The 222,919-nt window shown below is 45.6% G+C and overlaps 3 protein-coding genes across 10 annotated transcripts; 1 reads left to right on the top strand and 2 right to left on the bottom strand.

Annotated features, from left to right (window-relative positions):
* The first annotated feature begins 9,578 nt into the window (after positions 1-9,578).
* Positions 9,579-44,312, top strand: SAPCD1 (suppressor APC domain containing 1). 3 transcript variants are annotated; one of them, XM_044306683.1, is made up of 7 exons: positions 9,579-9,749; positions 10,333-10,655; positions 13,573-13,697; positions 38,677-38,811; positions 40,286-40,384; positions 40,969-41,052; positions 43,272-44,312. In XM_044306683.1, the coding sequence occupies exons 1-7, from the start codon at positions 9,706-9,708 to the stop codon at positions 43,374-43,376; spliced, it is 915 nt and encodes a 304-aa protein (XP_044162618.1). In that variant the 5' UTR covers positions 9,579-9,705; the 3' UTR covers positions 43,377-44,312. The 3 variants fall into 3 exon arrangements, with proteins under 3 accessions (XP_044162618.1, XP_044162617.1, XP_044162619.1); XM_044306682.1 differs by having other exon boundaries at positions 9,613-10,655; XM_044306684.1 differs by lacking the exon at positions 43,272-44,312 and adding an exon at positions 42,760-42,904 and having other exon boundaries at positions 9,613-10,655.
* Positions 44,313-55,902: 11,590 nt separating this feature from the next.
* LOC122919904 (CD59 glycoprotein-like) lies at positions 55,903-185,437 on the bottom strand. 6 transcript variants are annotated; one of them, XR_006386833.1, is made up of 4 exons: positions 73,207-73,366; positions 65,247-65,331; positions 60,432-60,533; positions 55,903-56,255 (listed from the first exon to the last, which is right to left on the bottom strand). XR_006386833.1 is itself a non-coding variant. In XM_044269088.1 (3 exons), the coding sequence occupies exons 1-3, from the start codon at positions 185,361-185,363 to the stop codon at positions 56,065-56,067; spliced, it is 351 nt and encodes a 116-aa protein (XP_044125023.1). In that variant the 5' UTR covers positions 185,364-185,437; the 3' UTR covers positions 55,903-56,064. The 6 variants fall into 6 exon arrangements, 2 of the variants coding, with proteins under 2 accessions (XP_044125023.1, XP_044125022.1); XR_006386836.1 differs by lacking the exons at positions 65,247-65,331; positions 73,207-73,366 and adding an exon at positions 179,011-179,117; XR_006386834.1 differs by lacking the exons at positions 65,247-65,331; positions 73,207-73,366 and adding an exon at positions 65,095-65,152.
* Positions 185,438-205,101: 19,664 nt separating this feature from the next.
* LOC122946726 (three-finger toxin MALT0070C-like) lies at positions 205,102-211,514 on the bottom strand. Its single transcript, XM_044306512.1, has 3 exons — positions 211,359-211,514; positions 207,108-207,215; positions 205,102-205,445 (listed from the first exon to the last, which is right to left on the bottom strand). The coding sequence occupies exons 1-3, from the start codon at positions 211,414-211,416 to the stop codon at positions 205,252-205,254; spliced, it is 360 nt and encodes a 119-aa protein (XP_044162447.1). The 5' UTR covers positions 211,417-211,514; the 3' UTR covers positions 205,102-205,251.
* Between the last annotated feature and the right edge of the window lie 11,405 nt (positions 211,515-222,919).

Genomic DNA, 222,919 nt, shown 5'->3' with positions numbered 1-222,919 from the left:
GTGCGTGAGCGTACTAGTGATAAGGTGTGGAGGATAGTAGTACTCACGGTTTAGTTGTCCCTTGGGGCCGGCGTGCAGTGGATGGGAAGACAGCACGAAATCCTCCGGGGCACTCTAGGTTGCAGAGAACACCAGCCAGATGTTGGTTGAGGTGCCCTTGATGGTAATTGGTGTTTAAAGTGCTTTGGTGGCTGGGCCCCTGGTTCGTGACGCCAGGACCGCTAGGTGCAAATGTTCAGAGTAGTAGTAATGATGATATAGAATAGGGAGACTAGAGCTTTTAATGAACACCCAGTACTTTACTGAAGCAGATCCACAGGTCATCAATATATGAAAAAGTCATTTACATAAAGGCAGCTTTTACAGGGATTCACATTAGTTCCCAGAAGTTGCATCAGGCATAGTCCTCTATGACAATCAGTCATTCTCTCTCTTATTTCTCCAGGTTGGAGGGATGAACTATCTCTGCTGTACTGTATAATCCTATACCTCTGTATCCTCTTCTAGGAATACTATATTCAGACAAATGGCCTTTTTGTCTTTAATAATGGTGGGCAGCTTGTAGCTTAGAATCTCTCCACCTGATGCAAATGAGGCTGGAGTCTGGTACACGACAGTTACCTTCCTATGTCAATATTCTCATTCCCTCTCTGAGTTGCCTGGTTCTTCTGTAATCTTTTCCCTTCTATGGGCTGGTACATGGAACTAAGGGTACTTTCACAGTAGCGTTGCCGGATTCTGGCAGGCAGATCCGGCAATCTGTATGCAAACGGAAACCATTTGTAGACGGATCTGGATGCGGATACGTCTCACAAATGCATTGCAATAACAGATCCGTCTCTCCGGTGTCATCTGGAAAAACTGATCCAGTATTTTTTATATTTTTTTTTACATTTTTAAAGGTCTGCTCGTGCGCAGACCGGATCCGTCATTGCAGCAATTTTAATGCTGGATCCGGCACTAATACATTCCAATGTAAAAAAAAAATGCCGGATCTGGCATTCCGGCAAGTGTTCTGGATTTTTGGCCGGAGAGAAAAATGCAGCATGCTGCATTTTTTTTCTCCGTCCAAATACCGTAAAAGGATTGAACTGAAGACATCCTGATGCATCCTGAACGGATTGCTTTCCATTCAGAATGCATTAGGAGAAAACGGATCAGTTTTTTTTCCAGTATTCAGCCCCTAGGACGGAACTCAATACCGGAAAACTTTGACGCAAGTGTGAAAGTACCCTTAGGGTGCATTTACACGTCCGCAATTTTGTTCCGCATTTTGCGGAACAGAATTGCGGACCCATTTATTTCTATGGGGCAGCACGATGTGCTGCCCAGGTCTGGTATTGTGGACCCGCACTTCCGGGTCCGCAATTCTGTTCCCGAAAAAAAATAGAACATGTCCTATTCTTGTCCGGACAAGAATAGGCATTTTCTATTAAGTGTCGGCGATGTGCGGTCCGCAAAATGCGGAACGCACATCGCCGATGTCTATCTGTGTTTTGCGGATCCGTGGATCTACAAAACACACATGAACGTGTGAAAGTACCCCTAGTATGGAGTTTGGATAAGTCTCCAAAATGGCTGCGGAGGTCAGACATTGCACACACTGCCCTTCTTGCTCCTTCTGCTCTGCACTGTGTGTGGTGCGGACTTAACCCCGGGAGGCTTGTTAGAACCTGCCCCTCTATATGCAACTTTATGAGGACACATTTTACAAGCACAGGTTACATGAAGCACAATCACAACATTAAGCAGTGTGTTTAGGACACTGCATGTGGACGTCAGACCCCCACCAGTCAGATGTTAATGGCCTATCCTGGTGGCAGGTCATCAGTATTAAAGTCTCAGAAAACCCCTTTAAGGTGCGATCCATCATATCCATATCCCTCCGCGTCTCTCCGTCACACCCTCCTGTGAACCTTTCACCCATTAAGCCGGTCAGTGTCTTTCATTCACCCGGTGAGGACATGGTAGAGCGAAGCGCTGATGGCTAATCCCTTTTGTGCTGACTCTGCTGCACGAGCCTCTGTCACAGATTAACTGCTAGCAGATGCCACATTGTGGGCACTGCCTACAACCTGCCCATCTACTGGACCCCGATGTGATAATTGTCTTCATTGCTCTATACAACCTCAGTCACACAGGGCAGATCTGGTGCAGGGTTTGAGGCCATTTTTAAACTAAAACTAACTAAACCAAAGTAGAACAGAGGTGCAGACTTTCACTTAACTCCTCTGCGTGGCGTATAGCGTAGAGCCACCAACTCTGAGGCTTTTTTTTTAATCACACTCCATTATTAGTGTTGAGCGCGAATATTCGAATAGCAAATTTTTATTGCGAATATCGCCACTTTGAGAATTCGCTAATATTTAGAATCTAGTGCTATATATTCGTTATATCGAATATTCAGCATTTTCTTTCCATCTGAACACATGATTCCTCTCTGCTTCTTGCTGTCGTCAGACCTGCTAAAATGTGTCGTCAGACCTGCTAAAATGTGAAGTTGCACGTAGTGCGATAAAATATTCTAATCACTGCCGATTAGCGCAATCGCGAATATATTGGAGCACTCTATCTGCATATAAAGCTATTGTAATGTTCTGCTGTGCCGACCATTTTCTCCAGTCTCAGGAGAAACTCGTGAAGCTTCTAGCAGCTTGAAAAATGTAGCTAAAGTGACCCACGCCTGTATTTTGCGTTATGAATTCGCATTACGCGATTTTTACATTGCCGATTTTTCGCATTCAATAAAATAATCTCAAATTTGCGAAGATATGACGAAAATTCTACAAAATATTCATGAAACATCACAAATTCGAATATAGCCCCTGCCGCTCATCACTATCCATTATCAGTTCCAGAAAGAGCTCCATCATACTAGTGCCAGGAAGAACCCACTAATGGTGCCTGTCAGAGGTCCTCCAGAACAGTTCACTCATATTCACAGCCAGAGAGGTCCCCTCCAAGTGGTGCCTGCCAGTTAACCCTTTCTAAAAATGCCTGCCAGAGGTCTTCCAGAACAGTGCCAGAAATCCTGCCCTAATAGTGGCAGTCAGAGGGTCCCCACTAATAGTGCCAGCCAGAGGTCACAAGAGTTCACTAATGGTCACAGCCAGAGCTGTCTCCTCAAAGCGGGGGCTGCCAGTGACCCTCTACTAAAAATGCCTGCCAGAGGTCCTCCAGAAAAGTCCCAGAAAGCCTGCACTAATAGTGACAGTCAGAGAGTCCCTACTAATGGTGCCTGCCAGAGGTTCTCCAGAAGAGTTCACTCATGTTTACAACCAGAGAGGTCCCCTCCAAGTGGTGCCTGCCAGTGAGCCCCTACTAAAAATGCCTGCCAGAGGTCCTCCAGAACAGTGCCAAAAAGTCTGCACTAATACGGTAGTGGCAGTCAGAGGTTCCCTCTAAATGGTACCTGCCAGTGATCCCCTACTAATAATGCATGCCAGAGGTCCTCCAGAACAGTGCCAGGGCACCTACAATAATAGTGGCAGTCAGAGGGTCCCCACTAATAGTGGCGACCAGTGAGCCTCTACTAATTGTGCCTGCCAGAGGTTCTCCAGAACAGTGCCAGGGCACCTACACTAATAGCAACACCCAGAGATTCCCTCCAAGTAGTGCCTGACAGTGATCTCCTAGTACTAGTGCCGGCCAGAGAGCATCCTGAACAGTTGTACTATAACAGTGCTGGGGCACATGTACTAATAGCAACAGCCAAGGGTTCCTGCCAAAATAGGGCCTGTCAGTCAGTCCCTATTAATAGTACCAGCCAGAAGACCTGCATCATAGTGGTGGACAGAACTAAACCATAACAGTGCCCCTCTAAAAGGGCACCTGCACTAATTGTGTTAGACGGAGTGCTCCGAATAATAGTGGGGGGTCACTAAGAATAGTGCCAACCAGGTCACCCCTTGTTATAACAGTGCCAGCCAGGGTGGCCACATTAATAGTGTCAGGCAAAGCGCTCTAGTAAGAGTACCACCTAGAATGTTCTCATGAATAGGCACACTAAGCTGTGCTAGATTGTGCAAGTCAGAGTGCCACCATTGTCATCCAAAAGTGACCCTACTAGTGTTAGTCGGCATCCCTCTAAAACAGTGCTCTTATAGCAGTGCCAAGTGGAGATTTTCCAGGTGCAGTGCCATCCGTAGTGTCCCAAGGCTTAAACAACATCCTCCTTTCATAGTAAACTATAGGTTATGTTCATGCAACTCTTCTAATCTTAATTAAATAGACCTGAGGACTGAGGGCGGACTCCACTCTTTCTCTGCCAGTCTCCAGGCCTTTGTCTGAGCCGATCCCTAGATCACTTTCCCCTGTCCGGAGCAGCATTGTCCCTATAAACTTGATCATTAATCCTTGCTGTGCTGACATGGCTCGTTCTGTCCCCATCGTTTTGTTGAACAGATTAGGCACCCACAATAACGAGTACACAGCAGAGCCGACTCTATGCAGCAGGGACTCCTCGTGACGGTTTACACAGCAGCCTGCAGCAGTATACTGATCAATGGAGGAGCTGGAGATATGGACGCCGCTTGTATTTTTTAAGCTTCACTTTTGTTTAACTCCTTGTTTTCCTATTTTATCTAGACTTATGGGAGGTTTATTTCCTTTTTTTGGTGGGGAAAAAAATCTGCATTAATAGCAACATTTGAATTCCAGATCATTGTTCAATTTATACCCCATTCCAGCCTCTTAGGGCTCATGCACACGACTGCTTGCAAATCCGCAAAACATGGATGCTGGTCCTGTGCAGTCTGCATTTTTCGAATGGAATGTCTGGCCCTATAGTAACATAATGCGGACAAGAATAGGACTTGTTCTCTACTTTTGCGGATGGCCATAAAGATGCAGACAGTGAATGAGTCCGCATCTGACCCGCAAACATCACGTTTGTGTGCATGAGCCCTTACTGATACTATTTCCTTCTGATGGAGTCATATAGGTACAATCGAGCATTACAGTCTGTAGTATTACAGAAATTGTGCATAAAATGATAAAATTCTCACAGTAGACCCGCAGCTTATCTAGGATGTAACACTTGTTTGCCATGAGAAGGACAGACTGTGTGAGAACTTTGTATGCAGTGCGGAAAGGAAGACGTAAACCAGTATCCACAATCCCGGAGATCCTAACGCTTTATAAATGCTTCATGTAAGCCTAGATGATAAGCAGCATTGTCTTATCCTAACAATTATTTTATTTCGATACATTTTTTCACAAATGTACACAGCATTTTGATAGCGAGCGATATTTTAGCTTTCCCACAGCAACATTTACAGTCTATAATAATACTCGGGTACCCTCTTAATCTGGAAGTTTTTAGGTTAGGAGTATAAACTTGGTGGGGTTAAGACTCCTGGCGCACCCTGTCGATCAGCAGTTTGATCAGGCTGCTGCACCATGACCGGAGCAGGACAGCTCCATACACTGAGCAGTGGACGGAAATGGTACTGCAGTGCTGCTCCTATTCACTTCAATGGAATTCTAAATTATATTCAGATACATTATACTGTATATACATATTCTATATTCCCACAATTTTAGGTGGGGAGATTTTAGCATATATTTATCTGATCAGTGAATCTGGTAAAAAAAAAAAAAAATGAATGATTTTCTGCATTTCTCACATAATTTACAGTATACCCAAACTTTCGGATAACTTTTCAGAAAAAGCTGCTCCTTCTATGACTTAGGCTACTTTCACACTAGCGGCATGGACCTCCGGCAGGCTGTTCCGTTGGGTGAACAGCCTGTCGGATCTGTCCTGCCGCTAGTGACCGCGTGCCTCCGGACTGCCGCTCTGTCCCCATTGACTATAATGGGGGCGGAGTTCCGGCGGAGGCACGGCGAGAGGCTGACGGAATAAATGTCGGACATGTCGTAGTTTTATTCCGGCATCCTCTCGCCGTGCCTCGCTGGAACTTCGTCCCCGCCCCTATTATGGTCAATGGGTACGGAGCGGCAGTCCGGGGGCACACGGTCACTAGCGGCAGGATGGATCCGACAGGCTGCCGGAAGTCCGTGCCGCTAGTGTGGAAGTAGCCTTATATCTGGCATATTTTAGCAGTTCTCTCCTTTGTATGCTGTATCTCTAATTCTCAGTTGTCCCTGGGCTGGTGGAGGGAGACTAGCTACTCCCCATAGACTACACATGGAGACACAAGAATCTCCTTAGGACATTACAGCAGGGTGTATACAAATCTCTTAGGGCCCCATAGTAAAATTTAGTATGGGCCCCTCTCTGCCACCCAGTTTCACATAATACATTACAAAATTGGCTGCCTGCAGCCACCACTAGGGGGAGCTCAGCGCATAGGAATATAAAGCTACTGTAAGCTCAGGACCTACGTGTAGAAATGTTTATACCTTGGGGCAATGCCATGTCCATTGACCCTGTGACCTATGGGTCTGTATTACAGACGCCTAAGCACTATCCTAGTCCTTGGCCCAGTCTCACAATAGTCTTTTGGTACAGACTGTTGACAACCTTGGTTCCCGTACAGTCTAGTTGTGAAGGGAGTTTTCTACAGAAGCATACATGTGAATTAAATGGAAATGCTAAATATTCAGATCACAACTTTGGGGATTTCAGGAGAAGACAGAAATATTTAAGCAGATGTTCCAAACTCCTCTTCTCTTTCTCTCCAGAGTCTACTCACTCAGATGGTTTTCATATTCTGGAGTTTTTCCCAGTGAATTATCTTCTCAAAAAAATAAAATAAAAAATTCCATACACATTTATATCTATTTTTATCCCAATTTAAAGCCATAGTGTCCCAAACTACCAGCCATATGACCAGATCTTATATTGGATGGTGCCCTGTGTGGTGCCCTGTGTGGTGCCCTCTGCTGCTGCCCATAGGACGTACTGGAATATAGTGATGAGCGGCAGGGGCAATATTTGAATTTGCGATATTTCGCGAATATTTGGGTGAATATTTGTCATATTATTTTCTTGATTGCGAAAATCGGCAATGTAATATGCGCATATTGCGCACGCAATACAGCTGCTAAAAGTTTCCTGAGACTGGAGAAGATGGTTGGCACGGCAGGACATTGCAATAGCTTTACATGCAGATAGAGCGCTCCAGTATATTCGTCTCACAGTTTGCAGTCTTACACACTGAGACGTATTGCAGCTGCATCCCCCTTTTCTACTTACTATATTATTACTAGAGTTGAGCAAATTTATTAAAAGTTCAATTCGGCTGATTTGCCAAATAAAAAAATTCACTTTGTGATCGCGGCATCTGAGTGTAAAATTAACAATAAAAAAAATTATCTAATCAAACTTACCGCCTCCATTTGCTCGCAACGGGCCGCCCCCCGCCATCTTGCTTGAAGATCTCGGCCAAAATCCTATGCACCGCGAGATTACGTCATCACGCCGGCTGGCATGGTGACGTCATCACGCCAGCCGGCGAGATGATGTAATCTCGCGCCGCACGTGATTTCGGCCGAGATCTTCAAGGAAGATGGAGGCTGGCGTCCCGTCGCGATCAAATGGAGGCGGTAAGTTTGAATTTTTAGTTTTTTTAATGCTATTTCAGGTTAAATCGATTTTGACGAGGAAATTCGGCTTCTAGGCAAACTGAATTTATCCTGATTCGATTTGCTCATCTCTAATTATTACAGACCTAATGAAATATATTACAAGAACATCACATAAAAATTAGCATAAACTCAAAACTAGCATCATCATAACATTCCCCGTATGTTGTACTATAACACCTGGGACCTGAGGCATTTATTTTTACAGGATGTTTTCAGTTTGTGCACGCAGTAGGTTATACGTACTGTATATCTATGCTTAAATAGCTTGAAACCAAAGCATCTAGATATACAGTACTTGCCTCAAGAATTCTGTATTTTGCAGCTTCCTTTTGGGCCCATTTATCAATACTAGCGTCTCACATGGCAGGCTTCAACAAAAGTCCTTTTAAGTAAATTGTGCCAAATGGGCGCACACTGGTTGTGTGTGGTACTGCAGCTCAGCCTTAGGGCTTGTTCACAACAACAACCGTTGCCGTATTGCGGATCCGCAATACACGGGCACCGTTCCGTGGCCATTCCGCATCACGGATGCGGACCCATCCATTTCAATGTGGAACGGTAGAACGAAACGGAACACTGCGGATACACTACGGAGTGCTTTCTGGGGTTCCGTTCCGTGCTTCCGCACCGCAAAAAGATAGAACATGCTCTATCTTTTTGCGGAATCGGAAGGATCGCGGACCCAATCAAGTGAATGGGTCTGCGATCCCCATGCGATTGCCCCACGGACGGTGCCCGTGCATTGCGGACCGCAATTTGCAGTCCACAGCACGGGCACGGGCTTCCCACGTTCGAGTGAACGAGCCCTTCCTAACCTCAAGCTGTGATACCAGACACAACCCATGGACAGGTGTGGCACCGTTTCTGGAAGAGGGCAGCCATGTTGTTCTAATTCCGTACAACCCTTTTATACAGCGTGGACTATCAATACGGGAGGGTGGTGTATGTTTAATGCATTGCATAGACTCGATACAAGAGTAGCAAACCCTCTGCTGTGAGAGGTATTAGGTCTGGGCAGGTTTCACCACAACAACAACAAAAATGTTTCAAGCAAAGATTATGTAACCCTAAGGACCTCCATCATACATAGGAGACTTAGGGAGACTTAAAATAAAGGGGAAAAAGTTGAAAAAAAGTATTTTACAAATATAAAAAAAATAATAAGACATAAGGCTATGTGAAAGGACAAATAAAAAAGTTTTGGCTTCTGGAAAGCAGGGGAGTGAAAAATGAAAACGAAGGAACTGAAAATTGCTCGATTCTTAAGGGGTTCATGATTGTGGCTTCCACTGGTCTCTACGGGGTCCATATAAATCAATTTCTGCCGTGTTTAAACATGGGCGCCATATTATGGATCCAGCATCGGATTGAAGTCCTTTGGGCCCTCTAGAGAAAGTGATTCTGGGGGCCCCCACCCTCTGTGTGTATAAGACCGTAAGGGCCCTGTTTTATTAGGGGTCCATTATTGCCAGAGCTTGGGACCACCGCATGGATCCTCTGGAACACCGGTGGGCCGGTCCGACCCTGTGTGGATCTGTAACGTAGCCTTGTGCATGAACCCTTACAGCACAGCGTCTGGCCCTAAGCCTGAAGCAGCCACTTAACCCTTTGTGTGAGAAATATGTGGAGTATGCATTGTGTTTGCATGGTGTTTGCGTTGTGTTTGCCTTGTGTTTTCTATGCCATCAAGAAGTCAAATATGTGTTACTGAGGGTCAAAAAAGATGCAGAAGTTGTACCCATAAGAGAAGAGGAGGGTGACAGGTGAATTTGGAGGAACAGGGACAGAAGATACACAGGGGGGACAAAGAGGGGAGCTAGACAAAGGGACATTGAAGTAGGGGGAGGGGAGAGAAAGGACTGAGAGCCAGGCAAGTGTTTCTGGTCCCGTCTGGTCCACAGTCCCATGTGTCACACATGTGACAATCTCTAAAACCACAGGAAGCATCACAAGCTACAAAGAGAAAGAGGTAGAGACTTAGCAAGAATCACAGAGATTATACTGGGAGAGGGAGGGGGAAGAGACAGCCAACTGGCCCATAGACTGACCCAGGGACAGGGGAAGAGAGTAAGGAGAAAGTGCCAGAGACACGCAACAGCCATAGCTAATCCTGCAGGGGGAAAGCAGAGCCAGGAACAAGGCTTCTGACAGATGAAGAGACTGCAAGAGAAGGAGAGACTGGCAGGAGAGAGAGTGTGAGTAAGAAGAGACAGCGAGTGAGAGACTGCAAGGAGACGTGATCCAGAGCAGAGATTCCCAGTCTGAGGGGAACACCCTGTGTCACTAGGGGGGGCCGGTGGAGCACGGTGTATGGTCATAGCCTTGGGGGTACTTTGATGTAATTTATTTGAGTAGGGGGTGAGAAATATTTGGAAATGCTGTTATAGAGGAGACAGGCTGATGTCCAGCATAGAGAGAGGACCAAAGACCCGGGACGGGGTGTCAGGAGGAAGGAACAGACTATATAGGGATAGATAGATAGACAGATAGATAAATCCATTCCCAGTCCTAACTAGATTATATCCTACTTGCTTTGGAAATTCTACTAAGTATTTAGTCCTGTCAATAAAGCTTATTTTAATTACTTAGATATGAGATAGATAGATAGACAGATAGATAATAGACAGATAGATAGATAATAGATAGAGAGACAGATAGATAATAGATAGTAGATAGATAGTAAATAGATAGACAGAAAGCTTTTTGATTACAATACCCTCAAGTCACCATGAGCACATTGTTCCTTTCCTGCCCTACCTCTCCTCTCTGCACCCCCAGCCCCTCCTCTACCAATGTTGGCCCTTCTCCCCCTGGTGCCCCGGCCCCTGGTTCCACTGCTTTTCCTTGTCCTTCCCGAGGCTTTCTCCGCAGCCTTCGGATCCTATACCACATTTTGGAAGAAGAAGGTGGTGGCCGGGTGCATGTGCAGGATATTGAAGGACTTTGGGGTGGACCAAGCATTCTCGCAGGCGTCCCACAGGCTCTTAGAGAGGCAACTGCTTCAAGTGGAGGATACCTAAGTTTTCCTCGACTGGTGAGGGGGCTTACCCAAGCGCTGAGAGCAGGAGACCCTCAAGACACAGCTGCACCAAGGAAGAGGGGTGAGTCTGAGAGATCTGATGGATCTTTCTAACATTGAATATCTTCTACTTCTCTTCCTAAGTGTTTCTTCATTCTGCTTCTTTATCTTCTCCATCTCATCCCCTTATTCTCCTTCGACTGTCCTGTGCGGTCTCTCCGGTCTGACTCTTGTGTATCATAACCCTCTTTAATCTGCGCCATCTGTCTGGGTGTAATCTGTACATTAAGAGAAAAAGGGCTAAGCATCGAGGGATTATTACTTGATGGCAAAAAATAAATAAATGACTTTGTAGGGTTTTAAAGGAGGTCTGTGGACAATGTGGCAGGTAGGACTCCCACCAATGGCCTAAGAAAGTCATACTGCTCTGGTCGGAGACTGTTGGACTCAATGACTTCTCATGGCAGGGGCTGGATCAGTAGGGATCTCCAATGCCAGGGCTCCCTTTTTTTTAGGATGTAGGTGGGAGTCCCTTGGCAGTCTGCCATATACTAATGATATTTCATTTCACACACTAAAAAGTGGACAGCCCCTTTAACCCTAACCATGGCATCATAGACATTTGTTATAGAGAGTCATAGCCAGGCTTTTTGTCACCTGAGACAAGAATTCTGCGTGCTGCCCTAGCCCACTATCTTAATTCTTTGTCCAAGGGAGAGTGATTTGTTGTTGTCACCCTTGGCACCCAGAACCCACGGCACATGTGCCACCATAGTACATGCAGAATATATACAAGATGTTCAGCTTTTAGTTGGCCAGGACTGAAATGTTGATGCTCAGACCAGACGTGATCCAGACATGGTCAGAGTGGATGGTGACCCATACGTTGTAGTATGTATGACAATATCTACTACAAGGTGGGCTGTCATGGGCCTAATTCTACATGACCCATCTTCCCGCACTGGGTCTGAAGTTCACAATACTCTTCAGACCCAGGCAGGAAATGGAGGCAAAGAAGTGCTGGACCCTTCTGACTCCACAAGGTATAGAATAACACACTGATTGTTGGGGTCCGACTGCTGGAACCCTCACTGATCCTCATAATAGGGGTCCTATTCCCCCATCTGAATGGAGTAAAAGGTCGAGCATGTGTGCTGGCAGAGATGGCCAAAGGTAGGGATAACTTTTAAACGTGGCACATACCTTTTAACGTGAACCAGGTGTTTTCTGCTCCGCTATCTGAGAGCAGGATATGATAGAGAGAGAGATGCTGAGCATTTTGATGTATAGGTTTATATCATTTGGAGCAGGATTTATGGGTCAAAAAAGCAGAGTAAGGGTCCATTCACACGTCCGTTTTTTCTTTCCTGATCTGTTCCGTTTTTTGCGGAACAGATCAGGACCAGTTCTGGACCCATTCATTTTCAATGGGTCCTGGAAAAAATCGGACAACACAATGTGTGCTGTCCGTTTCCGTTGTTCCGTTCCGCATGTCCGATTAAATATAAAACTTGTCCTATTCTTTTCCGCAAAAATCGGATCCTGGTACAATACAAAGTCAATGGTTCCGCAAAAAATGGAAGACATTCGTATGTCATTACGTAGGTCATCCGTTTTATGCGGAATCCATTCCTGGAAATTAAATCCTGCCCACAGAAATAACTTATTCACTTTTTTTTTTCAAAGAAATCCAAACAACTTTATTTGCTTTGTGAAATTTATACATGTTTCCGTTTTTTGCGGATCCGCAAAAAACGGATGACATACGGAAACATTTTCAGGAACAACAGATCCGCAAAAAACGGACCGAAATTCGGGATATAGAAAAATACTGACGTGTGAATGTAGCCTAAAGTCCTGACAGGACTCCTAAGAGAGACAGTCAGAGTCCTGCTGTCCCCGCCCACACAGGATGAGTGACAGCCTGCTCTGTACACACACTGAGACAGAGAGGTGTCAATCATCCTGTGTGGGTGGGGACAGCAGGACTCTCACTGTCTCTCTTAGGAGTCCTATCAGGACTTAGTCATAAATCCTGCTCCAGATCATACAAATGTTCTTTCTTTCTTTCTTCTCTCTTTGGTTGTTTGTTTCCTTCTTTCTTTCTTTTCTCTTTCTTTCTTTCTCTCTCTTTTTTTTCTTTCTTCTCTCTTTTTTTTTTCTCTTTCTTTCTTTCTTTCTTTCTTTCTTTCTTCTCTCTTTGTTTGTTTGTTTCTTTCTTTTTTCTTTGTTTCTTTTTCTTTCTTTCTTCTCTCTTTGTTTCTCTTTCTTTCTTTCTTTCTTTCTTTCTTTCTTCTCTCTTTCTTTCTTTCTTTCTTCTCTCTTTCTTTCTTTCTTTCTCGTTCCAGTCCTTTGCTGTACCATGTGACTGTCCTTCAGGTTTACTGACTCTTACAGCCTCTTATCTGTGGGCCGGAAGTCACTTTCTTCATTCATTCATTTTCATTTCATCTAAATCAAAGTCTCATAGAATAACGAAAGTGACTTCCGATCAACACTAAAGTGGCGTAACATTTCAGTGAGTCATCGGAACAAATTTCTATAAAGAATTGCGTCACTGCATCATTTAACATGACATGTTCAAGATCTCTGCTTGTTGTCGGTGAAAGTAAACATTCTGATTTAGATCCAGAAGCAGATAACTCCTCTGTTTCACGTGTCGGCACCTGCTGCCCTACCTTTTGCATAGGTACAGTTAGTATAGGTCAGGAGCAGGAGACGGGGTGATAAATTACCAGGCTCCATAACGCGGCGGTCCTGGAGATGACAATCTGTCTGCGGACAGCCCTGAATTGAACTCTTAATTTCATCAGAACAGATGCAGATTCATAAGATGGGAACAGATGGAGAGATCAAAACATTAATTACTGAGAGAGGAATATCAAGCCTCTTATAATAAATGTCCTTCTTAAAAGTGCAGCTCTCAGCCTGGTGACGGGGGGGGGGGGGGGGGGGGTCGTAAACCACAAGTGATGTCGCTCTCTCTGTCTGTCTCCCAGGGTCTAAGGCTGTCACCCGTTCCCAGAGCATCAACCATGACGTTGCCTCCACCGCCGCGCGCCTCACACGCCAAGAGCAGCGCGCACGGCGCCACACACTGACAAGTGGGATCGACTACAACACGGTACCTGCCAATGCTAAGCAATTGTGTGTATTACTATCTGTGGTGTACATAGAAGAGAGGGGCCCCAAAAAGAGTCTGTGCACCCCCCATTATGGTGCTACTCAGTACAGAAGGGTCTGATGTTTGTTTCCTGCTCCAGATCCTTTCAATGACCACTGGGCCGATTCCTTCTCATTATAAGGCTCCTCAGGGGAGGGGACTCTTGGGCAGGTTCTTGCCAGCCAATAGCAAAGAGGATAAGCCCAAGAAGAGCAAGAAGCCATCTCCCCAGTGTTTTTGGCAGGACCTAAGGACACTTTAAGGCCATGTTCACATCTAGTATTTTATTTACATGCAGTGTATGTGCTGAAACTCTTGGCCCTTACACCAGATGTATCCATAGAGCCCAAATGACCTGATGCAGGAAAAAAAAGATTCTTGTTGGTCTCCGTTGGGCTGGTATATGGCAGCATACCATTTATTTCAGCTCCATAGTAAAGCACACCTGTACAAATCCATACCTTTAAACATGAGGGCCATAGGCCACACCAAACCAGCACCATATGTCATAACCCTCCATCAGAGGTCTATGTGTGTGAACAGAGCCTAATACAGAATGTATTGTGTCCGGAAACAAACAGCGATCCAAAGTCTGTTCACACTTGCATCTTAGGGTCCAGATTAAAGCCACCCAACGTGGTTCTCCTGAAGCTCCCACTGGCCCCTATGGGGATCTTAATTTGCTTTCGAAGTAGCAAGCAGAGATCCGGAGCTTGCAGCCATAAGAGGGACCCTAAAATGCTGCCATATAACAGCAGTCTGAAGTGGGCCTTGTTGTGTCCTCGGGTTTGGTTCTCCAAGTTTCTTCATTTAGTTAAATGATTTGCACCATCTCAACGACCCCCCTGTAGGATCTAACAGGACATTAGATGGGGGGTACACTCTAGTTGGGAGAGAGCAGCTAACAAGGTACACCTACCACTCATTTCTTCATCATCAGTGATTTTAAAGATACTGCAGACTTAGATTCGTGCTGCATGCTGTGCAAAAATGGTTGGCTTCCCAGCAAGCAGTGGGCCCCCTATATTCAGTACAATCAACCTAACTGTACAGTATTCATTATAATGTGTCCTTACTAAATACAGGGACATAAGAGACGAGGCATACCTGCCACTCAATTCTTCATCGTAGGTAAACAGTGACTTTAAAGATACTGCAGCTGTAGGTCTGTGCTGCATGCTACGCAGAAACGGGTGGCTTCTCAGCATGCAATGGGTCTCCTATATTCGGTAAAATCACCCGTACTGTACAGTGGTCATTATATTATAATGTGTCCTTACTAAATACAGGGGCGTGAGAGACAAATCACAGGAAGTGAATACTTCTCCAGCTTCTGCGCAGCATGCAGCACGGACCTGTAAAAGGAAGCAGAATTCACGTAGTTTTGGTTCTCTAAGCATCTTCATTTAGTTAAATGGGTTGTGTCATTTTAACCCCTTCCCACTACGATCTTATGGACATTAGATGGGGGGGGGGGCACACTCTAGCAGGGCGAGACCACTAACAAGGTATACCTGACACTTAATTTTTCCTTATAGGTAAACAGTCACTTTAAAGATACTGCAGCCGTAGGTCTTTGCTGCATGCTGTGCAAAAATGGGTGGCTTCCTAGCATGCAGCGGGTTCGCTGTATTCGGTAGAATCAGCCGTACTGTACAGTAGTCATTACATTATGATGTGGCTTTAGTAAATACGAGAACCTAAGAGACAAAACGAGGGATGCGAGGACTTCTCCTCTTCTCCAGCCTCGGCACAGCATGCAGCATGGACCTGTAAAAGGAAGCAGGATTCTCTGAGGTCTATGTAACTCTGGTCTGATTTTGTTATTGAGGGTGCACTTTAATAACACTTTAGTCCATGAAGATACTACGCATAGCCCCTTGTGATTGAGTTGATGATGGGGAGTGTAGTACTGTCTGGCAGTATCACACGTGATAATCTTAGATACAACAGACCTACAACGTTTGCTTCTACTTGTCTTGGAGCTCAGTCCTTTCCGGTCTCTCGTTCTTGTGTCGACCACCTCTTCTCAGTCGGTCCCTCTCATCATGGAGGCCTAGGAGAGGCAGGAGAGGGTGGGTGACAGGGGCAGTGAGAGGGTAGACAGACGAGGGAGGGGTGGGAATGAGCGGTGACGAGGGAGTGTCAGCTCTGCTCGCATAACTTCTCCATTCACACGGGGCTGCCGCTTGGAGGCAACAGGCGGACAAGTCTGTGCGGCTCTGCCGAGGAAGGGGGTCGCTTAGGGAGACGACATCAAAGATTAAAGAGGGCGATGAAGGCATAGGGCAGGTGCAATCACACCGGTAATTTTAGGAGTCAGTAAATTACAGGGGGGGGCGGCCTGTGAAGGGGGGAAGAAAGGCACAGAAAGAAGTGAAGGGGGGGAGAGAAGTCCCAGTCACATGAAGTCGTGGATCCAAAGAGCCTCATAAATACAGGGAGGTGGGGGCTGGGCGGCACGTACAGGTATATACACCGACACGCCTAGAGCTCCTGAGGGAGTACATGCTCACACCCTCTGTTATACAGCTGCCTGCACAGTATACCGTCATCTGGTGACACACACGTATGCAGCCTGTATATAGACCTGGACCTGTACACACAGTGCGGCAGATACACACTCATCAGATGTCGTATTACATGTGATCTTTCCTAAGGACACACATTTTGTATGGCTGTACACGCTGCTTACACCATCCTCATCCTCCCCCTGCACAACAGCCGAGAGGCCCTGACCTTCTACCTGTGGGTGAGTGTCCGCGAAAGTACACGGGGCTATGGGGTGTGGGAAGTATCTGTCTAATATCTAATATATATCCAATTATCTATCTATCTAATATCTAATTATCTATCTAATATCTATCTATCTACAGTATCTATCTATCTATCTATCTACAGTATCTATCTATCTATCTACAGTATATCTATCTATCTATCTATCTATCTATCTATCTATCTACAGTATATCTATCTATCTATCTATCTACAGTATATCTATATCTATCTATCTATCTATAGTATCTATCTATCTATCTATCTCTCTCTCTCTCTATCATCTATTTCATATCTATCTATCTATCTATCTATCTATCTATCTATCTATCTACAGTATATCTATATCTATCTATCTATCTATCTATCTATCTATCTATCTATCCATCCATCCATATCTCCTCCTGTTCTGTCACACTTTATCTTCCTGTCTGTCCGCTCCCTGCTGACACACACGCTGTAAATCAGTTAATCCGATGGGGGTTGTAATAGCCCAGTATGTGGTAGATTCGGTGCTGCCTGTGAATGCTCCGCAGTTATCATTGTGTTTTTGCCTCCTTTTCTTGCTCGGTGTTGTCACTCCAGCAGTTGCCTCCCTCTTTCGGGTCTGACACCCTATAAACCGTCATATTTTTCTTTTACCAGTGACAACACCGTACATGTTTATTGCCCTGATGCCGTGTGAGTGTCCGCAGCCCTGCACATTACCGGTGACTGTACTTTATGGACGCTATGATCTGAGCCGTGAGTCATACGTGCTCCACAACATACATAGACATTATGTAATTCAGTCGGGATCAAGCCCCAAAGTGGAGCGTGTATCCTCCAGTTCAATCCATATGAAAACAGCGCCGCCCTATCTACTGCAACTAGAAGTTAAAAATTCAGAAACTGACTGAAAGGGGTATTTTAGCTACAACAGGTTATCCCCTATCTACAGGTACCCCCACCGATCATGAAAATGGGGGCCCCTGCCCGTACCCTGTGGAGGCCCCCGTTCTAGTGATCAATAGGATAGAGTATAACTTGTTATAAGCAGAATACCCCTTTAAGGACCCATCTTCTATTACTGGACTGTACTGTTAAATCGTCTTCAGGGATACTGTGCTGCTGAGGCAGTGTATCTAAGCCCGTCATGTGTGATACTGCCTCAGAGGAGCTCACAAAACTACTCTCCCCATTGGAAACTTCATTTGTTTTTATTTTGTTTATAACCTTTTCTTGCAATTTTCAGGGATTAGTGACAATAGTAAAGAAAACGCTCCCCAACCTGTGGCTCATAAAACTACAACTCCCAGCAGGTTTGACAACCCTAGGAGAGAGCCACAGGTTGGAACTCTCTGCAGAGAACAATCCATGGTAATGGTGGCACAAGTCCAATGTCTCCATGTGAGGGACCTCAGGTCATGATGGTCACTAGCAATTTATTCTTGTTTTTGCAATCTGCGGCCATATCAGCGGAATCATCGCATGGGTAAAGGGAGCCGTGTGTCTTCTAGGTGTAGGCAAGGAAGTCACTCAGTTACAATTCCCTAATCCAGAGGTGACGGGTTCTTCTGTAGGAAGCCTTCTCTGGTAATCGTTAGGATAATGTAAGTTTTACTAGTAGTAACCAGCACGGTGACAGCCATCATCTCAGAGGCCTCCACCAATACTTACCATATGAATCATTTTGTAGGGATGAGAACAATTCATCAACAGAACAAGAATAATTACAGAATTTCTATAAGACGTTTACGAGAAAATAACCACTGAGGGGCTGACACTTCTCATGAGGGTCCTACATTCCTCAGTTCTGTGATAGTTTACTTATGTGACCCGCCTGATACATTCCTGTCATTGCTGGTTAGAATACATCTATCTATCTATCTATCTATCTATCAATTATCTATCTATCACATTTCGGTATGTTGGGGCCTTGTGCTAAACTAAAAATACCCTATAATGAGAATGTGAAAAACAAAATGTTTGAACATTTTTTGCTAATTTATTGATTGTATTATTTAAGGAATATCTAAAATCTTGCATTAACATAAGTATTCGGGCCTTTGTTTCAGAGGCCTTCACCAATACTTATCATAGAGGACCCTAATCATTTTATAGGGATGGGAACAATTCATTAACAGAATGGGGAATAATTACAGAATTTCTATAAGAAGCTTCCGACAAAATAACCACAGAGGAGCTGACACTTCTCATGAAGATCCCACATCCCTTAGTTCTGTGATACTTTACTTATGTGATCCACCTGATACGTTCCTACTGTCATTGCTGGTTAAAATATACATTGTTATTCTATCTATCTATACCTATCATCTATTTATCTATCTATCTATCTATCTATACCTATCATCTATTTATCATAAATTTTGCACTCAGGACTTTTAGTTGAAGCCCCTTTGGCAGCGATCAACCTCCAGTCTTCTTGGGGATGATGCCACAAGGTTTGGTCACCTGGATTTGGGAAATTTCTGCCGTTCTTCTCTGCAGATCCTCTCAAGCTCTGTCAGGTTGGATGGGGACTGTTGGTGGAAAGCCATTTTCAGGTCTCTCCAGAGATGTTTGATTGGGTTCAAGGGCTCTGGCTGGCTGACTTTCCCAAAGTTGTTCCTTAGTCACTCCTATGTTGTCTTGGCTGTGCTTGTCTTAGGTCCAGGGTACTCATGATCAGGTTTTTATTAAGAATATCTCTGTACTTTGCTCCATTCAGCTTTCCCTCAACTCTGACCAGTCTCCCTGTCCCAGCAGCTGAGAAACACTGTAGGGATGGTAATAGGCAGGTGATGAGCAGTGCCTGGTTTCCTCCAGACATTACACTTAAAATTGAGGCCAAAAAGTTCAATCTTGATTTGATCATACCAGAGAACCTTCCTTCTCACAGTCTGAGAGCCTTTTAGGTTCTTTTTTGAAAACTTTCATAGGTCTTTTACTGAGAAGAGACTTCTTTCTGGCCACCACGCCATAAAGCTCAGATGGAGTGCTGCAGTGATGATTGATCTTTCTGAAGTTTCTCCCATCTGTACATAGGTTCTTTAGCTCTCAGACAGAGTGACCATTGGGTTCGTGGTCACCTCTCTTTCACCTCTCTTGCTAAGGCCCTTCAACCCTTATTACTTAGTTTGGTAGGGCAGCTAGCTCTAGGAGGAGTTCTGGTTGTTCCAAACTTCTTACATTTAAGAATTATGAAGGCACCTAGAGGCTCTGTCTACTCACCCTTTATCCCGCCCAGGTCCCCTGTTCTGCCCGCCCAGCTCCTCTTGATTGATGGCACGGCCCACCGCATCGATGACGAAATCCCGCGCCTGCGCAGTTCACTTCTGTTCCAGCGCAGGCGCAGTAAGTGAATGATGCGCTCCTGGTGCCGGATTCCTACGTCACAGTGAGGAAGCCGGCATCAGGAGAGCGGCCTTCACTCACTGCGCCTGCGCTGAAGACAGAAGTGAGCGGCACAGGCGCGGGATTTCGTCAACGATGCGGTGGACCGTGCCATCAATCAAGAGGATCGGGGCGGGCAGAACAGGGGACCTGGGCGGGATAAAGGGTGAGTAGACGGAGCCTCTAGGTGCTGATTTGACGCCCACATAGCACCTAGAGGCTCATTAGCATATTATAAAAGTGCTTTTTTTACAAAAACGGCTGCAGGGACAAATGTTAGAAACATACTGTTATGTAGTGCTGACATGGGCGCATCGCTAATGTCAGTCAGCTACATAACAGTATTTCTGGTAGCCCTTTAATAGATCTGCGCCTCCACACAATCCTGTCTCTGAGTTCTACAGGCAGTTCTTTCCGTGTCATGCCTCGGCTTTTCTCTGACATGCATTGTCAGCTCTGAGACCTTATATAGACAGGGCTGGGTCTTTCCAAATCATGTCCAGTCAACTGAATTTAACTTAGGTGGACTCTAATCAACGTGTAGAAACATCTCAAAGATGATCAAGAGAAATGGGAGTCCCAAGCTTATTTGTCAAGTGACATAGCAAAGGGTCTGAATACTTATGTCCACGTTACTTATTCTTATTTTTTTTTATTAAATACATAAACATTGCTAAAATTCTGTGTTCATTTTTTATTAAGGGGAATTGTGTGCAGATTGATGGGAGAACTAGATCTTTTTTTGTTTTAGCACAAGGCTGCAACATAAAATATGAAATGGTCTGAGATTCTGAATGCACTGTATCTATGTATGTATCCATGTATCTATCTATCTATCGTGGGGGTTCGCTCTGGTAGACAGGATTTGCAGACGCAGTATAGAGGCAACAACATGTTCTTTGGATCAAACAGTTCAGTGTTTTATTCACACTTTAGGCAAGTGACAAAACAAGCAGTCATAATCAAACAAAAAAGTCACCTTGCGGTGTTTGTGGTAATTCACACCATGCAGCAATTCTGCCTCAGAGTCCTTGCTGATAGCAGCACCAGCCTGTATTCACGCCAAACAGTTAGCAGGCCTTCATCCTGACACAAGGCTCACAGATCCCAACACAGAGACCTGGGTTCTGAGCCCAGCTGCCTATTTAAGGACAGCCAGGTGCTGCCAAAACCCGGAGAGGCACTTAAAATCTGGTCCGGTATTTGCCATCAAATCAGCCCAGCAGCACATGCTGGGAGGAAAATACCTGTTTTACCAGACAAAACCTCTCACTGTGTCACACGATCTATAGACTGGAATTATAGCTCTAAGTTGTCACAAAACTTCACATTTTAGGCCATCCCCCATTTCCCACTAAGGCATGCCCCTTGTCAAGCTAGTTAAAAATTTTCTTGAAACTAAATACAAACCGGATTCCAAAAAAGTTGGGACACTATACAAATCGTGAATAAATACTGAATGCAATGATGTGGAGGTGCCAACTATTAATATTTTATTCAGAATAGAACATAAATCACGGAACAAAAGTTTAAACTGAGAAAATGTACCATTTTAAGGGAAAAATATGTTGAATCAGAGTTTCATGGTGTCAACAAATCCCCAAAAAGTTGGGACAAGGCCATTTTCACCACTGTGTGGCATCTCCCCTTCTTCTTACAACACTCAACAGACGTCTGGGGACCGAGGAGACCAGTTTCTCAAGTTTAGAAATAGGAATGCTCTCCCATTCTTGTCTAATACAGGCCTCTAACTGTTCAATCGTCTTGGGCCTTCTTTGTTGCACCTTCCTCTTTATGATGCGCCAAATGTTCTCTATAGGTGAAAGATCTGGACTGCAGACTGGCCATTTCAGTACCCGGATCCTTCTCTTACGCAGCCATGATGTTGTGATTGATGCAGAATGTGGTCTGGCATTATCTTGTTGAAAAATGCAGGGTCTTCCCTGAAGGAGATGACGTCTGGATGGGAGCAGATGTTGTTCTAGAACCTGAATATATTTTTCTGCATTGATGGTGCCTTTCCAGACATGCAAGCTGCCCATGCCACACACACTCATGCAACCCCATACCATCAGAGATGCAGGCTTCTGAACTGAGCGTTGATAACAACTTGGGTTGTCCTTGTCCTCTTTGGTCCGGATGACATGGCGTCCCAGATTTCCAAAAATAACTTTGAATCGTGACTCGTCTGACCACAGAACAGTCTTCCATTTTGCCACACACCATTTTAAATGATCCCTGGCCCAGTGAAAACGCCTGAGCTTGTGGATCTTGCTTAGAAATGGCTTCTTCTTTGCACTGTAGAGTTTCAGCTGGCAACGGCGGATGGCACGGTGGATTGTGTTCACTGACAATGGTTTCTGGAAGTATTCCTGAGCCCATTCTGGGATTTCCTTTACAGTAGCATTCCTGTTTGTGGTGCAGTGTCGTTTAAGGGCCCGGAGATCACGGACATCCAGTATGGTTTTACGGCCTTGACCCTTATGCACAGAGATGTTCCAGATTCTCTGAATCTTCGGATGATGTTATGCACAGTTGATGATGATAGATGCAAAGTCTTTGCAATTTTTCGCTGGGTAACACCTTTCTGATATTGCTCCACTATCTTTCTGCGCAACATTGTGGGAATTGGTGCTCCTCTACCCATCTTGGCCTCTGAGAGACACTGCCACTCTGAGAAGCTCTTTTTATACCCAATCATGTTGCCAATTGACCTAATTAGTGTTAATTGGTCTTCCAGCTCTTCGTTATGCTCAAATTTACTTTTTCCAGCCTCTTATTGCTACTTGTCCCAACTTTTTGGGGATTTGTTGACACCGTGAAAATTTGAATCAACGTATTTTTCCTTTAAAATGATACATTTACTCGGATTAAACGTTTGATCTGTCATCTACGTTCTATTACAAATAAAATATTGACATTTGCCATCTCCACATTATTGCATTCAGTTTTTATTCACGATTTGTTTAGTGTCCCAACTTTTTTGGAATCCGGTTTGTACACCAAAAATGCACCAAGTGGCACTAACTTGTGCCAAGTTGTGATTTTGGTGAGTTAACGACAAGGTCTAGGTGCACCCACATTGGAAAATCTGGGCCAATCATTTTATTGACCTTCATAATGTTATTCCAAATTCCTGCATACATCCCTGTATCACAGGGAGTGCGGAACACACCACTATGACATGATTAAAAGTTCAAATTTTATTAATATATCAATAATTTATAAACATGATCGACAGCATGTATAAAAATAAAAAAAGCAGGGACTAAACACAGTGTACACCGCCCTACTATCAGCCCAATCCCAATAAAGGTAGTAAATGTGTCTCTGATGATGAATACAAGATGGAATGAATGACCTATTCAAGGTGATCAATCAGAGCAATGTAAGATAGGTGCAAGATACCAAATATGAAGATGCCCACCATGAATGATGGCAACACTACTGAGACCCAGAACAATCAAGTCATACAGCCTAGAGGGGCTCTGAATAGGGAGGCAACAGTGATAATGCTCCACAAGAATGCCTTCATTAGTAATACTTCTCCCTACAGTGCCCCAAACCGTGATAATGCTCTCCAAGAGTGCCTCCATTATTAGAAGAGCCCTCCAGTATTAATAATACCCTCACAGAGCCCCCAGTAGAAATAAGGCCCCCTATAGTCCCCCCCAGTGGTAATAAAGCTCTCTACAGACCCCTCAGTAGTAATAAGGCCCCCATAGTGCTCTTAGTAGAAATAAGGTGGATCTATAAGTCCCTCCTATAGAGCCCCCAGTAGTAGTAAGAACGCCTAATGTCCCCTGGATTTAAATCGCCCCCTACTGTTATAATGCTCACCCTGAAGTGCCCCAGTATTTATAAAGCCCCCTGTAGTTATATTTCTCAGTTAAGTGTCCTCAGAAATTATAATTCCTCAGCACCTCCGCCATACAGTTCCATGTAAATAACACTATTTCCCTCCCTCCGCCATAGAGTCCCATATAAATACCATCACACCATCTCTCCGGTCCCCTCCAATATACAGTCCCATGTAAATCACATCCCTCTCTATCTACAGACCCCTCTAAAATACAGTCCCATGTAAATAACATCACACAATCTCTCCTGCCCCTTCCAATATACAGTCCCATGTAAATAACATCACCCCCCCCTAGCCACCTTGAACATAGAGTCCCATGTAAATAACATCACCTCCTCAATATTCAGTCCCATATAAATAACATCACTCCCTCCCCCAGACACCTTCCATATACAGTCCCATGTAAATAAAATCACCCCTTAACATTTAATCCCAAGTAAATAATATCACTCCCTCCCACAGCTGCCTTCAACATACAGTCCCATGCAAATAACATCACCCTACCCCAGCCAATTCCAAATTTCAGTCCCATGTAATTAACATCACTCAATCTCACTGTCCGATGTAAATAACTTCCCTCCCTTCAGCCCTAACATACAGTCCCAGTTAAATAACTATAACTCCCAACATTGCTCTGCCTCTCACACTGAGTAATCTACCCCTTCACTTACCTCTTTTCATGTAGCAGACCTCACCTCAGCCTCTTCCCAGGACTTCTCTTCAATGCTGAGCCATCCTCTCCTGCACTGGTCACATGATGGTGACATCATCCCAGGTCCTTTTCAGCTACTGCATTTAGAACTGATCACATGACCTGTGATGTCATCACAGGTCCTTCAGCTCTTGCAGTGCATTAGATTCAATTGTATTGCTGTCCTGAGGACGGCAATACAGTTATATCTAACAGGCAGGTAGGACATTCGGGGCCTGGGACAAAACATCAGGGGCCCAGGCCCTGAATGTTTTGACCTAGCAATGCCCCTGCCTAGGAGAAAGTCAGAGTGTAGTTTGCTGTTGAATTCAGGCACCTTAAAGTAGGCTACCAGCGCTATGGCCTCTATCGATGCATCTGAGAAAACATGCACCTCTCTTCTGATGGCATCTGAGAGAAAGCATAGCAACATGAGATCTGAAGTTGTTCCAATATTTTCAAAGACTTCTTCCATTCCTCCAGCTTGTGTTGTTTCTCTGTCTACGTTCTCTGCTGTGAACTCTCTCAGCAACATCTTGCCATGAATTATATTTGGAGCTATAAACCCAAAAGGATCATACTGTAGATACTGTTCACAACAGACAAGACTTCTCACTTAGTGAAAGGATTATCACAGGTTGACACTTGGAATGTAATTGTGTCTTGCTTGGTGCCCCCCAGCAAACCTAGGCTAGGATGAATGGGAGGAGTATCAGAACCTAGATCAAGGTCCTCTAAGTTGGTAGCATGATTGACAGAAGGAAATGCATTCATTACCTCTGGACTGTTGGAAATAATCTTGTGGTGTCAGAGGTTTGCCACGGACAGCATTTCCAGTGTTCTGGTGAGAAGATCACATACTTCTTCACTGGTAGGTAAGGATTTAAGTCCATTGTCTACATAAAAATGCTCAACAAATTGACAAGAATCATATTTCTTCTTGCCTTCCTGGGCTGTCCTTCTCAATCCATTGGTTGCTATGGTAGGAGAGGAGAGGGGCTGTTGCCGAAGACATGTACCTTCATCCGGTAATCTGTGACCTCATTGTTGACATTGTTGTCTTTATGCCATGGGAACCTTAGATACGTCCTAAGAACGTCTTTCCTGATGATGAAGCAATGGAACATTGGAACATCATTATTCTCCTTCGTCTAGTGGAATGGGTTCTGCATGAACTCTGTCAAATATAGTCTGCATAAATTCCACAAAATATTCCTACATTTCTGATTTCCTCTTCAAAGTGCGTTTTGAAGAAGATAATCTAGCAACTGCTTGCTGTAGATATATTTTTGGCTAGTTTTGTTCCCAGAGAGTGGAAGGGTAATAGGGCCACCTATCTGTTGGAATTGTCTTGGGCAAATTCCTTTTCCATAATTATAAGAAATTCTTTATCCTTATTCGCAGGTGCCAATTTATTATCTTCACATATTGAACTAAAGAGACCCAAGGCTGCCATTCCAGGACAGGGAAGAATAAATGTTATCTTGAAGGTCATGACTTTGTTTACTGTCGATCAGCTTCTCTTTCACCCAGTAATGGTGTGGGCATGATTGAAAATATGTGCTGTAACTGTTTGGTAAGATGTGTCTTAAATAAAGACCTCTTACTAGGCTTCTTCATCTAGTCTACACAAAAGTTACCTATTATAACCCAGCTTAGGTTGTGGGGTTGGACAAACGGTGAATCATGAGTTCCCTGTGTTTTGCCAGGAGCTGATGGTTCAGTACTTTGTTAAGATGGGTGAAGTGCTTGCATGTGGTCATCACTTTCGCATTCTATGCATTTAAAAACAGTCTACAGTCTTTATCAAAATGTTCAGTAGAAGCAAAACATCTGCAACATAGCTCAACTTTCTTTAGAAGCCCTATGTGTTCTTTCTGAAGCCAATGCACTTCTTGAAGAGGAATGTGGCTTCTTAATATATTACGGTTTTCAATATTCTCTCCTTGATTGCTCTTGTCTGTGATTCCACAAATTAGAGAGTGGAGTTTCATACATAGGAGGAGGTGAAGCAGGACTGCTCACTGTAGGAGAACCTCAGGTCATTTTTGGACTGTGCAATGTTCCTTAGAAATTCTCAGAAGTAGGAAAATTTAGAAAAACAGACTTGATATTCCCTTTTGTATCTTGACTCAAGGCTAGTCCACTTTTCTTGATTACTGTATGGCAGCTTAGAAGCTTTTGGGTTTACCTTACAAGTGGTCAGGGGTGAGCCAATGCCCAGCGGGCCATTCAAGCCCTCCTAAGTCCATCGGGGATGTAACAATCTGACTCTCCCAACATTAACGATAGGAACATCAGGTACTTATGAGTCCCTCCGGATTTCAACTGTTTTACCATTATCTGGACAGTGATACCATTGAATACTGTGACCAGCACAGGACACCATGGCTTCCTGCCCTGTCTATTACCCTGCCTGTGACCTACATTACATATGGTATGCCATTTCGATGGACCAATTTAAATCTTTTTCCAGGACCACTTTAAGTTGCTACTCCACCCCTGCAAGCAGTGTCCAGGTAACTAACTGAGGACAGATGTGTAAGTGTCTGCCTTGGCCAGCTGGACCTCTAAGACTAGATCTCTGAACTGTTGGAATTTCTGATTGTCCTTGCTGGATATTTTTCGAAAGACCTTGAAGACGTTTAAACAGATGTTACGCTGAGCGCTCCGGGTCCCCTGCTGGCCGCGGAGCGCTCACAGCGTATGCCCCCAGGCAGCACTCCAGTGTCTCGGCATGTGCGTCCTCGCTCTCTAGGGCGCGCGTGCGCCGGGACTCTTAGATTCAAAGGGCCAGTGCACCAGTGATTGGTGCCTGGTCCAAAAGGGATATTAAGGGTTAAGGTTTGTGAGAGGCAGTGCTGACTTAATTAGGCTGAACCTGTGCACTGCCCATTTATACCTTCTCCTCCCACAGCTTCCTGCCGGATCTTTGTGCCTTGTGCCTCAGAGAAAGCATTCCCTGCTGTGTTACTTTGCCTTGCCTGTTGCCGAACCCGTTGCTACCGTCTACTCGCCTTTGAACCTTTGCCGCCTGCCCTGACCTCTGCTACGTCCGACTACGCTCTTGCCTCCTCCCTGTGTACCACGCCTTATCAGCTGCCAGAGAGGTCGAGTTGTTACTAGGGGATACGACCTGGTAGTTACCGCCGCAGCAAATCCATCCCGCTTTGCGGCGGGCTCTGGTGAAGACCAGTAACTGCTTAGAACCGGTCCTCTAGTACAACCCGCGCCATCGCCTCTCTGGTCCAGAGGATCCACTACCTGTCCTGCCGGTTCGTGACAGTAAGATCCGGCCATGGATCCCGCTGATGTTCCCCTGCCAAGCCTAGCGGACCTCACCACCGTTGTGGCCCAGCAGGGTCAACAGCTGGCCCAGTTGACCGCTATGTTGCAGCAGCTCCTGCCTTCTCAGCAACAGCCAGCACCTCCGCCTGCAGTTGCCACCGGTTCCAGAATCCGTTTGTCCCTACCAGACAAATATGACGGAGATCCTAAGCAGTGCCGTGGGTTCTTGTCGCAGTGCTCTCTCCACCTCGAGCTACTGTCCGACCAGTTTCCTTCTGAGCGAGCCAAGGTAGCCTTTATTCTCAGTTTACTGTCCGGGAAGGCCCTGGCCTGGGCTACACCACTATGGGACCGCGCAGATCCTGCCACCGCTTCCGTCCAGAGCTTCTGCCTAGAGTTCCGGAATGTTTTTGAGGAGCCTGCCCGGGTTACCTCCGCAGAGACTGCCTTACTAAATTTGACCCAAGGAGGTTCTTCCGTGGGTGACTATGCCATTCAGTTCCGCACCCTGGCCTCTGAGCTGAACTGGAACAATGAAGCCCTTTGCGCCACCTTCAAGAAGGGACTTAATAGTGAAGTAAAGGACGTTCTGGCTGCACGTGAGCTTCCTTCCACTCTTAGTGACCTCATCTTGCTGGCCACTAGGATAGACAAACGTTTCGCCGAAAGACAAGAGGAACTCCTCCTTGAAAAGGAAAAAGCTCGTCCTAGACGCTTTCCTCGTCTGGCTCCTGTTTTTCTGCGTCCACCTCAACCCGCTACTGGGCTTTCCGCCGTGGAAGCCATGCAGGTGGATCGGTCACGCCTGACTCCGCAAGAACGAAGCCGCCGCAGAAACGAGAACCTGTGTCTGTACTGTGCCAGTACCGAGCACTTCCTTAGAGATTGTCCTCTCCGTCCACCGCGTTCGGGAAACGCTCGCACCTAGTAAACGTGGGAGAGGCGTTGCTAGGTGTGGATTCTTCCTCTCCACGTCTCATCATACCCGTGCAGTTGATCATCTCTTCCAAGTCCTCTTTCTCCGCAGCCGCCTTCTTGGATTCCGGTTCAGCTGGCAACTTCATTCACGCCTCCTTGGTTGACAAGTACCGTATTCCAGTAATCCGTCTACCCAAGCCGTTTTTCATCTCTACTGTTAACGGTGAGAGACTCTCTGCCACCGTGCAGTTCCGTACCCAGCCTCTGCAGATGGACATCGGAATATTTCATACCGAGACTATAGAGTTCTTTGTCCTTCCCTTCTGTTCCTCCGAACTCCTCCTGGGTCTGCCGTGGCTTCAACGTCATAGTCCTATCCTGAATTGGTCCACCGGTGAGATCCTGCGTTGGGGTTCCTCCTGTTCGGACCGCTGTCTCAAGCCTGCTCTGGTCAAACAGAACCCGCAAGTTTCTCCGCCTTCTGGGCTGCCCAAGCCATACCATTCCTTCGCAGATGTCTTCTGCAAGAAACAAGCTGAGGTCCTTCCTCCTCACCGATCCTATGATTGCCCTATCGACCTGATACCCGGTTCTACTCCACCTCGGGGCAGAATTTATCCTCTCTCACCTCCTGAGACTCTTGCCATGTCCGACTATATAGGTGAGAACCTACAGAGAGGATTCATAAGAAAATCTTCTTCTCCTGCTGGGGCCGGTTTTTTCTTCGTGACAAAAAAAGACGGCTCCCTCCGCCCCTGCATTGACTACAGAGGTCTTAATAAAATTACCATCAAGAACCGTTACCCTCTGCCTCTAATCTCTGAACTATTTGATCGTCTCCGAGGGGCTAAGATCTTCACTAAATTGGACCTTCGAGGGGCCTATAATCTGATCCGTATCCGTGAGGGAGACGAATGGAAGACCGCCTTTAACACAAGGGACGGCCATTTTGAGTATTTGGTGATGCCCTTCGGCCTCTGCAACGCACCTGCTGTCTTTCAGGAATTCGTTAATGATATTTTCAGGGACTTACTTTACACCTGCGTGGTCGTATACCTGGATGATATCCTGATCTTTTCCTCCAATTTGGATCAACACAGGGTCCATGTGCAACAAGTTCTTACTCGTCTTAGGAGAAATCGCCTGTACGCTAAACTTGAAAAATGTCTTTTTGAACGGACCTCCCTGCCTTTCCTGGGATACATTATCTCTGCCCAAGGACTTCAAATGGACCCAGCCAAGCTCTCGGCGGTACTGGATTGGCCACGCCCCTCTGGTCTCCGAGCCATACAAAGATTTCTGGGCTTTGCGAATTACTACAGGCAATTCATCCCTCACTATTCCACTCTGGTAGCTCCTATCGTGGCCCTCACAAGAAAAGGAGCTAACCCCAAATCCTGGCCTTCCCAAGCCGAGGAAGCCTTCCAGTCCCTGAAATGCGCCTTTGCCTCTGCACCCGTTCTCTCTAGACCAGATTCCACCAAGCCTTTCTCTCTTGAAGTGGATGCCTCCTCGGTGGGAGCCGGAGCTGTCCTCACCCAGAAGTCTTCCCGGGGCAAGATTTCTACTTGTGGCTTCTTTTCCAAAACATTCTCTCCCGCAGAGAGAAATTACTCCATTGGGGACAGGGAACTGCTGGCTATTAAATTGGCACTGGAGGAATGGAGACATTTACTCGAGGGCGCCACACATCCTGTGTACATCTTCACGGACCACAAGAACCTGGCTTATCTCCAGTCTGCTCAGAGATTAAATCCCCGTCAGGCTCGTTGGTCTCTGTTCTTCGCCCGCTTTAATTTTGAGATCCATTTCCGTCCGGCTTGTAAGAACATTAGGGCAGATGCTCTGTCTCGCTCCTCTGATGTGGTGGGCAACGAGTTAACTCCTCGATATATTATCCCTCCAGAACGCCTTATAACAGTCGCTCCCGTGGACCTGCGCCTTCTTCCTCCTGGCAAATCCTACGTACCTCCACGTCAGCGGCTGCGAATTCTCAAGTGGGGCCACGCCTCCCCTTTTGCCGGTCATCCAGGGGTGCAAAAGTCTCTCCAACTAATCTCCCAAAGGTACTGGTGGTCTTCTCTAGAGAAAGATGTCTCGGACTTCGTCCAGGCCTGTATGATTTGCGCCCGGGATAAATCGCCTCGCCAGAAATCAGCGGGTCTCCTCTTGCCTCTACCCGTTCCTGAAGTTCCCTGGTCTCACATCGCCATGGACTTTATTACTGATCTTCCCTCCTCCCATGGCAAGTCCGTTATTTGGGTCGTGGTGGATCGCTTTTCCAAGATGGCTCACTTTGTACCCCTGCCCGGTCTACCCTCTGCACCCATGTTGGCCAAACAATTTTTTCAACACATCTTCCGTCTCCATGGCCTTCCCAAACATATTGTCTCGGATCGTGGGGTACAATTCGTCTCCAAATTCTGGAGGGCTCTATGTGCTCAGCTCGGGATCAAATTGGACTTTTCTTCTTCGTACCATCCTCAGTCTAACGGCCAAGTAGAACGGGTGAACCAAATTTTGGGTGACTATCTGCGTCACTTTGTATCCTCACGCCATGACGACTGGGCTGATCTACTTCCCTGGGCGGAGTTCTCCTACAACTACAAACAATCCTCTGCCTCTAACAAGTCTCCTTTCTTTGTAGTTTTTGGCCGTCATCCTCTTCCACCTCTGCCGCAGTCTCCCACTCCTTCTTCTGTACCTGCTGTTGACAGTCTTGTACAGGATTTTTCCTCCATCTGGCGAGAAACCCACGCTGCTCTCCTCAAGGCTTCCGCCCGTATGAAGGTTCAAGCTGACAAGAGACGCAGATCTCCTCCGGAATTTCGCCCGGGTGACAAGGTGTGGCTCTCCTCTAGGTACATCCGATTTAGGGTCCCAAGTTACAAGTTGGGCCCTCGTTTCTTGGGACCCTATAAAATCAAGAGTCGTATCAATCAAGTTTCTTATCAGCTCCATCTTCCTCCCTCCCTCCGAATCCATAACTCCTTCCATGTCTCCCTTCTTAAACCTGCTGTCTTTAACCGTTTTTCTCCCAAGCTTGTTTCTCCCACCCCTGTCGCCGGTACCTCCGATATATTCTCTGTCAAGGAGATCTTGGGGACCAAGATCTCCCGGGGAAAAAGATTTTTTTTGGTCGACTGGGAGGGCTGCGGTCCTGAGGAGAGGTCATGGGAGCCGGAGGAGAACATCCTGGACCGCAGTCTCATCCGCAAGTTCTTCGGTACCAAAAAGAGAGGGAGACCAAAGGGGGGGGGTACTGTTACGCTGAGCGCTCCGGGTCCCCTGCTGGCCGCGGAGCGCTCACAGCGTATGCCCCCAGGCAGCACTCCAGTGTCTCGGCATGTGCGTCCTCGCTCTCTAGGGCGCGCGTGCGCCGGGACTCTTAGATTCAAAGGGCCAGTGCACCAGTGATTGGTGCCTGGTCCAAAAGGGATATTAAGGGTTAAGGTTTGTGAGAGGCAGTGCTGACTTAATTAGGCTGCACCTGTGCACTGCCCATTTATACCTTCTCCTCCCACAGCTTCCTGCCGGATCTTTGTGCCTTGTGCCTCAGAGAAAGCATTCCCTGCTGTGTTACTTTGCCTTGCCTGTTGCCGAACCCGTTGCTACCGTCTACTCGCCTTTGAACCTTTGCCGCCTGCCCTGACCTCTGCTACGTCCGACTACGCTCTTGCCTCCTCCCTGTGTACCACGCCTTATCAGCTGCCAGAGAGGTCGAGTTGTTACTAGGGGATACGACCTGGTAGTTACCGCCGCAGCAAATCCATCCCGCTTTGCGGCGGGCTCTGGTGAAGACCAGTAACTGCTTAGAACCGGTCCTCTAGTACAACCCGCGCCATCGCCTCTCTGGTCCAGAGGATCCACTACCTGTCCTGCCGGTTCGTGACAACAGAGCATTCTCTGTGGCTTCAGGACTGCCATAGCTCCGTAGTAGTCTCTATCAAGCGGCAGTGAGTCCTTCTGCTGGATTATTGATATGTGCAGATCTGAGTACCTTGACATGTTCTGAGCACTGTGGGCCAAGCTGTCTGACTAGCAGGTCTTCTAGCTCTTCAGCAGCTGTAATGCAAAGATCACCAATATCTGTTCTGATTTCCAGCCACTGTAGTTCTCAGGCTGGTCATGAGGTAAGTTGTGAGATTGAGATGGACCATATACCTTGCAAATTCTAAAATGTCTGTCTTCTCTGACTTTAGGCAAAAATTGGAGGCTGTGTAGTGATTATGTTGTTTGCGGTAACCTGGTTGAGGAACATATGGAGCTATGTAGGCATTTGACCCAAGAGCTGGTTTAAAGTCCATAGGTCTAACCACATGTGGAACTGGACCGCTGCGGTTGCCAGGGGCTTGATGACTTGCTGGCATATTGGTTTTGACCCGATTGTCTGTGTATTTAGGTTGTGAGGCGTAGGGCCCTGGTGCACTGTGGTGCGTGAAGGAGGGTCAGAACACAGTATGGGTAATGTACTGACCTTGGATGCAGGGTGCTTAAGAAGGGCCTATGCCTTGTTGTTCTGGAGGACATTCACTATTTTGGTTTAGCATGTAGTCCTCTACTTCCACTTCACTTAATCGGATGCTATCCCTTTCACTCCTGCTTGCGGCTTGTTTTAAAACCTTTTTATCTTGCAATGGCTGCAGCATGCGCACATTGTTTCTTTTGAGTTTTTATCTCTGTCCTTTTGCGTGTCATTTCCACTTCCATCTAAACCTTCCTATGTGCTGCTTCTGCTTCCATCTTAGTTCCGATGTGTGCTTCTTCGGCTTCCATTGTGGGCCTTTTTTGCGCAAAGTCAGCCTACGTATATCCGAGTAGCCTCCACTTCCCATTGTGCCCTTTTAAGCTGCTTGCTGAAAATAGAATAATTATAAGATCATGATGTAGATGATCTTTTAGAATGCCTGGTGAATTTGGAAATTTTCAATTACGTTTTCTGCAATTGTATGCTTCTTGACACTATACTGGACTTAGTTTCATGTACTAAAATTGAATGTTTCGACATTCAGAATTTAGACATTGGATTATATGCAATTCTTCTACAGAATCTTGGGTATTGAGTTTTTTTTAGAATATTATTATGGTCATAGCTTTGAATTGAATAATGCTCTTCTGCTGTAGAAAGTAGTCCTAGAGCTCCCTCTGGTGGTGACTCATTATACGCAGACTGAGAGATGGTGGAAATGTGAGTAAGGAATTTTTGCTATAAACCAGAGACTTTGGAAGAAAGTTCATGTTTCATAGTCTTAAGATTTTCACTGACCTTTCATGTAAGGTGCTCTAGGCACCTTTCATTGGATTGCAGATTGAGATCCATTACCTTGTAGCTCTGCCTGTATATGCTGCGCAGAGTTGCCTTCAGCCATGGTGTCACACACACAGGATGTATAGGATGCTGGGGTAAGGCTGATAATTGCTTGTTGCAGTAAAGACACTGCTGTTGTCTATGGCTTATCTCTGCTGAGGTTGTAGACTGCTTTAGTGTATCCGTCTATTTCTTGAAACCAACTTTTTGCTATTTTGACTCAAAAACCATGCAGCATGTGTTGAGGTTCATAAGACAATATGGCTGTACTTGTCCAAGTTGAACAGTGCCCCACACTTCTGAGTCTTGTTAGACAGTACTTGTCAGGCGTCTCGTTCCTCACTGCATGGGGTGCCAGCCCTAAAGAGGGTAATAACATCAAGATGTGTTTGTGGGTTAAAGAACTTCAGAACCAGCTGTGGAGTGACATCACTTGGCACAAAGACATGACCGGAGGAAGATAATACTCAATCGCTTTTATTTTAGAATCTCCAGGTCTAATCACTGGAGCCAACTTTATCTCTACCATCTCCTTGGAAGAAAGGGAAAAAGACAGAGAGAATCTGCATGGCCAAGCGAAGAATCATTCAGCAAAGACCCTGATGCAGTGGAGGGAAAACACATTAAGACACCTGTCTCGGGTATATGAGAACACCCTTTTTCAACCATATGTAGGTGCTAGACAGAGCATAATGGTGGCCTTCTGCTATTACTTAGTCGAGTCGACAGCCTGAGACTTTAGCAAGAGAGTGAGCAATGAGAACCAGTTTCCAGCATTGCCATCTGCACAGTGTACAGATTATTTGTTGGATGTACTACAACTCCAATTCTGCATTCAGTAAAGAAGGTCTGTTTGTTAGTGCAGATTTGTTGACACTGGCAGACCTGTTCCATGTGCGCTTGGCAGCTGAAGGCATCTGTGTTGGTCCCAAGTTCGTATGTGCCCGCATTGCTGAGAAAAGCGATTTTTTAATGTATGCAAATGAGCCTCTAGGAATAATGACATTAACATTGCCTGGCCCTGTCAATCAAAGTGCAGAGGATGCGGCAGTTGCAGAGAGAGCAGAGCCTCTAGGTGCAACGGCAACACCCCTATTGCTCCTAGAAGCTAATTTGCATACATATGTTTTCTCAGCAATGCGGGCACATATGAACATGGGACCAACACAGATGTCTTCAGCTGCCAAACGCACATGTAACAGGTCAGCCAGTTTCATAGGTACAAAACTGCTGGCAGATGCCCTTTAAACCTGGCTTGGTTGCAGAGTCCTATAACTCCACACACTGGCCATAGCATCATGGTATGCGCTGCCTTTCACCTACATGGGCATTAACATCAAGGCCACCCCAAACCACCATCAGGCAGGGCGCCCCACAGCTGCAATAGGGATTGCTCCGAGGGAACACAGGGTGCCCCTCGTTCACTGTATTGGCCCCAGGGAGCGACAGCCTGAGAGAGTACACCATGACACATCATCCTCAAAGCTACTACCCCTCCCAGCCTCCGCTCCTCAGAGGCTCAGTGGACAGAGGACATGACAGGTCATCAATATGGAAATCATACAAAACCCCTTCTAGACCTCTCTACTGTATTGATTGACACAGCTGAAAATGGCGCATGCCAAGTGTTTGCCCACTTGCGCTGAGTAATCAGTTTTGCTCTGCACATGCGCCAGTTCCTAGTTTGCTTCTGGGACCGTCACATCCGCAGAGCTAAACTGATTACTCTGCACACACTGCACGGCGGTACCATGTATGGACCATGTGCAGCCTGTGGATGACCTTGTAAGTATCATCAACAACAATCAATTGACCGGAGTGGTCCTAGCAAAGATTGAGCAGGACAGGTGGACCATCCACATACGCTCAGTGGACACTGTAACCTGCATTTGCACAGGACACAGGAGCTTTTCTAAGTATATTATTTTTTTTTACAAGTTATGCAGTGCTACAGTTGCACTGTTGGGCCAAAGTTTAAAAAAGATCTTTGCAGGTCACGAATGGTGGTCAGAGTGGATTATGGGGTAAATTTTGCTGTCAGGTTCCCTTTAAATTACAACATTCTGTCTACCTGCAGTCACCACTAGAGGGAGCTTCTAGTTGTTTACTTTAATCCTTTAAAGGGGTATAACCATCTGGAACATTTACGGCATATCCTCAAGATATGCGGTGACTTTTAAGAGGGAAGGTCCCTGGAGAAAGAGGATACTGGCTAGCTTTACTGTGTACCTAGTAGTTAGCTCAGCCACTGATGCATCTATGATAACTAGGTACTTTGTTAAATAATCTATCCAGTTTTTCATGTGATCACATGGGCTGGTTGAGATCCTGCATGCTGCCTTTCTATCTGCAGTGCAATCAGCACACCATGCCATGTATCTATCTATTATGTATCGCTCTAATCTATCTCATATCTATCTGTCTATCATCTGTATTTCATCTTTAAGGCATTTGGTGCTACTTAGATTTTGATGGTCTTTATATTAGGTCAGTGGGGGTCCGACCCCTCCACTCCCACCTATCAGCTGCCGGCACCAGGAACTATATAGTAAACTAGCAGAAGGACCTGGCTTTGCATGTGTATATTTCATTTATTTCATTTAATGTTTGTGTGTGTCGTTAAAAGATATCGACAGTATCCACTGTAACAGTACCATCCACAGCGCCCTCCCCTTTAACAGTGACCTCCACAGCGGCCGCCCCTTTATTAGTGACCTCCACAGTACCCCGTCTCATTAAGGGCCTGGACGGACACAGGAATGTTCTTTTGAACAGCTCACTCTCGGACAGCAGCACTGTGCTGTCTGAGTGTGAGCTACAGGGAGAAAGTCACCCTCCCTCTCTCCCCTGCAGCTGACAGATGTTGATTTTTACCTTCATTTTTTTATTCCCTGTCTGCTGCAGAGTGAGAGGGGGAGTGGCCTAACTTGATCGGGGGCGTGGCTTTTTAAGCCCGTCTTTTGAGGGAGGCCTGAATGGCCACCTTACCTGCACCTGAACTGTGACCTCCACATGCAATGGGCGGCCTCCCCCCAGGGCCCTCTATATCACGTCCCAGGTTTGGTAGGACATGCCGAGTGGTATAGTGCGGCCTAAAATGTCTCTTTGTGTGCCACGGTGCTCCTACCTGGATACCGCTGTACCCCAGACTTTGGCTCCGAAGCAATAAATAGGGGGAATAATTGAGGGATAAAAGAATAACTTGAGTCCAGACCTTGAGATGAAGTTCAATGGCAGCTTTACTTTGTATAAACGTTCTCCAGAAAGGTTTACAGGCTTTGTCTTGGTTCCAGCAGGCTTTAGCATGAAATTGGCAGGCAAACTCAACTCTGCTATATCTGTTTCTCTCTGACTCTGCTGTACTGACAGGCTGGCTGTATAACTCAGCTTCTTCTGTATGCTGCACTTCACTTTGTAGTCTGACTCTAGGTTATGCCAGGGAACTTTCCTCCTGGCTCCTGAGGCTTCAAGCTTTGGGTTCCATGGCCAGCAGAGCTTAGGGTTCTCTGGCTGGCATGGGCATGTCCAGCAGAGACGTGCCCCATGAACTAGACTGAAGCTAACTGGTCCCCACCCTTCCTGCAGGAAGTAGGACTGGCCCACTCCCCTACAGAGGGGAGGGGTGGGGGGGGGGAGAATGGAATGAAAGTTCCGTTCTCTCTAAGTACAGCTCTGCCGTGTTTGCTGACACCTGCTGGTGAACAGTTACATAACATTAGAAATGCACAGTGTGGAGGACCTGGAATAAATGCATAAGATGACATGAGGTTAGACCAATAAAGACAGTAGCAAGTGCAGAAGCGGTGACACTACTGTGGGGTGTTACACACAGCACTCTGCTCCCTTAACAGTGTCATACACAGCGTCCTGGCCTTTTAGAGCTGACCTGCAGCAGTGAAGAAAAATGGCTGGGTTGTTATGGAAACCTGGTGTAAAACTGTGTGTATGTGGAGACTAAGGACTTGCGTGCTTCTATTGGTTGATAAGGGACATGTGACCGTGGGTATGGCAGTTGGGATATGAAGTTAGGATATGAAGAGAAAGACTTGCAGGCTTCTTTTGGCTAATGTAGGTCATGTGATGTGCCATATTTGCATTTTTTGGGGAATATCTCAGGAACGGTATGTGCTAGAGAGCTGAGACCCGGTCTAAAGCCTTCTGGAGACCCGATGTACCTGTGTGCCAAATTTCGTGATTGTAAATGCGACTTAGCGGACATACATACACTCAGCTTTATATATTAGATGGAGCCGGAGGCAGAAGACTCTGTCCACTGTGTAGTTTCCAGCACCGGTCAATACTATTCACGTGATTGATAGCTGAGCTGCAGTACCCGGCATGGCCACTACACAGCGGATGGAGCCTTCTACCTCCGGCTCCATTCTCTTTATATTCTCCAGCTGATTAGTAGGAGTGTAGGTGTTGGAGCTCCACCGATTTGATATTAATGACCCATCTAGAGAATAAGTTTTCAAGTCCTGGAAAACCCCTTTGATGTTAGTACAAGCGCTATTTCTGTATTGTTATAGAGCGGCAGTGTTATTTCTGCTTTTCTGTAGTTATTGATAGTGTTGTAGAGTTGTGTAGATGACCACTATAGATGAGCTCACTTCTTCCACCCCTTCACCTGCACATCCGTCCTCAGTAGAACATTTTCAGCCGCTCCTCTCCCTGCTCTGCAATGTCAGAAGAAGCCATAAATTCTGTATATTCTCTCTTACAGCTACGTCGCATGAAAGAATTGGAGCAGGAACGAGATGCTCTACTAGATGGTGTCCAACTGGTGGACAGGGCCCGAGACTGGTACAGGGACCGTCTGCAGGAATCCGAGCAGCAGAGGGATTGGCCGTGCACCTTGGTATGTAGAGGGCCACTTACTGTATATCTCTGCCCTGCAGCTACAGTTGTGTTCAAAATAATAGCAGGCAGACATTACTAACCTGATCAATCACTGTTTTTGGTAGAAATTATATTTCTACATGGCAAATAATTTTCTAGCAGGTGTAGTAATAGAAATCCAACAGACCCAACAGTCATGACATGCATGCTGCTGATTCTATGTAATTGAATCACTAATTGAAAGGGGCCTGTTCAAAATAATAGCAGTGTGGAGTTCAATTAGTGAGGTCATTCATTCTTCGAAAAACCGTTGGCAATTATTGCCCTTTTTTAAGGAAGGAAGGCGGCAAATGTTGTACATGCTGGTTACAGTGCATTTCTCGCTGAAATTCTGAGGAAAATGGGTTGTTCCAGACATTGTCCAGAAGAACAGCGTACCTTGATTAAAAAGTTGATTGGAGAGGGGGAAACAAAGTAAGAAGTGCAGAACATGATAGGCTGCTCAGCTAAAATGATCTCAAATGCTTTAAATGGCAACCAAAACCTGAAAGATGTGAGGAAAGCGGAAAACTACCATTCGAATGGATAGAAGATTAGCCAAAATGGCAAGGACTCAGCCAACAATCAGCTCCAGGAAGATCAAGGAAGGTCTAAACTTACCTGTTGAGTACTGTTACAATTAGAAGACACCTATGTGAAGCAAAGCTATCTGCAAGAAGCCCCCGCAAAGTCCCACTGTTGAAAAAAAGACATGTGCTGAAGAGGTTACAATTTGCCAAAGAGCACATTGACCAGCCTAAAGAGACATTCTGTGGACTGAAGAAAGTAAGATTGTTCTTTTTGGGTCTAGTAGCCGGAGACAGTTTGTCAGACGACCCCCAAACACTGAATTCAAGCCACAGTCCACTGTGAAGACAGTGAAGCATGGTGGGCAAGCATCATGATATGGGGATGTTTCTCATACTACGGTGTTGGCCCTATTTATCGCAGACCAGGGATCATGGATCAGTTTGAATACATCAGAATACATGAAGAGGTCATGCCGCCTTGTGCTGAAGAGGAAATGCCCTTGAAATGGTTGTTCCAACAAGACAATGACCCCAAAGACACCAGTAAAAGTGCAACATCTTGGTTCCAGACCAACAAGATTGACGTTATGGAGCGGCCGGCCCAATCCCCAGATCGTAATCCAATAGAAAACTTGTGGGTGACATCGAAATATTCACTTTTCTTAATTTTTTTCTTTTTAGAGGAACAACACAAATGTGATATATTTTTCTTCATGTTTTGATTTGGAATAGAATGTGTAGTGTTCCCAATGCATTTGTGTGTATGGAAATAAAAGCTATTGGAAGGATTTTGAGCTTTATTCACTTTTTTAAACACACTACTATTAATTTGAACACAACTGTATTTCTTTGTCCTCCATCTACCCCATCCATGGTGGATCTTCTACCACATAAACCTGATACAGTCCTGCTTCTCATCCTCAGGACCAGACCCCACCGCCTCCTCTCCTCGGCTCCGCGCTGTTGGTGCAGATCCAAGAAGTTAACAGATTCTTGAGTGACCTCATCTCATCTTCTGAAAAGGTGTGAGCTTCCATAAGAACACTTCTAAGCCCTAGTACTTGCTTAAAGGGGTTCTCTGCTCTTTTTTAAATAAAGCTTAAAGGGAAATTCCCACAGGATATGCCAGAAATGAGATAGATGGTGATGGTCCCACCTCCAGAACCTTCACCAATTAGGAGTATGAGAGCGCTACTGAAGTCTGTGGAAAGGGCTGGATGGTAGGAACCATGATTATAATATATTTTTGGCATATCCTATAGAAGGGTTTAGACGGCTGCTCTGTTCTGCCCCTATGCTTTACACTGCTGCTCTAATCTGCATGCTCACATTGGTTGCTGTGTGTAAGCACAAGCCCACCACGACCATGGTCTTAGCTCGTTGACTTGCTTATATTCACAGGCTGAAAACTGTTCATTCCTACTCTTTCTCATACAGCTGAAGTTTGTTACACTATATCTCCTGTTTGGGACGCCAGGCTGATACTGATACTTCGTAACGAACAGATACATATAACTGGACACACAATTTATAGCCCTGTGGTCAATCTTGTGCATGATGCCGGTGTATCTCGCTGGTCTTGACTTCTATTAACTTTGTATTTTAAGGGTAATCGGAGACAGTCGCCCTACTCCACAAAGCATCCTGACGCCATCAGCACACTGAAGTACCAGAACCAGCTGCTGACCAGGGTGAGTAAGAGACGGGCATAGCTGCCAGATGGAGAAGGGTGGGATGGCGGTATATTAGGGTTACCTACCGATGAAACCCATTAAAGGACACTCTTCTGACGTGTAAGGTTTAGTAAATAATTGAATTCCCAATTAAATAACAGTTCTAGAGCCTTGTTGTTCAGTTCCTCTTTTATTCCTCCTAGAAATGTATCAATACATTGGCAACTGAAAGTTACCGAATTGTGTGTGTGTGTGGGGGGGTGTCCCTGCACTGTCTGACATGCAGGGACCAAGGGAATGGTATCACCCATTTGTCAATGTAGTCATAAATTTCGAGGGATGTTCATTTTTTTTAAAATGATCAAATCTCTTTTTATTTATTTCGTTTTTACATTTACTTTTTTTATTATTTTTACTACTAGCCTCCAATACCTTTAGAGAACCAGATTATTTCATGATTTTTTAAAAACATTTTTCCCCTATAACTTGAGCTGACATTGCCGCCCCACTTACCGGAGATGACAGCCACTGACAATCGTGATAATGTCATAATCGGCAGCATAGTCACGTGACCGATGTCACATGATCACAGTGATCAATAGGCAGTTTTATACAGAACTATCGTTGTTGCCTATAACAACCAATCACAGCTCAGAATGCATAATGAAAGCTGCGCTATGATTGGTTGGCATGGTCAACAAAAACTTAAAGGGCTATTCCCACCTTATTGCATATGCTCAGCATATGATAGAGGCCTGTCCCACCTTTGGCACCTGCATTATGCCTGTCCTGTTTGGTGAGGCAGCCATTAGCTAATGAGAATAAATAAAGAGGTGACTGCACATTTGTGTGGCCATGTCTATTCACTTTTTAGGGGGTCATGGTACGACCACGTGGCGCGGTCGTGCAACGCAGCCATGCTGTATGGGTTGCAGCGGTCTCTAATTGAACTGAGTAGGACCGCACTGTTTAGTTGGTTTGTATTGTTAATGACCGCACGGCATTGCATTTTCTCCCAGGACCACCCCCAAACCCTCCCACTTATGGGTGGGGCTAACATAAGTCCCGCCTGTTTTCAGTCCAGGACAGTCCGAGTTTTCAGGGACTGTCTCTAAAATTACGGACAATCTCTGCAAATTTGGAACTGTCAACAACTAGGCATATGGTGCTCCATCAGAAGAGAAGAACAGCAGGAACATTAGTGGTTCCTTTAAAGAGTCCCTGTACTTTCACGCTATTTCATTTCATTTAATAAACAATGGTGTAACTAGCAAATTTCTAAATCACTTCATTTAAAAAATCTGCCTGCATCCACCTGAAAAAAAGCTGTAAAGTCATGGCCACTAGGGGTCTCACTTCCACCTAAGTTGCAGTCCAATGCCTGCTGTCAAGTAGTGTTGATCGTGAATATTCTAATCGCGAATATTGGCACTTCGAGAATTCGCGAATATCTAGAATACAGTGCTATTTTCTAGTCAATATCTTTGACTTTAGGAGTACTTTGACTTTAGGATCACAAATTTTTGTATCGCAAATCTTTTATTGCTAATTTTTATCGTGACTTTTCCGATTGCCGATTTTCGCAATAAAGAAAATAATGACTTGAGATCACGAATTCTCGAATACATGATAAATATTCACCCAAATATTCGCGAAATATTGCATATTCGAATATTGCCCCTGCCGCTCATCACGGTTGTCAAGCAAGATCTGCCCTGGTTACAGATACACAGGAAACGGGGCGGTGTCAGAGCTACCTGAGATCCTGAGTCTGATAAAACAACTGCTTCTCCACTGCTTTTGAAGATTATAGGAGCCTCACGTGTTTCTGTAAGTCTGAATTCCCCTTCCTTATCTGTTCTGTGAGCTCCGGAGAGTAAGGGAAAGGACGTCACAGCAGTACAGTGCAGGAAGATCTCACAGAAGGGATATGCCTCCTGCTTCTGAGTGAAATGCATCTAGCTGTGCAGCTGAAACAGGGAATAATATGGCTGGAAAAGACTTTAGAGAAGCCCACATAACACATGTTCCCTCACAGTTTTGATTATACAAAGAAGCACAGGCAATATACAAGCTTTTTTTTTTAAACTCAGGTACGCTTTAAGATAATACCAGGATGCCAGATCTCCTTTAGGTTTTTTCCTGTGCAGAGTATTTCGTGTATCCCCCTCCAGAGTAACGTAATGAGAGGCAGAGAAGACATGCGATTGTGCTGACAGATGTCTGTATCCTTACAGGAACTCTCCGTGCAGAATGAAAGGATATGGAAACTGCAGAGAGAGAAGGAGGCGCTGTACAGAGAGCTGGAGGAGCGCCATATACACAGGGCCACCTTTATCTGACACGGGACCACCATTATGCCGGATGACTGCAAGGACCTCACAGTGAGGCACCGTGTTACCTTCCGGCAATCAGTACACTACATAGCAGATCGTCATTCACAGCCTGAATACGGACATCTGATCTGCTATCCTGCTCCGTCGTCAGGTGCTGGACCCCGTGGTGCCCGCTGATGCATACAGGCCTGCAGAGCATCTCTTCCTGCCTGACATGAGCTCTGCAGAACTTGCCGCTGACAGCAGAGACTCTCCCAGCATCACAGCTCCAAATCAGATGATGTGAATAGAAAAATACCAGATATAATAATGACCTCTGTCCGCAGAGTATCGCACCCTGCCCGGCAGGATGGTTTCAGTTACTCTATGTGATGCCCAAGAGACTGCGATCATGGGGCCGGGTTGCCATGTGGCCCTCCACAGGGTTATGTATAGTAGAGTGTTTATATTAGAAATATTCACTGGTTTACAGCACTGGATGACTTGTGATATGTGACGGAAATTAAGACTAATAAAGTTATAGGGCCCAGTATGGCCGTTCCATGACCAGTGGGACACCAGTCTCTTTCCAGTGAGTTTCCTGCCTTTTGTAGCCATGTACAGCAGATTATATGCGTTGACTTTTAAATGGAGAGGTAGTCATGGTGTCTGACTTCCAGGCCGGCACTTCCGCTGATCAGCCTTTAAAAGGGGCTGTGACCTCTTCATTACCAGGCACAGTGCCATACATTCTGTAGTGGCTGTACATGGTACTACACATAGCTATTCACTTGTTAGCAAGCGGCAGTACCACGCACGGCTGCTACCAAATGTACAGATAGGTCATCTGTATTGAAATCCTACACCATCCCTTTAATTTTAAACGTTAGAACTGTCACGGCCAATAGGGGCCAATCTATAATATGAATGTGAAGGACCTATGTATATACATATGTAGTCGTGTCTTCCTCTTACCGGTGATTTGATATTTGCGATTACTCACATACCTATACTGATATCCAGATGTGTCCTTCCTCAGCTTTCTACTTTCCGAGATGACCAACTCTATAAAGGAAATATATAAATATATATATATTATATATGTGATTTTACCATATTTTGTCACAAGATGTCTATCCTATATATGTCTATCTGCTGCCACCAAGTGGTTGTGTTGTGAGTGGCAGCCTGTCAAGAGTTTTGCTAGCAAGCCTCGATTGGATTCATGAGAAATTGGAGTCCTTGACCAAATTCAAGCTAAAAGTTGACATGTGTATTAGGGAACTGTGTATGGAATAAACATCCTGTGGAAATAGGACATTAGCTGGAGACGGACAGTATACAGTCCAGGTCATCCTCGGCTGCCACAGTTTATCCACACAGAAACTCAGACAAGAGGGTCTCCAGCACCTGGATCCCCTTCAATATAAACTACTAATACGTTTCTATGATGTCTGAACTTCATTGAAATGACAGTGACTCTCTAATGCAGGTGAACGCTACAAGATACATCGGGGGTCATTTAGTAACAGAAATTTGCCTATTTTTGGTGTATTTCTGGCGACCTTTCCTTGCTCACGCCAAGTCTAAAAAAGGGGGCAGGATAGGGGACGTCTAAAACGCTGGTCTTAATAAATGGCCCCCATAGTCCACAAGCAAGTTCATAATATCCCCCCTAAAGTTTTGGGGTAGTGTAAATTCATAATACACAGTCCAGTAACATTATTATGACCAGCAGCTAATATCCAGAGTAACCGCAGTGTGCAGCACGGACAGCAGCTAGACAGGCTGGGAGAGACTCAGTAAGGTCCTGGAAGGTTGTCACAGGTATCTGGAGCCATGCTGCTAGAGGGTGCATGGAGGATCAAGGTGGTCTCACAGATGCTCAATTGGGGAAATTAGGGGGTCAGGGTAATACTTGTGCAGTGACAAACTGTGGGAGCCGGCATAATGGATGGGAGTGGCCTTGATGTAGTGTAGTTGTGTCACGGTGTCCTACCTCAGGTCCTCGCTCCCTGGGGTCTGTTGCAGTGAAAGTTCTAGCACTGCAAGAATGAGGCCAGAGTTGAACATAACAAAGTACTTTTTACTAAGTGCCAATTAGAACTTGAAAATACATACAGTAGCACCAGGCTTCAGTACAATTCTCTTAGGCGGTATTATGGCAGATTCGATGGCTGCAATTCTGCACTTAGATGTTGCTGGCCTAGTGGTTGTTTGGTGATAAGTGTGTCTTTGGCACGTTTTCCCTCACCTCACAGCAGTGTCTGTAGAGGTGCTTTTGCAGATCACTCTGCTGTCTGGGATCCCAAGACTTTACTTGAGTCCTTCAATTCTGGGGAGTGGGTGCTCTAGGAGCTGCATCCCCACTCTCCAGCAGGATAGGGTCCTCTGTATTCCCCTCTCCTCTTCACTCTGACTATAGAATGCTAAATCACACTAGATTTTTCTCTCCTGGCAGGAAGTCGGATGAATTCACTCTCCAAGGATGAGTGGAACAGGGTGATTAAGCCCTTTTACAGCCAACTGTTGCCACACAATACCCCCCCGCTGGATAAGATGACTAAATAAGGAGACAGTGTGCGACCCAGATTCTCTCTACATTATACGAATATTCTGAGTCAGCACTCCTCCCCATTTGGCACAGGTGCTTTTAATTTAGCAGTAGTCTGTAAAGGGTCAAATAATTCCTACCACATCTCAGTTGGAGTTCCTGAGAAGCTGTGAACAGGTGATCCCTTTGCACCAGTTTAGGCTACTTTCACACTTGCGTTAGGAGCGGATCCGTCTGGTGTCTGCACAGACGGATCTGCTCCTATAATGCAAACGCTTGCATCCGTTCAGAACGGATCCGTTTGCATAACTGTTTATTTCAGATCTGATTTTTCACTTCGGAAAACTCAGATCCGACAGTATATTCTAAACACAGAAGCGTTCCCATGGTGATGGGGACGCTTCATGTTAGAATATACTTAGACCTGTGTACACGACTGCCCCCTGCTGCCTGGCAGATGCTGCCAGGCAGCAGGGGGCAGACCCCCCCCCCTCCTGTATTTAACTTATTGGTGGCCAGTGCGGCCCCCCCTCCCTCCCCAGTATTAAATATGACCAGTGCGGCCCCCCCCCCCTCCTGTATTTAACTTATTGGTGGCCAGTGCGGCCTCCCCCTCCCTCCCTCCCTCCCCAGTATTAAATATGACCAGTGCGGCCCCCTCCCTCTATATTTATTGGTGGCCGGCCAGTGCGGATTCCAAGTATTGTGACCAGTGCGGCCTCCCCTCTCCCCCCCCCCCCTAATTAAAATCATCCCCCCCCCCCCATCATTGGTGGCAGCGGAGAGTACCGATCGGAGTCCCAGTTTAAATCGCTGGGGCTCCGATCGGTTACCATGGCAGCCAAGACGCTATTGCAGTCTTGGCTGCCATGGTTACTTGGCAATAAATACAAGCATTATACTTACCTGAAGAGCTGCGATGTCTGACCGGCCGGGAGCTCCTCCTACTGGTAAGTGAAAGGTCTGTGCGGCGCATTGCTTATAGCACAGACCTGTCACTTACCAGTAGGAGGAGCTCCCGGCCGGTCAGACATCGCAGCTCTTCAGGTAAGTATAATGCTTGTATTTATTGCCAAGTAACCATGGCAGCCAAGACTGCAATAGCGTCTTGGCTGCCATGGTAACCGATCGGAGCCCCAGCGATTTAAACTGGGACTCCGATCGGTACTCTCCGCTGCCACCAATGATGGGGGGGGGGGATGATTTTAATTAGGGGGGGGGGGGGGGAGAGGGGAGGCCGCACTGGTCACAATACTTGGAATCCGCACTGGCCGGCCACCAATAAATATAGAGGGAGGGGGCCGCACTGGTCATATTTAATACTGGGGAGGGAGGGAGGGAGGGGGAGGCCGCACTGGCCACCAATAAGTTAAATACAGGAGGGGGGGGGGCCGCACTGGTCATATTTAATACTGGGGAGGGAGGGGGGGGGAGGCCGCACTGGTCATATTTAATTCTGGGGAGGGAGGGAGGGGGAGGCCGCCGCACTGGTCATATTTAATACTGGGGAGGGAGGGGGGGCCGCACTGGCCACCAATAAGTTAATTACAGGAGGAGGGGGGGTCTGCCCCCTGCTGCCTGGCAGCATCTGCCAGGTAGCAGGGGGCAGTCATGTACACAGTTCTCAGTATATTCTAACATGAAGCGTCCCCATCACCATGGGAACGCCTCTGTGTTAGAATATACTGTCGGATCTGAGGTTTACGATGTAACTCAAATCCGATGGTATATTCTAACATAGAGGCGTTCCCATGGTGATGGGGACGCTTCAAGTTAAAATATACCATCGGATCGGAGAAAACTCCGATCTGATGGGGACTCCTGACTTTACATTGAAAGTCAATGGGGGACGGATCCGTTTGAAATTGCACCATATTGTGTCAACGTCAAACGGATCCGTCCCCATTGACTTGCATTGTAAGTCTGGACGGATCCGTTTGGCTCCGCACGGCCAGGCGGACACGAAAACGCTGCAAGCTGCGTTCGGGTGTCCGCCTGCTGAGCGGAGCGGAGGCCAAAACGGTGCCAAACTGATGCATTCTGAGCGGATCCGCATCCACTCAGAATGCATTGGGGCTGTACGGATCCGTTCGGGGCCGCTTGTGAGAGCCTTCAAACGGAACTCACAAGCGGAGCCCCGAACGCTAGTGTGAAAGTAGCCTTACATGCGGCGCTGGACGGTGGCCGTCACTGCTTCTGTGCCGTGCTGGTGGAGTGATGGGATCCGAGGCCTAAGTGGCTCTGCCTCACGGTGTGGCTGCCGAATCCCGTTGCCTGCTGGAGCGGTGTGGAGGCGCGGTGGTCGCCGCACAATGGTTAGAGTAGGTCCCCACTTAACAAGAGGCAACCCTGTCGCGGTAAGTGGGCCTATGCTCTTTGATCAAACTGTATACTAATGCCTCTTCATAGTGCACAGCAAATGATTGATACTAGTGCTGTATAGCCATGTTTTATCAAACGAAATGCTGCAAATTTCATACAGTTGTCATATTAGAAGTATAGGAATGAGGATGTGCGACCCAGATTCTCTCTACATTATACGACTAAATAAAGAGACATATATAACAAATACAGGAGAAACTTAAAAAATTAGAATATTGTGCAAAGTTCATTTATTTCAGTAATGCAACTTAAAAGGTGAAACTAACATATGAGACTCATTACATGCAGAGCGAGATATTTCAAGCCTTTATTTGTTATACTTTGGATGATTATAGCTTACAACTTATGAAACCCCAAAGTCACAATTTTGAGGTCCCCTTTGCTCAGGGGGTATGGACTAAATAGCTGACTAGAGTGCGACACTTTGAGCCTAGAATATTGAACCTTTTCACACAATTCTAATTTTAAGCTGCATTAAAGCAATTCCTTTTTAATATGCATTACTGAAATAAATGAACTTTTGCAGGACATTCTAATTTTTGGAGTTTCACCTGTAAAACATACAGTTAGGTCCATATATATTTGGGTACTGACACAAATTTTGCTTTTATTACCTGTTTACTAAAACATATTCAAGTTATAGTTATATAATGGACATGGACATAAAGTCCAGACTTTTAGCTTTCATTTGAGGGTATCCACATTAAAATTGGATAAAGGGTTTAGGAGTTTCAGCTCCTTTACATGTGGTACCCTGTTTTTAAAGGGACCAAAAGTAATGGGCAGGTGTGGGCAATTCCTTCATTATTTAATTCTCAATTAAGCACATAAAAGGCCTGGAGTTGATTTGAAGTGTGGTGCTTGCATTTTGAAGATTTTGCTGAGAAGTAAAGATGCGGTCAAAGGAGGTGAAACGAGCCATCCTTCATCTGCGAAAACAGAAAAAAACCATCAAAGAATTTGCTACACTATTAGGAGTGGCAAAGTCTACAGTTTGGTACATCCTGAGAAAGAAAGAAAGCACTGGTGGCCTCAACAATGCAAAAAGACCTGGACGCTCACCGAAGACAACACTGGTGAATGATGGCAGAATAATTACCATGGTGAAGAGAAAACCCTTCGCAACAGCCAACCAAGTGAACCCCACTCCCCAGGATATAGGTGTATCAATATCCAAATCTACCATAAAGAGAAGACTGCATGGAAGTAAATACAGAGGGTTCACTGCACAGTGCAAGCCACTCATAAGCCTCAAGAATAAGAAGGCTAGATTGGACTTTGCTAAAAAAACATCTTAAAAAAACAGCACACTTCTGGAAGAACATTCTTTGGACAGATGAAACCAAGATCAACCTCTACCAGAATGATGGAAAGAAAAAAGTATGGCGAAGGCACGGTACAGCTCATGATCCAAAGCATGCCACATCATCTGTAAAACACGGCGGAGGCAGTGTGAAGGCTTGGACATGCATGGCTGCCAGTGGCCCCGGGGCCCTAGTGTTTATTGATGATGTGACACAGGACAGAAGCAGCCGGACGAATTCTGGGGTTTTCAGAGACATACTGTGCGCTCACATCCAGCCAAATGCAGCCAAACTAATTGTTCGGCGTTTCATAATACAGATGGACAATGACCCAAAACATAAAGCCAAAGCAACCCAGGAGTTTATTAAAGCAAAGAAGTGGAATATTCTTGAATGGCCGAGTCACCGGATCTGAACCCAATAGAGCATTTCACTTGTTAAAGACTAAACTTCAGACAGAAAGGCCACAAACAAACAGCAACTGAAAACCGCTGCAGTAAAGACCTGGCCGAGCATTAAAAAGGAGGAAACACAGCGTCTGGTGAAGTCCATGAGGTCAAGACTTCAGGCAGTCATTGCCAACAAAGGGTTTTCAATCAAGTATTAGAAATTAATATTTTATTTACAATTATTTAATTTGTCCAATTTCTTTTGAACCCCTGAAATTAAGGGATTGAGTTTAAAAAATGCTTTACTTCCTAACATTATTATGCAATCATTTTGTTCAACCGACTGAATTAAAACTGAAAGTCTGAACTTCAACTGCATCGGAATTGTTTTCTTCAAAACCCATTGTGGTCATGTACAGAACAAGAATTAGAAAAATGTTGTCTCTGTCCAAATATATATGGACCTAACTGTACAAAATGCAGTAATTAAAGAACACAATGGTAATACCCTTAACTCTGGGGTATTATACTTGGAAGTCTTGGTCATGCTCTTAGAACCAATGTCAGACATTTCTAGCCATGTGACACGGGGACCAAAAGTCGCATTGTCTTGCAAGAAGATCCCATCCGCCCCAGGGAAGACAATCAGCATGTATGGGTGTACGTGATCTGAAAGGATGGAATCATACACAAATCGGCTGAGAGCGTTTTCCACATGGATGAATGGACCCAGAACATGCCACGAAAACATTCCCCAGGCCATAACGCTGCCACCACCAGTTTGTGTTCTTCCAGCAACGGTTGCTGGGTGTTTGTTCTCTGATGCGCCAACGTCCATCCGTTCCATGTAGCATAGAATGTGACTCATCGGAGAAGACAACCATTTGCCCATTAGCGGAGGTCAAATTCCGATACTGCTGCAAAAGTGAATACTTTTCTGCTGATACAACTTCATTAGCAGAGGTGCAGTGACCATCCATCTGCTCCAGAGCTCCATACACAGTGGGGTTCTCTGAACTGTTCTGTTAGACACACGTCTGGTTGCCACTTGGTGGTGAGCTGCTCCACTGTAGTGTGTCAGTCCACCCTCGCGCACCTTCATAGTTGTTCACCTCTCACATCAGTGGCCTGTGGTTTCCACCTCACTTATTCACAATGCTGCCATTTGTCCACTCACCATACACTTTCCTCACAGCAGCCTGAGAGTAGTTCACACTGCACAGTATCAGAAATACCGCCACCCATGGCCCAAAAGCCAATAACCATCCCTTTTTAAAACTCTGATAAATCGCTCATTTTACCCATGACTGCAACGAGGGATATGTGTGCATATAGCCTATCGCTCGCCTTGTATACCCACTGAGCCAGCTCACCACACCTTATATACCCACCGAGCCAGCCATACGTGACTTCTTCATGAGCTACACACTGCCAACATCCAAATCCCCAGCTTTTCATCATTTATGCGAAATTAAATAATACAATTCTGACTCCCCCCACTAGGGGGAGCTCACTGCATATGAATTAATTAAAATCCCATAGAACTCAATAGGAGCTGTATAAATTATTATGCTTTTTGAAAACCTAGTGACATATGTAGGAACCAGAATTGTAATTTTTTATTTTTATTCTGACTGTGACCTGTCATGTGGTCTTTTTTAACTTCACTGCATATGGGTATGAGCAGGACCCTGGATGCAGTACCTTCTACATTGATTTGATGATGTTTTCTGCCTTTATGTCAGGGGTGGGGAACCTTTTTGCTGCCGAGGACCATTTGGATATTTGTAACATCGTTCGGGGGCCATAGAGAATTCTCAACTTAAAACTGCTATATTTGGTCAAACATATATTTGGTTAAACATATAATTGACTTTGGGGTAAGTTACAGAGTCTGCATTTCAATTTAAAAAAATCTAGAGCGCTGTATTCTTGTAGCAAAAAAATTGCGTCTGCACAGTCTCGGACTGGCCCACCGGGGAGGCGGGGGATTCCTCTGTGGGCCCCCAGTCTTCTGCGCCCGAGATAAGATGGAGGAGTAATTATTTCTCCTTTCTCAGGAGAGATAATTATTGTAACCACTAGGTGGCAGAATCGCACAGTGATGCAGCCTTCTACTGGTGTACATTGTACAGAAGGCCCCGCAGTATCTTCTAGACTTCTGGGGCTGCTGGCAGTAAAGGAGGAGAGAACATGTCTGGCCATCCTCCTGCCCTCCCTGCTGTCAGGAAACTGTGGCTGCTGGAGAGAAGGACTCCTCTGCGGTGCTGGGCTGATTTCTCAGGTGTGTGACAGTAGTGAGCTTATAGGAGACTGTAAGGGGGAAATAGGGGATTTGTTTATAGCAGACACAGATCTATGAATGTGTGCTGCTCTCTGCAGAGTTCAGAGTGGCACTGGGGGGACTCTGCCCTAGGTCCCTGCCCAATGCCTCTGCTTTAGGTGCACCCCCATAAGTGCCCCAGTTCCAGATATTCCAAATATTGAATCTTCTCCACTTGCCCCCCTAATACCCCTGCAGCTGCTCCAGGATTACCACTATTACCCTGCCTCAGGTGACCCTAATATCTCTGCTTCAGTTATGACTAGAGATGACCGAATTTCTTAAAAGTTCGATTTGGCAGATTCGCTGAATTTCACAAAAACATTTGCTTCGTGACAAAGCACTTTTTTTTGTAAGTAGCAGGTGCAATGGCAGGGAGCTGCGATAACGCCGCCCCCCGTCATTGTACCCCTCAGATGCCGCGTTCATATATGTAAAAGGTGTAAAATTAACAATAACATTTTTTTTTAAAATCAAACTTACTGCCTCCATTTGCTTGCAACGGGCCGGCCGCCGCCATCTTGATTGAAGATCTCGGCCGCAATCCTGTGCAGCGTGAGATTATGTCATCACGCCGGCATGATGATGTAATCTCGCGACGCACCGGATTTCGGCAGATATCTTCAAGCAAGATGGAGGCTGGCGGCCCGTCACGAGCAAATAGAAGAAGTTAGAATTTTTTTGTTTTTTATACTATTTCAGGTTAAATCCATTAGCTGACATGAAGCACGAGGAAATTCGGCTTCCAGGCGAATCGAATTTATCCTGAAATTCGGGTCGAATTCCATTTCGTGGGATTTGATTCGCTCATCTCTAGTTATGACCCTCCGTTTGTGCCCTTTGCTCACGATGCTCCTCTAGCGCCTTTGCTTGGGCTTTATTCAAGGTTTTGACCTGCAAAGAGGGTTGGACTTATGCCCGAAAAATTCTGCACAGTGCGTCACATTCTCCAGTATTGACACGTATGGTTTACATGGCGGCAGTGATGATATTCCGTATTTACAGGCATCACTGCTGCCATGTAAAGAGATACTGGTGGTGGAGGATTTAAAGGGGTTGTCCAGGTTTTAAGTTATCCTCTCCACACCATAGGACATAACTATATGATTAGTGGGTTCCGATTCTGCGACCCCCACTGATCCCAGGAACGCGTCCTGTTCCCCCTTGTTGATGGTGTGACAGGCCACACATACGCCCTGCTGCTCCATTTATTCTCTTTGGGACCACTGGAAGCATTTCTATTTTAGTTTGACATATTTTGGGCCAGATTTTCTTTACACACCTGTAAGGATAGGGAATGTGAAAAGGTGAAACAGCTATGACACTACAGGTGATAAGTGTCTGATTGGTGGGGGTCTGACTGCTGGGACCCCCATGATCAAGGGAACGTGGTCTTAAAGGGGTTGTCTAACTTCAGTAAGTCAGATTTATCATGTAGAGAAAGTTAATACAAGCCACTTACTAATGTATTGTTATTATCCATATTGCCTCCTTTCCATCACATTATACACAGCACGTATCCGTGGTTATTACCACCGTGTAATCCAGCAGTGGTGGCCGTGCTTACACACTCTAGGGAAAGGCTGGAAGTGCGCATAGGCCAACACCTTTACCTATAGTGTGCAAGCACGGCCACCGCTGCTGGATTACACGGTGGTCGTAACCACGGATACGTGCTGTGTATAATGTGATGAAGAGAGCCAATATGGAGAATCACAATACATTAGTAAGTGCCTTGTATTAACTTTCTCTACATAATAAATGCCAATTGCTGAAGTGAGGCCGCCCCTTTATGTGTGCTACACTTTATAGGGTTAGGCATAAATATATTGCTGCGTGCATTGCGTGTTTCCGATGTGTGATAGGAACTGCATGTGTCTTGTTTCTGACTGACTTAAGAGCAGGATATCCATATGTGTGTAAGGCTACTGTCACACTTGCGGTCGCAGGGTCCGGCAGGCTATTCCAGTGGGGGATCAGCCTGCCAGATCCGTGCTTACGCTAGCCCACCGTGCCGCCAGAGGTCCGCTCCGGCCCCATTCACTATAATGGGGGAGGTCCGGAGGGCCGGCCGCAGCACGGCAAACATGCCGAGATGCGGTCAGACAAAAACTACAGCGGACTTCTGGCGGCACGGTGGGCTAGCGTTAGCACGGATGCGGCAGGCTGTTCCTTCGCCGGACCCTCCTACTGCAAGTGTGACTAAGTTCTGCCACATGTATGTTTGTGCATTTTGCTGTGAGTGTCCGCCATCATACTTCATCTGTAATATTTCTGTTATCACTGTAAGGGCTCATGAACACGATTGTTGGGCGATTTGCGGTCCGCAAAACACGGATACCGGGTGTGTGCATTCCACATTATGCGGAACAGAACAGCGGCCTCTAATAGAACCGTCCTATCCTGTCTGTAATGTGGACAATAATAGGACATGTTCTATCATTTTGTGTAACGCCCATGCGGACATACAGACACAGAATGCACATGGAGTCCTTTCCGTTTTTTGCAGCCCCATTAAAGTGAATGGTTTCACATACAGGCCACAAAAAAAAATGGTACAGACATGGAAAAAAAAATGTTTGAGTGCAGGAGCCCTAAGGTGGGCCCCCAGAATCAGTTACACTGGGGGGCCCTAGGTATCCCAGTCCAACACTGTATATTACAGATTGTACAGGCGTCATTTTGACCAAACATAGAATTCTAATTTGTTAAGAAAATTATATATTTAGTTCTTTATTTCTTTATTTGGCATTAAAGGCAGCCAAGCTTATCCCAGGGGGCTCCAGAGAGAGGTTCACCCAGCTTCTACTTTCCCTAACTCTGCCTTCGCAACTGTCCCTGCTTTAGTCCTTTTCTCCACCTCAGATCTGCCCCCCACCACCATCAGCCTCAAATCAGCCTCCCATCAGACCCCCCCAGCCTCAGATCAGCCTCCCATCAGACCCCCCAGCCTCAGATCAGACCCCCATCAGACTCCCCACCCTCAGCTCAGATCCTCCCCATCCTCCATTGACCTCAGATCAGACCTCCAGCCTCTATCCCCAGCATCCAATCAGACACCCCCCAGCCTGCACATCTTCAGATCGAACCCCCAATCAGACCTCAAATCAGACGTTAAAAAATAAAAAAATAAACTTACCTCTCCAGCTCTGGACGGCGCTGCCACTTGACAGTGTAATTTACCCTCCCTGGTCTTCTTCCCGCCGGGCTGTACTGTGACCTGAGAGCAAGTATTTTTTCCAGGGCCATTTTAAGTTCCCAGTCCACCCCCTGGAGCCACTATTGTAATTAATTACCATATAAATATGCCAATAAACAGTCAAAATGGAATTAAACTTTTTTTTTTCTTTCTGCTTTCCACTGCAGATCTACTTGGAATATGCATTAACTTGCATGTGTTACGGGAAGTTCTGCCCTTCACCACCAGATGGAGCTATAGATCTATTATAGGGATGAACGAATTGATTCCAAGGAAACAATATGTGTCATTGGCAAGCGTTCATCACTTTCAATTAACCTTTCGATGATATTCTAATTTATTGGGATTCACCTGTATGTCACAACTATATAAAAAGGTAAAAATCACATGAAAACAATGGTCATAGGATAAAAATATTATTTTATTGAGAGTCAACCTGTAGACGTTATCTAAGAAAAATATTTGGTGCTGTTAGAGGGTTATTTACATAAATGCGATTTAAAGAGACAAGAAAACATCCCGACAACAGAGCAGGTGCCGCGCAGGTGTCAGCCATCCACCCATTTAGCACAGTTTGGATATGCACACTGCCAGGATGGAGAAAGTAGGGACCTCCAGGTGAACCGCAGAGTTGCACAGGTTAGTTTTACAGCATTGATTCATAACTGTGATGGGGGTACCCATAATAACCTCCGTGGTCTCCGTGTCACACACCGCGCTGTTCGTACATCCTCGTTTATGACATGGAAAACCAGCTGCAGAAGAAGAGAAACAGAACATCAGGAGGATATAATGTGTAGATCACCATCACCATCCAAGTACACTGGAAATATATTCCTAAAATTGTAACATTTTATTAATTCAAAACTTATACAAAATCAAGAATAAAAAAGGATTAGCAGCAGCAGGCGTATTTAGCTATACGGGGACACACTGGCGGTATCTATAACTATACCCTATCCAGGCTCGGACTGGCCCACCGGGGAGGCGGGGGATTCCTCGGTGGGCCCCCAGTTTCCTGCGCCCGAGATAAGATGGAGGAGTAATTATTTCTCCTTTCTCAGGAGAGATAATTATTGTAACCACTAGGTGGCAGTATCGCACAGTGATGCAGCTTCCTACTGGTGTACATTGTACAAGAGGCCCCGCAGTATCTTCTAGACTTCTGGGGCTGCTGGCAGTAAAGGAGGAGAGAACATGTCTGGCCATCCTCCTGCCCTCCCTGCTGTCAGGAAACTGTGGCTGCTGGAGAGAAGGACTCCTCTGCGGTGCTGGGCTGATTTCTCAGGTGTGTGACAGTAGTGAGCTGTAGGAGACTGTAAGGGGGAAATAGGGGATTAGTTTATAGCAGACACAGATCTCTGAATGTGTGCTGCTCTCTGCAGAGTTCAGAGTGGCATTGGGGGGGGGCTCTGCCCTAGGTCCCTGCCCAATGCCTCTGCTTTAGGTGCACCCCCATAAGTGCCCCAGCTCTAGATGCCCCCCAATGCCCCCACTCTAAATGCACCCCTAATATTGCCTCTTTTCCAGTTGCCTCCTTAATACCCCTGCTCCATAATCCCCACTATTACCCTTCCTCAGGTGACCCTAATGCCTCTGCTTCAGTTATGACCCTCCGTTTGTGCCCTTTGCTCACGTTGCTCCTCTAGCACCTTTGCTTGGGCTTTGTTCAAGGTTGTGTCCTGCAAAGGGGGTTGGACTTATGCCCGAAAAATTCTGCACAGTGCGTCACATTCTCCAGTATTGACAAGTATGGTTTACATGGCGGCAGTGATGATATTCCGTATTTACAGGCATCACTGCTGCCATGTAAAGAGATACTGGTGGTGGAGCACGGCCACTGCTGCTGGATTACACGGTGGTCGTAACCACGGATACGTGCTGTGTATAGTGTGATGGAAAAGAGTCAATATAGACAATCACAATACATTAGTAAGTGCCTTGTATTAACTTTCTCTTCATGATAAATGCCAACTGCTGAAGTGAGAGAAACCCTTTACATGTGCTACACTTAATAGGGTTAGGCATAAATGTCTTGGTGTGTGCATTGCGTGTTTCCTATGTGTGATTAGTGTGTGCTATGTATGATCTATGTATCAGTGGTGTATGTGCATAATGTGACATATGCATCAGTGGCATGTGAGCCATGTATAGGTGTCTTGTGTGCCACATGTGTCCAATGAGTGATCGGTGTGCGCTGCGTGCGTCTTGTCTCTGACTGACTTCAGTGCAGGATATCCATATATGTGTAAATTCTGTCACATGTATGTTTGTGCATTGTGCTGTGAGTGTCCGCCATCATACTTCATCTGTAATATTTCTGTTATCACTGTAAGGGCTCATGAACACGGCTGTTGGATGTTTTGCAGTTTGCAAATTGCGGTTTCGCAAAACATGGATAGCGGGTGTGTGCATTCCACATTATGCGGAACAGAACAGTAGGCCTCTTATAGAACAGTTCTATCCTGTCTGTAATGTGGACAATAATAGGACATGTTCTATCATTTTGCAGAACGGCCATGCGGACATACAGTCACGGAATGCACACAGTCATTTTTTTTTTGTTTTGCCGCCCCATTGACGTGAAGAGAACGGTACAGACATGGAAAAAAAATAAGTTTGTGTGCAAGAGCCCTAAGGTGAGCCCCCCAAATCAGTTACACTGGTGGGCCCTAAGTACCCCAGTCCGACACTGACCCTATCAATATAGTAACGTCGATATACTCCTACATACAGAAAGCCATTTATGGGTTACTTACCAGTCGCAGGATAACCCCAAATCAACACATCATGGCATGCAGAAGTGTGGATACAATGTAACAGTATACCAGTAATACCGATCAGTGAGGCCCCACACCGCGATGCGCGTTTCACTTCTTGCTTTTTCAGGGAATGCTTCTGCTATGTCCCTGTGCTGGCGCTGAGCTTCCCTGCAGCACCGCCGGCATCTTGTTGTTAGGGGACGGGGCTGGTATCCCAGAGAGGGAGCACTGACCGATCAGAGTCAGTGCTCGCTGGCTGTACTGACGTCACATGACCTGGAAGCGCGGCCTATATAGAAAGGCTTGCCACAGGTTGACTGTGATTGGTCTTTTCTTCTGGATTACCACGCTAGCATTTAGTATTTTTTTTAAAGTTGTTACTTGATTCCTGACCTCGGCGTGTATCCTGACTTGACCCTGACTTATGTTTGACCCCTTGGATTTGACGTGATCTCCTGGTTTTGATCTCTGGCTACCCCTGGTTTACGCTACTGGTTCTGATTTGGTTTGGACTCTCCTGGTATTGACCTTGGCATGGTAGGTTTTTTGTTCTGTCTACTGTTTTCTGTGAAGTTGCTACTGGATTCCTGACCTTGGCTTCTACCCTGACTCCGACTTATGTTTGTCCCCTTGGATTTGACGTGATGTCCTGGTTTTGATCTCTGGCTACCCCTGTTTGTGCTATTGGTTCTGATTCTGTTTTGGACTCTCCTGGTATTGGCCTTGGCATGGTGGGTTTTTTGTTCACTGTACTATTCTGTCATTAGTCATCTGTTACTTTGTCTCCCTGCGTTCCCTTTCTTGATTTGGGCACTTATTTAGGAAAGGACAACCATCCAGTTGTGGGCCACCGTTTAGGGCGGATTGTGCATTTAGGTAGGGACAGTGCTAGGCAGGAAGAGGACAGATTTTATGATGTGTTGATCTGGGGTTTTCCTGCAACTAGTAAATAAATTATAAATGGCTTTCTGTTTGTAGGTGTATATCGATATTACTATATTGATAGAGTATAGTTTATGCAAAACTGTTTGCATCCCCAGTGTGTCCCCTTATTTCTATATATGCCTGTTGCTCTTGGATGGGGGGTGTGATTTATTATATATACATGTATTACTTTACTTAAGGGGCATTTTTGTTTCATAGGTGATATGTGTTGATCACCATGTGTGAAATAGTGACCATGTCCGGCTGGGCTGGAAGTAGAGGGCAATAAGGATCCTTTGCTGCTGGAAGTAACTGTCTGCATTTTATTTCATTTTCAACCAGATCTTCCAACAGTCCTGAATTTTTCAGGACCGTTCCACAAAAGAGGTAGGGGTTTATGCAGATTTACTTTGTTGATCACTACATGTAAAAAAGTTACCATGTCGGGCTGGCCTAAAAAGGGAGGGCAATGATGATCTTTTGCTGCTGTAGGTAACGCTGCTGTAGGTAACTTGCAGCAGTTTATCTCCTCCTCCAACTGTACCTTTCAACACTCATGTCTCACAAAGGAGATGGTCCTTTTGAAGAACTGCATCTCAATTGAAAGTTTGTGGAATTGTTCCCACATGGGAGGTGGGCAGGCTCAGGGGTGTAACTATAAGGAAAGCAGAGGTAGCTGTTGCCTTGTGGCCTTAGTCTTTGAGAGTGCCCAAAAACCACTTTGACACATGAGCAGACATCAGTATTATAAATAGCATGTGAGCAGTGGCGTACATAGAGAAGTAAGGGCCCCATAGCAAGGACCAAACCAGGTCCTCCACACAGGACAGAAGGGTTTCTGCCTAAACCCCTTTCAATGACCCTTTGGCCATTTTGTACACTGCTTCATTTGCTAAAAGTTGTTCCTTTAGAGGGTCCAGACCAAGTTTACACCCCCGGTAGCAGAGGGGATGATCCCAACTGGGCCCCATAGCAGTCACATTGTCTGCCACTATGGTAGTTACGCCCCTGCACGTGAGAGGTCCGATCACAGATTTTGCATTGGAGTTCGGAAGCTTCAACTTACACTTCTGGTCACTGAATAAAATGTCCCATGATTTGGCATTCAGTTGTGGGAAACTATGGACTCCCCTAATGACTGGGAACTCCACGACCGGCTATAGGGTCCAAATCAAGGGCAATTTCTTCAGTGACCCATTACTTTCTGGCTATTTTAGGGCTTTAATAGAATTTTTTTCTACTTACCGAATGCCCCCGCCTTTGTCACACAGACCTCTTGAGCTTGGCAAGTAGTGTTTGACTTCATTATACAAGGAAAATCACAAGTATGACATTCCAGTTGGGTGCCTGAAAAACACAGAATGGCGATTGTGGAAAACATGAAAATCTTCTGCATGCTATTGCTAAGACTGCAGGCAACACTTAGAACTAGGGATGAGTGAATCGACTTCGGATGAAACATCCAAAGTCGATTCGCATAAAACTTTGTTCTAATACTTTACAGAGCGAACGCTCCGTACAGTATTAGAATGCATTGGCTCTGATGAGCCGAAGTTATTGCTTCGGGCAATAACTTCATAAATTAACTTGTACTGTAAAAACCATTTCCCGAACTCCGGTTCTTTTCCAAGTGGTACCTTGGAACCGAAACCCGAGTTCGGGAAATAGTTTTTTTACAGTTCAAATTCATTTATGAAGTTATTGCCCGAAGTCTCACGAGACTTCGCAAAGCAATAACTTCGGCTCATCAGGGCCAATACATTCTAATACTGTACGAAGCGCTTGCTCTGTAAAGTATTAGAACAAAGTTTTATGTGAATCGACTTTGGATGTTTCATCCGAAGTCGATTCAATCATCCCTACTCAGAACCTAAATACGGACATGAGGGATACATGAGCTGGATTTACACCTTGTTTTTTTTTAAAAAGTAGGAGATGGATCCGACAAAGAGGAAGTGAATAGAGCTGAGCAAATGAGAAAAAAATAAAAATTTGCCGGTTCGCCAAATTTTTTAGATGTGTACAGAACCTGTTCCATTAAACGCTTATACAAGTAGAGCCCCCCAACAGAGTGGAGAGGGTGTCAGTAGTAAGTTTGTGTTGACGTCACTGATTATTTTGCCCTTCCTCTGATCCGTCAGAACAATAACCCAAAAAAACTGATCCTGTCTGTGGAGCATCCGCCTTCACTCGGTCAGCATTTGGTCAGTAATTCATCAGTATTGCTAATGCCCAAAAAAACAGGAGTGGATCCAAAACCGAGATGACACGTAAATGGAATATTTGCATGTCTTCTGTGTTTTGTACCCACTCCTGCTTTTGGCTACGAAATCATAAGCCAATTCTGATGGGACCATACAGGCCTTACAGCCGCTACACAGACAGGATCTGTTGTGCGTCTCATTTTTCCTTCCTTCTGACAGATCAGAAGACGGGTTAAATAAATGATGATGTCAGCCAAGCCAAAAAGGCTAAATAGTGGCCCAGTCATGAAGTGTGGCGTTGGGAACAGCATGAGAAGTACACAGAGTGGCCCTATGACATAGTGGTGAGGTGGAAGCAGCATGAGAAGACCACAGAGTGGCACATTGACAGAGTCTGGAGGGGGCGGCAGCATCAGGAGGCCATAGAGTGGCAAGGTGACATAGTGTGGAGGTGGGTGGCAATACCAGTAGCAGCTGAAGATGGTGGGTGAAAGAAGGAGCACTTGGCATCAGATGTGTGGCATCAGGCGGGTGGCAGCATCAGAATAGTAGCTGAGGCAGGGAGACAGAAGAAACCGGTCTCTTTTGTCAAAGTGTTGGTGTGGCAGCATGGATGATCTAGTCTGATGCATCAGAAATTGGTGGGTGGAAATCCTGATCCACGCCTGATTCATCTTGACAAAGGTCAGTTTCTCCACATTTTGGGTGGACAGAAGAGTTCTTCTTGGGGTAACTATTGCCCCCGCCGCACTAAACACCCTCTCTGATGCCACACTACTGGCCGGGCAGGATAGATTTTCCAGGGCAAACTCGGCGGCCCCAAATCCAGTTTGGCTGCCCAGTAGTCCAGCGGATCTTCAATAATGGCTGGCAGGGTGCACTCCAAGTATGCCAACATCTGCTGGTTTAGGTTCTGCTCCAGGTCTAGATGCTGCTGCTGGTGAGTAGTTTCTTCACTATGCGGGTGAAGAAAGCTGCTCATCAGCGACTCTAGATTCAGGCTGCTGCTGATGGAGCTGGTACTGCTCCTGCCATCCCACCTCTCCCCAGCAGCCATGGCAGTGGAACGTGAATGCAGAGGGCCCTCCAGGTCAGACCTGCGAGAGGATGGACGATGGCGCAGATAAGCAGCAGTCAACTGACTACATAGGATGTCTCTGTAGTAGTTCAGTTTGTCCTCCCTCTCAGTGGGTGTAAAAAATGCCCCCATTCTGGACCGGTAGCGAATGCCCAACAAGGTGGAGAGCCAGAAGTCATCCTTCTGCCGAATAGTGACAATTCGGCTGTCACTACCCAAGCAAGTGAGCATGCAGCAGGCCATTTGCGCAAGGAACTCGGAGGGACTCCCTGCCTCCATCTCCACTGCATACTGCCATGTTGTGTAGGGGTCATCTGCCTCGTCTTCCTCATCTCCCTCTTGCTCCTCCGGCGGTTTCTGCTCCACCTCTCCTGTCACCTGTGTAGAAAAACCAACCATTTCACTACACATTGCTTGTGTTCCAATGTCCTCCTTCTCTTCCTCCAGTTCAGCCCCCACAGGGCTCATGTGGCCATGAGATCTAGGCGCCACATCCCCAGTCCCCTGACCAGCCATATTTAGCAGCATCTGTTCCAGGACATGAAGCAGTGGAATGACGTTGTTCATCCCGTAGTCCTGGCGACTGACAAATAACGTGGCATTCTCAAAGGGCCTGAGGAAACGACAGGTGTCACGCATGAGCTGCCACTGGCTGACATCGAAGTTACACAGGGGAGTACTCCTGTCCGCTTGAATCATCAGGTAATAGTTTATGGCCTTTCTCTGTTCGTACAGTCGGTCCAACATATGGAGGGTGGAATTCCAACTGGTGGAAACGTCGCATATCAGCCTATGTTGGGGGATGCTGTTCTGCTGCTACAGCTCAAGGAGGGTTGGCTTTACGGTGTACGAGTGGCTGAAGTGCATGCAAAGTTTCCTGGCCATTTTTATGATGTCTTGCAGATGGGTGGAAGACTTCAGGAAACGCTTGATAACCAGATTGAACACGTGTGCCATGCAGGTGCATGGCTGAGCCCTCCTTGACACTGTGCCGACACCATGTACTTCCGGTTGTCGGTCACCATGGTTACGATTTAGAGTTGTCGCAGAGAAAACCAGGATTCGATTTCTTGATGGATGACCTGGAGCAGTTTCTCCCCTGTGCAACTTCGTTCGCCCAGGGGAACAAGGTGCAGAACAGCGTGACACCGCCGTGCCCTGCAGATTTGGTATGCTGGAGGGGCACTGTGAATTGTCCCTGCAGTGGAGGCTGAGGACACGGTGGAGGATGAGGAGGTAGAGGCGGACCTTGTCGCTGGACCAACGGTGTGGCGCAAGTGGCGTCACCTGGCCAAGTTGCTGGTGTGGCTGTGCAGGAACCACATTCATCCAGTGGGCCGTAAAGGACATGTACTGTTCTTGACCGTAGTTACAGCTCCACATGCCGGCTCTGCCGTGCACTTTGGCAGACACCAACAGGCTCAAGGACTGGCCCACCTTCTGTTCTACATATTTATGCAGGGTTGGTACTGCCTTTTTGGCAAAGAAATGACAGCTTGGGACTCTCCACCTCAGCTCGGCACAAACCATCAGTTCTCTGAAAGGCGCAGAGTCCACCACTTGAAAAGGGAGGAACTGCAGGACCAGCGGCCAGGAGCACATTTCGATTCTGTGCCGTTGGATGAGTGCACGCATACTGTTGTCTCTTGGGAATCGCTTCGGTGATCGATTGCTAACGGAATGAGTGACGAGGAGTATGAGGAGGAGGAACAGGAGCATCTGGACCAGCAGAAGATGGGAATGACAGACAGCTCCCTTTGGCTGAGGTGGTGGAGCCTTGACTGCCTGAAAGGGTGTGTGACACTGGGTGATGCAGAGGTTGCTGCAGCAGGCTGGACCACCACATCAGAGCCACGGTTCTCCCAGGCCACTGTATGGCGACGCTGCATATGTTGACGCAGGGCCGTAGTGCCAACAATGGCACCCTGGCCATGCTTCACCTTCTGCCCACAGATTCTACATATGGCCACGTTCACCTCCTCTGGCAGCTTAAGAAAAAACTGCCACACCGCCAAATAGGTGGTTTTACCACCAACACTTAGCACTGACTGAATGCTACTGCTGCTGCCTCTGTGAACCCCTGCACCGCTACTTCCCGGGCAGGTAGGCTCCCGCGAAACAGGTGGTCTACACGTGGCACGTTTGGCTCCTGAACTCCCACTGCTGCCACCCTGCTGACTCCTGGCCATTCTAGCGACTTGCTGGCTCACGGGCAAGCTGCCACCCTCTTCTCCTGATGATGATGAAGCCCCTTCATCACCCGTCTCCCAAGTGCGATCAGCTACATCATCATTATTATCGAGTACTGTCTGCACGTCACTGATGTCCTCCTCAACGGTCTCTGCATCATGAGCTTGACCACTCGCAACACCAGCTCCCATGCCACTCTCCTCATCACTACTTGCCCGCCTAGCGGAGGAAGCGACGGATGTCTCCTCCAGATCTTGGCAGGGCAGTAGCTGTTGGCTGTCCTCTAGTACCTCGTCTTCACTGTATAGTGGAGCTGATCCCACAGCATACAATACTTCTGTGGCTCTGGGAACTGAAAAGGACAGAGGAAGGTTGAGGACAGGTGAGGGTGCAGGGCCTACTCCAACTAAAGGTTGTGTCTGATGAACCCACTGACTCTTAGCTGGGGGTGTCTGATGTCACTTGCGATGAAATCGAAGATCGAGTCAACCACAAAAGAACTGCTGGGTTGCTGGTCACGACACGACTGCTAGCCGAGACTCGAAGCTCAGGCCTCTCGAAGTGACCCCTGCTGCCATGGCTCCTTACTCTGCTGCGACCTCTGACTCCGCCAGAAACATTTAGGCCTCTGCAACTCCCCTGTGCAGGGCCTGGCACTTTTCTGTCTGACATACTGTTAGATCAAAAAAATAAAAAGGAAATTAATACACCCCACAAAAGCCTTTACTACAGTTTACTGCACCGCAGAGCGGAAAATGTATTTTTTATTTTTGTGCTGATACACGTCACCTTTGGCCACTTACATACACTGTAGTTGTATAGTTGATAAGGTTGGGAAAAGACAAAAGTCCAACCTATAATGATCCACGGAACAAATCCCTGGATCAATGTCCATATTCTTTTTAAAAAGGGGTTGGGCCAAAGGTAAAGGGTGTGTAAAACAAGATTTATATACATTGTCATAAGCCTCAATGTTATTTTAAATTAAAAAGTCTAAATCTTTTTTGAAGCCATCTCCAGTATTTGCTGTGACCGGCTCCGGTGGCTATTCCAGAGGTTCACAGCCCTTACTGTAAAGAATGCTTTTAGCCTTTTATGACTGAATATTTTTTCCTCCAGGCGTAGGGAGTGGCCCCTTGTTTTTCGAGGGGGTTTAACACAGAATGGCTTCCCTCAATATTTTTTGTATGGTCCATTTATACATTTGTACAGGTTAATCATGTCCCCCTTAGACGTCTTTTTTCAAGGCTAAACAAATTCAGTTCTTACTGGTCTATAATTTCCTGGTGAAGACCTAGCACCCCTTTGGAAAATTGGCACCACATTCGCCTGTCATTAAAGAATCTGTAAATATTATGAACAGAGGCAAAGCAAAAACCGAACTGAGCTCCTTTAGAACTCTAGGGTGTAATCCATCCGGACCCGGGGCCTAGTTCACTTTCATTTTCATTTAGCATAATAAGGACCATGTCTACAGTCAGTCAGTTAAGTAAGTTACAGTATGTGAGGAATTTACACCAGTGACACCACCCTCATGAGATGTCCTTTCTTCTTTTGTATATACAGAGCTAAAAAAAACATTTAGAAGCTCTGCCTTTTCTTGATCCCCAGTGACCAACACCCTATTAACCATAATTTAGTGGCCTGACATGTTCTGACCTTGGGTTTTTTGAATTTATGTATTTGAAGAATGTTTTGGGGTTGGTCTTCCATCCTTTACAAATTCTCTACGCCCTTAGTATCACTGGCCTGTCCCTCTCCAGGAGCTCCTCATACCTCACCAACCCAACATTTAGTGTCTTGCACACCACCTCCTCATCCTGCCCTCTTTTTGCAACCTAGAAAGTCCACTGTTCTCCATCCATACCTTTAGCTTGGAACAACTCATATAGTCCTATAGCTTTCAGTAGCATCTCTAAGATGATTAAAAGTACCTTTCTGCCCAAGATGTTACCTCTCTGCTATCTACCGTTGGCCTTCTCCTCCTGCTTCTAATAACGTCACATACACAATAAAAAAGTCATTCTTCCTATTACCACCACCCCACTCACCCCAATAAAAACTATCAGCCACAGTTGGCTCTACTCCCCAATCTCAAAGATTCACTGCCTTGGGATAACTGCTCTGGCTCCAGTCTCATATCCAAGTCTTTACCACCTCCTGCCATTTCCATCTCAAAAACATTTCTCAAAACTACTCTTTCCTGAACCTCAAGTCAACAAAAATGGTTGTACCTGTCCTCATCGTCTCCATAGACTACGGCAATATCCTTTTCTGCTTCTCTGCAGACTCCCATTCAAAACTCTTCAAAACCCACTCAAAACCCTTCAAATCCACCCTCTACATTGATACATGGCTAACCTATACACAGCACAGTGCACACAGCAGTGTCATCTCCTCCTCACACTACTACACCATGACAGTATACACAGCACAGTGCACACAGCAGTGTCATCTCCTCCTCACACTACTACACCATGACATGTATACACAGCACAGTGCACACGGCTATGTCATCTCCTCCTCACACTACTACACCATGACAAGTATACACAGCACAGTGCACACAGCAGTGTCATCTCCTCCTCACACTACTACACCATGACAGGTATACACAGCACAGTGCACACAGCAGCGTCATCTCCCCCTCACACTAACTACAACCATGACATGTATACACAGCACAGTGCACACAGCAGTGTCATCTCCTCCTCACACTACTACAGCATGACATGTATACACAGCACAGTGCACACAGCAGTGTCATCTCCTCCTCACACTACTACACCATGACAAATATACACAGCACAGTGCACACAGCAGTGTCATCTCCCCCTCACACTACTACACCATGACATGTATACACAGCACAGTGCACACAGCAGTGTCATCTCCTCCTCACACTACTACACCATGACAAGTATACACAGCACAGTGCACACAGCAGTGTCATCTCCTCCTCACACTACTACACCATGACATGTATACACAGCACAGTGCACACAGCAGTGTCATCTCCTCCTCACACTACTACACCATGACATGTATACACAGCACAGTGCACACAGCAGTGTCATCTCCTCCTCACACTACTACACCATGACAAATATACACAGCACAGTGCACACAGCAGTGTCATCTCCTCCTCACACTACTACACCATGACATGTATACACAGCACAGTGCACACAGCAGTGTCATCTCCTCACACTACTACACCATGACATGTATACACAGCACAGTGCACACAGCAGTGTCATCTCCTCCTCACATTACTACACCATGACATGTATACACAGCACAGTGCACACAGCAGTGTCATCTCCCCCTCACACTACTACACCATGGCATGTATACACAGCACAGTGCACACAGCAGTGTCATCTCCTCCTCACACTACTACACCATGATATGTATACACAGCACAGTGCACACAGCAGTGTCATCTCCTCCTCACATTACTACACCATGATATGTATACACAGCACAGTGCACACAGCAGTGTCATCTCCTCCTCACACTACTACACCATGACATATATACACAGCACAGTGCACACAGCAGTGTCATCTCCCCCTCACACTACTACACCATGACATGTATACACAGCACAGTGCACACAGCAGTGTCATCTCCTCCTCACACTACTACACCATGACATGTATACACAGCACAGTGCACACAGCAGCGTCATCTCCCCCTCACACTACTACACCATGACATGTATACACAGCACAGTGCACACAGCAGTGTCATCTCCCCCTCACACTACTACACCATGACATGTATACACAGCACAGTGCACACAGCAGTGTCATCTCCTCCTCACACTACTACACCATGACATGTATACACAGCACAGTGCACACAGCAGTGTCATCTCCTCCTCACACTACTACACCATGACATGTATACACAGCACAGTGCACACAGCAGTGTCATCTCCTCCTCACACTACTACACCATGACATGTATACACAGCACAGTGCACACAGCAGTGTCATCTCCTCCTCACACTACTACACCATGACATGTATACACAGCACAGTGCACACAGCAGTGTCATCTCCTCCTCACACTACTACACCATGACATGTATACACAGCACAGTGCACACAGCAGTGTCATCTCCCCCTCACACTACTACACCATGACATGTATACACAGCACAGTGCACACAGCAGTGTCATCTCCTCCTCACACTACTACACCATGACATGTATACACAGCACAGTGCACACAGCAGTGTCATCTCCTCCTCACACTACTACACCATGACATGTATACACAGCACAGTGCACACAGCAGTGTCATCTCCTCCTCACACTACTACACCATGACATGTATACACAGTACAGTGCACACAGCAGTGTCATCTCCTCCTCACACTACTACACCATGACATGTATACACAGCACAGTGACACACAGCAGTGTCATCTCCTCCTCACACTACTACACCATGACATGTATACACAGCACAGTGCACACAGCAGTGTCATCTCCTCCTCACACTACTACACCATGACATGTATACACAGCACAGTGCACACAGCAGTGTCATCTCCTCCTCACACTACTACACCATGACATGTATACACAGCACAGTGCACACAGCAGTGTCATCTCCTCCTCACACTACTACACCATGACATGTATACACAGCACAGTGCACACAGCAGTGTCATCTCCTCCTCACACTACTACACCATGACATGTATACACAGCACAGTGCACACAGCAGTGTCATCTCCTCCTCACACTACTACACCATGACATGTATACACAGCACAGTGCACACAGCAGTGTCATCTCCTCCTCACACTACTACACCATGACATGTATACACAGCACAGTGCACACAGCAGTGTCATCTCCTCCTCACACTACTACACCATGACATGTATACACAGCACAGTGCACACAGCAGTGTCATCTCCTCCTCACACTACTACACCATGACATGTATACACAGCACAGTGCACACAGCAGTGTCATCTCCTCCTCACACTACTACACCATGACATGTATACACAGCACAGTGCACACAGCAGTGTCATCTCCTCCTCACACTACTACACCATGACATGTATACACAGCACAGGCACACAGCAGTGTCATCTCCTCCTCACACTACTACACCATGACATGTATACACAGCACAGTGCACACAGCAGTGTCATCTCCTCCTCACACTACTACACCATGACATGTATACACAGCACAGTGCACACAGCAGTGTCATCTCCTCCTCACACTACTACACCATGACATGTATACACAGCACAGTGCACACAGCAGTGTCATCTCCTCCTCACACTACTACACCATGACATGTATACACAGCACAGTGCACACAGCAGTGTCATCTCCTCCTCACACTACTACACCATGACATGTATACACAGCACAGGGCACACAGCAGTGTCATCTCCTTCCTCACACTACTACACCATGACATGTATACACAGCACAGCGCACACAGCAGTGTCATCTCCTCCTCACACTACTACACCATGACATGTATACACAGCACAGGGCACACAGCAGTGTCATCTCCTCCTCACACTACTACACCATGACATGTATACACAGCACAGTGCACACAGCAGTGTCATCTCCTCCTCACACTACTACACCATGACATGTATACACAGCACAGGGCACACAGCAGTGTCATCTCCTCCTCACACTACTACACCATGACATGTATACACAGCACAGTGCACACAGCAGTGTCATCTCCTCCTCACACTACTACACCATGACATGTATACACAGCACAGTGCACACAGCAGTTGTCATCTCCTCCTCACACTACTACACCATGACATGTATACACAGCACAGTGCACACAGCAGTGTCATCTCCTCCTCACACTACTACACCATGACATGTATACACAGCACAGTGCACACAGCAGTGTCATCTCCTCCTCACACTACTACACCATGACATGTATACACAGCACAGTGCACACAGCAGTGTCATCTCCTCCTCACACTACTACACCATGACATGTATACACAGCACAGTGCACACAGCAGTGTCATCTCCTCCTCACACTACTACACCATGACATGTATACACAGCACAGTGCACACAGCAGCGTCATCTCCCCCTCACACTACTACACCATGACATGTATACACAGCACAGTGCACACAGCAGCGTCATCTCCTCCTCACACTACTACACCATGACATGTATACACAGCACAGTGCACACAGCAGTGTCATCTCCTCCTCACACTACTACACCATGACATGTATACACAGCACAGTGCACACAGCAGTGTCATCTCCTCCTCACACTACTACACCATGACATGTATACACAGCACAGTGCACACAGCAGTGTCATCTCCTCCTCACACTACTACACCATGACATGTATACACAGCACAGTGCACACAGCAGTGTCATCTCCTCCTCACACTACTACACCATGACATGTATACACAGCACAGTGCACACAGCAGTGTCATCTCCCCCTCACACTACTACACCATGACATGTATACACAGCACAGTGCACACAGCAGTGTCATCTCCTCCTCACACTACTACACCATGACATGTATACACAGCACAGTGCACACAGCAGTGTCATCTCCTCCTCACACTACTACACCATGACATGTATACACAGCACAGTGCACACAGCAGTGTCATCTCCTCCTCACACTACTACACCATGACATGTATACACAGCACAGTGCACACAGCAGTGTCATCTCCTCCTCACACTACTACACCATGACATGTATACACAGCACAGTGCACACAGCAGTGTCATCTCCTCCTCACACTACTACACCATGACATGTATACACAGCACAGTGCACACAGCAGTGTCATCTCCTCCTCACACTACTACACCATGACATGTATACACAGCACAGTGCACACAGCAGTGTCATCTCCTCCTCACACTACTACACCATGACATGTATACACAGCACAGTGCACACAGCAGTGTCATCTCCTCCTCACACTACTACACCATGACATGTATACACAGCACAGTGCACACAGCAGTGTCATCTCCTCCTCACACTACTACACCATGACATGTATACACAGCACAGTGCACACAGCAGTGTCATCTCCTCCTCACACTACTACACCATGACATGTATACACAGCACAGTGCACACAGCAGTGTCATCTCCTCCTTCACACTACTACACCATGACATGTATACACAGCACAGTGCACACAGCAGTGTCATCAAATCCTCACACTACTACACCATGACATGTACACACAGCACAGTGCACACAGCAGCGTCATCTCCTCCTCACACTACTACACCATGACATGTATACACAGCACAGTGCACACAGCAGTGTCATCTCCCCCTTACACTACTACACCATGACATGTATACACAGCACAGTGCACACAGCAGTGTCATCAAATCCTCACACTACTACACCATGACATGTATACACAGCACAGTGCACACAGCAGTGTCATCTCCTCCTCACACTACTACACCATGACATGTATACACAGCCCAGTGCACACAGCAGTATCATCTCCTCCTCACACTACTACACCATGGCATGTATACACAGCACAGCGCACACAGCAGTGTCATCTCCTCCTCACACTACTACACCATGACATGTATACACAGCACAGCGCACACAGCAGCGTCATCTTCTCCTCACAGTACTACACCATGATATGTATACACAGCACAGTGCACACAGCAGTGTCATCTCTCCCTCACACTACTACACCATGACATGTATACACAGCCCAGTGCACACAGCAGTGTCATCTCCTCCTCACACTACTACACCATGACATGTATACACAGCACAGTGCACACAGCAGTGTCATCTCCTCCTCACACTACTACACCATGACATGTATACACAGCACAGTGCACACAGCAGTGTCATCTCCTCCTCACACTACTACACCATGACATGTATACACAGCACAGTGCACACAGCAGTGTCATCTCCTCCTCACACTACTACACCATGACATGTATACACAGCACAGTGCACACAGCAGTGTCATCTACCCCTCACACTACTACACCATGACATGTATACACAGCACAGTGCACACAGCAGCGTCATCTCCTCCTCACACTACTACACCATGACATGTATACACAGCACAGTGCACACAGCAGTGTCATCTCCTCCTCACACTACTACACCATGACATGTATACACAGCACAGTGCACACAGCAGTGTCATCTCCTCCTCACACTACTACACCATGACATGTATACACAGCACAGTGCACACAGTAGTGTCATCTCCTCCTCACACTACTACACCATGACATGTATACACAGCACAGTGCACACAGCAGTGTCATCTACCAGGCCTAGTCTAAACCTCATCTCGAGACTCAATATTCAGCCCCAAGCCAGATTTTCTCTTTATCTCAGCCTATACTAAAAACACAATACCCTATCTTTACTAGGTCCAGCACAGGGAGTAGGATATTCGTCTACACTCTGCCAGTAGATATACCCGGCAATGCCCGTCCCGTTGATGCTCTTCAGAGATTTCTTACCAAGGTGGCTTCTGAGGAAGATAAAGAAGATAACAGAGACAACTCCTTTCATCTGCATCCGGAAGGTCTCCAAGCTTCTTGCTCTTTCAGTCTTTGGACTGTGACAAATATGTTTTCCCAATTGTGTTTAACTTCTCCCTGGGATGTGTTTTATGATGCCCAGCCTCTTACCAAATAAATCTATATTACCAGGGTGTGTCCCTACGGGGCAATATCTCGGATACAGCTATTAAGAGTTGTATATAACTACAGGTGGAGATGTATCTAATGAATAATGACATATATCACATGGTTGAGAACAATGTAGAAGTTATCATCCCGCTCACAGGGTTATAAAAGAGAAGAGTAAGGGTACTTTCACACTAGCGTTTTTCTTTTCCGGCATTGAGTTCCGTCCTAGGGGCTCAATACCGAAAAAGAACTGATCAGGATTATCCCTATGCTTTCTAAATGGAGAGTAATCCGTCCAGGATGCATCAGGACGTCTTCAGTTCAGTCTTTTTGACTTTTCAGCACGGAGATAATACCGCAGCATGCTACGGTTTTATCTCCGGCCCAAAAAAACTGAACACTTGCCTGAATGCCGGATCTGTCATTTCTTTTCCATAGGAATTTATTAGTGTTGGATCTGGCATTAAAAATACCGGAATGCCGGATCCATCCTACCGGTCTGCGCAAAAAATTTGAAAAAAAATAATAATAGAAACGGATCAGTTTGTCCGTATGACAAACGGACAGACGGATCCATTCTTGCAATGAATTTGTGAGACGGATCCGCGTCTACAAATGCTGTCCGTTTGCTTGCAGATTGCCGGATCACTCTGCCGCAAGTGTGAAAGTAGCCTAAGGGATTGAGTGAATAAATAGATACATAGTTTTATAGATTGAAATTAGATTATGGAATATATAGGTGGATAAACTATGTGTTTCTATGTATCTAAGAAGAAGCAATCCAAACAAGTCGAATCGAAATGGTGGTTTATTCCTCCATGACAGGGAAACATAACACCAGTCTCAGGACTAGTCCAGAGGATGCAGTTCTGCATCAATAAGAGGTCTGTCTCTCCTGTGTAGCTGACTTCCTGGAAACTACAGTATTATATCATCCTCCACCTAATCCATCCTGGCAGCTCTCGGACTCCCCATGTATAGAGTGCTGCTGAATTGATCAGTTCTGCCCCTTCTAGGCACCAGAAGTGCAGTGATTAGAGATGAGTGAATTTCTAAAAAATTTTACTCTGCCAGTTCGCCAAATTTTTCGAAAAGATTTGCTTCGATCCGAATGTATTCGAGGCGACTTACGTAAAAAAAACGGTTAGTTCCGGGCTGCAGAGTGCCTTTATAGCGGTGTAGAACACTGTGCCTTGCAGTAACACGCATAGGGAGTCTGCTGTGGTAGTGAAATATTACTGTGAGTCAGTATGACATGCAGATGACAGGCATCGCTCTTAGAATCACTGCACACTTCACTCACTTGGGCACTCACGGGGCCAAAACTGACCAAATACCTCAAGTATGAACTCAGCCTTACAGGTCGATGTTAGCGTTAAGAAGAAGCGCACTCCTTTTACACCGTCGTCAGCTGATTCCACATAGATGTCTACGGAACCTGTTCTATTAAACGCTTATACAAGTAGAGCCTCCCGGACAGAGTGGAGAGGGTGTCAGCAGTAAGTTTGTGTTGACGTCACTGACTATTTTGTCCTTCCTCTGATCCGTCAGAACAATAACCCCAAAAAATTGGATCCTGACTATGGAGCATACGCCTTCACACGGTCAGCATTTGGTCAGTACTCCATCAGTATTGCTAATGCCCCAAAAAACAGGAGTGGATCCAAAACAGAGGTGACATGTGAATGGGATATTTGCATTTCTTCTGTGTTTTGTACCCACTCCTGCTTTTGGCTACCAAATCATAAGTCAATTCTGATGGGACCATGTCATACAGGCCTTACAGCTGCTACACAGACAGGATCTGTTGTGCATCTCATTTTCCCTTCCTTTTGACAGATCAGAAGAAGTGTCAAATAAATGATGATGTCGGCCAGGCCGAAAGCCAAAACAGTGGACCAGTCATGAAGTGGGAAGGGTGGGAACAGCATGAGAAGTACATAGAGTGGACCTATGACACAGTGGTGTGGTGAAAGCAGCATCAGGAGAAGGCAACCGAGTGGCACATTGACACAGTCTGGAGGTGGCGGCAGTATGAGGAGGCCACCAAGTGGCACATCGACAGAGACTGGTGGTGGTGGCAGCAGCAGCATCAGGAGAATACCACCAAGTGGCACAGTGACAGAGTCTGGAGGTGGCAGCAGTATGAGGAGCCATCCGAGTGGCACAATGACAGAGCCTGGAGTTGTCAGCAGTATGAGGAGGCCACCGAGTGGCACAACGACAGAGTCTGGAGGTAGTGGCAGTATGAGGAGGCCACCGAGTGACACAATGACAGAGTCTGGAGGTGGCGGCAGTATGAGGAGGCCACTGAGTGGCACAATGACCAAGTCTGGAGGTGGCGGCAGCAGCAGCATCAGGAGAATACCACAGAGTGGCAAGGTGACATAGTGTGGAGATGGCAGAAGCAGCATCGGGAGACCACAAAGTGACCCGGGGACAGAGAGGGACAGTGAGTGGTAATACCAGTAACCGCTGATGAAAGTGGGTGAAAGAAGGAGCACTTGGCATCAGGTGTGTGGCATCAGGCAGTTGGCAGCATCAGTGTAGTAGCTGAGGCAGGATGCCAGAAGAAACCAGTCTCTTTTTTCAAGGTTTGGGTGAGGCGGCATGGATGATCTAATCAGATGCATCAGGCACGGGTGGGTGAAATTCCTGGTTTATCTTTGCCTGATTCACCTTGACAAAGATCAGCCTCTCCACATTTTGGGTGGACAGGTGAGTTCTCCTTGCGGTAACTATGGCTCTGATCCGTCAAAACAATGATCCACCATACAGGCCTTACAGCTGCTACACAGACAGGATTCGTCGTGTGTCTCATTTTTCCTTCCTTCTGACAGATCAGAAGAAAGGTCAAATAAATTATGATGTCAGCCAGGCCGATAGGCAAAATAGTGGCCAGGTCATGAAGTGGGGAGGGTGTGAACAGCATGAGAAGCCCACAGAGTGGACCTATGACATAGTGGTGAGGTGGAAACAGCATGATGAGGGCACCGAGTGGCCCAATGACAGGGTCTGGAGGTGGAAGCAGTATGAGGAGGTCACCGAGTGGCCCAATGACAGGGTCTGGAGGTGGAAGCAGTATGAGGAGGTCACCGAGTGGCCCAATGACAGGGTCTGGAGGTGGCAGCAGTATGAGGAGGCCACCGAGTGGCACAATGACTGAGTATGGAGGTGGCGACAGCAGCAGCATCAGGAGGATACCACAGAGTGGCAATGTTATAGTGTGGAGATGGCAGCAGCAGCAGCAGCATCAGGATACCACAGAGTGGCAAGGTGACATAGTGTGGAGATGTATACACAAAACCACACATAAAAGTACAAACATTATATCTTTATTAGAATAAATATCAAAGACAATCATAAAAAGTTGCAGAAAGTACTGGAATGTAGAAAAGAAAGCCGCCCCCCCCTAAAAATGGAGATTCTGTGGTCATTAATAAAGAGATTAAATCATATATATGGTGGTAGTTATCAAAATAAATAAATGGAACAACACCCCTATGTCCCATGTGATCTACCAATTCGTTAGTATTATTTGATTGCCCATAATTGGATTGCTAACGAAGGTATACACAAATATATACACTCACCTAAAGAATTATTAGGAACACCTTACTAATACGGTGTTGGACCCCCTTTTGCCTTCAGAACTGCCTTAATTCTACGTGGCATTGATTCAACAAGGTGCTGATAGCTTTCTTTAGAAATGTCGGCCCATATTGATAGGATAGCATCTTGCAGTTGATAGAGATTTGAGGGATGCACATCCAGGGCACGAAGCTCCCGTTCCACCACATCCCAAAGATGCTCTATTGAGTTGAGATCTGGTGACTGTGGGGCCATTTTAGTACAGTGAACTCATTGTCATGTTCAAGAAACCATTTTTCCAGTCTTCAACAGTCCAATTTTGGTGAGCTCGTGCAAATTGTAGCCTCTTTTTCCGATTTGTAGTGGAGATGAGTGGTACCCGGTGGGGTCTTCTGCTGTTGTAGCCCATCCGCCTCAAGGTTGTGCGTATTGTGGCTTCACAATTGCTTTGCTGCATACCTCGGTTGTAACGAGTGGTTATTTCAGTCAACGTTGCTCTTCTATCAGCTTGAATCAGTCGGCCCATTCTCCTCTGACCTCTAGCATCAACAAGGCATTTTCGCCCACAGGACGGCCGCATACTGGATGTTTTTCCCTTTTCACACCATTCTTTGTCAACCCTAGAAATGGTTGTGCATGAAAATCCCAGTAACTGAGCAGATTGTGAAATACTCAGACCGGCCCGTCTGGCACCAACAACCATGCCCCGCTCAAAATTGCTTAAATCCCCTTTCTTTCCCATTCTGACATTCAGTTTGGAGTTCAGGAGATTGTCTTGACCAGGACCACAACCCTACATGCATTGAAGCAACTGCCATGTGATTGGTTGACTAGATAATCGCATTAATGAGAAATAGAACAGGTGTTCCTAATAATTCTTTAGGTGAGTGTATATTGTAATTGTGGTCATAAGGAAAAAGGATTGCACTGCAAGAGAAGATTCTTTAGATGTTTATTTTCTCTCTTTTCTTTTAATCGGAAAAATCTTCAGTTAGATGGACCACAATCAATAATAAATTCTCAACGGTTGCATGGAAACCTAAAAGTAGCAACAACAAAAAAAACGCACTATGGTGTAGTATGTACTGAACACCTATCGCATCAGGTGCATGCGATATACTCACAAAACTCGCTCGTGATGCGCATAGGTAAAGACCGGTGCGTCTTCAAACAAGGAGCTCTAGTTGTAAAGCAGGCAGGGAACAGGAGCCGTCTATTCAGGAGATCTTTGTCAGAACCACGATCCCACCAGCAGAGCGTTGTTTCGTGGTATCACCCGTCTCACAGTTCCATAGTCTTGAAGCACTTGGGTTGGACGGCACTCCTCTGGAGTCCTTTTTGGACATCATATATCCCACACTCACCTCCTTCCTTTCACATTTAATGTAAATGATCTTTTGTTGTAATGAGATGTTCACTAACACCATTTTCTCTTTTACCTCCCACAGACAAAATTACTCTTAAAGTCCATCCCAACCAGGTAGTATACGATACAATATAGCCATATAGTATTAAGTATAGTTTCTATATAGTTATACAACATAATATACAACAGAAGATGCAATCTATAGCATATTGTACTATACTCATAATATGTCGTTATATAATCAATTCCAGAATGACTGAACTAATCTAGTCATTATGTTCATAAGTAGAGTTGAGCGAACACCTGGATGTTCGGGTTCGAGAAGTTCGGCCGAACATCCCGGAAATGTTCGGGTTCGTCCCGAACCCGAACCCCATTGAAGTCAATGGGGACCCGAACTTTTCGGCACTAAAAAGGCTGTAAAACAGCCCAGGAAAGAGCTAGAGGGCTGCAAAAGGCAGCAACATGTAGGTAAATCCCCTGCAAACAAATGTGGATAGGGAAATGAATAAAAATAAAAATTAAATAAATAAAAATTAACCAAAATCAATTGGAGAGAGGTTCCATAGCAGAGAATCTGGCTTCCCGTCACCCACCACTGGAACAGTCCATTCTCAGATATTTAGGCCCCGGCACCCAGGCAGAGGAGAGAGGTCCCGTAACAGACAATCTGGCTTCATGTCAGCAGAGAATTAGTCTGCATGTCATAGCAGAGAATGAGGCTTCACGTCAGCCACCACTGCAACAGTCCATTGGCATATATTTAGGCCCAGCACACACACAGGCAGAGGAGAGAGGTCCCGTAACAGACAATCTGGCTTCATGTCAGCAGAGAATCAGTCTGCATGTCATAGCAGAGAATCAGGCTTCACGTCACCCACCACTGCAACAGTCCATTGGCATATATTTAGGCCCAGCACCCAGGCAGAGGAGGGAGGTCCCGTAACAGACAATCTGGCTTCATGTCAGCAGAGAATCAGTCTGCATGTCATAGCAGAGAATGAGGCTTCACGTCACCCACCACTGCAACAGTCCATTGGCATATATTTAGGCCTAGCACACAGGCAGAGCAGAGAGGTCCCGTAACAGAGAATCTGGCTTCATGTCAGCAGAGAATCAGTCTGCATGTCATAGCAGAGAATCAGGCTTCACGTCACCCACCACTGCAACAGTCCATTGGCATATATTTAGGCCCAGCACACAGGCAGAGGAGGGAGGTCCCGTAACAGACAATCTGGCTTCATGTCAGCAGAGAATTAGTCTGCATGTCATAGCAGAGAATGAGGCTTCACGTCAGCCACCACTGCAACAGTCCATTGGCATATATTTAGGCCCAGCACCCAGGCAGAGGAGGGAGGTCCCGTAACAGAGAATCTGTCTTCATGTCAGCAGAGAATTAGTCTGCATGTCATAGCAGAGAATGAGGCTTCACGTCAGCCACCACTGCAACAGTCCATTGGCATATATTTAGGCCCAGCACCCAGGCAGAGGAGGGAGGTCCCGTAACAGACAATCTGGCTTCATGTCAGCAGAGAATCAGTCTGCATGTCATAGCAGAGAATGAGGCTTCACGTCACCCACCACTGCAACAGTCCATTGGCATATATTTAGGCCTAGCACACAGGCAGAGCAGAGAGGTCCCGTAACAGACGATCTGGCTTCATGTCAGCAGAGAATCAGTCTGCATGTCATAGCAGAGAATGAGGCTTCACGTCAGCCACCACTGCAACAGTCCATTGGCATATATTTAGGCCTAGCACACAGGCAGAGGAGAGAGGTCCCGTAACAGACAATCTGGCTTCATGTCAGCAGAGAATCAGTCTGCATGTCATAGCAGAGAATGAGGCTTCACGTCACCCACCACTGCAACAGTCCATTGGCATATATTTAGGCCCAGCACCCAGGCAGAGGAGGGAGGTCCCGTAACAGAGAATCTGTCTTCATGTCAGCAGAGAATTAGTCTGCATGTCATAGCAGAGAATGAGGCTTCACGTCAGCCACCACTGCAACAGTCCATTGGCATATATTTAGGCCCAGCACCCAGGCAGAGGAGGGAGGTCCCGTAACAGAGAATCTGTCTTCATGTCAGCAGAGAATTAGTCTGCATGTCATAGCAGAGAATGAGGCTTCACGTCAGCCACCACTGCAACAGTCCATTGGCATATATTTAGGCCCAGCACCCAGGCAGAGGAGGGAGGTCCCGTAACAGACAATCTGGCTTCATGTCAGCAGAGAATCAGTCTGCATGTCATAGCAGAGAATGAGGCTTCACGTCAGCCACCACTGCAACAGTCCATTGGCATATATTTAGGCCCAGCACACACAGGCAGAGGAGAGAGGTCCCGTAACAGAGGATCTGGCTTCATGTCAGCAGAGAATCAGTCTGCATGTCATAGCAGAGAATCAGGCTTCATGTCAGCCACCACTGCAACAGTCCATTGGCATATATTTAGGCCTAGCACACAGGCAGAGGAGAGGTTCATTCAACTTTGGGTAGCATCGCAATATAATGGTAAAATGAAAATAAAAATAGGATTGAATGAGGAAGTGCCCTGGAGTCCAATAATATATGGTTATGGGGAGGTAGTTAATGTCTAATCTGGACAAGGGACGGACAGGTCCTGTGGGATCCATGCCTGGTTCATTTTTATGAACGTCAGCTTGTCCACATTGGCTGTAGACAGGCGGCTGCGTTTGTCTGTAATGACGCCCCCTGCCGTGCTGAATACACGTTCAGACAAAACGCTGGCTGCCGGGCAGGCCAGCACCTCCAAGGCATAAAAGGCTAGCTCTGGCCACGTGGACAATTTAGAGACCCAGAAGTTGAATGGGGCCGAACCATCAGTCAGTACGTGGAGGGGTGTGCACACGTACTGTTCCACCATGTTAGTGAAATGTTGCCTCCTGCTAACACGTTGCGTATCAGGTGGTGGTGCAGTTAGCTGTGGCGTGTTGACAAAAGTTTTCCACATCTCTGCCATGCTAACCCTGCCCTCAGAGGAGCTGGCCGTGACACAGCTGCCTTGGCGACCTCTTGCTCCTCCTCTGCCTTGGCCTTGGGCTTCCACTTGTTCCCCTGTGACATTTGGGAATGCTCTCAGTAGCGCGTCTACCAACGTGCGCTTGTACTCGCGCATCTTCCTATCACGCTCCAGTGCAGGAAGTAAGGTGGGCACATTGTCTTTGTAGCGTGGATCCAGCAGGGTGGCAACCCAGTAGTCCGCACAGGTTAAAATGTGGGCAACTCTGCTGTCGTTGCGCAGGCACTGCAGCATGTAGTCGCTCATGTGTGCCAGGCTGCCCAGGGATAAGGACAAGCTGTCCTCTGTGGGAGGCGTATCGTCATCGTCCTGCCTTTCCCCCCAGCCACGCACCAGTGATGGACCCGAGCTGCGTTGGGTGCCACCCCGCTGTGACCATGCTTCATCCTCATCCTCCTCCACCTCCTCCTCATCCTCGTCCTCCTCGTCCTCCAGTAGTGGGCCCTGGCTGGCCACATTTGTACCTGGCCTCTGCTGTTGCCAAAAACCTCCCTCTGAGTCACTTCGAAGAGACTGGCCTGAAAGTGCTAAAAATGACCCCTCTTCCTCCTCCTCCTCCTCCTCCTCCTGGGCCACCTCCTCTTCCATCATCGCCCTAAGTGTTTTCTCAAGGAGACATAGAAGTGGTATTGTAACGCTGATAACGGTGTCATCGCCACTGGCCATGTTGGTGGAGTACTCGAAACAGCGCAACAGGGCACACAGGTCTCGCATGGAGGCCCAGTCATTGGTGGTGAAGTGGTGCTGTTCTGTAGTGCGACTGACCCGTGCGTGCTGCAGCTGAAACTCCACTATGGCCTGCTGCTGCTCGCACAGTCTGTCCAGCATGTGCAAGGTGGAGTTCCACCTGGTGGGCACGTCGCATATGAGGCGGTGAGCGGGAAGGCCGAAGTTACGCTGTAGCGCAGACAGGCGAGCAGCAGCAGGATGTGAACGCCGGAAGCGCGAACAGACGGCCCGCACTTTATGCAGCAGCTCTGACATGTCGGGGTAGTTGTGAATGAACTTCTGCACCACCAAATTCAGCACATGCGCCAAGCAAGGGATGTGCGTCAAATTGGCTAGTCCCAGAGCTGCAACGAGATTTCGCCCATTATCACACACCACCAGGCCGGGCTTGAGGCTCACCGGCAGCAACCACTCGTCGGTCTGTTGTTCTATACCCCGCCACAACTCCTGTGCGGTGTGGGGCCTGTCCCCCAAACATATGAGTTTCAGAATGGCCTGCTGACGTTTACCCCGGGCTGTGCTGAAGTTGGTGGTGAAGGTGTGTGGCTGACTGGATGAGCAGGTGGAAGAAGAGGAGGAGGAAGCCGAGAAGGAGGAGGTGGCAACAGGAGGCAAAGAATGTTGCCCTGCGATCCTTGGCGGCGGAAGGACGTGCGCCAAACAGCTCTCCGCCTGGGGCCCAGCTGCCACTACATTTACCCAGTGTGCAGTTAGGGAGATATAGCGTCCCTGGCCGTGCTTACTGGTCCACGTATCTGTGGTTAGGTGGACCTTGCTACAGATGGCGTTGCGCAGTGCACACTTGATTTTATCGGATACTTGGTTGTGCAGGGAAGGCACGGCTCTCTTGGAGAAGTAGTGGCGGCTGGGAACAACATACTGTGGGACAGCAAGCGACATGAGCTGTTTGAAGCTGTCTGTGTCCACCAGCCTAAATGACAGCATTTCATAGGCCAGTAGTTTAGAAATGCTGGCATTCAGGGCCAGGGATCGAGGGTGGCTAGGTGGGAATTTACGCTTTCTCTCAAATGTTTGTGAGATGGAGAGCTGAACGCTGGCGTGTGACATGGTTGAGACGCTTGGTGACGGAGGTGGTGGTGGTGGTGTTGGTGGTACATCCCCTGTTTGCTGGGCGGCAGGTGCCAACGTTCCTCCAGAGGCGGAGGAAGAGGCCGAGGCGGCAGCAGCAGAATAGGCCGAGGCGGCAGCAGCAGAAGAGGTAGCAGGGGGAGCCTGAGTGACTTCCTTGGTTTTAAGGTGTTTACTCCACTGCAGTTCATGCTTTGCATGCAGGTGCCTGGTCATGCAGGTTGTGCTCAGGTTCAGAACGTTAATGCCTCGCTTCAGGCTCTGATGGCACAGCGTGCAAACCACTCGGGTCTTGTCGTCAGCACATTGTTTGAAGAAGTGCCATGCCAGGGAACTCCTTGAAGCTGCCTTTGGGGTGCTCGGTCCCAGATGGCGGCGGTCAGTAGCAGGCGGAGTCTCTTGGCGGCGGGTGTTCTGCTTTTGCCCACTGCTCCCTCTTTTGCTACGCTGTTGGCTCGGTCTCACCACTGCCTCTTCCTCCGAACTGTGAAAGTCAGTGGCACGACCTTCATTCCATGTGGGGTCTAGGACCTCATCGTCCCCTGCATCGTCTTCCACCCAGTCTTGATCCCTGACCTCCTGTTCAGTCTGCACACTGCAGAAAGACGCAGCAGTTGGCACCTGTGTTTCGTCATCATCAGAGACATGCTGAGGTGGTATTCCCATGTCCTCATCATCAGGAAACATAAGTGGTTGTGCGTCAGTGCATTCTATGTCTTTCACCGCTGGGGAAGGGCTAGGTGGATGCCCTTGGGAAACCCTGCCAGCGGAGTCTTCAAACAGCATAAGAGACTGCTGCATAACTTGAGGCTGAGACAGTTTCCCTGGTATGCATGGGGGTGATGTGACAGACTGATGGGGTTGGTTTTCAGGCGCCATCTGTGCGCTTTCTGCAGAAGACTGGGTGGGAGATAATGTGAACGTGCTGGATCCACTGTCGGCCACCCAATTGACTAATGCCTGTACCTGCTCAGGCCTTACCATCCTTAGAACGGCATTGGGCCCCACCATATATCGCTGTAAATTCTGGCGGCTACTGGGACCTGAGGTAGTTGGTACACTAGGACGTGTGGATGTGGCAGAACGGCCACGTCCTCTCCCAGCACCAGAGGGTCCACTAACACCACCACGACCATGTCCACGTCCGCGTCCCTTACTAGATGTTTTTCTCATTGTTATGGTTCACCACAACAACAAATATATTATTTGGCCCAATGTATTGTATTCAAATTCAGCGGGATATAAATTTGAGGCCTAGTATTTAGGCGCTGGGTGACCGGTATGGATTTAGTGACAGAATTAGACTTGGAAATGCACAGAAGCGTGTGTGTGAAGTTATTCTGAATGACCCAATGTGCACCTTGAATATTATATACCCTTTTTGGGATAGATTTCAAATAGCTCTGATATAGCAGGAACCACTAAATTATGAAATTGCTAAATTGGGAATTGTACTTCAACCCAGAACAAAAAATGTGCTTTGACGGACACTAAATATCTTGCCCAGCAACAACAGTACAGCGGTGGGTAACGAGAGATTTAGAGGGATTTAAATTTGAGGCCTAGTATTTAGGCGCTGGGTCACCGGTATGGATTTAGTGACAGAATTAGACTTGGAAATGCACAGAAGCGTGTGTGTGAAGTTATTCTGAATGACCCTATGTGCACCTTCAATATTATATACCCTTTTAGGGATAGATTTCAAATAGCTCTGATATAGCAGAAACCACTAAATTATGAAATTGCTAAATTGGGAATTGTACTTCAACCCAGAACAAAAAATGTGCTTTGACGGACACTAAATATCTTGCCCAGCAACAACAGTACAGCGGTGGGTAACGAGAGATTTAGAGGGATTTAAATTTGAGGCCTAGTATTTAGGCGCTGGGTCACCGGTATGGATTTAGTGACAGAATTAGACTTGGAAATGCACAGAAGCGTGTGTGTGAAGTTATTCTGAATGACCCTATGTGCACCTTCAATATTATATACCCTTTTAGGGATAGATTTCAAATAGCTCTGATATAGCAGAAACCACTAAATTATGAAATTGCTAAATTGGGAATTGTACTTCAACCCAGAACAAAAAATGTGCTTTGACGGACACTAAATATCTTGCCCAGCAACAACAGTACAGCGGTGGGTAACGAGAGATTTAGAGGGATTTAAATTTGAGGCCTAGTATTTAGGCGCTGGGTCACCGGTATGGATTTAGTGACAGAATTAGACTTGGAAATGCACAGAAGCGTGTGTGTGAAGTTATTCTGAATGACCCTATGTGCACCTTCAATATTATATACCCTTTTAGGGATAGATTTCAAATAGCTCTGATATAGCAGAAACCACTAAATTATGAAATTGCTAAATTGGGAATTGTACTTCAACCCAGAACAAAAAATGTGCTTTGACGGACACTAAATATCTTGCCCAGCAACAACAGTACAGCGGTGGGTAACGAGAGATTTAGAGGGATTTAAATTTGAGGCCTAGTATTTAGGCGCTGGGTCACCGGTATGGATTTAGTGACAGAATTAGACTTGGAAATGCACAGAAGCGTGTGTGTGAAGTTATTCTGAATGACCCTATGTGCACCTTCAATATTATATACCCTTTTAGGGATAGATTTCAAATAGCTCTGATATAGCAGAAACCACTAAATTATGAAATTGCTAAATTGGGAATTGTACTTCAACCCAGAACAAAAAATGTGCTTTGACGGACACTAAATATCTTGCCCAGCAACAACAGTACAGCGGTGGGTAACGAGAGATTTAGAGGGATTTAAATTTGAGGCCTAGTATTTAGGCGCTGGGTCACCGGTATGGATTTAGTGACAGAATTAGACTTGGAAATGCACAGAAGCGTGTGTGTGAAGTTATTCTGAATGACCCTATGTGCACCTTCAATATTATATACCCTTTTAGGGATAGATTTCAAATAGCTCTGATATAGCAGAAACCACTAAATTATGAAATTGCTAAATTGGGAATTGTACTTCAACCCAGAACAAAAAATGTGCTTTGACGGACACTAAATATCTTGCCCAGCAACAACAGTACAGCGGTGGGTAACGAGAGATTTAGAGGGATTTAAATTTGAGGCCTAGTATTTAGGCGCTGGGTCACCGGTATGGATTTAGTGACAGAATTAGACTTGGAAATGCACAGAAGCGTGTGTGTGAAGTTATTCTGAATGACCCTATGTGCACCTTCAATATTATATACCCTTTTAGGGATAGATTTCAAATAGCTCTGATATAGCAGAAACCACTAAATTATGAAATTGCTAAATTGGGAATTGTACTTCAACCCAGAACAAAAAATGTGCTTTGACGGACACTAAATATCTTGCCCAGCAACAACAGTACAGCGGTAACGAGAGATTTAGAGGGATTTAAATTTGAGGCCTAGTATTTAGGCGCTGGGTGACAGGTATGGGTTTAGTGACAGAATTAGACTTGGAAATACACAGTAGCGGGTGTGTGTGAAGTTATTCTGAATGACCCAATGTGCACCTTCAATATTATATACCCTTTTTGGGATAGATTTCAAATAGCTCTGATATAGCAGGAACCACTAAATTATGAAATTGCTAAATTGGGAATTGTATTTCAACCCAGAACAAGAAATGTGCTTGAACGGACACTAAATAACTCGCCCAGCTACAGCACTAGGGACAGATTTAGCTGGATATAAATTTGAGGCCTAGTATTTAGGCGCTGGGTGACCGGTATGGATTTAGTGACAGAATTAGACTGGGATATGGCCAAAAAATAAACAGACTATTGCTGGTTAAATGCACTTGGTGTGACAGCTTCACCCTGATGTAGGCTTTAGCCAAAAAACAACCACACCATTGAGGGTTAAATGCACTTGGTGACAGGCGCAGCTTGCCCCTGATTTTGTATATGGCCAAAAAATGAACAGACTATTGCTGGTTAAATGCACTTGGTGTGACAGCTTCACCCTGATGTAGGCTTTAGCCAAAAAACAACCACACCATTGAGGGTTAAATGCACTTGGTGACAGGCGCAGCTTGCCCCTGATTTTGTATATGGCCAAAAAATGAACAGACTATTGCTGGTTAAATGCACTTGGTGTGACAGCTTCACCCTGATGTAGGCTTTAGCCAAAAAACAACCACACCATTGAGGGTTAAATGCACTTGGTGACAGGCGCAGCTTGCCCCTGATTTTGTATATGGCCAAAAAATGAACAGACTATTGCTGGTTAAATGCACTTGGTGTGACAGCTTCACCCTGATGTAGGCTTTAGCCAAAAAACAACCACACCATTGAGGGTTAAATGCACTTGGTCGCAGCTTGTGCTGGCGCACCACAAGACACAAAATGGCCGCCGATCACCCCAGAAAAATGAGACTGACAAACGGTCTGTGCAGCCTAAAAACAGTGAGCAATTGAGGATCAGCAGCTCAATGATCCACAGCTGCAGATCGATCAGTTAATCAAGTCCTTTGGAGGAGTTAATCTGCCTAATCTCGCCCTACTGTCGCAGCCGCAACCTCTCCCTACGCTAATCAGAGCAGAGTGACGGGCGGCGCTATGTGACTCCAGCTTAAATAGAGGCTGGGTCACATGGTGCTCTGGCCAATCACAGCCATGCCAATAGTAGGCATGGCTGTGATGGCCTCTTGGGGCAAGTAGTATGACGCTTGTTGATTGGCTGCTTTGCAGCCTTTCAAAAAGCGCCAAGAAAGCGTCACAAAAGCGCGAAGAAAGCGACGAACACCGAACCCGAACCCGGACTTTTACGAAAATGTCCGGGTTCGGGTCCGTGTCACGGACACCCCAAAATTCGGTACGAACCCGAACTATACAGTTCGAGTTCGCTCATCCCTATTCATAAGCTAGTCATTATTAGTATTTATTTATATATCCTGGTTGGGTCGCCATATGTATCCCAGTTTTCAGTCTGCCTCCACCGAAATTCTGCCTGCACCCATCTATTCAAAACGGGCCCTTGTTCCAAGCCCTCTATGCCTTTGCAATCGTAACGCCCCCTACATTACCCATGCCAGCACTACCTTGCCAGCTCAGGTTTCGGCGGTCCGATTGCGCATGCGCGCCGCCGTGACGTCATTCGCCTGCACGCGGCGGCGTCATGCGTGCGAAGGAGCCGGAGGCGTGCGCAAGACGCCCGCCCACACCGGCGGCACACTTAAAATAAGGCATCAGCGCTGCTCACACCAGCGCATCCTCAAGCAGGCAACATGCAGCCCGGACAAAGGTAAATACCGACCGACACCCCCATCTACTCTCTCCATCCATGGCAACTTCAGACAATATGTCCCTATGGGATGTGACCCTGACCCTTACCCAGTGCTATACCAGAGGCCCCTCTTCTATTTTATGTATACTTATATGTCTAGCCTTACTACAGCATATTATCTAGCCTAATGACAATACAACCTCTGCAACACTTTACAGGTCTCGTCACCCCAGAGAAGCCCTGCTACTTTGCCATATTGCCTGCCTAATCTTGCCCTTGCCAACTATGAATTTTGCGAGAGATATCACTATTTCACTTACTGTGGATTTACGCTTTGTTTTTTCCTGCTTCTTCCTGTTTTCTCCCATTTTGCCACTCAATGTTGTACCCAATTGTAACATCTATATGGATGACATCTATATGAAATACATACCTTTAGTGATAGTATGCTTACCTGTCACCCTCTGCGCCCCTAGCGATTTGACAGCTGACTACTTGACATGTATGTAATATATACTATGAACTATGATGTAATGTATACTATGAACTATACTTTAATTTATTCTAATCATGTATAATGTTTTCTGACACATTACATTGTATCTTACTCCAGGCCGTGATCAAGGTCCCATACATGGACCGAAACGTTAAACGTTGGCCAAGTCTTTGCATTCCTGGATGCTAACAAACAATGAAATTATGAATGATGAAATGATGAAATAAGATATAAATATCATGAAATGAAAATAATGAAAATCTAAAAATATTTTTTCTTATATACGAAAAACGAGTGCCGTGGTCTCCTTTATTATCACACTTCCATAGGACTCAAAGAGGAAGGAAGGTGCAGAAATGGTGAAGTACGTACGAGTGGTGGTAGATAAAAATGGTTTATTGTACTTACAAAAATACAAAGATAAAATCGTATTTAAGAACAGTCTTAGTTGCCCGACCCGGGTTTCGCCATAATGCTTCGTCTGCTTCGTCTTGTCCCAACGCCCCAGACGAAGCATTATGGCAAAACCCGGGTTGGGCAACTAAGACTGTTCTTAAATACGATTTTATCTTTGTATTTTTGTAAGTACAATAAACCATTTTTATCTACCACCACTCGTACGTACTTCACCATTTCTGCACCTTCCTTCCTCTTTGAGTCCTATGGAAGTGTGAGACGGGTGATACCACGAAACGACGCTCTGCTGGTGGGATCGTGGTCCTGACAAAGATCTCCTGAATAGACGGCTCCTGTTCCCTGCTTGCTTTACAACTAGAGCTCCTTGTTTGAAGACGCACCGGTCTTTTTCTATGCGCATCACGAGCGAGTTTTGTGAGATTTTTCCGATTGTAAGAAAAGAAACATCTAAAGAATCTTTTCTTGCAGCGCAATCCTTTTTCATTATTACTTCATTCAACTGACTTTTTCCCACATTGTCCTAGGATGTGCAGCGCTTGAGGGGACTAATTTCCTCTACAGAGATTTTTTATTTTTTTTCCTAATAATTGTGGTCATGGCTACGGCCAAGAGATATCCGAAGAACCCTAGGGAGAGAAACTACGGGAACAACCTAACCCAGCTAGGCGTGTCTTGGCTAACTTGACTAAATGGCTTGTTGTGTGCCCTAAGCCATGATCGTGGGTAGGCCTATAAGTGGGCACAAACCAAGCCAAGTAGGGTAGAAGAGGAACTCGAATGGCATGTGCAAACTAACCCCCAAGCCAATTGCAAGGCGTCAGGGATCTAGAGCGAAAATTTGGGGTGTTTGAGGCAAGACCAGAAGGAGACCTACAACCCATCTTGTGGATGACAAGGCCAGAGACATAATGCTCAATATTGCGGATACTGCCCGAAGCGGAATGGAGGACTGGGAATACGTTATGAAATGGATGATGAAAACCAACTGAACCTTCTAGTGTGAGTACTGGCAATGCCCTAGCCTCAGGAGATTGTGGGACTGAAACCTAACTGCCTAGATTAGGCAGGAATGAGGGCCAAAAAGAACTATGTAGATAGGAAGAGAATCCTTGAATAGTTCCCCAGACAACAGCTATCTGCTAGCCGTGGTCCGTGCGTTGTTTTACTCTGTGCCCCTGAGAATTGTTTTAACTCTTGAGACGTGAAGACCGACCTACTATCTGAATCTTCTACAGTGAGGAAATGCTGGACCTTGTCCAAAACTCGATTCAACGTGGTTGTAGGGAGTCTGATGTTAGTGCGGCAAGAAGCTACGAAGCAATAATATACAAAATGTTGTCTATGCCCTCCCATGAGTGAGGGAATGCAATTGCAATAAAGCTACCTGCGAAAATGAATTCCTGGTCGTGGTAAAAAGGCAATGACTTTGCGCGGGGACCTGGTTGACAAGATATGATCAACTACGGTCTGAGACTGAAATGCTAGAGGGAATTTACCTACTTGTTCCTCCTTTGGCAGGACCTGAACGAAGCATGAACAATTAAAGCAAGACAAAATATCTGCGTAAGTCATGACAATGATGCTGTAGGGCGAACCAGACCAGTTTGTGGTCAAAACATAAAGTGAGCGATCAACATGGATTATTAGGAATTTAGGAGAGCAGATATGTATGTGATACATACGGGCCAAATCAGCCCAGATGGACAACCAACCAGGCAATCAGCCCAGCAGGACTGAAAACAGTCATCGGGCCCCCGAAGCCATGGGGCCCAAGCGGTCATCTGGCCCCCGAAGCCATGGGGCCCAAGCGGTCATCTGGCCCCCGAAGCCATGGGGCCGATTTTTATTTTTTTTCAAGAGATTATAACTAATAAAAGTGACCGGAATAAGGTGCAGGTGTAGTGTCCCACTAGGTAAAGGTGGGCACTGCACAGGTTAATGTGTTGCATTGCATTAAACGTTATGTGCATGTTTTTTCCCTGTATTATCTGGGTGTCAGGCCTGTCAGGGTGTAGTTTAGCCTCCCAGACGTTAGAGGGAGCTGGAGAGCCCTAGTTACATATAGGAAGGCCCAGACAGGGAAGAGTTAGTTCATTCCAGGGGGCTAGAGGAGTCACCTCGTCCACCTGAAGCTCCTGAAGCTAGGATCAGCTCAGAAGAGATACCCCAGTTGCAGGAACCAACCTCCTGGGAGAAACCTACAGTTATCCACCTGATAGGAGGAGGCGACCCAGGGTAAGCAAAGTGACCCTGAAGGGCAGAGGAGTTTAGAAATCATAGCAAGGAGTATAATACCTGAGGAAGAAAGTAACCAAGGATTTAAGCCACCCATTTAGGCATCCGGGCCTTGGGAGATATAAAGCCAGAGCAGGAGTTCTATAAAGGACAGTGTACAGTGATTCTGAGGAAAGGTACAACCTGCTGCTGAGTGCTTGTGGAATTTACCCTCAGTGTATCTTGCATGACTATTGCCTGCCATATTGTGAATAAGCCCCTTTGTGGAACTGTAATCTGAAGACTGTGCTACACCTGCTGTACAAAGTTGGATTGTTCAGTAAAGTTACGTTTTGGTTCACTATATACTTGTGTACCTTCATCATTCCAACCACCAACCGGCGTGCCACCGTCCAAAGGCACTGGCGTCACAAATACCACAGGGACCTTGCCCCAGGCACACAAAATACCTGTAACATCCAGGGCACCTCAACTACCATCAGGCCTGGTCCCTATCTACAGAGCGTGCCCCAGAGGAACTGTGTCTACCTCTCCTTCACTGCCACGCGCCTGCCCAGGGTTCTTCAAATATAGTGAGTACCCTCGATTGCCCATAACTGTGACCTCACTTCGTCATGCCCTGCAGGTCTGGCGTGTTGCACAGGTGAAATTAAACCATGAGCCTGACCGATGTGGAAGGCGATACCCAAGATTAACTACGTGGCCTGAACAACATGCAAAGCAAAATATCGTTAGAAACGAGACCTGACCGACGTGGAAGGTGACCTCCAACTGCATGACCTGAAAAGACTAAGGGAAATGTGACAGAAAATGGAGATAATAACGGACATTAATTAAAATGAAACCTAAAATAACATGAGCTGGCAAGCAGGTAAAGATGTGAGCCATTCAAAACCAAAAGCATAGCTGCACAGGTGGACAGACAACCATTGGTCGGACCCCTGAAGCCATGGGGCCAAAGCAACCACCAGGGGCCCATGGGGCCGGGCAGCAAACCTTAAGAATTAAGGACAGCTGGGGAAAAGATTGGGGCTTAACCCGACAGGTTTAGTAATCAACCGGGAATCGATAACCTAGAAAGACATGTGGTAAAGCTTCTTAATGAAATGAGGCTGAAATGAACCGCAAGTACTAATCTGTAAAATATAAATGACCAAAATAAAACTTCTGAAAGGTGTGCCATGAAAAATAGTATTAGATGGCCGTATGACCTACCAATGTCGATGACAATTGTGAAATCCTCTAAGGCGGGAGCCATGCGTGCGAGTCTCTTATGGCGGGAGCCATGCGCGCGAGTCTCTTATGGCGGGAGCCATGCGCGCGAGTCTCTTATAGCGGGAGCCATGCGCGAGAGTCTCTTATGGCGGGAGCCATGCGCGAGAGTCTCTTATGGCGGGAGCCATGCGCGAGAGTCTCTTATGGCGGGAGCCATGCGCGAGAGTCTCTTATGGCGGGAGCCATGCGCGAGAGTCTCTTATGGCGGGAGCCATGCGCGCGAGTCTCTTATGGCGGAAAAAAGTATCAGAAGGCCAGGCGAACTACAAGTGTCTGTGCCAATCGTGAGGTCCTATAAGCGAACAGCCACTCGGGCGTGCCTCTTATTTATTTTATTTTTTAAAAAACCACTTATGCAGTACCAGAATGCCTTGGGGACTCACATAACCATGGTCCCTCCAACAGCAAACCTGGGACACTAACCAGCCTACAACCATGTTGTACCCCTAACAAACAAAACATGAAAAACGGTCATAGGGGCCCCCGAAGCCAGAGGGATGACGTTGCGGTGATGATAAGTAATTAAAACGTAAGCCGGACCTGATGGGATATGAAGCGACTTGAATGATTGGATTGGCTAGAAGGTGGCCTGAGGAACATGACTGCCAACAGGCGTTGAAAATATAGACATTAGTAATCCGAAGCACGTGCGTACATAAAACACTAACCACCGCGAACCATAAACGTAAACATGAAATGCCTGAGGCATTGCAAGTTCGCTAAGAGAAGTCTCTTATCGTGACAAACAAATGAACAGCTTGTAAAAACATAGCAGGAAACGTACTCCTATCGGCCCACTGACCTCCGCTGAGGAGCTGTTTGGTGAACTGGGGCAGGAGACCAATCTGAGTAAATACGAACCAGAAGAAAAAGGAGACCAGTCTGAGTGAACATGAACCAGGATTAAACAGAAAAGTAGGCCTATGGAATGTAACAGACCACCGAGGAAGGGAACGTAAGCCTGAAAAGAACGCAGTTATGTTTGTCGGGAGAGAGGTACCAGAGCGGTGGGTGCAGACTGCCCCGGTGAGATTATTGAGTAAAACCATGACGTAGCAATGAACAGGAGAATGCAGCTTTGAGTGGGAGCAGAGTACAACACATGATGTAACAACAAATGGGTGAATGCAGCTTTGGATGTGAGTGGTACCTAAAAACATGGTATGGGCGCAGCTCCGAGTATGGGCAGCGCATGAAAAGCATGGTATAAAGCAGACGTATAAATGCAATCTGAAAGTGAGTATTGACGTGATGCGAAGGGCAGACACGTGAACGCAGCTCTAGTAGTGAATGGCGTATAGGACAAGATGTAAAAGCAGAGATGCAGACGCAGCTTTGGATGTGAACGGAATATTAACTTGATTTGACCGCAGACATGGAAAGCGGCTTTGGTGAGTGGGGTTTACGACCTGGTGTAGCAGTAGAAGTGTGAACACAGCTCTGGGTATAAGCAGAGCATGAAATTTGGTATAACAGCAGCTCTGGTTGTGAATGGAGCATAACATAGATATAATAGCGATGTGAATGCAGTTCTTGAAATGGGCCTGGAAAGAACCTGTAGTAGCATAGGACGTGTGAACGCAGCTCTGGGTGCGAGTAGAGCAAACATGATATACCGATAGATGTACGAATGCAACTCTAGTCGTGGGTGGAGTGCAAAAATGATTTGACAGCCTAGTGTGAATGAACCTAGCCTAGTATGAACATGTTGTGACAGCGGACATGAAAACACAGCTCTTACAGTGAGCAGAGCAAACATGGTATACTAGTCGATGCATGAACGCAGCTCTGGTTGTGAGTGGAGCAAGGTGTGAACACCAGGGTGGTGCGTCCAGAGCATGAAAACGGAGTAACAGTAGCAGCTATGGCTGTAAGCCGAGTATACAACATGTAATAACAGGCGTGTAATACGGATCCGGCTGTGGGCTGGGTACGGAATGAGATGTAACAGCCAACAGGTGAGCGCAGCTTGAATGTGAGACCAATCTGAGTAAATACGAACCAAGAGTAGGAAAGTGCAGTACAGTGAAGACGTGCGGATGCAGCATAAGACATGAAATAAAAGCCGAAAGTGTAAATGCTGCTCAGGATAACAGCAGAGCATAAAAGTGCAGCAGGGTAGTACATGGAGCAGTGAAATACGTGAAGTCTAAAGATGGTGGTAGCGGGGGGGAGGGGGGAGACACGTGGCAAGGAACAGCTACAGCAAGAGGCCTAAACAATAAATGCTGCGTCCGATCTCCAAACATGACGTTACGTGCAGCCCGGGTAACTCTTCCTTGTAAGATTTATAGGAATTAACTCCTATTACCAACAAACAAAGGTGAAAAGAAATCTAAGTATTTAGCCCCAACGAGCAAACCTGAGGTAGCAGATTCTGAGGCGAAGCCTCCCGTTCGCTAGCAAAGTGGGTTCCGACCGGCCAAGAGAGACATCCCCAGCCCAACTTACTTATGTAGTATGGCGCGTGCATGCTATGGTAGCAGAGGGCAAAATAACAAGCTCCATGCTGCAAAGAAAGACTCCTACCCCCAGAGACGCTAGCTTGCTAATAACAACCAGCAGCAGCCTGTGCCCCTGTGAGTGAGGCTGTGGCTCGTATATGAAGAGCCTCCGCCCCTCCCACAAATGCAGGCTGACTAATCAGCCTTACCAACTTGTGGATAAAATAATCCTACAAAATAAACATTGCCAAACATATGGAGTGACAAGACGTCAAGGAGATCAAATGGTCAAAACAAGGGGATCTGGTTGACCATTATTACAATAATAAACACAAGCCTACATTATGTTACTAAAAGTAGATAAACATGTATATAGACCACAAAGTAAGACCCATTACAAAGATATTAACCACCTCTCGTCCATTGACTATAAACGTCCAGGAGGTGGTTCTCTATCTCTGAATGGACGTTTCTGAACGTCCATTCAGAGATGGCAGCTGCGTGCTAATCGTGCTGCTGCAGAGTGGGTTGCCCGCTGTCAGTAACAGCAGGGCAACCCAGAGAGAAGGCAGGGACAGTGCCCAAGTGTCCCTGCCTTCCAGATCACTGTATACACAGCGCTCAATGAGCACTGTATGTACAGATCAGGAAGCGCCGGGGCCGGGAGAGTGCAGGAGCTGTCGGGTCTTTCACAGAACCCGATCAGCCCTGCACTGAGGCTGTACAACACAGTATACCGCTGTACAGCCTCTCTGGGGGGTGTATTTCCACTGTAATTGGGGCTACTATGTCAGCCCCAGTTACGGGAGAAATCAATAGTGAAAAAATAAATAAAAGGGGAGGTTAAATGTCCTCCAGAGGTCTTGTATGACCTCATGGGGGCCAGTGGCATAGCGTAGGTTGCCAGCACCCGGGGCAAGCCAAGTATTGCGCCCCCAACCTGTGACCACGCCCCTTTTTACAAATAATGCAGTAGATGTCATCTGCAGTCCTATGTAACACCACAGATAACACAGGGATAACTCTGAGTACAGATAATGTAGTAGATGGGTGTGAGGCCCCAGAATTCAGAACACACACAGTGTGACCTGAACTCTGGGGCCGGGCTGCTACAGTGTGGCCCTAATTCTATATCCACCCCCCCCCCCCCAACAGATATTTGGATGGACATAACATACATTGTAATGCCCTCTGTATAATTATAATATATACTGGCCCCTCTGTATTATTATTTCCTCCTCTGTATTATTATTATTAATATTATAATGGCCCCCTCTGTAGTATTATAGTAATAATTATGCCCCCCTTCAGCCCCTTCAGCATACAGTCCCATGTAAGATACAACCTTCCCCCTGCCTTCAGCCCCTCCAGCATACAGTCCCATGTAAGACACATCACTCTCCTGCCTTCAGCCCCTCCAGCATACAGTCTCATGAAAAATACATCACTCCTCACCTTCAGCCCCTCCAGCATACAGTCCCATGTACGATGCATCACACCCCTGCCTTCCAGCCCTTCTTGCACAGTCCCATGTAAAATGTATCACTCGTCCTGCCTTCAGCCCCTCCAGCATACAGTCCAATGTAAAATACATCACTCCCCGCCTTCAGCTCCTCCAGAATACAGTCCCATGTAAGATACATCACTTCCCTGCCTTAGCCCCTCCAGCATACAGTCCTATGTAAATTACATCACACCCCCTGCCTTCAGCCCCTCCAGCATACAGTCCAATGTAAAATACATCACTCCCCCTGCCTTCAGCTCCTCCAGCATACAGTCCCATCTAAGATACAACCCCCCCTCTGCCTTCAGCCCCTCCAGCATACAGTCCCATGTAAGACAATTCACTTCCCTGCCTTAGCCCCTACAGCATACAGTCCCATGTAAAATAATATCACCCCCCTGCCTTCAGCCTCTCCAGCATACAGTCCCATGTAAATAATATCACCCCCCACCTTCTCTTCAGACTCCTCTAACATACAGTCTCCATTACAAAGATGATTCCTTCTCCCTTCAGCCCCTGCAAAAAGCCCCCCAAGTAAAAATAACAGTCACTATTCTCCTCCACATACTTACCTGCAGACTCTGCTCCTGGTCTGTAGAATCATACCTCCCAGGATCAACTACATTCTTGATGCTCGCTCTACTGCCTCATAGGCTTCAGGCCACTAGCCTGAAACCTATGAGGAAGAACGGAGGGGACGGGAGCCATAGGCTCCTATGACCCTCATTGAAGTGTTTGCTGCCTGGCGCCCCCAGCAATTTTGCGCCCGGGGCAACGGCCCCCCAGGCCCCCCCCCACGCTATGCCCCGGCCCCCCCCACGCCATTTTTGTCACCTTACATCACAAAAAGTGCAACACCAAGTGATCAAAAAGGCGTATGTCCCACAAACTGGTACCAATAAAACCGTCACCTCATCCAGCAAAAATATTTCTCTACATAAGAAAATCACAAAAAAAAAAAAAAACTGAGCGTTTTTGTTTAAAAAATGCTATTATTGTGTTAAAGTGAAATAAATAAATAAAAGTTTACCTATTAGGCATCGCCGCGTCCTTAAGAACCAGCTCTATAAAAATGTCACATGACCTAACCCCTCAGGTGAGCACCGTAAAAAATAAAAAAATTAAAACTGTGTCAAAAAAAGCAATTTTTGTCACCTTACATCACTAAAAGTGCAACACCAAGTGATCAAAAAGGCATATGTCCCACAAAATGGTACCACTAAAACCGTCACCTCATTCCTAAAAAAATTAAGCCCCTGCATAAGAAAATCATTAAAAGAATTAAAAACTATAGCTCTCAGAATATGGACACATTAAAACATAATTTTTTGTTTCAAAAATGCTATTATTGTGTAAAACTTAAATAAATAAGAAAAAGTATACATATTAAGTATTGCCACATCCGTAACGATCTGCTCTAGAAAAATGTCACATGACCTTGCCCCTCAGGTGAACACTGTAAAAATAAATACATAAAAACTTTGCTAAAACAACCAATTTTTTGGTCACCTTGCCCCATAAAGTGTTATAATGAATGATCAAAAAATCATATGTACCCAAAAATACTACCAATAAAACTGGCAGCTTATCCCCTAGTTTTCAGAATGGGGTCACTTTTTGGGAGTTTCTACTGTAAGAGTGCATCAGGGGGCTTCAAATGGGACATGGCATCTAAAAACCAGTTCAGCAAAATCTGCCTTCCAAAAACCATGTGAAGCTCCTTTCCTTCTGCGCCCTGTCGTGCGTCCTTACATCAGTTTACAACCACATGTGGGGTGTTTCTGTAAACCGCAGAATCAGGGTAATAAATATTAAGTTTGGCTGTTAACCCTCAATGTGTTAAAGAAAAAAATTGATTAAAATGGAAAATCTGCCCAAAAAGTGAAATTTAAAAATGTTGATCTCCATATTCCTTTAATTCTTGTGGAACACCTAAAGGGTTAACAAAGTTTTTAAAATCAGTTTTAGGTAACTTGAGGGGTGTAGCTTCTACAATGGGGTCATTTATGGGGGTATCCACTATGTAAGCCCCACAAAGTGACTTCAGACCTGAACTGGTCTTTGAAAAGTGGGTTCTAAAATTCTAAGGGTCCATTCACATGTCTGTAAGTGTTTTGCGGATCCATGCACATCGCCGGCACTTAATATAAAATGCCTATTCTTGTCCACGGACAAGAATAGGACATGTTGTATTTTTTTCGGGAACAGAATTGCGGACCCGGAAGTGCGGCTCCGCAATTCCAGATCCGGGCCGCACATATTTTAGGATGTATCACTTTCTGTTTTAAAAGCAGAGAAATTGAAATTTAGAAAATTGCAAATTTTTCTAAATTTTGGGTACATTTTGAATTTTTTCATAAATAAAGGTGAAATATATTGACTCAAATTTATGACTATCATGAAGTACAATGTGTCACGAGGAAACAGAAGAATCTCTAAAAGGCTTGGATAAGTAAAAGCGTTCCAAAGCTATTACCACATAAAGTGACATTTGTCAGATTTGCAAAATTAGACCTGGTCAGGAAGAGGGCAAATGGCCCGGATGTGAAGTGGTTAAAAACCAAAGAATTGATGTCATATAAGCGATGGTAACTAACCACTCTAGGGAAGGCCGAAAGCCCGACATACTTTTGGCTGGTGCGCTTCTTCCAGGGGGCGAAAGAAGCGCACCAGCGAAACGTACGTTGTGCTTTTGGCCTTCCCTAGAGTGGTTAGTTATCCTCGCTTATATGACATCAATTGTTTGGTTTTTACTATCTTTTAATTTTTGTACTTTTATGTGTGGTTTTGTGTATACATTTTTGGGAGGTTTTGATATGATCCCACACGTTGCATTTTTGTGTTTATTTGTGGGTAGTGTGAGGAAGTGACAGGCCTCATGGTTGTTAGGGGAGATATATGGCAGGATTTGCTGTGTCTTCCCTCAGAATCGCCAGGTCTGAAGAAAGACCAGGTGCAGTAATCACCTGGGGATAAAGGAATCCTCAGAGTGAGAGGGGGACTTGCACACAGAAGGCTGGAGTGGCTCTGTGTGGTCTGAGCCGGGAGGGCTGAGAGACCACTATCCCCCAAGGAGACACTGGTGTGGGAGCAGCCTGGAGGCTGCTGAAGGTTGGGCTTGGAAAGCCGCATCTCATCACGGCTGTGAACTGTGCTATGCTTTAGGTGAGTCAGGGAAACCTATGTGTTTAGATAGGGCCCTGACGGGCAAGGTATTTTACTTTGGCTTTGTGTGTTTTTGCTTTATGCCGTGTGCCACAATAAAGCACAGTTTGGCCCCTAAATCCTGGTGTCTGTGAAGAAGCGTGTGTTTGCAACCCCTGGAAAAGAGCTAATCCCCTACAATTGGTGTCGGATGCGGGCACATGTCCGTGCTGAAAAGTAAAAAAACAACATGGTTGCTAGGGGCAACAACATCACTGAAAAGAGCAGGTGCTGCTGAATGTTGCCAAGGAATTGCTGTGTTGCTGTGCAGTGATTTAAAGGGCCGGAAGCCTGCTAGTTTGCAGGAGCAGAGACTGCTGGTGTTAGTCTGGACATTTTTTTTTTTCTGTGGTGCAAACAGTGCAGGACTTAAAGGGCCAGTAGCCGAGTAAAAGAGACTGACTTGTGGCATTTTTGGTCAAAATGGCTGCAGCTTGGTATCATCCATGGGAGAAGGACTGCGAGCTAGTGATTGGGGGAATCCTGCTGGGGGTCACTCTAGATGCCCGCCAGCAGGTGTCTCGCGTCAGGCCTGATGTGCTGGACTTTCTGGAGAGAGGGCCAGAGACAGATGTCACCGTGTCTCTGACCTTTATAACAGACTATGGCTCTGTGCAATAGGAGCTCTTAAAATGTGAGACACTGGAAGTGGAATTTGTACTGGGCAAGGACTTTCCATTGTTTGGGCAGTTGTGGAGCGGAGTTCTGATAAAAAGCTAAGATATGCCGTTGCCAAGGGCAACCGTTGGGAAGAAAAGGAGGTGGAGATCGGTGCGGTTCTCGGGAGTGTATATCTTCTCTGCGACTGTGTCCGGAGTCCTAGAGAGGGAGTGCGGAGGTGCAGTAAAGCTGTTGCTAGGAGCAACCACAACCTTGATGAGTCCGCGGGAGAGAATGTCACTGCTTTACCAGAATGGTTGTCTACAAAGGGTAAGACTGTTCCTGTTATTAACCATGTGGCAGAGCCAGTGACAGTGAGCCGGCGGCAGGGGATACCTGCTGGGCCGGTAGGTGATAAGTCACACAGAGAAAAAACTGTGTCTGAACAGGCGGATAAGCCTGCTGTGATGGCTCCCTCGCAGAAACCCGCAGGGGAGAAGGTTTCTGTGTTTCCTCAGTTGCCCATGACCAAAGCTAGTTTTGGGATGACAAGGATCCGGGATCCCATGCTAGCCCGGGTAAGGGGTAGCACAATATTGAAACCTGAGACTGGTAAAATAATAAAGGTGCTGGACAGTCGTGCGGATAAGGACTATCCACTGATTTTCACTGAGCGTGAGACTCCAATGAGAACAGAGACTGATGAACTTGATGTTACAGATAAGCTCATGCAGGAGGGAGTGTTGGGGTGTACTTTTCCCTTATGCTGGGAGTGGTGGAGTAATGGAGACACTTCTGCAGAGAGTGCAAAAACTCCTGCAGAACTTGTACCTGTACCTTTAAGTGAACGTGTAAGGGAAAGGACCATTGAAAACAGTGATGTAGTTGAAGTGAAAAATGAAAATGTGAGGTCATGTGAAGTATATGATGATGATGACATGCCTTTTCCCTTTCAGGATGTGATCAGGAGAGAAGCGCCCACAGGTGGTAAAAATGTAAATGATGATGAATCTTTATTTTCTTCATCTGCTATTTTTCATGAAGAACTTTATGACTTGATCAGGAGGTTTGAAGAATTGCATATAAGTAATGTGAAGCAGGCACCTGAAAGAGAGCCTGAGCAAGTGCAGGTGGTTCTCACTGAGGGGCAGTCTCCAGTAAGAACTGGGTCTTATGGACCTGATGTTACAAATATGTTCTTATATGATGTGATGTTGGGTTGTGATAACGTTTCGTTGTTATGGGGCAAGGTAGACACTTCTGCAGATAGTGACGAAACTCCTGCAGAACCTGTACTTGCCTGTGTAAATGAAGGTCTAAGGAAGCTGCACATTGACTGCCATAAGGAAAGAATATTGCCTATTGAAAACAATGATGCAGAAGTGCAGATAAATGTTGTGAGCACTGAGTGGAGCAATCCTACTCTGGTGAATGTGCAAGAAAGGGTAGCAGTCCTAGAGGGAGTATCACAAGTACCAGAGGTGGACATGCAGTCTCCACAGTGTTTTATGGACCATAAAGTAATGTCCCAGGTAGGGATTAACTCAGCAGTGCCCCTAGAGGTCACAGTTAATAATGACACCAGTGACATAGGCGATATATGCGCTGTGACCATTAGCAACTCTGATAAGGAAGCCACCAAGTCAAGGTATTGCAAAAATCAGGTGGTCACTAGTAGCGACCAGACGACAGTTATACCTGACGTGACGAGAGCTGAGTGGGGAGATGGCAGCCTAGTGTCTGAGACCCATACCCAGGCAGGGGTAGATGACCTGACACGTCAGTACAGCTGCAATCCTGAAGATTTTTCTCTCTCCACACGGTCCCTAGATATGATAGAGAAGGGACTAGATGTCTTCACAGAGTCACCGAAGAAGACTGCAGTAGATACAAATAAAGTGCTTAAAGAGACCCTGCGTGGAACCCCCACAGGGAGGCCAAAAGAGAATGGTGATACTCCTACATCGGCTGCAGCAGAGCCAAGTGAAGAGCATCTGGAACAGGAGACACACTCCTTGGCTCGATCCCTTGAAGAAGCGCTTGAGGAGCGAGATAAATGTGAGAGGCTGAACGGACAACTCAGAGCAGGGATGGAAGATCTCATGAGCTCAAAGGATGATGTCAGGAAGAACGTCTATGAGTTGAAGAAGTCTAAGCCAGAGCCTGTTAAGAATGGGTCTGGAGATGGTGGCGCCGTGGTGCCGACCGAGGTGGAGAAGATGGAAGATCTTTCTGCTCACCCAACTGATGGTGCTGATGTGAATGCAGAGGCCAAGAGACTCGTGGCAATAAGTAGCCAGGACCTGGTCATGAAAGATGTTCCCTCTGCCGTCAGTGCCTTACAGAAAGCCAGCGGTCTGCTGGAGAAGAAATACCAGGAAACAGACGATCAGCATACAGATGGTGTCTACTACTGTGATATGGCTCCACTAGAGCTTAAGCGATTGGGGAACAATATCCTGAGTGAACCTCTAGAGGGTTTGCCAGAAGGCAACGAGTCTGGTGAAGATCCTGATGTCCCCAGTGCCTCCAACCTTGATGAGAAGGAGGAGGCGTTAAGAAGGCAAGGATATGAGGCCAAGTCCGTGAAGGATGAAAAGGATAATAAAGCCACTGAAGACGCAGAAGACTCTGAAGTTGGCTCCAAACCCGAAGAAACCCCTACTGAGAATAATGGTAAAGGGGTCCAGATGTGTGGAAAAGGAGCGAGACATAAGAAACCTGCTCTGCTGAAGGAGCCCCGCAAGGCAAAAGAGAAAGGGTTGGGACACGACCATGACTGGGACCAGTTCAGTCAAGAGTTGCCGCAGTCCAAGAAAGGACGTGAGGGGCCTGTGCAGAAGCCAGGAAATATAAAAAGACAGTACCTGCTCATGAGATGGGCAAGAAAATCCCAGAGGCCTTGTCAGCTCTGTAATAAACTCATGAGGGTGACAAACCAAGCGCTGTTGTCCTGGGTCTGGCAGAACAAAGGGAAGGTACGTGTCACCGAGGTTCCTGGCCTCGGTGAAATAAGAACCGGTAATTTTCTGTGTCAGTGGCAGCTAGTGCTCGCTGACACTGGGTTACTTAGTGTGGCTGTAAAGCCAATCTGGGCCGGTTCTTATTGGGAGCAGCCAAAGAGCAGGGTGGGTGGCTGTTCCCCACGTCCAGGCCAGGTGGATGCCCTCTCACCAGCCTCCCCTGGTTATGCAGGTGTTCACCCTCACGGGCTTGAACAAAGGGGGGGGGGGGATATGTGAGGAAGTGACAGGCCTCATGGTTGTTAGGGGAGATATATGGCAGGATTTGCTGTGTCTTCCCCAGAATCACCAGGTCTGAAGAAAGACCAGGTGCAGTAATCACCTGGGGATAAAGGAATCCTCAGAGTGAGAGGGGGAGGGGGACTTGCACACAGAAGGCTGGAGTGGCTCTGTGTGGTCTGAGCCGGGAGGGCTGAGAGACCACTATCCCCCAAGAGACCCTGGTGTGGGAGCAGCCTGGAGGCTGCTGGAGGTTGGGCTGGGAAAGCCGCATCTCATCACGGGTGTGAACTGTGGTACGCTTTAGGTGAGTCAGGGAAACCTATGTGTTTAGATAGGGCCCTGACGGGCAAGGTATTTTATTTTGGCTTTGTGTGTTTTTGCTTTATGCCGTGTGCCACAATAAAGCACAGTTTGGCCCCTAAATCCTGGTGTCTGTGAAGAAGTGTGTGTTTGCAACCCCTGGAAAAGAGCTAATCCCCTACAGTAGTTATAGTGTGGAGATGGCAGCAGCATCGGGAGAACACAAAGTGACCCGGTGACAGTGGGGCGGTGGGTGGCAATACCAGTACCCGCTGATGAAGGTGGGTGAAAGAAGAAGCACTTGGCATCAGATGTGTGGCATCAGGCGGTTGGCAACATCAGAGTAGTAGCTGAGGCAGGTTGCCAGAAGAAACCGGTTTCTTTTGTTTCAAGGTTTGGGTGAGGCACCATGGATGATCTAATCTAATGCATCAGGCATGTGTGGGTGGAATTTCTGGCTGATCCACGCCTGATTCATCTTGACAAAGGTCAGTCTCTTCACATTTTGGGTGGACAGGCGAGTTCTCCTTGGGGTAACTATGGTACCCGCAGCACTAAACACCCGTTCTGAGGCCACACTACTGGCTGGGCAGGACAGCTTTTCCAGGGCAAACTCTGCTAGTTGCGGCCACAAATCCAGTTTGGCTGCCCAGTAGTACAAGTATGCCACCACCTGCTGGTTCAGGTCCTGCTCCAGGTCTACCTGCTACTGCTGGTAAGTAGTTTCTTCACTATGCGGGTGAAGAAAGCTACTCATCAGCGACTGTAGACTCAGGCTGCTGCTGATGGAGCTGGTACTGCTCCTGCCACCCCACCCCTCTCCAGCAGCCATGGCAGTGGAACGTGAACGCAGAGGGCCCCCCGGTCAGACCTGCGAGAGGATGGACGATGGCGCAGATAGGCAGCGGCCAACTGACTACATAGGATGTCTCTGTAATAGTTCAGTTTGTTCTCCCTCTCAGTGGGTGTAAAAAAAGACCCCGATTTTGAACCGATAGCGAGGGTGACAATTCGGCTGTCACTACGCAAGCAAGTGAGCATACATCGAGCCATTTGTGCAAGTGACTTGAGGGTTCCCTGCCTGCATCTCCACTGCATACTGCCACGGTGGGTCCGGGTCCTCTGTCTCGTCTTCCTCATCGCCCTGTAGCTCCTGCTCCTCCTCTCCTGTCAGCTGAGTAAAAAAAAAACACCCGTTTCGCTACACACTGCCTGTGCTCCAATGTCCTCCTTCCCCTCCTCATCTTCCATTTCAACTCCCACCGGGCTCATGTGGCCGTGAGATCTAGGTGCCACGTCTCCTTTCCACTGACCAGCCATTGATACCAGCATCTGTTCCAGGACATGAATCTGTAGAATGACGTTGTTCATCCCGTACTCCTGGCGACTAGTGTTGGGCTAGAATATTCGAATAGTGAATATTAATCGCGAATATCTGCACTTTGAGAATTTGGGAATATTTAGAATATAGTGATATATATTCGTAATTTAGAATATTCTAGATTTTTTTTTTTTTTATCAGTAACCTCCCTTCTTGCTTGTGGGCCAATGAGAAGGCTGCAATGTCTTTGTCAGAGCTTAGCAACATCCCTAGCAACCAATAGGAAAGTTGCCGACCCCTTACTATATAAGAACCCCCCCAGCAGCCCTTGTATGCAGTATTTTGCAGATCTGAGAGAGAGAGAGCAGTTATAGATTCCACTACCACGGACCATAATGGAATTTAGAATCCATAATGAGATACTTCGATAACCCTTACCCGAACTTTAGACTCCGAACCTAAAACACAAGTTCGCTCAACACTATTTACATCCAGATTGAACATGTGCGCCACGCAGGGCGCATGGCTCAGCCCTCCTTGACGCAGCGTCGACACAATGTTCTTCCAGTTGTCGGTCACCATGGTTCTGATTTTGAGTTGTCCCAGAGAAATCCAGGATTTGATTTCTTGATGAAGGACGCAGAGCAGTTCCTCCCCTGTGTGACTACGTTCGCCCAAGCAAACTAGGTGCAGAACAGCGTGACACCGCCATGCCCTGCACATACCGTATGCTGGTGAGGCACCGTGAATTGTCCCTGCAGCTGGTGTGGCTGGGCAAGAACCACATTTACCCAGTGGACCGTAAAGGACATATATTGTCCTTGACCATAGTTACAGCTACTGACCAATTTTCCCCAAAAAGGCTGTATCACAAACAAATTTCACTACTGAATGGCTAATCTACACAATTATTCAGTCCATACAGAAGAAAGTCTACATCACACATCAATTTTCCCCCAAAAGGCTGTTTTACAAAAAAAATTCACCAATGAATGGCTAATCAATGCAATTCGGCCCATACAGAAGAAATTCTACAATCACCCATCAATTTTCCCAAAAAAGGCTGTTTCACAAACAAATTTCACCACTGAATGACAATGTAAATTCACAGCAGAACGGCTAATAACACGTACTTATTTGCCATTTAAAAATGAGTGTAGATGCCAGCCCCCACCCCCTGTATTGGGGGTCATTCACAGTGGCTGACACTGTTATGGGGGTGTCACCACCAGACATCTGAGAAGCTCTGACAGACGTCCTTCAGAACCTCCTCCTTGAGGTTCCTTTTGTTTTGCTTTCATTTTCTCATCTCGTTAGCCTCTCTCAGCTGTCATGTAGTTGCACTGATTGCATCCCTTTAAATCCCTCCCCATACTGCATCACTTTGCGGTTTAAATTACTTCCTGGAGTGTGTGCATGCTGATCCTACTACTGAGTCTTCGACAGATAAGTTTTGTTCGTTCATTTGTGTTTTCCTGTTTGCTGGATCCCAGGTGACCCTGACTCCCTCCGTATCAAGTGTAGGGAGCCGGTGGCCGTGTCCCCTCACTATTATAGGGTGTTTAGGTGTTATACAGTCGAGGTACGAGCAGTTAGGGAGAGAGCCAGGTCTGATGCAGGGCTCTCCCTTTTGTTCCTTTTTTCTGTACACCTTCCGTGACGGGGGGGGGGGGGGGGGGGGAGGGAATCTGTGGATGTAAAATAGCATAAGATGCTATTTATCTGTCATCCACAGATCCCCCCCATAGCAGTGTCATGCCATCCACAGATGCCCCTATAACAGTGATATCCACAGATGCCCCCATAACAGTGTCAGCCACAGACCCTCATAACAGTGTCAGCCACAGACCCTCATAACAGTGTCAGTCTCAGACCCCCATAACAGTGTCAGCCACAGACCCCCATAACAGTGCCACCCACAGATCCCCCATAACAGTGCCATCCACAGATCCCCCATAACAGTGCCATCCACAGATCCCCCATAACAGTGCCATCCACAGATCCCCCATAACAGTGCCATCCACAGATCCCTCATAACAGTGCCATCCAGAGATCCCCCATAACAGTGCCATCCACAGATCCCCCATAACAGTGCCATCCACAGATCCCCTATAACAGTGCCATCCACAGATCCCCCATAACAGTGCCATCCACAGATCCCCCATAACAGTGCCATCCACAGATCCCCATAACAGTGCCATCCACAGATCCCCCATGACAGTGCCATCCACAGATCCCCCATAACAGTGCCATCCACAGATGCCCTCATAACAGTGCCATCCACAGATGCCCCCATAACAGTGCCATCCACAGATGCCCCTATAACAGTGCCATCCACAGATGCCCCCATAACAGTTCCATCCACAGATGCCCCCATAACAGTTCCATCCACAGACCCCATAACAGTTCCATCCACAGACCCCCATAACAGTGCCATCCACAGATCCCCCATAACAGTGCCATCCACAGACCCCCATAACAGTGCCATCAGTTCAAAGCCCACCCAAAGCACACCTTTTGGTTCAAATTATTTTTTTTCTTATTTTACTCCTCAAAAACCTAGGTGCGTCTTATAGGGCAAAAAATACAGGTACATTTTTCTTTTGCCACTAATACACGACAAAAATGGCTTCAGAACATATAACTGCACCACTGAACGGCAAATATATATATTTTTTTCAACTTATACACTCAACAAAAGGCTTTAAAACTTACTGTATAACTGCACCGTTGAACGGTAAATATATTTTTCTTTTGCCACTAATACACGACAAAAAGGGCTTTAGAACATATAACTGCACCGCTGAACGGCAAATATATTTATCTTTTTAAATTATTTTATTAAGAATCAAACAAAATTTTACATACAAATTCATATCTGAGTCATTATTACTTTTATTCCTTAATAAAGCCACCCTTTAATACCCTCCCTCCCACTGCGGTGCGTTGCTCTGAATGAGGAATCAGGACAAGAAAATGTAGAGTACTTTCACACTCGCGTTGTGAGGATTCGGCAGGCATTTCCATCGACGGAACTGCCTGCCGGATCCGGAAATCCGTGTGAAAACTAATAGCATTTGTAGACGGATCCGGATCCGTCTAACAAATGCATTAAAACACCGGATCCGGTGTCATCCGGAAAAACTGATCTGGTATTATTTTTTTTATTTTTTTTTTAAAGGTCTGCGCATCCGGATCCATTTTGCTATAACACTTGGTGTCGGATTCGGCATTAATGCATTTCAATGGAAAATAATGCCGGATATGGCATTCCGGCAAGTGTTCCGGAATTTTGGACGCATGCTGCGGTATTTTCTCTGGCCAAATACCGTAAGAGTGACTGAACTGAAGACATCCTGATGCATACTGAACGGATTGCTCTCCATTCAGAATGCAGTAGGATAACTCAATAATTAGGACGGAACTCAATACTGGAAAACTTTAATGCAAGTATGAAAGTACCCTTAATATTTCCATACACCCCATATCCTAATGTATTTTTCCTCTATATTTCTTTGTTTATAGAGAACCTTTTCATATTTTTTAATCTTATTAACCAAATTAAGCCATATGGTCACATTTGGCGTTGGATAGAGTCCGAATCCAAAAGTATGGGAAGCACTAGAGACTTGGAGGAATTGAGCTTATAATAAGAAACCTGGGAAAAGCGGCTCAGGACATCCATAAGAGCAGGAAAGAAGTAATCAGGCTTTATAATGTATTACATCATCTGCAGATTAACAATTCATTCTTAACTTTTAACCCCAGGGTGCAACCATATGTTCTACCATGGAAGCTTCCACAGTCTCACCTGGTTAAACTTCCAGAACCTCTTCAGCCAGAGGTTTTTCCTAACTCTGCACCGGCAAGGGATTCCGGCTTGCAGCATGTTACTACAGCTTTCTCCAGGCTGACTGCTTAGCCAATTCCAGGAAACACCACTAGAGGGCAGTGGCACACCACCACAGCCGCAAAGCTGAGTTATCAGAGGCAGGAGCGCCCTCTTATGAGCTTTAGTAGCTCCAGCAGTGAGGAGGACCTGCAAGTCCTTCTCTAAATGCCTCCTTACCCTCAAACAAGAACTTATAGGAGCCCGAGTGTGGACTGATCCTGAAAATGGAGATACTGTTGGCCAGTTTGCTTTATGTTTTGTTGCCATTTGTTACAGCCTCAGGCCTCATGCACACGACCGTTGTGACTTTCAATGGGTCCGTTGAAAACTCGGAAAATGCACTGTTTGTCGTCCGTGATCCGTGTTTCCTGTCCGTCAAAAAAATATGACCTGTCCTACTTTTTTGACGGACAATGGTTCGCGGACCCATTCAAGTCAATGGGTCCGTGAAAAAACACGGAGGCACACAAGATTGTCACCCGCGTCCGTGATCCGTGTCCGTTTTTTTCCTATCATTATCAAGGCAAACTTGACTTAGATTTTTTTTTCACTTTTCTGGTCTGGTGATCCTCCAAAAATCAAGGAAGACACACAGAAGAAAACACGGACACGGATCACGGAACAACGGAACCCCGTTTTGCGGACCGTGAAAAAATACTGTCGTGTGCATGAGGCCTCAGATGGATGGCCACATTTGTCAGGCTTCCCCCTATCTACAATAACTCTTTACACCCCAGTTTGTGCCACAGTTTGCGCATTGTTTTATCCCCTTTCTCAGGTTATTTGAGAGCCTCATGGAACTCACTTTTGCGGCTATTTTATGTATTTTTATATAACATTTTATATAGTTCCTTGGATTACAAATATACCCCCTATTGGATTACGATTAACCATGTTTACTTCTGGAGGAAGCCAAGAAACTGCTTGAATTTTCTTTATGTCCACATTAGGGCTCTTTCACACTTGCGTTGTCCGGATCCGGCATAGAGTTCCGTCGTCGGGGCTCTATGCCGGAAGAATCCTGATCAGGATTATCCTAATGCATTCTGAATGGAGAGAAATCCATTCAGGATGCATCAGGATGTCTTCAGTTCCGGAACGGAACGTTTTTTGGCCGGAAAAAATACCGCAGCATGCTGCGCTTTTTGCTCCGGCCAAAAATCCTGAACACTTGCCGCAAGGCCGGATCCGGAATTAGTGCCCATTGAAAGGCATTGATCCGGATCCGGCCTTAAGCTAAACGTCGTTTCGGCGCATTGCCGGATCCGACGTTTAGCTTTTTCTCAATGGTTACCATGGCTGCCGGGACGCTAAAGTCCTGGCAGCCATGGTAAAGTGTAGCGGGGAGCGGGGGAGCAGCATACTTACTGTCCGTGCGGCTCCCGGTGCGCTCCAGAGTGACGTCAGGGCGCCCCAAGCGCATGGATTACGTGATCGCATGGCACGTCATCCATGCGCATGGGGCGCTCTGACGTCACTCTGGAGCGCGCCGGGAGCCGCACGGACTGCAAGTATACCGCTCCCCGCTCCTACTATGGCAACCAGGACTTTAATAGCGTCCTGGCTGCCATAGTAACACTGAAAGCATTTTGAAGACGGATCCGTCTTCAAATGCTTTCAGTACACTTGCGTTTTTCCGGATCCGGCCTGTAATTCTGGCAAGTGGAGTACACGCCGGATCCGGACAACGCAAGTGTGAAAGAGGCCTTAAAGCACTTCAAGAAAAAGGACTCAAGTCATAATTGAGCGTATTATGATAATATTGATGGCACTGATATCTGCATAATGTTTTTGCACAAATTTTTCTTCAATGTTTACAGGTTATGCAACGTTTAAGCACTTATGCCCATTGTCTGTATTCTTCTCCAGGTGCCTCAATGTAAATCTTTACATTTTTTGTGAAATTGCACTTAACTTTTGCACTTAGCCAGATCAGTAGCACCTTTCTTTTGTGTCACTTTGCTTTACAGCTCTGTTCTCTGTACACGGACTGCCTCTGCGGACGCTAAATACTAATGGCCTACTCCTGGTGTTATGTATCCTAGGTACCCAGATAGAACAAGTGGTAAGTCACAGTCAGGTCCAGCAACTACAAGGGTAACCCCGCTGCTTCGGGAATGGCTAGGGGAATAATATACCCCCCCTTCCGGTTTGTTATATGTGCCAGGATTGGTAATGAGACTATTAAACCCCCATCCTGTGTTGTCTTCCAGGAGTTTTATAGGATTATTATACCCTCCTCCTGTGACTGCCAGAAGTATTGGGAGAAGTAGATACCTCCCCCTTCTGTGCTTTTGCCTTTGAGCCATTTAGCTACCCATAGTCACCATAGTGATCGTGCTATAAGCCTTAATTTTGACTTTTGTGCAGGGAAGGGGATACAGGATAAAGCCACCCTTCCATTCGCGGGAATTTCATTACACAATGGTGGGATTACAGAGTAAAGACACCCCCATGCTTTCTTTGGTATTAGGATCCAAAATACTTCAAAGTCAGTCAGTAATGATTGCTTAGTGCAGACGGTTGGTTCACTAGGTATACCGAGAGGGTTAATAAGACACCCTACTCATGTGGGCAGGAACCTTAGGGTAGCCGTTATGTGTTTGTCTTTGTATGTCTTTATATGTACCTCATGCAGCACTTTGTATTAAATTGGGTACGCCAAAGCATATTTCTCTTATCCTAAGCACAAGCCAAGGATGGCTTGACTCAAAGTAAGGAAGAATGTAGCACCCCAGAGTTGTGTTATTACACGCCTCTACCCTGCTACTATTTTCTAAGAGCCTTTATACTGTCATCTGATGTAATTTATATTATGTTTTCCACAAATGTGCATATAAATACATGTTAAATGCAATTGTTCCTGTAATTTGACTGATTACCAGTAGGTGGCAGCAACACGTTGCAGTTACAAGCTACAGTTTAGTGTATCTGAGCTGGAATGGATTATTCCAGCTCAGCTCCCCCTCTGTAGAGAGTGGGCTGGTCCAACATTCTGCAGAATGGGTGGAGAAGGAGGTTACGATCAGTGTACCAGCCACCCCTCTTGGGGGAAAGCTGTGTGATAGCGTTCAGGAGAAACCCTTCTTAGGGAAGATAGCAAGGACCTAATGTTGGCTGAGACTTATACCCAGCTTGAGCACCTTCAGCTCAGCTGGATAAAGAAAAGCAGAAACTACAGACAACAATTACAGAGCTACCAAGCAGATGTTTCTATCCTGCAAGACCAAAGCTGTATACTGCTTAGATGAAAGTTATTTCAAGTAAAGGAAAGTTTGGACTTCATCTAAAGGTCTGGACAAGATTTCTTCTGCAAAATTCCTCTATTACTCATACTATCACTATACTCAAATGTATTCCTGGTCACTGCACACACAGGAGGGTAGGAGGAGTGTGTCAGTCAGAAAATAGTCAATGCGGTAGTAAGATCTCAATCTGGAAGAAAAGCAAGAGTAGTCTCTCTCATTGGCATGTTGGTACTTCCAAATGTCATGAAGATCCTTCTCCAATAATAAGGCATGTAACTCATCTCTGTGTAATGCAGCCTCCGAGGAGCAGTCCAGTACCTTGGAAACAGGGATGTTAAAGTACCCACACACCAACACTTAGCCATCAATCTCGCCTTCTGTAAAACAGATTGAGCAAACGCACATTGTAAGCAGTTAGGTGCATACAAATTAATTAACGTAAACAAAAAACATTAATCTTACAAACTAAACTAATAAAGCTCCCCCCAGGATCTATATAGAGATAACAGAGAGAGCAACCAAGTTTTTAACAAGGATGCAGACTCCAGCTTTTTTGGTCGCGGCAGTGGCATGTGGCACATATAGGAAGTCCCTGTGAGACAATCTTGAGAAATCTGCCTACAGCAGGTGTGTTTCCTGAACGTACGCAGTGTCACATTTAGACATAGCTATTTCCTACCAAAACAGAGAACGTTTAAATGGGGAGTTAAAGGGACTCTGTCACCACTTTCTAACCCCCACTTTTTTAACTATCGTTTTATTCATGGTGCCCTTCTGATTACAGTTGTCATCTTATATGTTAGATCTGCGGTGCCGTTTAGGTAAAAAATCGATTTATATCACCTGTCAATCAGCTAGATAAGGTGCCCAGGGCGTTCCTCTCCTCTTGAATCTGCCGCCTGCCGCCGCCGCCGTTGGTGCCCAGCTCCTCCCCCGGTCTCGTCAGCGCTGCCTCAAACAACACAGATCCGCCTCCGGCTCTCCCTCAATGCCCCCTCCTTTTTTTCGGAAATCTCGCGTGTGCGCACAGGCCTGCGCCCGTGCGTACGCATCCTTTTCTCGCGCATGCGCATAACGCGAACTTAGAGCGATGATGCCGAAAGGATGCGTGCGCACACGCGAGATTTCCGAAAAAAAGGAGGGGGCATTGAGGGAGAGCCGGAGGCGGATCTGTGTTGTTTGAGGCAGCGCTGACGAGACCGGGGGAGGAGCTGGGCACCAACGGCGGCGGCGGCAGGCGGCAGATTCAAGAGGAGAGGAACGCCCTGGGCACCTTATCTAGCTGATTGACAGGTGATATAAATCGATTTTTTACCTAAACGGCACCGCAGATCTAACATATAAGATGACAACTGTAATCAGAAGGGCACCATGAATAAAACGATAGTTAAAAAAGTGGGGGTTAGAAAGTGGTGACAGAGTCCCTTTAAGGCCTCTGACATTGAGAGACAGTATCTTTACAACCATTGTAATATGGGAAATAGGCTAGTCAAATGAGATGCACGCACAGGTCTATACATGTGGAACCAAAAAGGCTGAGATAGTACCCACAGATGTACTAAAACAGCAGGTATAAAGAAAAAAAAAATCAGCTTGAAGGAAAAAACATAGAAAACAAACAAAAAAATACCCCCAAAAGACGCACTAGCAAAACCACTAGTAGTATCTAGAGCAACTTGCACAGTGTTAAACACTGCAAAAATAGTAAGAACTTAGGCAATATCATAGGTGAGGCATCCTGAGGAACCTAGGGGGCTGACTGAAGTCAAGCCACCGTCTAGTCCTGTGAGATCTTCTCTGGGGGCTGAACGGACTGGAGTGGATCTGGGTCATCTGGCATCAGCTTCCATTTGCACAGTAAGGTCTCTGCTTGACTTGGGGTAAAATAAGTCAGCGCTGATCCATCTTTAGCGATCACCAATTTAATGGGGAAGCCCTACTTGTAGGCAATGGCATTATTCTTCAAAAGCTGGTTAGTTGTGGCAAAGTCCTTCCTCTTCGCCAAGGTGTCGGACGATGGTTCAGGGAAAACAGCCAAATCTTTGTATAAGTCCAGTAAAGCCAGTTTATAGGACAAATAGGCCTCTTTAGCTTTGAAGAAATGAAGCCTGGCCAAAGTATCTTGCGGCAGAGTGGAGTTGAGCTATTTAGGTTTTTGGCACGCAGTGGATTCTATCCACCAAAGAGTCCATATCTGAAAGACCTGGCAGGACAGTTTTTTTAGGAAGCCATGAAAAAATTCTCCCAATTGAGAGTCTGGGATGTTTTCCGGGATCCCCATTGTTCCTTTGGGACCTGTCCTCCAGGTCATATAATTTGTTTTTCATGCAAGAAACATCTACAGCTAGTTCATAGTGTTCATCTATTAGAGCATTATGTGATGTGGCATACTCCGCCATCTTGGATTCTATGTAAAAAGTGCGATCACCCAGATCTGAAATCTCCCTTTTCAGGTGGCCGAGCATAGATTTAAAATATACTAGCAGAGAGGCACGTAGTGAGTTCAACATAGACTGCATGGTTTGTTTGGTAAAGAAGCACTCTGGCCACTCACCCTCCGGATCAGCAGAAGATTGTTCCACACGATCCCTGCGCGGGGATGGAGAAGATGGGGCCTGCTCACATGGCGTTTGGTGTCCTAGGGCTGATGCAGAGGTAGGTCCTTTAGCAAAGACTCGGCAAGTTTGGAAGGGGGACACAGCTTGACCGCTTTACTGAGGGGCATAGCGACTGAACACCTTTCAAGGGTATGACTTCAGTCGGAATAGCTGCTTCTAGCCACTTAAGTTAGGTTCCTCAGATGGAGCTCACGCTTCAAACAGCTGGCATCAGCAGTCAGGCCACACCCCTGGGATATATATTTTTTTTAAACAACCTAACCGTGCTTAAAACAACTTTATCCCTGACCTGTCTGGTGTGTTCCTTGGTTTTCATAACTACATTTGATAACTAATGTTCTCTAATAAACCTCTGAGGCCTTGACAGAACAGCTGTGGTTATACTGAGAATAAATTACACACAGGTGGACTCTATTTACTGATTTGGTGAATTCTGAAGGCAATTGTTCACACTGTTTTTTTAAGGGGTATCAGAGTATAGGGGGCTGAATATAAATGCACACACCACACTTTTTAGATTTTTATTTATTAAAATTTTTGAAATCCATGTATCATTTTCTTTTCACTTCACAAATACTTGCTACTTTGTGTTGGTCTATCACAATGTTATAGTCTATTCTAATAAAATACATTTAAAGGCTATGTACTCCTTTGGAGGCAATTTTTTTTATGATTGCATTTTACAAATTTTGGGCTAAAAATCATATTTTCAATTGGACTTTATTTTAAATATTGAGCCATTCTGTCACAACGGGTTAACTGTTTTTCTAACTGCGTGTTAAAGACCAATTGAAAAAAAAAATTTTTTTTTAGCTCAAAATAAGTACAATGCAATAATAAAAAAAATTGCCTTCAAGGGTGTACATAGCCTTTAAGTTTGAGCGTGTAACATTAAATAATGTGGAAAAGTTTAAGGGGTATAAATACCTTTTCAAGCCATTATATTTACATCATGAAATGTGAAGGGATGAAGGAATGTGACTTCTCTGAGATCACTATGCATGGATTAGTTGTGTGACTGAAACTAAACAATGGGAACAAGTAGGACATGTCATGAAGTCTCTGAACAGATTATTATTTTCTTTTAAGATGAGTCAAGTTCCTCAAGGGAAGCATCAAAATCTACAACCAGGTTTTATTGCTGCAGTTATCTGATATTAATGTAATTAGCATTTATTTAGGCCATATAATGTCAATGAGTAATGTACCTGTGCTTTATTGCATAAGTTGTCCTTGTAGATGGTAAGGTGTGTGAGATGGTCATTCTGAAGTGAGGACGAAAGAGTCCCAGCAATAAAATGCATTATTCACTTGTCCCGCTAAGATTCAAAGCAGAATCCTGTTGGTAAGACAAAGTTCCATTTCCCTCTTTTGAAACATGACATTCTTAAAAGGTATTGCCCACTTTGGACAATGCCATTTTGTTAGGTGGATCCCCCAATAGAAAGTTGATTACAAGTTATTTGGACTCCTAGCAATACGCTGTAATGTGGACATAAACCGGGCTGAAAGTGTTTAGTTTTCCTGTAGTGCCTCCACAGGGGAAATGAGGCATTACAGTGGTGCTATTGAAATCAATGGGTTGTCTGTGTAGTGCATTAAAGGACTGGGTCCTCCAGCAAGAGATTATTTGTAGCATCGTTCCACTTTGGCTAACAATGGGATACTTCTCTTTTGATTTCAGGATTCCAAAATAGGGAACAATGAAGCCTCCTTGAGAAGGACTAACTAAAAATCGCATTGAAAAATGATCTTCTAGCGGGGTGGTTCTCTCAATGAAAATGGCCTCTATGCATGATATATGATGGAAGAGAAATCTGTCACAGAAAATATGGTCTAGATAAAGGTATGGTCTTTTATAGAGGATCTTCTGTATATGAAATGGGGTTTCAAAACCATACAATCCCTTTAAGCTATGGCTTACAATGCTGGAGGCCAGTGCCGGTCTCCTCAGAAGAAATACCAAGATAGAGGACAATATCTAACAATACATGCTTGTGCAACTGGTGAGTAACTAGGCTTGTCTGATCATGAGCATGGTGAATCACAGTAGTCACTTGCTGAATTCAATGCTTGTTGCTAGACGATGGCCCAAAAGTATTTGTGTGCTACATGATGAAGCAATCTTTTATATGCTGCAATGGGTGAATATTCTTTGTTTCTTAAATACATAATAACAAAAATACAGTTTTGTTGCTGGAAGCATTTAAAAAAAATCTGTGTCACAGGGCACCGGCGACGTGCTTCTCCTCTCCGGTGCCCTGGCCGTGACTGGCCAATACGATCTAGTGAGTGATGTCACATGGACACTAGTGTTGAGCGCGAATATTTGAATCGCGAATATTAATCGCGAATATCGGCAATTCGAGAATTCGAAAATATTTTTAAGATAGTGATATATATTCGTAATTTCGAATATTCTAGATTTTCTTTTCATCAGTAACCTCCCTTCTTGCTTGTGGGCCAATAAGAAGGCTGCAATGTTTTTGAGCATAGCAACATCCCTAGCAACTAGTGTTGTTCGCGCACCGTGGTGCTCGGGGGCTCAGGCTGAGCACCCGAGGTTAATAGAAGTCATTAGTCAATAGGAGAACTCGAGCATTAAACCAGGTAGCCCCTGCTCTGGTGAGGGGAGGGTGCCTGGTTCATAAGAAAATGTCACACATTTTTGGTAACACCACCGAAACTGTTCTGTAACAGCATGGGAAGGATGTATGGATGCATCTTGGACTCGCTGGTCGATGCTGGGAACTATGTTGTCCGAATAGTACACCACTTTTAGATAATGACAATAATACGCACAAAACCAAGGGAAAAAAAAATTGATTTTAGAGGAAAAATTTATAGAAAACATTCATTCCTAAATATTTACTTGTATATAAAGTGCAAGTGCTGCCAAAAATTACAAGAAAGTGGCACTCCGATACACCCTTAGTTACACATAAAGGAGGGCATCATACACACCCTTTAAAAATTATGATTGAGGTGAGCTGACCCTGTAAAAGATTTGAGTTGCGGGCCTGCAGGTGAGCTGACCCTGTAAAAAATTAGATGTTAGGGCCTGCTGGTGAGCGGACCCTCTAAAAAAAATAGATGTGAGGGCCTGCTGGTGAGCGGACCATCTAAAAAATTATATGTGAGGGCCTGCTGGTGATCGGACCCTCTAAAAAATTATATTCGAAGGCCATATATACGAGGGCATTATATGTGACGAATAAGCAATGCATGTTGATATGACGGAAGAGGAGGAGGAAGGGGTGCATGGGAACACAGTCTATTAACTACATTAAAAACAACACATGTAAAGTGCCTTTATGTTCATCAGCATTCATCTGGTGGATTCGAGAATTCATGGTCAATCCAGGCCTTTTCAGTTGACAGGCGGATACGCTTATCTGTTTTATTGCCACCAGCAGATCAGACAAAACACTGGCGCAGGGCAGGCCAGCACCTCCAAAGCGTAGAGCGCCAGTTCATGCCACATTTCCAGCTTGGACACCCAGTAGTTGTAAGGCACTGAGGGATCATTGAGGACGCTTACACAGTCTGCTATGTACTCCTTCACCATCTTCCAAAATGTTTCTCTCCTTGTGGCAGTAGGCCGCACATCAGGGTGAGGGTGCTGGCGGGGTGTCATGAAAATGTACCAGGCTTTGGAGAGTGTTGCCCTGACTCTGTTGGAACTGCTGTGTGTTCCCCTTGTCTCCCCGACTCGGTTGGCCAAGGAAGTACGGACACTGCCGCCAGCATTGTCAGATGGAAAATTTTGGATCAATTTTCCAACAAGGATCTTCTGGTATTGCACCATTTGCTCGTCCTCTCCACCAGAGGAATGAGAGATGAGAAGGTCTCTTTGTAGCGGGGGTTAAGAAGGGTGAACAACCAGTAATCTGTGTTGTTTATAATGCATATAACGCGCGGGTCGTGGGAAAGGCAGCCTAACATGAAGTCAGCCATGTGTGCCAAAGTACCAACAGGCAAGACTTTGCTGTCGTCATCAGGAGGATCACTCTCAATCTCCTCATCCTCTTCCTCCTCTTCTGCCCACCCACGAAGAACCGATGGAATTAAACTTTCATGGGTACTACCCCCTGTAGCCAAGGCAACCGTCTCCTGCTCCTCCTCCTCTTCAGCCTCCAATTCGCAGTGAGAAGGCGAACTGAGGGTGGTCTGGCTATCATCAACCTGTGTAATGTCCATTTCCACCTCTTCCACATGCGAGCATTTGAGAAGACACAGAAGTGGGATGGTGATGCTGATAATAGCGTTATCGCCGCTCATCATCTGTGTTGATTCCCCAAAGTTTCGTAGAACCTCACTGAGGTCAGACATCCATGCCCACTCCTCGCTTGTGAATAGTGGAAGCTGACTGGAAAGGCGACAACCATGTTGCAGCTGGTATTTCACAACTGCCCTCTGCTGCTCACAAAGCCTGGCCAACATGTGGAACGTGGAGTTCCAGCGCATGCTCACGTTGCACAACAGCCTGAGCTGGCAATTTCAAGCGCTGCTGCAGCGTTGACAGACCGGCTTAAGCTTTCGGTGACTTGCGGAAATGTGCACACACGCGGCACACCTTCACCAGTAGCTCAGGCAAATTGGGGTATGTTTTTAGAAACCGCTGAACCACAAGTTTGAATACGTAGGCAAGGCATGGGATGTGTCTAATGTTGCCCAGCTCCAAAGCCGCCACCAAGTTATGGCCATTATCAGACACAACCATTCCTGGTTCTAGGTTGAGTGGAGAGAGCCATAGCTCAGTCTGGACTCTTATCCCTGCCACAGCTCTGCGGTGGTGTGCTGTTTGTCACCTAGGCAGATCAGCTTTAGCACGGCCTGCTGCCGCTTCCCTACTGCAGTGCTACACTGCTTCCAGCTACTAACTGATCACTGACTGGTGCTGCACGCGGATAATTAGGAGGTGGAAGTGGAGAAGGAGGAGGCGGATGAGGAGAAGTGGGGGTTGGAGCCACTAACGTAGCTGGTGGCGGAAATCCTGATGGAATTAGGGCCCGTAATCCTTGTCGTCGGTAGCACCTATGCCATCCCAGGGTACGAGTCCCTCCCAGCCTCCACAACATTCACCCAGTGTGCAGTCAGGGAAATGTAGCGTCCTTGGCCAAATGCACTTGTCCATGGTTAAGTGAACCTTCGCAGTAACTGCGTTGGTCGGGGCACGTGTGATGTTAAAGGGGTTCTGCATTCAAGTGAACGGAGCTTAGCCACACCCAGGCAAGTTGATACTAGTCGTGACATCACTGGGCCAGCGGTAAACAGTGAGAAGGCCCCGGCGCTGCTGGAGTGTCGCTGCCTTCTCAAACAGCTGATCGGTAGGGATCCCGGGTGTAGGACCCCCACCTATTAGATGCTGATCTATCCAGAGGATAGATCATCAGTTTAAACAAACTGCAGAACCCCTTTAAGGAACACATGGTGTAAGGCTGGCACGGAAAACCTTGAAAAATAGTGGCGGCTGGGGACTGCGTAACGAGGGATGGCCACCGACATCAGGCTGTGGAAGGACTCAGTGTCCACAAGCCTAAATGGCAACATTTCCAGGGCCAGTAATTTGGAAAGCTGCGCATTTAGTGCTATGGCCTGTGGGTGGGTGGCTGGGTATTTGCGCTTGCGTTCAAATGCCTGGGGTAAGGACATTTGGACGCTGTGCTGGTACAGGGAAGTGGATGTGGTCGCTGATGGTGCTTGCAAAGGTCCAGGTGCAGGGCAGGAGGCATCCGGGCCTGCGTCTTGGACAGGGGATTGGCCAGCACGTAACACAGAGGAAGAGGAGGCAGTGGTGTGACCCGCAGACACAGATTGTGGACCCAGGTGTTCAGCCCACCTATTAGGGTGCTTTGATGCCATGTGGTGGATAATGCTGGTGGTGGTGAGGTTGCTAGTGTTCACGCCCCGGCTCATTTTGGCGTGGCACAGGTTGCAAACTATTCTTACGAAAGGGGCTGCTCCGTGGAACAGTTGCGGGCCTGTTCGGTGGTGCCCGCCTTCTACCTTTTGCCACCCCACTGCCTCTTCCAGCCTGTTGCAGTGCTGCAGATCCCCCCCCCCCTCTCTACTGCTCTCCTTGCTTGGCTTGTTTCCCCAGGTTGGGTCAGTGACCTCGTCGTCCAGCACCTCCTCTTCCACTTCCTCACTCTGATCATCCTCCATTGGCAACTGTGTCTCATCATCATCCACCTCATCATTAAACACTAATTGCCGTTCCCCAGCGTCATGTTCTTGTTACTCTGGATGCTGAAGAGGTTGGAAATCGGTGCACAAGATCTCAGGTCCCTCTTCAAGCGTGCTTGGCGAGAGGGCCAAATCAATTAATGGCGATGAAAAGAGGTCCTCAGAATATCCGAGTGTGGGATCACTTGTTTGGCCAGACTGTAAATGGTGGGAGGAAGGAGGATCAGGGTTAGGATTGTGTGGACCAGACTCCTGGCTACTGAGACTGGACTTGGTGGTAGTTAACCGACTGGAAGCACTATCTGCTGCAATCCAACCGACCACCTGCTCGCACTGGGCTGACTTCAAGAGTGGTGTCCTGCGCCGTCCTGCAATCTGGATCATAAAGCTGGCAGCAGGCACAGTTTTACCGCGCCCAGGGCCACGGCCTCTGCGTGCACCATCAGCATCATGGCCACTTCCTCGTACCTTAATGCTCGCCTTGTTCATACTAAATGTTATACAGTCATGTGAAAAAATTAGGACACCCTTTGAAAGCATGTGGTTTTTTGTAACATTTTTAATAAAAGGTTATTTCATCTCCGTTTCAACAATACAGAGAGATTAAAGTAATCCGACTAAACAAAGAAAACTGAAGAAAAGTCTTTTCAAGATCTTCTGTAAATGTCATTCTACAAAAATGCCTATTCTAACTGAGGAAAAAGATAGGACACCCTCACATGTATTCCCTCTTAAATTGGCTCAGATCTCACACAGGTATATCACACCAGGTGCACATAATTAGTAGATCGTTACTCTGCATGTTGAATGAGGCTTGCCCTATTTAAACCTCAGACATTTAGTTTGGTGTGCTCCTGACTGTTGAAGTGAGAGTGAGCACCATGGTGAGAGCAAAAGAGCTGTCAGAGGACTTCAGAAAAAAGATTGTAGCAGCCTATGAGTCTGGGAAGGGATTTAAAAAGATCTCAAAAGATTTTGAAATCAGCCATTCCACTGTCCGGAAGATAGTCTACAAGTGGAGGGCTTTAAAAACAACTGCCAACATGCCCAGGACTGGTCGCCCCAGCAAGTTCACCCCAAGAGCAGACCGCAAGATGCTAAAAGAGGTCTCCAAAAACCCTAAAGTGTAATCTCGAGAACTACAGCAGGCTCTGGCTACTGTTGATGTAGAAGTACATGCCTCTACAATCAGAAAGAGACTGTACAAGTTTAACTTGCATGGGAGGTGTGCAAGGAGGAAACCTTTGCTTTCCAAGAAAACATCGAGGCCAGACTGACATTTGCCAGAGATAAAGTTGACAAAGACCAGGACTTCTGGAATAATGTTCTTTGGACAGATGAGTCCAAAATTGAATTATTTGGACACAACAGCAGAGGACATGTTTGGCGTAAACCAAACACAGCATTCCAAGAAAAGAACCTCATACCAACTGTGAAGCATGGAGGTGGAAGTGTCATGGTTTGGGGCTGCTTTGCTGCAGCAGGACCTGGTCAGCTCACCATCATAGAATCCACGATGAATTCTACTGTGTATCAGAAGGTGCTTGAAGAACATGTGAGACCATCAGTTAGAAAATTAAAGCTGAAGCGGAACTGGACCATGCAACATGACAATGACCCAAAACATACTAGTAAATCAACCAAAGATTGGCTGAAAAAGAAGAAATGGAGAGTCCTGGAATGGCCAAGTCAAAGTCCAGATTTGAATCCCATTGAGATGCTGTGGGGTGACTTGAAAAGGGCTGTACGTGCAAGAAACCCCTCAAACATCTCACAGCTGAAAAAGTTCTGCATTGAGGAGTGGGGTAAAATTTCCTCAGACCGATGTCGAAGACTGGTAGATGGCTACAAGAACCGTCTCACTGCAGTTATTTCAGCCAAAGGAGGTAACACTCGCTATTAGGGGCAAGGGTGTCCTATCTTTTTCCTCAGTTAGAATAGGCATTTTTGTAGAATGATATTTACAGAAGATCTTGAAAAGACTTTTCTTCAGTTTTCTTTGTTTAGTCGGATTACTTTAATCTCTCTGTATTGTTGAAACGGAGATGAAATAACCTTTTATTAAAAATGTTACAAAAAACCACATGCTTTCAAAGGGTGTCCTAATTTTTTCACATGACTGTATGCTTGACACACAAGATGTGGCACGGATGTCACAATTCACAGCAAGCACAGTATATGGAAAATGTACGTAAAAGTATGGAAAAAGGAAAATAGATTTCACTTATATTTTTACTATCTCTTGTCCTGACACACACATGCTATTGCAGCGCAGATGTGACAATTCACTGCAGACACTGTTTATAGGCAAAGTGTGGATAAATTATGGAAAAAATATATTTGTTGTCAGCAATATTTTTCCCTGACACGCTATTACAGCGCAGATGTGACAATTCACCGCAGGGACCGTTTATAGTAAAAATGCGGATAAATTATGGAGAAAATATAATTGTTTTCAGTTATATTTTTCCTATCTCTGGCCCTGACACACAGAAGGTATTGCAGCACAGATGTCACAAGTCACTGCAGACACCCTCTATCGAAAAAGTATTGCAAAGTATGGAAAAATAAAATGGCTGGCTTTATTATATTGCTGCCAGCCTGCTACCACACACAATAGTCCTTAAAAGGACTTTTGAGTCTTTGAATCATTTTTCTATTGAATATATTGTGATCAGACTCCCTACACTCTCTGTCCCTTCCTAAGCACAGCTCTCCCTGACTCACAATGAGCTGAACCGGCGTCATCAGGTGCTATATAGAACCTCATGACGCGTTCCGGCCAGCCAATCACTGTAATGCCAGTAGCCAACATGGCTACTGGCATTACAGTGATGGCAGTACTTACCTGCACATTTATTGGCTGCTTAGCAGCCGTGAAACGTGCGGGGAGGAGACTCGAGCATTGCGCTCGAGCACATGCGGTACTCGGCCAGTACCGCCATGTGCCGAGCATAGCATGCTCGAGCCGAACAGGTATTCAGCCGAGCATGCTTGCTCAACACTACTAGCAACCAATAGGAAAGTTGCCTACCCCTTACTATATAAGAACCTCCCCAGCAGCCATTTTCTGCTGTTTTTTTTAAAGTTCTGAGAGAGAGCAGTGACATTGCTGTGCTCTGTGCTTTCTACTCATTACATTAGATAGATAGTTAGATTATATATATATATATATATATATATATATATATAATACAGACAGTTAGTGGGAGATAGTCAGTGTAGGTTAGATAGTGATATAGTGTAGCTGATATGTTCTGCAGTCCATACATTGGCGCAATCGCGAATATATTGGAACACTCTTACTGCATATAAAGCCATTTTTAATGTTCTGCCGTGCCAACCATTTTATCCAGTCTCATTACTCATTACTCTAATATTACATTGCCGATTTTTCGCAATCAAGAAAATAATCTTGAATTCGCGAACATATGATGAATATTTGCCCAAATATACGTGAAATATTGCGAATTTGAATATAGCCCCTGCCACTCATCACTAATGGACACCTTGTTCAATGTTTGTGATGACCAATATGGCTGCCTTTCCTGTTGTCACTTGTTTCAAAAAGAAGAAAAAATATAGAAAAATAAAAAAATAAAAATCTGTAAGTAAATAAAACATAATCACCAAACTGTGACCTTTCGGAGGGAAATACTTATTTTAAGGGGCAATGAATGAAAAACGTATAGATAGACAACATGTTAATAGACCCCGGTGACATTTGCACCTGCAACTGGTTACCTACAATATGTACTCACCTTTAAAAAAAAAATTGATTTATTTTCCTGGGCGTACAACCTCAATAAATGTACCGTGCACACCTTAGTACTCCTAATTTACACACAGCGATGAGAAATTCTCCTGCTTGTCTCTACGATTCTGAATAAATAGAGTGGTGGTGGTGGGGAGGCTGGCGGGGTTGTCTCCATCAGGACCTCCATCAATGAAGTAGAGAACAACAGCAAAAAGCAAGTCAGCACACCCATGCTTTACATCCATGGGAGCAGGGATTTAATAAACCATTTGAGGTGGAGGAGCTGATTGCTACACAAGTTTATTAGTGTCCTAGGGTGTGACAAATTATAGTGTTTAAGTCTTCTACCAGTCCTGATCCGCCTTTGCTGCAGGCTGCATATGTAATATTATGACATGCTACCATTTATGATGTGCTCAGACACTACAGTTTAGAAAAACTTTGTAAATTATATTCAAGGAATTGCTTTCATGGCAATTCACTAATACAATAAGAGGTTGTCCACATTGAAGCCACCAGACAGCAGGGGTGGATCGGCCATGGACCCTACAGGGAAATTTTTCACTAGGCCGATGCCCAGGGTCCACCCAAGGCCTCCTCATGGCTGCCAGCCAGGTACATAAAGATCTGATGCTCTTAGCCTTAATTATTGTAGGAGAATTAGGTACTTATGCACCTGGCCAACGGCTGCAGATGACCTCCTGAATTCAATTGTATCATCATCCTCAACATGGTGATATAGTTTTATACTGTGGTGAGGGCAGCAGTATTTTGTGCAGCACTGTGGTATTTGCTTCTGTTGAGGCGGTATTTTGTGCTGAGGTATTGGTTTCTGCTGGGGCGGTATTTTGTGCTGCAGGACCCGCCTACTTCTGTTTTCCCTGCCTACTTCTGTTGTACCAACCTTCTGTCAATTTGGACCCGCCTACAATATGAGGCCACTTTAGGTTCCCAGACTGCCCATGCCAGACAGTAAGTTAACCCCAGGGTGTCTGGCAGTAAGTGCTCAATTTTCCTGCAGTGGGGCAGTGTACAAAAAAAACTGGAGCACAAGCCCCTGGTGCTAGCAAAGCCACTTTAGCAGGAATCATAGCAAATTGAACTGAGATGGTGGTGTTGGAAAAATGATGTTCAAAGTGTGTTATAAAGAGTAAAAAACATTGTGTACAGGGGCTGAGGTTAGCAAATAATGGAAGTTCTATGAACCTTCCTCAGCAACCCCTAGACAGGAACTTTTTTAAGCTAACCGTAATTGTCTGTGCATTTCATGTGATATTGTAACTGATGCTTGCCTAATATGGTAATAACTGTCTGATTATGGAGACGCCAGAATGAAAAAAGTAATGCCAATTCTGGATGAAAAGCATGTACAAAATGATGTGAATATGCACATTATGAATTAAAGCATCACTTGAAAAAAAAATTGGTGTGCCATAGATCTCCTTATAGATGTGGATTGACTATTGTCCTCTATGAGCACCCACTATGGTGTGCAGATCTCATCTTTTCCAATAGAAAGAAAAAAGTTGACACCATTATCTGTAATTATCTCCTTGCTAGTAAGCAATAAACAGGTTCCTGCTTCAAATTCAGATGACTCAAATCCTAACTTAGTAAAGAAAAACTTTTGGAACAATTTGGTCCTTCGAGCTAGAATCCAACATCCTCTGTCTTCGTCCAGACGTTGGCTGAAAACCGTTCACGGTGAAGTCTCAGTCAAAAGTCCTCCACTTGGAGACTTTAGGAATTGTAGGTCATAGTCTAAGTAAGAAGACTTCAGAAATAAATAACTCTGTGATAATACTGGTTGATAGAGACATCTATCGGTTAATATTTGTTTGTCGTTGTCTTGTTTTCCAGGTATATTCCTTTCTCTCTTTTAATGTTGTAAAAATTTGAGTTAAGACAGTCTCTTACAAACCCAGTCATGGTCACTTCAGGTGAACGACACAATTGTCTAAAGACTGTGTTTTGGTAAGCAGCTCTGGACGTCCAGGGTGCAACGAGCCTAACAGTCCCGGGAGAGTAACGTTTTATCGAGCTGCCTTGGTTCAGTCCAAAACCAAGGTTTAGCGAACGCGGTTACTCGCGAACTGACCTGAGTTCATCCCACCTGACCACAAAATACATGTTCTTTGTAAACATATGGGGATCTCTGAATGGCTTTCTTTACTGTGTGAATGTATGAGGATTACATATATAAATCCTGAGTGTATAAGAGGATCTGTGTAGGGGTGGTTTTCTATCATGTGGACAGAAGAGAAAGTCCGTGAGGTGAGAAAAAGTGAAAAGACACAAACAGGTACATATCCTCATGAACTGCACCCTCCCTGTTGTCTGTGAATCTCATCTCAAATGAATTGATATCCACTGTGCTGAAGGCCTTGTCTCAGTCTTGTGTCTCGTTGTATTTGCTTGTTATATGTTTAATGTTTAAAGTTGCTTGAATTATCATGAAAGGACCCCCCTTCTTGGATAATACAAGTTACTGTATTTTTCTGCCTATAAGACACACCTCTGTTTACTAAAATAACAGGAAAGAGTTACTTTGTAACAAGTGCATCAATTAACCAATTAATAATTGACTAATAATCAAATTATCTTTCCTATTTTTTAGTAAACAGTAGTGATGAGCGAGCATGCTCGGCCGAGTACCGGTTCGGCTCAAACATCGTTATGCTCGGCACGTGGCAGTACTTGGCCGAATACCACGTGTGCTCGTCGCATTGCTCGAGTCTCCGCCCCGCCCGTTTGGCGCCTCCTGAAGCATCCAATCAGCGTTCAGGTAATTCCCTCCAGTGTAATGACATAGCCATGTTCGCTATAAGCCTTACACTGGTTGGCTGGCCGGAACACGTGGTACTAGTTTATATAGTAGCCGACGTCCCGCGCTCGGATCATTCAGCGTCAGGGAGAGTCAACAGTAGGCAGGGACATATAGCCGTTTGCTGAAATTACAACGATCGAACTCCCAAAAAGCTCTTGAAAGACAAAACAACTGTGACAGCAGTGCAAAATATATATATTTTTTAACAAGGGTTAAATTCAGCAGTATTAGGGACAGGCGTCTGCAGGAAGGGACAGATAGTGCAGGGCTGGAAAACCGCTGTGTTCAGTACCAAAAAGCTTTCAAAAGAAAGAAATATTACATATCAGTGAGATCTACAGTACACCACCAGAAAGCAGTGTGTTTAGCAGAAATTCTAAAAAGGGCTTATTCACTAGAGTGTACACCGCTCCATCATAGAAATTTATTTTTCTAGGGAAATTAACCTAATTTGTGCCACATCTGTGAGCGCGCTCAATCCACAAACGTGATATACAGTATTCCAGCCTAGAATCATCTCTATTTGGGACAAATTTCACTAGTTTGGGTCACATCTGTGTCTGCATTTAGGCTGCAACCATATATACAGTAATTCAGCAGAGAATTCTATCTATTTGGGACAAATATCCCTAGTTTGGGTTTCATTTGTGTGTGAATTTAGGCCTCAACCGTTATATACAGTAATTCAGCATAGATTTATTTCTATTTGGGACAAATTTCACTAGTTTGGGTGACTTCTGTGCGTGAATTTAGGCCGCAACCATATATTCAGTAGTTCAGCAGAGAATTACTTCTATTTGGGACCAATTTCAATACTTTTGGGCATGTCTGTGTCTGCGTTTAGGCCGCAACCATATATACCGTAATCCAGCATGGATTTATTTCTATTTGGGACAAATTTCACTAGTTTTGGTCACATCTGTGCGTGAATTTAAGCCGCAGCCATATATACAGTTAGTCACCAGAGAATATTTTCTATTGGGGATAAATTTCACTGGTTTTGGTCACATCTGTGCGTGAATTTAGGCCGCAGCCATATATACAGTTAGTCACCAGAAAATAATTTCTATTTGGGACAAATTTCACTGGTTTTGGTCACATCTGTGCGTGAATTTAGGCCGCAACCATATACACAGTAGTTTAGCAGAGAATTATTTCTATTTGGGACAAATTTCACTGGTTTTGGTCACATCTGTGCGTGAATTTAGGCCGCAACCATATACACAGTAGTTCAGCAGAGAATTATTTCTATTTGGGACAAATGTCAGTATTTTGGGTCTCATGTGTGTGTGAATTTAGGCCGCAACCATATATAATGTAATTCCGCAGATAATTATTTCTATTTGGGAAAAATTTAACTGTTTTGTGCCAAATATACTGTCCAGTACTGTGTATTCATGTGACAAATACTCTATCACATTTGAAAAGAGTGTCTGTTGCGCCAATGTAAATAATCGGTGCATAATCTAGTGTCCATATTCTGTTGATTACTGGGGCACATACTGAGTTAAATTAAAAATTTGTGTGTCTAGCGACAAAATAAATAATCTGTTCAAAATCTAGTGTCCATAGCGCGTGGCTCTCTGTTTCAAATACAGTACCACATGTGAAAACAGTGTATTTTTGTGAGAAGTAAAATATTTGTGCCACATCTACTGTGTGTGCATTTCATACATATTACTAACATATACTGTACTTCATCCGCAGATGGTGTATGGCAGTCTGTGACATTATCAGAGCTACATCCCCTGTGTAAAGTGTGCGCATCCAAAATACCTGTTTTAATTGATTGGCGCGTACACGTACATATCCTACAATACTGTCGGTGTTAGATACTTTTAAGCATATATAACATTTCATATTAAGAAGGCGGCCAGTATGGGACGTGGAAGTGGCCGTGATGCTGATGGTTCACGCATAAGCTGTGGCCCTGGGCTCAATAAAGCAGAGTAAAATAATGTAGATGAGGCCCTCCAGGTGCACTAACCCTCTAAAACAGTGAAGGCGATAGAGAACCTTTTAGAGACTGTTTGCCCAAACTGCAACCACAAATCATTTACCCTGAATACTACAATATAGTATATCTTCCATGTTCCTTATTATTTAGCTATAGTGGCCTGCCTACAGTCATTGTGCTACCTGTCCATTCATGACGTACCTGACGCTGATGAATGGCGGGAAAACTAACTGTAAGGCATATTGGTGCACCATAGACTTTTTCAAGAGTAAGGGTGCCTACAGAGATGGCTCTGAGTGTCGCCCCTGGCACCTGTGCAAGGGTTTCGGTGACCCTATAAAACATTATGAGCGAGTGCATCCTAAAAAGCATGTTGATATGATGGTGGAGGAGGAGGAGAAGGACGAGAAAAGGAAGATTGAACCATATAACCTTTTTCGTGGTGGCAGAGGTGCATGTAAGTACAGTGTATTCGGTACTTTACAAGCAACACATTTAAAGTGCCTTGTTGTTCACCCGCTTTCCTCTGGTGGAGTCGAGAAGTCATGGTCAATCCAGGCCTTGTTCATTTTTTTAAGAGTCGACCTGTCAGCATTTTCAGTTGACAGACGGGTACGCTTATCTGTTATTATTCCCCCAGCAACACTATGAACCCGCTCTGCCAAAACGCTGGCGGCAGGGCATCCCAGCACCTCTGAGGCATAGAGCGCCAGTTTGTGCCACGTGTCCAGCTTGGACACCCAGTAGTTGTAAGGCACAGAGGGATCACCGAGGATGCTGACATGGTCTGCTATATACTCCTTCACAATCTTCCACAATGTTTCCCTCCTTGTAACACTAGGCCCCGCATCAGGGTGAGGGTGCTGGCGGGGTGTCATGAAACTGTCCCAGGCCTTGTAGAGTGTTGCCCTGCCTCTGTTGGAACTACTGTGTGTTCCCCTCGTCTCCCCTCCTCGGTTGGCCAAGGAACTACGTACCCTGCCACCAGCGTTGTCAGCTGTAAATATTTCTGCAGTGACATTCTGTTCTGTTATTATTATAGTTTTTTGTTTGTATTATAGTTGGTATTATAATTGTTATTATGGTTTATGGTTGTAAAATATGTTATGGTTATTTGGTTATTTGTGTGTTAATTACCAGGCCCTGACATTGGTTTACCTCCACTCTTTGCCTCCACTGTTGTCATATGGAAATTTTCTAAGCAATTTTTAAACAAGGACATTCTGTTATTGCATCGTTTTGCTCGTCCTCTCCACCACAGGAATGAGAGATGAGAAGTTCCCTTTGTAGAGGGGGGGGGGGGGGGGGTCGATAAGGGTGAACACCCAGTAATTGGTGTTGTGTAACATGCGTGTAATGCACGGGTCGTGGGAAAGGCAGCCTAACATGAAGTCAGCTGTGGGTGGGTGGCGGGGTATTGGCGCTTATGATCAAAGGTCTGGGGACATCTGTACACTGTGCTTGGACACAGATTGGGGTGTGCTTGCAAATGGTGCTTGCGAAGGACCAGCTGCAGGGCGGGAGTCATCCAGGCCTGCGTCTAGGACAGGGGATTGGCCAGCACGTAACACAGGGGAGGAAGAGGAGGCAGTGGTGTGACCTACAGACATTGATCGTGGACCCAGCGGTTCGGCCCACCGATTAGGGTGCTGTGATGCCATGTGGCGGATCATGCTGGTGGGGTTGAGGTTGCTACTGTTCCCACCCCTACTCATTTAGCCTCCAGTGTACAGTCTTCCCCCCATTATGTTCCCGTGTTTGAGTGTTTATTGTTATGTTTTTAGTTAGTTTATTAATAGGATGTAAAATATGTTATGGCTATTTAGGTATAGCACAGTTACAGTTAGCAAATTCCAATTCTTTTATCGTCCCCACCTTTCTAAAAAAAAAGCCCCAGACTGCGGAACACCTACCCCTTGTCAAGGGAGATTTGCACAAGGGGGAACCTTTTGCCACCACACAGCCTCTTCCAGCCTGTTGCGGTGCTGTGGATCCCTCCCCCTCTGTCCTGCTGTCCTCGCTTGGCTTTCCACCTTCCCAGGTTGGGTCAGTGATGTCATCGTCCCCCATCTCCAAATCCACTTCCTCACTCTGGTCATCCTCCTGACTTGTGTTGACCTAACAAGACCCTACTTATTGACAACTGTGTCTCATCCCCATCATCCACCAAGTGAAACACTAATTGCCATTTTCCCCCGTCATCTTCTTCTGACTTTGGAGGCTTACGAGTTTGGGGATCAGTGCATAAGATATCCTCATGTCCCTCTTCAGGGAGGGTCAGCTCACCTGCAGGCCCTCACCTTCAATTTTTTGGGGGGGTCAGCTGACATGGTATATTTCGTTTCCTTCAGTGGTGAATCTTTCACGCATGTGTTTTTTTTACAGGATTCTGTTTTTTATATAGTGGCACAGGGGTAAATATTTCAATGTTTTTTTCTTTTAAATATGTCAGGCTTGACTCCATTTTCTCCTCTCTCCTTTGCAGATGCCTTTTCAGGAGATATTAGATCCTTTCACATTTGGGGCCTGGAGGAATTACAATTGTATTACAGTTCCATAATGTAAAGAGGCAACAAATGCTGACCACCATTCCCTGCGCTAACTCTGCTATGTGATGTTCTCTGGAACCCAAAGGAACATTCCAATTAGAAATTGGTCATTCTTTCTTGGTAGCCTGTGCTGACCGGGTCAATTAACTTCTTAGATGGTCAGATCAGCAGGCCCTTGCTCTAAATGTTTTTGAGGGTCACCAGCAGGCCATCAATGATATTTTTTAAATGGTGTGTATGATGCCCTCCTTTATGTGTAATAAAGGGTGTATTGGAGTGCCGGTTCCTTGTAATTTTTGGCAGCCCTTTCACTTAGTGCATAGGCTTTATGAGTGTAGGAGTCCCACTACCTGAACAATTGTACCACAATGTGAATGAGGCCCTCCTTTATGCGACATACAGGCTGTATCTCTTCTTCCTTGTAATTTTTGGCAGCACGTACACTGTATATACAATTCTATAGTAAAAAATGTTTCCTAACAATTTTTCCTCTAAAAGATTTTTTTTAGTGGGTGCACGGTTTTGTCAGTTTTTTTCTCAGTCTGTTAAAGTGGCGTACAACTTGGACAACATGGTTCCCAGCAGCGACATTGGTGTCCAAGATGCATCCAGACATGGTCCCCCTGCTGTTTCTGATCGATTTCAGAGGTGTTTCCATCACTTTCAGACCTTTTCCTATGGTCCAGGTACCCTCTCCTCATCCAAGCAGGGGGTGCCTGGTCGCCTCCCGTTGACTTCCATTATACTCGGGTGCTCGGCCAAGCGCACGAATATCGCGATGTGTTCGGACCGAACACCCGAACACTTTGGTGCTCCCTCATCACTAGTTGTGTCTTATTGAAAGAAAAATACGGCAATTTGAGTATAGAGAATTCTGCAGGTAAATTGTCGGGATGTGGATGTATATGTTGTTGTCAACAGAAAGAACTTGAATGCCAATTAATCAGAGATGGTAAATATATGTATCAATCAGGACCTGACAAAATACAATATTTAGAAAAAAATAGCGTACGAAATTTGGGTTTAATGGTAAATTGACTGTAGAATTATGTTCAAAATTAGTAAAAGAGTTAGACAAAGAAGGAAACCCTCTTTCATTTATCATATTGTGAGAAGCTTTCCAGTGTGTGAGATGCACCTGGAGAGTGAGTAGAATAATTCCAGAGTCTGGGACCTAGTAGAGAGAGACTTAAAGGCTATGTACACCTTCGGGGCAAAGTTTTTTATTATTGCATTGTACTTATTTTGAGATAAATGATTTTTTTTAAATTGGTCTTTATAAAAAACATGGAGTCCTTTTTTCTGTACAGAGCTGACATACTCTAGTAGTGCCCTTTGGATTTTCCGCTCGATATTAGAGATGAGCGAATTTTTTTAAAATTTGATTCACTGATTCGCCAAATTTTTTGGGAAAAATTCAGTTTGATCCAAATATATTCGCGCCAAATTACGTTAAAAAAAGGTTATTTCCTGGCTGCAGAGAGCCTTTATAGCGGTGTAGAACACTGTGCCTTGCAGTAACACGCATAGGGAGTCTTCTGTGGTAGTGAAATAATACTGTGAGTCGGTATGACATGCAGATGACAGACGTCACTCTTACAATCACTGCACACTTCATTTATTTGGGCAGTCACGGGGCCAAAACTGACCAAATAACTCAAGCATGAACTCAGCCTTACAGGTCGATGTAAGCGCCAAGAAGAAGCGCACTGCTTTTACACCGTTGTCAGCTGATTCCACAAAGATGTCTACAGGACCGGTTCTATTAAACGCTTATACAAGTAGAACCCCCCGACAGAGTGGAGAGGGTGTCAGCAGTAAGTTTGTGTTGACGTCACTGATTAATTTGCCCTTCCTCTGATCCGTCAGAGCAGAAAATACCGCAGCATGCTGTTTTCTTTCCAGTACAAAAATACTGATCACTTGCCGGAATGCCAGATCCGGCATTAATTTACATTGAAGTGTATTAGTGCCGGATCTGGCATTAAGTGTTCCGGCAAAACGGAACATGCGCAGACCTTTAAAAATTCGAAAAAAATTAATACCGGATCAGTTTTTCTGGATGACACCGGTGAGACGGATCCGGTATTGCACACCAGTGAAGTGTGTATATATTTTTCTTTCTGTACTGAAATAGGCCAATAAACAATTTCAACATATATAACTGGAGAAGTGATCTGAAAATATATTTATCTTTTTGTACTGAAATAGGCCACTAAATGCTTTTAGCAGAAATAAATGCGTATATTTCTTTCCTTTTTGTACTGAAATAGGACACTGAACGCTTTCACCACATATAACTGCAGAAGTGAAATGTGTATATATTTTTAATTTTCCACAGATATAAGCCACTAAAGGCTTTTCAACATAGCACTTGCACCCCAATAACAAGAACACATTGCTGGAATGCCAGAGCTGTATAATGGCTATTTGGACCCCCAAATAATGTTTCCGTGCACTTGTAAATCTTTTTTTTTTTTTTTCAATTAGGTTTTTCCAGAACTGTCCCTAGCGACTTCTGACATCTCTCCCTGCACTAAGATGCTGTGAAATTATTCCTCCCTATCTTTTCCCTGCACTTATAAATCATTTTTTCAGGGTTTATTTTTCACAATGAGGTTTTTCCTATTGCTGTCCCTAGCGCCTTCTCACGTCTGTTCCTGCACTGAGAACGCTGGAAAATGTCTGACTCTAAGATGGCCGCCATATTTATAGGGCTGTGACATCACAGGGCTGGCTGCTGATTGGCTGCATGCATGGCATTATGGGTCAGCCCGCCTTCACAGAGTTCTTTGCCCCATGTCCTCACACGTGTAGCAGCCAAATTGTGATTCGTTACCACGAAGTGTGAGGAAATTCGCATTCGTTGCGAATCGAATTTTTCCGGAAATTCGGGTCGAATTCCACTTCGTCTGATTCGATTCGCTCATCCCTACTCGATATTTTTTAATAAAGTCCAATTAAAAAAAAAGATTTTTAGCCAAAAATGAGTAACATGCAATCATAAAAAAAAATTGCCTGCGAAGGTGTACATAGACTTGAAGTAACTCCTAAACTTAGGCTGTTTCACTGGTGAGAAGCCATTGAAAGGTGAGAGACTTAAGTTATCCTGGTATGTGGGAAGCAGCCAGGAGCCAATGTGTTGGTAGAAGTGGGGCTGATGGGGAATACAGAGAGCTGCATTTCTGGGAATAGGGCTACCCCACCTATAGAGATAGTCTCCTTGCAAACAGGGAACAGATGCAATAAAACAATATGAATGTATGTTAAAACCAGCTGGTATGTCAACAGGTGGATGGATGTGCATTAATGGAAACCTTTTAGGTAACAAAATGGTTGAATGATCATGACGTGTTTGATGGAGCACAGTTATGATTACAAGTGATATAAGAGGATGTTGGCAATGATTGAAATGAACTGAATTCTGGGTGTCACTATGAGAGATGTCTGGACCAGAGAGTAAGACAGCCAGCACTCCAATATGAATGCGTGGGGCACGTGTCCAGGGTCGGCGTCCCGCAGCTATACAGAGAAGAGGACCGGCACTCGCTGAAGTAGATACAATACTTCTATTTATTGCCACATAGCGGACAGATAGGTGACGCATTTCGACTCTACAAATCAAGTCTTTGTCAAAGACTCGATTTGAAGAGTCGAAACGCGTCACTTATCTGTCCTCTTTGTGGCAATAAATAGAAGTATTGTATCTACTTCAGCAAGTGCCGGTCCTCTTCTCTGTATGAGAGATGTCTGACGTAAAGCGATGTGTGCATGAATACTCGGGATTAATAACAAGACATTAACATTAAGGAATGGCAATGTGAAAATGATGAAGTGTGTGAATTGGGCCTTTCATATTTCTCTTATCCATTTGTGGTGTTATGTACAAAAGTTAAAGTTACTTCCTGTGAGAAATGTGAAATGTTACTGACTGAATGTTCAATCAACAGCAGAGATCAGACTTCGAGCCTTGCTTAGAAGAAAGGGTGAGGCGGCCCAACTGAAAGGTGCGGGACTTTCCATATACCATCTTACAATGGCAACCCTTCAGACCACGCCACACCCTTTGCCAGAAGTTATATTGTCATTGGTATCTGATACATTGTGGGCAACCAGTAGAGTAGTTTTGGCAGGAGGCCTGTTTGACCTGCCCATGTTAAAATAAGTCCTAATTCACACCTCTGTGTCTTTGCCAGTAGCTCCTGGGCCACATCCAGGAAAAAGCCACTGGAGCCCAGCTAAAAGAGGTGGGACTGTACGTAAAAGTACTTCGCTGTCTGATGCGCCCCTATTTCCAGTAGCAGGGGGGACACTGAAGAGGCGACCAGTAGTTTATTGGATAACGCACGATCTGCTGTAATATGTTAATGTTCTGAAGATTATTATTATTTTTTTTATTTATATTTGTAAAAGGCAGCAAATTATCTAAAGATAAGCGGCAGCCCTAGTGTAGTCCATGACCACATTTCTAGGACATTTGAAGTCCATTCAGCAAATCTCTCTCCCTAGAGATCCACGGTGAATGAGGCAATTTTTAGGAATAGTAGGGTACCTGGTGCATCCTTCTTCTTAAAAGTCTGTTTCCAACAAAGGACATTGAGTAAGAGATGGCAAACAGAGAAAGGACGGGTAAGAACCTGAAAATGAGGAACACGGGTCTCCATGACTAGTTAACGATGAACAAGTATGTTACAAAAAGAGTCAAGAGGAAGTGTTGAATTTAGGACAAATAGAAATAATCTTATAATATGAGGAAAAAACTGAGGTTTAAGAATAGACGGAAAGGAAATACAATTTTTGTGTGATTCATGGGCATCTAGAACAGTAATCCACCCAGATCAGATGACATGATCATGTTTGAACTCGGCATCTGAGGGGAGCGGCACAATCGCCGTTGCACTCACTACTTACAAAGAAATCTTTGCGCTTCTTTGCGCTTCGTGATAAAGTAATTTGTCACAAAGCAGACTTTTTCTGTAAAATTCGGTGAAGCAGCCGAATTGAATTTTTTGTACCTTGCTCATCACTAGTTACAACCTGAGCCTGAGCTCAAAGATTTACAAATATTAAAAGATATGCAGCAGTCTTCACCCAAAAGTGAACAAAAATTGATGAATAAGGGTGCCATAAAAAAAATAAAAAAAAGATGAGATATTACCCAGCAATCTTTTTTAGGTATGCAGCTATATTGAGCCATAGAACAAGTCATGTCTCAACAGGAGGGTTGGTAGAACTAATATCCAGAGTCTTAGAAGCAGGAAACCAGGAAGTGAACAGCAATGCTGGCTGCAGGTGAGGATGAATTAGCAAGATGGGAATCTGTTGAAACCCCCCCCCCCTTTTTGGGGGGTTATTAACCCTTTGACTCTACCTTTACTACTTTATTCTATTACCTTTTAATAAATCTTATTCAATTTTCTTTATGTACACATTTGTTTTGTTAACTATTCTATACTTATTACATTTTCCACTTATTGTCAATAGCTTCTTCCTGTTATTATTATGATACCTATCTACTACCAGATATTATTCAATCTATTATTAATAGTTTCTTCGTATAGCTTTTACGTTACCTTTAAAATTACAATAAATCATTACCTATAACATACCATAAACAAACAATAACACATAGGCTGTAAGCCAAACGCAAGCCAACAACCTATCCATGAGACAGGTACAGTCAGCATACCTTACAATGGCAGCCTTGTACACAAGAAGACATATAAAACCAGCTTTTTTTTCCTCCCTTCAGATGGGGATACTATACGATCATTAAACTAACGATCATACTTCTCCCACCCATCATCATCCGAGGACAATTTTTTTTTTTTTCAATTGTATTTTCCATTTCTTCTGAAATACTCACAAAGGTACAATTCAAGAATAACAATCTACTACGTTAATCCACCTCTTCACTTTCCATATTCCTTCTGCATCAGCCTCCCCTTTCCTTTTCTTATCCCACAAATAACACACATATAACTTTCCTAATACCATTCGTACACTATCTCTGACTGTCAATTCTTTCCTCCTATACACATATACATTGCTTACATCCCACAACACTTCTTTTATACAAGCCAACAACTACAACACTCTCTCCTTCACCCCACCACTCATACCCAACCCAAACAAACAACTGAAAGGACAACAAACTGATGCCAGTTATTTCTTTACATAGAACATAGAAACATAGAAACATAGAATGTGTCGGCAGATAAGAACCATTTGGCCCATCCAGTCTGCCCAATATATCTGAATCCTATGAATAGCCCCGGCCCTATCTTATATGAAGGATGGCCTTATGCCTATCCCATGCATGCTTAAACTCCTTCACTGTATTTGCAGCTACCACTTCTGCAGGAAGGCTATTCCATGCATCCACTACTCTCTCAGTAAAGTAATACTTCCTTATATTACTTTTAAACCTTTGCCCCTCTAATTTAAAACTGTGTCCTCTTGTGGTAGTTTTTCTTCTTTTAAATATTCTCTCCTCCGTTACCGAGTTGATTCCCTTTATGTATTTAAAAGTTTCTATCATATCCCCTCTGTCTCGTCTTTCTTCCAAGCTATACATATTAAGGTCTTTTAACCTTTCCTGGTAAGTTTTATCCTGCAATCCATGTACTAGTTTAGTAGCTCTTCTCTGAACTCTCTCTAGAGTATCTATATCCTTCTGGAGATATGGCCTCCAGTACTGCGCACAATACTCCAAGTGAGGTCTCACTAGTGCTCTGTACAGCGGCATAAGCACTTCACTCTTTCTACTGCTTATACCTCTCCCTATACACCCCAGCATTCTGCTTGTATTTCGTGCTGCTTTATTACATTGTCTTCCCACCTTTAAGTCTTCTGAAATAATTACTCCTAAATCCCTTTCCTCAGATACTGAGGTCAGGACTGTGTCGAATATTCTATATTCTGCCCTTGGGTTTTTACGCCCCAGGTGCATTATCTTGCACATAATGGTTTACATAATGGTCCCATTCTTCTAATCAACTCCCTCGCAAACTTACAATTCCAAAATAAATGTACAATACTCTCACTTCCTCTCACAACCCTCCCTAGGACACACACCACTTCTAACTAATCCACGATCCCTGTGAAACTCTTTTACTGGTAACACCCCATGTAAACTCTGCCAAACCACTTCACTCTGTCTATTCGTTAACCCATCCATCCTAACTTTCTTTCATACCTTCTCTATATCAGCACCCCTTCCCATATTTATTCCACGCTCCGTCTCTCTACACTCTATCATCCTGTATACCAAACTCTTATTATGCAGCATCCTCATACACATAAGTCATACTTGACCAAAAAATTATGCACCCACATATACCATACTTACACCCCGAACGAAATTGGACGTCTCAGATCCCTCACACACCACTTCAATCGTATCAAGTAGGCTCCAAATAAATACCTATACATACATGAGTATTTCATCTCTATCTTAACTATTCTTAACAAAAACAAAACAATATTAACTCCAAAATATACCTCCAAATTTGGAAACGCCAAACCACCTTTATTTATCCTTTTAACTAATACTTCCCTCCTGGCTCTCTCCATCTTTGATCCCCATAAGAAAACAAACAAAATTCTATTCAGATTTCTTATCATCATATAACCCGGTGGAAAAACAATTGCAATATACCAAAAATAGGCAAGATAACACTCTTAATCACCATAACTTTGCCAAAAAAGGACAAATCCCTCATCCGCCAAAAATTCTAATTATTTATAACTCTCACCTTCACCTCTTCCCAACTATCCTTCCCTTCTAATTTCTCATCCAATTTCGTACCAAAAACATTAATCAGGCCTTCCACCACACTAAATCCTAGTCCAGCAAGTAGAGATGCAATCTAAATCAGGGTTAGTAGACAAAAACCTAGTTCCAGCAATTATTATAACCCTTAAAATTAATACGTTTTAATTAGATATCCTTAAAATAAGACACACAGAACAAAACCACTGAGATTATCTCAGATAGTTCTACCGCAGGCAGCTATACACATATATCCTGAAGGATGGGGAGAACTGTCCCTATAGTCTCACCCTAATCTAGTGCTCAGCCCAGGGACGACCCCTGATGGTGGGGACTCCCTGTCCTCGAACCTGGACTCACAAAGTCCTAACTCGACCCTAACCGTAAGATGGAGGGTGGAGGGTAGAGTAGGTGCCTGCCAGTAAAAATAAGAACAAAAGAGACACTGTACATATGCACTTCCCTATAGACATAGGGTAAATTGATGGACTCTGAATACAGCCCTAGTGCTGTATTATAACAGTCAACAAGGTACACAGTGCATCAAGGTATATGTTATGAAATCACCCTAAACATAGAAAGACATGAAGAAAACTCCCAACGCGTTTCCCCCACTATGTGGGATCATCAGGTGGTAGGTAAGATCAATAGCTGATATCATAGATATCGGATACCCATATTATAAAGTGATATCCGTAATTTGGGTGAGGACCACCAATATTGATAAATCAGTGTCCGTTATGTATTCATCTCGATTGTAAGGGGGCCATAAGATGATAGCGGGAGGAGATCAATCTCAATTGGGCTGTACACTGACCATAACATAGGGAAGTAGTTGTTCCATACGGTCACATTTCCATAGAGGCATAGTCTCCACAGAGATAAGAAAAGTCCAATGAGTAGCAAGATGGCATCAGCAAATATAGATGTCAGTTAGTCGTCCATCTATGGGATAAAGCATACCGGCTCCTCCAAAGGTCCGCTACCCCACCACACTAACTCCAACATCCCTCCCTAGCATTCCTCCAAAGGCATTACATTCACTCTTATTCCAATTTACACGAAAAGCAGACGCTCCACAAAATATTGACACTAACAACTTCACACATTTTCCAACCTCTCATCCCTCAATTTTTCAGCATACAATTCCAGAAAAAATTTTGCAACTTCCTCATACACTTCTTCTCACCTTCTTCTTTTTTTTAAGTGTACATTTTTCATTTTTCTCCAAATTTTCTAATTTTGCCCTATAAATTATATTTCTACATTTTTCAATGAAAAATTCTCTAATCTCACGTCTCACTCCGACTTTATCCTCACTCACATCAACACCCTCCTCTATTAACTTATACAAAAACCTTAACTTAGCATTCAATCTTAGTGATGAGCGGCAGGGGCAATATTCGAATTCGTGATATTTTGTGAATATTTTGTAGAATATTCGTCAAATATTCGCAAATTCGAGATTATATTCTTGATTGCGAAAATCGTCAATGTAATATTTGCATTATGGGTGCGAAATACAGGAGTGGGTCATGTTACATTTTTGAAGCTGGTATAAGTTTCCTGAGACTGGAGAAAATGGTTGGCACGGCAGAGCATTAGAATAGCTTTATATGCAGATAGAGAGTGCTCCAATATATTTGTGCTTGTGAAGATTCGGCAATTGATGATGCACATATTTTTTCGCAATACGTGCAACTTGTGACATCACAGCACTATGTCTGTAGCATGTATGTATGGACAGCAGAACCTATCAGCTACACTATAGATCAATCTAACCTACACTGACTATCTCCCCCTAACTTTCTGAAATTATATATATATATAAGTCAACTGTCTAATGTAATACAACAAAGCACAGAGCACAGCAATGACACTGCTCTCTCTTTCATAACTGCAATAAACTTCTTCTTATATAGTAATGGGTAGGCAACTTTTCTATTGGTTGCTAGGGATGTTGCTAGGCTGTGACAAAGCCTTCTCATTGGCCGACAAGCTAGAAGAAGGGAGGGATGATCACCTGATGTGTACTGTGTTAAAAAAAAAAAATAATAATAATATTCGATCTTACGAATATATAGTGCTATATTCTGAATATTCACGAATTCTCGAAGTGCCGATATTCGCGATTAAAATTCGCTATTCGAATGTTCGCGCTCAACACTACTCAATCTCACATACTCTATTTTTGCCGCCGCCAGTTTATAACCTAAATTCCTAAGAATCCCTCATTTTCACCCAATCCCACCAGTTAGACATATCACTAAAATCACTCTTTCTCCTACACCAACTTTCATACAATCTTCTATATTCCATTTTAACTTCCTCATTTTCCAACAAACTCACATTCAATTTCTACAACCCACGTCCATACACTCCTCTTGACTCTATATCCAACTCACTGTCACAACCAGACAGCTGAGAAGCTCTGACAGAGGCCTTTCAGAACCTCCTCCTTGAGTTTCTGTGTTGTGGTATTCAGCTCCTCCTCTTGTCAGCCTCTCTCAGCTGTCATGTGTTGGACTAATTGCTTCCCTTTAAATTCTTCCCCAGAAGGCTTTTCTGGGCGGCTTATACTACTTCCTGGAGTGTGTGTGCACGCTGACTCTGTCCTCCTGTTTGCTTCAAAGCTAAGTGTTGTACCTTTATCTGTTATTATCTGTTTGCTGGATCCCAGGTGACCCTGACTCCCTCCGTATCTTGTGTAGGGAGCCAGTGGTCGTGTCCCCTCACTATTGTAGGGTGCTCAGGGCTTTATAGTCAAGGTTTGTGGATATGCAAACCTCCACCATTCGGATCTTTGCATAGGCTGAGCAGCCAGGGAAAGTGCCAGGTCTTCTGCAGGGGTCTCCCTTGGTTCCTTAGTTTTTGGATCCAGCGAGTCGTTTATACATGTTGCTTTGCCTTGTTTCCTGTACACCGTCCGTGACACTCACATATCACACATCCATGATATGAAAAAAACAACTTCTTTCTGTTTATAACTTAAAGAGGGCCTTTCATCTGTTTAACCCTAATCTAATTAGGGTCTTACTGCTGTTGTCCCCCGTTGATTTCGATGCCTTATGTTCTAATTAGCCGACTTGGTTATACTAGGCGGAGACTGGAGTGGTTCTCTTCTCCCTGGCTGTGAGTGCATCCAATCAGAGCGCACCGCTCATAGCCAGGGAGAAGCTCATTCTCCCTGGCTATGAGCGGAGTGTTCTGATTGGATGTGCTCACAGCCAAGGAGAAGTAACCGCTCCAGTCTCCGCCTAGTAGACTGGTTCACATTTTTGTATTCAAAATTAGCTAATATACACCTCCCTTCTTCTATCACCATATAATTTACTAAAGACACCTCCCTCCCTTTAACTAAGAAACCAACTCCATCATTTTTATTTAAAACACTCCCTGACCACACAGATTTTCCATACATCCACTCTTCTTCTCTTACTATTTTACAGAAGCCACATTCCTATAAACAAAAAATTGCAGCATCTTCTTGTGCTACAAATTCAATAATAGTCGCTTACTTTTAAATACTCTTACATTCTGTAAGCAGATCTTGAAACACATCTAACAAAAAAAAAACAACATTTTAAATTCATCCATATTCTCCAGGTAGCTTATGCTCAAAGTCATACTGTTTTGCCACCTCCACCAGAATCCATGCTCTTCTCTTGCTGGCTCTCTTAGGAGTTGCTGATTTCTGGTCCACTCGTATAACCCCTTCTCTTTTTGACACTCTGACTCTTCCATATGACTGAAGAGCTCTCTTATTCTTCTTCTGTGTCGGATTCCTCACTACTAGGGATGAGCGAACCCGAACTGTATAGTTCGGGTTCGTACCGAATTTTGGGGTGTCCGTGACACGGACCCGAACCCGGACATTTTCGTAAAAGTCCGGGTTCGGGTTCGGTGTTCGTCGCTTTCTTCGCGCTTTTGTGACGCTTTCTTGGCGCTTTTTGAAAGGCTGCAAAGCAGCCAATCAACAAGCGTCATACTACTTGCCCCAAGAGGCCATCACAGCCATGCCTACTATTGGCATGGCTGTGATTGGCCAGAGCACCATGTGACCCAGCCTCTATTTAAGCTGGAGTCACATAGCGCCGCCCGTCACTCTGCTCTGATTAGCGTAGGGAGAGGTTGCGGCTGCGACAGTAGGGCGAGATTAGGCAGATTAACTCCTCCAAAGGACTTGATTAACTGATCGATCTGCAGCTGTGGATCATTGAGCTGCTGATCCTCAATTGCTCACTGTTTTTAGGCTGCACAGACCGTTTGTCAGTCTCATTTTTCTGGGGTGATCGGCGGCCATTTTGTGTCTTGTGGTGCGCCAGCACAAGCTGCGACCAAGTGCATTTAACCCTCAATGGTGTGGTTGTTTTTTGGCTAAAGCCTACATCAGGGTGAAGCTGTGACACCAAGTGCATTTAACCAGCAATAGTCTGTTCATTTTTTGGCCATATACAAAATCAGGGGCAAGCTGCGCCTGTCACCAAGTGCATTTAACCCTCAATGGTGTGGTTGTTTTTTGGCTAAAGCCTACATCAGGGTGAAGCTGTCACACCAAGTGCATTTAACCAGCAATAGTCTGTTCATTTTTTGGCCATATACAAAATCAGGGGCAAGCTGCGCCTGTCACCAAGTGCATTTAACCCTCAATGGTGTGGTTGTTTTTTGGCTAAAGCCTACATCAGGGTGAAGCTGTCACACCAAGTGCATTTAACCAGCAATAGTCTGTTCATTTTTTGGCCATATACAAAATCAGGGGCAAGCTGCGCCTGTCACCAAGTGCATTTAACCCTCAATGGTGTGGTTGTTTTTTGGCTAAAGCCTACATCAGGGTGAAGCTGTCACACCAAGTGCATTTAACCAGCAATAGTCTGTTCATTTTTTGGCCATATCCCAGTCTAATTCTGTCACTAAATCCATACCGGTCACCCAGCGCCTAAATACTAGGCCTCAAATTTATATCCAGCTAAATCTGTCCCTAGTGCTGTAGCTGGGCGAGTTATTTAGTGTCCGTTCAAGCACATTTCTTGTTCTGGGTTGAAATACAATTCCCAATTTAGCAATTTCATAATTTAGTGGTTCCTGCTATATCAGAGCTCTTTGAAATCTATCCCAAAAAGGGTATATAATATTGAAGGTGCACATAGGGTCATTCAGAGTAACTTCACACACACCCGCTACTGTGTATTTCCAAGTCTAATTCTGTCACTAAATCCATACCGGTGACCCAGCGCCTAAATACTAGGCCTCAAATTTAATTCCCTCTAAATCTCTCGTTACCCACCGCTGTACTGTTGTTGCTGGGCAAGATATTTAGTGTCCGTCAAAGCACATTTTTTGTTCTGGGTTGAAGTACAATTCCCAATTTAGCAATTTCATAATTTAGTGGTTTCTGCTATATCAGAGCTATTTGAAATCTATCCCAAAAAGGGTATATAATATTGAAGGTGCACATAGGGTCATTCAGAATAACTTCACACACACCCGCTACTGTGTATTTCCAAGTCTAATTCTGTCACTAAACCCATACCTGTCACCCAGCGCCTAAATACTAGGCCTCAAATTTATATCCAGCTAAATCTGTCCCTAGTGCTGTAGCTGGGCGAGTTATTTAGTGTCCGTTCAAGCACATTTCTTGTTCTGGGTTGAAATACAATTCCCAATTTAGCAATTTCATAATTTAGTGGTTCCTGCTATATCAGAGCTCTTTGAAATCTATCCCAAAAAGGGTATATAATATTGAAGGTGCACATAGGGTCATTCAGAGTAACTTCACACACACCCGCTACTGTGTATTTCCAAGTCTAATTCTGTCACTAAATCCATACCGGTGACCCAGCGCCTAAATACTAGGCCTCAAATTTAATTCCCTCTAAATCTCTCGTTACCCACCGCTGTACTGTTGTTGCTGGGCAAGATATTTAGTGTCCGTCAAAGCACATTTTTTGTTCTGGGTTGAAGTACAATTCCCAATTTAGCAATTTCATAATTTAGTGGTTTCTGCTATATCAGAGCTATTTGAAATCTATCCCAAAAAGGGTATATAATATTGAAGGTGCACATAGGGTCATTCAGAATAACTTCACACACACCCGCTACTGTGTATTTCCAAGTCTAATTCTGTCACTAAACCCATACCTGTCACCCAGCGCCTAAATACTAGGCCTCAAATTTAAATCCCTCTAAATCTCTCGTTACCGTTGTCCTGTTGTAGCTGGGAAAGTTATTTAGTGCCCGTCAAAGCACATTTTTTGTTCTGGGTTGAAGTACAATTCCCAATTTAGCAATTTCATAATTTAGTGGTTCCTGCTATATCAGAGCTATTTGAAATCTATCCCAAAAAGGGTATATAATATTGAAGGTGCACATAGGGTCATTCAGAATAACTTCACACACACCCGCTACTGTGTATTTCCAAGTCTAATTCTGTCACTAAATCCATACCGGTGACCCAGCGCCTAAATACTAGGCCTCAAATTTAATTCCCTCTAAATCTCTCGTTACCCACCGCTGTACTGTTGTTGCTGGGCAAGATATTTAGTGTCCGTCAAAGCACATTTTTTGTTCTGGGTTGAAGTACAATTCCCAATTTAGCAATTTCATAATTTAGTGGTTTCTGCTATATCAGAGCTATTTGAAATCTATCCCAAAAAGGGTATATAATATTGAAGGTGCACATAGGGTCATTCAGAATAACTTCACACACACCCGCTACTGTGTATTTCCAAGTCTAATTCTGTCACTAAACCCATACCTGTCACCCAGCGCCTAAATACTAGGCCTCAAATTTAAATCCCTCTAAATCTCTCGTTACCGTTGTCCTGTTGTAGCTGGGAAAGTTATTTAGTGCCCGTCAAAGCACATTTTTTGTTCTGGGTTGAAGTACAATTCCCAATTTAGCAATTTCATAATTTAGTGGTTCCTGCTATATCAGAGCTATTTGAAATCTATCCCAAAAAGGGTATATAATATTGAAGGTGCACATAGGGTCATTCAGAATAACTTCACACACACCCGCTACTGTGTATTTCCAAGTCTAATTCTGTCACTAAATCCATACCGGTGACCCAGCGCCTAAATACTAGGCCTCAAATTTAATTCCCTCTAAATCTCTCGTTACCCACCGCTGTACTGTTGTTGCTGGGCAAGATATTTAGTGTCCGTCAAAGCACATTTTTTGTTCTGGGTTGAAGTACAATTCCCAATTTAGCAATTTCATAATTTAGTGGTTTCTGCTATATCAGAGCTATTTGAAATCTATCCCTAAAAGGGTATATAATATTGAAGGTGCACATAGGGTCATTCAGAATAACTTCACACACACCCGCTACTGTGTATTTCCAAGTCTAATTCTGTCACTAAACCCATACCTGTCACCCAGCGCCTAAATACTAGGCCTCAAATTTATATCCAGCTAAATCTGTCCCTAGTGCTGTAGCTGGGCGAGTTATTTAGTGTCCGTTCAAGCACATTTCTTGTTCTGGGTTGAAATACAATTCCCAATTTAGCAATTTCATAATTTAGTGGTTCCTGCTATATCAGAGCTCTTTGAAATCTATCCCAAAAAGGGTATATAATATTGAAGGTGCACATAGGGTCATTCAGAGTAACTTCACACACACCCGCTACTGTGTATTTCCAAGTCTAATTCTGTCACTAAATCCATACCGGTGACCCAGCGCCTAAATACTAGGCCTCAAATTTAATTCCCTCTAAATCTCTCGTTACCCACCGCTGTACTGTTGTTGCTGGGCAAGATATTTAGTGTCCGTCAAAGCACATTTTTTGTTCTGGGTTGAAGTACAATTCCCAATTTAGCAATTTCATAATTTAGTGGTTTCTGCTATATCAGAGCTATTTGAAATCTATCCCAAAAAGGGTATATAATATTGAAGGTGCACATAGGGTCATTCAGAATAACTTCACACACACCCGCTACTGTGTATTTCCAAGTCTAATTCTGTCACTAAACCCATACCTGTCACCCAGCGCCTAAATACTAGGCCTCAAATTTAAATCCCTCTAAATCTCTCGTTACCGTTGTCCTGTTGTAGCTGGGAAAGTTATTTAGTGCCCGTCAAAGCACATTTTTTGTTCTGGGTTGAAGTACAATTCCCAATTTAGCAATTTCATAATTTAGTGGTTCCTGCTATATCAGAGCTATTTGAAATCTATCCCAAAAAGGGTATATAATATTGAAGGTGCACATAGGGTCATTCAGAATAACTTCACACACACCCGCTACTGTGTATTTCCAAGTCTAATTCTGTCACTAAATCCATACCGGTGACCCAGCGCCTAAATACTAGGCCTCAAATTTAATTCCCTCTAAATCTCTCGTTACCCACCGCTGTACTGTTGTTGCTGGGCAAGATATTTAGTGTCCGTCAAAGCACATTTTTTGTTCTGGGTTGAAGTACAATTCCCAATTTAGCAATTTCATAATTTAGTGGTTTCTGCTATATCAGAGCTATTTGAAATCTATCCCAAAAAGGGTATATAATATTGAAGGTGCACATAGGGTCATTCAGAATAACTTCACACACACCCGCTACTGTGTATTTCCAAGTCTAATTCTGTCACTAAACCCATACCTGTCACCCAGCGCCTAAATACTAGGCCTCAAATTTAAATCCCTCTAAATCTCTCGTTACCGTTGTCCTGTTGTAGCTGGGAAAGTTATTTAGTGCCCGTCAAAGCACATTTTTTGTTCTGGGTTGAAGTACAATTCCCAATTTAGCAATTTCATAATTTAGTGGTTCCTGCTATATCAGAGCTATTTGAAATCTATCCCAAAAAGGGTATATAATATTGAAGGTGCACATAGGGTCATTCAGAATAACTTCACACACACCCGCTACTGTGTATTTCCAAGTCTAATTCTGTCACTAAATCCATACCGGTGACCCAGCGCCTAAATACTAGGCCTCAAATTTAATTCCCTCTAAATCTCTCGTTACCCACCGCTGTACTGTTGTTGCTGGGCAAGATATTTAGTGTCCGTCAAAGCACATTTTTTGTTCTGGGTTGAAGTACAATTCCCAATTTAGCAATTTCATAATTTAGTGGTTTCTGCTATATCAGAGCTATTTGAAATCTATCCCTAAAAGGGTATATAATATTGAAGGTGCACATAGGGTCATTCAGAATAACTTCACACACACCCGCTACTGTGTATTTCCAAGTCTAATTCTGTCACTAAATCCATACCGGTGACCCAGCGCCTAAATACTAGGCCTCAAATTTAATTCCCTCTAAATCTCTCGTTACCCACCGTTGTACTGTTGTTGCTGGGCAAGATATTTAGTGTCCGTCAAAGCACATTTTTTGTTCTGGGTTGAAGTACAATTCCCAATTTAGCAATTTCATAATTTAGTGGTTTCTGCTATATCAGAGCTATTTGAAATCTATCCCTAAAAGGGTATATAATATTCAAGGTGCACATTGGGTCATTCAGAATAACTTCACACACACACGCTTCTGTGCATTTCCAAGTCTAATTCTGTCACTAAATCCATACCGGTCACCCAGCGCCTAAATACTAGGCCTCAAATTTATATCCCGCTGAATTTGAATACAATACATTGGGCCAAATAATATATTTGTTGTTGTGGTGAACCATAACAATGAGAAAAACATCTAGTAAGGGACGCGGACGTGGACATGGTCGTGGTGGTGTTAGTGGACCCTCTGGTGCTGGGAGAGGACGTGGCCGTTCTGCCACATCCACACGTCCTAGTGTACCAACTACCTCAGGTCCCAGTAGCCGCCAGAATTTACAGCGATATATGGTGGGGCCCAATGCCGTTCTAAGGATGGTAAGGCCTGAGCAGGTACAGGCATTAGTCAATTGGGTGGCCGACAGTGGATCCAGCACGTTCACATTATCTCCCACCCAGTCTTCTGCAGAAAGCGCACAGATGGCGCCTGAAAACCAACCCCATCAGTCTGTCACATCACCCCCATGCATACCAGGGAAACTGTCTCAGCCTCAAGTTATGCAGCAGTCTCTTATGCTGTTTGAAGACTCCGCTGGCAGGGTTTCCCAAGGGCATCCACCTAGCCCTTCCCCAGCGGTGAAAGACATAGAATGCACTGACGCACAACCACTTATGTTTCCTGATGATGAGGACATGGGAATACCACCTCAGCATGTCTCTGATGATGACGAAACACAGGTGCCAACTGCTGCGTCTTTCTGCAGTGTGCAGACTGAACAGGAGGTCAGGGATCAAGACTGGGTGGAAGACGATGCAGGGGACGATGAGGTCCTAGACCCCACATGGAATGAAGGTCGTGCCACTGACTTTCACAGTTCGGAGGAAGAGGCAGTGGTGAGACCGAGCCAACAGCGTAGCAAAAGAGGGAGCAGTGGGCAAAAGCAGAACACCCGCCGCCAAGAGACTCCGCCTGCTACTGACCGCCGCCATCTGGGACCGAGCACCCCAAAGGCAGCTTCAAGGAGTTCCCTGGCATGGCACTTCTTCAAACAATGTGCTGACGACAAGACCCGAGTGGTTTGCACGCTGTGCCATCAGAGCCTGAAGCGAGGCATTAACGTTCTGAACCTGAGCACAACCTGCATGACCAGGCACCTGCATGCAAAGCATGAACTGCAGTGGAGTAAACACCTTAAAACCAAGGAAGTCACTCAGGCTCCCCCTGCTACCTCTTCTGCTGCTGCCGCCTCGGCCTATTCTGCTGCTGCCGCCTCGGCCTCTTCCTCCGCCTCTGGAGGAACGTAGGCACCTGCCGCCCAGCAAACAGGGGATGTACCACCAACACCACCACCACCACCTCCGTCACCAAGCGTCTCAACCATGTCACACGCCAGCGTTCAGCTCTCCATCTCACAAACATTTGATAGAAAGCGTAAATTCCCACCTAGCCACCCTCGATCCCTGGCCCTGAATGCCAGCATTTCTAAACTACTGGCCTATGAAATGCTGTCATTTAGGCTGGTGGACACAGACAGCTTCAAACAGCTCATGTCGCTTGCTGTCCCACAGTATGTTGTTCCCAGCCGGCACTACTTCTCCAAGAGAGCCGTGCCTTCCCTGCACAACCAAGTATCCGATAAAATCAAGTGTGCACTGCGCAACGCCATCTGTAGCAAGGTCCACCTAACCACAGATACGTGGACCAGTAAGCACGGCCAGGGACGCTATATCTCCCTAACTGCACACTGGGTAAATGTAGTGGCAGCTGGGCCCCAGGCGGAGAGCTGTTTGGCGCACGTCCTTCCGCCGCCAAGGATCGCAGGGCAACATTCTTTGCCTCCTGTTGCCACCTCCTCCTTCTCGGCTTCCTCCTCCTCTTCTTCCACCTGCTCATCCAGTCAGCCACACACCTTCACCACCAACTTCAGCACAGCCCGGGGTAAACGTCAGCAGGCCATTCTGAAACTCATATGTTTGGGGGACAGGCCCCACACCGCACAGGAGTTGTGGCGGGGTATAGAACAACAGACCGACGAGTGGTTGCTGCCGGTGAGCCTCAAGCCCGGCCTGGTGGTGTGTGATAATGGGCGAAATCTCGTTGCAGCTCTGGGACTAGCCAATTTGACGCACATCCCTTGCTTGGCGCATGTGCTGAATTTGGTGGTGCAGAAGTTCATTCACAACTACCCCGACATGTCAGAGCTGCTGCATAAAGTGCGGGCCGTCTGTTCGCGCTTCCGGCGTTCACATCCTGCTGCTGCTCGCCTGTCTGCGCTACAGCGTAACTTCGGCCTTCCCGCTCACCGCCTCATATGCGACGTGCCCACCAGGTGGAACTCCACCTTGCACATGCTGGACAGACTGTGCGAGCAGCAGCAGGCCATAGTGGAGTTTCAGCTGCAGCACGCACGGGTCAGTCGCACTACAGAACAGCACCACTTCACCACCAATGACTGGGCCTCCATGCGAGACCTGTGTGCCCTGTTGCGCTGTTTCGAGTACTCCACCAACATGGCCAGTGGCGATGACACCGTTATCAGCGTTACAATACCACTTCTATGTCTCCTTGAGAAAACACTTAGGGCGATGATGGAAGAGGAGGTGGCCCAGGAGGAGGAGGAGGAGGAGGAGGAAGAGGGGTCATTTTTAGCACTTTCAGGCCAGTCTCTTCGAAGTGACTCAGAGGGAGGTTTTTGGCAACAGCAGAGGCCAGGTACAAATGTGGCCAGCCAGGGCCCACTACTGGAGGACGAGGAGGACGAGGATGAGGAGGAGGTGGAGGAGGATGAGGATGAAGCATGGTCACAGCGGGGTGGCACCCAACGCAGCTCGGGTCCATCACTGGTGCGTGGCTGGGGGGAAAGGCAGGACGATGACGATACGCCTCCCACAGAGGACAGCTTGTCCTTATCCCTGGGCAGCCTGGCACACATGAGCGACTACATGCTGCAGTGCCTGCGCAACGACAGCAGAGTTGCCCACATTTTAACCTGTGCGGACTACTGGGTTGCCACCCTGCTGGATCCACGCTACAAAGACAATGTGCCCACCTTACTTCCTGCACTGGAGCGTGATAGGAAGATGCGCGAGTACAAGCGCACGTTGGTAGACACGCTACTGAGAGCATTCCCAAATGTCACAGGGGAACAAGTGGAAGCCCAAGGCCAAGGCAGAGGAGGAGCAAGAGGTCGCCAAGGCAGCTGTGTCACGGCCAGCTCCTCTGAGGGCAGGGTTAGCATGGCAGAGATGTGGAAAACTTTTGTCAACACGCCACAGCTAACTGCACCACCACCTGATACGCAACGTGTTAGCAGGAGGCAACATTTCACTAACATGGTGGAACAGTACGTGTGCACACCCCTCCACGTACTGACTGATGGTTCGGCCCCATTCAACTTCTGGGTCTCTAAATTGTCCACGTGGCCAGAGCTAGCCTTTTATGCCTTGGAGGTGCTGGCCTGCCCGGCAGCCAGCGTTTTGTCTGAACGTGTATTCAGCACGGCAGGGGGCGTCATTACAGACAAACGCAGCCGCCTGTCTACAGCCAATGTGGACAAGCTGACGTTCATAAAAATGAACCAGGCATGGATCCCACAGGACCTGTCCGTCCCTTGTCCAGATTAGACATTAACTACCTCCCCATAACCATATATTATTGGACTCCAGGGCACTTCCTCATTCAATCCTATTTTTATTTTCATTTTACCATTATATTGCGAGGCTACCCAAAGTTGAATGAACCTCTCCTCTGCCTGTGTGCTAGGCCTAAATATATGCCAATGGACTGTTGCAGTGGTGGGTGACGTGAAGCCTGATTCTCTGCTATGATATGAAGACTGATTCTCTGCTGACATGAAGCCAGATTGTCTGTTACGGGACCTTTCTCCTCTGCCTGGGTTCTGGGCCTAAATTTATGAAAATTGACTCTTACAGTGGTGGGTGACGTGAAGCCTGATTCTCTGCTATGATATGAAGACTGATTCTCTGCTGACATGAAGCCAGATTCTCTGTTACGGGACCTCTCTCCTCTGCCTGGGTGCTGGGCCTAAATTTATGACAATGGACTGTTGCAGTGGTGGCTGACGTGAAGCCTGATTCTCTGCTATGACATGCAGACTGATTCTCTGCTGTCATGAAGCCAGATTGTCTGTTACGGGACCTCTCTGCTCTGCCTGTGTGCTAGGCCTAAATATATGCCAATGGACTGTTGCAGTGGTGGCTGACGTGAAGCCTCATTCTCTGCTATGACATGCAGACTGATTCTCTGCTGTCATGAAGCCAGATTGTCTGTTACGGGACCTCTCTGCTCTGCCTGTGTGCTAGGCCTAAATATATGCCAATGGACTGTTGCAGTGGTGGGTGACGTGAAGCCTCATTCTCTGCTATGACATGCAGACTGATTCTCTGCTGACATGAAGCCAGATTGTCTGTTACGGGACCTCTCTGCTCTGCCTGTGTGCTAGGCCTAAATATATGCCAATGGACTGTTGCAGTGGTGGGTGACGTGAAGCCTCATTCTCTGCTATGACATGCAGACTGATTCTCTGCTGACATGAAGCCAGATTGTCTGTTACGGGACCTCTCTGCTCTGCCTGTGTGCTAGGCCTAAATATATGCCAATGGACTGTTGCAGTGGTGGGTGACGTGAAGCCTCATTCTCTGCTATGACATGCAGACTGATTCTCTGCTGACATGAAGCCAGATTGTCTGTTACGGGACCTCTCTGCTCTGCCTGTGTGCTAGGCCTAAATATATGCCAATGGACTGTTGCAGTGGTGGGTGACGTGAAGCCTCATTCTCTGCTATGACATGCAGACTGATTCTCTGCTGACATGAAGCCAGATTGTCTGTTACGGGACCTCTCTGCTCTGCCTGTGTGCTAGGCCTAAATATATGCCAATGGACTGTTGCAGTGGTGGGTGACGTGAAGCCTCATTCTCTGCTATGACATGCAGACTGATTCTCTGCTGACATGAAGCCAGATCCTCTGTTACGGGAGCTCTCTCCTCTGCCTGGGTGCTGGGCCTAAATTTATGACAATTGACTGTTGCAGTGGTGGGTGACGTGAAGCCTGATTCTCTGCTATGATATGAAGACTGATTCTCTGCTGACATGAAGCCAGATTGTCTGTTACGGGACCTTTCTCCTCTGCCTGGGTTCTGGGCCTAAATTTATGAAAATTGACTCTTACAGTGGTGGGTGACGTGAAGCCTGATTCTCTGCTATGATATGAAGACTGATTCTCTGCTGACATGAAGCCAGATTCTCTGTTACGGGACCTCTCTCCTCTGCCTGGGTGCTGGGTAGTGTTGAGCGCGAATATTCGAAAAGCAAATTTTTTTCGCGAATATCGCAACTTCGCGATTTCGCGAATATTTCGAATATAGTGCTATATATTCGTAAAAACGAATATTCGTTTTTTGTTTCCCCCCCCCCCCCCACAAAATTACAGTACACATATAATTGATTGTTTCCCAAAGGTCCAACAGCTCAGATCTTACTCACATTGCCTAGAAAGTGATTGAGGCGCGAATCTTCGTAAGGCGATTTTATTAGCGCACATGCGAATATCGGCACGTCCCAGAACAGAGGCAAAGGGCTTTGCATTCATACATTAGTGAATTGAGTTGCGAATCTTCGTAAGGCGATTTTATTAGCGCACATGCGAATATCTACACTTGTCCCAGAACAGAGGCAAAGGGCTTTGCATTCATACATTAGTGATTGAATTGAGCTGCGAATCTTCGTAAGGCGATTTTATTAACGCAAATGCAAATATCTACACTTGTCCCCAGAACAGAGAGGCAAAGGCCTGTGCATTCATATAGTATAGCACCATATTCGCGAATACGTAGAACTTCGTAAAAGTCGATTTACGAATATTCGTATTTTTTATTTTACTTTCCACCTTACAGATTACATTGATCTGTACTCTGTCAACTACTGTCATCACCCCCCACTGTATCTCGATTGATTCCCAAAAGTCTCACATTCCCTAGAAAGTGATTGAGGTGCGAATCTTCGTAAGGCGATTTTATTAGCGCACATGCGAATATCTACACTTGTCCCAGAACAGAGGCAAAGGGCATTGCATTCATACATTAGTGATTGAATTGAGTTGCGAATCTTCGTAAGGCGATTTCATTAGCGCACATGTGAATTTTGCATAGCATATGTATTATGCGATAATTCGAATTATCGCATATGCGAAATAATAACGAATTTGAATAATCGCGAATATTTTACGAATATTCTTTCGAATATTCACAAAATTTCGCGAATTCGAATATGGGACATGCCGCTCAACACTAGTGCTGGGCCTAAATTTATGACAATGGACTGTTGCAGTGGTGGGTGACGTGAAGCCTGATTCTCTGCTATGACATGCAGACTGATTCTCTGCTGACATGAAGCCAGATTGTCTGTTACGGGACCTCTCTCCTCTGCCTGGGTGCTGGGCCTAAATATATGCCAATGGACTGTTGCAGTGGTGGCTGACGTGAAGCCTCATTCTCTGCTATGACATGCAGACTAATTCTCTGCTGACATGAAGACAGATTCTCTGTTACGGGACCTCTCTCCTCTGCCTGGGTGCCGGGGCCTAAATATCTGAGAATGGACTGTTCCAGTGGTGGCTGACGTGAAGCCTCATTCTCTGCTATGACATGCAGACTAATTCTCTGCTGACATGAAGACAGATTCTCTGTTACGGGACCTCCCTCCTCTGCCTGGGTGCTGGGCCTAAATATATGCCAATGGACTGTTGCAGTGGTGGCTGACGTGAAGCCTCATTCTCTGCTATGACATGCAGACTAATTCTCTGCTGACATGAAGACAGATTCTCTGTTACGGGACCTCCCTCCTCTGCCTGGGTGCTGGGCCTAAATATATGCCAATGGACTGTTGCAGTGGTGGCTGACGTGAAGCCTCATTCTCTGCTATGACATGCAGACTGATTCTCTGCTGACATGAAGCCAGATTCTCTGTTACGGGACCTCTCTCCTCTGCCTGTGTGTGTGCTGGGCCTAAATATATGCCAATGGACTGTTGCAGTGGTGGCTGACGTGAAGCCTCATTCTCTGCTATGACATGCAGACTGATTCTCTGCTGACATGAAGCCAGATTCTCTGTTACGGGACCTCTCTCCTCTGCCTGTGTGTGTGCTGGGCCTAAATATATGCCAATGGACTGTTGCAGTGGTGGCTGACGTGAAGCCTCATTCTCTGCTATGACATGCAGACTAATTCTCTGCTGACATGAAGACAGATTCTCTGTTACGGGACCTCCCTCCTCTGCCTGGGTGCTGGGCCTAAATATATGCCAATGGACTGTTGCAGTGGTGGCTGACGTGAAGCCTCATTCTCTGCTATGACATGCAGACTAATTCTCTGCTGACATGAAGACAGATTCTCTGTTACGGGACCTCTCTCCTCTGCCTGGGTGCCGGGGCCTAAATATCTGAGAATGGACTGTTCCAGTGGTGGGTGACGGGAAGCCAGATTCTCTGCTATGGAACCTCTCTCCAATTGATTTTGGTTAATTTTTATTTATTTAATTTTTATTTTAATTCATTTCCCTATCCACATTTGTTTGCAGGGGATTTACCTACATGTTGCTGCCTTTTGCAGCCCTCTAGCTCTTTCCTGGGCTGTTTTACAGCCTTTTTAGTGCCGAAAAGTTCGGGTCCCCATTGACTTCAATGGGGTTCGGGTTCGGGACGAAGTTCGGATCGGGTTCGGATCCCGAACCCGAACATTTCCGGGATGTTCGGCCGAACTTCTCGAACCCGAACATCCAGGTGTTCGCTCAACTCTACTCACTACCCTCCCTTTGACTCTTTCCAGTCCGCTCTCCTCCAGATGCCTCTCCAGATAGAAATTCTCCAATATTTATTGGGTCAGACGCACTTGGGAGATCATCTACAACTTCCTCCAAACTTCTTACAGGAAATGCTTATTTTCCTCGTCACTCCCTCACTTGCGACAGCAGCATAGGTTTTCCTTCTCTTTTCCCGCTCCTCTTGAACTATCAGCTGCTGCCTCATGTTGTTGTCTCTTTGGGCTTCAGCCTTTGGACAATTCCTATACATGTGGTCTTCTTCCCACATATATCACATGCTTTAGGGGCTGGGCACTCCCCAGCAGTATGCCCCTCCTGCTTACAGTTCCTGCAACACACTTCTTTCTGACAGCTCTCCTTAGTGTGCCCAAAAGAATAACATTTCCTACAATATGACGGCTGTCCAGGGTACATCAGGTAACCTCTGTTTCCAGCCACAGAAAAATTAGCCGGCGGGTGTCACGACTGTGACTGATCCAGACAGGTCTGGGAGGAGAAGGTCGCAGCGACTTGCTACTCGCGATAGCTTGTGAGTTTGCTCCGTGGTTCAGGGTATGTCATCCGGGTTTTGCCTTGTAAACCTTTTTGTCCTGACTGGGAGTTTGTAGGCATCCTTCTCAGGTGAGTCCTGTCTGCCACTCCCAGCTACTATATTAGTTTCAGTTTCACTTGCAGTCATTGCCAGATATAGTCCTTACTTCCAATGCTATTCTGACCTTTGGAGGAGATCGTTTGACGGTATTGCCGTGGAGCTCTGGTCTGGCGTGGACTGTCGTTGCTGGGATCACCTTCTCTGCTCGTGACTGGATAAGTCTATGTTATAGATTGTTTGTTTGTTTGTTGCTGTCTTCCCCTGTTGTTCTCCTATACGTGAGTGATGGTGACTAGTGCTCCCATCTGCCTTTCCCCAGGCTAGTCTTGTTAGGGTGACTAAGGGTTTAGGCATCCTGCTCGCCGCACGGGTTCACATCCCGTCTAGGGTATCAGGGCAGACAGGTGCCAGCTTAGGGTTAGTCAGGGGTGACCATTCTATTTCCCATCCGTAGAATAGGGTCCCCCTTCCCCTCCGTCTGGTGCGACACGACTGCTGCTGGGATAGCGGTCGTGACAGTATATCTGGCCTTTTTAAAAAAAATAAATAAAAAAAAGTGACATTTCTCTTTTTTTTTTTTTTTTTTTTGCTTGCTGTTTTGCTTTGTATTTTTCTGTTCCACTATGGATCCGGTTACGGTTTTGGCGAAACAATTCCAGGGGTTATCCCTTGAAGTGGCAGGATTAAAAGCAACTGTTCTGCAGCAGCAGCAGCAATCCTTGGGTTCCACCGTTGCTATGGGAAACCAGGGTACTCCTGAGCCAAAAGTGGCTTTACCTGATAGGTTCTCAGGAGGAAGAGACCAATTTGTAACCTTCAGAGAAGCTTGTAAATTGTTCTTCAGGTTACGCCCTAGGTCCTCCGGCGGTGAGGAACAACGGGTGGGCATTGTAATTTCGCTCTTGCAAGGAGATCCGCAGGCTTGGGCTTTCTCCCTACCATCAGACTCTCCGGCCTTACGATCAGTGGAGGAGTTTTTTGAAGCCCTGGGTCTCGTATATGATGACCCGGACAGGGTCTGAGTCTAAGCTACGTAGACTTCGGCAAGAGAACCGGTCTGCTGAACTATATTGTTCCGAATTCCGTAGGTGGGCTACTGATACATTATGGAACGACTCGGCCCTTAGGAGTCAGTTCTGCCAGGGGTTGTCTGAAAAATTAAAAGACGCGCTGGCGGTATACGAGGTCCCTGGGTCTCTTGAGGCTGCTATGTCTCTGTCCATAAGAATCGACAGACGACTCAGAGAGAGACTATTAAATTCTACAGAGGCCTCTATAGGGCAGGGATCAGTTTGTTATGATCCAGTCAAACCAAAGCAAATAAGGGGCGCCACTAGACGGGTGAATCCTCCTAAGGTCCGCCGTAGGTCAGAGGTTTGTTTTCGTTGTGGGGGGAGGGGTCATTTTGTAAAGGTATGTACCTCAGAACCCAAGAGACCACAAACAAAGGAGCCGCCGGAAAAACTAGAGTCCCCAGATTGTGCGGAGGATAACAGTCTGGGCGTATTTGTTTCCTCCATACGCATGTCTCAGTTTTTGTTGTCCGCTACCGTTGAGGCGGGCAATAAGACTGAGATCTGTTCCGTCTTTTTGGACAGTGGGGCAGGGGTCAACTTGGTGGATTCACGGTTTGCTCAGGCTCTGGGTTTTACTCCGGAACCGGTACGCAGAACTATTCCTGTTTTTGCCATTGACTCCTCCCCTCTTACTCAGAGAGAGTTAACTCAGATCATCCATAATATCCATCTGCAGGTAGGGGACCTCCATAAAGAAATTATCTCTTGTTATGTCCTGGACGGTCTCCCGGCTCCTATGGTATTGGGGCTTCCCTGGCTGGTGACCCACAATCCAGTGGTGGATTGGCAGGCCGGGGAGATTGTGGAGTGGAGTGAACATTGTAAGGACAACTGCTTGAGTAGTAGGTTCTCCACACTCTCTGTAACATCTCTACCTGCCTTTCTGTCAGATTTTATGGATGTGTTTTCTGAGAAGGGTTGTCAGGGGTTACCACCTCATCGTCCATATGATTGCCCGATTAATCTTGTACCTGGGGCAAAACTACCTAAAACCCGGTTATACAATCTTTCCGGCCCGGAGAGGAAGGCTATGAAAGATTATATTTCGGAGAGTTTGGCTAAGGGACACATCAGACCCTCTTCTTCACCCGTGGCTGCAGGGTTCTTTTTTGTTAAAAAGAAAGATGGGGGCCTGCGTCCTTGCCTGGATTTCCGGGAATTAAACCGGATAACTATCCGAGATCCCTATCCTCTTCCTCTCATTCCCGACCTCTTTAATCAGGTTGCTGGTGCTAAATGGTTCTCTAAAATGGATCTCAGAGGAGCCTATAACCTGGTTCGCATCAAAGAGGGGGATGAGTGGAAGACGGCTTTTAATACTCCAGAAGGGCATTATGAAAATCTGGTCATGCCATTTGGTCTTACTAATGCGCCTGCGGTGTTCCAACATTTTGTCAACGATATTTTTAGTCACCTTATCGGGAGATTTGTTGTGATATATCTTGATGACATCCTGGTCTATTCTCCGGATTTGGAGACACATAAGATCCATGTGAGACAAGTGCTGCAGATATTAAGGGCCAACAAATTGTTTGCTAAATTAGAGAAATGTGTGTTCGCCGTAAAAGAACTGCAATTTCTGGGGTATGTGTTGTCAGATTCAGGTTTCCGCATGGATCCAGAGAAAGTCCGGGCGATTATGGACTGGGATCTGCCTGAGAACCTGAAGGCATTGCAACGTTTCCTGGGGTTTGCCAATTTTTATAGAAAGTTTATAAAGAACTATTCCTTGGTGGTCAAACCACTGACTGACATGACCCGAAAGGGATCCGATTTTTCCAAATGGTCACATGCAGCCAAAACTGCCTTTACATCTCTGAAGAAGAGATTCACCTCGGCCCCTATTCTCGTACAGCCAGATGTCTCGCTTCCTTTTATTGTAGAGGTTGATGCATCAGAGGTGGGGGTGGGAGCGGTACTTTCTCAGGGCCCGTCCCCTGGTGAATGGCGTCCGTGTGCTTTCTTTTCGAAGAAATTGTCCACTGCAGAAAGGAACTATGATATTGGCAACAGGGAACTTTTGGCTATTAAGTTGGCCTTTGAGGAGTGGCGTCATTTTTTGGAGGGGGCGGTTCATCCCGTCACAGTGATTACTGATCACAAAAACTTATTATATCTGGAGTCTGCTAAACGTCTCAACCCTAGACAGGCTCGGTGGTCGTTATTTTTTTACTAGGTTTCATTTTGTAATAACCTATTGCCCGGGGGCAAAAAATACTAAGGCGGATGCATTGTCTCGAAGTTTTCCTGGAGGGGGTGATGTTCAGGTACCGGAGCCTATTTTGCAAAAGGGGGTGGTGGTCTCTGCATTACACTCAGGTTTAGAGGGGAGGGTGTTGGAAGCTCAGGGGGACGCCCCGGCCTCCTGCCCCTCGGGTAAACTGTTTGTGCCAGAAAATTTACGCCTGGAGATACTAAAAGAACACCATAACTCCACACTGGCAGGACACCCAGGTAGTAAGGCAACCTCTGAATTAGTGTCTCGTCGGTTCTGGTGGCCTAAGTGGCGCCAGGAGGTGTTTAATTTTGTGTCTGCATGTGCTACCTGTGCTCGTTCTAAGGTAGATCATACTCGTCCAGCAGGGCGTCTTTTACCTCTGGCCATCCCCAACAGGCCTTGGACGCACCTATCAATGGATTTCATTACGGATCTACCAGTACCAGCTGGGAAGACTGTTATTCTTGTAGTTGTTGACAGATTCAGTAAAATGGTGCACTTTATTGCTCTTACCGCATTGCCTAATGCTAATACACTGGCTCAGGTTTTTATTGACCACATCGTGAAGCTTCACGGGGTCCCTTCCGATATTGTTTCGGATCGTGGTACCCAATTTGTTTCTAAATTTTGGAAAGCTTTTTGTTCTTGTTTAGGGGTTCATCTGTCGTTTTCTTCATCTTTCCATCCACAGTCCAACGGTCAGACTGAACGTACCAATCAAAACCTAGAGACATATTTGAGATGCTTTGTTTCCGAAAATCAGGAGGAATGGTCATCTTATTTACCGTTAGCCGAGTTTGCCATTAATAATCGTCGTCAAGAATCCACAGATAAGTCACCATTTTTTGGTGCGTATGGCTTCCATCCTCAGTTTTGTACGTTTAGTGAGGGGGGGCCGTCTGGGATTCCCGAGGAGGAACGATTTGCGTCTTCACTTTCATCAGTGTGGCAGAGTGTGCAAGAAAGTTTGAAGAGAATTGGTGGTAGATACAAACGTGCGGCTGATAAGAAGCGCTCTGAAGGTCCGGACCTTGGGGTGAATGACTTGGTGTGGTTGTCTACCAGAAATATCAAGTTGAAGGTTCCCTCGTGGAAATTAGGTCCGAGATTTATTGGTCCTTATAGGGTAATTAAGGTCATTAACCCGGTGGCTTTTCGCCTGGAGCTACCTCAGACTATAAGGATCCATAATGTCTTCCACAGATCTCTGCTTAAGAGATATGTAGAACCTCCTGAACCATTGCCACTACCGCCTCCACCAGTGGTTGTTGATGGCAGTCTTGAGTTTCAGGTAGAAAAGATTGTTGATTCACGATATGTTCGCCGCTCTCTTCAGTACCTGGTGCACTGGAGAGGTTATGGTCCCGAAGAGAGAATGTGGGTGCCAGCATCAGAGATAAAGGCAGACAGACTTATTCAGGCTTTTCATAGGTCCCATCCAGAGAGGCCGGGTCTTGAGGGTCCGGTGGCCCCTCGTAGAAAGGGGGGTACTGTCACGACTGTGACTGATCCAGACAGGTCTGGGAGGAGAAGGTCGCAGCGACTTGCTACTCGCGATAGCTTGTGAGTTTGCTCCGTGGTTCAGGGTATGTCATCCGGGTTTTGCCTTGTGAACCTTTTTGTCCTGACTGGGAGTTTGTAGGCATCCTTCTCAGGTGAGTCCTGTCTGCCACTCCCAGCTACTATATTAGTTTCAGTTTCACTTGCAGTCATTGCCAGATATAGTCCTTACTTCCAGTGCTATTCTGACCTTTGGAGGAGATCGTTTGACGGTATTGCCGTGGCGCTCTGGTCTGGCGTGGACTGTCGTTGCTGGGATCACCTTCTCTGCTCGTGACTGGATAAGTCTATGTTATAGATTGTTTGTTTGTTTGTTGCTGTCTTCCCCTGTTGTTCTCCTAGACGTGAGTGATGGTGACTAGTGCTCCCATCTGCCTTTCCCCAGGCTAGTCTTGTTAGGGTGACTAAGGGTTTAGGCATCCTGCTCGCCGCACGGGTTCACATCCCGTCTAGGGTATCAGGGCAGACAGGTGCCAGCTTAGGGTTAGTCAGGGGTGACCATTCTATTTCCCATCCGTAGAATAGGGTCCCCCTTCCCCTCCGTCTGGTGCGACACGACTGCTGCTGGGATAGCGGTCGTGACAGCGGGTGACTAAAACCTCCTACAGACTTAGCTTTAAAAATGACATTTACAATTAATGATACCAAAAAGATTCTTTTAAGTGTAAGAAGGAACAAGGAGCCGTCTTTGACGGAAGATACGTGTCACCGAGGTTCCTGGCCTCGGTGAGGTAAGAACCGGGTTTTTTCCTGAAGTGTCAGGTCTGTAGTGCAATCTGACACTTCAACTGTTAGAATGGCTGTAAAGCCAATCCGGGCCGGTTCTTATTGGGAGCAGCCAAAGAGCAGGGTGGGTGGCTGTTCCCCACGGTTCCAGGCCGGGTTTTGGCTGGAATATAAAAAACCCAGCCAGCATGTTCAGGTGTGGATTATCCTCCATGACAGAGGAGCTGAGGAGTCTGTGGTTTGAGACACTGGGGGATCTGTTTGTGTGAGCCATAGGCTGGGGAAACAGGCCACTAAAGACTGCTGCGGACTCTGGGTGAAAATCATCTGCTGACCAGGTGACGTCTTTTTGCACTGTGAACTTTGTGTGGTGTGAACAGGCACCAAGACTGAACACTTTCTTTTGGCTTGTTTTCTGGCTATGTGTGAATAAACACTGAACTTTGATTTAAACCTTGTTTTTTGCCTCTGTACTGCGTCCGCTTACCCTGCCTACCAAAGCGAATCCCCACATAAGGCACTGTTTTCCCCACATAGTTACAATATTTCAACAAAAAATCCATAATCAAATTTACTTCAGTGAAAGGATTATAGTACTACTATTTTGATTTCATGAAGACCAAACAATGGAATTCTCTTTACTTCCATTAAATCAGGATCTTCTGAATTGTTTCTGAACTATTCATATGCATCCAAACAAAGGTTCTCATTCAGAAACGTTACATCGTACACACCTGTTTTAGGGAAGTTTTAGACACTATAAATTTGATGTCTCTCAGCTCCAGTCTTCTTCTTTTCCATGAGCTTGATCACAATAAATTCCAAAGTATTCTTCCTTATATCCTTCAGATCCACTTCCAAACGAATAGTGTAGGAGATCCTGCCATCATTAGGAACTGTCAGCCAAAGCCAGATAAATAAATCGTCTCCCTTAAGAAAGAGAAAACGGATCACCTCAAACCTCGCACCGTCTGACCATGTCCGGGCATGCCTTGATCGTAACTAAAAAAGGCTGAGATGAAGGAACCTGAGAGCCAGTGAGCCTCAAAATTGCTTGATTTGAGTTGGATGGCTTGGGGGAAATGTGCTCCCTGCTCATTATCATTAGGGTGACAAAAATTAAAACCTCTTTTTTGGATACCAGCTAACTCTTCTCTCATAGCCTAGGAGGGCTGCAGATAAATGTTCAGTTTTCTGCTTGTTCTAACATTATATTCAATAACCTCTCTATACTTTTTTTGTCACGTACGCTCATTTGCATAAACCTGGGCATATGGGAAAGACATGCAAATTAGCAGAATCAGCTTGGTCTTCCCCATATGTTTCATCCGAAGTCGATTCTCTCATCCCTAGATATAACTAACAGGCCCAAGCAAGGATGCTTCAAATTAGCCCTTGTTAAGGTTTGCCCAGAGACAGCATAGTTCTTCAGAAGTGTCAAAGCTGAATAAGACTCCTTAAAAGGAGACCATGGTATCCCAGGAGTGTTTGTACCTCTAGCTCTGTGCTCATGAAATGTATATTATTGCACCAGAGGCAAGATATCTCATCAAGAACCGTGTGGGTAGCTAGAAACAGAGTATTAGAGGCACTTCTCATATAATCAAGCAAATGCTTCAGAGAGGACTCTCACTCCTGCCCAGGGGTGGGATTAAAATTTTTAACAGGTTCCCTACTCAATGGTGGACATGCTGTCACAGGTAATGGGGAGGGGAAAACACCAGATAACACACAGAAGGAAAAGACCGGACTCCTAGGAATCCATAGACCTCTCCCTGACTCCTGAAGGTGGAAATACTCATACATCGTAACCTTAGCCCTGGAGACCCTGGAAATCCCTAGGAGTGGTGGAGGGAATGAGACTACTGGTTCCTTCCCAGATGAAGGAACCAGCATCTCCCTGAGGCCTAGAAAACAACAAACACAAGCGAACAACAAAATGCAAACAAAATGCACTTAAGTAGCTTAAAGAAGAATGGAGGAGCAGGAGATCCAAAGGAACAACAAACCAGCTCAACCAACTCCAGCAGGAAATATCAACCGCATGGTAAGCAGTGTGAGTCAGATCTAAATAGAGCCTGAGTAATGACCACAAGCTGCACCTGACAGGAGGCGTGGTCATTACCAAACAACAACACTGCAAGGAGAAAACAGAAAGAATGTCAGATTCTCTCACGTGCAACCAGTCTCTCAGATCTTCTCACCTCTGTCATGGGAGGCACCATGACAGTACACCCCCTCTACAGGTGACCTCCGGACACCCAGGGCTGACTTTATCAGGATGCGCCCTGTGAAAAGCCTTCACAAGGTGACTGGCATTAACGTTGGTCGCAGGAACCCACATTCTTTCCTCTGGACTGTAACCTTTCCAGTGCATGAGATACTTAAGAGATTGACTGAGAATTTGTGAGTTCACTATCCTGGCAATCTGAAATTCAAGATTACCGTCCACCAAGACAGGAGCAGGAGGTAAGGAGGACGGTTCAGCAGGTTCGACTTATCTTTTCAGTAATGATTTGTGAAAAACATTATTCATTTTTAAAGCCTGCGGAAGTTCAAGACGAAAAGCAACCGGAATTATAATGGCAGGTATCTTATATGGCCCAATAAACCTTGGCCCCAACTTCCAAGAAGGTACCTTCAACTTAATGTTTCTTGTGGACAACCACACAGAATCACCCACTCTCAAGTCCGGACCACTCATACGTCTCTTGTCAGCAATACGTTTATACTTTTTGCCCATTTTTTTTTTATTGTTTTGAATTTTCTGCCAAATAGATGACAACAAAGAGGAAAATCTTTCCTCTTCCGGTATACCAGAAGTCTCAGTACCAGAAAATGTGCCAAACTGCGGATGGAACCCATATGCTCCAAAAAACGGCAACTTATCAGTGGACTCCTGCCTACGTTTATTTATGGCAAACTCAGCCAAACGACAAAAATGAAGACCACTCCCCCTGATATTCCGAGAGAAAACATCTCACATAAGTCTCCAGATTCTGGTTAGTGCTGAAGAGAAAGACAATTGGACCCCCAGGCGAGTACAGAACGCCTTCCAGAATCTGGAAGCAAACTGAGTCCCCCTATCAGACACCACATCAGAGGGGATACCGTGTAGTTTCACGATGTTATCGACCAACACTTGTGCGAGAGTTTTAGCATTAGGTAGACCTGATAATTAGAGTTGAGCGAACACCTGGATGTTCGGGTTCGAGAAGTTCGGCCGAACTTCCCGAAAATGTTCGGGTTCGGGATCCGAACCCGATCCGAACTTCGTCCCGAACCCGAACCCCATTGAAGTCAATGGGGACCCGAACTTTTCGGCACTAAAACGGCTGTAAAACAGCCCAGGAAAGGGCTAGAGGGCTGCAAAAGGCAGCAACATGTAGATAAATCCCCTGCAAACAAATGTGGATAGGGAAATGAATTAAAATAAAAATTAAATAAATAAAAATTAACCAAAATCAATTGGAGAGAGGTCCCATAGCAGAGAATCTGGCTTCCCGTCACCCACCACTGGAACAGTCCATTCTCAGATATTTAGGCCCCGGCACCCAGGCAGAGGAGAGAGGTCCCGTAACAGACAATCTGGCTTCATGTCAGCAGAGAATTAGTCTTCATGTCATAGCAGAGAATCAGGCTTCACGTCACCCACCACTGTAAGAGTCCATTTTCATAAATTTAGGCCCAGCACCCAGGCAGAGGAGAGAGGTCCCGTAACAGACAATCTGGCTTCATGTCAGCAGAGAATCAGTCTTCATGTCATAGCAGAGAATCAGGCTTCACGTCACCCACCACTGTAAGAGTCCATTTTCATAAATTTAGGCCCAGCACCCAGGCAGAGGAGAGAGGTCCCGTAACAGACAATCTGGCTTCATGTCAGCAGAGAATCAGTCTTCATATCATAGCAGAGAATCAGGCTTCACGTCACCCACCACTGTAAGAGTCCATTTTCATAAATTTAGGCCCAGCACCCAGGCAGAGGAGAGAGGTCCCGTAACAGACAATCTGGCTTCATGTCAGCAGAGAATCAGTCTTCATATCATAGCAGAGAATCAGGCTTCACGTCACCCACCACTGTAAGAGTCCATTTTCATAAATTTAGGCCCAGCACCCAGGCAGAGGAGAGAGGTCCCGTAACAGACAATCTGGCTTCATGTCAGAAGAGAATTAGTCTGCATGTCATAGCAAAGAATGAGGCTTCACGTCAGCCACCTGTCACGGCCACGGTTATGGTCGTGACTCCTTGGGAGCCGCATACGGTTGCCCGCGGTTGTGGTTGTTGTGTCAACCGCAGCTGAGGCATTATGTAGTTGGCCTCAGTGCGGTTGCCGCGGACAACAGCCTTGTGTGCGGTTCCCGGGGAGTTGTGTTGTGTGTATGCACTACGTTTGTATGTCTGGTGTGCACTGTGTTTTGTGTTTGTGTGTGCACGGACATCATTCCCCGCACTGTGGTTGTCCGTGGCAACGTTTGGTGGTTGTGTACATGTGGTGGCACTGTCCCGGCCCTCGGGCTGATTCCCTGGACGGCTGCCACCCATGTCGTTGCCAGCGGCAACAGCCACAGTGTGATATGTTTGGAGTTTCCCTTCTGTGGTGTTTGTAGGGTTAACTCCCTTCCCAGTGTGTGTGTATGATGTCACTGGGTGTGGTTGACCGGTGGGTGTGGCCTTTGGGCCTATTTAACCTCTCTCTGTGGCAGGGCTCAGTAGGTTGCTGCAGCCTTGCTAGCTGGAGCAGCCTCCTGTGCTTTTCCATCTGCCTGTGAGAGCCACCACTGTGGTCATAAGATTTATGTTATGTCTTTATGTGTGGGTTGGTGGATGTTGTCTGTTGGGACTTTCTTATGTTTCTGTGCAGCATACGGTTCTGGATCCCTGTCTGTTTAGGGATCCAGTCAGCAGGGCTGTGGCAGGTTGGTGAACTTTCGTTCGCCTGCCATTTCCGTATAGCTGTTCCTGTCCCCCTTTTCCCAACAGCTTGGCCATTGAGGCTCCTGCTCCTCCGTGTCAAGGAGGAGTAGGTTGCCTTACCCAGCTCCTAGCGCAGGGATCTGCGGAGGGTAAGATAGGGCTCCGAGGTTCCTGCGCATGGGCCCTCCTACCCTAAAGGTCGGCCCATGCAGGTTAGGAGTAAGGGTCAGGGTAGGGATGCGTGAGGAGGTGACCTGCTCCCTATCCTGTGGCCTCATGGCCAGTAGCCACTATAACACCTGGCATCTCACGGCTGAGGGTTTCCCCCATCCTCAGTCGTGACACCACCACTGCAACAGTCCATTGGCATATATTTAGGCCCAGCACCCAGGCAGAGGAGAGAGGTCCCGTAACAGAGGATCTGGCTTCATGTCAGCAGAGAATCAGTCTGCATGTCATAGCAGAAAATCAGGCTTCACGTCAGCCACCACTGCAACAGTCCATTGTCAGATATTTAGGCCCAGCACCCAGGCAGAGGAGAGAGGTCCCGTAACAGAGGATCTGGCTTCATGTCAGCAGAGAATTAGTCTGCATGTCATAGCAGAGAATCAGGCTTCACGTCACCCAAGATTGGAACAGTCCATTGGCATATATTTAGGCCCCGACACCCAGACAGAGGAGAGGTTCATTCAACTTTGGGTAGCCTCGCAATATAATGGTAAAATGAAAATAAAAATAGGATTGAATGAGGAAGTGCCCTGGAGTCCAATAATATATGGTTAAGGGGAGGTAGTTAATGTCTAATCTGGACAAGGGACGGACAGGTCCTGTGGGATCCATGCCTGGTTAATTTTTATGAACGTCAGCTTGTCCACATTGGCTGTAGACAGGCGGCTGCGTTTGTCTGTAATGACGCCCCCTGCCGTGCTGAATACACGTTCAGACAAAACGCTGGCCGCCGGGCAGGCCAGCACCTCCAAGGCATAAAAGGCCAGCTCTGGCCACGTGGACAATTTAGAGACCCAGAAGTTGAATGGGGCCGAACCATCAGTCAGTACGTGGAGGGGTGTGCACACATACTGTTCCACCATGTTAGTGAAATGTTGCCTCCTGCTAACACGTTGCGTATCAGGTGCTGGTGCAGTTAGCTGTGGCGTGTTGACAAAAGTTTTCCACATCTCTGCCATGCTAACCCTGCCCTCAGTGGAGCTGGCATTGACACAGCTGCCTTGGCGACCTCTTGCTCCTCCTCTGCCTTGGCCTTGGGCTTCCACTTGTTCCCCTGTGACATTTGGGAATGCTCTCAGTAGCGCGTCTACCAATGTGCGCTTGTACTCGCGCATCTTCCTATCACGCTCCAGTGCAGGAAGTAAGGTGGGCACATTGTCTTTGTAGCGTGGATCCAGCAGGGTGGCAACCCAGTAGTCCGCACAGGTTAAAATGTGGGCAACTCTGCTGTCGTTGCGCAGGCACTGCAGCATGTAGTCGCTCATGTGTGCCAGGCTGCCCAGGGGTAAGGACAAGCTGTCCTCTGTGGGAGGCGTATCGTCATCGTCCTGCCTTTCCCCCCAGCCACGCACCAGTGATGGACCCGAGCTGCGTTGGGTGCCACCCCGCTGTGACCATGCTTCATCCTCATCCTCCTCCACCTCCTCCTCATCCTCGTCCTCCTCGTCCTCCAGTAGTGGGCCCTGGCTGGCCACATTTGTACCTGGCCTCTGCTGTTGCCAAAAACCTCCCTCTGAGTCACTTCGAAGAGACTGGCCTGAAAGTGCTAAAAATGACCCCTCTTCCTCCTCCTCCTCCTCCTGGGCCACCTCCTCTTCCATCATCGCCCTAAGTGTTTTCTCAAGGAGACATAGAAGTGGTATTGTAACGCTGATAACGGCGTAATCGCCACTGTCCATGTTGGTGGAGTACTCGAAACAGCGCAACAGGGCACACAGGTCTCGCATGGAGGCCCAGTCATTGGTGGTGAAGTGGTGCTGTTCTGTAGTGCGACTGACCCGTGCGTGCTGCAGCTGAAACTCCACTATGGCCTGCTGCTGCTCGCACAGTCTGTCCAGCATGTGCAAGGTGGAGTTCCACCTGGTGGGCACGTCGCATATGAGGCGGTGAGCGGGAAGGCCGAAGTTACGCTGTAGCGCAGACAGGCGAGCAGGGGCAGGATGTGAACGCCGGAAGCGCGAACAGACGGCCCGCACTTTATGCAGCAGCTCTGACATGTCGGGGTAGTTGTGAATGAACTTCTGCACCACCAAATTCAGCACATGCGCCAAGCAAGGGATGTGCGTCAAATTGGCTAGTCCCAGAGCTGCAACGAGATTTCGCCCATTATCACACACCACCAGGCCGGGCTTGAGGCTCACCGGCAGCAACCACTCGTCGGTCTGTTGTTCTATACCCCGCCACAACTCCTGTGCGGTGTGGGGCCTGTCCCCCAAACATATGAGTTTCAGAATGGCCTGCTGACGTTTATCCCGGGCTGTGCTGAAGTTGGTGGTGAAGGTGTGTGGCTGACTGGATGAGCAGGTGGAAGAAGAGGAGGAGGAAGCCGAGAAGGAGGAGGTGGCAACAGGAGGCAAAGAATGTTGCCCTGCGATCCTTGGCGACGGAAGGACGTGCGCTAAACAGCTCTCCGCCTGGGGCCCAGCTGCCACTACATTTACCCAGTGTGCAGTTAGGGAGATATAGCGTCCCTGGCCGTGCTTACTGGTCCACGTATCTGTGGTTAGGTGGACCTTGCTACAGATGGCGTTGCGCAGTGCACACTTGATTTTATCGGATACTTGGTTGTGCAGGGAAGGCACGGCTCTCTTGGAGAAGTAGTGGCGGCTGGGAACAACATACTGTGGGACAGCAAGCGACATGAGCTGTTTGAAGCTGTCTGTGTCCACCAGCCTAAATGACAGCATTTCATAGGCCAGTAGTTTAGAAATGCTGGCATTCAGGGCCAGGGATCGAGGGTGGCTAGGTGGGAATTTACGCTTTCTCTCAAATGTTTGTGAGATGGAGAGCTGAACGCTGCCGTGTGACATGGTTGAGACGCTTGGTGACGGAGGTGGTGGTGGTGTTGGTGGTACATCCCCTGTTTGCTGGGCGGCAGGTGCCAACGTTCCTCCAGAGGCAGAGGAAGAGGCCGAGGCGGCAGCAGCAGAAGAGGCCGAGGCGGCAGCAGCAGAAGAGGTAGCAGGGGGAGCCTGAGTGACTTCCTTGGTTTTAAGGTGTTTACTCCACTGCAGTTCATGCTTTGCATGCAGGTGCCTGGTCATGCAGGTTGTGCTCAGGTTCAGAACGTTAATGCCTCGCTTCAGGCTCTGATGGCACAGCGTGCAAACCACTCAGGTCTTGTCGTCAGCACATTGTTTGAAGAAGTGCCATGCCAGGGAACTCCTTGAAGCTGCCTTTGGGGTGCTCGGTCCCAGATGGCGGCGGTCAGTAGCAGGCGGAGTCTCTTGGCGGCGGGTGTTCTGCTTTTGCCCACTGCTCCCTCTTTTGCTACGCTGTTGGCTCGGTCTCACAACTGCCTCTTCCTCCGAACTGTGAAAGTCAGTGGCACGACCTTCATTCCATGTGGGGTCTAGGACCTCATCGTCCCCTGCATCGTCTTCCACCCAGTCTTGATCCCTGACCTCCTGTTCAGTCTGCACACTGCAGAAAGACGCAGCAGTTGGCACCTGTGTTTCGTCATCATCAGAGACATACTGAGGTGGTATTCCCATGTCCTCATCATCAGGAAACATAAGTGGTTGTGCGTCAGTGCAGTCTATGTCTTCCACCGCTGGGGAAGGGCTAGGTGGATGCCCTTGGGAAACCCTGCCAGCGGAGTCTTCAAACAGCATAAGAGACTGCTGCATAACTTGAGGCTGAGACAGTTTCCCTGGTATGCATGGGGGTGATGTGACAGACTGATGGGGTTGGTTTTCAGGCGCCATCTGTGCACTTTCTGCAGAAGACTGGGTGGGAGATAATGTGAATGTGCTGGATCCACTGTCGGCCACCCAATTGACTAATGCCTGTACCTGCTCAGGCCTTACCATCCTTAGAACGGCATTGGGCCCCACCATATATCGCTGTAAATTCTGGCGGCTACTGGGACCTGAGGTAGTTGGTACACTAGGACGTGTGGATGTGGCAGAACGGCCACGTCCTCTCCCAGCACCAGAGGGTCCACTAACACCACCACGACCATGTCCACGTCCGCGTCCCTTACTAGATGTTTTCCTCATTGTTATCGTTCACCACAACAACAAAAATATTATTTGGCCCAATGTATTGTATTCAAATTCAGCGGGATATAAATTTGAGGCCTAGTATTTAGGCGCTAGGTGACCGGTATGGATTTAGTGACAGAATTAGACTTGGAAATGCACAGTAGCGTGTGTGTGAAGTTATTCTGAATGACCCTATGTGCACCTTGAATATTATATACCCTTTTAGGGATAGATTTCAAATAGCTCTGATATAGCAGAAACCACTAAATTATGAAATTGCTAAATTGGGAATTGTATTTCAACCCAGAACAAAAAATGTGCTTTGGCGGACACTAAATAACTTGCCCATCCACAACAGGACAGCGGTAACGACAGATTTAGCGGGATCTAAATTTGAGGCCTAGTATTTAGGCGCTGGGTGACCGGTATGGATTTAGTGACAGAATTAGACTTGGAAATGCACAGTAGCGTGTGTGAAGTTATTCTGAATGACCCTATGTGCACCTTGAATATTATATACCCTTTTAGGGATAGATTTCAAATAGCTCTGATATAGCAGAAACCACTAAATTATGAAATTGCTAAATTGGGAATTGTATTTCAACCCTGAACAAAAAATGTGCTTTGACGGACACTAAATAACTTGCCCAGCCACAACAGTACAGCGGTAGCGACAGATTTAGCGGGATATAAATTTGAGGCCTAGTATTTAGGCGCTGGGTGACAGGTATAGATTTAGTGACAGAATTAGACTGGGATATGGCCAAAAAATAACCACACTATTGCTGGTTAAATGCACTTGGTGTGACAGCTTGACCAACCACACTACTGAGGGTTAAATGCACTTGGTGACGGGCGCAGCTTGCCCCTGATGTAGTATATGGCCAAAAAATGAGCAGACTATTGCTGGTTAAATGAACTTGGTGTGACAGCTTCACACTGATGTAGGCTTTAGCCAAAAAACAACCACACCATTGAGGGTTAAATGCACTTGGTCGCAGCTTGGATGCACTTGGTCGCAGCACCGCACAAGACACAAAATGGCCGCCGATCACCCCAGAAAAATGTGACTGACAAACGGTCTGGGCAGCCTAAAAACAGTGAGCAATTGAGTATCAGCAGCTCAATGATCCACAGCTGCAGATCGATCGATTAATCAAGTCCTTTGGAGAAGTTAATCTGCCTAATCTCGCCCTACTGTCGCAGCCGCAACCTCTCCCTACGCTAATCAGAGCAGAGTGACGGGCGGCGCTATGTGACTCCAGCTTAAATAGAGGCTGGGTCACATGGTGCTCTGGCCAATCACAGCCATGCCAATAGTAGGCATGGCTGTGACGGCCTCTTGGGGCAAGTAGTATGACGCTTGTTGATTGGCTGCTTTGCAGCCTTTCAAAAAGCGCCAAGAAAGCGTCACAAACGCGCCAAGAAAGCGACGAACACCGAACCCGAACCCGGACTTTTACGAAAATGTCCGGGTTCGGGTCCGTGTCACGGACACCCCAAAATTCGGTACGAACCAGCTATACAGTTCGAGTACGCTCAGCCCTACTGATAATGCTATAAAGTGCAACATCTTGCTGAAGCGATCAATAACCACCAGAATCACAGTTTTCCCTGAGGAATTAGGCAAATCTGTGATAAAGTCCATGGACAAATGAGTCCATGGTCGGGACGGGATAGACAAGGGAAGTAGAGATCCTGAATGCCGAGTATGTGTCACCTTGGCACGCTCACAAGTCTCACAAGCTCACACATAGCCCTCAATACATTTACGCAATCCTGGCCACCAGAATCTCCGGGAAATTAGATCAGTGTCCCGTAAGAACAGTACTGTGATGTTCTTGAAACACCTTGTGCCGTAGTTCCTAAGGAATAAACAACTTTCAAGGAGGACAAGAATCAGGTGCATCTCCCTGGGCCTCCAAGACCTCTGCCTCAAGTTCAGGATAAAGGGCAGATACAACAACCTCATCAGCTAATATTGGGCCAGGATCCTCTGAATCACCCTTCCCCCAGGAAAGCTACCTGACAAAGCATCCGCTTTGACGTTCTTAACCCCAGGGCGATAGGTGACAGCAAAAATTTAATCGGGTAGAAAACAACAACCATCTGGCCTGCCTTGGGTTCAGACGTTTAGCCGCCTCCAGATAAGCCAAATTTTTGTGATCAGTAATTGCCGTAATGGGATGAATCACTCCTTCCAACCAATGACGCCATTCCTCAAAAGCCAACTTAATGGCCAGCAACTCTCTATTACCTACATCATAATTTCTTTCAGCAGTAGAGTTTTTTAGAGAAAAAAGCACATGGGCGCCATTTGCTAGGAGAAGGACCCTGCGACAAGACTGCTCCAACCCTTACCTTGGATACATCATCTTCCACAATGAATGGCTATGACACATCAGGTTGCATCAGTATAGGAGCAGAAGCAAAACACTCCTACACCACTGAAAAGGCATGTAATGCCTCATTAGACCAGACTGAGAAATCTGCACCTTTCTTCGTCATATCTGTTAATGGTTTAACAACAGTCGAGTAATTCAAGATAAAGTTACGATAGTAGTTGGTGAACCCTCAAAATTGCAGGAGCACTTTCAGATTCTTGGGTCAGTCCCAGTCCATCACAGCACAGACTTTTTCCGGATCCATACGAAAACCCAAAGATGAGAGTAGGAAACCCAGGAATTGAACTGCCGGAACTGCAAATACACACTTCTCCATCTTAGCATACAATTTATTCTCACTTAGGATCTGTAAGACCTGTCCCACGTGATCCTGATGCTTCTCCATGTCTGGGGAATAAATAAAAATATCTTCCAGATACACCGCCACAAACTGGCCCACCAGATGATGAAAGATATCATTGATAAAATGTTGAAAACCAGCAGGAGCATTGGTCAACCCAAAAGGCATGACCAAATTCTCAAAATGACCTTCAGGGGTATTAAAGGCCGTCTTCCATTTGTCCCCCTCCTTGATCCTTACCAGATTATATGCCCCCCTCAAATCCAATTTAGAGAACACCTTGGCACCGACAATCTAATTGAACAAATCTGGGATCAAAGGAAAGGGATAGGGATCATGGACAGTAATGTGATTAAGCTTACAGAAGTCCAAACATGACCTAAGGGTTCTGTAATTTAGATGATTTAATATGACCTTTAGCCAAACTCTCAGTGATGTATTCTCGCATGGCTATTCTTTTGGGATCAGAAAGATTATACAACTGAGACTTGGGCAATCTAGCTCCGGGAATAAGTTTGACGGGGCAATCATACTCCCGATGTGGAGGTAACTCCTGGTCTCCACTTTCATAGAATACATCAGAAAAACCCAAAATAAAAGGAGGTACTATTTTAGTGGTTACAACAGAAAGCGACGTGCTAAGACAGTTATGTAATTCAAAAAACCGGGGCACATCAAAATTAAAGCAAGAGTGCCGGCACATGGTATATAATAGACAATGTAGTTCAAGGAAGAAAAAAGAATACTGAGATAAGAGCCGCACATCTAAAATAGTATCAAATTTATTTAAAGCAACAAGCACGACAAAGAATGGGTTAAAAACATTGTATACAATAGATCCGGGCCACGTGAACCAATCATGTGCACATGCCCCCCTGACTCACCACAGAAGCGTGAACATACCCCCACATGTACAAATGTATAACAGATTAAAGTGCATGAAATCCATCAACAATAAAATAATGGAGAGCTATAATACTTATCATTTAGAATGGCATAGTGGGAGTGTGCGTGGTGGTCAGGAAACAAACCTAAGACAGTTGTCTATGCAAAAATCACTCCAATCAAGAATCTGTCTGGCTTGCCAATCGATGGTATGATTATGTTTGGATAACCACGGTAAACCTAGCACCGGAGGAGCAGGCAGACGCTTCAGCACAAAACATGAAATGAATTCTTGATGAGAATATCCCACCTTTAGGCGAATGTCCTGCACTATTTGTAACAAATACTTTTGTGAGAGTGGAGCAGAATCAATCGCAAGCACCAAAATATTTTTGTCTAATGCGCTTGTTGTCAAACCATGCATACGGACGAATTGGCCATCCACTAGGTTAACCCCTGCCCCACTGTCGATAAAAACTTCAACTCCCAAAATTTTGGAGTCTAGCGCCACCTTGGCAGGCAGAAGAAATCGGGTACTACTGGTAAATAGCAAAAGTAGATTCTTGGATTCCCCACCCACACCACCAACAGTGAGAAGAGGACTAAACACATTATTTTTTTATTTTTATTTTTTTCAACTTGACATTTAACATAAGGACATTCGTGTACAAAATGTCCCCCTTTACCACAGAAAAAGCAGAGTCTTTTCTTAACCCTAACATTTTTATTACCAGGTCCAGGAGTGACATACCCCAACTGCATTGGCTCATCATCAGACATGAGCTCAAGTGCTTCCCTACCCAAAATGTTGGAAGAGGCCGCCTCCCCATATGATAGTGCGTCCCGAGCGAGAGGAACCTTAGATTTCTCCCTCATGCGTCTATTAATACGTACAGCCAGAGACATGGCTGCCTCCAATGACTCTGGATATTCATGAAATGCTAATGCGTCCTTCAGGTTCTTGGATAACCCTTGACAGAATTGACTACAGAGGGCTGGGTCATTCCACTCAGTATCAGTTATAATTACTAGTGTCCCTAGGACTGTGTTACACCTATTAATCCTGCACCTACCTAATTGCCTAAGACTTAACTTTTATTTAATATGCTCCTAATAATACTTATATAACTAACTAAATCTTTAAAATTTCCAGTACATCACAGCCATTCACATCTGTTCAGTTTCCCTGTTAGGAGTCACCTAACCAGGTTCACTAGTCCAAGGTAGAAAACCTTAGTGCCTTTCTGGCTGTGCGCTGCCAGTATTCGTGAGGGCACTGTGTTTAAATTGACCCTGTGCTGCTTGGCTGTATCAATGTGCTGTATTAAAACTAGAGCTTCACGCTGCCCCCCGACATGTTTCGCCGTGTACCGGCGTCTTCAGGGGTTAGGGCAGAGTGTGAGCGTGTCTCCTCCCGGCTGGCTTATAAGACCTTCGTTTATAAGACATCCTCGCACTTAAAGGGAAAGTCTAGCAATTGAAACTCAGTATCAGTTGCCCATCTCCTAAATTCAGAGCAATAGGACTCAGCAAAACGATCTCCCTGCCATAAACCACGCAACTTAGTCTCGGCCAGGGAGACCCGATCTGGGTCATCGTAGATAAATTCCAGAGCAAAGTTGTCACTTCCCCTGGAAAACCTATCCGGGAGAACCGTCAGGCCTGGTTCCCACTGCTGGAAGCCGCCGCCTGTGGTCTCTGAAACTGCGAGACGGCCGTGCAGAGGTCAGCCACCTCCAAAGACAGTCCCTGCATACGATCGACCAGTGCAGAAACAGTCTCCATCGCTGCACTGACACAAACAAAATGGCGGTTTTTTGGCGGTTGATAATGTCACAGGTAATGGGGAGGGGAAAACACCAAATAACACACAGAAGGAAATGACCGGAGTCTAGGCCTCAAAGCTAAGGGAGAGGGATGGTGACCTCCTATGAATCCATAGACCTCTCCCTGACTCCTGCCAATATGAGTTGACCCTGAAGGTGGAAATACTCATACACCGGAACATTAGCCCTGGAGACCCTGGAAATCCCTAGGAGTGAGGAGGGAATGAGACTACTGGTTCCTTCCCAGATGAAGGAACCAGCATCTCTCTGAGGCCTAGAAAACAACAAACACAAGCGAACAACAAAATGAAAAACAAAATGCACTTAGCTTAAAGCATAATGGAGAAGCAGGAGATCCAAAGGAACAACTGACCAGCTCAAACAACTCCAGCAGGAAATATCAACCGCATGGTAAGCAGTGTGAGTCAGAACTAAATAGAGCCTCAGTAATGACTACTAAACAACAACACTCCAAGGAGAAAAGAGAAAGACTGTCAGATGCCCTCACATGCCGCCAGTCTCTCAGATCTTTACACCTCTGTCATGGAAGGGACCGCGACACACGTGGTGTCAGACTCATGACACATGTTTACATGTTTACATGTGCATACACCATATATATATGCAACACACATACACATAAATACACCATATACATGGTACATAAACATAAATACACAATATATACACTACATACATACCACCCAACTAAGGAGCTAAACTATCAGCGGCGCATGAAGCAATGGAAGAGAACATCTCCAGCTGCCCTGCTGCAGCCAGAGCACCGGATCAGGACCCAGCCGATAACACGGTTCTCCGATCCAGTTGTAATTTTAACAACTGGATCATGAGAACTGGAGGGAACTGGCTGAATCCCATGCCTGCTCCTGCCTAACACCCCGCTCTTCTACATGCTCGCACAAATCCCAAAGCTCCATGTCATTATCAGCAGAAGCCAAGTAATCTTTCTTCTGTAAAGAAGCAAAGCACGATCGACCGCACAGACTCGAGTTTCACAATCAGCTTCTTTGGGGGCAATAGTGTATATGATATGAGATTATATGATAAGTGCCTCTAAATTAAAGGGGTTTTCCAGGCTTTTAATATTAATGACCTATCCTCAGGATAGGTCATTAATATCAGATCAGCGAGGGTCCCCCGCCGATCAGCTGTATGAAGAGAAAGCAAGCGGTGTGCGAGAGTGCCTTCTCCTGTCTCTCTTCCTGCTTGCGGCGCGCATGGTGTGTACCTTCTCTTCATACAGCTGATCGGCGGGGACCCTTGCTAATGTTACTAGAGTTTTACTAAGTGTCCCCAAAACCATCATTTGCTCTTTTTATCTCTGGAATATTATTGATGGACATTTTGCAAATTCAAATTTAAGGAGAACAAATTAAATAGTACGATGACATCAGAGGAAGATAATGAGAAGAAGATGCCTTCAACATAAGGATAGTTTGTAAATTCAACCTGTACGTTTACCATAACATTTATCAACATCATGAATATATTGCAATTTTGATTAAATTAAAGGGTTTATCCGCTTTATTTATATTTATGAGCTATCCTTAGGATAGGTCATTAACATCAGGTCAGCGGTGGTCTGACACCCGACACACCCAACGATCAGCTGTGCAGAAGTAACTAGAGATGAGCAAAGTTTTGAAAAATGTGATTTTGCAGTTTCCCCGAAGTTCCCAAAGAAATTCTATTCATTACGAACTACGGTAATTCTTCACAAATCGCTATAAATCAAGTATACCCTGGCCACTCTGCCTTAGGGTAGAGCCACATGGAGCGGCCGTGCTGCTTGCGGTTTGTGGCCATGCTGCGGTGTAGAACTGTGTGACCATATAGCTTACAGTGGCCTTTCATTCGCAACAAATCTGAATTTAATAGCGCTTCATGGTAACAAATCTATTTTTTCCTAAAATGGTGGCTACATGTGTTACAAAGTGAAAGTCAGAAGCCCAGGAACAAGAACTCACCAATAATGCGGTGCAGCCAGGCAATCAGCAGATGACCATTCCCTGTGATGTCACAGCCCTATAAAAATCCTAATCCCACCCAGTCTCCATCATTTTACAGTGAACTGAGCATAGGGAAAGATGTGTCAAGTGCTAGGGACAGTTTTTAAGAAAGCTTAAATTGTAGAATCTTGGATAGGGATACTGTAGGGACAGTGCAGGGACAATGTAGGGAGATGATAGGGAGAGTTTTTGCACACTGTAGGGAGAGTGTAGGGACAGTGCAGGCTATGTAATCTGAATCAGAAGGGATCCATAAGAGACAGCTCTGTTTCAATCCCTGCACATAGCTACTGTATCCAATTGAACTCCTTGCTTCAAAAATTGGGGTGAATAAGCGGTGTAATTTAAATGTTATTGGGGTGCCCACCTTGTTTCATAGATAAGAAATCCCATTAGGCCTTGATTCTCAAATTGGGATGAATAAGTAGTGTAATTTAACTGTTATTGGAGGGACACCCCAAAAGATAAGTGGATCTGCTGCCTCTGCTGCAATCTTCTCCTACTGCCACTATCTTGTACTGTTCCTGCCACTGCTGTTGCCTCCCACCTACCTACTCTGTGATGGGGACACTATTTTGACTCCTCATGCTGTTGGGAAAGTCCCAACTCTGTAGTAGGTAACAGAACAGGTTCTGTAGCAATCTATGTGGAAACAGCAGACATTGTGAAATGAGACAGCTCTTTAACTCTATAGTATACATAGAATCTTGGGCCACTGCATGGTTAAGTACATTATACCTGACGCTAATGGCTTGTTCACATCACCGTTATGCATTCCATTATTGTTTTCCATTATAACATGGTTATCACAGAAAAAAACGGAATTCATAAGATGGAATTCAAAACGGAAACCTTTAGAGGCATTCCGTTTTGATCCGTCATAATAGAAGTCTATGGGCAGCATAACGGATCCGTCTGGTTTCCGTTATGCAGGACGGAAAACAAAGTCCTAGGCTACGTTAACTCTTCAGTTATTTGGTCAGTTAATTCCAGTAGTTACTGTATGGGGAGCCAAAATCAGGAGCCAAAATCAGGAGCCAATCCTACTCTCAGATAACATATGAAAGTATCTGCACTGGTTCTGTGTCTTGGACCCGTAACTGACCAAATAAGTGAAGTGTGAACTGAGCCTAATAGTGACGCACGCCAATGCACACAGACTGACGCACAGTCGCTATTTCACTACCAGAAAGGACTAGCTATGTATGTTGCGGCAATGCACAGTGATGTACACCGAGATACAGTCTCCCTGTGGCCCAGGATCTTGCTGATTTAATGCACTTCGTGACAAATTAATTTGGAACTAAGCAAATTTTTTGTCTGCGTCTTGATGACTTTTGTAGGCAGTAAAACCAGCAAAAGATGAGGAGGGTCATCACAAAGACCTGGTCCCCTAAGGGGTGCAGACTGGATGGTACTCTGGCAGTGGAATAATAAAGGTTTCCATCTTAGGCCTTATTCACACATACGTGGATTTTCACGGACCACGGTCCATGAAAACCCGTCATGCCGCCCTGCTAAGTGCACAAGCGCATGGCATCATTGGTTGCTATGACGCCATGCGTTTCATGCTGCTGCTGCTGTACAGTAATACACTCGTATAGATCATAGCGGCACGAAGTGCACGGCGTCACAGCAACAAATGGCGCTGTGCACTCATGCACTCAGCAGGACGGTAGACCGGGTTTTTACAGCTGATAAAGGAATAAGTAAATGTAGGAATAAATCAAACTGATGCAGAATAATTCTCCCTGCAGTCTCCCTGCACTCTCCCTCCAGTCTCCCTGCACTCTCCCTGCACTCTCCCTGCACTCTCCCTCCAGTCTCACTGCTCTCTCCCTGCACTCTCCCTCCAGTCTCCCTGCTCTCTCTGTGCACTCTCCCTCCAGTCTCCCTGCTCTCTCTGTGCACTCTCCCTCCAGTCTCCCTGCTCTCTCTGTGCACTCTCCCTCCAGTCTCCCTGCTCTCTCCCTCTCCAATATTTTTCTATTGATCGTTTTTAGCAACACTGTCCCTAGTGAACGAGTGCTTGCCATGTCTCTCCCTATACTCAGCTCACAGGACAATGGCGGAGACCGCGCAGGATGAGACTTTTATAGGGCTGTGAGATCACAGGGGATGGCTATCTGCGAATTGGCTGACATTACAGGGAGTGCAGAATTATTAGGCAAATGAGTATTTTGACCACATCATCCTCTTTATGCATGTTGTCTTACTCCAAGCTGTATAGGCTCGAAAGCCTACTACCAATTAAGCATATTAGGTGATGTGCATCTCTGTAATGAGAAGGGGTGTGGTCTAATGACATCAACACCCTATATCAGGTGTGCATAATTATTAGGCAACTTCCTTTCCTTTGGCAAAATGGGTCAAAAGAAGGACTTGACAGGCTCAGAAAAGTCAAAAATAGTGAGATATCTTGCAGAGGGATGCAGCACTCTTAAAATTGCAAAGCTTCTGAAGCGTGATCATCGAACAATCAAGCGTTTCATTCAAAATAGTCAACAGGGTCGCAAGAAGCGTGTGGAAAAACCAAGGCGCAAAATAACTGCCCATGAACTGAGAAAAGTCAAGCGTGCAGCTGCCAAGATGCCACTTGCCACCAGTTTGGCCATATTTCAGAGCTGCAACATCACTGGAGTGCCCAAAAGCACAAGGTGTGCAATACTCAGAGACATGGCCAAGGTAAGAAAGGCTGAAAGACGACCACCACTGAACAAGACACACAAGCTGAAACGTCAAGACTGGGCCAAGAAATATCTCAAGACTGATTTTTCTAAGGTTTTATGGACTGATGAAATGAGAGTGAGTCTTGATGGGCCAGATGGATGGGCCCGTGGCTGGATTGGTAAAGGGCAGAGAGCTCCAGTCCGACTCAGACGCCAGCAAGGTGGAGGTGGAGTACTGGTTTGGGCTGGTATCATCAAAGATGAGCTTGTGGGGCCTTTTCGGGTTGAGGATGGAGTCAAGCTCAACTCCCAGTCCTACTGCCAGTTTCTGGAAGACACCTTCTTCAAGCAGTGGTACAGGAAGAAGTCTGCATCCTTCAAGAAAAACATGATTTTCATGCAGGACAATGCTCCATCACACGCGTCCAAGTACTCCACAGCGTGGCTGGCAAGAAAGGGTATAAAAGAAGAAAATCTAATGACATGGCCTCCTTGTTCACCTGATCTGAACCCCATTGAGAACCTGTGGTCCATCATCAAATGTGAGATTTACAAGGAGGGAAAACAGTACACCTCTCTGAACAGTGTCTGGGAGGCTGTGGTTGCTGCTGCACGCAATGTTGATGGTGAACAGATCAAAACACTGACAGAATCCATGGATGGCAGGCTTTTGAGTGTCCTTGCAAAGAAAGGTGGCTATATTGGTCACTGATTTGTTTTTGTTTTGTTTTTGAATGTCAGAAATGTATATTTGTGAATGTTAAGATGTTATATTGGTTTCACTGGTAAAAATAAATAATTGAAATGGGTATATATTTGTTTTTTGTTAAGTTGCCTAATAATTATGCACAGTAATAGTCACCTGCACACACAGATATCCCCCTAAAATAGCTAAAACTAAAAACAAACTAAAAACTACTTCCAAAAATATTCAGCTTTGATATTAATGAGTTTTTTGGGTTCATTGAGAACATGGTTGTTGTTCAATAATAAAATTAATCCTCAAAAATACAACTTGCCTAATAATTCTGCACTCCCTGTATGGGTGATCTTGCATTCCCGAGTTTGCCTCCTCTACACTTAGTTTTGATTTGTAACATGTGCAGCTGCTATTTTAGGAAAACCTGATTCGTTACCACGAAGCGTGAGGAAATACGAATTCATTGTGTATCAAAGTTTTTCCAAACTTCTAACCAGATTCGATTTCGAATGCTTCCCTCAACACTAGAAGTAACCCAAGCCGTTCCATTTGCTTCGGCTCCATCCTATGTAAGTGTATACTACAAAGCCATCTCATAGAAATGAATGGAACAGCTTAGAAGTAATTAGAATGATCACCGCTGAATTTGCCATGGCCATTAGGTAAACAGTGAGCAGTGAAGAGAAGGCAGCGCTCAGCGGGGGTGCCAGAAGTCATCACCTGCCAATCTGATATTGAAGACCTATCTTGAGGATAGGTCATCAATATTAATAAAGCAGACTGTTACGGTGCAGTTCACTGTGACAGTTGTGGCCGTGTAGGCTGGCTGCATGCCCTATTGCGTACTGGCTGCAGGCTGACTCCTGTGTATGCTGGTTGCTTGGGGCTGCATCTGTATCTCTATGGTTCCCGTCACCAGTGCCGTGCAGGCTGGATGCATGCGCTTTGTGTACTGGCTGTGGGTGTTTCCATGTATCCTGGTTCTGCGATGCATGCTGGCTGCGGCCTTGTGTGTGAACTGTGGCCTGTATCATTTGTTCAGAGCTTCTTGTTAATCCTGGTTTTGATGGGGTTAACTTTCCCTGGTCTGTTCCTGTGTGTGTGGCTTATCAGGTGCCCTCAAACACAGCTATATCCATCTGTGAGCTGTGGGGCTTGTGGTCAGTCTGTCTTATGTCTGGATGGGTGTAGCCCCTTGCCACTGACCCAGGGATTTTTTCTTTTTTACCATCTGCCCTTCTGTGTGGTGTTGCCTCCGGAGGGTGGGTGTGATGTGCTGTCACGGTGCTGTTCACACAAGACACCGCAGCCAGCACGCAGCCCCAAGCAACCCACATTTACAGGAGTCAGCCTGCAGCCAGCCTACACGGCCACAACTCTCACAGTGAACAGCACTGTGACACAGACAACTCCTTCAACTTTTCTTACATTGACAATTTATAATTATCTCATCCATGGACACTCACTTATTGACTTATGCATAAAATATAACAAAAATAAGAAAAGATTGGAGAGTCCACCATCATCAGGTGCACACTGTAGTGTCACCTCCTCCCGGACATAGTCTAGGTATAGCGGAGACAAGCAGGTTACTTACCGTACGTCTGAATGCTGAACAAGGTGACAATGGAAAGGGATAAAGGTGTGATCTGCATGGTGGTCTGATTATCTGCTTCCACTAAATCCGGGTCTGTCTCTTTTTCACTGTTTTATAGGTCTCGTAATATTCATGATTGCAGCATTTCCTGGTGGAGGCAGGTCGTTTATCCCTTAACTGGCAGAGTTAATGGAAAAGTTATTGCAGTCTCACAGTGAAGACACATTTCCTTAATGATGAAACTTATCAAATACAACTAAGTTGTTTTTTTTGTGTTTTTCTAGTTTCTAAAATGTATTTTTACACTAGTTCCATTTTAGGGAGTTTTTTTTTGTAGCTAAAGGGATCTCCTGTTGAGGACCATTATATATTAGAGTGAAGACTGTCTACAAAGAGGTGTGTCATGCAGGCCAGGCCAAGGCATTTTGGTGCCTAAGGCAGATAAAGACAACTGCTCCCCACCAGAGGTGGATTAAATGGGTTATCCAGTAGTACAAATACCCTCCACAATGCCCAGGCCCCTACTATAGACGATACTTACTCGGTCCCCGGCACCCGCGTCCCTCCAGATTCCTGTACAGCCACCGCTGCATCTTCCAGTCACCCGCGATGCTAGGGAGGCTGGTAACCGTCACAGGCTGCTATTGGCTGCTCCCACCCATTGGCAGATGTTTTGATCCACTCGACGGGGAGATGCAGCGGTGTCCGTACAAGGTTCTGGAGGGACGCGGGTGTCGGGGACCTGGTAAGTATTGTCTATAGGAGGGCCCGGGCATTGTAGGAGGTATTTGTACTATTTGGATAACCTCTTTAAGCGGCCTAAAGTTCCTGGGTTGTTCCTTATGCTTGGGCCCCACGTGTAAAAAAATAAAATATACTGAAGAGTATGTCCCCCTAGCCCCCTAGTAGCACCTGCACAACTTGTCGTGGGCACTTTAAACTGTTGATATGTGTATGTAATTGTATATTGTGTATTGTGGTATCAAGCTGTAATTCCTGTTACCAGGCTGTTAGGGTGTTATTAGATTTATTCGCCCCTAGGTGGTGCTGGAACCACTTATATATATAGTCTGGGCCGGGTATGCTAATATTGGGTGTGAGAGGAAGTTAGCAGAACAGAAGGAAGGAAGTTAATGGAGGAGCAGAACAGGCCTAGTCCACAATGTAGCTGCTATTTTAGCCCCTTGGCCCTGATCAGGCTAAGGGAGTATAGAGAACAGTATTACAGCAGCACGGACCAGGGAGTCTACGTCTGGATATAGAGAAAGTCTAGTGGAGGTTGGAGCTAAATTAGCCAATGGACTTCACAAGCACCAGTGACCAGGAGGAACCTAACAGTACCTGGGCACAGCCGGATGTTGTCCGGTCCAAAATCAAACTTCTTTTTTTATGCTCCTAACACCCCTCACCTTCCACACATATACCCCCAATACTTATTTTTCATGTCTGAGCTTTCTTTCCCCCCTGGAAAACATTAGATTATACTGGCAGCTCTGTTTACTTGTTTTGTTGAATACATAACTTTATTGATACACAGTTCTGGCTGCACTGCACAGTGATGAGTCACAGTCTGGCCACGCCCCCCCTCCACTGCTCTGCCTGCAGCATACACCCAGACAGGACTCTACTTCTCACTCTGTCTCCTCTCAGGTATGTGCCTGATACACAGCCTGTTGTGTGCGATACTGCCTGCTGAAGCGTGTATCTAATCCTGTCTTGTATGATCCTGCCTGCTGAGCTGTGTATCTAAACCCTTATGCATACAACTGGATCCATTTTGCAATCCACATTTTTTGCAGTCCCATTGAGTTCTATGAATTTGAGGACCAGGATAGGACATGTTCTATCTTTTCTGGAACTGACATACGGATATGGAAAGTACACTGATGAAGTCCCTGTGCTTTCCACATTCGTGCGTCAGTTCTGTGACAGATAGAACATGTCCTATTCTGGTCCTCAAAAGGCAGATCGAAAACCCATATAACTCAATAGGACTGCAAAAAAAAAATGTGAATCGCACACGGACAGTATCCTTATTTAGTGGATCCGCAACTGCAGACCACAAAACAGATACAGTTGTGTGCCTGAGCCTTATCACTCATACTGAGCGCCCATAACAGTGACATCCACAGCGCCCCATAACAGTGACATCCAAAGCGCCCCATAACAGTGACATCCAAAGCGCCCCCAAAACAGTGACATCCACAGTGCCCCCATAAACAATGACCTCCATAGTGCCCCCATAACAGTGACATCCACAGAGCCCCCATAACAGTGACATCCACAGTGCTCCCATAACAGTGACATCCACAGTGCCCCCATAAACAATGACCTCCAAAGTGCCCCCATAACAGTGACATCCACAGTGCCCCTATAAAAGTGACATCCACAGTGCCCCCATAACAGTGACCTCCACAGTGCCCCCATAAACAATGACCTCCACAGTGCCCCCATAACAGTGACATCCACAGTGCCCCCCATAACAGTGTCATCCACAGTGCCCCATAACAGTGACCTCCACAGTGCCCCCATAACAGTGACATCCACAGTGCTCCCATAACAGTGACATCCACAGTGCTCCCATAACAGTGACATCCACAGTGCCCCCATAACAGTGACATCTACAGTGCCCCCATAACAGTGACATCCACAGTGCCCCCATAACAGTGACATCCACAGTGCCCCCATAACAGTGACATCTACAGCGCCCCCATAACAGTGACATCCACAGTGCCCCATAACAGTAACCTCCACAGTTCCCCCATAACAGTGACCTCCACAGTGCACCCATAAAAGTGACATCCACAGTACCCCCATAACAGTGACATCCACAGTGCCCCCATAACAGTGACATCCACAGTGTCCCCATAACAGTGACATCCACAGTGCCCCCATTAACAGTGACATCTAGAGTGACCTATAACAGTGAAATCCACCATGCCCCAAGTGACATCCAGTGCCCCTGTGCCATCCACAGTACCCCATGTGCCATCCAGTGCCCCCATGTGCCACCCAGTGCCCCATGTGCCATCCACAGTGCCTCATGTGCCATCCACAGTTCCCCCACGTGCCATCCAATGTGCCCAAAGTGCCATCCAGTGTGCCCCATGTGCCATCCACAGTGCCCAATGTGCCATCTACAGTGCCCCAGTGACATCCAGTATCCCTATGTGCCATCCACATGGCCCCAATGTGCCATCCACAGTTCCCCAGTGACATCCTGTGCACCTATATGCCATCAATAGTGCTCCCATTGCCATCCAAAGTTCCCCATGTGCCAGCTACAGTGCCCAATGTTCCATCCACAGTGCCCCAGTGAAATCCAGTGCCCCCATGTGCCATCCTCATTGCCCCAATGTGCCATCCACAGTGTAAGTCAGTGCCCCCAGTGAGAGCAATCCCGCGCATGCGCAATAGCTGAATGCCGACCGGAGCTTTCTTTTGCAGGAGGCAGTGACGTCATTCATAACGATCCGTCACCTGCTCAAGAAAGGAAGAGAAGAAGACGAAGACTTACCGGAAGACCAGAAATCCCGACAGGAGCAGTCACATGATCGGGAGGCGAATCTTGGAAAGGGGTGCTCTGTGGAAGGTAAGTACCAGACCAACATTCTTCCCTCCACAGGTTAGAATTATGCCCCAAATTAGGGTTAGCCCGAAGAACTCCTTTAATGCGCAAAATTATCCTTTACCACATGCCTCTATGGACATAGTGGACTGTAATTCTTCAGTAAGCATCCTTTCCAAAGAATGGAGCAGAAGACTGATGCCTGCCATTAGGGAGCCGCCCTGTGGAATGTACTGACCAGTAAGAGATATTATATTCAGTACCTGGGTGCTAGAGTGTGGACAAAGTATAGACAGATATAGGAAGAAGGAAAACTTCTCAAGTTACAATTGTCAAGCCTGTTACCAGGAATACAGCTGAACCAATATTTAGATTATTACTTATGCTATCTACATGACCTGTACTGACTACCCTGAGACAATTGTTCAAGTAAAAGTTCTGCTGTTTACAACAATTGACTCCTCATCCTTTCTACCACCTTCATTTGCACCTAACGGTGCTGGCATCACGAACACCGGGGGCCCAGCCTCCAAAGCACCCTAAACACTTATACCATCAAGGGCACCTCAACTACCATCTGGCTGGTGATCAGTGTTCCCTCGAAGCCTTGGCAGCTGCTGAGCGGGGTTGGGTCAGAGCTGGGCACAGCGCCATCAAAGGTGGGCGATAGGAAAACCTAAGATAATTGTCACGTCAAAGAGCATACAGTATAACCCCTGCACCATCCTGTACAATACAGTATAATTCCTGCACCATGCTGTGTAATATACAGTATAATCCCTACACCATGCTGTACAGAATACATTATAATCCCTGCACCATGCTGTATAATATACATTATAATCCCTGCACCATGCTGTGTAATATACATTATAATCCCTACACCATGCAGTATAATATATATTATAGCCCCTCCACCATGCTGTACAATATACATTATAATCCTTGCACCATGCTGTACAGTATACATTATAATCCCTGCACCATGCTGTAGAATATACATTATAATCCCTACACCATGCGGTACAGTATACATTATAATCCCTGCACCATGCTGTACAGTATACATTATAATCCCTGCACCATGCTGTACAGTATACATTATAATCCCTGCACCATGCTGTACACTATACATTATAATCCCTGCACCATGCTGTACAATATACATTATAATCCCTACACCATGCTGTACACTATACATTATAATCCCTGCACCATGCTGTACAGTATACATTATAATCCCTGCACCATGCTGTACAATATACAACATAACCCTACAGTGTAGGTGTTATACTGTATATTGAACGGCATGGTGCAGGGATTATAATGTATATTGTATGGCATGGTACAGGGATTATAATGTATACTGTACAGCAAATGTATGGCGGCTACACCATGCCGTTGTTGTGCCTTTTCATAGGTAAATGCATTGATATTCAATTCATTCTAGTCAAGATGAATGTTCATTGCCTTTAAGAGCCATGCTCGACTATATTTATAATTTTGTATGTCTTGAGTAGGCCAAAGTAAGGTCGCGCAAAGGTTTCTGCTCTTTAGTGTTATTCTTCTCATGAATGTACCAGTCTGAGAAGAGGCCTCCTTGTCTACTTTTAAATTTATGACGAGAGATAAAGATAACCTCTATGCAGCTGGTGATAATTACCTATACAATTAGGCATTTATTAATGAAGCAAAATATATAATATTCATGTATTCATTTAATGAGCTTTAGTCCTTAGCATAAGACAATCAGTAGGACATATATATATATATATATATATATATATTACTTTATATTATATTGTTATATGTTATGAAGACATGTATCCAGTATATTGTATATATATTTCTCATTAGGAGAACATTCGTCTCTTTTTTTTTTTTTTTTTTTATATCATATTTTATTTATAATGCAAAAATACATATCCACATAACATTTATAATATTATAAAATCTAAGATCGTCCCCGACCCACCCCACCTATCCCTCCCCTCCCAACCTTGCAGGAAAAAAATAAAAAGGGAAGAGAAACAAAGTATACATACATATATATATATATATATATATATATATATATATACATACACATACATACACATACATATATACATATATATATATATATATACATACACACACATACACATACATACATGCACATATAATAAAAAGAAAAATTCCAAATTAATTAAACCATATCCCAGTCTTCCCACAGTTTACCCCATTTTAAATAGGATCCTCTTTGTTTATACAGAATCCTCTCATAGCTTTTCACTTTCTCGACCAAGGCCAGCCAATTACTGCAATCTGGAGCGGAGGGGCTAAACCATAGTCTAGAGACAAGAAGCCTGGCCAAGAACATAACCTTAATCAATAATTGACGTTTTATGGGCTGATAATTAACCTCCGATAAGTCTCCCAAGACCCATATCCTGGGAGACAGAGGAACAACAATGTTAAGTTTACGAGCCAAGGTGGTCTGGACCGATCTCCAGTAGCTACCCACCATTGGGCAGTCCCAAAACAGGTGTAAGTGATCTGCCTCGGAGTCGCCACAACGTGGGCAATCGGAGGAAGCTCTAAGTCCTCTTCTATATAACCACATAGGTGTCACATATATTTTGTGCAAAATGTTAAATTGTACAACAGTGTGATTAAAATTATGTGAAACATGTTTTAAACTTTCCCCTATGTTCTCCCAATCTGGGGGACCCACCTCTAAGAGTAACGAAGACCAGGACTTCTGTCCTGGTGAAAGAACACCCAAAAAAAAAAGTTTCATTAAGTGTCTATAGCAATGTGATATTTTAATTTTCGTGACAGCTTTCTTAGTAATTAAATCGTGTAAGAATTCAGGAGTATCTATAAGAAAAAGGTGACTATTCAGAGTGCTAGAAAGTGCAGACCTCAATTGGAAATATGCGTACCAGGCCACCTCACCCAAATTTGCCCTTTGCCCTAATTCCATCGAAGACAGAATTTGTCCACCACTAACCACCTGATGTAAGTACTCAACATTCTTAGTCCTCCAATACTGGCAGCAATTCAAGTCCCTTAAATTCAAAAGCTTTGGATTATGCCACAATGGGGTGCAAATGAGTGATGCCTTAACTCCACACCAGCTCCTAATAACCCGCCAGGTCTTTATAGCCATTCTGCAGAAAAGTGTATACCCGATCTGTATATTTGATAGGTAGTCGGACAGTAAAGAAATCCGTAAAACCTGAGTCTTTCACCACTTTACTGCAAAAACTGCTATTTTCCCAGTCATTAAAAAGGCAGAGTTGAGAGGCCATAAAATAACCCCTAAAATAGGGGAGGTTAAGGCCTCCCTGGTTATAAGGCATGGAGAAATAAAGCGCCTTCAATCTAACACGCTTCCTCCCCCATAGTAGGTCGTTAAGCATCCGCTCTATCAGTCTAAAATACTTATCTGCAATCCATACAGGCGAGTTGCGCAGGACATAAAGAACCTGTGGCAGTACTACCATTTTTATTAAAGAAATTCTATCAGCTCTTGTATGCAGAATTTTTTGCCATATCTTGATTTTAGCCCTCAGCTTTATCAGCAGGGGAATCAAGTTAAGTTGTAGATATTCCTGAGGTTTGGCAGAAACTGAAATCCCCAGGTACTTTATTGATTCAGAGACTGTTAACTGGTTATCCCAATCGCCTCGCAGCTCGTCTATAGGGAGGAGAACAGTCTTCTCCCAATTGATCTCCAGACCAGACGGAGCAGAGAAAAAACCAACCAAATCCATTATGCGAGGGAGAGTGGTTTCTGTTTGATGAAGAAAAACCAAGATGTCATCTGCGTAAAGAGATACACGGTCATGCTTCCCCATTATACCGAAGCCGGCCACCTGCAAATCCTGCCTTATACTGGCTGCTAAGGGTTCAATATAAATATTGAACAAAAGAGGGGAGAGAGGACAGCCTTGGCGGGTGCCTCTTCCTAGGGTGAAGCTCTCTGTAATCGTATCGTTAATCCTGATCCTAGCAGCTGGGGAGCTATATAATAACTGAACCATCGCCATAAATCTAGGGCCAAAGCCCATTTTTTTCATCACCTCCCAGAGAAAAGTCCACTCCACCCTGTCGAAGGCTTTGGTGGCATCCAACGACAGGATGGAGCGGGCACCGCACCCCGGGGACTGAATATTCATAAATAGCCTATGCAGGTTATGATGGGTACCCCTTTTTGGCATAAAGCCATTTTGGTCTGGGTGGATAATAGTGGATATGACCCGTGAAAGCCTCCTGGCCAAAACTTTGGATAATAGCTTAGCGTCTGTGTTTATTGTTTTACTGTGAATATTTGTCTCTTAAAGGGTGTCTGTGAAGATGTGTGTTTTGTAACAATTATTCACATCTTTGGTATAACAGGAGGTACTGATATCTCTGTGAGAAAACAAGGAGATTCGAGTTATTTATGATGCATAAATCAACAGTGTGAGAAACATTCAGAGAGATAGCTAGAGGTCTGTCTCTAATTGCTACAAGTGTCAGAATTAATCCCTATAGCTTTGAATTAAAGCTTTTAAGGTCAAATGTATATAATACGTTTATTCAGACTTACATAAGTTAACCCTTTATACTATGATGCAAATAGCCTCCACAGCAGTGCCACCTAGGTATGAGTAGGTGACATTACAACAGTAGGAAAAGTGCATTCTGGGTAAGGTTATGATGTCATATTTCTTATCAATAGTCACACCCATCCGACAATGATTGGAAAGTTCCAAACTAGGAAGGTGTGTCTAACTGATAAGTTTGTGATCATAAACCATACACAGGGGGGAGAAAGGACACACACACAAGAAAGAGGAGAGGAGAAAGAGAGGAAAGAGAAGTTAAGCTCTTTAGAGGGGTCTATCAAGATGAAAGCCATGGTGAGATGTGCTATGATGGACCACCCAGCTTTCCTAGGAGCAGAAGTGAGATTTCTACTAGGACTTGGTAAGAGACACAGAAAATTATATTTCATTTTATTAAGACTAATTTGATAGTGTGGGTGAAATTATACCATCTAGATTGGCAAATAAATAAATAATTAAATTAATTTATCATCTCCATATTGAGATGTAGTCTTAGGATATTGTGAGGCTTCATTCTACCTGCAGAAGAATCATGACTCATAATTTAGCAAAGCATTAAATAATTGCTTATAGATATATATATATATATATATATATATATAGAGATAGAACATTCTTCGCCAAGCTAATTCATGGATTCCCACAGGAAAGACTTATTCCAAGTCCTTCCCATTTAAGATATGATCTAGCAATGATCCTAGATCCCTGTTATTTGTCTTAATAGTCTTACCAAAGTCATATGTGTGAAAATAGTCCAGGATGGGGTGGAAGGATACAGTTATCTCTTCTAAAGTTATATCCTTGGATGGATTTGCCCATCTTGAAGTCATGTGATGTGTAGTTGGTTAGAGGGGGGTGGAATGTATTTAGCATTCAATATTGATGTCTAGGATTAGACATGCCCGTCCTGATATCATGAGGTTTTCTCTGAACAGGAGTGATGTATATAACTTATGTTCCTATTTTGATATCCTAACCTAATAATGGCTTGGTTATAATGTGACAAGTTATTTCCACTCACATGTATTGTTAAGCTTGTAATGCTTTATATTAATAATATATATATATATTCATTTGCATGTATCATTGTGTTTATTTACTTATATATGTTTATAACCATGTAACCAATAAATCTGCATATTTTTATAATACATTTGTAATATTGTATAATGCAGAACTACATGTTTTATCATTAACGTCATCTCACGTCAAAAAGAACTTATTTATCTGAGGAAATAGTCGGAGTCAGATGTGAATTGTATCAATTAGGTTGTCTACAATTCACCAGGTCATGATTTTAAGAATTTATGACAAATTTTATAAATTTTATTTTTTATGGTTAATAATTTTTATGACCAAAATTAATAATTCTTAATTGAATTATTACCCCCCGACACCGTACAATATAACACCTGTGAGATAGATATGAGATAGATAGATAGATATGAGCTAGATATACCTATATACAGCCTATACCAATGAACATATATACAGCCTATACCTATATACAGTCTATACCTATATACAGCCTATACCTATGTACATATCTATATACAACCTATACCTATATACAGCCTATACCTATGTACAGCCTATACCTATATACAGTCTACACCAATATACAGCCTATACCTATATACAGTCTACACAATATGTACAGTCTACAGTTTGTAGACTGTACATATGTGTAGACTGTATATAGGTATAGACTGTATATATGTATAGGCTGTATAGGTATAGACTGTATATATGTATAGGCTGTATAGGTATAGACTGTATATAGGTATAGGCAGTATATGGGTATAGGCTGTACATAGGTGTAGACTGTATATAGGTATAGGCTGTATATAGGTCTAGGCAGTATATAGTTGTAGGCTGTACATAGGTATAGGCTGTATATAGGTAGAGGGCATGCTGCTGCAGAACACAAGGGGTGAAACCACTGGCAGAAACACACCATCCCAATGATAGACTATCACTGGGATGTGATGGTGTGTTCCTGCCAGTGGTTTTACCCCTTGTGTTCTGCAGAAGCATGCCCTCCAGGTCTGTCCCCAGCATACTTATGAAGCAGGCAGCTTAGAGAGAACACTGCTGGTGATCCCTGTACTAGAGAGTGCCCCGGAGGATTTAGTGCTGTCTTCCCCATCACTGCACGCCGGCCCAGGTAGGCTCTGCTAACTGTGAGTACAAACTACTACTACCCCTATCGGCCCACCGTACCTCACAGATTGCCCCTTCGTCCCTGTTCACTGCAAATTTATTTAAGGTCTTGCACAGATTTTCTGTTTTAGGCATAATTTACACCTCAATGTTATTAATTACTTGTGTATTGTGGATTGCATTTAGTATTAGTGCGCAACTTCTCTTCTGCATAAGATGCATCAGCAAGAGGGCAGGACTTCAGCCTCCCTGTGCCTGCTTGGAGACCAGTGCTGTGTAGCTGTGGAGAAGAACACATTATATCCTGTCACCAGGGGCGTTGCTAGGGTCTCAAAAGATCCGGGGCACAAGCCCCAATAAATATGCCCCCCCCCCGCACTATGCTGTACTTGCTATACAGCGGCACTTACCTGTCACATCCAGGGCCTCCAGGTGACGTCTCCTCTCTGTCATCGTCTTCTCGGTCTGGACAACTTCTCTCAGCCGCCTCGTCTCTGCAGAGTGTGACACACAGACATCTTAGCTTCCTCACTTTCTATCATTATCCCCCAACTGGAGTCCCCACAGTGTTATCCTGCTGCTTTCTATGCCAAAACCTCAACCCCCCCCCCCTCATACCCCCAAATACTATCCTAAAGAAACATTACTGCCCCCCATAGTAATAGTGCTCCTCATAGTCCCACCAATAGTAATTCCCTTCTAGAATGCCCTTATTAGTAACACTGCCCCAACCGTGATAATGCTCCTCAACAATGCCCTCCCATATTAATAATACCCTCACAGAGTCCCTAGTAGAAATAAGGCCCCCTATTGTTCCCCCAGTGGCAATAAAGCTCCCTACAGACCCCACAGTAGTAATAAGGCCCCCATAGTGCGCTTAGTAGAAATAAGGCAGATCTACAAGACCCTCCTATAGAGCCCCCAGCAGTAATAAGAACGCCTATAATGTCCCCTGGATTTGCAGTGCCCCCTGCAGTTATAATCCTCCCTCCACCATACAGTCCCATGTAAATAACATCACCTCTTCCCCAGCCGCCTCCAACGCACAATCCCATGTAAACATCACCCCCTAAGGCTACTTTCACACTTGCGTTCATGTACTTGTACAGGACGGATCCGCACCGATAATACAAACGAATGCATCCGTTCAGGACCAATTTGTTTGTATTAGATTTTAATTTCTAAGTCCCAATACGGATCCGTCCTGACTTACATTGAAAGTCAATGGGGGACGGATCCGTTTACAATTGCACCATTTTGTGTCAATGCAAAGGGATCCGTCCCCATTGACTTACATTGTCAGGACGGATGCGTTTGGCTCCGCAAGGCCATGCGGACACAAAAAACGCTGCTTGCAGCATTTTGAGGTCCGCCTCCAAAATGGAACGGGGGACCGCACGGAGCCGAACGAATGCATTCTGAATGGATCCGCATCCATTCAGAATGCATTGGGGTTAAACTGATGCATTTGGGGCTGCTTGTGAGAGACCTGAAACGGATCTCACAAGCGGATCACCAAACGCAAGTGTGAACGTAGCCTACCCTAAACATTAAGTCCCATGTACATAAACATCATTCCCCCCCACCATCCACTTTCAACATACAGTCCCATGTAAATAACATCCCTCCCTCCCCCAGCCACATCAAGCACACAGTTCCATGTCAATAACATCCCTCCCTTCAGCCCTAAAATACATCCCAGTTAAATAACTACAACTCCCAGTTTTTTTCTACCTCTCCCTTCACTTACCTCGCCTGTACAGACATCACTATTAGGCTCCTTCTCCTCTTGACTCCGGTCCAATCCTGAACTGGGAAGAGGCGAAAGACCTTTGGTGACATCACAGGCCATGTGATCAGCAAAACAGGCTGTGATAGGATGACCTGGATGGTGACATCATCCAGGTCATCCTATCACAGCCTGTTTTGCTGATCACATGACCTGTGATGTCACCAAAGGTCCTTCGCCTGTTCCCAGTATAAGATTCAATTGTATTTGCCGTTCTGTGTACGGCAATACAGTTGCATCTAGCAGGCAGGCAGGACATTCGGGGCATGGGACAAAACATGCGGGGCCCAGGCCCCGAATGTTTTAACCTAGCGACGCCCCTGCCTGTCACCCTCTCGCATGGTTTGCAGAGCTTTAAAGAGAAATGGAGGAGATCCTATTGGGATATCATGAATAGGAGGAGACCACCACTCCTGCTGAAGCAGGTGACTGAGGACTGATGCATCTCCTGCTTCAGAGCCTACTTGTCACCACCAGATCTTTGAGAAGTTCGGATAGACGTTCTTCAGTACCTCCTGCATGATCTTCTTTTGTTTTGCTTTCGTTTTGACATCTCTCCTCCCTCTCCCAGCTGTAATCTATTAGCAGTGATTGCCTCCCTATATATCTCCTCCCCATACTGCCTCACCTTGCGGTTTATATTACATCCTAGATTGTGTTCTCTGCTAGAAGTTGCTACAGCTGGGTTTTCAGATAAGTCTATTTCTGTATTTGTTGTTTTCCTGTTGGCTTGGTTCTAGGTGACCCTGACTCCCTCCGTATTAAGTGCAGGGAGCTGGTGGTTGTGTCCCCTCACTGTTATAGGGTTTGCAGGTGTCATTCAGTCTAGGTACGTGGACATGCAACCTTCTATCACTGAGATCTTTGCATGGGCTGAGAAGACAGGGAGAGCTTCAGGGCTTTAATAGGGGTCACCCTTTTGTTCCTTAGTTTTGGATCAAGCCAGTCGGATTCCTATTTGTAACTTCTTGTTTTCTGTTACACCATCCGTGACACTACTGCGTCTGATGTTATTGAACCACCCCCAAGATATGCAGAGAAAAATGTGTGAACTTCTTGCTAGATCATCCCCAGCTTTGTGTACACACTACCCTGGAACTTAACTGATTTATATCTAGTTATCTCTGAAATAGATTGTGCCTGGTGTGAGGCCTCCTAGCACCCATAAGAAGGTATTTTGGTGCCCTGTGCCACTATAACATCTGCTTTCCCAGCTGCTGCTCCTGGATGTACCGTAAACCACTACTGCCAACAACACCTGCGCCCAAGGCACCAGCAACTGTAGGAAGATCTGTAAGTAGCGGGCAAGGCTCCTTGTCAAACAAAGTGCTGGTGTAGACTTCTCAAAAGAATCCCTAGCGGAGCCTATCTGGGTATGGGTATACTTAAATCAATCAACAAAAAGGAAGCCCCAAACTTGACCCAGACAATTTCTCCACTAAAACTTAAAGGGGTTGTCTGGGTTCAGAGCAGTTCATGCTCTTTTGTTTACAATAACACACTGCCGGGCGGATCATAGCTGCCAGAGACGTGCATTATTCCTGCGACGCTACCTAATCAATGTTGCCAGTAATCAACGTCACGTGCCTATACACCTAATAACCTGTCAGTCAGTGACTTGTCTGTTGTCACATAGCAAATCAGACCGGTTCGTCCCCTTAGGACGGGCAAAGGCATTATGTAACACTTTTTTTGGATCTCCTTTTTGTCTAAACCGTTGATACAAGTTTGCACTTTCTTTGAAAAAACTGGACTCTTCAGTACAATTTCTACTGGCCCTTATATACTGACCAATAGGAATGCCCTTTTTAAGTGGCAAGGGGTGGAAGCTTTGCCAGTGTAATAAACTGTTCGTGGACGTAGGTTTGCGTTATATCTCAGTTAGAATGCGGCCACCAGGATCCACGGAGATCCTGATTAAAAAAACTTAAGAGCGTGAGAACAAATTCATTATGTGAGTGAAACTGTGTACCCTTGGTGTAAAGAAACGTAGAAGCAGCCAAAATACCCAAGTCGTGTCCGATTTTTGTGTATAACGCTTTAATATCAAGACTTGCCAATTTGGTGTTTGCTGTGACCTGGATTTCCTGGAGTCTGGTGACCGCGTCCTTAGTATCCTTGATATAGGATGGTAAACTTGGAACAAAAGGAGATACATCTACATATTGGCTAATATTTTCCGTGTGACTGTTATTACCAGAAACAATAGGTCTGCCAGGAATCGGTCGTCTTTGTTTATGTATCTTTTGATTTGCGTACAACGTCGCATTCATTGGATGCGGATTGAGAAGAAATTTGAACTCATCTGTGGAGATCAATTTATATGAATTAAATTTTTTTGGGATCAAATTGAAAGAGGATAAATAGATTATTACACTGGTAAAGCTTCCACCCCTTGCCACTTAAAAGGGGCATCTCTATTGGTCAGTACATTAGGGCCCGTAGAAATTGTACTGAAGAGTCCAGTTTTTTCAAAGAAAGTGCAAACTTGTATCAACGGTTTAGACAAAAAGGAGATCCAAAAAATGTGTTACATAATGCCTTTGCACGTGCTAAGGGGACGAACCGGTCTGATTTGCTATGTGACAACAGACAAGTCACTGACTCACAGGTTATTAGGTGTATAGGCATGTATGATGCCCAGAGTTCAGAAGTATATCAAGTTCTCAGCAAACACTGGCACATCCTTCAGGCAGATAATGATTTGCGAGACGTGATAACCACACATCCCAGCATTGCATATCGAAGAGGGAAAAATCTCAAAGACACTCTTGTGCATAGTGTCTTTGTCTCCGAACCCCCTTCCACTACATGGCTCTAGTCAAAGACAGTAGGTACACATCCCTGTGGAAGGTGCTCTTTTTGCTCTTATATTAAGAAAACAAAGATCTTCAGCAATCCTGTTGATAATAAGGAATATCGTATTAAAGAATTTATCAACTGTCAGTCGATGGGTATTATTTACATTGCCCAATGTCCCTGTCCGAAAATTTATGTTGGCAAAACAATACAAGAATTAAGACCCCCCCATCTGTCAAAATATTAGCAGTATCAATACCAAGGCAGATACTGCTACATCCAGACTTGTGAGACATTTTCATGACGGTGACCCCAATTGTTTGAAATTCTGGGGTATATGTTATAAATCCCTAAGGGTGAGGAAGGGAAATCTGGATAGAATCCTTTTACAAGAAGAAACGAAGTGGATATGCAGCGTCCCACTACGTGTGTGTGGGCACTGCTTAACAGCACTTTTTATGTTTTTTTAGAGCACTAGGTTGTCATGTATAACTTTGCATTTATGTATCTGCAAAATCCCTGTGAACAGGCCTATTAGGTGTAAGTTTTACATCCCGCCACTAGATGGGGATAAAGTTCAGGTCCTATATATATCTAGGTCAGGCCTAGTTAGTGGGTTGAGGCAGATGGAGAGTTGAATAGAGTGAGACCACAGGTCAGTGTGAAGATCAGAGAGTGAAAAGGTGCAGATCCAGCACTTCAGCTCTAAACGGAAGTCTTAGTCCAGAAAGGGACAAGAGAGAAGGACAAATTTAAATTCATTCAAAGTATAAAAGCCGTAACCCAGGCATAAAGGACCTTTGGGATATTTTAGGTGAAGGATACCATAGCCTCCGGCCACCTCACCAGAAGTTCCACTGACGTAGAAGTAACCCACTGCTCCAAAACCCAAGAAACCTGACAAGCCTAAAACAGTGGATTTGCAGAATTAACTCTGTACCATCTAGAGACTGCATATTTGTACTACTGCAACTAAAAGCCATCCAAAGTAAAAGTTGTGAGTTGCATCGTACCACTGTCTACCTCATTATTACTACCTATGGTTGTACCACCATTAACGGTACTGGCGTCACGACAAAAACCATCAAGGGACTCAGCCGCAACAAGCACCCTAAGCACCCCTAACATCAAGGGCACCTCAACCACCATCTTGGCTGATGCTTCCTACCACAGAGTGTGCCCCGGCGGATTTCGTGCTGTCCACCTCAACACTGTGCTGGCAGCCCAGGGAGGCTATCTGCTAACCGTGAGTAAACTGATGAACTGTGTGCTATACTATTTGGCCCCTCATGTGTTGCCCCTGCGACTGGCTGGCTGCAGATATACAGACTGCATAGTCTGGGTCCCAAAGGCCTTAATGAGGGCTTCACTTATACATCATTTTTGTAGACACTGAAGATTGTATCTGAACAGTTAATCATGTAACTTCAGAAGTGAGCAATGTACGTTGCAAACAAGTAGCTTGTACACCCCAAAGCACACTTGCTTGGGTGCTGATTGATGCCATTTGCCTTTTTCGCTTGGCACTGCACCTATCTATTATGTTTTACTGGTGTCCGTACTTTCAGCTTGCGTCATCCATAACTATCATATGTGATACCATATACTTACCTCTGGCCCTCGTAGAGGTTGTGTTGCATAACGTCATCCTCTCTTTCTTTTATTATTGTAATGTCAGGTATTGTCTAATACTGCAGGGAGGAATATGACAGTACTGCGTGCTTTCTGCAAAACTAAGGGTGTCACCTGTCAGCACCAAGCTCTCCGACCTACTAACAATGATCAGCCCTGTAATGTATGCACCTCTAAATGGTGATGGCACATATGTGCAGGACACACACTGTATATTGTTAAGATAGCTGGCACTGTGATTGGCAAATTCCAGCAAACTGCCCCTCTGCACAGTGCATACACAGTGCCCACTCATGTCCCGGGCAGTTCACTAAGTTCCTGCGCATCGATCCTTCACGCAGGACATGCGCAGTCTCTATTCACTTGCGGCCAGTTCACTATGTTTTTGGGCAACGATGGTCTGCGCAGGACATGCGTAGTATTTCTTCTTTTCCGGGCAGATCACTAAGTCTTGGTGCAGCCTCGTAGGAATCCCTATGGTAGGTGCAATATAAGTCTATGCGCACTTTGTTGATGCACATGACGTCATGTGTTACACCCCACCGGCACACCGCCATAGGTGGAATGTTAAGGAGGAGCCACTATCCAGAGCGAAGGGATAGGCGCATCCTAGGTCTGGGTGTTTATGGCAACGATATGTCTCTTTAGCTGATTGGATATTATAGATGTCAATATGGATTAGCAGGTCATTTATACGTTTGCAACGATCTTCCTCATTGCTGCCCAATACCCCTGATGAAGCCAGTTCGCTGGTGAAACATGTCGGGGGGCAGTTAATAGCATTTTAGGTGTCTGAGTCTGGTCCTGTGTAGATCTCTAACAAACATGTAACCTATGGTGTTACACGATATATGATAATTATGTAACCAGTGTGTGGTGTTGCATCATATCGGTGAGATAACCAGTGAATTCACCAGTAAACATCGTCACACATAGTGCCAGTTGATTACTGGCAACATTGATAAGGTAGCGTCGCAGGGATAGTGCACGTCTCTGGCAGCTATGATCCAACTATCACACAAACATGCTTGGTACACGGACTGGACATACTAGTTTTAACCTTTTGAAGGTTGCTCACTGAGCTCTCTAAATTGCGATCAGGGGCGTAACTAAAGGCTCATGGGCCCTAGTGCAAGAGTTCAGCTCGGGACCCCCTTCACTCAGTGCTTTGTGGCCAGGGGGAAGGGAAGCACATAGCCTTCGTGCTGCCTGAGGCAAAAATTGAGATGGCAACCCCCCACCCCATGCCAAATTCTTGACCCTCCAGCCAGAGGTATGACTTGACCAGCATGTACTTTCTATAATAACGTATGTGGCACAATTGGGCCCCCTCAGGCTCCTGGGCCCGGTAGCAACTGCTAACTCTGAACCCGCTATAGCTCGGCCCCTGATTGCGATCAGTAAAAGTTAAGTTTTAGAGGAGAAATGATCTGGGTCAAGTTTGGGGATCTAGCTTAATGGCTTCTTTTTGTTGACTGGTGTAGACTTGGAGCCATAATGTGCTAGAGTGATGGACTCCCTTAGTGACTCCAGCATTTGTTCCCCTACATCCAAGTTGTTCCTGTTGCGCCCTCCCTCTCGGGTAATCCAAACAGAGTTTTGCAATGTTAAAGCTCGGTGCCCAGAGAGAGTACAAAGCCCCCAAGATGCCGTATAAAACAAAATCATATGGGATTCATTTTGTGTATCATTTGGGCTGTATTGAGAGCTGGACCCAAGCTAGACAATATACCCAGAACCTTGTTGCACTTTTCTTTTTTGTTTGCTCTATTTTGGACTTTTTATAGACTAGTCATGGACTGTGCCTTACACTCATGACCCCTCAACCCTGTGCTGTCTAGGAAGATGATCGCTATTGCCCCTTGCCACATATGACTTTATGAAGTAATTACATTATTTTGTTGTTGCTGTATATGTGTTTCCTTTGCAGGTCAGAGGAAGAGAAGAAGAAGAAGAAGAAGAAGAAGAAGAAGAAGAAGAGTGCAGCACTGTAACTGTGATATTGTATAGACATGCATGTTCTCTCTTTCTTTCATGTCATCTGAAGAATGCCGGGAACAGCTAACTTTAAAAAAGGGAGGTATGCAGTTTACCGGCAGCCCACTTTATAAAGGGGTTAAATGTAAGAGTCAGGGTATTATGTGCATTTTTTTGGCACTTCTTTTTCCTGTAGTGTACAAGCACGACCACCGCTGCTGGATTACAGTGTGGTTGTAATCCCTGGATACGAGAAGTGTATAATGTGATGTAAAAATGAATCAAGACAGCAAAGGAGGCAATATGGAGAATCACAATACGTTAGTAAATATCTTGTAATAACATTGTCTAGAGAATAAATGGCATTTGCTGAAGTGAGACAAGCCCTTTCAGGAGGAGGTGCATGATATTGACTGTGAAGATTAGGGGTGTCTAAGACTGGGCTTCACAGCACATTTGTCTGGAGTCGGAGAGCTTCAGGTGCCCAGGCATGTTTTACAGGCAGATTGCTGTTCTATAGGTCTAAACCCCTGAGCTGGGCATTGTAGTGCCCGATTTTAATTAGAGAAGAGAGATTGAGATTGACAGAAACATGGGCGCCCCAGTGGCTGGAACAGAGAGAGAAAGTGCAGAAACACTGGAAAACGGACTCTGAGGGAGCACAACTAGGTCTGTTTATCATGTTTGCAACCCCAAGACATTTAGGATCTGCCAGTCCGTGCATAATCTGAATGGTGACCACTGCTGTGAGCATATGTATGTCCCCCTTTGCCATAGTTGCCAACTGTCCCCAATTTGGCGGGACTGTTCCTGATTTTCAGAGACAGTCACGGCAAAGTTGTGCTGTCCTGATATGAAAATGGACAGGCTATCACAAACCCTGTCCGCCAGTGGGTTTTCTCGGACGGGTTTAGGATGTTCCCAGGGGTGGGGCCTACATGTCCCAATTTTACCAACTGAAACGTTAGTAAGTATGCCTTTCCACCATGACCTATAGCAAAGAAGTGATTATTGTTACACAAAAACTGTCCTCCTCATTGTGGACTGTGGTGTGCTCCTCTCTTCACTGTGTTCCACCCCCAGGGAGCGCTGGTGAGGACCGTAGTCATGTGCGGACTAGGACCATCATGGAGCCTCTGCTACCACCCCCGTCCTCTCCTCGGCTGGGCTCACTGCATGTACAGTACCTGAGGGGAATGAGACCATGAGGCCTGCTGATGAAGTGAAGAGAGCAGAATCTGGAGCAATACAAACAATGGAAAAACACACATCAAATAGAAGTTTCTTTATTGCATAAGCAAAGGCGTCCATAATACAAATATAAATGGCTGATATATGTGCCCTCGGTAAGCGAGATGCCGTGCATAGTATACGCTGGCCAAGCCATGTCGTTGGTCTCAGCAGAGCGTCAAGGACCCGATCAAAACCTGGAGACACACAGAGACATCAGGACCAAGAAGCCGGCAAGGAGCAGGGACATCTTAGTGGTAATGGCGGAGTTGCAGAGATTTTTTTGACAGCAGTTTATATTAGCATCCTGGGGTACATTAGGAGGTTTTATTTGACACGAATCCATTGAGGAAGAACAACCTTTCATTACACGTTTAACATCACCTGAAACAGAGAGACACATTGCTGTATGAGGAGCTGTTTATGGCATTTATACAACATATTCCATCTATTATAGAACCAGAATATCACTTAGAAATTCAGTTTTTCTGACACAAAGCTCCAAATCCCCTGCATGGATAAGTGCCATCTAGTGGCGGTAATAGATAGCCAGTATATACAGGTATGTTTAACTCAGTGGTGAGGAATTTATGAAGACAGTCTTGATCTACGGTATTTTGCGCTGGAGTGAGAGGCGCCTACTTGAGGTGCAAGTCCCTTAATAAATTAAAGGGGTTGTCCCAAGAAAAATATTCCACGTTATACAAATCAGCATCTGAATTCTTTTCTAATTGCACATAATCAAAAATGTACAGTCACTAAATTATTCAATATCTTTATAGCGCCATCTGCTATTTGTTTTTCTCTTATTTCTCTGTCCACCTTTGTAACATTGCTGAGGTGGTCGCACATGCTCAGTTCCATGTTGCAACTGACACCAGCCGTAGCTAATGTTAGAAGCTGAGACGGTTATAGGGAGGGAGCTGCAGCAGAAAAGACATGTCTCCTGAGAAAGGACATGCCCCGAGCGGTGACAGGGAGAAAGCTGCAGCATAAAGTAGGCCCCCTCTGGAAAAGCACCTGCCCCCAACTGCCATCTTGAAATAAATCTAATAGAGCAATTGGAGAAGTAAATGGGGAGATCTCTGGATCCATGTGAGGTACAGGGCTGGTTCTGGCTTTGTTACAAAGAGATTTTCATGCGCTGTATGATACGGAGCTTTCTAGTAAATCCTTGTTAATAACACTGATAGCCTGCAGTGTAATTGCGCTTACCAGAACTAGTTGTGCTACCTTAGGCAGAACTCTGAGAAGTGCACACAGTCAAATGGAATGAACTTTGCTCCCAACCAAATGTGATATCCATACTGGAACCCAATATAGATGAGTAAAATAAAAAATGGTCTTCTGCGGCGCAGGACACAAAAATTGTAATTTATTGCACATAAATGATAAAAAACAATCAAAATAATAAAAACGGACAAGCAGAGGGCGACGCATTCCAGAGGCGACTGCCTCCTTCATCAGGCCAACAAATACTGACATCTTTGCCAATTTAGTTAAGTAGAAACTAAGTGCAAAGTACGAACCATGTTCATAGTGTTGAAAAAATAATGATGAATGAATTATAATAAAAGAAAAATAAATGTAAAAAAATAGATAAAGATGCTAATATAAGGCTAAATTCGTGAGATCCGGCAGGCTGATTACCCGAAGCTACATGAATGCCACCCGGCCTCATTAACTCCGGCCACAACCCAGCAATTATACAAAGTGCTGGCCGGACAAATACCGCTGCTTGTCTGAATTCCTTATTTTAATAGTTTTTAATCATTATGTGCAATAAATTGTGGTTTCAGTGTCCAGCGCCTGTGCTATAGGAGGCCTGATTTTCATTTTCTGCATAAATCATATGAATAACCCTTTGAAGCACATCTCTAGTCTTCCATGTAAATTTGCTGGGCCACAGAGACCACACAACCCCCCCCCCCCCCCCCCCCCGACATGTGGCTCAGTCACTTTTTGTAAAAGCAGAAAGCACAACGTATTAATGCAACACGTATCTTGTATGACATGGGACTTGTCTCTTGGGTAATATGTACTTACCCATCTTGAAAGAAACAGTTTGGCATGCAGCTCCGGCTTCAGGGCAAGTAACCGTTTTATAAGTATCACAATTGGCGTCGTTGCAGGTTATACAATCCAGGGAATTTACTGCAAAGACAGAACACTCCGCGTTACACCACAGTCCTATAAACTGTACTCCAGCAAGCCAGCTGAGCTCCTACCATCTGTTACTGGAAGGACCCATGGTTATATCACAGTATAACATACAGAAGAGACCACATTTGACATTAGACCTTATTATGTGCCATGTGGAACAGGTAGGGATTGGCTCTGTGTTATCTTAGTGGCCAACATGCTAAAGCACCGGAGTGATGCCTAACCCCATATACTGACAGTAAATCACATGCAGAAACTCTCAGTGCAGTGGTTGAGCTTGGGGTGGTCCCAACACTTATAGGAGTCCCTCATACACCATTGAGGTGTCACCACGTGTTGCTGCTTTCTGGAAGGGATGGTAAGGCGTGGTGCACCCTAATGGGTTATGAGTCCAGAGAGTCAGGATTTGCAGTAAACCAGTGTCCTTCTTTACTGGAGGAGCTCAAGTGCAAAACAATACAGGTACAACACTGAGCTGGTTTCTCCGGTCTCCTTCAGGGCAGAAGAAGGTTTTATACTGAGGAAAAGCCTGAGCTAGCTGTCCCTCTCTTATAAGTGGATGCCCTGGCCAAAGGCTGGATGCCCAGTGTCTGTGGCTTAGTCATCTGGCTGACTCCCTGGTCATAGGTCTAAAAAAACTGGATCCTTAGAAGAGTATCCCCTTCCTCTGGTCACTCATGCGATCTGCCAGAGCTTCTTCTACTGAAGACAACTAGGGACCCGAACTGCGCTCCTTTAATACAGTTTCTAACTGACCTAGAACTTACTAGTGGATTGGGTGGAGTGGAAAATCCTAAACATAAACAATGTTTAATTTTAGTCTGCCATAGGCTTATATAGAGTTTCAATGCAAGTCTATGGGAATGACTAAGCAGTGTATCCAGAAATAAACAGGTCTTCAGACATAAACAACAGAGCTAAACAGGCAAATCATTGTGTCTGGATTCCCCTACAAAACCTAGCTCTGCAAATTATCTTATAGTAATTATGGAAAATTACTAGCATATCACTGCAGAATGTCCCAAAATCTAGCTATGCATTAACCTTTTCCAAAGTGCAGTGTAAAAACAGTGCAAATGAACAGGATATACTACAATAAACATAAAATGCAGTTCAGCAGGTATAAATCATTATACACGTTAACTCTTCAGAGTGCAGTAAAGTATTAAGTTGGGAGCTTTTTGTTGGAATATGGGCAAATATCCACAAACATCCATAGTCCAAAATACCTTCTCCAGGGCACTACACCAGGACCATCAGTGTCATAATGTGAGAAGTCATATACTAATTGTATACACAGCACAGTGCACACAGCAGTGTCATCTCCTCCTCACACTACTACACCATGACATGTATACACAGCACAGTGCACACAGCAGTGTCATCTCCTCCTCACACTACTACACCATGACATGTATACACAGCACAGCGCACACAGCAGTGTCATCTCCTCCTCACACTACTACACCATGACATGTATACACAGCACAGTGCACACAGCAGTGTCATCTCCCCCTCACACTACTACATCATGACATATATACACAGCACAGTGCACACAGCAGCGTCATCTCCTCCTCACACTACTACACCATGACATGTATACACAGCACAGTGCACACAGCAGTGTCATCTCCCCCTCACACTACTACATCATGACATATATACACAGCACAGTGCACACAGCAGTGTCATCTCCTCCTCACACTACTACACCATGACATGTATACACAGCACAGTGCACACAGCAGTGTCATCTCCTCCTCACACTACTACACCATGACATGAATACACAGCACAGTGCACACAGCAGTGTCATCTCCTCCTCACACTACTACACCATGACATGTATACACAGCACAGCGCACACAGCAGTGTCATCTCCTCCTCACACTACTACACCATGACATGTATACACAGCACAGTGCACACAGCAGTGTCATCTCCTCCTCACACTACTACACCATGACATGTATACACAGCACAGTGCACACAGCAGTGTCATCTCCTCCTCACACTACTACACCATGACATGTATACACAGCACAGTGCACACAGCAGTGTCATCTCCTCCTCACACTACTACACCATGACATGTATACACAGCACAGCGCACACAGCAGTGTCATCTCCTCCTCACACTACTACACCATGACATGTATACACAGCACAGTGCACACAGCAGTGTCATCTCCCCCTCACACTACTACATCATGACATATATACACAGCACAGTGCACACAGCAGCGTCATCTCCTCCTCACACTACTACACCATGACATGTATACACAGCACAGTGCACACAGCAGTGTCATCTCCCCCTCACACTACTACACCATGACATGTATACACAGCACAGTGCACACAGCAGTGTCATCTCCTCCTCACACTACTACACCATGACATGTATACACAGCACAGTGCACACAGCAGTGTCATCTCCTCCTCACACTACTACACCATGACATGTATACACAGCACAGTGCACACAGCAGTGTCATCTCCTCCTCACACTACTACACCATGACATGTATACACAGCACAGCGCACACAGCAGTGTCATCTCCTCCTCACACTACTACACCATGACCTGTATACACAGCACAGTGCACACAGCAGTGTCATCTCCTCCTCACACTACTACACCATGACATGTATACACAGCACAGTGCACACAGCAGTGTCATCTCCTCCTCACACTACTACACCATGACATGTATACACAGCACAGTGCACACAGCAGTGTCATCTCCTCCTCACACTACTACACCATGACATGTATACACAGCACAGCGCACACAGCAGTGTCATCTCCTCCTCACACTACTACACCATGACATGTATACACAGCACAGTGCACACAGCAGTGTCATCTCCTCCTCACACTACTACACCATGACATGTATACACAGCACAGTGCACACAGCAGTGTCATCTCCTCCTCACACTACTACACCATGACATGTATACACAGCACAGTGCACACAGCAGTGTCATCTCCTCCTCATACTAGTACACCATGACATGTATACACAGCACAGTGCACACAGCAGTGTCATCTCCTCCTCACACTACTACACCATGACATGTATACACAGCACAGTGCACACAGCAGTGTCATCTCCCCCTCACACTACTACACCATGACATGTATACACAGCACAGTGCACACAGCAGTGTCATCTCCTCCTCACACTACTACACCATGACAGGTATACACAGCACAGTGCACACAGCAGTGTCATCTCCTCCTCACACTACTACACCATGACATGTATACACAGCACAGTGCACACAGCAGTGTCATCTCCTCCTCACACTACTACACCATGACATGTATACACAGCACAGCGCACACAGCAGTGTCATCTCCCCCTCACACTACTACACCATGACATGTATACACAGCACAGCGCACACAGCAGTGTCATCTCATCCTCACACTACTACACCATGACATGTATACACAGCACAGCGCACACAGCAGTGTCATCTCCTCCTCACACTACTACACCATAACATGTATACACAGCACAGTGCACACAGCAGTGTCACCTCCTCCTCACACTACTACACCATGACATGTATACACAGCACAGTGCACACAGCAGCGTCATCTCCTCCTCACACTGCTACACCATGACATGTATACACAGCACAGTGCACACAGCAGTGTCATCTCCTCCTCACACTATTACACCATGACATGTATACACAGCCCAGTGCACACAGCAGTGTCATCTCCTCCTCACACTACTACACCATGACATGTATACACAGCACAGTGCACACAGCAGTGTCCTCTCCTCTTCACACTACTACACCATGACATGTATACACAGCACAGCGCACACAGCAGTGTCATCTCCTTCTGACACTACTACACCATGACATGTATACACAGCACAGTGCACACAGCAGTGTCATCTCCTCCTCACACTACTACACCATGACATGTATACACAGCACAGTGCACACAGCAGTGTCATCTCCTCCTCACACTACTACACCATGACATGTATACACAGCACAGTGCACACAGCAGTGTCATCTCCTCCTCACACTACACCATGTCACGCATACATAGCACAGTGCACATAGTAGTGTCATCTCCTGTACATAATCTTGACTTACCAGTCTGAATGCTTAAAAAGACGAGAACTGAAAGAGATAAAAAATATGTTATTTCCATGGTGATGATTGTCTGAGTACGGTCTCTGCTGCCAGTAAATCTGGGTCTGTCTGTCTCCCTCTTCCTACTTTTATAGGTTTGTCCTGATTGCAGCAATTCTTGGCAGAAGCAGAGAAGGATTGTTTTTCCCGTAATTAGCTGAGTGCATGTGTAACGCCCTAGAGCCAACGCCTTGGGTCCAGCGTATACAGGTAGGAGCACCGTGACACGTGCACAATGCCTTAAGGGACATTATAGGTTATTCTACTCCACTCTGGCATTCCTACACCTGGGTACCAACAGCATTTTTTAAAGGGACTCCGCCCCTTTGTTGCTTCACTGCAACTGGCGTCATGAAAAACAAGTACTTTTTTCCTCTTAAAGGGCCCTGGGGGGAGGCGCCCGCTGCACATGGGGGAGCTCTAACAGCTCGAAATGATGCAGCTTATCAGATACAAAAGTCATGTAATGCAAGACCTTAGGCATATAAGGACAATTTCTCCCCACCTCCCCCAGCCGCAAATCAGTTCAAAATGATGTTACATGATTGACTCCTGCAACATATAATAAAACTGACCCCCAGAGAAAGGTACGCTGAAATGCGCATCAGCGCGGGCGCCATCCTGACTGCATCAGATACTATGGGTAATACAAACCGGATTCCAAAAAAGTTGGGACACTATACAAATCGTGAATAAATACTGAATGCAATGATGTGGAGATGCCAACTTCTAATATTTTATTCAGAATAGAACATAAATCACGGAACAAAAGTTTAAACGGAGAAAATTTACAATTTTAAGGGAAAAATATGTTGAATCAGAATTTCATGGTGTCAACAAATCCCCCAAAAGTTGGGACAAGGCCATTTTCACCACTGTGTGGCATCTCCCCTTCTTCTTACAACACTCAACAGACGTCTGGGGACCGAGGAGACCAGTTTCTCAAGTTTAGAAATAGGAATGCTCTCCCATTCTTGTCTAATACAGGCCTCTAACTGTTCAATCGTCTTGGGCCTTCTTTGTTGCACCTTCCTCTTTATGATGCCGCAAATGTTCTCTATAGGTGAAAGATCTGGACTGCAGACTGGCCATTTCAGTACCCGGATCCTTCTCCTACGCAGCCATGATGTTGTGATTGATGCAGAATGGGGTCTGGCATTATCTTGTTGAAAAATGCAGGGTCTTCCCTGAAAGAGATGACGTCTGGATGGGAGCATATGTTGTTCTAGAACCTGAATATATTTTTCTGCATTGATGGTGCCTTTCCAGACATGCAAGCTGCCCATGCCACACGCACTCATGTAACCCCATACCATCAGAGATGCAGGCTTCTGAACTGAGCGTTAATAACAACTTGGGTTGTCCTTGTCCTCTTTGGTCCGGATGACATGGCGTCCCAGATTTCCAAAAAGAACTTCGAATCGTGACTCGTCTGACCACAGAACAGTCTTCCATTTTGCCACACTCCATTGTAAATGATCCCTGGCCCAGTGAAAACGCCTGAGCTTGTGGATCTTGCTTAGAAATGGCTTCTTCTTTGCACTGTAGAGTTTCAGCTGGCAGCGGCGGATGGCACGGTGGATTGTGTTCACTGACAATGGTTTCTGGAAGTATTCCTGAGCCCATTCTGTGATTTCCTTTACAGTAGCATTCCTGTTTGTGGTGCAGTGTCGTTTAAGGGCCCGGAGATCACGGGCATCCAGTATGGTTTTGCGGCCTTGACCCTTACACACAGAGATTGTTCCAGATTCTCTGAATCTTCGGATGATGTGATGCACAGTTGATGATGATAGATGCAAAGTCTTTGCAATTTTTCGCTGGGTAACACCTTTCTGATATTGCTCCACTATCTTTCTGCGCAACATTGTGGGAATTGGTGATCCTCTACCCATCTTGGCTTCTGAGAGACACTGCCGCTCTGAGAAGCTCTTTTTATACCCAATCATGTTGCCAATTGACCTAATTAGTGTTAATTGTTCTTCCAGCTCTTCGTTATGCTCAAATTTACTTTTTCCAGCCTCTTATTGCTACTTGTCCCAACTTTTTTGTGATTTGTTGACACAGTGAAAATTTGAATCAACGTATTTTTCCTTTAAAATGATACATTTACTCGGATTAAACGTTTGATCTGTCATCTACGTTCTATTACAAATAAAATATTGACATTTGCCATCTCCACATCATTGCATTCAGTTTTTATTCACAATTTGTTTGGTGTCCCAACTTTTTTGGAATCTGGTTTGTACATTTTGACTACAGGTGTATGCATGATGGTGACTCTTTCTGCAATATGATAATGAATAGATGTGACTACTTACCAGTACCTTTCCTCGATTGTAGGCTCTTGCATTTTATTCATTATTTATTACCTATCATTTTTCTTTCGGGAATTATATGTAGATTTTTGCGCATGTGATTCTAGATTCTGGTTCTGTATGAAGCCATTGTTCCTTTAAATGAATTCATTGTATTAATCATGCTGTCCAAGGATGCCGCCCTGTTCCTGTGAACTCATCATATTTTCTAATTTGCTTGTGGTTTGTGATATAAGTTTATAAAATTGATAGCTTATGATATTAAATGGCTCCGATTCTTGTAGGTGTAATATAAGAGAATTCAACCATTGTCCTAGGGGAAAGAAAGCCAAACCCAGACAAAACAGACCAAACCCCAGAAGAACAAAGTCCAGTTCCCAAAATACTGTAAATACAGACCTCAGAATAACCCGAAATGCTACCTACAGTACACCCCCATCCGAGACCTCGAAATACCTATAGACATCAAATTAGACCAGAATATAAATACAGACTCCAGTCCTGGCCACTTAGATAAGTACCGAGTCCTAGATCAGATTCTCATCCTACAGCTTGGGGTGAGAGCAAAGTGGGCCCTGCTGCAGCCTGCACAGAAGAGAAATGGTGCAGTAGATCAAAATGCAGTGTACAAAAGTGGAGGAAAGTCAGGACCTCTGATTAGGCCAGAAGAAACCCACACATGAGGCCTGTAACTAGGTCACCGGCTAGGGATATGGCGAGTGTGGGAACTGGAGGATGGAGTCAGGGGTGGAAATGGCAGCTGGCCAGTCTCCCAATCCCCAGTGAGCTAACAGAGTAAAAATTGAAGTGTGGTATGTAGTGATACCATGAGGTACAACACCCAAATAGTGATGGACGAACATCGGCCGGGACGGTTCGTGAACGCGATCGTGAAATGTTAGCGAACCGCAAGTTTATGGCGGGCCCCATTTACTTTAATGGTAGTCGAACCTGAAAAACCTTCAGCTCATATTTGCAGCCACCAAATACTTACAAGAAGTGCACAAATACTCCCACAACATGGACAGTTGGGGGATCAATGGCAAAAATTCCCACAAAAAATATGTATTTTAATCAGGGGCCATTTTTATGTGTCTTAAATTGAAACTCTCAAAAATGTGCCATGCTGAAGCCTAGAAATTTTTTATTTTAAGCCACGGGAGTACGGGCCCCAAACATAAGGCATTCACCGGACAGAAAACATCAAGTGATTATGTGGCTAGAGGTATATTAGACGGTCATTATATATCAATTTTACTGCAGGCCAGTGGAGTACAGGCCCCAAAAATTATTCATTCAATGTACAGAAAAGAACAAGCTTTGTCTTCTTCTCATTGTCTGTCGCTAGTAGAGGCCTAAGCATGGCAGGTAGGTTCCCCCAGATGTATCTTGCTGGATGAGCAGCCAATACTGCACTTGCATCAACCTTGACAGGATTCAGCTCCAGGTGGAGAGTAATTTTTTTGGGGGGAATGCTTTCTCCATCGCAACACCACCATTAAATTTATTAAATATTTTAACATTAATTTTATTAAACCAAAACTTGATTAAAATTATGAGAAAGTATACTTTTCCAAAACTGGCCCAATAACTCAAGCATGAACTCTGCCTTATAGGTCGATGTTAGTGTCAAGAAGAAGCGCACTCCTTTTACACCGTCGCCAGCTGATTCCACATAGATGTCTACAGGACCGGTTCTATTAGACGCTTATACAAGTAGACCCCCCCTGACAGAGTGGAGAGGGTGTCAGCAGTAAGTTTGTGTTGACTCCACTGATTAATTTGCCCTTCCTCTGATCCGTCAGAACAATAACCCACAAAAAATGGATCCTGTCTTTGGAGCATACGCCTTCACTCAGTCAGCATTTGCTCAGTATTGCTAATGCCAATAAAAACAGGAGTCTAAAACAGAGATGACACGTGAATGGAATATTTGCATGTCTTCTGTGTTTTGTACCCACTACTGCTTTTGTCTACCAAATCATAAGCCAATTCTGATGGGACCATACAAGCCTTACAGCTGCTACACAGACAGGATCTGTTGTGCGTCTCATTTTTCCTTCCTTCTGACAGATCAGAAGAAAGGTCAAATAAATGATGATGTCAGCCAGGCAAAAAGCCAAAATAGTGGCCCAGTCATGAAGTGGGGAGGGTGTGAAGAGAATGAGAAGTCCACGGAGTGTCCCTATGACAGAGTGGTAAGGTGGAAGCAGTATGAGGAGACCACACAGTGGCCCAATGACAAAGTCTGGAGGTGGCGGCAGCATCAGTGTCACGGTAGGTGAGGGAAGGGAAGCAAACCAAATACAACTAAAGCAATAAAACACCAGGCTAGGCCCCAAAGCTAGGGAACAGGGAAAGGTCAACACCTGACAATCCTGAGTCTTTCCCTGACTGCTGACAACATGGGCAAATCCTAAAGGTGGAAGTGCTCATGTGCTGGAACCTAAGCCTACCTGAAACTGTAACAAACCCTCAGCTAGGGAGCTGGAGATAAGACAACTGGTTCCAAGCACTTGGTGGAGGAACCAGCATCTTCCTGAGGCCTAGCCAGAACACACAACAAAAGGGAAGGAATAGGACTTAGCTTAAGATGGACGGGGAGCAAGAGATCCACTAAACACCAGCTGAGAACTCCAGAAGCAAATATAAACCGCAAGGACTATAGTGAGAGGTGGGTATAAATAGCACCACAAAATAGCTAATGAGCAGAACCTGTGGGGAGGTGGGATCCTGCACAAAACCACAACAAAGAGAAACAGAACAATCTGTCAGATAGACTCACGTGTAGCAAGTCTGTCAGATCTTCTCAGGCCTCTCATATGGCTTGGCGTGACAGTACCCCCCCTTCTACGGGTGACCCCTGGGCACCCAGGACCAACCTTATCCGGGTGTCCTCTGTGAAAAGCCTTCACAAGGAGACTAGCATTGACATCAGTCATCGGAACCCACATCTTTCCTCAGGGCCGTATCCCCTCCAATGCACAAGGTACTGAAGGGAGCCACAAAGAACATGTGAGTTGAGTATTCTGGAGATCTGAAACTCCAGATTACCATCTACCAAGACAGGAGGAGGTGGCAAAGCAGATGGTTCAGCAGGTTCAACATACTTCTTTAACAAAGTCCTGTGAAACACATTATGGATCTTCCAGGCCTGCAGAAGTTCCAGACGAAACGCAACCGGATTAACAATGAGGGAGCAATTTTATAAGGGCCAAAAAATCTTGGGCCCAACTTCCAAGAAGGTACTTTCAACTTAACGTTCTTAGTGGACAACCACACCAATTCACCCACACACAGGTCTGGACCAGTCATACGTCTCTTGTCAGCCGTCCTTTTAGATCTTTCAAAATAGCAAGGAAGAGAATCTCTCCTCTTCAGGTATATCAGAAGATTCAGTCCCAGAAAAAGTACCAAACTGAGGGTGAAAACCATATGCGCCAAAAAATGGTGACTTATCAGTGGACTCCTGTCTACAGTTATTCAAGGCAAACTCAGCCAAGATTCTGGTTAGTGTGCTCAGTTTGTCCATTCGACTGAGGATGGAAAGCCGAAGAGAAAGACAACTGAATACCCAGATGAGTTGAAAATGCCTTCCAAAACCTGGAAACAAATTGCGTCCCCCTATCAGACACAACATCAGAGGGGATGCCGTGTAATTTCACAATGTTATCAACAAACACCTGAGCGAGAGTTTTAGCATTGGGCAGACCCGACAATGGTACAAAGTGAGCCATCTTACTGACGCGGTCCACCACCACCACCAAAATCACAGTTTTCCCAGAGGAACTCGGAAAATCAGTGATGAAGTCCATGGACAAATGCGTCCAAGGACGAGACGGGATGGACAAAGGAAGAAGAGATCCTGAAGGTAGCGTGTGAGCCACCACGTGCACAGGTTTTACAAGCTACTACATAGCCCTCAACACATTTACACAAACCTGGCCACCAGAATCTCAGAGAAATAAGATCCACAGTGGATCTACTCCCAGGGTGTCCCGCAAGGACAGTATCATGATGTTCCTTAAACACTTGTGTCGAAGTTCAGGAGGAACAAACAACTTCCCTGAAGGACAGGAATCAGGTGCCTCACCTTGAGCCCCAAACACTTCCAGTTGCCTCCAGTTCAGGATAAAGAGCGGATACAACCAACCCATCATCCAAAATCGGAGTGGGATCCTCTGAATTCCCCCCCCCCCCCAGGAAAGCTACATGACAAAGCATCCGTTTTGATGTTTTTGGCCCACGGGCGATAGGTGACCACAAAATTAAATCTGGTATAAAACAATGACCATCTGGCCTGCCTAGGGTTCAGATGCTTTGCTGATTGCAGGTAAGCCAGATTCTTATGGTCAGTAATTACCGTAATCGGATGAATCGCTCCTTCTAGCCAATGACACCACTCCTCAAAGGCCAATTCAATGGCCAGCAACTCTCTATTCCCAACATCATAATTTCATTCGACAGCAGAAAGTTTCTTTGAAAAAAAAGCACACGGGCGCCATTTGCTAGAAGAGGGACCCTTCGACAAAACTGCTCCGATTCCCACTTCTGATGTGTCAACCTCCACAATGAAGGGTTGAGACACCTCGGGTTGCATCAGAATAGGAGCGGAAGCAAAACATTACTTTATAGCAGAAAATGCCTGTAATGCTTCTTCCGACCAGACTGAGAAGTCCACACCCTTTCTAGTAATATCAGTCAAAGGCTTGACAATAGTGCAATAATTCAGGATACATTTTCGGTAGTAATTAGTAAAACCCAAAAACCGCATCAGAGCTTTCTGATTCTCCGGCTGATCCCATTCCAGTACTGCACAGACCTTTTCAGGATCCATGCGAAAACATGAGGCAGAAAGTAAGTAACCCAGAAACTGCAGCACCTAGACAGCAAAAACACATTTCTCCAACTTAGCATACAATGTATTCTCCCGAAGGATCGATAATACTTGTCTTAAATGATCCTGATGAGTCTCCATATCTGGTGAGTAAATTAGTATGTAATCGAGGTAAATAACAACAAACCTCACCACCAAATGATGAAAAATATCATTGATAAAGTGCTGGAAGACTGCCGGGGCATTAGTTAAACCAAAGGGCATGACCGGGTTCTTGAAGTGGGCCTCAGGGGTATTGAAGGCCGTCTTCCATTCATCCCCTTCCCTGATTCTTATCAGATTATAAGCCCCTCTTAAATCCAACTTAGAAAACACCTTGGCTCCGACAATCTGATCAATAAAATCCGGCATCAAGGGAAGAGGATAAGGATCACGGACAGTAATGAGATTCAATTCCTGGAAATCTAGACATGGTCTAAGGGTTCCTCTGCCATCCAGCTGCCATAGGTGACTTAGATGGCCTAATATGCCCTTTTGTCAAACTCTCAGCAATATACTCCCGCATAGCTACTCTTTTGGGTTGGGAAAGATTATATAGCAGAGATTTGGGCAATTTAGCTCCGGAAATAAGATTGATCAGACAATCATACTCTCAGAAAGAAACAAAGGTAACACCTTAGCGGATACCACAAAAATAGATGCGCCGAGACAGTTGTCTATACAAAAATCACTCCAATTACTGATTTGTCTAGTTTGCCAGTCAATGGTAGGATTGTGTTTGATCAACCATAGTAAACCCAGTACCAGAGGAGCAGGCAAACCTTTCAGTACAAAACAAGAAATGGACTCAACATAAGAATCACCCACCCTCAAATGAATATCCTGCACAATATGAGTTAGATACTTTTGCTAGAGAAGGGAGGAATCAATAGCAAACACTGATATCCCTTTGCCTAATGCGCTTATTATAAAACCATGACTCTGAACAAATTGATAATCAATAAGGTTAACCACTGCACCACTGTCAACAAATTCTTCTAACTCAATATTTTCAGAGTCTAGCGCCACCATGGCAGGCAGGAGAAATCAGGTACTGCAGGTAGAATAGAAATATACCTTTTCTGAACTCGTTTTATTGGAAAGAACCCCTTTTTTTTTCCCTTTTCCACTTTGAGGCTTCCTAAAAGGACACACATTAATGAAATGTCCTTCTTTACCACAGAAGAAACAGAATCTTCTCTGACCTCCAGAGCTCCTATTACCAGGACAAGAAGAGACCCGACCTAACTGCATAAGCTCATCCCCAGGAACAGGTTCAAGTGTCACTGTGCCCCAAGGGACAGGAGGGACAGTTTCCCCTTATAATAGTGCATACTGGTTGAGGGGAACCTTGCACCTCTCCCTCAGGCGTCTATCGTACGGCTAGGGACATGGCCGCCTCCAAAGAATCAGGGTTTTCATGAAATGCAAGGGCATCATTTAGTCTCTCAGACAGCCCCTGACAGAACTGACTACGGAGTGCTGGGTCATTCCACTCCGAGTCAGTCACCCATCTTCTAAATTTAGCACAATATGACTCAGCAGAGCGTTCTCCCTGACTCAAGCTACGCAGCTTCGATTCGGCCAGAGAGACCCGGTCTGGATCATCATAAATCAGGCCCAGGGATCTGAAAAATTCATGAACCGATCGGCAGAGAAAAGGCTCAGGACTGAGCATCACCTTTTAGCAGAGAAATGATAATCCCCACTCTTTGATTTCCGTCTCCAGATGACATTGGACGTAGATGAAAATACAATCTACAAGATTCCCTGAACCGAACAAAGTTATCACTTCCCCAGAAAACCTATCTGGGAGAGCGACCTTAGGTTCAAAACTGACCTTGTTCCCACCAGCGGCACCAGACGCCAGGGATCTCTAACATAGTGCAACCGAATTGCGGAGGTCAGCAACCTCCAAAGATAATCCCTGCATGCGATCCACAAGTGCATCAACAGCTTCCATTTTGCACAGTGCAAGGGGAAAAAAAATGACGGTATGGCGGTTTATAATATCACGGTAGGTGAGGGAAGGGGAGAAAACCAAATACAACTAAAGCAACAAAACACCAGGCTAGGCCCCAAAGCTAGGGAACAGGGAAAGGTCACCACCTGACAATCCTGAGTCTTTCCCTAACTGCTGACAACATGAGCAAATCCTAAAGGTGGAAGTGCTCATGCGCTGGAACCTAAGCCTACCTGAAACTGTAACAAACCCTCAGCTAGGGAGCTGGAGATAGGACAACCGGTTCCTAGCGCTTGGTGCAGGAACCAGCTTCTTCCTGAGGCCTAGCCAGAACACACAACAAAAGGGAAGGAATAGAACTTAGCTTAAGATGGACGGGGAGTAGGAGATCCACCAAACACCAGCTGAGAACTCCAGAAGCAAATATAAACCGCAAGGACTATAGTGAGAGGCGGGTATAAATAGCACCACAAAATAGCTAATGAGCAGAACCTGTGAGGAGGTGGGATCCTGCACAAAACCACAACAAAGAGAAACAGATCAATCTGTCAGATCTTCTCAGGCCTCTCACAGGGCAGGGTGCAACAATCAGGAAGTGGAGGTGGCAGCAGTATGAGGAGGCCACCGAGTGGCACAATCACAGAGTATGTAGTTGGCAGCAATATGTGGAGGCCAGCGAGTGGCCAGGTTACATAGTGTGGAGATGGCAGCATCAGGAGGCCAGAGTGGCAAGGTGACATAGTGTGGACATGGCAGCAGCAGCAGAATGATACAACAGAGTGGCACGGTGACATAGTGTGGACATGGCAGCACCAGTGTGGACATGGCAGCATCAGTAGGCCACAAAGAGGCAAGGTGACATAGTGTAGAGGTGGGTGGCAATACTACTACTCGCTGAAGATGGTGGGTGAAAGAATGAGCACTTGACATTAGATGTTTGGCATTAAGCGGGTAACAGCATCAGAATAGTAGATGAGGCAGGTAGCCAGAAGAAAACAGGAGATACAGCCTCAGGTCTGGTCTCCTAGGCAACCTGTTAGTGTAATGCAATGCATTGCAGAGGGGATCAGACCCCCAAAAGTTGATGTCCCAGAGTGGGACAGAAATTAAGTAAAAAAAAAAAAGTTTTGAATAAAGAAAATAAAGTTTCAAGTTAAAAAAAGAAAAAACACCCCTTTATCGTGATTTTATAATAAAAAAGAAAAAAAGAAAAATCTCAAAATGCACATATTAGGTATCGCCGCGTCTGTAACGACCGGCTCTATAAATATATCACATGATCCACCCCATCCGATAGACACCATAAAAAATAAAAAAAAGCCATTTTTGTCACCTTTCATCACTAAAAGTGCAACACCAAGCGATCAAAAAGGCGTATGCCCCCAAAATAGTACAAATCTAACAGTCACCTCATCCCGCAAAAAAATTAGCCCCTACATAGGACAATTGCCCAAAAAATAAAAAAAAATATGGCTCTGACTATGGAAACACTAAAACATGATTTTTTTGTTTCAAAAATGCTTTTATTGTGTTAAATGTAAAAAAATACAAAAAAGTATACATATTAGGTATCGCCGCGTCCGTAACAACCTGCTCTATAAAAATACCCATGACCTAACCCCTCAGGTGAACACCGTAAAAAAAAAAACTATTTTTTTGTCACCTTACATCACAAAAAGTGTAATAGCAAGCGATCAAAAAGTAATATGCACATGATAGGTGGAAGATAAGAAACACTTGCAATGCGGTGTATGGGGGCGTGCCTCTAGTGTAGTGTGTCTCATTGGTAGAGAGGAAGCGGCACTCTGATGACGTTGCGCTCTCGTCCACCTCTCAATGCGGTTCGCATGATAGGTGGAAGGTAACGGGTAGCTTAGTGACGTAACCTCTTTTGGTAGAATGATGCACTTGTCAATCTAAGTGGCAAACTTACACTTGTGGAGCTGACGAATTGGGAGGGGAAAGATAGCTTATTTAGCTAGGCGATTCATAGCGTGTCACGCTGTTACCCCAACTCCCCTGATGAAGCCGCCTCGCGGCAAAACATGTTGGGTGGGATAGTGATAGTTTATGCATTTTAGGCAGGTTACAGTATTTGGCTGAAATTCAATTTACAAGGGTCGCAATCTCTGTCCAGCTAATTAGATACTAAGTATATGTCCGTAGGCTATCCAGCTTTGGTCTCCCTGTGTGTTAGATAGTGTGAATGAATGATGGATGTCTGTTATATAGGGATATAAGAGCAAACCTTATCAACTTACAATAGGAACCCTTATATAAAGGGCCCAAAGGGTCACCATCAATTCACCATTAGCGATCACACCACAGTGCATTACACCCAGGGAGCTGTGGCGCTATTACACATCCT

This window comes from Bufo gargarizans, chromosome 9, assembly GCF_014858855.1.
Source record: "Bufo gargarizans isolate SCDJY-AF-19 chromosome 9, ASM1485885v1, whole genome shotgun sequence".
Lineage (NCBI taxonomy): Eukaryota > Metazoa > Chordata > Amphibia > Anura > Bufonidae > Bufo > Bufo gargarizans.
The sequence above is the reverse complement of the archived record's forward strand: the minus strand, read 5'-3'. Positions and strand labels throughout refer to the sequence as shown.

Excerpts from the sequence above, each read along its gene's own strand:
- LOC122946726 (XM_044306512.1), bottom strand. The coding sequence starts at position 211,416 with ATGGAAATAACATATTTTTTATCTCTTTCAGTTCTCGTCTTTTTAAGC. Across the intron at positions 207,216-211,358 it reads CTTTTTAAGCATTCAGACTG|TAAATTCCCTGGATTGTATA; the intron begins GTAAGTCAAGAT and ends CTGTCTTTGCAG. Across the intron at positions 205,446-207,107 it reads AACTGTTTCTTTCAAGATGG|GTGATGTTAAACGTGTAATG; the intron begins GTAAGTACATAT and ends TCTCTGTTTCAG.
- LOC122919904 (XM_044269088.1), bottom strand. The coding sequence starts at position 185,363 with ATGCAGATCACACCTTTATCCCTTTCCATTGTCACCTTGTTCAGCATT. Across the intron at positions 60,534-185,305 it reads GTTCAGCATTCAGACGTACG|GCACCCAACTGGAATGTCAT; the intron begins GTAAGTAACCTG and ends TGTGTTTTTCAG. Across the intron at positions 56,256-60,431 it reads GACAAAGGCGGGGGCATTCG|CTGGTTTTCCATGTCATAAA; the intron begins GTAAGTAGAAAA and ends CTTCTTCTGCAG.
- SAPCD1 (XM_044306682.1), top strand. The coding sequence starts at position 10,283 with ATGAGCACATTGTTCCTTTCCTGCCCTACCTCTCCTCTCTGCACCCCC. Across the intron at positions 38,812-40,285 it reads GGGATTGGCCGTGCACCTTG|GACCAGACCCCACCGCCTCC; the intron begins GTATGTAGAGGG and ends TCTCATCCTCAG. Across the intron at positions 41,053-43,271 it reads AGAACCAGCTGCTGACCAGG|GAACTCTCCGTGCAGAATGA; the intron begins GTGAGTAAGAGA and ends GTATCCTTACAG.